At 44.6% G+C, this 288,358-nt stretch overlaps 3 protein-coding genes across 3 annotated transcripts; 2 read left to right on the top strand and 1 right to left on the bottom strand.

Moving 5' to 3' along the window:
- The first annotated feature begins 115,633 nt into the window (after positions 1–115,633).
- On the top strand, positions 115,634–127,765 carry ZNF507 (zinc finger protein 507). Its single transcript, XM_056862680.1, has 6 exons — positions 115,634–117,742; positions 120,550–120,654; positions 122,508–122,526; positions 122,934–123,048; positions 126,353–126,499; positions 127,397–127,765. Exons 1-6 carry the CDS (start codon positions 115,634–115,636, stop codon positions 127,758–127,760), a joined length of 2,859 nt encoding a protein of 952 aa, XP_056718658.1. The 3' UTR covers positions 127,761–127,765.
- A 15,960-nt stretch (positions 127,766–143,725) lies between these two features.
- Positions 143,726–179,600, top strand: DPY19L3 (dpy-19 like C-mannosyltransferase 3). The gene is made up of 18 exons (XM_056862368.1): positions 143,726–143,822; positions 144,823–144,947; positions 149,712–149,802; positions 151,377–151,498; positions 154,011–154,156; positions 155,197–155,320; positions 156,679–156,813; positions 157,728–157,859; positions 158,993–159,094; positions 160,230–160,303; positions 160,798–160,956; positions 163,737–163,859; positions 164,920–165,031; positions 165,591–165,647; positions 168,154–168,236; positions 177,191–177,323; positions 178,022–178,180; positions 179,430–179,600. The coding sequence occupies exons 1-18, from the start codon at positions 143,726–143,728 to the stop codon at positions 179,598–179,600; spliced, it is 2,145 nt and encodes a 714-aa protein (XP_056718346.1).
- Positions 179,601–189,497: 9,897 nt separating this feature from the next.
- Positions 189,498–285,016, bottom strand: LOC130488729 (neural-cadherin-like). The gene is made up of 34 exons (XM_056862367.1): positions 284,258–285,016; positions 283,963–284,164; positions 254,337–254,534; positions 252,306–252,531; positions 248,677–248,881; positions 247,261–247,372; positions 245,730–245,979; positions 244,623–244,765; positions 239,271–239,443; positions 237,373–237,541; positions 233,847–234,017; positions 231,752–231,924; positions 230,664–230,831; positions 229,550–229,799; positions 229,108–229,235; positions 227,367–227,553; positions 226,059–226,202; positions 224,055–224,338; positions 221,896–223,510; positions 220,787–220,880; positions 217,986–218,170; positions 216,055–216,284; positions 212,794–213,071; positions 212,406–212,620; positions 208,418–208,545; positions 207,977–208,104; positions 205,965–206,088; positions 204,708–204,888; positions 203,595–203,761; positions 201,007–201,271; positions 199,604–199,778; positions 198,738–198,982; positions 191,616–191,770; positions 189,498–189,917 (listed from the first exon to the last, which is right to left on the bottom strand). Exons 1-34 carry the CDS (start codon positions 285,014–285,016, stop codon positions 189,498–189,500), a joined length of 8,547 nt encoding a protein of 2,848 aa, XP_056718345.1.
- Between the last annotated feature and the right edge of the window lie 3,342 nt (positions 285,017–288,358).

Here is a 288,358-nt window from a genome sequence, read left to right as displayed (position 1 = left end):
TGGATTTATTCAGAAGCAACACAGACACTCTTACAATCGTCTCTGAAACTGTATGGCTTCCAAAGTGTTTTGGGGGTGATTACTGGAATGCCCATGGCACTTCCGGGTAAACCCAGAAGTGGCATCAGCATGACACGCGGGTTGCACACATGCTGGTCACGGCCCCCCAACCATTGGCCTTATTCCACCTGTCAACCAGTTGAGGGTCACTGGGCAGCCTGGTGGATTGGCCGGCTTTTGCCCACCCCCACCGGGCAGCTCGCAAGCCTAAGGATAGACCCAAATGACAAACCAATGTAGTGTGGTAATTAGAGCGTCAGACTAGGGCCTTGGATTTCTGGGTTCAGATATGCACTCAGTTATTAAATACAGCGGGTGACCTTGGGCCAGTCACGCACAGTCAGTCTGTCATACTCATGGGGTTGTTTTGAGGGGGGAAATGAAGGAGAAGAACCATGTCTGACACTCTGAACTCCTTGGAGAACAGAGGGAGGAAGAAGAAGAAGGAGGTAGTAGCTGGAGATCTCCTGGGATTACAACTGATCTCCGGGCGACAGAGATCAATGCACCTGGAGAAAAGGGCTACTTTGGAAGGTGGAGTCTATGGAGGAGGAGGAGGAGGAAGAGGAAGAGGAAGAGGAAGAGGAAGAGGAAGAGGAAGAAGAAGAAGAAGAAGAAGAAGAAGAAGAAGAAGAAGAAGAAGAAGAAGAAGAAGAAGAAGAAGAAGTTGGTTTTTATATGCCGACTTTCTCTACCACTTACTGGAGACAAACTGGCTTACAATCACCTTTTCTTCCCCTCCCCACAACAGACACCCTGTGAGGTGGGTGGAGCTGAGAGAGCTCTAACAGAGCTGTAACTTGCCCAAGGTCACCCGGCTGGATTCATGTGTAGGAGTGGGGAAACAAATCTAGTTCACCAGATTAGCCTCCACCACTAATGTGGAGGAGGGGGGAATCAAATCCGGTTCTCCAGATCAGAGTCCACAGCTCCAAACCACCACTCTTAATCACTACACCAAGCTGGTAGATCATGTAGATAAATCTTACATGGGGGGAGAGATAGGAGACCAATAGAGGGGTCCAACCTGCCCCCAAAAGCCCATAAAAATGTGTGACCCCCCTCTGGTTTTAATACAAGTACATACAGAGGCCAGGATTGGTGGGTACTACCTTAGTAATCGCCTTTTCCCTCACGGGAAGGAATGCTTCTTCTCAAAGCCAAAGCATGCTTTTTTTTTCAAGCCACTGTTTTATTCCTTTAGAAATTTATGCAGATTTAACCGATCAATCAAAACTCAAGCGATTCATCAACTGAGATTTCTTTAAATCGGGTGACAGTCATAGTAAATCCATAGAGGATTTGCCTTGGGCCGCGGAGTTGACTCGACGACATCTGAATACATTCCATCCCTATTTATCGATTCCAAAAATTTACTGTTGGTTCAGCCCACCACCTAAATCTAACAAAGGCATGTTTGCTGTCTGCTCCGCGAACAAAAAACCTTCTGTATTTGTTCAAGCTTCAATACCCCACCGGCAGCTGAACTTCTCCTTATTAAATGCCACGTTATTAATCAAGAAAGATAGACTCATTTCGATTGCCAAGAACCCGAGCAAATGACTCAAAACTTAGGAAGCTGGCAAATATTTTTACGCTGAAAGAACCGAAGGCAGGAATGACTGGTGTTGTGGCATTGAGGAAGAGGAAAAAACAATTTTTCATTGATTAAGGCAATAGAACTGGAAAGAACACAAATTCAACAGCAGATCCATTAACTAGGATGACAAGCAACAGTGCTCGCATCCACTTACTAAACTATTTTTGATTCTTCGGTACCAAACAGGCAGAATGATCCTTGTGTTTTGTTGCCAAGGCAAACCTTAAAATGCATTTGTTTCATAATGTAGCTTTCTTGCATTATCATAATAGAGCCATCACTGTTGTTCCAAACGCTATGGGGTCTCAAACACCTAAATGCAGCCATTAAATTGGGCATTTGTTTCCGAGAGGACATGTTAAGCTTCCCGAGTGATTTGTGTTGCCTGGCAAACTCCCAGCAGGAGCAATCCATTGTGCTAGTTTACAAGCAGTCTCAACTGAGAGCGGCACCACATGCCAAAACAACACCTGAAAACGCGCAACTCCAACATTAGCAACTCAGCAATAGGCGACGACCCTTCTGGGAACCGATTCTATTCATGGCTGGCAAGTGGCAGGATCAGTTCACCTGGAGAAAATGGCCGCTTGGGCCATTGGACTCTATGGCATGGAAGTCCCTCCCCTCCCCAAACCCCGCCCTCCTCAGGCTCTGCCCAAAAAACCTCCCGCCGGTGGTGAAGAGGGACCTGGCAACCCTAGAGCTTGCCAGGCCCCACCAGGAAATTAGCAGTCTACTTGGGCTCCAGTTCCAAATTGCTACCCTGGCTTCTCAAAATGGCCGAGTCAGCAATATGCAACAACTCTTCAGGAAACCAGTGCCATCCTCCTCACAAGCCCTGCTCTCTTTTCCCCAGCCTGCAAAGATGGGGTGGGTGATGGCCAGACACAGGGCATTTTCTGGTGGTGGCCCCTTGTCTGAGGAATGCCCTTCCCCTGGAGGCTTGCCTGGCACCTGCCAAAGGGGCCAATGGCCAAAGCGGCCATTTTCTCCAAGTGAACTGATCTCTATCAGCTGGAGATCAGTTGTAATAGCAGGAGATCTCCAGCGAGTACCTGGAGGTTGGCAACCCTACTCAAAAGCCCCTATTTCTATTCTTTGGTTCATGCTGACTTCAAAACGGCTGATATTTCTTCTATTGTATGGCATAATGTCATTTACTCTTTGGACTTCTGGGTAACTCGAGTAACACCCACATGCATGCATGAAGCTTGCTTTAAGTTTCCTTGCCTCTGGAACTGTGGAATCATCAAGCACATTCTCCCTTAGAGTTGCCAACCTCCAGGTGGGGCCTGGAGGTCTCCTGGAATTACAACTGATCTCCAGATGACAGAGGTCAAATCTCCTGGAGAACATATCTGTTTTGGAGGGAGGACTCTATGGCATTATACCCTGCTGAGGTCTCTACCCTCCTCGAACCCCGTCCTCCCCAGGCTCCACCACCAAATCTCCAGGAATTTCCCAGCCCATAGTTGTCAACTCTATTGTCCCTGCAGAATGTTCCCTTTCTCCATCTCATGTTTCCTTCCATCTTCACTAACAAGGCATACCTCCCAGTTTAATTCAGCACTAACCAGCATTCAGGCAAGGTTTGGCTACTGGATAGGAAGGTCCAAAGTGTCTCCCTTCTTGGATTAACAAGTCTACCATGATGTTTCCTCTGGGCTCAGACGCATCGGCTCTACGTCTCCTTTCACACCCACACCCTCCCGATATCCTTTTCACAAGAGCGGATAAGCCCAGTGTTAACAGCATTATACAAGTCTTTTTACAGTGCCGTGTTTTGCTTTATGGAGTGCGCATAAATGAGGAGACACTAAGTTAAGCTCTGACAGGCAGCCCTGGACGTATCCACTTGGCCTATAAATAAGCAGCGATCACCTCCATTTTATTGAATTCATTTCCCAGGCAAGGAAAGACCACAAGATTCTCCTGGAAATTTTCCCTTTACAATCGCCAGCAGTGTTGCTGGTGTCAGATCGTGACAGATTTATAGCGTATTCATTCATGGGAACAAAACCCCCTGCCAGGGCTGGTCACGGAACACACCACCGCCGTTAGTTCAAAAGATGAAAACAGCCATACCTCACTTCCTCATTCAGCACTCGATAGCAAACGCAGTATTGGGAGATAATAAATGCCCCCTGTTTGTGTTGCCCGAGTAATATCTAACAGCATAGTCCACCTTACTGCTGTGGGTATGTATGTACCCAGGCTGGCAAGCTAGAAAGGATTAATATCAGCCGACCAATGTACTCATTAATCAGGGGCAAACCCAGGAGCTGCAGCCAGTCATGATGAGCGTACCTGCACTAAAAAGCCCATAAGCAGATGTGTGCTGGTGGGAAAGCACGCTTTCGTTTTTTAGGCCTGCATTTTAAAATATCCCTGACCCGCCACACACATGTGCAACACCAGAATGCATAGGGTTGCCCACCTCCAGGTACTAGCTGGAGATCTCCTGCTATTACAGCTGATCTGCAGCCGATAAAGATCAGTTCACCTGGAGAAAATGGCCGCTTTTGGCAATTGGACTCTATGGCATTGAAATCCTCCCCTCCCCAAACCCTGCCCTCCTCAGGCTCCACTCCAAAAATCTCCAGGTATTCCCCAACCCAGAGGTGGCAACCTTCCCCACCTTTCTCACAAGATGCTTGTTGTGGGGAAGGGAAGGTGGTTGTAAGCTGCTTTGAGACTCCTTCAAAGGTAGAGAAAAGCAGGGTATAAAAACCAACTCTTCTTCTACTCTCTTTGATCCTGCGCAGCTGGACCAAGCATATGAATCCCATGAAGAGAGCATTGTTCAGGAAAGAATAGTTCCAAATCTTCCATCTCAAAGGTAAAGATAGTCCCCTGTGCAAGCACCAGGTCATTCCTGACCCATGGGGTGATGTCACATCCCGACGTTTACTAGGCAGACTTTGTTACGGGGTGGTTTGCCAGTGCCTTCCCCAGTCATCTTCCCTTTACCCCCAGCAAACTGGGTCCTCATTTCACCAACCTCGGAAGGATGGAAGGCTGAGTCAACCTTGAGCCGGCTACCTGAAACCGACCTCTGTTGGGATCGAACTCAGGTTGTGAGCAGAGCTTTTGACTGTAGTACTGCAGCTTAACACTCTGTGACAACACCCCCCCCCAAAAAAAACATTTAATTTTCTCTTGTGCAATTCAAACCATAATTTTTCATTCTTCCCTCTAAAGCCCTCAATGGGATGGGGCAGGGTCCTGGAAGGACCACGCCCTCCATTGCTGTAGAGGCTTCAGTTCAAATTACCTTTAGGATCCATTTTCCACGCTTATTATGATCCCAAGGGGGTTCTGTTGATACTACGAAATCTTTTTACGGCTTTCACATCTGCGTAGCTATTAGCGATATTGATTTCAGAAGGGATGACTAGAATTTTCACCTAAAGCCCCCTCTGTTTAGTAGTCTTTTTTCCCCTTTTTTTGGGGGGGGGGGCAAAAGTGTTATAGAGAGGCACTTAAGACAAAGCTAAAATTATTGTCTTTCACAACACTGAGCCAGGGATATATCGTGCCCACATTGTTTTCATCCCTGCTTCAAAGGCAAGCAGTCATTTGAAAATTACTCCCAGTAGCTCCATTTAATCGCCAAGTTTTCTGACACACCTGGAAAAAAAATTGTTTCCGTTAATCTACCTTGTTAAAGTTGAAATTGGTGTGCTCCAAACATAAGCCTCATCCGCTCGCCCTAAGATTTCATCCTCTGTGAGAAACGAGAACATTTAAATTAGATTTAGCATTTTCAGTCTGATTCTCCGGGTTTCTATCACCATAGGTTTGACACTAGTTTAGGATGACAAAGTGTATTTAAACTTCAGTCTTACAGCGTGGAGTAGTGGTTAAGAGCGGTGGACTCTAATCTGGAGAACCGGGTTTGATTTGCCACTCCTACACATGAGCGGCGGACTCTAATCTGATGGACTGGGTTGGTTTCCCCACTCCTACACATGAAGCCAGCTGGGTGACCTTGGGCTAGTCACAGTTCTCTTAGAGTTCTCTCAGCCTCACCTATCTCACAAGGTGTCTGTTGTGAGGAGATTGTAAACCGGTCTGATTCTCCTTAAAAGGTAGAGAAAGTTGGCATATAAAAACCACCTCTTCTTCTTCTTCTAAACTAGATCTGCTTCATGGGATTCTTCATTAGGATCTCCTGCGTTTAAAACTTTAAGCCACTGGGAAGGGTAATTTGGACAGCCAGTATTGTGTAATGGTTAGAAGGTTGGACTAGGACCTGCAACGCCCAGGTTCCAACTCTCCCTCTTCTATGAAGCCCACCTTTGGGCCAGTCACACATTCATCCTAACCCACCTCACAAGGATGTTGTGAAAACAAAATTGATAATGCGAAATTATGCACGGAGAAGGGGGGATAAAAGAGAACTCGGTCTATAAAAAGATACCAAGGTGACAGCACAGGATGAGAGGGCTTTAACCCTTTCTGTTCATGTTCTTTTACTAGTGTAAACCACACACACACACACAATAAGGAAACATCTGAATCTGCAGCCCCATGGCTGCTTTCCACCTTTTAATAAACCCTGGGAGATCTTAATCACAGACCTTTCGGAGAAAGCTGTGCACTCCACAAATGCCACCTTTTACTGCAAAAAAAAAGGGGGGGGGGAGAATTTCATGAAAATTTGGTTCAGCCCTATGGCACATGCATTAGTTTGAATGCAACGTTTCTTTCTCAAAACGAGCTTTGCGCAGAAGCAGCTTAATGATTGCTGCCTGCGTTTTGGAACCGAGGATCTCCCATGAAAGCCAAATAAAAATGTTGCGCCTCTACTCTTGAGAGGTTCATGCTGCCCGCCTCTCAAAGGACAACCTTCTGCACAGATACCCACCCATGCCTCAGACCATGAATGACTGATTTTCTAATATCTCCGTGCGTGGAGTCTGATACGACTCTCCTCGGGAAAGGTAGCTATGGTGTTACCTTATTTTCAGGGGAAAGGTCAACCCCCAGGCACCAAGACATATGAAACCGTCTAAATAATGCAACATTTGCGCACATATTCAAGAGTTATACGGGGGAGGAAAATGCTTCCGATATTGAACATGAAGTCGGAGGATGTTCATTGGCCAATTTCAGCAAGCGAGAGTTGTATCTAAAGAGCCGGCCAGCAACAGGAGGAAAGTTAATTCAATATCCTGTATTACCCTCTTCTTCCAGTCCACTGCAATTACGGTAGAATGACCTGGCCAACAGTAATGGCAAATCCGATGCCCAGTTTCTTAACTGATAGATTCATTTCTGGCATTCCTTTACCTGATGACACAGGAAGGATTACTTATATCCTTTGTGATCATTTAATACCCAAGGACGTTTTGTTCAGAAGGATAGTTAAAGTTGGAGGAGTGGTTCCCGCCAAGGGAGAATTAATCATGTTATCAGTGGCTAATAACTGGAGGAGAAAGCGTAGATGGGACAAGCGATGGCTGACAAAAGCTGTTCTCCAGATACGTCTACACATACCAGGAACCTGACAACCATGCATAGATTCTCCTGATATGTGCGGTCACCATGTTCTCTGATTCAGACACAACGTATGTTTACAATTTCAGTACATATGTCTAGAACAGGGGTCCCCAAACTTTTGGAGTTTGCAGTCACCTTTGGAATGCTGACACAGCATGATGGGAGCAGCTGCGCACGCACGATCCCTGCCTCAGCGCCACCCCAAAAACCTCCCTCCGGAGCCGAGGGGGGACCTGGCCACCCTACTTGCCAATCACATGTTGTGCAGGCCGGACTTAAGAAGTTGTACAGCAATCCAAATAAGGATCCTCCACAAACCATTTGCTTAAAGAACAGGGCTGAATATCCCGTACCCGCCAATGAAAGAATCAATTTGCACCCACCCGAGGCCTCTGAACTGCATTCGGCGCTCATTGTCACCCGACCGCTGGGCTATCCTTTTGTTCTTTTGTTTCTAATCGTAAAACTTGCTGTCAGAATTACATCTGGTGACTAATACTGCCCTTATCTCACAGGGAGATACCAATTATTTTGCAAAGCAAACATTCCAGAGGACAATCTTCATAAAGCTCCAATGTTCATGTTGCAATTAAAACTTTGCATTATTGATGAAACACACACACGCACGCACACACACGGCATCTTTCTCAATGATTCATTAATTCCCATTCGGCCAGCCCGGTTAACAGGACGGCTCTCCCATGTGTGGAGACATGGTCTCAAGGTGGAAAGGAAGCTTAAAGCTACAGTAGCAATTATATTGGCCCACTCTGCAATTTTTAAATTGACTGTTCATCTTCTGTCCACCGGAGGGATTGGGGACTACTGGTCCAGTTTTCCCTTAGCAGTAATATTTCCACATTTTACAATTGTCAGTAAATCTGAAATATTTCAGTATGTTTACAGCATGGTAGAAAGGTTTCAGCTAGCTCATTGCAGTCTAGCTTAGATCAAGTAAACATTCTGTTTCTGTTCATACGTGGATGTGGCTCAGTGGTAGAGCACATGGCCCAAGGGTTTGGTAGGGGCTTGACTTTTACAGCTACGAAAATCTGAGTTTGATCAATACCCTAAATATAGGGTTGCCAGGTCCCTCTTTGCCACCAGCAGGAGGTTTTGGGGGCGGAGCCTGAGGAGGGCAGGGTTTGGGGAGGGACTTCCATGCCATAGAGTCCAATGGCCAAAGTGGCCATTTTCTCTAGGTGAACTGATCTCTACCGGCTAGAGATCAGTTGTAATACCAGGAGATCTTCTGCTATTACCTAGAGGTTGCCATCCCTACCTAAATAGGAGACCTAGGGTTGCCAGCTCCAGGTTGGGAAATACTTGGAGATTTGGGGATGAAGCCTGAGGAGAGTGAGGTTTGGAGAGGGCAGGGACTTTCATGCCATAGAGTCCAATTGCCAAAGCGGCCATTTTCTCCAGGTGAAGTGATCTCTGTTGCCTGGAGATCAGTTGTAATAGCGGGAGATCTCCAGCCATCATGTGAAGGGATGACGCAGATTCGCCATCCACCTTTACAAGTGAGCTAAGAGCTTGTTCAGCCAGAACATATGTTCTGTGGATAATGTTATAGTGAACTGCCAATGATGAAAAAGCGTTCATGCGAAATAGGACTTTTACCGGAAACCTATTTTGGAGTTCACCTACACAGCTGCAAGGACTCCTTTACAATTGGAGTTCACCTACACAGCTGCAAGGACTCCTTTACAAGCTGCTTGTTCACCTACACAGTTCACCTACACAGCTGCAAGGACTCCTTTACAAGCTGCTTGGAGTTCACCTACACAGTTCACCTACACAGCTGCAAGGACTCCTTTACAAGCTGCTTGGAGTTCACCTACACAGCTGCAAGGACTCCTTTACAAGTTGCAAGGACCTTAAACTACATGGGCTGTTGTATTTTCTTCTTTGAAATTAATTTGTGTATATCACTGTTTTGCATTTTGCGGTTTGTATGCACAATATAATGATTGCCTTATCAGCATATTTTTGTCTGTTTTGCCATAAGTGCTTGAGAATTCCAGTAATCATGTGGAGGTCGGCAACCCTAAGGAGACCGCTTGGGAACCCTATGCTCACTGCCTTGATATCCATGGGAAAAGACAAAAGGATTATAAATACATAGGCTTTCCAGGTCCCCCCTTGCCATCAGCGGGAGCTTTCGGGGGCGCAATTTTCAAACACGCAACACATGCACGTAGTAATGTTCCTTCTGGGGTAAACCTGGAGGTGACGGGGATGGTCTACCATGTCCCTAAAAAAAACTCCTTGGAAACCATGGAGTTTTTTTGGGGGGGGCATGCTAGACAATCCCTGTCAAACCCGGAAGTGACGGGAACACTCTAGAATATTCCTCCAAAAACTCTATGGATAAAAGGAAGTATTTCTTCACACAACGCATAATTAAATTGTGGAGCTCCCTGACCCAGGATGTGGTGATGGCTGCCAACTTGGAAGGCTTTAAGAGGGGTGTGGACATGTTAATGAAGAAGAGGGCCATCCATAGCTACTAGTCAAAATGGATACTAGTCATGATGCTTACCTATTCTCTCCAGGATCAGAGGAGCATGCCTATTATATTAGGTGCCGGGGAATATAGGCAGGATAATGCTGCAGTTGTCTTGTTTGTAGGCTTCCTAGAGGCACCTGGTTGGCCACTGTGCGAACAGACTGCTGGACTTGATGGGCCTTGGTCTGATCCAGCATGGCTTTTCTTATGTTCTTACGTTCTTATGACAGTACTGGGCTAGCTCATCTAATGGTCTGACGTGAACACATGAACACATGAAGCTGCCTTATACTCAACCAGACCCTAAGTCCATCAAAGTCAGTATTGTCTACCCAGACCGGCAGCGGCACTCCAGGGTCTCAGGTAGAAGTCTTTCACATCACTAACCTGCCTAGTCCCTTTAACTGGAGATGCCGGGGATTGAACCTGGGACCTTCTGCAGGCCAAGCAGATGCTCCACCACTGAGCCACATTCCCCTTGGTATAAAGCAGCTTTATAAATCCATACACATAAACATGCCAGTTTGGCAAGCATGCTTTTTTTACCATTGAACATAACATAACAATATTTTGTGATAAGAAAAGACTTAGAACCTCAGACCAATTCCAGCCTCGTCCAAAGCTACAACAAAAGCCATCGATCCAAACCATTTGAGCGGGCAAATGTCAATGGATACAGACTTCATTGTGAAGCTGCTGTTGCCTCGGCATCAAATGCCTCTTTCCTTTCTGTTGGAATTCCGAATGATTTCCCACCAGGAAATCAAAAGATGCAAAGATAAATTACTTCCTTACTTTTTCTCATTTAGCCCCAGCATGTCTTTATGGGAAGGATGACAGAATTCTTGCTGTAATATGTACTTAGTGGAATCAAAAGCAACCTTTGCTGGCACTTGACTTTACAAGATTTCTTGATAATGACTGCAGCGCTACCTGTACCCTTCTTTATAACTGATATGTGACACACCGAAAGTAATAAGGCAGTCCCAACCGTCAAAAGGGTAGGAGTATTTTTTTTTAATGAACACGTGTAGCTGCCTTATACTGAATCAGGCCATTGGTCCATCAAGCCGCAGTACTGTCTACTCAGACTGGAAGCAGCTCTCCAGGGACTCAGGTCATTAGGGGTGCCAGGTTCCCCTTGGCCTGTGGTGGGGGATGGGGGAGTAGGGTTGCCATATCCAGGTTGGGCAACTCCTGGAGATTTGGGGATGGAGCCTGGGGAGGGCAGGGACCTCAGTGGGGTACAATGCCATAGAGTCCGCCCTCCAAAGCATCCATTTTTTCCAGGAGAACTGATCTCTGTAGTGTGGAGATGGGGTGGCACCTTAGTAGGCATAGGGGTTTGGCCCCTGTTTTCAGAGCAGTCAATGTTTATTGGAATTCTGTGCCGAGCGAAATGAAACAGGCTAAATCGGCAAAGTACGATCCGTCAGTAGTTGGGGAGTCGTCCTGACCCACTTGGGGTGGATTGATGAACCTTTCGATTGGGTCCTGGTTTCTTTTTGTAACATTCCCAGCCTCCCCCTCCCACTTTGTGTTGTTTGCTGCCTTCATCACAAACTCATCTGCTTTATGTATACATCTGATGAAGTGAGCTTTGATTCACAAAGCTGATGCCACAATAAATTTTGCAGTGCCCATTGGTCTCCTGTTGTATTTTGCGGCTTAGAAAAGGGAGGGTCTGTTGTAGCTTTCAGATGATTTAATTTTGGAATTGAAAAATCAATGGCCTGGTCGACACCTGTGGCAGAATGAGGTTGGTTGAATCCTGAGATAGTAGAGTAGACTGTACCACTTCAAGTTGCAGGGGGAGGGATGCTATTTTAATTTTTAAAAATAACCAGCACATCAGGGACCCAAGTACTTGCCCAGCTTATTCCTTGCAGTGCCTGTTTCTGACTTGCAACAATTTTATGTAGGAAAGTGTTCAAGAACTGTAAACACCCCACCTGCAGTCTAAAGTAGTACATTCCATCACCTCCGCATTCTCCCACCTCCTTCTTCAGCAGGTGCATGGACCAAGTAACCATTGGAACAAGAAAGGCCATTTCTCTGTGCTATGAAACACGGCTTACCGTACACCTCTGCGACTTCTTTATTTTAGTCTGAAGTACCGCTTATGAATTTGTAAAAGAAGATGCTGTGACTTTTTAAGGGCCTCGGTTCCCTTTTCAGTCACGGACGATGGATGCTAAAGCAAAGTAATATTAACATTTAAAGATAATGAATAATATAGGACAGCTGGAACTCTTCGTTATACAATGAATTTTCCTTTCCAAAAGCTGCTCCTTTTCTCGTAAGTATTCCAGCGTGGTGTAGTGGTTAAGAGCAGGGGTTTGGAGCGGTGGACTCTAATCTGGAGAACCGGGTTTGATTCCCCACTCCTCCACATGAGCGGCAGACGCTAATCTGGTGATCCGGGTTGGTTTCCCCACTCCTACACATGAAGCCAGCTGGGTGACCTTGGGCTAGTCACAGCTCTCTTAGAGCTCTCTCAGCCCCACCTACCTCACTGGGTTGTGGAGAGGGCAAGGGAAGGTGATTGTAAGCCGGTTTGATTCTCCTTTAAGTGGTAAAGAGGGCATATAAAAACCAACTCTTCTTCTTCTTCTATAAGGCAGCCTCATGTATTCATGAGAACACAGTGGTACATTTTTTTAAAAATCTGCAACACTCACACTGCAAAAAAAAGCCATTCCTACAAAAGTGGCATTGAAGTCCCTCCCCTCTCCAAACCCCGTCCTCCTCAGGCTCCACCCCAAAAATCTCCAGGTATTTCCCAACCCGAAGCTGGCGTGGCGACCCTAGAGTTCAGCCATACCCTTCTATAAAAACAATGCCTTGCATATACAAAACTAGATGTCGGAAAGCAGACTTCTCAACCTAGTTTTTCCTCTGTCATATACTCAAGGAACAGGGTTGCCAACCTCCAGGTACTAGATGGAGATCTCCTGCTATTACAACTGATCTCCACCTGATAGAGATCAGCCCACCTGGAGAAAATGGCCTCTTTGGCCATTGGACTTTGGCCCCTCCTCAAACCCCGCCCTCCTCAGGCTTCGTCCCAAAAAACTCCAGGTATTCCCCTAACCTGGAGCTGGCAACCCTATCAAGGAACGTTTTTGTTCATAGGGGAAAGATGTAAGAATGTAATCCCCTTCCAGCAGTCCAAAGCAGTACAGTCCAGAAACACCCACGCCTCTACTGCTTGTGTGAAGAGCCAAGGCCTCAGTATCAGCACACATCCCCACCCTCCAAGTTGATCATTATCCAAACAGATTGTCACAGAAGAGTAAGTAACAGCCTAGACTGGCTCCACAGTTGCTGTTACCCCTCCTCCCACCATGACAAATGCCCTAGAAGCTTCTGCATTCACACACGTTCACGCTTTTGATGCCACAGTATGCTCTTGGGAGTTGGGGCAAGGGGCACGCTTTGAATCTTCACATGCCAAGATGAGGGGGGAAAATCAATTTCAATGCCCAGAGGAAGAAATTACTGCTAGAGAAGGTCACTAACCACTACAAGTTGCTCTATTATCATGTCACCTTGGAAAGAATCCTACAGAAATTAGACAAGTCTGGAAAATGATCTCGGAAGCTAAAAATAACCTGGGCTAATGCAAAAGATACCCAGATGGGCTAAATCTTTTACCAAGAAAGATTGTGTTTATCTTGGTGAAGAGGTGATTAAGAGTGATCGCTTTGTGTGTACGGCACACCTACTGGAACGATGGGGTGAACAGCCACATGAGGCTCAATTGGGGCCATTAAAATTACCCAGCATTCCCCCCATCCTTGAGAGAGAGAGAGAGAGAGAGAGAGAGAGAGAGAGAGAGAGAGAGAGAGAGAGAGAGAGAGAGAGAGAGAGAGCTCTGTCCTTGTGTTTCTTTGTATGGTTCCCTTTCGAGGGTGACCAGTACTGCTTTATCGGCCACAGGAAAACAATGCAAATGAAGTCAATGCCAAATTTCAACACCCCATTATTTCAGCTAAAAAAACACACCCTAATTCATTCTCCTTTTCGGGCAAATCGACACACACACACACACACACACACACACACCGGACAATTTTCTCTGCATTTTCTGTTTACTCACATCAAATCTTCCTCGTTGAATTTAAGCTGTTAACCTTTTTGCTTCAATTGCAAAGTGGTGTAAAAGAAACAAGCGAACCGGGACCACCAGCAATGAAGACGGGCGAGAATGAATGAAAACAGAGCAATGAAGACGGGCATATTCGTGCATCCCTGATTGCAGCATTAAGACATGCAAAACAAAGTGTAAGGGAATTGTGAATCCAAAAGTAAACCATTCCACTCTGGGGTGGGGGGTTCTGAACTGAGGGCTCTCTTTACACCAGTTTCCAGACTCACTCACGGCGTTTCATTTTTGCTGATGTTACCTGACCCTTTTAATTGGGATACTGGATGCAAACTTTAAGTTCCAGTAATGGGACTGACACCGCAAAGATAAAAATCTAAACCCAACAGGTACCCACAAATGTGAAGCTCTATAAGAACTGACGGTCAGCAGCTATAGAGTCCACTGGGCCAAACCCAGCCTTCTTAGTAGAGGTGAAAATAAAACTCAAATTTCTTACCAGGACAGTCTGTCTTGGGGGGGAGGGCGGGGAGGGCTCAGATCAGAAGTTAGGGGTACTTTGATCATTTACTTAATAGTACTCAGGGGCAGCTAATTTCCCCTTCTGCCATCTAGTCTCTCAGCTGTCCACACAGAGACAAAAGAAAGGCATGGGATGAGTGATGAAAGGGGCAACAGAACTGCGGGAAGACATTTAGGGAGGACTGAGTGGAACTGGGAGATTGGCTCTCCACTTCCGACATGCTCAAAGCAGACTTCGAAGAAATTGCTGACCAAAGCTATGAAGCCATTTCCATGATCTTGTAAAGACAGAAAAGCCACACCTTACAGATCCAACATCTATTTGCCTCCTCTGCTTAATTTTTTTTTTTTAATGCAACTTTCTTGCAGCGTCCCTTAAATGTTTAAATCTGCTTTCTGATTTCCCGGCTGCCGACAGCAACACAGGGGTGCGTGAGATACATTACGACAGAATCCATATTTTATACCGCCACTGGCTCTCCAGAATTCTGTACATTTGTTTCATAAATCACCCCAAATCAGTGTCCCTTGCCATGCCCCGTAGTCCAGCGAGTGTCACAGCCCAGTGGGAAAACATAAGGTTTGACACTAATGGAAGGTTTTGCCAGTGGCTGCTAATACGGAGATTATGACTTCTCGCATTCTTCTGTTTCAACATGGTGCGTCGAGGGGGCGGGAGGAAGGAGACAGCCTGGTTCCTTTCCCTTTGGAAATCCTCTAGCAGGTGTACAAATGTGAATTGCCTGGAGAACGCAGAACAATTTCCATATACTTGAAAGGAATAGAAACAGTCAGTCATCCCCCCCATACCCTCACACACACTTCCTGACATCTGGGGGTGGGAAACTGGAAGATCTATGCTAAGAATGCAATCCCCTACATTGCTGATTTTTAAAAAAATGTAATTTTAAAAATTATGGGTTGGATCCTGTCTAAATTATGTGCACGGATGCACAAATTCCCTGCCCTGCCCTCATGAAGCAGCCAAAAGCCCCTGATATGGACTCCTGGGGGTCAGGGGATCCTCAAAAGCAACATAAGAGGGAGTTCGGGGGAGCTGCTGGAGGAGGTAGAAATCCCCCTCTGCCACCACCACCACCACATACACAGGTGTGGATTTTTGTAGTGATCCAACCTTGTAAAAGTACAGTAACTAATACAGGCAAAATTTCTGGCAGGATATGAGCTATCATGAGTAGGGTTGCCAGGTCCCTCTTCGCCACCGGTGGGAAATGTGGGGGGCGGAGCCTGAGGGGGGTTGGAAGAGGGAGGGACTTCAATGCCATAGAGTCCTATTGCCAAAGCGGCCACTTTCTCCAGGTGAACTAAGCGCTATCGGCTGGAGATCAGTTGTAATAGCGGGAGATCTCCAGCTAGTACCTGATGGTTGGCAACCCTAATCATGAGTCACTGCTCACTTCTTCAGATACTTCACATATACAGACAGACTTGCTTGTAGTGTGAACATATTTCTCACTGTTTTTCCATTAAAACAATCACGTGAATGGCACACTTAGAAGACTGTGTTCATGCCACAAATGGGCTGATGACTGCGAGTGCCCATGAGTGTTAGTGTACTCATCCTCATATATGAATACCTGTTCCTACAGACATATAAAACTTAGCAGCCCACTTACAGAACAGACACGTTTCTCTTTGTTTTTCATTAAAATAACAACTGATCTCAGTTACAGCATAGCAGCTTTAATAAGGATCAACACTAGCCATTTTAATAACCAGGGCCTGAACAATAAATAATGAATTTTTCAAAACACAAGGCTACTACAAGCTGCAGGTAGTTGCTTGAATACCCAGAAACACATTTATATAGCATTTGCAGAGTTCAAATTGCTTCACGTATAACATAAACAAAGCATCTCATAACATCTGAAAGGCTAATTTATTGTGGCAGAAACTTCATCAGATGGATGAAGTGTTACATTAAGTTGGTCGAGATATAGACGCACATGGCTACAAGCAGCAGAAGGTCAGGGAGAAGGGAATTGTTACCAAAAAATCCAGAGGGCTCAGTTTTTCCCATTACGTGGCTGAGCTCCTAAGAAGAAAAGGTCAAACCAAAATAGCAGACAGGCTACTCTAAACTCTTAACTAGTTTAGTACAATGGATCTGAATTGTGTACATAAAACTGTAAAGAAACTAGTTACTTTAATGTACTTATGTGCTGTCAAGTCATAACCAACTTATGGTGACCCCAGCAAGGAACTTTCAAGGCAAGAGAGAAGCAGAGGTGGTTTGCCATTGCCTTCCTCTGCACAGTCTTCCTTGGTGATCTCCTATCCAAGTACTGACTCTGCTTAGCTTCCAAGATCTGACAACATCCATCTATACCAGTGGTTCCCAAAGTGGGCAGTACCACCCTCTGGGGGGGATTACCTAGGGGGGCACTAAGAGGCAAGGGGGCAGCAGGGGGTGCTAGAAGTGGGCCCCTTCAACTGTACTGTTGGATAGGGTAGGGGGGCTGGGGTTGAGTTTGTGGAACCAAGGGGGCGGTGGCCTGAAAAGTTTGGGAACCACTGGACTCTATACCATGCAATCTTCCCTTTCAACCAGTTACTTTTGGGAGGGAGCTAACCACTCCAAGTCCCTACTGAGACCAGTTCTGATAGCAACAACCAAATCTGTGCATGAATTCCAACTCAGCCGCTTCTCCCCTTTGAAACTCTTCTGCTGTTTCTGAAGCACGCCTGTTATTTTGCTGTAATCCTTACAACCCTATAGCAGCATCACTCATTCCACATTACCGATTGGGGGAGGGAGAAGGGCTGAGAGAGAACAGTTTACCTAAAGCTAACTAGGAAGTAAACTAGGAAGTAAACGGCAGGGATAAAATACGAACTGGGGGGGGCACTCCCAAATTGCATATTGTTCGCTTAGCCCAGGGGTCTGCAAACTGATATGGCTCTTTGGCCCATTGAGTGCGGCTCTCCGAACTTGGTTCAGAGCCCCTGCTCTCGTGCCCGCTCGCGCCGGTAGCTGGGCTGCAGAGCCGGCGCACCTGAGAGAGAGAGAGAGAGAGAGAGAGAGAGAGAGAGAGAGAGAGAGAGAGAGAGCGCAGGCGAGCGGGCGCGCTGTCTCTCTCCCCCCCCCCCGCCATGGAGAATGGCCAGGTCCCCCTTTCCCTTGCCCTCAATTGTTGGGAGGCTAAAGCCTTCCCTCCCCTCTAGCTGCGCGATTGCTGGGCAGGCGACTCGGCGATTCCTGGCCCCCCTGCCCGCCTATCAGCTGTTGGGCGGGCTTCCTTTGGTAGACCTGGCCTCCGGCTGAGTCCCATTGGGAGGCCATGTCTACCCACTGGCTTTCTTGGCGGTAGACCTGGACTCCGAGGAGGGGGAAAAGTCCCCCTTCAGAGGCTAGGTCAACCAATTGGCTTCTATGGGCCTCCGGAGGCCAGGTCTACTGCCAAGAAAGCCAATGGGTAGACCTGGCCTCCCAATGGGACTCAGCCGGAGGCCAGGTCTACCAATAGGCTTTTATGGCGGTAGACCAGGCCTCCAGACGAGGACTCCGGACGGGGAGGGGAAAATGGCAGGGACTTACAATTTAATTTTTATCAATAAATAAGATCACTATTAAGTATGATATCAAATTTTATTCAGTGTACCTATAGTTTAATTAAGACTTAAAACTTTAATTAAAGTTTATTAAGTTAATAAACAGTGTACCTACCTATATAGTTTAAGTTTAAGAAATTTGGCTCTCAAAAGAAATCTCAATCGTTGTACTGTTGATATTTGGCTCTTTTGACTAATGAGTTTGCCGACCCCTGGCTTAGTCACTATCACATACAATGGATCATCCCTCCAAATTCGCTAAGGCTTTTAATGGGGTGTGTGGGACTCCAGCCATTTCTTTGGAGAGGGCAGTTAATTGGAGTGTTTCTATGCTTTTACATTGGGAATTGTAAGCCACCTTGAGCTATAAGGGAAAGGCAGGCGGAGTAAAAACACATAAATAGCTAAATAAAAATGGATATTTACAAGCGTCCCTAAAGAAGGTATTTTGTCAAACCACAATAGACAAGATGCCCTTTCATTAATGAAGAAGAAGAAGAAAAGGAGGAGGAGGAGGAGGAGGAGTTGGTTTTATATGCTGACTTTCTCTGCCACTTAAGGGAGAATCAAACTGGCTTACAATCACCTTCCCTTCCCCACAACAGACACCCTGTGAGGTAGGTGGGGCTGAGGGCTGTGGCTAGCCCAAGGTCACCCAGCTGGCTTCATGTGGAGGAGTGGGGAAACCAACCCGGTTCACCAGGTTGGCCTCCGCCGCTCATGTGGAGGAGTGGGGAATCAAACCCGGTTCTCCAGATCAGACTCCACCGCTCCAAACTAATATTAAACTAATATTGATAATTAATAAATTATCGTCAGCTTCCTTGAAGCACGAAGTAAGGCAGGGTGGAACTGCTTTAATAAACAAATAAAATATTGCATTCGCCATTCCACAGCTGTTTGAGTTCACTTTTTTAGTACCACCCCCCTTCTCAGCCTATGCTCTAAAACAGCCTCTCTCACAGTCAGAGCAAAAGGTGAGGAAACCTGTTGGGGCTCGCTAGTCCAATAGGCCTCCTCACCAGTTTCGCCAAACTTCCTGTAATGTGACCATTTTGTTTTTTTACGTAATCCTGTGCTTATTTTGACATTTCTCACCCGGCGATGCGTCAGCTGAGACGGCGTGATCTCTGTGGTCTTTAAGTAACAAGCTGTAAAAGGAAGCCGGGCTGGTGGATCACACCGCCGAGTAGATAAACCAGTCGTTTAATGCCCATGTCATGTAATTCCCCCTGTAATGCAGTCAAGCCCAATTCTAGGACGTTTAGAGCCATAAACCCTCTGGAGACCTATGGCACTGCTCACTATGAGCTCCGTCGCTGACAGCAGCAAAGCCGATCAGGCCTAGCTCTGCCACTGTTTCTGAGGAAATAATAGGTACTTGGATGTACACTGAAGGTTTTTCGGAAGGAGGAGGATGAGCGCAAAAGCAATAAGGCAGCTATTTGAGGTGGAATGAAAGACTCATGTCCCCTAATACCCAGAAACACCCACACATATACACGCATGGGGTCATTCTAGGATTGCCAGGTCCCTCTTTGCCACCGGCAACCCTATCTCCATTGTCTCCATGGTCTCAGACAGAGATCTCTCACATCACCTACTTACCTAGGGTTGCCAGCCTCCAGGTGGTGGCTGGAGATCTCCTGCTATTACAACTGATCTCCAGTCAACATTAGGGTAGCCAGGTCCTTCTTCACCACTGGTGGGAGGTTTTTGGGGTGGAGCCTAGGAGGGCGAGGTTTGGGGAGGGGAAGGACTTCAATGCCATAGAGTCCAATTGCCAAAGCGGCCATTTTCCCCAGGTGAACTGATCTCTATTGGCTGGAGATCAGATGTAATAGCAGGAGATCTCCAGCTGCTACCTGGAGGTTGGCAACCCTAAGTCAATAGAGATCAGTTCACCTGGAGAAAATGGCTGCTTTGGCAACTGGACTCTACGGCATTGAAGTTCCTCCCCTCCCCAAACCCTGCCCTCCTCAGGCTCCGCCCCAAAAACCTCCTGCCAGTGATGAAGAGGGACCTGGCAACCCTACCACTTGGTACTTTGGCCACACTGAAAGAGTGCATGACATGGGCTACTCTTTGAAGGAGGTTGAACAAGGAAGGGATGAGAAGCTCAGGAGGAGTTTTGTCTACCATTCCATAGTACTAAAGTAAAACACACACACACACAAAGAACAATTACAGACGTATTCAGTCTTGTCATTCTCTCTCAGCTTCCTGCATTTGGAGGTTTAGGAATGTATTTATTGAGCTACTTTCCACAATCACAATGAAATAAAGCCCGCCACCGAGTTTCATACAAAGAATGTTGATGCGACTGAAAATACTGCATCAAGTGTCATCCTTAAGGTGGGGGATAAAATAAATCTAAGCCATTTGCTAGGGTCCCTCAGTGGCATCGTTTTTGATGGAAACATCCTTCCCAATGCAGCTACGCTGTGAAGTGCATACGATTGATCATCAGTGTAGCGGTAACAAAAGTAAAGAGAACCGTACAGCTTCAACATCTGTTTGTTTGCAACAGACATAAACAGGCGGGGGAAGTGAGCTGTCTTTGTTCTGCAAGGGCCTACGTTGAGAGGAACAAGGAAAGAATCAAGTTAAAATAACCAACGATTAAAGGGGCTTACCGGAAGACAAAACCGAACCTTGTGTGTTCAGATTATTTCATGTGTCATGTCTTTGCAACACAACAGCTGCGTTTGAACCACTATGCGAGGCTTCAAGGTCCGTCGAGAGTTGTCTTCTCTTTCCAAGATGCTTGTATCTGTGGTATCCTGGACATGTTTGCAATGGCCTATGGCCAAATGCAAATAAAGCTATTACTTACTTTCAAGATGCTGCCGATAGCAGGAGAGTAAGTCAAGACCATTCTCGGCTGATCCACACTGTTGGCTATGCATGCCAAAGGTCTCAGGTTCAAGCCCCAGCATCTCCAGTTAAGAATACTAATTTAGAGGTGGGGTCATGGCTCAGTAGCAGAGCGTCTGCTTTGCATGCAGAAGGCCCTAGGTTCAGTCCCCAGCATCTCCAGTTAAAAGGACCAGACAGTGGGTGATGTGAAAGACCTCTGAGACCCAGGAGAGGAGCCGCCAATCAGAGCAGACAGTACTAACCAATGGTCTGACTTGGTATAAAGCAGCTTCAGAGGTTTGCTGAGGCCCAAACTGCATGTGAAGCTGGGATGCATAGTTCAGCTGCAGAAAGCATATATATGGCGATAGATAGAGAAGGGTTTAGGGTTGCCAGGTCCCTCTTTGCCACCGGCAGGAGGCTTTTGGGGTGGAGCCTGATGAGGGCAGGGTTTGGGGCGCGGAGAGGAGGGACTTCAATGCCACAGAGCCCAATCACCAAAGCGGCCATTTTCTCCAGGTGAACTGAGCTCTGTCAGATGGAGATCAGTTGTAATAGCAGGATATCTCCAGCTAGTACCTGGAGGTTGGCAACCCTATCAGGGTTACAGTGCTGGCAAAGAGGGATTTAACCCTGATTGAAAATGTCTCCCCATAAAGAGAACAAAAAGGGACAATAACAGATTGCCAAGAGGGAGAATATCTAAACAAATTAAAAGAAGGGTGAAGAACAAAGCTCTGAGGAACATCAGCATAAAAAAGACGAAACTGAAGAAAGCGAGCCACTAATAGACATGTGCAAGGAATAGCCAATGAAATGGGAATGAACCATCAACCCCTGCCCCCCAGAAAAAAATAATACAGAATCCCAAAGAAAACTAAGAGAACCAAGAAGTAGAAAGTGGTTCGATGATAAGAATGCCATGAATTTTGCTGTTCAGCTTACTGCATCAATGACCAGGTCTGTTTGGTACCAAACAAGGAGGGACTGTCAGTAGAAGAACATCTGCTTGGCATACAGAAGGTCCCAGGTTCAATCCCTGGCATCTCCACATAAGGATCTGGTAGTAGGTGGTGTGAAAGAGGCCTGAGACCCTGGAGATAGAGTTGCCAGGTCCCTCTTCACCACGGGCGGGAGGTTTTTGGGGCAGAGCCTGAGGAAGGCGAGGTTTGGAGAGGGGAGGGACTTCAATGCTATAGAGTCCAATTGACAAAGCACCCATTTTCCCCAAGTGAACAGATCTCTATTGGCTGGAGATCAGTTGTAATAGCAGGAGGTCTCCAGCTACTACCTGGAGGTTGGCAACCCTACCTGGAAAGCCACTGCCAGCCTGTGTAGACAATACCGACCTTGATGGACCAAGGGTCTGATTCAGTATAAGGCAGATTTATGTGTTCAAACTCCTTGAATGCTTGCCTAACAGGTTCATGTCGTGTTTTTGCAAAACTGCATGTGCATGGAAATGCTGCTGATCCAAACAGGTTAGCAACCATTGGCATTGCTAAGGACTATGTGAGAACCGAATGGCAGGACTTTTCTTAAACACAGTGATTATTTATGACTGATTCCTATGATTTGTGACTGCTTTAATTCTCTGTTTAAACAATTGCCTGCCAAGCAAAGCAGTGACTTATCAAAGGGAGGGGGGGGGGAAATCCATCAGGCTGTGAAACAGCTTGCCCTCTTAGTTCCTCTTTACCCAGTTTCTCCCTGAAATCCAACAGTAAATTTCTTTTCCTCTTTTTTTTAGGAATTTCGAGTCTGCTTCGAATCATTTCTGTTTTGGTCAAAAGAGAAACTCAAAGAGAGGAGGGGCAGGAAAGGAGGTTCTGCTCAAAGGCAGGCAATGGGCGAAAACGGATGGTCGCTTTAGCCTCCATTATTCCCTGTTTCAGCCAGGATTCAGCCAGGATCGAACGCAGTTCTGCGAAAACGCATGCATTCAATCCTGGCTGAATCCTGGCTGAAACAGGGAATAAAGGAGGCTAAAGCGACCATGTGCTTTTGCCCAATATTTCCCAAACCTTCCTGCCCTCCTACTAGAGCAAAAGGGGGCAAAGAGGTGTAACAGAAAACTACAAAGAGAAATGAAAGATGACTAAAACAAAAAAACCCTGCAAAGGCTAAAATTATTGAAGTCTGTACAGGTGGAACAGAAAATTACAGAGAGATATCAAAGACAAATGAAAGAGAAATTCTTCTTTTGAAAGAGAATAAGGGGATCAATGGCTGCATCTAAAAAGGAGGGAAATTCAGAAAAAACAAATTCCATTCCCCATAACACTAGCAAGAACATACATGTACAAACAGCCGATTGTTATCTACCATACTGTCCAGTAGGAATACTTGGCTCAACCTGCTGATAAATGGGTTGATTACGGTTGCCAACCTCCAGGTACTAGCTGGAGATCTCCTGCTATTACAACTGATCTCCAGACGATAGAGATCAGTTCACCTGGAGAAAATGGCCGCTCTGGCAATTGGACTCTATGGCATTGGAGTCCCCAAACCTCACCCTCCTCAGGCTTTGCCCCAAAAACCTCCCGCCGGTGGCAAAAAGGGACCTGGCAACCCTAGGGTTAATAAGCAGTGCCATCAAAAAAGACTCCCTGTTCTCAGCTGACAAACAGGATGCTAACTGAGCCAGTGGATGTTTGAACAGTGCCAGTCAAAGCCAAAGTCAAAACAAGATCAAAGAAGAAGAACAGCACAGGCCATTTGTGACTTATCATACAGAAAATCATCAGATCTACCTTAAAAACAATATAAATGTAACAGAAAGGATCAAAAAGCTAATTAGAAGAATGAGAATCAAGACAAGACAACTGACTTTTGTAGCCTGGAGAGGAAACTAAGGAGGAAATTTTAATTTATTTATTTTACTTCATTTATACCCTGTCTTTCTCACAACGGGGATCCAAAACAGCTTCTCCTCTTCTCCATTTTAATCCTCACAACAAGTGAGGGAGGTTAGGCTGAAAGTGTGCGACTGGACCAGGGTCAGTTTCCATGGCGGAGGGGAAATTCAAACCTAGAATAAGAGTTGGTTTTTATACCCACTTTTTCTCTACTTTCAAGGAGTCTCAAAGTGGCTTACAGTCGCCTTCCCTTCCCATAACAGATACCTTGTGAGGTAGGTGAGGCTGAGAGAGTTCGGAGAGAACTGTGACTAGCCCAAGGTCACCCGGCAGGCTTCATGTGGAAGAGGGGGAAACCAAACTCGATTCACCAGATTTAGAGTCCATCGCTCTTAACCACTACTGGCTCTTACAGATCGTAGTCAGACAATCTAACCTCTACACCGCACAAAAAATTTACAATGGAAAATAGGGGAGGATCCAAAGTGGTTGCTCTGTGAACTGGTGAGAAAATAGCATTGCTGAGGGCAAGAAGGCACACCGCCAGAAGAAACAGAAAGATTGAACATCTGGGTCAGAGAGGAAGAACAGAAGAAAGCCATTTCTAAAAGTATGAGAAAACTAGATCAAGGAGATATGATGGATTTAACTGGAGAAAGAAGAAATGCAGCACCGGAAGCAGAAGCTGGAGATAAAGAAAGACAGACTATGAGCATCTACCGCAAACAGGTGATCCTTCAGAAATGAGCACACCAAAGAGAGGTGAATCTAACTCTTACTGAAAGGAACAAGAATATCTGGAACTGTTGATTTCCCAGCGGCCAAAGACAGAAAACTCCCTTGGCTTGTTTCAGCAGTATGGAAGCTGATTCCTGCCTTCGTTCTACTTGTCTCAACATGACCAAAAATATCTCTTGTGTCTACAGAATCAATGAGCTCTCCCTAAAGGAGAGGATGTTCGATAACGGTAGTCGCAGGAGCCAGAGAAGTTGAGGACCAATATTTAGATGTTGTTCAATCCATAGACAGGAAGAACAAACCATCCAGATGTGACACTTAACCCATCAAACACTCGTTTTTTGGGGGGGGAGAGAAGGTAAGTAATACCCTCAGCTTCTGAATAATAAACTTACTATTGAGGGGGAATGGCATTTGCTGATGTAATTTCATACCACTCGACTTCCATTATATCACCGTGCCCAAGCGAGGACACTACTACAACATCTAGTTCAACATTTATCACATCAACACTTGAGAGCTTAAGTAGGACAGGTTAAATATTACATCCACACTACTACAGAAAGATCTCCAACTGGAAGGTGACATTTCCTAAAGTATTGTTACTACTACTAAAAATAATAATGAGAATCCTTAACATTAAGGACAGAACCAACGTTACAAGAACCACAGAGCGGCCGCTGACTTTGTGATACTGTGCAGTTCCCTGCCCTACCTGTGCCTACAGACAATTGGTATGGAAAGAACATACAACAAAATGGTATCAGATAAATATCTCCCTTATATATCCCTTATATTATCGCTTAGGGCTGTTTAGCTTGGAAAGAAGGTGGTTAAGGGGAGAAATTATAGAGGTCTATAAAATTATGCATGGTATGGAGAGAGTGGACAGGGAGAAGCTTTTCTCCCTCTCTCATCATACTAGAACGCGGGGTCATCTGCTGAAGCTGGAGGGTGACAGATTCAAAACAGATAAAAGGAAGTATTTCTCACACAAGGCATAGTTAAATTGTGGAACTCCCTGCCCCAGGTCCAGGATGTGGTGGTGGCTGCCAACTTGGAGGGCTTTAAGAGCGGAGTGGACATGTTCATGGAGGAGAGGGCTATCCATGGCTACCAGTCATGATGCATATTCTCTACAGTATCAGAAGAGCATGCCTATTATATTTGGTGCTGTGTAACACAGGCAGGATGCTGCTGCAGTCGCCTTGTTTGTGGGCTTCCTAGAGGCACCCGGTTGGCCACTGTGTAAACAGGCTGCTGGTCTTGATGGGCCTTGGTCTGATCCAACATAGGCTGTCTGATCCAACATAGGTTTTCTTATAGTCTTATGTTCTTAAATACCATTTTGTATTTGGCATTAGTATAGGAATCCTCCAAATTCCTTAAAATAAGGGAGATCCACAATGAGGGTGCCGCAAACCAAATGGCCCCTGCATAGCTTTTAAACAGTATTTTTCCTATTCTGAAACACAGCATCAATTCTGTATGTGTTAATGACTTCCAAAATGCCCTATCATGAACAGCCTTGCTCAGGTCTTGCAAACTAAGGGCCGTGGCTTCCTTGATCGAGTCAATCCATCTCGTGTTGGGCCTTCTTTTTTTCCTGCTGCCTTCTTCTTTTCCTAGCATTGTTTTTTTTTTTCTTCAATCAGTCTTGTTTTCTCATACTGTGACCAAAGTACCATAGCCTCGGTTTAGTCATTTTGGCTTCTAGGGAGAGTTCAGCCTCAATTGTAGCCAGCTAAAACACCTGACACACTTTTATTCAGTGTAACCTCCAAAAAAACCTCCATCTGCCTTCTTCTGGTTGACCTTAAGCCTAGAACCTTGAACACAGTTGAAAGATTCTGTGCAGCTGCCAGAATCTACTGAGCTACAATGCTGACTTAGTGTACAGTTTTATATTTTTTTATACTTCTTGGCCATTTATGCTTGGTAATTAGCAGTGCGTTCCAGGCTGAAGTGCTTCACATATTTTTTGGAGTTTTTCACGCTGAACCATCATTCAGGAAGTGACTGTGAAGCCAGCGCATACCTGCTTCACATTTCTCAAGAGCCCCGTTAACGTGGCCTTTTGAATTTGCTCCACCCCCGCTTCGAAGTATCCCCTCAAGGAAGCATGCAGAATCACAGCTGCGCGTTAGCTATGCAAACGGGAGGCTGCTAATGGAAGGAACGAAGGAACAGGCAAGTGGGGGGTGGAATTTCTCCTTTTGCGTCAGGCCCGTGAATAGGCATTTTAAAGTCCGCATTTTTAAAAAGAGCCTTGAGCGAGCAACAAAATCGACCCTGCATAAATGGCCTTACTGTACTTTTTCTTGTACCTTTTATTGTATATATACTTTTAGAATTGTTTTGTTAGCTTGTCTAATTTTGCTGGTTTTTGACTGTGATATATTATTCTGTTCAATTATTCGGTTCTATACCTTCCTGAGCCCACTGACTTAAACGGGCTTAGAAGGGGCATCGCTTTGCTTAGGATTGCACGGAAAGAGGGGTACAAGAAGCATCTATCACTACAGTGAGTACCAATCTACTTGGAGACGAAACTTGACAGAATGTATACAATAGCTGTATAAAAGGACAGGAGCGCAACCGGAGCAGGATGCTTTCGTGGGGGGGTGGGGGATTCAGTGTTTTGAGTAAATTTAAAAGCAGCATTTCAGATCTGCGTGTCATGGAAATTAAACTGTCTTTGTTTATTGTGAGATAATGAATTTGAGACAAAGAGAAAAGGGGGCTGGGGGTGGCTTTTATTTAATGGGGATGTTAAGACGGATACATGTAGAGCGGGCGGAAATAACACTGAATTATGTCTTGTCAAGAGCCCATGATTCATTCCACACTACAAATATTGATTTGACAGGTCACCTTCCCCTTCCGTACCTGCTCGCAGCTATCTGAGTCTGATGGACTTGAGGCTGTTCCTTTGTTTCAGCCCCCCTACCCCACCCTGTGCAAAAGCTCACAGTTGCAAGTTAGTCTTCACGCAGTTCCATGTAGTTGTAATTAGCAAACAGCAATTTGGAATTTCAATTTCGGCTGCGCATTATATTTCTAAATCCCCCCAACCTCCTCACGCACCAATTAGTGTCAATCGGGACTGCTAAAATACGAGAACTTGACAGCCCAACTTTGACATAATGCTTGCCCTCCTCTTCCAGACCAAGATATAATGCCCCACTATTTGTTTTTGATGAATGGCTGCATTTAATAACGTTTGTTTGCATATTTGTTCATCATGCTAATGAGCATAATTACTTTTACTCACATCATAAAGCTACTATTCCATTTGATATATATGCACATCGTTTAAATATGTATTGTTAGTAGTTTGCATGCATTGGTCAAGCGGTTATGGCAAAGCTTTTTGAGTAAGGTTCCCTGCCTTCAACTAATCGTACCATTTCCCACTGGACAACACGAATCATTTGTGGAGGTTGTTATACACACACACACACACACACAATTTGTATGAGCTAGGGAAAGCATATAAAACTCAAATGAGATTAGGTCCAAATTATCCACCCAAAAGATACTCACAGGCTGCACCCAGAATGTCCCCACCCAAAAATGTCAATTCCACTATGGTTGGATGAATATCTGTGGCCAGACTAAGGAACTAATTTTCCCCATTTCATATTTCATTTTCCATTTGTTGATATTTTTTCCTTAACAGTTTTGATTCTCTGTTTGGGTTTACAAGTTTGTTTAGATTGGGTAAGCACATGGAACGGTTTTTAAGAGGCAATGTATACATTATTTGAGAGCCAGCGTGGTGTAGTGGTTAAGAGCGGTGGGTTGGAGCGGTGGACTCTGATCTGGAGAACCGGGTTTGATTCCCCCACTCCTCCACACGAGCGGAGGCGGCTAATCTGGTGAGCTGGATTTGTTTCCCCACTTCTACACACGAAGCCAGCTGGGTGACCTTGGGCTCGTCACAGTTCTATTAAGAGCTCTCTCAGCCCCACCTACCTCACCGGGTGTCTGTTGCGGGGAGGGGAAGGGAAGGGGGTTGTAAGCCGGTTTGAGTCTCCCTTAAGTGGTAGAGAAAGTTGGCATATAAAAACCCACTCTTCCTCTTATTACTATATGTACAGTCTAGGTCAGTGGTCCCCTGCACGGTGCCCATGGGTGCCCTAGTGCCTGCTGACCCTTTCCCTGGCACCGACCAGGTGTTTTTAGAAAGTGGGTGAAGGCAGGTGGGGCATTGGCCCAGAAAGGCTTCTGAGTGGCTGTGCAGATACAAAAAAACATTGCTTCAGCAGCAGCGGCCACCACAGCACAATGATTTTCACTGTGTGTCTGAAGTTAAGTTGTGGCAGTGGTGTTGGGCACCCACCACACTGTGTCAGAATTCCAAAATTGACATCAACGGTGTTATTTCAGTAACAGTTTATACTGGTGGTTATTTTCATGTAGCCTGTATTCCAGTCCCAGTGTTTTAATCCAGGGGTGTCAATCTCATTTGTTAACGGGGGCCGGATATGACATAAATGTCACTTGGTCGAGCCGAGCCATGCCTCGCCCGCCCGGATTGGGACTGGAGGGAGTGGCTGCCTCAGCTGGCTCACAGGGGGGCGGATAAGAGCTCTCAAGAGGCCAGACACGGCCCACAGGACTTACGTTTAACACCCCGGTTTAATCCATTTTATTGTGTACACCAAATAAATATAGACTTGCACCATAGGGTTGCCAGGTCCCTCTTCACCACCAGCGGGAGGTTTTTGGGGCGGAGCCTGAGGAGGACGGGGTTTGGGGAGGGACTTCAATGCCATAGAGTCCAATTGCCAAAGCGGCCATTTTCTCCAGGGGAACTCATGTCTATCAGCTGGAGATCAATTGTAATAGCAGGAGATCTCCAGCTCGTACCTGGAGGTTGGAACCCTATTGCACTGGGAGGACACTAGTGGGAGGCCGAGCCAGCATCTGCGGTCCGCACTGCTGCCGCAGTCCAAAGGGGCTGGCTTAAGAGCCCCTACGCTGACATCCATGCTGGTTTAGTTGACGCAAGTGGCACAGACGCTGGCGTAAAGGTCCTGAGCCCCTTTGCCCCCCACCCTCAGGAATGGGCTCTAAGACAAGAAGAAACAGAAGCAACTACGTAATTTTATGCTGGCCATTGGCCGTAACAAATAAACAAACAAAGTACGTAAAACAAGGGCGCTAAACGTCCAGGTTGAAAGTCATGATGGCACTGGGTTCCCCCCACCCCCTCATAAAAGTAGTTTCAAGTTAAAGAGATGCTGTTATGGCGAATGACACTGTTAAAACTGTCCGCTGAATATTTAAAATGTTGCTATCTCTTATTTATTTCAAATAATTGCAGCTGTACAAAGGGGAATATTTGTCCAGTCCGGTTGAGTCATGAAGGAACATTGGGCTGAAGCAGAAGAAAGCTGCCTGATGGTAAACCATGCGAATACATTGCTGTTAGTTATGTTATTGTACATTGCGCCTGACAGTTAAGCCAGGGACAATAATTGTGGCAAAGACTGAATTGGAGAGGTGGGGAGGAAATAGCGCGTGTTTTCTGTACAATTATTCATTTCAACAAATAGCACATCATAGCAGAAGGAAATTGTTATAATGAGATTCAAAAGCCCACACGCCCATAGTTCAAATGGAGCTCAATGTCCCATAACTTCATTATTGGTGGGGAGGTGCTGAATATTCATGAGTATTGATTTTGGTTTTGGAAACTTGAACACATGAACACATGAAGCTGCCTTATACTGAATCAGACCCTTGGTTCATCGAACTCAGTATTGTCTACTCAGACCAGCAGCGGCTTTCCAGGGTCTCAGGCAGAGGTCTTTCACATCACCTACTTGCCTAGTCCCTTTAACTGGAGATGCCGGGGATTGAACCTGGGGCCTTTTGCATGCCAAGCAGATGCTCTACAAACTGAGCCACAGCCCCTTCCCCTGAGATTTCAATGGGGGTAAGACTTTTTTTCTCAAAGAGACTGCATGAACGTTGGCTCATTTTCAATTGCTTTCTTCTAATCCCTGTCAATAATTTTTTTTAATCTGATTGTTTAGTGGACCCAAAATTTATGCTTGCAACCAGAAGTTTTGGAAATCCATCCTGTATTTATGAGTCCAAACATGCCATACTGGGGTACTAGAACCTTAGCGCCTTTTCTGATTCTGTTATGAATTTTTCTACTGCAGGGTTTAGAAATTTCAGCTTAATACAACAGCCACGTTACAGTACATACGAGTACAAGTCCTGCATGGTTTTCATGCCTGTTGTGAAGCATGGAATGTTAAGTGCTCTTCAGCTTCTCTGTGGCCTCAGGGTCAATCTGTTTGTTCAGAGGAGAACGGGGTACTGTACTCCTGAACACTCCTGCATATCAAGAACTCTCCACCTGCAGGAAACGAGAGCATCAGTGAGCATCAGTGAGAACATTTCCAGCCCAACCTTCTTGACAAGCAAGCTTTCCTCTGCAGGGAAAGTTATTTCACATGGAGACACACATATGACTCGATTCTGCATTCTGAAGTCACAGAGTCTCCTAGAAGGATTCACACTATGTGCCTGTAGCTTCTTGTTTGGTGTTATAATCAGTCCTAGGTGCAACAGATATATTTTATTTCCCTATCTCTTCAATCTGTATGCAGAACATATAATTAGGAAAGCTGGATTAGATTTAGATGAAGGTGGAGTGAAAATTGTGGGGAGGAACATTTACAATTTGAGATATGCCGATATACTACATTGTGTGTGTGTGTGTTAAGTGCCATCAAGTCGCTTCCCACTCATGGCAACCCTATGAATGAAAGTCCTCCAAAATGTCCTATCTTTGACAGCCTCGCTCAGATCTTGCAAATTGAAGGCTGTGGCTTCCTTTATTGAGTCAATCCATCTCTTGTTGGGTCTTCCTCTTTTCCTGCTGCCCTCAACTTTTCCTGGCATGACTGTCTTTTCCAATGACTCTTGTTGTTTCATGATGTGACCAAAATACAATAGCCTCAGTTTAGTCATTTTAGCTTCTAGGGTCAGTTCAGGCTTGATTTAATCTAAAACCCACTGATTTGTTTTTTTAGCAGTCCACGGAATCCATAACACTCTCCTCCAACACCACATTTCAAAGGAATCTATTTTCTTCCTATCAGCTTTCTTCACTGTCCAGCTTTCACACCCATACATAGTAATAGGGAATATGATGGTATGAATTAATCTAGTCTTGGTGGCCAGTGACACATCCTTACACTTCAGAATCTTTTCTAGCTTCTTCATGGCTGCCCTTCCCAGTCTCAATCTCCTTCTGATTTCTTGGCTGCAGTCTCCTTTTTGGTTGATGGTGGAGCCAAGGAACAGAAAGTCTTGAATAACCTTAAAGTAGTGTAATTCTCCTGTAGTCATTACTTTTGTTTTCTTGATGTTCAGCTGTAGTCCTGCTTTGGCACTTTCTCTTTTAACTTTCAGCAGTAGTCGTTTCAAATCTTCACTATTTTCTGCCAATAATGTAGTGTCATCAGCATATCTCAAATTATTAATGTTCCTCCCTCCAATTTTCACTCCACCTTCATCTAAATCTAATCCAGCTTTCCTAATTATATGTTCTGCATATAGATTGAAGAGCTAGGGAGATAAAATACATCCTTGTCTGACACCTTTGCCAATTGGAAACCATTCTGTTTCTCCATATTCTGTTCTAACTGTGGCCTCTTGTCCAGAGTACAGGTTGCGCATCAAAACAATCAGATGTAGTGGCACACCCATTTTCTTTAAAACCAGCCATAGCTTTTCATGATCCACACAGTCAAAAGCTTTGCTGTAATCTATGAAACACAAGCTAATTTTCTTCTGAAATTCTCTTGTATGCTCCAGTAACCAGCATATATTTGCAATATGATCTCTAGTGCCTCTTCCTTTTCTGAAACCAGCTTGACCATCAGGCATTTCTCATTCCATATATGGTAACAGCCTTTGCTGTAAGATTTTGAGCATCACTTTACTTGCATGAGAAATTAATGCAATGGTCCGATAGTTGCTGCAATCTTTGATGTCTCCTTTCTTGGGAATTGGAATGTAAATGGATCGTTTCCAGTCTGTGGGCTGGAATATATACTACATTACTGGCAGAAAACAGCGAAGACTTGAAACAACTACTGCTGAAAGTTAAAAGAGAAAGTGCCAAAGCAGGACTACAGCTGAACATCAAGAATACAAAAGTAATAACAACTACAGAATTACTCAACTTTAAGGTTGATAATGAGAAAATTGAAATTGTTCAAGACTTTCTACTATTTGGCTCCATCATCAACCAAGAGGGAGACTGCAGCCAGGAAGAGACTGGGAAGGGCAGCCATGAAGGAGCTAGAAAAGATTCTAAAGTGTAAGGATGTGTCACTGGCAACCAAGATCAAGTTAATTCATGCCATCGTATTCCCTATTACTATGTATGGATGTGAAAGCTGAACAATGAAGAAAGCTGATAGGAAGAAAGTAGATTCCTTTGAAATGTGGTGTTGGAGGAGAGTGTTACTGATACTGTGGACTGCCAAAAAAAAACCCAAATCAGTGGGTTTTAGATCAAATCAAGCCTGAACTGACTCTAGAAGCTAAAATGGTTAAACTGAGGCTATCGTACTTTGGTCACATTATGAGAAGACAAGAGTCACTGGAAAAGACAATCATGCTAAGAGAAGTTGAAGGCAGCAGGAAAAGAGGAAGACCCAACAAGAAATGGATTGACTCTATAAAGGAAGCCAAGGCCCTCAGTTTGCAAGACCTGAGCAAGGCTGTCAAAGATAGGACTTTTGGAGGACATTGATTCACAGGGTCACCATGAGTCAGAAGCGACTTGATGGTACTTAACACACACACAGGTGCAACAGAACCACAGAGAAGCTTCCTATCCATGTATCTTTCTCACATCTTCCTTTTAGTGGCTAGTACAACATAATGTGTGGGAGAGACTCAAACACACAAGAAAAAAGCAAACCTAGAATCATAGATTCATAGAGTTGGAAGGGACCACCAAGGTAATCTAGTCCAACCCCCTGCATAATGCAGGAAATTCACAACTACCTCCCTCACACACACACAGTGACCCCCTATTCCATGCCCAGAAGATAGCCCAGATGCCCTCCCTCTCATGAACTGCCTAAGGTCATAGAATCAGCATTGCCGACAGATGGCCATCTAGCCTCTGCTTAAAAACCTCCAGGGAAGGAGCACTTAGCACCTCCTGAGGAAGCCTGTTCCACTGAGGAACTGCTCTAACTGTTAGAAAATTCTTCCTAATATCTAGACAGAAACTCTTTTGATTTAATTTCATCCCATTGGTTCTGGTCTGACCTTCTGGAGCAACAGAAATCAACTCAACACCCTCCTCTATATGACAGCCCTTCAAGTACTTGAAGATGATTATCATATCCTCTCTCAGTCTTCTCCTCTTCAGGCTAAACATAGTTCCTTCATCCTTTCCTCATAGGACATGGTCTCCAGACCCCTCACCATCTTTGTTGCCCTTCTCTGGACACGTTCCAGCTTGTCCACATCTTTATTAAATTGTGGTGCCCAAAACTGAACACAATACTCTAGGTGAGATCTAACCAGAGCAGAGTAAAGTGATACCATCACTTCACGTGATCTGGACGGTATACTTCTGTTGATGCAGCCCAAGATTTCTGTCCTTATTTCATGTGAGCCTTAGTCACTTTCCACTAGAAGAAATGCCCAGGCTACACAGTGACGTTTGGAGGCTTCAGCTGACCCTGATTATTACCAAAACCATGAGAATTGGGGCACAACCAGACATTCCCTAGGAGGCAAAGAGGTGTATACCCATGCTTTCTTTGTTCCCTTCTTCCTAGCACTTTCTATATTGTGACATCATCATGTTTCTCCACCCCAAATTAGTTTTGATTTGAGTTGAGGAACGGATCACACTCAGAACTTCATTATTCCTCAGAACAACTTCTGTATTTTTCAATCATTCATTTCTAAACTCCAGAACCAAATTCTTTCTTTTCCCCCCAAAAAAGAGCCAAAGACAAGCTAAGGAGCTGCACAAAGACGTTGGCCATCTTATTAAAGCAGTGATCGTTCACATAAAGACTCAACCAGGTCACTCATTAATAATTATCAGTGACAATCCTGAACATCCGATGGAGCCCACTAGTGAAGCAATATTACATCTCTCTCTCTCTCTCTCTCTCTCTCTCTCTCTCTCTCTCTCTCTCTCTCTCATTTATCTTTACTGCTTACGGCCCCTCTGTGGTCAACATGCTGGGAGCACCACGGACATTTAATTATGAACACATCATAAATGCGGCTGACAAGGCAGAAGCTGGGGCCAGATGCTCCAGGGATGGCGAGGGATGTTGCGGGAACTTCTTAGACCTGCAGTACTTTCAGACTCTTACAAACCGCATTGCGAGTTACGCTGCAGACACACCTTTGATGGCAAAGGTAGGGAGGAGCCCAAAGTTTCAAAAAGCAGGCTGGTTGAGTTCAAATGCCCCCGTTGCCATTCTGTTTCTTCCTTATGAGAAAGAGATGCTTGATGGTCAGTATGCCAAATAAGTAATCAGCCTGCTGTAATGTTAGTTACAAACTTATAAACACAGCAGCATATGACAACAAAACTCATAAATTATACTATGCAAAGAGTGCTGTATTCTATGTGCAGTAGTCAAATACAGTGAATAAATATATACAGTGATGTTAGCTAAACAAATAGAACTATATACAAAAGTTAAATGTTCCTTTTTAGAACCAGTGTCTTTGGAGTCATTGTCCATGAGTAATCCTTTCAAGGTTGCCACATTTGGGTGCCTTGTTGTCGAAGTGCATCACGGAGTTGTATCCTATTGATTGCACTGACAATATGAAGTTCGGGTCATACAAATTTCACAGTCCTAGGTGTATAACAGGGGTCCGGATTAATGCCCAGTTTCGACCCGAGGTCTTCATCAGAAAATATGTTCAAGGCAGTTAATATGTCTGCTCTTGCAATAGAGGGAACTCAAAGAGACCCCCTCACCTCTGCAGGAGTATATCGTATACCTTGCAGCTGTGGAGAAGTTTACATCGGGACCACAAAACGCAGCATACAAACAAGGATAAAAGAACATGAAAGATACTGCAGACTTGGCCAACCTGAGAAATCAGCAGTGGCTGAACATGGACTGACACAAACAGGACACAGGGTCTTATTCCAAGACACTGAAAGACTGGACAATTCTACCAACTATTTTGTCAGATTGCACAGAGAAGCCATTGAAATTCATAAACATCAGCACAACTTTAACAGAAAAGAGGAGAGTTTAAGAATGAATAAGGCTTGGCTTCCTGCCCTGAAAAACCTCCAGACAAAGACAACATTCAACATTAGCCATACAGATTAGTTTTGGATTACACACATTAACAGATCACTTCAGGATACAATGGTTCCATATTAACATACCATACCCTCATTAGCACATTATCTTGATACTTACAGGACAATACTTTTGCAGGACAATACTCAGCTCAAACCCAACCCCTTTCTGACTATATATTACTCTTCCTACACCCTTGACACTGAGAGACACTGTCCTTCAGTGTTACTACTCTGAAGATGCCTGCCACAGTTGCTGGCGAAACGTCAGGAAAGAAAATTCCAAGACCACGGTTACACAGCCCGGATAACCTACAAGAACCAATTACCATAGTTCTCTCTGTCTCTCTCTCAGCCGACTCTACCTTGAAAATTTGCCGGTAATCCAAGTGTGAACTGCATGCAGATATACGCCAGTATACTAAAACACGCTGTCGTACTTTGGAGATAGATAGGTAGACAGACAGACAGACAGACAGACAGACAGACAGACAGACAGACAGACAGACAGACAGACAGATAGATAGATAGATAGATAGATAGATAGATATTTGCGGCCCTTGGCCAGATAAAACAAGATACATGGACTAAAATGGTCTTACCGACAAAGGTTTACAGTCTGATTCTTAAGTCACTTAAAAAAAATAAAAAATAAAAAATAACATCCAAGTTACATCTGCCATTTGAACTAAGAGACTACTCTGTGGCAACGAATTTTCATTGCAGCCGTACAAAATTTTGCTACCTGAGAGGTGATTGAGGGATTATCTCTTGTATGAGCTTTTCTATCTTTTCTCTTTCCCTGTCGGTACTTTGGACATATTATGAGAAGACAAGAGTCACTGGAAAAGACAATCATGCTAGGAAAACTTGAAGGCAGCAGGAAAAGAGGAAAACCCAACAAGAGATGGATTGACTCTATAAAGGAAGCCTCGGCCCTCAATTTGCAAGATCTGAGCAAGGCTGTTAAGGATAGGACACTTCAGAGGACATTGATTCATACGGTCACCATGAGTCAGAAAGGACTTAATGGCACTTTACACACACACACACACACACACACAAACACGCATGCAGGGTGCTCCTGTTTATATTTATTACTTAGCCTGAAACCTTGTGTGTGCCACTTCCTAATAAAGGACTCTTGGCAGCCAGTGTTTGGGCTGCGGAAACTTGATGGATTATAAATCAATGGGTGAAAACGCATGGTCGCTTTATCCTTCTTTAATCCCTGTTTTAGCCAGGATTGAACTCACATTAGGCGAAACGCATGCATTTGATCCAGGCTGAATCCTGGGTGAAACAGGGATTAAAGGAGGATAAAGCGACCATGCGTTTTTGCCCAATGAGTCAATTGATTTGTACAGCTTCAGTTCTGCAGATGAGTTTTTTTATACTAGCTCTTCATTGATCTCTTGATTTTAGGGTTGTCATCCTCCAGGTACTAGCCAGAGATCTCCTGCTAATACAACTGATTTCCAGTCAATAGAGATCAGTTCCCCTGGAGAAAATGGCCACTTTGGCAATTGGACTCTACGGCATTGAATCCCTTCCCTCCCCAAACCCCGCCTTCCTCAGGCTCCGCCCAAAAACCTCCCACCGGTGGCGAAGAGGGACCTGGCAACCCTACTTGCTTTGCATGTTGACATCAGTCCTTCATTATAAATCAGGGGTGGGGAACGTCAGGCCCGGGGGCCGTTTCAGGCCCGCAAAACTATTTGGTCTGGCCCTTCGTGGGTCCTGGCAGAGCTCTCGCTCAGAAGGATCTAAGACTGGCGACCATCCTCTGCCACCAGGTGGGTGAGCGCGCCACCAGTTGGATGCCTACCTGCTTGCCCGTGCCGGGGGGGGGGTGTCATCTTGGGCAGCTGCCTGCTTGGGGCTTGGTTAGCTAATTTTTAAGTTGATAATTTAGTATGGCCCGTGAACGATGTTATAAATATCCAGATGGCCCTTGGTGGAAAAAAGGTTCCCCACCCCTGTTATAAATGGTAGCAACCCCTGACCTGTTTTGACTGGCAGCAGCTCTCCAAAAGCTTCCAACAGATTCTGTCCCAGGCTGAATCCCTTTAACTTAAGGTACCAAAGACTGATGGAAACCTTCTGCATGCATAACAGGGTTTCTTCCACCAGAGTATTATTTCCCTTTCTGCAAATCAGCCATTCTGCAAGTCAGCTGCCATTACATATGGATGTTTCTTATGTTTCAAAGCAGAAGAACCAGTTTAAGAATCACCTCCTGCACGAAGACAAAGTTAGACTGTCCTAGATTTGTCGAAGGCTTTCACGGTCAGAGTTCATTGGTTCTCGTAGGTTATCCGGGCTGTGTACCAAGACCACGGTTACACAGCCCGGATAACCTACGAGAACCAAAGTCCTAGATTTCTTTGCACTCCTTTCTTTCTACCTTTTTATTTTTGCCACTGCATGGGACACACATTCTAATCTCCTTAAAAAGTAGCCATTATTGCATGATTGCGTTATTGCCCCGTGGCACAGAGTGGTAAGCTGCAGTACTGCAGTCCAAGCTCTGCTCACTACCTGAGTTCGATCCCGACGGAAGTCGGTTTCAGGAGGCTGGCTCAAGGTTGACTAAGCCTTCCATCCTTCCGAGGTCGGTAAAATGAGTACCCAGCTTGCTGGGTGTAAAGTGTAGATGACTGGGGAAGGCAATGGCAAACCACCCCGTAAACATAGTCTGCCTAGTAAATGTCGGGATGTGACGTCACCCCATGGGTCAGGAATGACCCGGTGCTTGCACAGGGGACAACCTTTACCTTTATCAGAAGTGGGGAGAAGAGGCCATATACCTTTATAACATAGAAGATCTTTTCTCCTCTTCTTCCAATCATCCTTCTCAGGATCATCAACTGTTATTATTTTATTTTTATTATTTTAATCTAACTTTGATTTTTACTCAGAGCTGATATTGTATCAAAATAAAACTTGATTGATTGATACTTTTATACCCCTTCCCCCCCAAAAAAACACCCATCAATTCAAAACCCTATTTGCACTTTGAATCTGTTTTTAAAAACCAGGTATGGCTCCAAATGCAGGGGGGGAAATGTCATTCAAAAGGGCTGACCTTTGTGAAGTTTTTTTGCGTGCTCGCGCCATGAATATTCATGGCATTAAAAAAGTAATTAACTTATTTATAACGCTGGATGTGACGCTAATGCCCCGCCGCTGCGGAAACAATAGATGGGGGGGCGCGCAAGGGTGAATGAGTGCCACATTTCAAAGCCGTCTCCTCGGCAGTGTGGAGGACCCCATTCCTATGCCTCCCCGGCAGACTAGAAAGAAAAGACAAAGCGCATAATACCAGCCAGCGCAATGAAAGCGGCGCCGAAGAGAGAGCTGAAAAGTAGCTATCATGTTGGCAGATAAATTCTCACACACAATTATTCATTCCTAGCCTCCTGACATGTAGATTAATGAGTTTGATAAACCAGGTTTCTAAGAAGTAGATTCCACACTGTTTCAACGGCTCCCCTCCCCCCCACTTTTTTTCCTCCCCTTTTCCTCCTCCTCTCCCTAACTGCAAACAACACCGCAGTCTATTGAGGGGAAACAAATCAATACGTTTGCCATATTGGTCATCAACGTTTCTTCCACTGAAGGGCCCGTGTCAAAAAAAATATGAGCTCAAATTATGTGCAAATATGGGGGGGAGGTGGTTGTTCTCGGCCGGGCCCAGTTTGAATTCACAAGGGATCATGGGATCACTGGAGGGAGGAGTCTTGCTTCAGCAAGCAGATCTCCATGCCGAGTTTTGGAGTCGCCAAAGGAAAGGGAGGGAAGGAGCAAAATCCATCAGCCCTCCTGCTTCCTGTAATGACCCTGCCATGGATTATGCATGTGGGTTTCTCCATTTCTGCCCTGAAGGCAAATGACCTTCTTGTCAACACTTTGGTTAATGCTCAGTGATCAAAGCATGTTTTGAAAAAGGAAGTGTTCTATCCTGTTCCAGCCACGGCAATTTAAAAGGGGCCAAGCCCCCTCTCCGACAACCCTCGCAGCTCCCTCTTAGGATGGGTGCACAAATTGACTCGGGCTGGACTTTGCTTTGCACAGATTTACCAGTCAGCAAATTCCAAACAGGGAAAAAAATATTTCAGATTGCGTTGTAGACGGGGGGAAGTTACGATCCTCATACCCAGACTTAGACACAATTCGAGATGAAGCTGAAAAGACAAGAGAGTGTTTGAAGATAAGGGGCTGGGGTTCGTTACTAGCAAGTAGCCGTAAGAAGCAGTCAAAGTCATCTACCTAAAGATAAGGTGGGGCTAGTCTGAGGCCTCCCCAAATACTAGGGTTCGCCTGGAGAAAATGGCCTCCCCAAACCCTGCATTCCTAAGGCTCTGCCCCAAAAACCTCCCACCGGTAGCAAAGAGGGACCTGGCAACCCGACCAAATATGCATGACGCTGGGATTTGCAGCAAATGAACCAAAAGCAAATCACAGAAAACAACCTCATGAGGACTGAGGATGCTCCAGAGGCACAGAAAACTGAGGGGCCAAATGTCAGTCAAAGAAGGAGGAAAAACTAAAAAGGGGGAGAGAATTGGCCTCCAAGACCCTGAGAGAACCTTGAAGAACATTTGGGGGATCAACAAGAAAAAAAATTCCAAATTGCTCTCACTCACTCCCCCATCCCGGAATTCTGTCTATCATTCTTATCCCACCCTTCTCCCAAGGAGCTGAGGACATATGTCCCTTTTGGAACAGGAAATGTCTGGGGTACCAAAAAAGAAGAGAAGAAGACCCTGCAAGGGGGCACCAAGAGGGCAGTTAGACGGAACAGTGAGGTCACCTCCCTCTCCTGTTTAGTGTTATTCCTTGTCCATCTCCAGTCTGCTACTCTTAGGGCAAATATCCTCCTTCTTGGAAGTTACCCTCTCACTCTTGCTCTCTCTCTCTCTCACTCTCTCTCTCTCTCACTCTCTCTCCCTGCTAGTCATGTAGTTAGGACACAGTCTCTCTCTCTCTCCTCTTTACGATCAAGTGTGTTGGTTCTCAAAGCAACCTTTACCTATGCTTTAATCAGGTTCTGCACCTTTGCTGTGTTAATTACTCTGCCCTGTAAATTTTGTTTTTATCTTATGTATGTTTCACTCAAGAGCTGAGGTCAGAAAGGGGAAGCCCAAATGCGTAGTAAGCAAGCCATGTTCACGCCCAACATGGACAGAGGTTTGCAGTGATGTGTGAATGTGATTGTGTTTTGTGGATGCTGTTTTAAAGGTAAAGGTAAAGGTCCCCTGTGCAAGCACTGGGTCATTCCTAACCCAAGGGGTGACGTCACATCCCGAGTTTACTAGGCAGACTACGTTTACCCCGAGTTAAATGTCTGCCTTGATCCCAAATCAAAAGCTGGTCCTGTGCATACCTGTCAATTCCCCATTACCATTCTCGCTTCTCCCTCCCACTTACTTGTCTTTCTCCTTATCCAACCCTCCCCTCAAAGCTGGAATACTATGAGGCTGCGTATTTGGTCAGTTTCACAGCGAGAGTGGTCAGTTTCAGACCTCAGCCTGAGCAAACAGGGTTTTTTTGTTTGCAACTAGGGAGAATGCTGGCAAGAAGTTCTGAAGCTCAGCATTTTCCCTGGTGATGCGTAAATTTAACCCCAAGCACTCCAGGAATTTCTTTGGGGGGGGGGGGAAAGCATAGTGATTTGAGAATCCAAGTTCAAATATTGTGCATCAAGAGAGCAGCATATCCAGGGGAAACTACCTGTACATTGATAAAACACCGCAAAAAAGCAGTGTTTATGGCCAAGGGGCCAGGAGCAAGCTGAGCGAGGCTGCCTCTTTTGCTCCGAGCCTGCCTTATGGAGCCTGGTGGGTGAGAACCCTGCTGTCACCCCAGCCGGGCAATTGGCTCTCCTGTGGGCCAGCCGGGGAGGGCGAGGAACTCTGGGCAGTCTCTGAGCTCGGGGCTTCTGCCCTCATCCACACACACCCCTCTATTTGGCTGGCTGCTGCTGGGGTCTCTCCCCTCAGTTCTTTTCTGGCTCTCCCTCCCACCCTCCCCTGTGTTCGAGTGTGTTACAGGTTTGCATTCGGTTTACAAGGTTGTTTGTTTTTCACCCTCCAAAGCTGCCATTTCCTCCACGTGAGCTGATCTCTGTAGTCTGGAGATCTGTTGTAATTCCAGGTGATCTTCAGGATCCACCTGTAGGTTGGCAACCCTAATTGTTGCCTACGTGCTCATGCCAGCACAATATTGGAAGGGTTATGGATCTCTGGTGTGTAAACCCTGCTGTCTTGTACAGGTGAAATGATATACTGAGGCTGCACAAAGTTGCACAAGGAAGGTCTTTTCTTTGCTAGCATTCTGTTTAAATTGGGCTTTGGGTAGGTTAGAATCCCCTGGTCGCCCAGTTCTCCCTGCTTCTAGTCCCTCTCTCTACCTACTACACTATGCTGCCTCCTAGATTCAACCAAACCCCACTGATGTGATTTAACTCTTCTTGCTTTGCTTATGATAGCCCTATTCAAAAGTTACAGTGAACTCATACAGTACATAACGTGAACAATTTACGCTTGATTTTTCGGTATATGTGTGCTGAGTGATTCTCATGTTACATTCAACATTTGTACAGCTGAATGTGTTAAACCTCATATTTATCTAGGTAGTGGACCCTGGTTTCATTAAATGATTGCATCTTGGCTCTTTCTTACAGTTAGATATACGCACGTACATGCAGGATGTATGTACATTCACTAAACAAACAGGGCTATTCTCAATCATCTATGATTGTGTTGGTACCATAGGGTTACTAGCCCCTTGCTGGGGGGCCCGGGCACCTCCCCTCACTGCCAATCAGTGGGTTGGCAGGGGGATTTACCAGCCATGGAGGGAGTCCTAGGCTGCCGTCACTGGCAATGTAGTGATGTCACTTCTGGCAGGCACTGGAAGTGACTTCATCACATTGCCGGTGACGCTCCGGTATTTGGACAAAAGCTCTATGGTAAAGATGGCTTCTATCACAGAGTTTTTGCCCAAATACCAGTGTATCCCACATTGCCAGCTATGAGATGTGGTCAGCAGGCACTGGAAGTGATATTACTACATTGGCGGTGGCCTAGGCCACCCTCCTTCTACCGGCAAATCTCCCACACACCAAGCCGGTATCTCCTGGAAACCCTGTGGTGCCAAGCACAGGCATAAAGGAAGTTTATTCAGCCCCATGCATAAAAGGCCTAAGAGAGGGAACAGACACAAATGTATAAAAAGAATGGAAAGCTGTTGCAAACTACACATCTCAAAATCTGAAATTTGTTTTAGAAATGCTTTTAGTGAAAAGGAGGAGTAGGAAGCAGGGCAGGGCAGACCTCCACAACAATACAAGAATGGAACTGAAGACATTGGGGGTTACCGCACTTGTATTCCCAGCGATGTATTAAGAGTTTGAAAATGTTATAAAAAATACTGTTCGCACTTTCTATGTATTCCCACCGATGTATTAAGAGTTTGAAAACATTATAAAAAATTCTGTACGCACTTTGTTTGGCCCCTTTAGCTGTGAAGACGTCTTCCAACCATTTATAAGCCGTGGTATCCAAATCCCTTTTAAAGCGATGTTTTTAATAACATTTTCAAACTCTTAATACATCGCTGGGAATACAAAGTGGGGTAATCCCCATTGCCTTACCTCTACTTTAGAAACTAGTTACTCTTTAAATGTTAGAGATGTATTGCCCTTTTAGCATTTTTGTTAAATACTGTAAAATTAAAGAGTTAAGCATACTAAAGAATTAAGTACAGTCTAAAATGATGATCAGCCAAAAGGTTGCAACCAAGAAATCAGAAGGAGATTGAGACTGAGAAGGGCAGCCATGAAGGAGCTAGAAAAGTTCCTTAAGTGGAAGGATATGTCGCTGGTGACCAAGATCAAGATAATTCATACCATGGTATTCCCCATTACTATATATGGATGTGAAAGTTGGTCAATGAAGAAAGCTGACAGGAAGAAAGTGGCTTTGGAGGAGAGTTTTGTGGACTCTGTGGTCTGCCAAAAAGACAAATGAGTGGGTTGTAGATTAAATCAAGCCTGAACTCTCCCTAGAAGCTGAAATGACCAAACTGAGGCTATTGGACTTTGGTCACATTATGAGAAGAGAAGAGTCACTGGAAAAGACAATAATGCTAGGAAAAGTTGAAGGCAGCAGGAAAAGAGGAAGACCCGACATGAGATGGGTTGACTCAATTAAGGAAGCCACAGCCTCAGGGGTCTTCGTTGAGAACTGCAAAGAGCAGATTAGTGTCTTTAAGCATGTACCATTTTTACTTCTACCAGCCACCTCCCTCAATATGCAACCCTACAGGGTTTGTGGGTGGTTGCAGAGAACTTGCTTAGTACCCATGGGGTGGAACTGAGGCCTAGAGGTCCTAGCCAAAGCTCTGTGAGAACTGAGCGCACACCCTAGGAACAAGCCCCAGAATCCTTTGCAGCAAGTGCGGGGTTCCGTGGGAAACCCCGAGGGGATCCCGCAGGCAATGCCAAAATGTTCTCCAAAGGCTGGAAGTTTACCTACTGCACTGACAGATCCTCAACAATACTAAAAAGATGCAACATTTGCTACTCCAAGATTCAAACGTGAATGCTAATTGATGCCCCTCCTCTGTCTCCTCAACAGAATCTGAGGATTAATACTACACTGGCTTGAGGGGGGATTTTTAAAAAAATCAGTAACTGCTTCCCAAACAAGTTCTGATTGGTTGATGCCGAAATTGGGATTCTGGGCAGTGTTTTATAAAAGGATAATGTATCTTTAAGCCTAGGTGCCCTTCAGGGAAATGTATTGGATAAATGTCTTCTGAAAAGCCGGTAAATATTCCATCGTCTTACTGTCATTACTGCCATGAAATGATAATGAAGCATGAAAGAAATATAATTCCATATTCAGATGACAGCATTAGCCTTCATAAGCAAACTGAAATATTTATTAGTAAAATGTTCGGTATCTACGCCTGTAATCTAAAAAAAAACAAAAACGGAAGGGGGACAAAAATGTTTTATAATAAAAAAGAGATTGAATGCAGAGGTAAAATCTGGTTGGCTGATTTTATTGCTTATTATTAAATCCTGGCAAAACAATTATTTTTTTTTCTTTTCATTAGTAAGGAGCCCAAATTAAAACTATGCCCCCAGGCTGTGAGGTTTACAGTAGTGATTAAAAACAAGAAATTGTGATGCATGGGGCTTTTTTTGACAATGGCATAATCAAATTCATTCATAATGTTAAATCAAATTTTTTTAAAAAATAAAAAAAACACAACAGTCAGTGAAATACCGCAGACAAAAGAACCACATGCCACAACTCTCTAGACCTAGAAATTAGGGGGGGACCCTGCTTCTATTGCAAACTTCTTCAATGTTTCTATAATCTTGAATACAAACATTAGCGTGTAGTTAATTAGGGTAATTGTTGTCTAAATCGTGCTTAATTGTTTTATGCTGAATAGATTTCTTCAAACGAAGTCTTGGGATTTCCACAAGACGTGTAAAAAAGGGGGAGGCCGTGTGCGTGAAGTCTTTAGACCTTATTTAATAAGTTTGTATTGTATTTCTTATTTCATGGAGTGGGGCGGGCAGGGGGGGACACGTCCTGAAACTGACCAAGACGGAGATAAACCCCAACCTCACGCCCTGACCTCCATTTCACCTTATTGAAAAAGAGGCGTAAAAGAATCATTTCGAACATGTGCGGTGGGAAGCATTCCCATACTCCAAAGCACATCCTTTAAGGGATTGTGGGGGGGGGGGGGGGAGAGAAAGACAAGGTCTTTGAAGTGGATGAAAAATTAGGAATTCAAGTGACCACGATCAATTCTGAAACACTGCACAAAATTAATTACAGTTTTGCATCAGAAGCAAGAACGTAGATTTCAGACAGCCGGTGTCATTTCTCTCGCGCCGCACAATATACAAAGCGATTAAGAAGCCAAATCTGCTCCCACCCCCGAGTCTAAGGCCTATCAGGGGCCGTGAAGTACAAATGATTAACTCCAAATTATTCAAGGGATAGTACAGATGCTTCAAGTTGAATGAAATTTGCAGCAAGTCAGAGGAACTGCGGAGGGACAGCTTCGCTGCTCTTTATCAAAATCTAGCCTGACTATCGCTGGCAGAATCCAGATAAATTGTGTTGTAATCTGGGCTGGAGCTATAGAAGGCTTGCCACTGGAAGAAAAGCCAAATCTCTAATTTCTATCTATTTTTAATTGCTTGCCTTACATTTGCATTTTTATGCAATTGGATTAAAGGATTTTAACTCATTTCTCTAGGCTACTACTCCATTATGTCTGGCGTGCATGCAACCTGCACGCAAGTGACAGAAACAGGCTCCTTGGTACAAATATTTTTGGCACAATAACTCCCTCCTCCCTGGAAAAAAAAATGGTGCACCAGTTGAGGTATTGGTGGAGGGCAGATAGAGAAGGCTGGTAACAAATTTGGTGAGGCCCATGTCAAAATGTGCCCATTCTTCACCACTGCAAAGCATACAGCCTCCTCAGGTCTTGGAGTAGGATTGCCAGGTCTTTCTTTGCCACCGGCAGGTGGTTTGGGGGGCGGAGCCTGAGGAAGGCGGGGTTTGGGGAGGGGAGGGACTTCGATGTCATAGAGTCCAAGGCCAAAGTGGCCATTTTCTCCAGGTGAACTGATCTCTATCAGCTGGAGATCAGTAGTAATAGCAGGAGATCTCCAGCTATTACCTGGAGGTTGGCAACCCTAACTTGGAGAAAGGAGACAAACATGACTCTTCCACACCGTGGCAGTGCCAACAAGTATCTTTCCCAGTTAGGGTTGTCAGCTCCAGGTTGGGAAATTCCTGGAGATTTTGGGGGTGGGGCCGGAGGAGGGCGGGGTTTGGAGAGGGGAGGGACTTCAATGCCATACAGTCCAGCTTCCAAAGCGGCCATTTCCTGCAGGTGAACTGATCTTTGTCGGCTGGAGATCAGTTGTAATAGCAGGAGATCTCCAGCCACCACCTGGGGGCTGGCAACATCTATTCTCAGTAGGAAGTGGGAGGATTCCTTACAGGCCCACACAAAAATCATCCAGTGCCTCGGATTAGCTTGTTACAGCTTGTTACTCGGATTAGCTTGTTACAGGATCTGTAACCTGATAAACAAAGGATCTTTTGCCCCTGTATATGAAGGTTTTATTCCCCTGCAACATTCCCAAGAAAAAGAGCAACAGAGACCAATTCAAACTTGATTGGGTAATCCAAAGGCTATCCAAATTCAGTGAGAACATTAGGAAATGACACCTGACATTCCGAGGTGAGGCAATTGTTGGGTGTTTTTAGCATATTGACAAAGAACCTGGGGGAGGGAATTGAAATGAAGGTAAAATTGTCCTCTTGATGGTCCATCCTGGGTGGATCAGATATTGGGCTCTTTTTGATCAACTACTGGATCAAAAGTGAATCTTTTCCCATCGACTGGAAATGGCCCCCATTGCCTTGATGGAGCAACCCTTGAAGCAGGGGATATGATCGTATTATGCATGCCTTAGAGCTGGGAGAGATTATGTAAATGCTTTATGCATATAAGTTACATCCTGCCTCCGTGATGGAATGTGCTCTGGACACAGCAGGCCAGATGCGCTCTCTGAAACTTATTCCAGGGATCCCCATTGAACTTAGGCTTTCAAGGGGGTGCCCTTCAAAACATCTAAAAGGAGATTGGGGATCAAACTGGGGTGTCACAACTGAGGACAGGACGGGGGCCTTACAACTTGCCAGAGCTCATGAAAGAGCAGGCAGCCATTACCAATCCCCTTGCTTGCCGAGAAACCCACCACTCCATCACTGCTCACTTGCTTTAACTTCTGGGCCAGAGGTGAGCGAGAAGAGACAGCACCTGGTTGGCCACTGTATGAACAAACTGCTGGACTTGATGGACCTTGGTCTGATCCAGCATGGCCTTTCTTGTGTTCTTATGTTCTTAAGAGCATCAGGAAGCAGAGGGACTCTGCTGAGATGGGGGTCTTTGCAGGTTGACTTCTGAAGCCATACTTGCAGGGGTAGATCTACAGTAGTGAGCAGGCAGTCTTCCAAGGCATCCTGTCTGCCATTGCTAATCTCTTTAACTGGTGGGGGGGGGGGGTCCTGATATGTTTGAGACAGTCCAGGGTTCCAGGGAACAGAGTCTGAAAACCCACTGTTCTGCTCCTGTCTGAGCTCATTGATTTCAGTGGGCTTAGACTAAAGTCACTACCAGAAGACTAGATTGGTGGGGGTGTCACAAACAAAGCTAAAATGAAATGCTTACTGAAACCACCAGTTGGACAACATGTATCTTGTCCTCTATGAATCTGTCTCAGCCCCTTTTAGCAGACAAAGTGATGGCCACAGGCATACACAGCTTTCAAAAGGAGATAAACAGATCCACAACAGGAGAGGTCCATCAACAGCTACTAGCCAGGGTGAATAAAAAGAACCTCCCTATTCAGAGGCAGTAAACCTCTGGAACCCTGAAGAGCCTTGGACTTTGTGCCCTTTTTGTTGGACACTGCATGAAAAAAAAATGTTGTACTGGATGGACCTCTGGTCTGATCCACCAGGGCTCTTCTAATATTCTTATATTCATCTAAGCTACTGGCCATCCTGTGATGGTGAGTTCCACCAGTTAATTTTACTTATAAGAAAAATCAAAACTCATCCCCACACACACCAAAAAAGCACACAGAAAAACACTATAGATGCTTGAATGGTCCCTCTGATTCTCAGCCTTGGCATTGAGTTCTTCTCCCAGTAGTTGCTGAAGACCCCTGAGAAACTTCATCATCAGTCACAGGACAATTTCTGATAAGGCCTCTGCCCTTCCACCACACCCTTTCCCTAAACTCCTCTTTGCAAAGTGCCGTAAGCAAATGTTTCAAAAGGAAACTACAGACTGAGGAAAGAAAAGTGCATTAAAAACATGTTGTGATAAGGAACAGACAACCTCATTTAATATTTTAGCGCACTTTTCTCATGAAACTACCCTTTTTAATATTTATAAACACAAATACAATGTTGATGTTTTGCATGCCTTCTGTGTGTTGTAGCATGGCACTTTCCGTCACAGCTTTCAAATTCTGGTGCATTCAATGTAGGTTTTTCCTGTTAGACTCTGATGCCAACAAATATACAAACACAGAGAAATGTTCTGATCGGAGCATGGCAAAGTCAGGGATTACTATTCAACCCCAATGGAACCCCATTCACCACAGATTTTATACTATCAGAAAACAGCATATCAGAAACAGCATGGAGCGCTAGATTTCTAAAATAGCGTGTATTGGACATTTAAAATGGTAGTGCACAGATAGTCAATACAGAACATTATTAGACATGGATGCTTCAATTAATTATGCACTGGATATTGGTGCTCCTTCAATAATAATAAAAATAAATAAATCAGAGACATTACAAAGTTCTAATGCTGATTTCTAATGCCACCTTATCCAAACACACATTCCCTTTTAAAAAAAAAAAAAGTTACAATGAAATACTGAAATATGTTCTAAAGAGACCAAAAAAAGGTAGAACTGAAGACCGCGGGAATGATTCCTCTCATGAGAAAAGCCTTACTGGATGTGATCAAAGACCCATCTGGTTCAGCATCCCATTTCTACCTGGAACCTTCCAAACACATTTGGTAAAAACAATGGAAGCATCTCATAGAGAACGTAGTTAATAGATATTTCCAACAAGCAGAAGAAACACTCATTCTAAGCCACAGGACCACCTCTGTCGGAAAAGGGCTCTCACAATGAAAATTGCACCCAATATTAATTTTATTTCCAATACTCGTATCCTGTCTTTGGGCACCTATGAGCCCAACCCCAGGCAGCTAAAATAATTACACAATCATACAAACAATGAAATTACTACAAATATTAAACCCCCCAAGTGAACGCAAACAGAGCAAAGCAAGTTGAGCACAGGTAACCAAATTAAGTGAGGGGCAAGACTGGAAGATATAAAGGAAGAATAATCCTAAATACATGAAACAGAGCCAGCATGGTGTAGTAGTTAGGAACAGTGGACTAACTTGGAGAAGCGAGTTTGATTCCCTACTCCTCCACATGAAGCCTGCTGGGTGACCTTGGGCTAGTCACAGTTCTCTCCGATCTCTCTCAACCCACGCGGACGCAGGCAATGGCAAACCACCTCTGAACATCTCTTCCCTTGAAAATCCTACCATAAATCAGCTCTCTTTCAGCATCTAAAGTGCTACACACATGGTATCGTGTTGTAGTCCTTACAACAGCCCAGAAGTGACATCAGTCCCTTCTAGGATCCACCCCAAACACCATGGTTTTACTATAGAGTTTCTTGCGATTTCTAGATAGGTGTGACATCACTTCTGAGTTTTCCCCAGAAGCGACATCACACAATCACTGATGACTTCCCCCCTGTCCCTGGTCCCCACCCATGGAGCAAAAGGCTGTAATGTCTATTGAAGGGAATATATCCCTGATTAACCACATACTGGAGGGATTGCCATCTCCCTCAGGGGAAAGCTATGCAAGGGGGCACAGCTATCTCCATCACGCCCCACTTGGGGATTCTCAAGGGGCATCTGGTTGGCCACTCATGAAGACAGAATGCTGAGCTGGACCGATCTTGGTCTGATCCGGCAAAACAGTTGTCAGGCACTTAAGTCATTACGCACCCTGTGTGTGTGTGTGCACGCGCGCATATAAATATGTGGAAGAAGCATTTTTCAGCTGATGAAACGAGTTCACGCAAGAACTCTTGAGTTATTATTCACTGTTGAAATATAACGATTCACCAAGCTGCTTAGCAATCAAATTTAGAACGCTGCCCAACCTGTGTGTTTTTTTAAAAGATGAAACTAAACACAGAATTCGGGGGGGGGGTCTATCCATTTCGCTAGCTGAACAAGACATTCAAAACCCTCCTTTTTCTATAATTGGAAACTTCCTATACATTATCTTTAACATCGGTTGCAATATATATATATATACCTAAACAAGAAGGGTCCTAATTGGGAAACAGGATAAAGCTACCTAGGAGCTGAGGCTTAAAAGCTCATGTCATACTGAGAGTGTGACATGTTTCAGGAACTACTTATGCAGTACAGACATCTCTGTGTGTGTTTATTTGCATGTTTCAGCTAAAGAGACCTGAAATATCAGACCAAGGTTTAAGTGAATGATTTATAAAATTGACAAGGCAACTTTCTGACCAGTAAAAGTCACTCCAAAATCCCATACACAAGGCCAATAATAGATCTGTTCTCTTGATGCCATTATTACATACGCCTTGTTGTCTTCCCCACTTGTAACTCATACAAACATTTGTTTAAAGATCTGTTAGTTAGGAGTTACGTATTTCCCCTCCCCAGCTAACAGCTAATTGAAAAATAGCATCTTAACAGATTCACCCTCTCTGCAATACCACACAGTGAATGCTAGATTGTATTTAATATACCCCCAAAAAAATACTTCAGTAAATTGTAAACTTTGTAACATCTATAAGGTTCTGTGTAGAGGCCGTCAACAATTTATGCAGTCCCCCCCCCCCAATACGCCATGATTCCCTTATACATATCCCACAATGCTCCACATCAAAAAGCAAATAGAAACTGAATGATTACCCCAAAGTGTGCTAGATGAACTGGAAAAAGTCTATTCAAACAAAGCTCATTAGTTTTGATACCTCCGGGGCTATGACAAATTAAGTGGCTGGTGAATTTGCTCGCAGACAAAAGGATGATGTGAAAACCAGGACTTATGCTAGGCACCGTGTCAATAATTTCCACTGGGGGGGGGGTAAAAATTACAGTGAGGTGGGGGGTACAATGGAATCCATTTAAAGAGCATTTCTTAAAGAGATTGTTTTTCCCCCTTTAAGATACGTTTGTCAATGATACTGTGAACAGAGAAACTGCTGGTTAAGTTACTTAGATGAGTTCATACGAACGCACAAAGTATCAAGGCAGACCACTGGTTGGTCTATCTAGCTCACTATTGTCTAGTCCAGTGGTTCCCAAACTTTTCAGGCCACCGCCTCTCACAAACTCAACCCCAGCGCCCCCCTACCCTATCCTGTCAAAAGCATTATTCAAAACAAGGGTTTGCATGACTCACTAAAGAAGATAAGAACAATAAAATTTCAAAACAGTAACAAATAATTGCACGTCTATTCAAAATCAAATTGAATCTTTTAAGTTGAAATTTATTCAACAAAACTGATGAACTTGACCCAGTGGTACCAGATCTTCAAAGTCTGGGGGAAAATTCTGATCATTTCCACCAAATTTGCCAGCTTGGTGCCATAGCTTGATCAATTGTAAATTAGTGAACAACACAGTTGAAGGGGCCCACCTCTAGCACCCCCTGCTATCCTCTTGCTTCTTAGTGCCCCCCTAGGTAATCCCACCCCCCAGGGGGTGGTACTGCCCACTTTGGGAACCACTGGTCTAGTCCAACAGGCAGGGGCTCCCTGGGATCTTTTCCAAACCTTCCCCAAAGGTTTCACCTAACTGGAAATACCAGGGATTGAACTTGGGACTTTGGGGTATGCAAAACATGTATTTTATCACTCCACCAAAGCCTTTCCCAAAAGCCTGATCCCACCTGGGAAGCTTAAAAAGTACTGAAATGGAAAAACCCAAACTTCTTTTAGTTAGCAACTTTAGTAGGAGAGCATTTTCAAGAAAATAAATTAAATACTGTAAACAAAATGGCTTCTGTTGGATCTTGGTGATTTGCATGAGAGAAATTTCCATAATCCAAGTACGTTTTTGCACATTCTTATATCTCTGCTTGGTTCTGGCTACCACATATCTATTACAGTTATTCTTGCCCACAAATTCTTGCCCAGAACATACTATTTCTGTAAAACTACCAGCTTGTTGCTTAATGCTGGACTTGCTGTGCTTTCTTATGACTCAAAAAGATACTTGACTCAAAGATGAGATCCAATAAAGGAAGAGCCTTCTACTGGAGGATGATACATTCTTCTAAAAAAACACACCCCTATTCCTTCCTACAATAAAGTATTCTCCAGTTAGCAGAAAAGAACCACTGGATCCAACTAGGGATGTCTCAAGATTAATGGTTCAATTTGATCATCTCTGTCTTGATCTTCCCCTCCCTTGGAAGAAATGGACCAGCAGATCATTATTTTCATAGTTTTCAGTTTCTTCATGAAGATATTCCCCTTCTTCATGAAGATATTCCCCCCCCACACACACACACACACAAGCTCAATGGATAATGTTAAGAGCTATCCCATTTTCCAAGCTTGAATCTTGTCTGTTTCATGTTCTAACTCAATCAGTGATCCCATGCGGCCAACAAAACACCAAGCAAACAAGTTCTTGCAACCTTGAATACCATGCACCTGCTTCTGTCTTTTGATATGGCAACTAAAAACATTTATATAAAGATGTCTCAAATGTATACATAAATGGTGCAAAAATCAATGACATAGCATTAAATAGTTGAATCATGTGAGCATTTAGGCTACAAAATAGCTTTTCCACACTCTGCCAAGCCTGAAATTGCAGAAGCGAAGAGGTATGCTGGCCACACCATTAGCCAGAAGGACCAAGAATTACCCAATTTATGCACTGGGTTGCATCTAGCCTAAATATTCTACTAATGGAAGGAAAGGATTAATTTCTACCAATCCCCCTTCTTGGCGAAGACCTCCAATTTGCCCGTCAGGCCATCCTATGGGTTCTGTATAGCCTATGCTGGGGGAGAACAAATCCTTTGGAGTGACAGGAGGAGATAGGGAGGAAAATAGCTTTTTCTCAAGTCACTAAGAGGGAATAGGCTTGGAAGGAGCTATTCCAGGGTGTTGTTTTAGATATAACTGCCACACCCTCTGTCCTCCAGCAGCAGCACCTGGAGAAATCACTGGGCTGCAGCAGGAGGGAGCGATCAACATGACTGACTCTTCAATGCATTTCTGGTGTCTGTTACGGAAATGGCTCCCATGCTATAATGTATGGAGGAACCTACAGGAGCAATTTATTCCAGAGGCAGGAATACACAGCAAGACTCGTTGACTTGGATAACAAGAATAAACTGCCCACATTTTAAGCAGCCTCCATCCTATCATCTCCAGGGCATAGGTCAGCAGAAGAAACCATGTGTCACATGCGTAACAGCCTCAGCCCTATCCTTGGCATTTCCAGTTCAAACAGGATATCAGGTTAAGCAGACTTGAGAAAAATCTCTGCAGGAATGCTGATGCCCGTCCAAGAGGACAGTATTGAACCCAAAGGTCTGACTCAGTATAAGGCAGACTCCTGGGTTCTATGCAAAAATACATGTCGACATTGTAAAGTGGGGAGCCAGCGTGGTATAGTGGTAAAGAGCAGTGGACTCTAATATGGAGAACTGGGTTTGATTCCCCACTCCTCCACAGGAGCGGCAGATTCTAATCTGGTGAACAGGGTTGGTTTCCCCACTTCTACACATGAAGCCTGCTGGGAGACCTTGGGCTAGTCACCGTTCTCTCTGAACTCTCTCAGCCCCACCTACCTCACAAGGTGTCTGATGTGGGGTGAGGAAGGGAAGGTGATTGTAAGCCAGTTTGATTCTCTTTAAAAGGTAGAGAAAGTCAGAATATAAAAACCAACTCTTCTTCTTCTTCTAACAAGTCCTCTTGTGACTCGTCCTTGGATGCAAACTCTTGCCAAGATATGAAATTTCTGTTTGAAATTGACCCAGCTTGGCAGCTACTCTGTGCAATGAGCAGCAGGGATAATAAGATGGTACACACCAAATGCTTCAGAGATACAGCTACAAGCAGCCTCATATATCACCAGAAATTGCCCTTGGTTAAAAAATCACAGCAATGCAGTATAGGGGGAAATTAACAGGTGAGAGGGCTCTGATGCAAGTTCTGCAAAAGGTGGAAGAATGTAGAGCATTAACTAGTAGCCATAAGATTTTTATTTTATTTTATTGCCATCAAGTCACATCTGACTTATGGCGACCCCATAGGGCTTTCAAGGCAAGAGGCTAACAGAGGTGGTTTGCCATTGCCTGCCTCCATGTCACTGTTTTGTTATTCTTTGGAGGTCTCCCATCCAAATACATGCCAGGGTCGACCCTGCTTAGCTTCTGAGATCTGACGAGATCAGGTTAGGCTGGATTATCCAGGTCAGGGAAGCCATAAGTTGTCTTGCTTGTGGGTTTCCTAGAGGCAGCTGGTTAGCCACTGTGTGAACAGACTGCTGGACATGATGGACCTTGGTCTGATCCAGCATGGCCTTTCTTACGTTCTTATAAGATAATACAACATGCTAAAGCCAACACTAGGAATATGCACAGACACTCACGGACAAGAGCAATGCAGTCTCCAGTTCAGGACCATGGACAGCGTCTCAAAAGCATGGAAATTAGCAATGACCCAGCATCTCTCCATTTGAGCTTCTTACACGTCCCCGCGGTGCTGTGACTTTTTGCAAGAATAGGAAACATCCCAGGTTAATAGAGAAGCCGTCCCTACTACATTGTAACGCAAGTTACAAAACACACAGCGTCTGAGAATGCAAGATCAGAAATGGCGAGGGAATACGAAACAGAACGGGGTGACATGCATATTTATATCACCCTCTCTTGAATGTATCTGCCTTTGGACAATTGTTGCTTGATCTAAACTTGCTCAACAAAGATAAGATGGTGGTGGAGGCTCTATTAGACATTGCAGCTGAAGTTCACCTTCACACTGGTGACATTTCTCTCCCCTTTTTGTCTTTACAGGGGGTTTTTTAAGCCACACAAAGATAGTGTCACCGCTCCCGATACTGCCAAATCAGAAAAAGTGCCTTGCTGGAGAGATCTACAGAGAAGAAGCCTGCCAGATGGAAGCCGATACTGGTGTTTCTTTGCGCACACATACCCCAAAAAAATCTTAACATGAATAAAGATCAACAAGAAAAATAGAGACAGATCTTAAAACTTGCGAAGGAAAAGGAAGAATTCCCTTTTAAATCCACTGCTTTGGGTGAAAGTGGTATGGCAGGGTTTTCACTCATAAGGACCAAGGGTGATTGTAATACCTTGTCAGCTGTAGCACTAGTCCACAATTAAGATCAATACTTTTAAGAAGAAGAAGAAAAAGAAGAGTTGGTTTTTATATGCTGACTTTCTCTACCACTTAAGGGAGACTCAAACTGGCTTACAATCACCTTCCCTTCCCCTCCCCACAACAGACACCCTGTGAGGTAGGTGGGGCTGAGAGAGTGTGACTTGCCCAAGGTCACCCAGCTGGCTTCATGTGTAGGAGTGGGGAAACAAATCCGGTTCAGCAAATTAGCCTCCGCCACTCATGTGGAGGAGTGGGGAATCAAACCCAGTTCTCCAGATCAGACTCCACCACTGCAAACCACCACTCTTAACCACTTCATCATGCTGGCTTTTTTTAAGAAAAAAGGTAGCTGGTCATATACAGTTGTCCAAAACATGGAAAAGATTAACGTTTTAGGCATAAATCATCTAGCATGGATCACCAATAATGTAAGACCACATACATGGGATCAGTACCCCCTCTCCCCCAGGAGGTGGGCACATAAGTTATTCCATTTTAATTTTCTAAAAGCAGTATATGCTCATTAACTTCTAGCATAACTGAATTGCAGGTATTCCTAAGCACAAGATGGTACAATATTGCCCTCTCCATGTTACTAAAAAGCCCAAAATCAGCCACACTCTTACAAGCAATTCAGCTACACCACAGGAGGCATATGCAAGGTCCAGACTGAAGGATTAGAGTGAGAACACCATAAGGCACCAAGTACCAAATCATCTTTATTTCGATACAAGATCAGCTCTGAATAAAAATTAAAAGTTAGGTTACAGTAATTTTTTTTAAAATGTTAGTGGTTCTGGGAGAGATGATTTGAACAGAAGGAGGGAAGATCAGCTAGGGGGTGAGATTTTCAGTCAGCCGTTTTCGAATCCCACAAGACCAAAGGCAAAATTTGGCTACTTGGGTGGTTATCTCCCAAGAGGAGTCTGCTAAGAGAAGGGAAACTTTAGCTTCTTCAGGTCTCCCAGGAAAGGTTGACAATACGGGGAGAATATACTGCGATCTTATATCGTTGTAAAAAGGGCATTGCAGCAGAACATGTTCTATGGTTTCCACTTTCTCTGTTTTGCATGGGCATAATCATTGGTAAAAAGGAGTATGGTGATACCTGCCTTCTAGGAGGTTGGCAAGTATTACCCAGAAGTCAAAGTTGGGATGAGCCAAAGATTGAGTGGGGGGGGAATCAAGTAGAGTTGGGAGAATGTGATGCTTCTAAGTCAGATGTCCACACCAATGATCCAATGCAAAGAAAAGATCCAGAAACAACTGCTGCTTAGAAGAATGGGATGGAGAGAATGCTAAACTCCCATGTCAAGGAGAGAACCAGTATGGTCTAATGGCTAGAGAGTCGGACTAGGATCTGGGAGACTCAGTTTGAATCCCCAGTCTGCCAAGGGAAGCTTGCTGAGTGACCTCGGGCCAGTCACACAGCCTAACCTACTCCACAGGGCTGTTGTGAGGATAAAATGGAGGAGAGGAGAACTATGTAAGCCTCCTTGGGTTCCCATTGGGGTCAAACGTGAGATATAAATGAAATAAACAAATAAGGAAATCTATGGAGGTGCTCTGTTTGACAAACTGTATGCAAGATCCTATAGTCAATTTCCGGTCCTTCTGGTTAGAAGATAGCTGGCAACTGGGTAAGGGACCTCAGAATGAGAAAGGTGGTGCCAGTCAGCTTCCAGCACGGTATACATGGACTTTTGGTTTTCAGAAATCTAAGGCACAAAGCCACCTCTTTAAACTCCACATCTCCAGCGTGGTGTAGTGGTTAAGAGCAGTTGTTTGGAGCAGTGGACTCTGATCTGGAGAACTGGGTTTGATTCCCCACTCCTCCACATGAGCGGCGGACTCTAATCTGGTGAACCGGCTATGTTTCCTCACTCCTCCGCATGAAGCCAGCTGGGTGACCTTGGGCTACTCATAGCTCTCTTAGAGCTCTCTCAGCCCCACCTACCTCACAGGGTGTCTGTTGTGGGGAGGGGAAGGTAAGGTGATTGTAAGCCGGTTTGATTCTCCCTTAAGTGGTAGAGAAAATCGGATATAAATACCAACTCTTCTTCTTCCACTTGCCCTCCATTATACTGATTTGCACAATTACTGGACATTCTACTGATACAGGATTCAGGAGGGAGCGGATTTTGGCATCCTTAAAAGAGACCCAACTTCATTTGGCATGCTAACTAACTAAATAACTAAATGAACAAATAATAGACATGTATGGAGGCAAGAAGATGCCATTCTCTTCATGTCCTGCTTGCAAGAAGCCAGAGGTATCTGCGTTCCCACTGCTGGAAACAGAGTATCAGCCTAGTCAGGCTTTGGTATGAACCAGCAAATCAATTCTTATATTTTAAACTTTTGAGCTATATTGTGGAATTACAAGCAACCTTCACTTCTCCCCCCTTCATTCCTAGCATAGGTTTTACAGTACAACCTTTAAAAAAAAATCTTTCAGGTCAGCACTTAATTACAAAAGGTTCAGGTTTAAAACACCCCATTAATGCACACTTTAAAAACCCAAAGCCATTTTTGTGTGCAAACATTGTACAAACTAGAATTTTTTGGTTCGCTAGCTCTGACGTTTCCCTCTATTGGTTAAACAGCCAAATTTAAATTATACATATCCTTTCCTCCATTTTTCATATACATATTTTAAATATAAAAGACAAATAACATTCTTTTAAAAAAAAACCCAGTGCTTGGAATAAGTCAAAGGAGCCAGATAAGGATACTAAGCCTATTACAAATATATAAGATAGCCGAGATGAAAGACACTGGGGTGTAATCCAGCAAACGACAGGCATCTATGAGTCCCGTTTGTTGATGGGAGCATTTTGAGCATGTGCTTAAGATCCTCTCACTGAAACAAAAAAAAAGAGGTTTAATTATGGCCAGGTCACATCCTGCAACTTTGTCAGATGGAGGATCCAAGAAATAGCTTTTTTTTTTTAAGAAAAGAAAAGAACACTATAGAAAACCCAAGATAAATTATCTCCTTTATCATATTTACATCCTTTAACACACATGAAACTGCCTTATACTGAATCAGACTATTGGTTCATCCAAGTCGGTATGGTCTACTCAGAGTGGCCGCAGCTGTCCAGTGTCTGAGGTAGAGGTCTTTCACATCACCTACCGCCTGGTCCTTTCAACTGGAGATGCTGGAAGATTGAACCTGGGACCTTCTGCATGCCATGCAGATGCTCTACCACTGAGCCACCCTCTCCTCCCAATCTGGCTCTCATCTGAACTGCCCAACAGATGGAAGGTTCTCAGCAAAGTCCCATCCTGCATTCCTTCCATCGTGACCTAAAAGCAGTGTACTCCTCTAAGCACTGAAAGAACCCAGGCCTGCTTACTTTAAGCAAAGCAGTCACCTCATGTACTTTCAGACCATGCCCAGGCATAGTGATAACTAAACCAGTATTCCAGGTTCAGTTAAAACTGTTGCTTGTCGCCGTTTTTGCAGCAAAATCCAAAGACGTCCCTAGCCCCCACTGGTGGCTGTTCTTGGTAAGGGTCTTTGATACACATGAACACATGAAGCTGCCTTATACTGAATCAGGCCATCAAAGTCCATCAAAGCCAGACTGGCAGCGGCTCTCCAGGGTCTCAGGCAGAGGTTTTTCGCATCCCCTACTGCCTGGTCCCTTTGGCTAGAGATGCCGGGGATTGAACCTGGGACCTTCTACATGCCAAGCAGAGTAACTGAGCCACAACTCCTCCCCAACCCAGCAGCAGTGGCCAGAGATGGCTGGGCAGGGTGAGGAAGCCAGAAGATGGGCATCGTGGTGGCTAGAGTAACCCCTGACCTCTCCTGAGGTCTTACAGGAGAGGTTGGAAGCCTCAAAGGGGCATGCACAGCTTGATGCACTTTCTTCAAGAGCCCATGAACCAGTCACTCCATGCTGGCAGGAGTGTATTGGTTATTTAAATAAACACAGGGTTTTACATTCACAAGATACTTGAGGCTCTTCTCCCATACTTCTCTTCTTATTTCTTAAAATCTAGCACAGATAACCGTTCATCTTCTGTAAGGCTGAAGACTATCACAAAAAGGGCTTTCTTGGTGGTGGCTCCCAAACCAGCAGCCAGCTGTAAGACCAAAGCCTTTTAAAGTGGACTTCTAAGTCCTGTTTGTTTAGGCAAGCTTTTATGTCTAATGTAACTATTTTGTTTCATTGGTAGCTGCATTTTTTTTTTTTTTTTTACTTCTCCTGTTCAGGAGTTTTATTTTTTGTTTATGTTGGACTTTGCTTTGCAAGCAGAGGGGTTCCAAGTGACACTGTCTATTTCCCCTCAATAGAAAAGTCTTCAAAAAGAAACAACCCTGTAAAAATCTGACCCTATAAAACCTACCAACCCCATGGGGAAGCATGAAACTGGTGTTAAGAACCCTCTTCAGCCCTGGAAAACCAGTTCAAAGGTTCAGTATTTCTGTCTTGGAGAATTATCCACACAAAGGGTCTTTACTTATCCATGGTGAACTTGCATTCAAAATAGAGATATAAACATTGGTTCAGCCACTATTTCCCATCATTTTTACAAAACCAATTGCATGCAATCTGTGGGGGACTTGGAACAGCAAGAGGATCTTCTGAAGCGTAAAGCCTTTTGGGGGATGTTGTGGTGTTAGAGGAAAGGGCCACCAAGTTGCAGCCAACTTATGGTGACCCCTTAGGGCAGGGATCCCCAAAGCAGTGCCTGTGCTGTGGGCACCTTGGCAACTGCCGGCACCTTTCCCAGAGCCCACCAAGTGTTTTTGGAAAGTGGCAGGGTCAAGTGTGACCTTTTACTCTGCAAGGTTTCTGATGGGCTGTGAAAATGTTTGGAAACGTTCCTTTGGCAGCAGCTGCCGCTTCAGCACAAGGATCTTCACGGTGTGACTGAAGGTGGCTGCGCCCACCACCCTGGCAACCCTATTCCCCCATATTAATTTCATTGTTTCTATTGAACATCACACAAGGAATAAACAAAAGATTGATGAGTCTAAGCACTGACCAAAATACCTTCCTTAAAGATGATGCTCTTAAGCCATATTTTCCCAGTTTGACCTCCAGCCTCTGATTTTGATGTCCTGACTAGGGGTTGCCAACCTCCAGGTGGTGGCTGGAGACCTCCTGGGATTACTACTGATCTCTAGGTGATAGAGATCAGTTCACCTGGAGAAAATGGCCACTTTGGAAGGTGGCCTCTATGGCACTATACCCCACTGAAATCCCTCCCTTCCCAAACCCTGCCCAGAATATAAGCTTTTGTGAGTCAGATACCTGACAAACAGACCGTTCCTGAAGGGGGTGGGTTAGGGTTTCCAACCTCCAGGTACTAGCTGGAGGTCTCCTGCTATTACAACTGATCTCCAGCCAACAGATATTAGTTCACCTGGAGAAAATGGCTGCTTTGGCAATTGGACTCTATGGCATTGAAGTCCCTCCTCTCCCCAAACCTCCTCAGGCTTCATCCCAAAAACCTTCCACTGGTGGAGAAGAGGGACCTGGCAACCCTAGGGTGAGTGTGTGGTGGCTGGGAGCAGCGCAGCCGCAGCTCCTCCACAGAGGCTTCCCAGCAGCCGCAGAGAAAATAAATCAATTTAAAATATAAAATGGGGAAATGCCTCCAAAAAAGGTGGTGTAGGAACACAACTCGAGGGGGCGTTCCTGGGGCAAATGGGGTTAGGATGAGCACTGCCACCTGCAACGCCCCTCCCCACACGTCAGCACGGACACCCACTTCCAGGATTTCACTCCCAGCGTGGCTGTGCTGGCAGTGCAGCCCCTCAAGGCGACACAGCTTATTGATGGCAGTGTGAATGCCCCCCATGCCAGCATAAGTGCCCTTTATCCCAGGATAAATGGGCACTTACATCGGCGCGGGGTCATGCTGGCTCCTACGACGATTTGCCCCCTCCTTCAGGATTGCGCTCAAAGTGAGCTTTGACTCACAAAAGTTTACACCCTGGAAAATATTGTTGGTCTTTAAGGTGCTACAGGACTTCAATTTTGTTCTTGTTTTACCAGCGTGGTATAGTGATTAAGAGCGGTGGTTTGGAGAGGTGGAGTCTTATCTGGAGAACCGGGTTCGATTCCCCACTCCTCCCCATGAGCGGCGGAGGCTAATCTGGTGAACTGGATTTGTTTCCCCACTCCTACACACAAAGCCAGCTGGGTGACCTTGGGCTAGTCACACTCTCAGCCCCACCCTCCTCACAGGGTGTCTGTTGTGGGGAGGGGAAGGGAAGGTGATTGTAAGCCGGTTTGAGTCTCCCTTAAGTGGTAGAGAAAGTCGGCATATAAAAACCAGCTCTTCTTTTTACCCTAGCTCTGCATACTGACTGGGTTCTAAAGAGCTGGTTCCCAACTGCCCAAAGACTTGCGCATGTCAAGCAGAGCTTGAACTTCAAAACTGCAGGCACTTCCGTTTAATCTCTTTTCCCCACAATCTTTTTTAAACTTAAAAATGGATCGCCCTGTTTAAAAGCAAAAGGGCTACTGCTGAAGAAACAGGGGTAATGCCCCTTAATGAAAACACAGATATCAGACCCGCTGAAGCGAGAATGCAGATCAGTTTGCAGTCCAGATGAGTTCATTTGTGGGGTGAAACTTTGGCTCACCATATAGAGAAAATGTAACTTAAAAAAAAAAAAACACATACAAGGTCAAAGAAATTAGAACATTTTATTCTAACTTCCAGCGTGCTCCCCACCCCACCCTCCAATGAAATACAGCCCTTTATTTTAAACGTTACACAACATGTTGATTTTGTCTATGGAACAATGCTGAAAATGGGAAAGGACAATTGACTGAAAAGGACAGATAGATTCCCTCTTGCCACCAGCCTTCAGGTTTTGAGGGATTAGCCCCCCACTTGTCACGTCTGGCTCACGCTGCAGTGTTTTAACATCTTGTCACAAAAAAAAAATCACCCTGATATTTATAGTATGGACTGCGTTTATCTTAAGAAGCGAGATATTAAGGTTTAGTTCTAAGGGTGGGGGACCCTATCCAGAGGATCATGCAACTGGTTATGTACTAGCAGAGACACAGTTTTAAGATTCTGCAACTCCAACGAGGATCACTTTAAAACAGATTTACAGCAGAAAAAAACTGTTAGATCTTTGGACTTCAGTTATGATTTTCCATTTTGTAATTTAATACTCCTTTAGTTTATATTTGCGCATTAAAATATAGCACCTAAAAGTCCATCATTAAATACTTTTAATAAGTGCAATAAATAAGTTTTACAGCACACATAAATCTAATACGAAACACAGCATAAATTGTTAATCTTACACTTTTTCTCATTAATTGCAATACATAAACATATGTTTTGTACAAAGATATTTATGGCAAAATAAGTATAATAAATACAGTTTACCACACGTATTAATCTTAATAGTTACAAGCTGTTAATCTTATATATTAGGTAATAATTTCCAATAAATAATTGTTTATTATCTTGATATTTGCTTGTCTCGGGTTTAGCAATATGCAATAAAGAAATGCAATTTTGAATAATTTGATTGTGAGACTGCTGGGAAAATACTGTAAGTTATAATTAGCAGAGGGAGGATTTTGTTCACTAGAACTATAGAGATGGAACTCAATAACAAAAACATGCATTATTGCTACCATAAATTATTTAAAAAGTTAAACTTCTGATTCAAGTAATAAGAGGGTCTTCCAAACTTCGGTGCCAAATTGTTGAAATATTTCATATTCTTCTGTGTGCCGTACCAGGCAAAACACACACACAGGGATACAAAAGATTCAAATAATCCTATTCCTTCCTAGAAACCCCTCGGAACGATTTGTATAGAGAGGTTCCCTGTACATCTCCCGCATCGCAGGAGTGAGCATATGTGTACATAAGTTGTGCACATGAGAAAACCCACTACGCCTTTTTTTTTCTTTACTGCAGCAAATTTAACGCAGACAAGTCCCTGTTTCATCATATTTGCATCCTTGAGATAGCTAATTTTTATCTAAAGGATAATAATTTGTCACAAATAGTGGCTTATTCTCAAGATGCTTCGTTACAGTGCTGTTGAAAGATGAAGAAATTAAAAAAGGGGGCTTCAGAGCAGGACAACTAGGAGAATGTGGGGGATACTTTAATTCCCCTGTAGTTTAGGGGAGAGATGCTTCATATATTTCAGACGGATTGGCGGTCCTTAAAAACAGAGGGGGGGTGCATGCTTGAAGGACAGCTAATTGATTTACTAGTATAGCACATCCTGAAAACATTTTTTTTAATGAGTTGAAGCTATGCAGTAGGGTTTGGGCTTTTTGAATTGACTGCTGGTTAATCTAAGTTATCAAATATACATAACATCCCCTAAGTCTGTCATTTATATAGAATTTGTAATGAAGAAGAGTTTCAATTTAAAAAAAAAACAAAGCATGCACATTCAGAGCTAAAGAGAAAGCTTCACTGGGAAGGAAAGACATCTGCAGAACTATCTAACAGCTAACAGAACTTTAAATTTGGAATTCCATACTAAAAGAGTAGGCTCAAATTTGCTAGGTTTCCTTCAGCATAAGGAAATGCAGGCACACGGTAGTTAAAGTGGAGATGTGCTCAAGTAACTGTTTACAGAACCCAGAGTTCCTCTGAAAAGGCTCGCTAAAGTGTTGACATTTCCAATGTTGGGACATGATTTTTACATGCACATTCTCTAAGCCGTACATTCTACAAATATTAATTTATACGCTTATATGTTTATATAGCCCAAACCAGCAACATTGGGAGGACTAATTACCCCTGCAGGCAAGGCAGCTATTTGGCCTCCAAATAAATTTGGACAGTGTTCGAATGGTATCAACTTCTTTCTGACCATACCAATAAAATATTCATAGGTAGAGAAACAGTGTTAACATCTTCCTGCAGTTTTAAGCCCTTCACAAAAATGCAAATGCTTTTTTTGGTTGGCTTCCTATAGAACAGCTGGATAGGAAAATACATGCAAGAGGTATGGTATGATCCCACTGAAGAAGGAAGCAGAAATGAAAAGTTACTGAGTATTTTGTATCACCGGCACAATTATAACACTGCAACATTCCACAATCGGGTATTACATTTTAGGCAGAAGCACAATTTGTGCTGAAGTGTATGAAGTGTTTAAGAATATCTGCTTTGAAACATGCCATGAGATTCACATTTAAGTTCTGCTGCTCATTCTTCAAAATACAGTGTTTTTATACATTGCATATAGAATGATCCCGAATCTTCATTGTGAAGAGGGAGAAAATTGTACTGAAAAGATCTCCAAATAAGAAATCTGAAATCAGATCATCATATTTCTAAGAACTGAGTGAACAATTAGATGTAAAATTTCCAGTCCCCAGCCTCAAGGCGATAGTTCTGTTTTGCCGTTGATTTCACTCGCTACCATTTATGCTGTTGCCAGATTTCAAGAGAAAAAGATGGTACCAAAACACATCTGAATTCTGCAATAATTTCAAAACCTAAACATGAAATATTATACATAGCCATTTCAGAGTTCTGTCGCCTGAGATCCGCAATCGGTACCTTTCAAGATAAACATATTGGAGGGGGATAAGCATTTTAAATTCAGAACACACTTCTAATCCGAAGTTTGCCATTTATGTTTCCTTTGCAAATGCAAGTTAAGTAAAGCAGAGTATTCTCAAACCACTTGGCACACACATTCGTTTTCAACATTAGAGCCTTCCAAGTATTTCTTTTCTTTTTAGGCGCTCAAATGGAGAGCATACAATTCCTTTCCAATGATATGTGGCAAGCACGGGGGATTTAATTTTCCGTACTTTGAGATTCCTTGCTTTACAATATTGACATACCTGAGCAAGCACACAATGCCTGTGTTTCTAGGCATGCTGCAAAGGACATGTAAAGAATGTACCAAGTTGTGTCCATGTTTCTGCATGAGCCTAAGTCTGAACAGAACTCTTTATAGCAGGAATAAGTATTTATCTTTGTATGAAAAAGGGGGATTTGTAATGGCATTTTCCCCATACCGTGGGGGGTAAGATGATATGCACAACATGAGTCAGATTCCACTAATATTCTGCTTACAGAAGAGACACTTTGCCTATGGAAGCACATAAAAAATATTTTCCATCGCTGTTTTGGAGCTGGGGTAAAGAGGACCCAATTGTTGCTGACCTGGGAAGCCAAACTAAATTAACATATGTGCAGCGGGAAGCCCTAGGAAGAAAGGGAGGGCAGCTGATTTGCAACGGATGCGGCAAAAGCCCACACTTGAAACACAAATTTCGTTCTCGAATCGTACCGGGGTATCTCCAAGAGCTGAAAATGTTCGCAATTCAAACACATACACTACCAGGCAGTTCAAAACCCCAGCAAGGCAACAGTTATTAGCACTTTCACGGCAGATGGGAAAGCTACTTCTGTGTAGCCTAAAGATGTAAAAATGCAATACCCATTCCTAAGTGGCACCGGTACAACGGTGGAAATCATATAGCCAGATGAAGCACATAAATTTCCCATATGAACAATTGTTTTCATTTTCCTCCCATGCCACTGGATATTATAAGTGGAAAGTAAAACACAAGTAAATATGTTCATTCCACTCTTGTGATCAGTGATAAATGAAAGGCTATTCCGCCTGACAAAGGTCAACCACGGCCTCATTTAAGTTTGGCAAGGATCCGGCTGCACATGCCTACACTCCCACCAACAGGCCAATGTGTGTATTGCAACTCGGCTAGGATTCCTCTCCCCCCAAGCCCCCCCCATTGATCTTAAATGGCTTTTATAAACTACTGCTGCTCATTTAGAATTATTTGTTCTCCCCCTCAAACAGAACACGAGATATTTTATTTGTTTTAATAGTTGCATTTTGAGGGAAAGCAGAGCACCCTGCCTTCCAACGTTTGTCTAAAAGGACGCCTGCCGGATCAGCAGACTGGAAAGCCAGAAATGCAGAGGCCAGCCGTGCAAAACCCCGGCACTAAAGCAGGTTTCCCTTAACCACCAAATGCACTCCAGTACTCTGGCCAAGACTGCACTTTGCAACAAACACAGAGCAGGTGGTACAGAGTGTAGCACTTTGGAGATGTTTCTACGACAAAAGGAGAAACCGAAGACTGGAAACACAACCAGGAAGGAGTTTTGCAGGGCCTCCAGTGGCAACGTTTCCTCCACTTAAGGACTGATCGATGCTCTTCCAGGTACCGCTTTTGAGTCTCCAAAGGAGGGACTCCCGCTGCTTCTATGCCTCTAGCTCTGTTCCCTAACCTTCCTCACAGTTAAAAGTTTGTTCTGATACCCAACCAAAACCTGCTTGTGTCTTGGTGCTAAATACAGCCAAACCCAGATGGCTTCACACGCATCTCAAGTTCCGGACAGGACAAAAACCAAAGCCCTCTATAATCAGTCCATGTGAAATGGGAGGAAGGCTCTCCAGTGTCAGGACCCTGAGCATGCTTTCAGAACTCAGCCCATCAAAACCACCCAGCCCATCAAAACCACTGGGGAGGGGCTGTGGCTCAGTGGTAGAGCCTCTGCTTGGCATGCAGAAGGTTCCAGGTTCAATCCCCAGCATCTCCAGTTAAAGGGACTAGGCAAGTAGGGGATATGAAAGACCTCTTCCTAAGATCCTGGAGAGCCATGGAGAGGGCCGTGGCTCAGTGGTAGAGCCTCTGCTTGGCATGCAGAAGGACCCAGGTTCAATCCCCGGCATCTCCAGTTAATGGGACTAGGCAAGTAGGGGATATGAAAGACCTCTTCCTAAGATCCTGGAGAGCCATGGAGAGGGCCGTGGCTCAGTGGTAGAGCCTCTGCTTGGCATGCAGAAGGATCCAGGTTCAATCCCCGGCATCTCCAGTTAATGGGACTAGGCAAGTAGGGGATATGAAAGACCTCTTCCTAAGATCCTGGAGAGCCGCTGCCAGTCAGAGTAGACAATATTGACTTTGATGGACCAAGGGTCTGATTCAGTATAAGGCAGCTTCATGTGTTCATGACGACCTGTGGCCCAGTGATACAGCACCAAGGTCCCTGGTTCAATCCTTGGTGTCTCCAATTAAAAGAGATCTCATGAAGTAGACAGACCTTTCTCTGCCTGAGAACTTGGACACTTGCTGCTAGACAAAAAAACTAAGCTTGATGAGTCACTAAGGGACAGTGTCTTACATTCAACAATGACAGGAAGGGTGTTGTGTGGTATAGTGGTTAGAGTGTCGGACTAGGATCTGAACACTTAGGATCAAATCCCCACTCTTCCAGGGTGACTTTGAACCAGTCACACACTATCAGCCTATACTACCACACAGGGTTGTTGTGAGGACAGGAAAATGATATAAGCTGCTTTGGGACTCCATTGGGAAGAAAACCGGGGTATGATCAATTAATCTATCCTGTTCTTGTTGTGATAATCCCCAATGTCTCAGCAGAAGAAAACCCAACAATGGCTTAGATCCTAATCTGTTTATATGCTGGGAGTGGGGATACCAATTTCCATCTGTTTCCCCCACTCCATGTCAGAGGGGCAATCCAATCCCTAGGAGCAAGAGGTGCTGCTATGGGAAAGAGATGGAACAGCCCCATTTCATGTAAGGAACACATCACATGGATCTTTGGATCCAAGTCAGTATCTTTAAAGAGGTGATCAGAGCTGAGCATTTGTACTTTGCAGGGCAGAATCTGGAGCAATGACGTGACTTTGGATTTCAGGAGGGACTACCCTGCCAAACAAAAGAAAGAAAGCTTTTTATCCAATGTTCTGTCCATATGTTTGTTTGTGTGTGTGCGTATTACATAAATATGCCTCTCAAGACAGATGTTCTGAGTTAACAATTTCATGGTAGATTCTAAATGGGTTCCTGATCATCTATGAGCTGCACGGTAGCAGAAAAATCAACAGTTTCCCCCCAGGATTGAGAACATTTCCCCTGTCTCATCTCTACCTTAAGCTATTGTGGACCTAGAAGCCATGCTAGAAGAAGGTGGCAACTTAAAGTTGCCAGGTCCCTCTTTGCCACCGGTGGGAGGTTTTTGGGGGCAGAGCCTGAGGAGGGAGGGGTTTGGGGAGGGGGGGACTTCAATGCCATAGAGTCCAATTGCCAAAGCGGCCATATTCTCCAGGGGAACTGATCTCTATCAGTTGGAGATCAGTTGTAATAGCAGGAGATCTCCAGCTAGTACCTGGAGGCTGGCAACCCTATGGCAACTACACCATCTCTTGGATCGGCAACGAAAACCCTCATACTCTACCCTGTAGGTCATATTCATAGCCAGAGGACATATCGCATGGCTCTCTTGTGATAATCTGTTCACACAAGCAATCCTCAACCCAAAAACATCTCATGTCAAGGGATAACCATTAAGTGGTATTGTCACCTCTCAACCCTCTTTAAGTGCATCTCATGGTCGGGATGAATGAATTACCCCATTTCATTTTTTTTGCCTGTATTTCCCCAACACCTCCAGTTCTTTGTTTCTTGCTATTGACTTCATAGATTCATTTGTACTCTATCCATATGCCGCACCTACACGTATAAATATACATACACCATTTATATGTATAATGTGGAACTCATGGTAGGGATGAGTGAATTTATATGTATAATATGGAACTCTTATATGCCTAATATAAAATGTGGATTTATTGACAACAACAATAAGCATGGGTTGCGTGAGCACTTCATTGGATAGTGCACTAATTATTATTCTGTAGCAATCATTTGCAACTGGATTGGCTTGCCCACACAGGATAATCCAGTTGCAAATGACTTCTATAGAGCAATGATAATGCAGTGTCCAGTGATATATGGATGCAGCCTTGATGAAAACAGACAATGATGAAAAAAATACACTAGCAGGGGGACTGCCTTGTCCCATATTGTCCCCTGCCAGTTAAAATCTACCACAAGCCCTGTTCTCCGTGCCTCTACCTTCAGAGATGAGATGGCAACTAGAGACAAGGCTTTTCAGCGGTGGCACCTCGCCTGTGGCATACCCATCCCCATGAGGCTTGCCTGGCACCTGCACTGCTCTCTTTTAGGGGCCCATGCCAAAACCCTGCTGTTCACTTAGGCTTCTAATGAAGGGGTTGGTGTTTATAGTGTGTTTTAATCCGGAAACTGGTATTTGTTTTCAAGCTGCTCAATTACCAACATTTGTTTGGTCTGTTTGGTTGTTCTATGTGGGCTCTTAATTAAGAAGAAGAAGAAGAGTTGGTTTTTATATGCCGAATTTCTCTACCACTTAAGGGAGACTCAAACCGGCTTACAATCACCTTCCCTTCCTCTCCCCACAACAGACACCCTATGAGGTAGGTGGGGCTGAGAGAGCTCAAACAGAGCTGTGACTAGCCCAAGGTCACCCAGCTGGCTTCATGTGTAGGAATGGGGAAACAAATCCAGTTCAACAGATTAGCCTCCACCACTCATGTGGAGGAGTGGGGAATCAAACCTGGTGCTCCAGATCAGACTCCACCGCTCCAAACCACCGCTCTTAACCACTACACCACGCTGGCTTGCACGCAGGAGATAGAAAATCCAAACTGAGATTTTTCAGGTGAAAAATAAGAAGGATGAGAGATCTAAAAGCTTCTCCCAGATATTGAAAGGGTGAACACACACACACAACTCTCATCTGCTGTTAAGGTGACAGCGGGGACAGCGGGCCAAATTGCAGTCCAGAAGAAAAGCCAAGTTTGCTTTGTGGTGCTTGTTCTGCTTCCGACAGGCACATTCACACGCTTCACTTCCTGCGCATTTACACTCTTATGACACGGCAAGGCCTTCCCAATGCTGCAATCACTTTCTCCCGGCGTTGGCCACCTGCTAAGCTAGAAGCTTAGTTGCCAAACGCTACCCTGCTGCAAATAGCAACGTACAATAAGAATCAATGCACAATCACTGAAAAGCAATAAACTCATGAAATAGCTTCACATCATTCTTAGATTGTCCCCTGGTATAAATACCCCCCCCCAAAAAAAGAGAAAGAAGAGGGGGAGGAAGAAACTGGTATGTTATTTATGTCACCATGAAAGGAGGGTCCCTATCCTGCCATCCCTCCACACATGGATAATTTTTATCCCTGAAAACAGAATCATCAGCTTAGATTTTTTTTTGTATGCATTTCAAAAGACAGGCACAACTAGGGAAGGATGGCAGGGGGGAACCAATAATCTGAAACATAATATAAACCCAATTTTTGTTTTTGTGTATTTGGATACAGAATTAGGTTTACAATCAGAATAGGAGAATGGGGTGGTGGTGTTGTTGTTTTTTAAATAAAAACTGAATTTTTTTCCACGTAGGTAACAGGCTGCAATCCTAGGAGTTAGCGCTAAAGAATAAAGTGGGACTTAATTAGGGTTGCCAATTCTGAACACATGAAGACATGATGAAGCTGCCTTCTACTGAATCAGACCTTTGGTTTATCAAAGTCAGTATTGTCTACTCAGACTGGCAGTGGCTTTCCAGGGTCTCAGGCAGGGGTCTTCCACATCACTTACTTGCCTAGTCCCTTTAACTGGAGATGTCGGGGATTGAACCTGGGACCTTCTGCATGCCAAGCAGATGCTCTACAAACTGAGCCACAGCCCCTCCCTTTGGGTGAGGAAATTCCTGGAGATTTGGGGGTGTAGCCTGGGGAGAGCGGTGTTTGGGAACGGGAGGGGCCTCATCGGAGTATTATACCATTTAGGTCATCCTCCAAAGCTAGCCATTTTCTCCAGGGAAGTGATTTCTGTAGTTTGGGGATCTCCAGGCCCCACCTGGGGGTGGATAACCCTAGACTTAATTATGAGTGGACCAGTTTAGGATTACTCCCTCAGCTGCAATATGTGGGAGCCCTACAAACAATCATTCCAGGCCCTTGCTTTAGATTTTTTTTTCCTCTGGACCTCTGTTTATAAATAGACAGCAACTCACTCAAATTCATGTAAGAGACCCCATAACTTTAGTTCTGCCCACCCAATGCCACCTGGCACATTCAGTGCCTCTTACCCTGACCTGGATAGCCCAGGCTAGCCTGATCTCATCAGATCTCAGAAGCTAAGCAAGTCAACCAGGGCAAGAACTTGGATAGGAGACCTCCAACAAATATCAGGGTCGTGATGTGGAGGCAGGCAGCCACAAACAACCTCTGAAAGCATCTTGCCTTGAAAACCCCACCAAGGGTCGCCATAAACCCAATGTGACTTGACAGCAAACAAAAAACAAAAAAACAGACTAGAGAGAGAGTGCATTCCAGTCCTCATGTTCTAAATACTCCATCGGCTGAGGATATTCGCTGCATTTTGACAGAGCACTTTCAATATTAGGAGCTGTCCAGAATTTTAAAGCAACCTAGTGAATGGAGTACGATAGACACAGCCTACCATGGGGATCTCTGCTATAGTTATGACATAAGACAAACCCTACTAATCTTGAGCCAGGGAGGTCTGAAACAAGTGAGGTGGTAAAATTTTAGCAGCGGCATGTGTTCCCCATTCACTTCAATGGAATGATGCTAACCCACTGGGCAAACTCAGATCATACGTTTAATATACATACATGAAGCTGCCTTATACTGAATCAAACCCTTGGTCTACCCAAGTCAGTATTGTCTACTCAGAATGGCAGCAGTTCTCAGGCAGTGGTCTTTCACATCAACTACTACTTGATCTGGGGACTGAACATGGGATCTTCTGCATGCCAAGCTGATACTCTACCACTGAGCCGTGTGTGTGTGTGCTAAGTGCCATCAAGTCGCTCCCGACTCATGGCGACCCTATGAATCAAAGTCCTCCAAAATGTCCTATCTTTGACAGCCTTGCTCAGATCTTGCAAATTGAGGGCTGTGACTTCCTTTATAGAGTCAATCCATCTCTTGTTGGGTCTTCCGCTTTTCCTGCTGCCCTCAACTTTTCCTGGCATTACTGTCTTTTCCAGTGACTCTTTACTTCTCATAATGTGACCAAAATACGATAGCCTCAGTTTAGTTATTTTAGCTTCTAGGATCAGTTCAGGCTTGATTTGATCTATAACCCACGATTGAGCCATTGCCCCTTCCCAAATATCTACTTGGGGTGGGGAGGCACAGCATACTTAGATTAACTGACACAGCCCCATTGGTGCACCAGGCATTTTATGAAGTCCCAAAGCAAATAAGAGAGGTCAAACAGCTTACAATCTAATTGTGGGAGGGATTATGAGGACCAGAGGGAACCTTCATGTCCGGAGTTGTTTTGATGCTTTTGAAAGAGGAAGGAGAGGAAGGAGGAGGAGGAGGAGGAGGAGAATTGTTTTTTATACCCCACTTTTCTCTACCTTTAAGGAGCCTCAAAGTGGCTTACAATTGCCTTTCCCTCCCTACAACAGACACCTTGTGAGGTAGGTGGGTATGAGAGAGTTCTGAGAGAAATGTGTCTGGTCCAAGGTCACCCAATAGGCTTCATGTTGAGGAGAGGGGAATCAAACTTGGTTCTCAGATTATAGTCTGCTGCTTTTAACCACTATGCCACACTGGCTTAACACCTTGAGGATCCTAAATTGGGTGGAAGGTGGCATAAAATGTATCAAACAAATAAAAATAAATGTATCATTCGACAAAATTCTATTTAAAAAAAATTAAAAATCAGGAGGAAAAGGCATTTGCTGGAAATCAGAAAACTATTTTTAATCACTGGCAATCCGTAATCACAAATTTAAAAACAATAAATATCACATGGACAAACACCATGGTGGTCTTTTTTTAAAGAAGCAGTTAACCATCTAGCAAATTATTTCCAAACTAATATATTTAGCTGAGCTCATTTCACCCCTTTTGACTTCTGCTGTATTATTCGTCCATTACAGAGGCATGATTTTCACCCATAAACATTTCCGTTCTGATTATTATTTCATTTTCTCTTATGATGCTCTGGCTGAAAAGAAATACTAAATAGAGCCCAAATATGATACAGCCCCCCAAAATTGCTAAACAATAAGATGGATCCCTGAGAAAATTTGATATAGATTTCCTGTAGTTTTCTTACACTGTTTTCCACCTTTCTCACATGGGATGCAACGAAATGGCAATGAAAAGTGAATTTCCTGCTGTTACAGCTACTTTGGATGCCCGCGCTTTGGTTCCTGTGGAGCCAGCTTGGATCAATTTCAAGAAAATAGCCTTTATCTACACTTCTGCACAGGGGGGAAAAACACATTTCTATTTAGAGGCTGTGTGTGTGTGTACTAGTCTACAACTCTGACATCTCGCACAGGCTATGACACTTAGCAAAAAAAAATTTAAGACAAACGAAATCAGCCATAATTATGGACTCAAAGCCAGGTTTACATGTGAATGTTTGTGCCTGGGAGACACAAACCATTTAGACAAGCTGCTTGCACGAACAGATTCCAGCGAACATTAATTAAGAATGTAAGAGCCCTGCTAGATCAGACCAATGGTCCATTTAGTCCAGCATCCCGTCCCATTCAGTGGCCAACCAGTTTCTCTGGAGGTAGACTTGCCAACCTTCAACGCCCTATGTACTGATTTGACACTGCGCAGCAGATTGAATGAGAGAGAGACATAAAGTATTCCTTTTGAAAAAACCAGCTTTTGTGAGACAAATATTTCAATTTCAGGCTGATGAAGCCCTACTGGCGAAAACATTCCCCGCTTCCTTGCATTTTTGCCCTGACTCCTCGTGCCAACCGACCCTGGTTGTTTGCCTTGTTGGGGAAGAAGACATGATTCAATGCAGCCCTCGCCCAGGCTACAGAAATTGCTGATTACCAAGCTATTGGATTCACAGTCAGTTTTTTTTTTTTTTTTTTTTTGGACTTCTAGTTGCCTGTTTGTTAAATATTGTATATATCCTTGGTGCCCTGACCTGGATGGCCCAGGCTAGCCTGATCTCGTCAGATCTCAGAAGGTCAGCCCTGGTTAGTATTTGGATGGGAGACCACCAAGGAAGACCAGGGTTTCTGTGCAGAGGAAGGCACGGGCAAACCACCTCTGTTAGTCTCTTGCCATGAAAACCCCAAAAAGGGGTCGCCATAAGTCGGCTGCAGCTTGAAGGCACTTTACACACACACATATCCTTGGACCTTTTTCATGTTTATTTGTGTTATATTGGATACTCACTTTGTATTTCATGCTTGCAACTGTTACACCTGGTGTTTTTTGTTGATAGATACATAAGACTGTCGTTTAAATTTGTAGTTCAAATAGTCATTTGATTTTGAGCTTTTTTCTGGTTGTTCTCCTGTCATTTCCTTATTCAGCATAAAGTGTTCTTAGTTGGGCTAGGCTAACCTTCAGGTGGAGGCTGGAGATCTCCTGGGATTTCAACTGATCTCCAGGAGACAGATCAGTTCACCTGGAGAAAATGGCCACTGTGGAAGGTGGACTCTGGGGTATTATATCCCACTGAAGTCTCTCCCCTCCCCAAACCCCGCCCTCCTCAGGCTCCACCCCCAAAATCTCCAGGTATTTCCCAACCCGGAGCTGGCAGCCCTATCTGGAGAGGGTGAACAATAGGCATAGAGGCCGAGGCCTTTCCCTGATGTTGCAGCATAGGCACTAGCAGAGCCTCAAGGGCAGAAGTGAGGTGCCACTACTGGAAAAGCCCCGTCTCAGGCTAACCACCTGCCTAACATCTGAAGGCAGAGACACCGAGTGACCTTAGGCTAGTCACAGTTCTCTCAGAACTCTCTCAGCCCCACCTACCTCACTAGGTGCCTGTGAGACAGATCTGAAATGGTGGCTGGACTACATGGGAGGAGGTGGTCCTGATAACCCCCTAAATGATTATGCAATCATTGTCAAAACTGAGATTTTTCCTTCAAACAGGTTCAAGCCTGATTTCCTGCCCCCCCATCCCCAACAAAGTGCACCAGGCGCCATTTGCAGCCTACCTATCTCCATAAATCTCATTTCCACACTCCATTCCAGAAAGCCCCAAATAGCTACGGATATCATGATAAACACTGGAAAGTTCTGCTTGACCTTTTATTAACATTTTTTTCCTCCACCAATATGGTTTCCTTTGCTACATGCCCCCCGAGGAATTATGAAAAATACTTTTTTCCGTAGTTTAGCCCATGTGCACTTAATAGGCTCACAAATATAATACCATTATAAAAAAGAAAAACTGCCAACACGGCTAAAAAATTGTCATAACACTAAATTATTATATAAATATAAAAGGAGTATGTCTGTAAAATATTCACTCAATGAGGATCCCAAGGTGATGATTTTGCTATGTTGTTTTTATTCCTGGGAGATCCATAACGCATTTGGATATGCCACATGTCACCACATGAATCAGGCAACTAATACATGCGCTTTTCAGAAGCAGAGATGCCTTCCCAACAGAATGCAGAAAAAAATATATTAAAAAAAGGTTGAGATTCTCTGGCTTTGTCTGATAGACATAATTTAATGCCTTGCTTACAACATTGCATCTTAAGGAAAAATATGCACTGTCCTAAGCAGTTATTTACAGCGGAATACTAAATCTATGCAAATCCATTTCTCCAAGCTTGGCATTATATAACAAAGGTCAACAACGGCTGAAATATTTGGAACATATTCCCACTGTACCTTGTCTATAGCACTAATGTCCAATATGTACATACATCTTAATACATCTCTAGAGTTGGTGGGGGGTGGGCGAGCGTGTCTTCTACTGGTTCACTGTAGGTTTTTCATAAATTGCTTATTCTTATAGACACGTTCATGGGCGGTAGGGACAACAATAGCTATTAGCCTTGGCAGCTAAACAGTATAGTGGTGAGAGTGTCGATCTATTACACTGTTCTTCCTGCATGATTTAGTCGTAATCCACCTTGAGTGTCAGTGAGAAAGGCGGACTGTAAATGAAGTAAATAAATAAATTTCCTTTTTTTAAAAAAAGCTTGCACATCTGTTTGAATGCCAAAATATTGAAGATATTTACCGTGAAATCCTATGCAGAATTAATCTAGTCTAATCAGTGCTGAACACATGAAGATGCCTTATACTGAATCGGACCCTTGGTCCATCGAAGTCAGTATTGTCTACCCAGATCGGCAGCGGCTCTCTAAGGGCTCAGGCAGAGGTCTTTCACATCACCTACTTGCCTAGTCCCTTTAACTGGAGATGCCGGGAAGTGAACTGGGGACCTTCTGCATGCCAAGCAGATGCTCTACCACTGAGCCACGGCCCCTTCCCTGATTCTATCTGACCACACCTACTTTGAAAATTGCTTCCAAACGATGGGTGGGAGCCAAAGATGTCTTCCATTCATGGAAGCACACCTTTGTGAGTAAACCACATGGTCAGACCGAATTCAGCACGCAGACCCGTGGCTTCATGAAGAAAAATAAATGATGGATCTATCCATGTCACAATTTTAGTATGCACACTGTTTATGCATAGGGTCGCCAATTGCCCGGTGGTGGTGGGTAAACTACCGCCCATCTACCGGGCTGCCCGCCAGCCAGCTGAGGATCGGCGGGCACGCGCGAGCAAACCCAAAAGTGACATGAATTCTCTAGCACCCTCAGCTAAAACTCTATGGAAACCATAGAGTTTTGGCCGGGATCACTATAGCGTTTCCATCACTTTCAGGTTAAACCGGAAGTGACATAGGCACATTGCACGCGAGAGCGCAATGTCAGGCATGCGCACACATTGTGAGCTAATGCCACAGCCCCGCGAAGCTCCCACCAGTGGAGCTGCGGGGCCTGGCAAGCTTATTTATGCATATATAAATATAATATGCAAATTTTTGCTGTTAAAAAAGTGATAGTAGTTATGTATAAAGTTGTGCCAATTCCCTCCAATTCTCCCCCCCCCCTCCAATTTTCCAGTACTAAGTACTGGTGAGTACCAGCACGAAAAAGGACTGATTAGACATACATACACATATATTATTATTGTTTTTCTTATTATCCTCGTCTATCGTTTCGAGCCAGTGTGGTGTAGTGGTTAAGAGCAGTGGTTTGGAGCATTGCACTCTGCTCCGGAGAACCGGGTTTGATTCCCCACTCCTGCACATGAGCGGTGGACTCTAACCTGGTGAACTGGACTGGTTTCCATACTCCTACACACGAAGCCTGCTGGGTGACCTTGGGCTAGTCACACACTCTCAGCCCCATCTACCTCACAGGTTGTCTGATGTGAGGAGGGGAAGGGAAGGCGATTGTAAGCCGGTTTGATTCTTCCTTAAGTGGTAGAGAAAATCGGCATATAAAAACCAATTCTTCTTCTTCCCTTACATAGCTTAGTCTTTTTCCCTGCACACAGAACATTATTCTATGAAGCAGAATATTATGGTACAAACTTTCTCCCAAAAATGCTAAATTCCCCACAGACAATGCTCCTGATATGAGGGAACAGTCTAGTCTTGTAACTCCATTACTTGCATTCTGAAACGACCTGGTTTACACAAGAATATACCTTGGGCTGGATCCAACCAGCTATTTCTCTCTATCCCCTTCCTTATGACAGTCCCTGTTCCACACAACTTTTGTCCATGCTGATCCCATGATTTCCAAAATAGCATTTTTTGGTGGTCGAAGGGGACCCCTTCTTACCTTTTTGGCCAGCCGAAAAGCTGATTGGATCCAAGCTGTTCATTGCTTAAACTTGATTACCAGCACCATAGAAAGGAAGTGTGTTCGACACAATGCAAGGCAAAGAGGAGGTTCAGCACGTGGCATTTTTGAGGGGCCGTTCACACAAGGAGAGCTCAAGTGGTCACCCAGTGATGAATATGCATACGTTAATCAGGCAGACTGTACAGCAGGGGTGTTGAACTCAATTGTTATGAGGGCCAGAAATGACATAAATGTTGCTTTGTCAGGCCAGGCATTGCCATCCCAGATCAAAAGTAAGGAGTGTGTGGCTGCCTCAGCGGGCTCGCGAGCCAGATAAGAGCTCTCAAGGGGCCAAATCCGGCACGCGAGCCTAGGTTTGACACCCCTGATGTACAGGATGCCTCTATAACAAGCCCCTACACAGTGGGCCAGAATTCAACACTGTGGCTTCTTAAGTTGAACCTGAAGTCCATTTGGGATCCAGATGGGGTATCAAGATGTCTGGAATGAACCTGGGGGAAACCATGTGTTTGTGTTAATCAGGCCCAATGTATAGGATGTCTCTGTTATGTGTGTGTGTGTTAAGTGCCGTCAAGTCGCTTCCGACTCATGGCGACCCTATGAATGAAAGTCCTCCAAAATGTCCTATCTTGGACAGCCTTGCTCAGATCTTGCAAATTGAAGGCTGTGGCTTCCTTTATTGAGTCAATCCATCTCTTGTTGGGTCTTGCTCTTGTCCTGCTGCCCTCAACTTTTCCTAGCAAGACTGTCTTTTCCATTGCCTCTTGTCTCTGTTATATCACCTCCCTATATGGTGGGCCAGAATTCATCACTAGATGGCTCCTCAAGAGGGTTGCCAGGTCCCTCTTTGCCACCAGCAGGAGGTTTTTGGGGCGGAGCCTGAGGAGGGCAGTGTTTGGGGAGGGGAGGGGCTTCAATGCCATAGAGTCCAATTGCCAAAGCGGCCATTTTCTCCAGGTGCATTAATCGCTATTGGCTGGAGATCAGTTGTAATAGCAGGAGATCTCCAGCTAGTACCTGGAGGTTGGCAACCCTACTCCTCAGGTTGAGCCAGTTGGGTCTCATCAAAATGTCTGGAGCAAATCTGAGGACAAAAAAACCCTACTGAAGCACAGCTGACTCTGGGAGGTCAATCAACAAAGTGGGATTCTGAGCCAAAAGGAATACGGTAGTCATCTTAACATTTGTTCAATAAAACAATTTGACTTGTTTCTCCATTCCCTCCACTCAACCAACCATGTATGGTCTATCAAAATACAAATAAAATACAAAATTAAAAGAGTTGATATTGCAACAGCAACTGAGATTGTATTAAAACCATGCATCCTTTTTGGTGTTGTCGTCCAGTAATTTGAACCAACCTAAATGAACAAATGATGCTTAATTACCTAAATATTATTGGGTTCTGAACACTTCATGTCCACCAACTGCAATAGTTAACCACAACAAAAAGCTGTACAACCCAGAGGTTATTGCATTCCCCCCAAAAGTGCTTAAATAATAGCCTAAAATCTGAAGAATTACTTTAATACTTCAATAAAAATAACCCAATTCAAAACATTTTCGTAGAAAACACAGTTCCTTGCTCTAGGCTACCGAATAATGGCTGAGAGAAAGTATATCGCTTGTCACTTCTGATTAGAGAACTGTGCCTCTGTGCTTTGAATGAGAGGCATGTCTTGTAATAGGCAGTGCAGATATTAAAGTTAATAAAATAATGTGGAATAAGATATATATGAAACTTGACCAAGTATAGCGCGGAACAGAACATACATTACCCTGCTCAGGCAGTTCCCATGGCCCAGCATCCTAATGACTGACTTAATTTTTATTTTCTAAAGAGAGCGCTCCCCAACCCTCCCCACCCCCTGAAAAAATAATCATAATAAAAAGAATGCAATTTGAGATTATCCAAATATTTTATCATGCTCCGTCGTAAAGGCAACCCAAACCGTCAGACATAACGGCAAACAAAACATACGCTCCAAACGGAGCAGAATCTAAAATTGCTTCATGCTAGAGGGTCGCCCAAACCTATAATCTTTGAAGTTATTATAAATAATTAGCCACAAAGCAGCTGATGCCAAATCATCATATCGTCATATTATCTACAGCGGAATTAAGTCTCCCCTTCCCCAACTTAATTTTTCCGCAGTGCTTATTCGGTTGTCTACCATAGAACTGACTCGTAAAATATATTATGAACAGACTGTCTTATCTCTGATTGCTTCTTTAATCTAACATTCTAAACAACATGCAATAGTTTTGTTTGTTCCATACATTACACCTTCCCACCTTGTGTTTTCACACTTAACAGGATGCGTTACCCCCCCCTCCTCTTTACCCATACACAACCACACATACCAAAATGGAAGCCTATTGTACCCATGCCATGATGATCTTAAGGGTTTTTTTTTTAAACCAATTCAATGAGCTAATCCTAGTAAACCCCGAATTAAAGTTCATGTTTCCATATTTCACTCTCAAAAATATTTAGAACTTTGACATATATGACATTATGTTTTCATTAAAACAGCTGATTTCAAAACGCTGCACTGTGCAAAAACACCATAAACAGTTTATGATGAACTGCCACAGTCTTAATTAAAACAATAAATCCAGCCGGCAATATTTGTGCAGCCTCTGGTTTGACCTTTGCCTCTTGCTATCCACTACCAAAGCCGCTGCCTCATTCTCTGTGCCAGATGTAGACGGTTTTAAAACATGATCTGAAAGGCACTAAAGATAAAATAAGAGAAAATGCACCATTACTCTTCTGCAGTTATGATTAATTCAGTTCATATTTTACAATCTGGTTATGGAGTAAAAACTAGAGACTTTACATCAAATCTTTGCCTTCCATATGCCTCCAAAGGGGTAAAAATGGCCCCCCGTTCTTTTAGAAGGTGGGCACAGAAGTAATTCACAGCCTTCCTAAGAAAAAAGATGGCAGTGGAAATAATCAGAGAAAAATAATGAACCTCTCGTTTGGGTCAGCTTCACACCATTGAGACGTTGGCAGTCATAAAAGACAGTGAAGCCTAGGCTAAGTGGCAGGTTCTAGATAAGATAGACTCTTCACTCTCTCAATACAGTGGAAATAAGGCTGTTAAACCCCAGGAAATTTAGCAGTGATTGGAACTGAGCTCCAGTTCAGATTCTCTAAAAACATTCCACATAGGGTTGCCAACCTCCAGGTGCCAACTGGAGATATCCTGCTATTAAAACTGATCTCTAGCCGATAGAGATCAGTTCACCTGGAGAAAATGGCCGCTTTGGCAATTGGACTCTATGGCATGGAAGCCCTCCCCTCCCCAAACCCTGCCCTCCTCAGGCTTCACCTCAGAAACCTCCTGCCAGTGATGAAGAGGGACCTGGCAACCCTAATTCCACGTGGAAGAGGTAACATCTGACCTTATGTGACTCAATTGACAAGGCCTGTTTCCAGGAAGAGATTCACCTGAACATGGCAGCCCACGCTCTTGTTCTGATGTTCTAAACATCCCCAGTGGAGCATCCTGATGGTGGGAATAACATCTGACCTGGCAGAACCATATTTGCACAGACAACGCCCCAGAAGAAGTTGGACTGTGGTAGAAACATTGCCTTTGCATGCAGGCAGTCCCAGGTTCAATCGCCGCCAGCATCTCCAGGGAAAATCATCAAGTGACAGGTGATGTGAAATTCCTGGAGAGCCCCAACAGTCAGAGTAAATAATGCTGACCTAGATAAACCAATGGTCTAAACTGCTAGCGTGGTATAGGGGAGCCAGCGTGGTGTAGTGGTTAAGAATGGTGGTTTGAAGCAGTGCACTCTAATCTGGAGAACCGGGTTTGATTCCCCAATCCTCAACATGAGCGGCAGAGGCTAATCTGGTGAACCAGGTTGGTTTACCCACTCCTACACATGAAGCCAGCTGGGTGACTTTAGGCTAGTCACAGCTCTCTAAGAGCTCCCTCAACCCCACCTACCTCACAGGGTGTCTGTTGTGGGGAGGGGGAGGGAAGGTGATTGTAAGTCGGTCTGATTCTCCCTTAAGTGGTAGCGAAAGAGGGAATATAAAAACCAACTCTTCTTCTATAAAGCAGCCTCATGTGAACACAGTGGACTCGTTTTTTAAAAATCTGCAACGCTCAAGCAAAGCTTATCCAAATGGTCATGCCAGCAACATTCAATGACTGCTGGACTTTGGAGCATCTGAATCATGCCCATTTTTTTAAATCAGCATAAACTACTGTTAGGAAACAGTTGGATCCAACTCCTCCTCTCCAGCAAGACAGAGCCAGTGACTCAACTTCTGCTAAATCTCTCTCAACTGGAGAAAGCTGTTTTTCATTGAATTAAAGGAGGGAAGCCATTCCTCCACATAGATGAATTCATGGGGATCCCCGAGTAAATGGTTTTGAAGTATCAAAGTTGACCCAAAGCTGGGAACTGATCCATAAACAAAACACTCAATTCATCTTAGGAATGGGTTCATAAGGGCATGACATCTTGGAGGCAACAAGTGTTAACCTGCACTCGAGTTATGCGCTCTCTCTTGATGCCAGACAATATCTTCAAGATGGTTAAAGATATGGCCATGCAACCAATGCCCAAGATCATGGAACAATAGGAACAGTCAGGAAAGAGAGACAAGCAATGCTTGCCAATACAGGGCCAAAGAGATATATCCACAGAAAGGGTGGTAGTAAAATGTGCTGTCAAATCACAGCTGATTTATGGCGACCCCATAGAGCCCTGTGGCGCAGAGTGGTAAGCTGCAGTGCTGCAGTCAAAAGCTCTGCTCACGACCTGTGTTCAATCCCGATGGAAGTTGGTTTCAGGTAGCCAGCTCAAGGTTGACTCAGCCTTCTATCCTTCCGAGGTCGGTAAAATGAATACCCAGTTTGCTGGGGGTAAAGGGAAGATGACTGGGGAAGGCACAGGCAAACCACCCCATAAACAAAGTCTGCCTAGTAAACGCCGGGATGTGACATCACCCCATGGGTCAGGAATGACCCGGTACTTGCACAGGGGACCTTTACCTTTACATAGGGCTATCAAGGCAAGAGATGAGCAGAGGTGTCTTGGCATTGCCTGCCTCTGTGTAGCAATCTTGGACTTTTGGGGAGGTCATCCACCCAAGTATTAACCAAGACTAGGGTTGCCAGGTCCCTTTTCACCACTGGCAGGAGGTTTTTGGGGAGGAGCCTGAGGAGGGTGGGGTTTGGGGAGGGGAGGGACTTTAATGCCATCGAGTCCAATTGTCAAAGCAGTCATTTTCTTCAGTCGACAGAGACCAGTTCCCCTGGAGAAAATGGCTACTTTGGCAATTGGACTCTATGGCATTGACGTCCCTTCCCTCCTCAAACCCCACCCTCCTCAGGCTCCTCCTCAAAATCTCCAGGTATTTCCCAACCTGAGCTGGCAACCCTACAGATCTCAGAAGCGAAGCATGGTTGGCTCTGGTTAGTATTTGGACGGGAGGCCAGCAAGGAATACCAGGGTCACTACACAGAGGCAGGCAATGGCAAACCACCTCTGAACGTCTCTTGCCTTGAAAAACCTACAGGGTCGCCATAAGTCGACTGTGATTTGATGGCAAAAAGAAAAGCATAAATTAGTCTGTAACAAAAGTGTTTTTGGAGCAATAATTTTCTTTAGTCAACAGCCTTTCTACAGTAGGTTGGGTAACAACAACAGCAACAACCCAGATCGGTAGTTACACTAGTCTTCTGAAGCAAAAAATAATAATAAACAGGAGTTTTGTGACACCTTAAAAATAACAAGTTTTTATTCAAGCATAAGCTTTCAGGGGCTGGAGTCCACTTTGTTAGATGCATTCCTAACAGCTTTCTACAGGGAAAGCAAATGGATCTTAATCCATCTTTACAATCTATAGGCACAAACGCCACCACTGTGAAGTCTAGAGTTTCACTGCGCTTCAGAAGAGGCATCCAGGATGGCCATTTAGAAGGAAATGAACGATAATGTATGTTTTGCTTAAGGCTCAGAATGGTGAATGACTAGGGGAAAAGAGAGAGAGAGAAGTAACTTCATTCTAGAGAGATATTACTTAGAAAAATAATGGTGCATGTATCGCACAGAGGAGAGAAGCTGTTGCCAACCGTGCCTGTCCAAAAGAAAAATCCAAAAACCCAGAACACAATCCACATAATACCTTTTATTATGTGTGTTAAGTGTTTTTATTAGGACAGACCAAAGACACGTAACAGCATGCAAGCTTTTGGGTTCTCCAGAACTCTTCTTCAGGCTGGGTGTTACACAAACATAAGGAAGCAAGCAAGCAAGCAAGCAAGCAAGCAAGCAAGCAAGCAAGCAAGCAAGCAAGCAAGCAAGCAAGAAAGAAAGAAAGAAAGAAAGAAAGAAAGAAAGAAAGAAAGAAAGAAAGAAAGAAAGAAAAGCTTCAGGACATGGTGGGAAATCCAGGTATAGACTGCTGTGTTGTGCTATAGATTTTAGATGCAGATCCAGTGGCACCCAGTGTTTTTATAGGATTGCCAACTCCAAGTTGGGAAATTCCTGGAGATTTTGGCAGCAAAGTCTGAAGAGGGTGAGGTTTGAGAAGGGGAGGAGCCTCGGTAGCTTATAATGCTATAGAATCCACCTTCCAAAACAGCCATTTTCTCCAGGGGAACTGACTTTTCTAGGTAGAATAGACATGTCATCCTTAGTAGGATCAAACGGGACTCAACCCCATCACTAGCTAGTAAGAACTATCATGGTGTAGTGGTTTGAGCAATGGGTCCCCAGCATGGCACCCAGGGACATGGCAGTGCCCACCAATGTATTTTCTGGTGCCTATGTCCAACTTCCCCAAAGCATCTCCTCCCTAAAGCAAAGAGAAAATCCTGGATTTCCTCCACCTCACTGGATTGGGACGTGCTTCAGAAGAGCGGTAGGGTTGCCAGGTTCATTGGCGGGAGGTTTTTGTGGCGGAGCCTGAGGAGGGCAAGGTTTGGGGAGGGGAGGGACTTCAATGCCATAGAGCCCAATTACCAAAGCGGCCATTTTCTCCAGGTGAACTGATCTCTATCGGCTGGCGATCAGTTGTAATAGCAGGAGATCTCCAGCTAGCATCTGGAAGTTGGCGACCCTAAGATAAAACCACAAACTATTTGGGAGCACCACATCTTAAAGCAAGCACAAAACGGAAGCGATGAGAAGCTTGCACGTTACATATTGGCATGTCCACAGAGGAGAGTGCCCCAGATGCTCACTTTTGGCCCAGCAAGCTCGCTTAAGGGTCTTGAGCAGGCCCGGCTCGAGCAACACGTTTTTCCGCCAACACTTTCACACTCTGAAGGAGATAAAGTACAAATACTGCACAAAGTGATAAATCGTCGAAGGCACTGACATTTCCAAATGTCTAAATACCTAGATTTAAAGTCATGCAAAGCATGGGACCATGGAAATAGGCCCGAATGCAAGGGCAATTTCCTTAGTTTCAACCAAGCGCATTAACCCCGATGTCTCTTGCTCATGGTCATAAGGAACAGACACACACACAAATTGAATGCCAATATTCCAAACATCCTAACAAAAATCCAGAGTCAGCACAAAAGTACGTAAGGGAACCCACACGTGCAGCTGACAGCCCATCTGTTTCCTAGGCCCTGCGCTAGATCTACCGTTTAAAAATGAACCTAAGCAAAAAAAGAAAGGGGGTTTGTTCAGATTGTACACCAGACTCCAATCAAAATGCAGACCTGCTAACTTGATACGGCCCAAGGTATTCATATAGCATTACTATTACATTTTTATGGCTTTGTGCAAAAGTTATTAACTTCTGTTCCCAGGTTTGGCTATACATAAATAACTCAATTCAACGCTGCCAATTGCACCAAAATACGAGCGTGCCCCTCTTGGGTGGAGTGCTGAGTGGAATTCTTTTCAACCCTGGAAGTTCCAGCCACTGCCCAGGTAACACAAAATGGGAAGAACTCATCAATCACCATTAAAGAATCCAGACATACTAGATTGTCTAAACAGGAATCTCATCCCCCAAATCAGAAAAGGAATGGATACTTCTTTTACTAATGGCAGCAAAATTCAAACGTGCGATGGAAAATAACCCTGTCTGCCAAAAGACAGGGCCAAACGGCTGAAATAAAAAAGATGTCCATGTTGTATGCACCAAAACCTTTTGTAGAAGATCAACAAGACCCAAGTTCCCAAGGACTCACATCAGAACACTCTTATATATAGGGCTGCCAACCTCCAAGTACTAGCTGGAGATCTCCTGCTATTACAACTGATCTCCAGCCAATAGAGATCAGTTCCCCAGGAGAAAATGGTCACTTTGGCAATTGGACTCTATGGCATTGAAGTCCCTTCCCACCCAAACTCCGCCCTCCTCAGGCTCCGCCCCAAAAAACCTCCCGCCAAAGAGGGACCTGGCAACCCTACTTATATACCCTAATTCACAGGGCTTTGCTGCAATTTGTAACACATATACTCTCTCTCATTTGAATGATTACTCCCTGAGCTGGATAGCCCACGCTAGCCCAATGTTGGAAGCTAAACAGGGTCGGCCCTAGTTAGTATTTGGACAGGAGACCACCAAAGAAGTTCATGGTCGCTATGCCGAGGCAGGCAATGGTAAACCACCTCTGACCATCTCTTGCCTTCGAAACTCTACGGGGTCACCATAAGTCCGCTGCAAATTGATGCAAGGTTGCCGGCTCCGGGTTGGGAAATAACTGGAGATTTTGGGGGTGGAGCCTGAGGAGGGTGGGGTTTGGAGAGGGGAGGGACTTCAATGCCATAGAGTCCAATTGCCAAAGCGGCCATTTTCTCCAGGGGATCTGATTTCTATCGCCTGGAGATCAGCTGTAATAGCAGTTCTCCAGCCACCACCTGGAGGTCGGCAAACCCTAAATCGATGGCACACCAATTTGAATGATTACCACCATCTTATGCATTGCTATCCCAAACAACTTCTGACATTAGAGGCTTTTATCTTTAACGGTGAAAAACAAAACGCAAACAACCTTTTTCAAATTGAATTCAGACTTCCTCACAGTTGGTAAAAAAATTATAATCAAAACTTACCCAATAATGGTTAGAGAGCAGAGAAAATGGAAGTCTGTTGGGATGGAATAGAAGTAGTTCAAGGTAGGAAGGGGCGCTTCAAAATAAGCACAATGGGAGATGAATGTATAAGGCACCTACTGGCTTCGTAGAACCTGGCCTAATGCCTGCCTGCTTCTTGGGGATAAAATCCAAAGGGTCCCAAAGAGTCTTGGGGATAAAGAGAGCCCCAAAAGGTTTTGGGAATAAATTCCCAAAGGGTCCCAAAGAGAACAGAAAGCTTCCGCTTGCTGTCTATCCACTGGCTACCAAAATCCTGAGCGCCTTCTGGGCTAATGAATCACAGCTGCACACCATCAGTTTGGCCACAGATGGACTTTCTCATGTCTCTAGGCCTGATGACCTCTACCTGTGGCAGCTGAGAGAGCACCCCTTCCCCTTTCTTTGGAAACTGAAACAAAACAGCACAGTTTCCCCAAAGCCGAGAGCTAAGAACTGCTCCCGTAGAAAACTTTTTACGTCCCAAAAATATTTCCAACTCATTGTAGCTGGAAAGAAGTCTTGCTGTGTTGAATAAACTTTATTCCCATGTAAGTAAATTTCGAACAGTATTAAACAGGGTTGCCAGGTCCCTCTTTGCCACCAGCATGAGGTTTTTAGGGTGGAGCCTGAAGAAGACAGGGTTTGCGGAGGGGAGGGACTTCAATGCCATAGAGCACACAACCCCATTTCTGGCTGAAAAACTGGAATTGACTTCACCACATTGCAGGGACATTTTTGGAATCCTGTCAGTCTTCATGGGTTTACCATAGAGGGATATAATACCATACAGTCGATGCTTTTCAGGGCATGGAGGTAAATAATGCCGTAGTAGTAGCAGTAGTAGCAGTAGAAGAAGAAGAAGAAGAAGAACAGACACCCTGTGAGGTAGGTGTAGGGTCGCCAACCTCCAGGTACTAGCTGGAGATCTCCTGCTATTACAACTCATCTCCAGCCGATAGAGATCAGTTCACCTGGAGAAAATGGCTGCCTTGGCAATTGGACTCTATGGCATTGAAGTCCCTCCCCTCTCCAAACCCTGCCCTCCTCAGGCTCCACCCAAAAAACCTCCAGCGGGTGGCGAAGAGGGACCTGGCAACCCTAGGTAGGTGGGGCTGAGAGAGCTGTGAGTATCCCAAAGTCACCCGGCTGGCTTCATGTGTAGGAGCGGGGAAACCAACCCGGTTCACCAGATTAGCGTCCGCCGCTCATGTGGAGGAGTGAGAGGAATCAAACCCGGTTCTCCAGATTAGAGTCCACCACTCCAAGCCACCGCTCTTAACCACTGCATTGTGGCAACCATACTGACTGTATGAATAGTTTAGTGGAAACTATCACAGCAATTCTGGGGGGGGGGGGAAGGGCTTATTTATTTATCCATTTAAAAAGCTGTAGAATTAAAACACTCTCACTTTTTTTTCCCGTTGTAGTTGCACGGGGTGGGGGAGAACAGGCTGAACCTAGCCTTCTGGTGAACTGCTCTGAATTCCCTGATCTTGTTATGATGTTTCCCCTCCCTTCCCCCCCCCCCCAAGTGCCTGGCTACGAAATGCATGAAAAGTAATTTAATTAAGTATCTATTCTGAGCTGGAAAAGACCATTTTGTTAGAACCAGCCGAGCACGAGTTGAACCCTGGTGCTCAGAATTCCCAAGCAAATCAGCACATTAAGAAGGCAGCTCTTCAACTTAAGAACAATTACTGTCATTTATCAGGCTGAATAGCAATAATGCTCGAATCGACAGCATTCAAAAGGCAAAAAGAGCAAGCTAGGTGTAATGAGATGCAAAGCCCCCCGCTTTCTACATTGGGAACTGTCTCCTTCCCCGTCAATACATCTCCCGGCCCCGGCCATTTATCAATACAAATGTGGTGCCCATTGAAGGCAGGGCTGAGGAGATAAATATGAACAGGGCAGAATAAAAAGGCTGGCGAATGTTTGAGTTTCATAATGATGAAGAACACGTTCGCATCCTGACGCCATTTGCCATGCGGTGACCCGATCGCATCAAGTTTTATTCGACGAAAAGAAGCAAGGGTAAGACATCATCTTTCTTTCTGAGGGGCTTTAAGCAGCCCGTTCGCCTTTTGTCTCCCCCCCCCCCCCGCCGCCCATCCTGCTTCTATTTCAATCATAGAGAAGAGTAGATTCCCAGAGGTGGTTGCCTATACTGAAGTATAATTATTAGATCGGCGCTTTCCTATAGCTCAGGAACTTGCAATCTAGAGAAAGCCACAATCAGTGCATGAATCTGGGTGAGTTAAACAACTGCGAAGCCTTGGCCTGAAGCCAGTTCAAAAGCTAAGCCGTGAATTCTTTTTAAAGGGAATTAAATTATCAACATGATGTACCTTATAGAAAAGTTGCCATCTTTCTGCTTCCTGTTTTCTTCCTTACCGCATGAGGACTAATCAAAAGTTGCCTGATATCGAGTCAGGCCGTGGCTCAGTTCAGACATAACGTTAAAACGGTGGTTTATTTTAACCACGGTTAGTTTGGGAAGCCAGGATTCGGCTCAAAGACACTCACTAAAATCCTGGCTTGCCTTGACAAATGCGCGTCTCGTTGCCTTCTCTCTGTAGCCTGTCACCAGAATATGCCATGATTAAGCCACTGTGTCTGCATGAACACACCATGCAAAACCAGCATTAAATCTATTGATTAAATGAAACAACTTCAGATCCTGATTCAATTGATCCTAATAGTGCAATCCTGAACAGAGTTACAGGAGGGAAGGCAGCATAGTGTAGCCCAGTCTCATCAGATCTCAGAAGATAAGAAGGGTCGGTACTTAGACACCAAGGGAGGCTCTTCAGAGGTGTTCTCCCTTCTAGTCAAATACTGTCTACTTGGACTACTTCTCACGTGCAAATCCATCACCACTTGGTAAAGCACAACATGAAATGGATATCTGTGTGTACTAAAAAACAAACAAAAATATCTAATTCAGATACCACATCTCCTAATGTCACCTTGAAGCAATGCTTCACACATTCAGCCGCCACTCAACAAGAGGTGAGGTCTAACCAAAATAAAGTATCTCTACCTTATAGGTTTGTTGTGAGGATAGAAGGGAGGAGAAGACAAGCATGATCACTGCCCTGAGCTCCTGGGAGCAACAGCAGGATAAAGCTGTGATGGAAATCTTGCATATGTGGGCTGTTGCAGATAAAACATTGCATACAGAGAATGTGTATTTTCCTGACAGCTCAGAGATGTTCAGTGAGGGATGTTCAATGCATACATGCATATAGCGTTCATCAAGGGCACAGGGAAGTGCACAGAAATCGAATTATGGGCATGCGTATGTGATCCAGGTAGGGTTGCCAGGTCTCTCCTGACCTCCAGCAGGGGATGGGGGGGGGGGGTGGTAAGGTTGCCAGATCCAGGTTGGGAAACTCCTGGAGATTTGGGGATGGAGCCTGGGGAAAACAGGGATCTCAGCCAACTACAATATCATAGAGTCCACCTTCCAAAACATCCATCTTTTCCAGGGAGCTGATCTCTATAGTCTGGAGATGAGCTGTAATTCCAGGGGATCCCCGATCTTGAGTGAACAAAGACCACTCTCACACACAAACCATCCATTGATATTTGTACCTCAAATGAAGAACCTTTTTTTGAAATCCTCATGGCAAATATTTCCAGCGGGGTAGGCTGTTGCAGCAAAATAAAAAAGCGTCTTGTGGGAGGAGTCTTGTGGTGGGGTTTTTATTCCACTACAAATATTCAAGGGGAGCCTCTAGTTCATGAAAATTTGTGCTGAACTAAAATCCTGATAGTCTTTAAGGTCCCACAAGACTCTTGTTTGTTTTTGTCTCATGGGAAAGGTTTTTTTTTTAAAGGAACTTTAATTATTGTGTGATGTATTTTATGATAACAAAATGCTTTCCGTCTTTCATCTCTAGTTCATGTTCTTTTCCTTATCTCACAAGTATTAAGTATTGGAAGATAAACTACTTTGTGCTGAATCGAGCCTTTTCATTTCATTGCTTTAAAAATTATATCCTGTCTCTACTTTGTGCAAGGAGGTTAGCAATCAAATTAATATAAAATACAATCTTATACATACACCAGTGTAAATAAAATCAGCTCCACAACCCAGGAAGTGACGGCCATTGACCATCTTCAAAACGCATAGCCCAACGGAAATCTGTTGTATACAATTAAAAAACAATATCCATTGGCAGAATGGGAAAATAAAACAATAAGCCTTCTTAAGAACTCATCTGAAGGCTTTCTGAAAGCTTACAAAGCTTCTGAAAAGATGCCTTCCAAGAAGGCTGTTTCATTTTGTTGACAAAGATCTGATGGTGTCAACACGGAAAATGCAGTTAATAGGGTTGCCAGGTCTCTCTTCACCCCCAGCAGGAGGTTTTGGGGGCGGAGTCTGAGGAGGATGGGGTTTGGGAAGGGGAGGGGAGGTACTCCAATGCCATAGAGTCCAATTGCCAAAGCAGCCATTTTTTCCAGGTGAACTGATCTCTATTGGCTGGAGATCAGGAGGTTATTGGGACGGAGTCTAAGGAGGGCGGGGTTTGGGGAGGGACTTCAATGCCATTTTCTCCAGGTGAACTGATCTCTATCGGCTGGAGATCAGTTGTACTAGCAGGAGATCTCCAGCTAGTACCTGGAGGTTGGCAACCCTATTAATCAAACTGAGACCAACCAAACCTCACAAAAAGAAGACATGTTTAAATGAAGGTGCTGGGTCAGTCTGAGGTGACAAAGATGTATACTGGGACTCTTTAGCTCAATATTGTCTACTATGACAGGTAGCCACTTGTCAAGACCTAAGGTATATTTTCCAGCCTTGTTACCTGAGGTATTTTCAATCTGAAGATGCTAAGGTTCGGTGAAGCTTGCCTGTTTAGCATGCACAACCAGGGCACCACCTTATTTCTCAAACATCATAAGTTTCTCCTGTTTTTATGGGGTCTGCCATTCTGTCTTGGGGACTAACGGGACAGTTTTCTATTTTTCATAAGCTTTTAGGGATGCCAGCCTCCAGGTGGGACATAGGGATCCCCGGGAATTACAGCTCATCTCAATCTACAACAGAAATAGGAATTGGCCCATGTATTTTCTTAATTATTTACATCACCCCATCAATGGGCAATAGGGTTGCCAACCTCCAGTTACTAACTGGAGATCTCCTTCTATTACAACTGATCTCCAGCCGATAGAGATCAGTTCACCTGGAGAAAATGGCCTACATCACGCTGGCTCCGTACACACACAAGAGACCTCCAAACATTCACTGAATGCTCTGGGTGCTGATCCCCCTGCATCCTTCATTGTGAAGCTTTAGCCTTCGATGCCGATCTCTTCCAAACCTGCTCTGAGCTGGTGGGGGCGGGGAGGGAGGGCCCTTCCTCACTGTCATCTTATTACAGCATACGGGCAGGAAACGGACAGTTCAATCACAAAATCATAATGCTTAAGGCAGCATGAAATCATAAAGCTAGCAACAAAACAGCTGAAGCATGCTACACTTATGATTCATACGCTTCTTTACACCCCGGCACGTCACTGGTTTACTGATAGCAAGTCCCAGACAGAGTTCTCCTCCCCCCCCCCACCCTTACCCACCCATCCTCAGCCCCCGAGCACAGGAGGAGTAAGATCCATTATCCATTTGGGTGCACTTATGTTCCGTTTTCCATTCCATAAAAATACTCATGAATAGTTAAACTGTTTATCCAACTGTACATATTGGTTACAAAGCACAATAAATAGGTGTGTATGTAGGGTGCCGGGTCTACCAGCAAAGGTATTACAGATTTCCCTTGGAGGGTGATTCACAGGATGTCGTTCAGGTAAGCGGAAACAAAGGAGGACACTTTCACAGAGGTGTGAAAAGCTACACCTGCTCGAAATTTCTTCCTCTGCACCCTTATGATGGATACAAGAGCCTAGGCTTCCTCTGCATCCCGGCAGAAATGACCAGGAACAGGTGACCTGTCTTGGGTTGCTGGGTCCCTCTTCACCACCGGCGGGAGGTTTTGGGGGCAGAGCCTGAGGAGGGCAGGGTTTGGGAGGGGAGGGAGTACCTCCTCTCCCCAAACCCTGCCCTCCTCAGGCTCCGCCCCAAAAACCTCCCACCGGTTGCAAAGAGGGACCTGGCAACCGTAGGTTGCAAACACATCCCTGTTTTCACCTGTGAACTATTTGAGGTTATGAAATACTAATTGTGTTCCATTTCATGGAGACCAGTCTGGTGTAGTGGTTAGACTGTTGGAGAAGGGCCTGGGAGAACCCTAGAAGATAAAATTCGATTGCAATGCAATTACTTCTTTTTGTACGAATATTGTTTTGGCTTTCCCCTCCAGCTGAACCAAAGCAGCTAAAAACTCCTTACACTATGCACTTTTCCATTTTTTTCTCCTACATTTTTTTTTTTTTTTACAAAGCTCAGCATTTTGGGCTGTTGCATTTTTTTTTTAATCCCACACACACGCTGCGCATAAGGAGAGGCATGCATTATTACACGACATTCTTAATTGCACCTCTCTCTGTTGGGTTCCATCGGAAACACCGCATGTCGTGTCTTTATAAGAAAGATTAGCTCGAGAGAATGTGAAGAAAGCGCATGGCATGCGAGTAAACAAATAGCCTTTGTACAGACACTATCCGTTATATATATCCCATAATCCAAACCTTTCAGAACATAGTCAGGGCTGTCAATATTAAGCAGATTGCTCTACTCGCCTCTAGCGGCTGGATGACACGCTTTATTCTAGGAGGGTGAGCGTGGTAGGACACTGTCATCCAAATCTGAAATGTGTATGTACATGAGGACAGGTGCTACAGAATATTCTCCAGCCTCTGCTTCTGTAGCCATTTTTCAGAGGTCCCAACTAGGGAAAATTAATGTAAGAACATAAGAACACAAGAAAGGCCATGCTGGATCAGACCAAGGTCCATCGTGTCCAGCAGTCTGCTCACACAGTGGCCAACCAGGCTAGGGTTGCCAACCTCCAGGTACTAGCTGGAGATCTCCTGCTATTACAACTGATCTCCAGCCGACAGAGATCAGTTCACCTGAAGAAAATGGCCACTTTGGCCATGGGACTCTATGGCATTGAAGTCCCTCCCCTCCCCAAACCCCGCCCTCCTCAGGCTCTGCCCAAAAAAACTCCCGCCGGTGGTGAAGAGGGATCTGGCAACCATAAACCAGGAGCCTCCAGGAAGCCCACAAACTCATGCCCTCTTGGAATGCCACTTTTATGAGGAACTTCGATCACATTATATCTCTCCCCTTTTAACATATAAATCTAATGCCTCTATATCTGACATAATGCCTTTTTTGTTAAGTGACAGGGATCCCAAGGCTACATTGTCAGTGGCAAGATTTATTTCAGTCCTTATATCCCTAAAACATTAGATTTATGCTGCTCAAGATCAATGGATCAAGGCGCTTCTAAGGGATAAAGGAAAGGAAGCCCACAAATAAAACGATTGCAGCAGCATTGTCCTGCCTGTGTTCCACAGCACCTAATATAATAGGCATGCTCATCTGATCATGGAGAGAATAGGTATGCATCATGACTAGTATCCATTTTTACTAGTAGCCATGAATAGCCCTCTCCTGATGAACATGGCCACTCCCCTCTTAAAGCCTTCCAAGTCGGCAGCCGTACATAGAATGGGTTCGAATGTACATAGAGTGAGATCGAGGCTGCAGGGATGTGCGTACAATGGAACACATATACAGAATGCAAGCATGCACAAAATACCCAAGACTCTCAAATCACATGGAGAGAACCATGCATCAGTTTCTGCGCATGTGTGTATGGCTTCGTTCCAGTGAACACTCATAGTTTAAGAGTGGAGCTTGCCCCCACGTTGTTCCTTTCCCACATTCATTCTACCTAATTTGACCGATTTATAAGATTCATCAGCCTAGTTTTCCATGGATGTGTTACACTTGGGGGTTGACTGGTATCACTTCTAATTGCTGACAGGAGCTTGCATGGTTGAATATGCCTCGGTATAAAAAGCATCATATGCATGTAGAAAACCAGCATGTCAGGTTCCAGGTTTTTTGCCTGCCTTCTCCTTGATGCACTAACAGCCCATTCCTTACCTGGGAAAGACAGGATTTGGGGAGAGGAGGGATCTCAGAAGAATATAATGCCTTCAAAGCAGCCCTTTTCCCCAGGGAAACTGATCTCTTTAGCATGGGGATCAGTTGTAATTCTGGGAGATCTCCAGGCCCCACCTGGAAGTTGGCAACCATATGGGGACCCCTGCTCTGCTTCCCCCACCACTCAACAGAATGGGCAGAGCCAGCATGTGCCAACACATCAGTACAGTATCTCCGTTACAAGCATAAATCTTTAAAAATGTTCACTTTATCAGTTACAGAGGCTTCGTGTAAATTTAACTCCCCTCAAATATGTCAATAATACAACTTCTCCTTTACAAAGAACGATTTCCCACTTGGCCTGTCATGCCATTTCCTGCCACTAGATGGCCGTTTTCCCTACGCATGACACAAACCTCAGCAGCGGGGAATGAAATTTGTGCTAAATGCACACATGCATACCATGGCAGTCTATGGACACAGACACATCATGCATCGTTCATGCTGCCATTCTGCACACTGCGTTGCCAAAGTGCATTTTGAAATTTAAAAAAATATATTGTAGGCCAATTAGATTTTGCTAGAATATCTTTAACCAAGATACACCATAGAAACATTGATACAGAACTCCTGTCCAAAGGCTATTGAAGTGTAACTGAATATAGCATACGGCAGGTACAGTAGATCGCTCCTCAATGTGCAACGGAAAGGGGGAGTTTAGGCAGTGACCCTGACATGAGAACTGAGCTGTGAAATGCTGCTGTTTTATTGCTGACTGTTCAAAGTATATGGTATTTGTTTGGCAAGCTGCTGTTTTTATTTAAGTGTTATGTGATGGGGAATGCCTTATATTTTGCATGTTATTGTTATTTATGATTCTTAGCTGCCTTGGACATTTTAATGCGAAAGAAAGAAAGAAAGAAAGAAAGAAAGAAAGAAAGAAAGAAAGAAAGAAAGAAAGAAAGAAAGAAAGAAAGAAAGAAAGATGGTTGCCAATTCTAAGTTGGGAAATTCCTGGAGATTTGGGGATGGAGCCTGGGGAGGGCAAGATTTGGGAAGGGGCAGGACCTCAGTGGGATATAATGCCATAGAGTTAGGGTAGCCAGGTCCCTCTTCGCCACCGGCGGGAGGTTTTTGGAGTGGAGCCTGAGGAGGGGAGGGACTTCAGTGCCATAGAGTTCAGTTGCCGAAGGGGCCATTTTCTCCACGTGAAGTGATCTCTATCGGCTGGAGATCAGTTGTAATAGATACCCAGCTAGAACCTGGAGGTTGGCAACCCTACATAGAGTCCATACTCCAAAACTGCCATTTTCTCCAGGGGAACTGATCTCTTTTGTCTGGAGATCAGTTGAAATTCTGAGAGATCTCCAGGCCCCATCTGGGGGTTGGCAACCTTAAACCACAGCAATGTTATGAATATAGGTCAATATTGGGGGGGGGGATTTGTGCTTTGCTATGCATACCTGGTCACTGTTTGTGGTACTGTATGTATTTCACTGTTTTCAACGCATTTTGCTCTAACACTGTAATCTGCCTCGAGTCTCAATGGGAAAGGGAGACTATAAACGAAGGAAATTAGTTTAAGAATGTCGTTGTCTTCTACGAAACCAAAATGAGGTCAACAATAGTGGAGGGAAGACTAACTTCCCCAGCCTCCCTAAAATGCCCGTTTCATACTGTGATCAGTCTTTGATTTCATGTGACCGGTCCCCCGACCCCCCGCCTCTCACTTACAACTTTAATGTTTCTCCCACCCACCACCACCCTTCCACACAGACTGGCAGAGCATGAAAAGTGGAGCCTGAAAAGAAAGGAGAGATTAACTCAAATGTAGGGTTGCCAGGTCCTTCTTTGCCACCGGCAGGAGGTTTTTGGGGAGGAGCCTGAGGAGGGAGGGGGTTTGGGGAGGGGAGGGACTTCAGTGCCATAGAGTCCAATTGCCAAAGCTGCCATTTTCTCCAGGGGAACTGATCTCTGTTGGCTGGAGATCAGTTGTAATAGCAGGAGATCTTCAGCTAGTACCTGGAAGTTGGAGAGGGAAAACGACCCTTCTGTACGATTATCGGGAGGATAAGAAACTCAGTACAGGAGCGAATAATATTAGAAAATAGCAAAATATATTGCAGCTATACACTTAATTCACAATAGTAGTCTCAATGACCATTCACACATATAAGTTGTGTATAATGCAAAAAATCAGTGATAAGTCAAGGTAAGTACACATCAATTCACAATTCTTCTATTTTTGTCTTTTTATCACAGAAGCAGATGTATGCAGACGTGAGAATGTCAGTGGATACGAGTTCATCAAGAGGATACGATCGTTTCGAAGTCAAAAAGTTCGAATCTTCATCAGTCCTTCATCACAATAGTCTCATAATTTTCTATGTCATCATAATATCATACAATCCCCGCAGGGTAAGTTTTCAACACATTGCAATATGAAATATCCCCAAGTAGGGTAAGAGACAGAGTTACTTCCACCAGGGGTAAGGTCTGAGAAATGGTACCTGGAAGTTGGCAACCCTATTCAAACGTGGGTCGTGACTCAAACGATTGACCCTGGCCCAGCACAAATGTCTGTACCTTCCACTTTCCTTAGACATATTCCTTATGCCAATAGTAACCATTTTCCTACAGGGAGGGTTGAATTGATGGGGAGGGGATTTCACTTAATGCCATTTCTGATTGGTTACTATTGAACCACACCAGCCTACCTCTTCCAGGCACTGTCTTTGTGCGGCAACTGCGATATTGATCAGATGAACTGTACAAACTCTGCTTTTTTATATCCAGAGATAGATAGATACGGATAATTCAGCAAAACGAGTCTTCTTCTGAAATTGCGCCTGCTATCAAGGGGAGATTAATTCCCCCTTTAATTCCCTCTTTTCAGCAACTCTCCTCTGATTCATTGATATCACAGAGCAAATTAGCACTGTACATAACCAAACAGTGTGATCCGGCACCGTGCAGTCCCCTGTTATCTGAAAACCAAGTAGCAGATGGCTCTTTATTTATTTATTTTAATGAAATGCTTTTCGGCCTGACTTGAAAGTCGGCAGAAATACAGCCGTCTCTCTGCTGAATAGTGCTTGTAGTGCTTGATTTTATAGCAGACTCCTCCCCCAATAAATCTCTCTCTGATGTAACAAGATACCGACTGTAGATAGTAAGTCTCTCTATGCTCAGTGGTACAATCCCATGCACACACGAATACATGAACAAACACACATGAAGCTGCTTTATTCTGAATCAGACCATTAGTCTATCCAAGTCAGTATTGTCTACTCAGACTGGCAGCGGCTCTCCAGGGTCTCAGGCAGAGGTCTTTTGCATCACCTCCTACTTGATCCTTTTAACTGGAGATGCCGGGGATTGAATTCAGGACCTTCTGCACGCCAAGCAGATGCTCTTCCACTGAGTCACGGCCCCTCTAGTCCAGTCCAGTCCAAAGTTACTCCACTCTAACCCCCATCAAAATCAACAGACCAAGACAGGAGTAATTCTGCATAGGATCCCACTGTAAAGCTATGATTCTTAAACTTGTTTGCTTAGATACATATACCCCACTTTTCTCCCCAACGGGACCCAAACAAGCTTACAGCATTATTCTCCCCTCTTATCTATTTTATCTTCACAGCAACAACCCTGTGAGGTAGGTTAGGCTGAGAGAAATGAAAAGGCCAAGGTCACCCAGTGAGATTTCATGGCAATGCAGGAGAATTCAAATGTGGGTCTTGCTGATCTTAGTTCAACACTCTGGAAGAAGAAGAAGAAGAAGAAGAAGAAGAAGAAGAAGAAGAAGAAGAAGAAGAAGAAGAAGAAGAAGAAGAAGAAGAAGAAGAGGAGGAGGAGGAGGAGGAGGAGGAGGAGGAGGAGGAGGAGGAGGAGGAGATAGAACATAAATAAAGTATGTTTGAGTGGGATATTTCTCAGTCTATACCACATTCTCCTGGTCACTTTACCACCAGTTCTCGTGTAGCTAATGTTATTCAGGGGGAAAAAAACAATAGAAAGTTCTCCAGATTGTTGTCGATTACGTTGCATCATTCTGGCAGTGTTTCATGTGTTTGGATTATTGCATGGATGTTTATTGCTCTAAGCGTTTGAAATGGTGAAAGCTAATAGAAATAAAGCAATATGTGTATTTCAACATCGAAAGCAAACATGAGCTGAACTATATGAATTTATTAAATATCCTTGCAGCAGGATATTGAACCAAAGCACTGTCAAAAGGGTCTCTCTTCCCATTTTCCAGTTTTATCAGAACCCTGGAAGCAGGCCTACCAAAAGGCTACCGTTTGTTGGTCCATTTTGGTGTATGATATGAAATGAACTGAGGAGAAGGGGAGGGGCTGTGGCTCAGTTTGTAGAGCATCTGCTTGGCATGCAGAAGGTCCCAGGTTCAATCCCCAGCATCTCCAGTTAAAGGGACTAGGAAAGTAGGTGATGTGAAAGACCTCTGCCTGAGACTCTGGAGAGCCGCTGCCGGTCTGAGTAGACAATACTGACTTTGATGGACCAAGGGTCTGATTCAGTATAAGGTAGCTTCACATGTGTTCAACTGTGGAAATATTAGCAGCCTGTAAATAAAGCTAACCCTAACCTGGATAAGCCAGGCTAGCCTGATCTCGTCAGATCTCAGAAGCTAAGCCAGGGTCAACCCTGGCAAGTATTTGGATGGGAGACCTACAAGGAATACTATGATCATGACGCAAAGGCAGCCAATGGCAAACCCCCTCTGCACATCTCTTGCCTTGAAAACCCTATGGGGCCACCATAAACCAGATGTGGCTTGATGGCAATAAATAAATAAATAAAGTTAAATACGGACACCAATTTGAACTGTATTTTTTACTTAAAATTTCACAGAAGAAGACGAAACGGGAAAGGGGAAGATTGTCTATGTAGTGAAACATGTGCATGGTTTTGAAATAGTGTATTTGTTTTGTGTATAGGGTTGTTAAGTCCCTCTTTGCCACCGGCGGAGCCCGAGGAGGGTGGGGTTTGGGGAAGGGAGGGGCTTCAATGCCATGGAGTCCGATTGCCAAAGCAGCCATTTTCTCCAGGTGAACTGATCTCTATCGGCTGGAGATCAGTTGTAACAGCGGGAGATCTCCAGCTAGTACCTGGAGGTTGGCAACCCTATTTGTGTATAGAGAGAAGGGTTGCCAGTAGGGTTGCCAAGTGCCAGGTGGAGGCGGGCAAACCCCTGCCAATCCACCTGGCTGCCCGCCGACCAGCTGAGGGTCAGCGGGCAATGCGTGTACGCGCACCTGCCCACCACGCCATGTCACTTCCGGTTTATTCCCGGAAGCACCGCATCGCAAGAGGCCGGTTACCACTCAAACTCCCAGTTTGAGTGGCAAAGGCCCCTTGCGATGCAGCATTTCCAGGTATAAAACGAAAGTGATGTAGCACTCCCGGGCATGCGCGACCCCCCCACCTCCACTCCAAAAACCTCCCGCCGAAGGATAAGGGGGACCTGGTAAGCCTATGTTATGCCTATGAATGGACCTGCTGGCTCTAAAGAAAATTCAATATACAGATACTTCCAGATTATGATTCTTAATCCTTTAATCCAAACTGCTGAACTGTAAAATTGCATGATGGACACCATTAATTGCCTACCTTCCTGGGATGTAATTGTCATGTCAGCAAGACATTTTCAAAAATCTGATTTAAAAAACTGCTTTTTTAACTTATTTAATAGTATCCCCCATCTTAAATAATTACCTAATTATAACTTGCTAATCCAATAATAATTGACAAGCAAGAAATGCATAGTAATCAAGTCCTGAAACTGACATAAGCATTCTTGCATCCGAACTTTCCTAAAGCCGTTTGGTTACCGGCAAGCTTGGCCATAATGAATATGCTATTAAAAGTTTTTTTTAGTATTAATTTTCATGTTACTCATGTGGTAATTCTTCAATAAATTTCTCTGACTTCTGCATAAATAAGTTTCATTATTCCTCATTATTAAAAGAAACAAACACCGTCTCTTTTGCTGAAAGAAGTCATATTATTAGATGACCTTCCCTCATATAATCATGAATAAAAAAGGTCTGACACTCGACAGGGAAATATTTAATCAGGCATTAGGACATTAACTACAGTTAGGCGAGACACAAGACATTATTGTGCTATCAAATCCTTTCCGAAAGAGTATTTTATAGCCGCTCCAAAACACACTTTTGGCTTTAATCTAAGCATTAGACTTCCCAGCTTCCCAGCAATTTATCACCGATTTCTTCATTTAGCTGTTTTAAACGTGCTTTTAAAACATAGTTGATAAACTAGTAAAAATTGTATACAATGCAAATGACATTCCAGATAAGTTTTATTGACTTAATGCTTTAGCCATAAAACGATAACAAACAGGTTCCTTTGATTTAAGACTTTAAAAAAAAAAAAACGCACACTTGGAACATACGCGGCAGAAATTGAACGTAGTGTTGCTGCCACCTCAAGGTCTCCGAGGAAAAGTGTGATGGTTTGTTTCAGGCAGTGTTTTATTGATAGGATGGTAGGTACATCGAGAGGCTGCATGAAAATGTGCTGCTTCGTGTGAGTGCCCGCACAAAGCAGCACGGAAGTAACATTAATGGAACTGTCAAATAAGTGTTCAGGATGTGGGGGACACTGACTGCTGTCACATTAGTTCTTTGCCCACACAATATGCCTCTCATGACTGCCAAAATGAAGGGATTGGGGGACAAAATTCCTGGGGCCTGAGAAGTCAGGCCAGGTCCCTCTGGTGCGTGGGTATAATTTCAGTGGCCCCTATCCTGAAGGACAGGGAATGGGGAAGTGTGTGACCTTTCTCCAAAAAGCTCGTGGTGGCACATATGGGTCACCTTTCCCTTTTTTTATCCTCACAACGAGTTTGGCTGAGAGGTCACTCAGCATCAGCAAGCTTCATGGTAGAACAGGGATTTGAACCTGGTCTCCCACATACTAGTCTATAGGGTTGCCAGGTCCTTCTTCGCCATCAGCGGGAGGTTTTGGGGCGGAGCCTGAGGAGGGTGGGGTTTGGGGAGGGATGGAGACTGAAGAGAGCGGGCTTAGACAGGGAAGAGACCTCAGCATGGCATTATGCCATATGGTCCATCCTCCCAAGCCATTTTCTCCAGAAGAACTCATCTCTATAGTTAGGGTTGCCAGGTCCCCCCTCGCCACTGGCAGGAGCTTTGTTGTGGTGGGGCTGGGGGGTGGTGATTGGCGCAATGACATCATTTACGGGTTTACCCCAGAAATGATGGGGATGCTCTAGCACATTCCTAAAAAAAACCCTCTATGGATTCCAGAGTTTTTGAAAGAATATGATAGAGGGTTCCCGTCACTTCTGGGGTAAATCTGGAAGTGATGTTAATTGTCCCCCTTCAGCTGGCCTGCTTCTGTCCTTAATTGGCGAACAATTGCCCACCATTACCTGGCATCTGGCAACCCTATCTTATCTATAGTCTGGAGATCAATTGCAATTCTGGGAGCTCTTCAGGCCCCACCTGGAAGCTGGCAACCCTAACTTGTAGCCATGGAGAACCCTAGCTCAGATTAAGGCCTAGGTATTACCAAACTATGCTGAGTTCTAGACCAGAGTAAAAACGAAGAATGCTTTAAGCCACTTAAATTCAAATGCAATCAATTAAATCCAAATGCAATCAATGACACCTAGCCTTCATCATACGGCGCTGATCCTCAGAGTATTCCATCAACCTCTGATTTTGAATCATGAACCTCTGATTTTGAATCATCAGAGGAACATGGCTTCCCATGTTCCTACCGTGCACTCAACAGCTGAGGCCACCTCACTGCTACATGCTCCATAGTATGCTGTATAGCAGATTTACAGATAGCAGATTTATAGCAGATGGGACCCCAATTAGGTGTTACATTTATTATGAAGCGCCTGTTATAAAGTATTCAAAGGGGTTCCGGTGCACTCATGTTTCCAAGTGCAGAAAATGCATGGGCTCAATAAATTTATTACCAAAAACCATACATAAAATATATTGCATCCTTTAATCTTATGTTTCTTGAGGAACTCACCGCTACATAACTCATTAATAACATTAAAACACCCCATTCATCTTAATGACTGGGAAATGCTTTGAACCTGAGACCCCAAAATAAGGAGACACTGCCGATGAAAGCTTGACTTGGAAAAGGTCAAAAGGAAGACTCCAATTGACTTAAATGGGGTCAGGATTTCACAGTTTATCATCAAGGCACTCTGTATTGTGGAAAGATTTACAGATGTTTCATATCAACCTGTTATTTTTAATATTTAGGGAAAAAATCAGAGAGAGCACTTTGTATGATTACAACATTAACTTGTTTTAATGTTTCCAAAATATACTTAGCACCCAGTTCAGCAGATGGTTTCACACTTAAATCAGGATACATACTTTTATTTTTATAACCAGCTGCCTGAATAGCTTTGACTAGCCTGATCTTGTTAGGGCTTGGAAGTAGGATTGCCAGCCTCCAGGAACTAGCTGGAGATCTCCTGCTAGTACAACTGATTTCCAGCCAATAAAGATCAGTTCGCCTGGAGAAAATGGCCGTTTTGGCCATTGGACTCTATGGCATTGAAGTCCTTCCCCTCTCCAAACCCCACCCTCCTCAGGCTCCGCCCCAAAAATATCCAGGTATTTCCATACCCAGAGCTGACAACCCAACTTGGAAGCTGAGCAAGGTTGGCCATAGTTAGTACTTGGATAAGAGACTACTGAAGAACACTGGGGTTGCTATGCAGAGGCAGGCAATGGCAAACCACCTCTGTTTGTCTCTTGCCTTGAAAGCCCCATGTCCTGGGGTTGCTGCAAGATGGTTGCAACTTGACAGCACATAATTATTATTTATTTTCACAACCATCTGTCTATTACTATATCCCAAGGAATAATTTGTTATTGCAGCAGAAGCTAAATTAGTTAGAACCTACTCTACAACAGGATGAGTAACTGCTTAAGTGTCCTATACAGAGATGTACAATTTCTAGAATTTTTGAAGCCATGATGGGGGGTGGGGTTTCCATTGTTGGGGATAACAAACTTTGGGAAAGTGTGTACAAACAGAATGGAAGAAACTTGTTTCTACCGATACAATTAATACTATATATTGAATCAAACCATTTGTCCATCAAAGTCAATATTGTCTACTCAGACTGGCCCCAGCTGTCCAGGTCTCAGGCTGAGGTCTTTCACACCTGATCCTTTTAACTGGAGATGCTGGGAATTGAACCTGGGACCTTCTATATGACAAGCAGATGCCCTACCATTGCACTGCCATATAAATACAGCCCTGGATATGATGCTTCCATAAATGCAGCCGAAGTCCAATCCTATGCATGTTTACTCAGAGCAGAATCCTACTAAGCAGTAGGTCACTAGGAAGTGAGGATAGGATAGCTTTGGGTTTACAAGAGCATTGGGTTTCCTGCTACACAGTCTGACACTGTTGACCTATTGCGCTAGTTTTCCAAGATAACCTCTAAATGCTTATCAGCTATTGCTTCAGAGAATCAGCAGTTTTCTTTCTGCAGCAAGGCTTTCCTCTAGTTTTAACAGCAGTGACAAGAAGAAATTTAGCACGTTCAGCCTAAAGACAAAATGCCAAGAAAAGTGCTACCTACTATATGTCTGCTTGTCACATAGCCATACAAGAGACAGGAGCCACACCGACCAAAAAAATGTGGCAACGCTATTACCTAGACAGATATTTTTATTACTAGGATTACAGAATTTCAAAAGTCAGTGCACATTAGCAAAATTAGGTCCTTTTTCACAGCAAGAAAGCTGATATTTTTCCAAGGTGTGTGTGTAGGGTTGCCAGGTCCCTCTTTGCCACCAGCGGGAGGTTTTTGGGGTGGAGCCTGAGGAGGACAGGGTTTGGGGAGGAGAGGGACTTTAATGCCATAGAGTCCAATTGCCAAAGCAGCCATTTTCTCCAGGGGAACTGATCTCTATTGGCTGGAGATCAGTTGTAATAGCAGGAGATCTCCAGTTAGTACCTGGTGGTTGGCAACCCTATGTGTGTGGGATTCCCCCTCCCCAATAACTTCCAGTTGCATAGGTACACCTTTTATCACTGTGCACAGTTACTGATGTGTAAAACAATGTTGGGGTTTATATTTGTTGTTTTTAACTGTTTAAAAATAGTTATCACTGATTATTTGTTAGCTGTGTTGTGGATGGTACATATGTTTATGTTAAAGCAAATAATCTGTGCATAGTGGGGCTGTAATTAAGCCTATATCATTGATAAGGAAAGGGGTCAGCCTTTCTTATGGATTTCCCCAGTTGTTGCTAGTGTGCTCTTGAACTTTGGCAGTTCAGAACCTTGCAATGTCATGACACAAAATGTCAATGGGAAAGAACATTTCCCCCCGTGTGGAAGGTTTGCAAAAATGGACAAGGGAAGAAAGTGTATGGTTCATCATGGTTCAGTTTTCAAAACAGATTTGCAGTAAGCTGTGTGGCAGTGGGGTGTTGTTTCCCTGGCTGCTGTCTTAAGGTAGCTGGAGGGGAACGGGGGAGAAGGGCCAATTCAACAGTTAAGTGACCCTAGGGGCACCAAACGGGCCGTGGTGTGAGAAAAGCCAACTGGTATGGCTTGTACCATGGCTTGAACCAGTCGTTGTCTCAGGGTCCGTTCAGGGTATTTTGTTGCCCCAAGCAATGTTCACCCATCCCCTTTGAGCCCACGCCATCTCGGCCCAAGCAAGCCCTGATGCAGCATAGGCTCAGTAACTAGGGTTGCCAACCTCCAGGTACTGTGACTGTGATTCCTCAACCTCCAGGTACTAGCTGGAGATCTCCCGCTATTACAACTGATCTCCAGCTGATAGAGATCAGTTCCCCTGGAGAAAATGGCCGCTTTGGCAATTGGACTCTATGGCATTGAAGTCCCCCCCTCCCCAAACCCCTCCCTCCTCAGGCTCTGCCCCCAAAAACCTCCCGCCGGTGGCAAAGAGGGACCTGGCAACTTTAAGTTGCCACCTTCTTCTAGCATGGCTTCTAGGTCCACAATAGCTTAAGGTAGAGATGCGACAGGGGAAATGTTCTCAATCCTGGGGGGAAACTGTTGATTTTTCTGCTACCGTGCAGCTCATTGATGATCAGGAACCCATTTAGAATCTACCATGAAATTGTTAACTCAGAACATCTGTCTTGAGAGGCATATTTATGTAATACGCACGCACACAAACCAACATATGGACAGAACGTTGGATAAAAAGCTTTCTTTCTTTCTTTCTTTTGGCAGGGTAGTCCCTCCCGAAATCCAAAGTCACGTCATTGCTCCAGATTCTGCCCTGCAAAGTACAAATGCTCAGCTCTGATCACCCCGTTAAAGATACTGACTTGGATCCAAAGATCCATGTGATGTGTTCCTTACATGAAATGGGGCTGTTCCATCTCTTTCGCCAACTTCCAGATGCTAGCTGGAGACCTCCTGCTATTACAACTGATCGCCAGCCGGTAGAGATCAGTTCCCCTGGAGAAAAGGGCCGCTTGGGCAATTGGACTCTATGGCATTGAAGTCCCTCCCCTCCCCAAACCTCCTCCTCCTCAGGCTCCGCCCCCAAAACCTCACGCCAGTGGCGAAGAGGGACCTGGCAACGCTATCAGCAACAGGTGCCAGGCCCCTCTAATGCCACTGATGGCTGGGAGTGTGCTGAAGCACAGCCGTGTGTCAACACTCTCCAGGTTGCGCCACCTGAAGCCGTTATCTCAAAACCGGCTCCTTATCTCCTCCCCAGACAAGCACTGTTTGGCTCCAAAGCAGGTGGCAGAGGAGCGTGGCAAAAAGCCATGAGGCTCCAGGTGCGACAAGGTGCCGAGCCAGCTTTGTGGCAGAGAAAAGCCACATTTGAGGGCGTGGGGGTAGCTGCTCCCACCTGGAACGTGCTATGGTGGCACCATCACAGTCCTTCACCTGCAGGGTTGTTTTGCTCGGTCGTGAACGATTGGGCAGCGCAGTCCAAAGATACGTGGATGGAGCCTCGTCGGGGAGGCAGGCCAATGAGTTGTGATAGTCTAGGCCAGTGGTTCTCCACCTGGGGCCGCATCCCCAGGTTATTCCAAGGGGGTCACAGGTGAAAATTGCGTAAATGCGGGGCCACGGCACGAGACGAGGGGGCCGCAGAGGGAAGTGAGAAGTGAAGAGAACAGAAACGCGTGAAAACCTAACACATGACTTTATTCATTGCACTTCTACGCATCGTTTGCAGCTGTGGATTTTGGGATCGCTGTAATGTTGCGCAACGGCGGGAGAAGGCTTTGTTCTCCCTTGCATGTGCACATTGTTGTCGATTAGCGTGTTGTATTCCCTTTTTGTGGGGTATTTTTTTGTAAATTTCAGTTTCCCAATAAGAACTGCACGTGCGCCTTTTGTGTGGCTGTTTAGGCTTCTTCGTCCCTTGGCTATTTTCGAACAAAACCTTTAAATAGCTACCTTCCTACCGGTAGGACGGGGGGGCCACAGGAAGGAAACGAGGTCGGAAGGGGGCCACGGTGGGGAAAAGGTTGAGAACCACCGGTCTAGGCTGACCATACACACCGTTTTGAACGGGACAGTCCTGTTTTTATCATACATCCAGGCCTCCCCGTCTTTTAAATTAAAACGTCAGTTTTGTCCCATTTTGCACCTCATTACACTTCCGACGTTTGTTTCTTTCAGTTCCAACCTTTCTTATGCTGCACGCAGGCACGGCTGGGTAAATTCTCATAGGAAAAAGTGCTCCGATCAGGTGACTCTTAGGGCACTTCCACACAGCCCATATAATGCACTTTCAATCCACTTTCAGCGCACCTTGGGGTTACCGCACTTGTATTCCCAGCGATGTATTAAGAGTTTGAAAACGTTATAAAAAAATACTGTTCGCACTTTGTTCGGCCCCTTTAGCTGTGAAGACGTCTCCCAACCATTTATACACCGTGGTAGCCAAAAACCCTTTTAAAGCGACTTTTTTTACAACGTTTTCAAACTCTTAATACATCGCTGGGAATACAAAGTGCGGTCACCCCAATAGAAAGTGCGAACAGTATTTTTTTATAAGTTTCAAACTCTTAATACATCGGTGGGAAGGGGAATACACAGAAAGTTTTATGACAGTTTCAAACTCTTAATACATCGCTGGGAATACAAAGTGCGGTCACCCCAATAGAAAGTGCGAACAGTATTTTTTATAAGTTTCAGACTCTTAATACATCAGTGGGAAGGGGAATACACAGAAAGTTTTATGACAGTTTCAAACTCTTAATACATCGCTGGGAATACAGAGTGCGGTCACCCCAATAGAAAGTGCGAACAGTATTTTTTATAAGTTTCAGACTCTTAATACATCAGTGGGAAGGGGAATACACAGAAAGTTTTATGACAGTTTCAAACTCTTAATACATCGCTGGGAATACAGAGTGCGGTCACCCCCGACACGATCGATTGCAAGTGGGTTTTGCCAGTTCACAAAGTAAAAGCCACCTCCAAAGTGCACTGAAAGTGGGCTGAAGGTGCATTCCCAGTGGGTAGCCGTGTTTGTCTGCAGTAGTAGAAAAGATACTTTACTGAAGAAGCGAGCTGTGGCTCACGGAAGCTCATACCCTGCCCGGAAATATTTTTGTTAGTCTTTAAGGTGCTACTGGACTCTTGCCCTTTTCTACTACTGAAGGTGCATTATTTGGGCAAACCCCTCTCTTGTTTTTGCCATCCATCCCCATGTCCCATTTTGGTCTCAAGGAAATACAAGCAGCCTATTATGGTCCAGCAGGCAATTGCCAGTTTTTTGGTGTTGTTGTTTTTCCATGCACTATTTTTTCATGCATTTCACTCCTCTGCGACAAGCAGAAACAAGGCCCTTTCCCTCCTCCGAGGAGGGCCCCGTCCTCCAGCCGAGTTCCTGCTTGTCGCCCCTGGTCCCAGCGCCAGAGGAGAGGCCTGCAGAGACGCTCCCGAGCGTTGGAGCCCCGCGGCGGTCGCCATAGCAACAGGCGGGGAAAAGGGGGCGGGGCCGAAAGCGAGAGGACACTTTCCCCTCGCGGGCCACCTGATCGGGCTCCGCGGGTCACGTGATCCCGCGCCCATGGTCGCCATTTTGAACCGTGCTTGCCACCCCCCCCCCCCAAAAGAAGAAGAAGAAGAAGGGAGGGAAAAGGCACCCATTCGTCTCTCTCTTTCTTCTCTGGGGCAGGTGGGTGAGAGGGCGGCGCGGCTGGAGGAGGAGGGGAGCTGGGGAGGAGGGGGCCGAGCGGCGGAGGGGGCTTTTCGAGCTCTCCGGGAGTGGCGGAGGGGGTGGGGAGCATCTTCGCGAGGGGTCCCCCCCCCTTTGGGAAGTCTTCTGGAAACCCCCCGCCCCGAGCTTTACCCCCAAAAGAGAAAGAGAGGCTTGGGACACCCGGATGACGATCAGATGTCTTGTACCGGAAGGGTCTGGACCGCTGTCTGCATCCAAAAACATGAAGCATTAACTTCAGCTAGCAGATTGTGTGTGTAAGATGTGTAAGAGCCTCAACCAGCAGATTATATATGTGTGTGTGTGTGTAAAATGTGTAAGAGCCTCAGCTAGCAGATTATATATGTGACTGTGTGTGTAAAATGTGTAAGAACCTCGGTTAACAGATTATATATATGTGTGTACGTAAAATGTGTAAGAGCATCAGCTAGCAGATTATATATATGTGTGTGTAAGATGTGTAAGAGCCTCAGCTAACAGATTATATATGTGAGTGTGTGTGTAAAATGTGTAAGAACCTCAGTTAGCAGATTGTGTGTGTGTAAAATGTGTAAAAGCCTCAGCTAGCAGATTATATATGTGTGTGTGTATGTAAGATGTGTAGGGGCCTCAGCTAGCAGATTATATATATGTGTAAGAACCTCAGCTAGCAGATTGTGTGTGTGTAAGATGTGTAAGAGCCTCAGCTAGCAGATTATATATGTGAGTGTGTGTGTAAAATGTGTAAGAACCTCAGTTAGCAGATTGTGTGTGTGTAAAATGTGTAAAAGCCTCAGCTAGCAGATTATATATGTGTGTGTGTATGTAAGATGTGTAGGGGCCTCAGCTAGCAGATTATATATATGTGTAAGAACCTCAGCTAGCAGATTGTGTGTGTGTAAGATGTGTAAGAGCCTCAGCTAGCAGATTATATATAGCGTGTATGTAAGATGTGTAAGATCCTCAACCAGCAGATTATATATAGTGTGTATGTAAGATGTGTAAGAGCCTCAACCAGCAGATTATATATGTGTGTGTGTACGTAAGATGTGTAAGAACCTCAGATAGCAGATTATGTGTGTGTGTGTGTGTAAAATGTGTAAGAACCTCGGCTAACAGATTATATATATGTGTGTACGTAAGATGTGTAAGAACCTGAGCTAGCAGATTGTGTGTGTGTAAAATGTAAGAGCCCCAGCTAGCAGATTATATATATATGTGTGTACGTAAGATGTGTAAGAGCCTCAGCTAGCAGATTGCGTGTGTAAGATGCGTAAGAGGCTCTGCTATTAGATTATATATGTGTAAGATGTGTAAGAGCCTCAGTTAGCAGATTATATATATGTGTGTACGTAAGATGTGTAAGAGCCACATTACCATGTAATGTTTTCCTGTATAGCAGGCAACTGGAAATTGCTGCTCTTGCAAACGGTGGCTGTACTTATCTTGCACACCATATACAAAGAACACAGAGCATGTGGCAACAAAATTGGTTTACGGTTTCTTTCTCCCTATACCCGTGTATACTTCTTATACCAACACACTGCTAGTCGATGTTTCATATTTCTGAAATTGGCTCTAGTCAGTGGAAGCTGCGGACTAAAAAAATGGCTAATCAGTGACTAGATCTTTAGAGAAAGAGGCTTTTTTCAGCAGTATTTTGCTTTCCCTAAAAAGAAGGACTTGTGTGTGTTTAATCTTGAGAAATATGCTATTGACGCAGCAGTGAAAAGCTCCAGAGTGATAAGGTTTTAATCTGCTAGGACATTTTGGGGTTATGAAAAATGTTAACTGTGTTTGCCTTCAGTGTGCCACAAAACTTCCCCTTCCCTTGTTTTTGCTTAATAAACTGTCCCTCCTGAACAGTGTTTGCTTGGAAAAGCCCTATTGTTAACCTGACATGAAGAGGAGCAGGTGTTCCTCCAGCCCCGCTGGAACACCTGTTCCAATTCCCTGTCCCCTGCTTGTGGCGGATCCATTTTATTTATTCCTCTGCAGAGCAGCAGGCATGTTGATGGGGAAAAATAATAAAATCCCTCAATAAGGTACACACATCCTCTATGAGCAGTGTTAGCCCCTTTTCAGTCCTACTAATGTCCCTGAAGTTCGGGGGGAGGGGAATCTGTCTTCTTCCTGTAGTTACTTCTTTTAAAAAAGGATTATTCTACTCTTCCTCTTGGCCTTTCTTTGTAGTGGACCTAGTAGCAACGTTTGTCTAACTTCCCCTAGTTCTCTGATCCCCCTCACTTTCAAGTCAGTTACCCAGATGCACAATTATTTTCCTTCTCCCTTCCAACCAATTAGTTCCATAAAGCTAAGAAGGTTCCCCTGAGTCACTCCCCTTCTCTGCTCCTTTGTGCATAAGTTGTAATTTATTGTTCTTGCTAGCTATCAGAAGTTGTGTTTTACCTTCTAGTTCTATCAAAGATAACTCTCTTAAACAACTTTCAGGGATTTAAAACAGAGGGATAAAAATTACAAATTGCCAAGGGAACTAGCTTGAAAAAGATGAAATGTTTATAGTACATTTTGTAAGGATTTACTTCACAATACCTATCTGATTCTTGCAGCAGATTGAGAGGAAGAGGACGGGAGTTTCAAGGCTAAGTAGGAATCTCTGGATCCTGAATTGTATTCACTTTCAATTCTCGGAGTCTTTCTCTACTTCTGGGCTACTTGCAACCTGTTAATTATCACAGCCTTCTTGTGAAGCTCAGAAGAGAATTCTATTATCTCCCCTCCCCCTTACACACACACATTTTCTGATTCCCCACTCAACTAACAGTCTGAACCCTGCACTTCACTGCCCACATTAACAGTAAAAAACAAACAAAACAAACCCAACTACATACACCATCAATCCCCATTGGAACTGGTATTAAGATCTTTGGTTTCCTATCATTGGAAATGTAACATGCAAAGGAAGCAACTGAAAGCATTATATCTGGCACTCTTCTTCAAGCATGTTGTGAAAGGAACATAGTTAACATTTTTCTCAACAGCAGGATGTCATAGCAGGCTAACAAACTCTTTATCGTTCTAGAGTTTCTGGTCGCTGTGACAATAGTATGCTTTTTAAGAAGCCTTTCCTTACGGGATATTCCTTGTTAGGGTGTGACACTGCAGTCCAAGCACGAGCAGCAGATATAATGAATGAAAGCAAGTGGCTTCAAGCCCTTAATTGTAGTGACCACAATCTGATATTTAGTTACTTGCAAGCCAGTTCCGCTGAAACCAACGAGGATTGTGTAACTATAACCGGTCAGAATGACATATTTCACATTGATAGTCACTTCCTTCAGGGCTTTGTTTTCTCAGGTAAAGCAGTGGTCTGTGGGATCTGGTTACGGGTGGGGAGGGCCACTGGTATGTGTGGGTGAAAGGCCTTTCCTGGATTGTCCTTCAGTCAAAATCTCATGTGTATGTATGTGTGCGTGCACATGCACAGAGTTGCTTTTTGTCCTGAAAGATTAAAAGTACTGCTTCTAATCCCCCTTATCTCTCAAGAAAAAAAACTGGGAGGGGGAGTGATCTTTTTTTTTTTAATCTTGTGTGCTGGGTTATCTGGGTGAGAAAAGCTTAAACGGTCTCAAACAACCTTCACCTTTCTAGCAAGTGCCCAGAGGATTGCAACAGAGTTAGTTCAGTAGGCTTAGAGTTAGTTCAGCAGGCTTAGAATGGTGTGAGCCTGTTTGTGTGAGTGTGTGTATGTGTGTTAAGTCGCAGCCGATTTATGGTGACCCCATAGGGTTTTCAAGGCAAGAGACATTCTGAAGGGGTTTTGCCGTTGCCTGCCTCTGCATGGGCTGAGAGAGTCCTGGGAGAACTGTGACTGGCCCCAAGGTCACCCAGCAGGCTTCATGTGGAGGATTGGGGAATTGACCCTGGTTCTCCAGATAAGAGTCCCACTGCTCTTAACTGCTACACTGCGCTGTTTAGGATTGCGCTATCAGTTGCTTACAGCGCTGGAAGGTTTCACAGGCAGAGCTCTATTTCAGCAGACACCCTAAATGAGCATGTGCATTTTGAAATGGGGCATGGCACCTGTTGGAACTGTTATGAAATAGTTTCTGTATGTAGATTTTTTTTTTAGTCCTGAGGCATTTTCTCCCTTTTTTAAATCCAGAATCGTGTTATTTAAGATCTGCCTGAATCTTAAGAAGTAACTGTCAAACTATAATGTCATCTTATTCCCAGGTTGTCATTTTGTTGTCATTGTGGTGCTAACTAAATGAAGGCACTTGTGGCTGGAGACTTTTTTATGGTTTTCACACCATGTGGGGGGAGGGACACATTTATTTGTGCTTGTTTAATGGCATAGGGTTTGGAGTAAATCACTCTGCAAAATTAAATACATATCATGCCAAGCTGAACAATTGCTTACAGGCTTTAATGTGTGAAATGCATGGCAAAGCTTGTCTAGCTGAGTTGGGAATAACTGGAGAATTTTCAATCTTGCAGGAATGTTTTCAGATCAGTTTCTGTTACTAAAACCATACAGAGTTTGCACTGTGTAGTTTGGCCACATGGCGATCCTTCTGTCCAAACAAAGCTGCCTGAACGTACATCACAGTTCTACAGATTATGCCCTTTTAGAGGCTTACAAATGTGATAGGTGCAGTTTATTGAGAGCCAGTGTGGTGTAGTGGTTAAGAATGTCAGGCTGCTATCTGGGAGACCCAGGTTCAAATCCCCACTCGTGCCATGGAAGCTTGCTGGGTGACCTTGGGCCAGTCACATTCTCTCAGCCTAACCTACCTCACAGGGTTGTTGTGAAGATAAAATGGAGGAGAGGAGAATGATGGAAGATGCTTTGGTTCTCCATTGAGAAGAAAGGCAGGGTATAAGTGAATTATAAATGAAAGCCAGCATGTTGTAGTGGATATTGCATTGGCTCATTCTTAATTAGCGGGAAGAAAGTTGATTAATTTGAAATGTGGTTTTGGAGGAGAGTTTTACGGATACTATGATCGGCCAAAAAGACATCTAAGTGGGTTCTAAATCAAATCAAGCCTGAACTCTCCCTAGAAGCTAAAATTACTAAACTGGGGTTATCGTACTTTGGCTGCATTATGAGAAGACAAGTCTCACTGGAAAAGATAATAATGCTAGAAAAAGTTGAAGGCAGCAGGAAAAGAGGAAGACCCAACAAGAGATAGATTGACTCACCTCAGTTTGCAAGACCTGAGCAAGGCTGTCAAAGATAGGACATTTTGGAGGTCATTAATTGATAGAGTCACCATGAGTCAAAAGCTACTTGAAGGCACTTAACACACACACACCATTGCTGTTGGACAGTCAGTAGACTAGAATTCCCATGGTTGGACCTCCTGGAACCTTCTGCATGTGTTCTGCCACTGAGTCAAAGTCCTTTCCCTAGATGTGCAGAGTTATTCCACTGCAGGAGTCCCCAACCTGTTGCCCATGGGCACCATGGCACCCGCTGACATTTTTCCTGGTGCCTATCAAGTGTTTTTAGAAAGTGGGTGCGGCCAGATGGGGGTTTTGCCCAGCATTGCTTCTGGTTGGCTACTGGAGGTCCAATTGGCTGCGTAGATTACAATAATGTTGTGGCATCAGCTGCTACTACAGTGTCAATTTTATTCTCAGTGGGGTTTTTTAATTATCCCTCTTTTCTACTGCACTTGGGTTTCCTGCATGGGTGTGGTTCAACCTCCTGTCATACCCATTTGGTGGTTGCACCCACCACTATGTGTCAGAATTCCTAAAGTGCCCACAGGCTGAAAAAGTTTGGGGACCCCATTCCATTGGAAGGAGGAAAACTTCCTCCTCTGAAGGAAGGTTCCTCATTTACCAGAAGGGAACCAATTGGGGTCTCACCCATCGAAATTACATGTTTAGGGTTGGATCACAGAAATATGACTTATCTTTGTGCTCCTGAAGTTTGATGTTCCATTTTGTAACCAACGTATTTTCCCCCAAATTGTTTTCAGGTATTATGGAAGAAGGAAGCAATATTACAGCATTAGTGTCCAACATTGGAGAACAGGAAGCTGTCGTGATTTCTGAGGCCGTCCTCAGCCCGCCCTTGGAAAGTGGTGAAGACCAAAGGAAATGTAACCCTGATCCGTTAATCCAGGTCATCCAAAAGTTAAGCAAAATAGTTGAGAACGAGAAGTCCCAGAAATGCCCTCTTATAGGGAAGAAACGTTTGCATCCAGAAACCGCTGTGCTTCCAGTCGACTCGCAAGACCTCCCAGAGATACCGGCTAAATCAGTTGAGTTGCCAGCCCTGGGGACAATAAATATTGAAGACTATTACATGACTGACTGTCCTCCACAGAGTAAAAGGAAGGTGGTTTGCTACCAGTGTAGCCTTTGCAAGTCTCTGTCTCCCTCTCTACATCTTTTAAAAGAACACCTAAAACAACACGGTCAGCAGAATGAGGTAGTACTCATGTGTTCCATATGTAGTTTTGCCACTGTAAGCCTAGAAGAATTTGAAACGCACGTTAGATGTCACCCAGACAATGACGACAAAAACCACGCTCCGTCAAAGGAACAGCAGTGTACGAGTCTCTCTGGTACCACTCTGCACGGACCACTGGAAAGTTTTGTCAAAGCAGGCCCTGATCTGGCAGCACAACATCAGTCTACTCCTCTGACGGAGAAGGGGAGGCGAAAATGGTACACTTACGAGCAATATGGCATGTACCGATGCTTAATTTGTAGCTACACTTGTGGTCAGCAAAGAATGTTGAAAACACATGCCTGGAAGCATGCTGGTGAAGTCGATTGCTCGTATCCCATATTTGAGGACGAAAACGAGCAAGCCACGTTACAAGATTCCACTGTATTGGGTGTTCCTCATAATGTCGATACCGTCGTCCTCGCACTAGAAAACAGCGAGCTTGATCTCTGCACCGACCAGGCCGTTCAGCTCCATCTTTGTGGCCCAGAGCAAACGACCTACAAATCATCACCCATTGAAGAAACAGTAAAACAGGAAGCAGTCCTGAGTCAGTCAGCTCTGATTTCTCCCCAGGGAAAACTGTTAGAGGAAGCGATGTTGGACACTGATCTGGAGCAAGATAATTTGATGACTGATAGCTTGCTGTCATCGGCCCAGAAAATTATTAACTGCAGCCCAAATAAGAAAGGCCATGTTAACGTCATAGTGGAACGTTTGCCGAGCGCCGAAGAGCCAGTCTTGCAGAAACCTTACTTGACAGGCGCTGACGTGGAGGCCGAGAAGATTATCGCCGAGCAGAGCCGAGTTGTGCGTGGTGGGCCTGGGGACGTTTTCCACATGGACAAAAATTCCGTTGACCTTGAAGAAGTGATAATAGGATGGAACAGCACGGAGAAGAAAGATGGCGACCTTAGCCCCGGAAAAGCCAGGGCGGTTGACGAAAATGCCCCTCCTACGCGAAGAAGAACCAATTCCGAGTCCTTGAGACTGCACTCCTTAGCCGCGGAAGCTCTAGTTACGATGCCCATCAGAGCCGCGGAGCTCACCCGGTCAAGCCTCAGGGCCTTTGCCGAAGCCAACTCTTTAAGCTCAGACACGGGCCAACGACAGGCTGACAGTGGCTACCCGTCCCATTCCAAACTGGTCACTTCCCTCAAAGCGGAGGAGTTGCCGAGCCTGAGCCAAACCGACTGTGCTTTCATGGAGATACAGAAGGATAAGCAGGAGTTAGCGGAAGGCCCCATTAAAATGGGCATTAGCATGTCGCTGCTCACCGTGATCGAGAAACTGAAAGAGAGGACAGACCAGAACGCCTCCGACGACGACATTCTGAAGGAGCTTCAAGACAACGTGCAGTGCCAGCCTGCGACTGATGCCAACGTGCTGGGGAGCAACTTGGTAGAATACATCCCCAACGTGGATCGCCCCTTCCGGTGTCGCTTGTGCCACTACAGCAGCGGCAACAAGGGTTACATCAAGCAACACCTGCGTGTCCACCGCCAGAGGCAGCCCTACCAGTGTCCGATTTGCGAGCATATCGCGGACGACAGCAAGGACTTGGAAAGCCACATGATCAACCACTGCAAGACCCGGATGTACCAATGTAAACAGTGCGAGGAGTCCTTTCATTACAAGGTGAGTGGCTTTGGCTTTTGCATTTGCTGACTTTTTCGTTGGTGGCACTCTCGATTGCTTTTGAGTTAAACGAATCGGGAGATGGCAGCTTGCCATAGCAAAAGCATTATAAAGGACATGTGTATCGGTTGTGGCAGAGGCACTGTTGGGAGTACCAGCAGTGGAGCCCCTGGTGTGCTTCGATGCCAGAGGGGAATCCAAGGTTGAGAAATGAGCCAAAACGTTAGCTATTTATCCAGCCAGCGTGGTGTAATTGTTAAGAGCGGTGGTTTGGAGCAGTGGAGTCTGATCTGGAGAACCGGGTTTGATTCCCCACTCCTCCACATGAGTGGCGGAGGCTAAGCTGGTGAACTTAGATTTGTTTCCCCACTCCTGCACACGAAGCCATCTGGGTGACCTTAGGCAAGTCAGTCCCACCTACCTCACAGGGTGTCTGTTGTGGGGAGGGGAAGGGAAGGCGATTGTAAACTGGTTTGAGTTTCCCTTAAGTGGTAGAGAAAGTTGGCATATAAAGTTGGCATATAAAAACTAACTCTTCTTCTTCAGTGGGGAGCCAGCATGGTCTGAGCTAGATTTCTGCCTATGCCATGTTGAAGTTGGCCTGCTGTATTAAGACAAGTAAAACTCGGGCTTCAGCCTGTAGAAGTGTGAATATTTAAAAAGCTGCACTGAAGTACCCTTCTCAAGTCGTGAAGATACTTTAAGGAGGTAGTTGTGTTGGTCTGCAGTAGAACAACTAGATTTGAGTTCAGTATCAGCTTAGAGACCAACAAGATTTTTGAGGTACACTTTTTTAAGATGCTTGTATGACAAAGGGAACTTTGACTCTCAAAAGCTTATACCTCGAAAATTATGTTGGTCTCTAAGGTGTGCTAGTGGACTCAAATCTATTCATTGTCAGTCAGTGGCATACTATTTGATGTAGTATCCTTGACCTTCTTTGCTTTATATAATATTTTGATAAACGTGCTCAAAACCATCACACAAAAAGTGTTTAAAAAACCCTACTTGGGGGTTAAAACCTAAAACATGCAGAAGTGATAATAATTTGTGGTACAGGTCAATGTTTGAACTGATTTTCTTGAAAAGAAAAAGGTTTTACTTGCTCGCTAAATATTAGCAATCAGCATAAGTCTGTTGACTTGTTTTCTTTCAACCTTAAGTGATCAGCAAATGCCAACCTGTCCTCCTTCTCAGGAAAAAAACCACCCTCAAGTTTAAAAGCTGGAAATAAAATAAATGGATGTACAAAACTGAATTTGCATAGGTAACCTAGCCATAAATGTAATTTTATAAACCATTTCTGTGGTCTCCACTGCAGGGTGTTGAAACAGTCTTTCTTGATGGCCGATGTACTTGAAGGGCTGTCATATAGAGGAGGGTGCCGAGTTGTTTTCTGTTGCCCCAGAAGGTCGGACCAGAACCAACAGGTTGAAATTAAATCAAAAGAGTTTCTGTCTAGACGTTAGAAAGAATTTTCTAACAGTTAAAGCGGTTCCTCAGTGGAACAGGCTTCCTCAGGAGGTGGTAAGCTCTCCTTCCCTGGAGGATTTTAAGCAGAGGCTAGATGGCCATCTGTCAGCAATGCTGATTCCATGACCCTAAGCAGATTATGAGAGGGAGGGCATCTTGGCTGTCTTCTGGGCATGGAGTAGGAATCACTGGGGGTGTGGGGGTGGGTATTGTGAATTTCCTGCATTGTGCAGGGGGTTGGACTAGATGACCCTGGTGGTCCCTTCCAACAATGTGATTCTATGATGAGTACCAAATGTTAATTGTGACAGGCGCTAAAGACTTTCTTGGGAAGGATGTTCAGCAAACCATGGCTGTAATAGAAACCACTTTTCCCCTCGCCCTTTGACAGCTCAGTGGTGTTGGGCATACAGAGCAGAAACTCCCTGCAGATTTCAGGTTGGGCGATCGAACCTCGCAAGTCTTAGCAATCGTTTGGCCTAAATGATAGGCCTGTCCTGTTTCTCTTAATTCTGTAAGGGGCAAATAAAGCTACAAGAAACAATAGCTTTGTACCATCTCCATAGTCTCCAAGTACATTGTTAAACTCTATTAAAGTCTATTGCAGTTGTAAACTTACTGCCGTTTGGTTGGGCTACCCGACACATAACGAGGGACATCTGCATGGTATAGCCCTATCATGTCAGATACCTCGGAAGTTAAGCAGGGTCAGTTTTTGGAAGGAAGACCCCCAAGGCAGACTCTGCAAAGGAAGGCAATGGCAAACTACCTCTGCTTCTCAATTGCCTTGAAAGTCCCTTGCTGGGGTCGCCATAAGTCATTTGTGACATGAGAGCATTTACGTACCTGACGTAAAAGAAAAAAACAAACCACATTTGACATAAAGGATTAGATCTGATGAGTTCTTCTTGCTAAGTGTTGCTCTGATATGGAAGAATAAGCAGGAAAACTCAGAAGGAAGACTTACAGAAGAGATTCGCTGCATCCTGCTTGGTGGAAGGGATGCAGTGGATCCAGTGGAGGGGCCGTGGCTTAGTGGTGGAGCATCTGCTTGGCATGCAGAAGGTCCCAGGTTCAATCCCCAGCATCTCCAGTTAAAGGGACTAGGCAAGTAGGTGATGTGAAAGACCTCTGCTGAGACCCTGGAGAGCACTGCTGGTCTGAGTAGACAATACTGACTTTGATGGACCAACGGTCTCATTCAGTATAAGGCAGCTTCATGTGTTCATGTGTTCAGTCTGAAAACAGTAGCTACAGTTCAGTGCCAGGGATTTTACCACTCTGTATCAAACTTTTTCTTTGTGGTACATTACATATTTGTTTTGGTATTCCAGAGTCAGCTGCGAAGCCACGAGAGGGAGCAGCACAGCCTTCCGGATATATATTCGACATCATCATCACCTAACAAACTAATAACTTGCAGCGAAATGGATGAAAGTGTTGGTACTGTCTCTCTTTTTGACTCGTTTAACGATAGCATCGGGCTGCTTTTAAATGTCCTGGCCTCCAATTTGGAGGCTGCTGAAGAATGCTTCATCGGGCACGGCGTGCCGTGCAGCAATTGAAATTGCTAAAATAAGGAGATAAACAAAAGCTCACCTTCCCGTCATGTGCGGCATCTGAGCACCGCTGCCAACACTTCCCCGGACTAGGAAATGCTGGCATGCGGAGATGCTGTTTGCAGGCCGGAGCAATGTAAGATGGGAGCTTTTATATGTTACATGCGGTCCGTGGAAGACAAGCAGAGGAAAAGAGCAAGAGTCCAGTAGCATCTTAAAAACGAACACAATTTCTGGCAGGGCATGAGCTTTTGTGAGCCACAGCTCACTTCTTAAGGTAGTGAAGTGAAGAAGTATGCTGTGGCTCACGAAAGCTCACACCCTGCCAGAAATTTTGTTTGTCTTTAAGGTGCTACTGGACTCTCTCTCTTTTCTACTGCTGTTGACAGACTAACCCGGCGACCCATCGTGATTATCTCCATGGAAAGCAGGGGAAGGTGCTTTTCTGTGGCCTCGAGAGAGGGCAGAGCTTTCAAACTGGGCAGAAAAGGCTCGGGAGGGAGGTTGTATTTGCCACTGTCCACACCCCCTTTTAAAGGAAGCAAGTCTGGCATTTCAGGGATCCTGGAGTTAAATGCTGTTAATTGCTCTTAATCGTACATTTCTGCAAAAAGAAAGAAAGGAAAGCGCTGCAGGCGCTGTCTGAATTCAGGGTTGCCATTGTTGTTTTTAAATTTTAAAGCACTTCGTAAATAATAATAAATCAAAAGCCAGGGTTGACTTGAGTGCAAATGTTCTCCTTTTAATAGCATTCATTAAATGAGAATTTAAGCTTTCGGAAGTCTTTGGGAAGCTCTTTGCAGTCAAATTACGAGAGCGTTGCGGGAAGGAAGTCCTCTTGTCAGGCAGATGTCACCTCTATAAAACAGCCTGAGACCCAAGAGGTTTATGGCTCAGCATCTGTTTATGTGCCAGGGAGCCGAGCGGGGAACATGCGCTCCGCGTTTATGGAATTGTCGGTGCCTTTCTCGAACGTAACCGTGCTGTACAATTAAAGGGTGTGTTCTGCATACAATTGCCTGGTAAATGCCTAATAACAGAAGACTGTCATCAGAAGGTGCATTAGAGGAACACCTGTTTTTGTTGTTCAAAATCAGTCGCTCCTTTATACATCATAGAGCTTGCTCTTCCTTTTCTATCCCCCCCAAAAAAGAGATAGAAGCAATTCTCAGAACTCTTGACCTGACTGACAGCAGAGGGAACATCCTGCTGAAATGTACAGCTAATCCATATATCTTTTATTCATAGCCTGCCGTGCTTTCAGGGCTCCGAGTAGGTTCTGAAAACATTAACTTTTCCCCCATTAAAGATACATATACAAAATCAGGGAATCTTTAGAGAACAAACAAGTCTGTATTACTAATTTTGGGACAAACACTTGCTCGTCTATTGATGTGTATGGAATCTCCTTACGAATCTCCTTCTAATAAATGTTACTTTTCTGTTGCACAAGGAGTGATTTAGGGATCTCACCATCAAACCCTAAGTAGAGTTATACCCTTGAAAGTTAATGGGCTTTGAGGGGCATAACTCTTTCTAGGTCTGCACTGTAAAATATGAAGGGAAATGGATATACCATTGCATTTTGTAAAAGCCACAAATTAAGCTAATAGTAGAAGATATAATGGCCCTGACCTAGATGTCCCAGGCTAGCCTGATCTTGACAGATCTCAGAAGCTAAGCAGGGTCAGCCCTGGTTAGTATTTGGATGGGAGACCACCAAGAAATACCAGGGTTGCTGTGCAGAGGAAGGCACTGGCAAACCACCTCTGTTAGTCTCTTGCCATGAAAACCCCAATAAGTGGTTGCCATAAGTCAGCTGCGACTTGATGGCACTTTACACACAGAGAAGATATAATAGGGCATGAATACATTGCTGTTAGCAGTTGGATACTTATTATCCAGGCAGCATTATTGGTTGCCAACAAATGTTTCCTTTCTTGCTGTTCATGATAAAATGCTTAATTGCATCATAAATATTTTTTTCAAACCACACTTTATAGATCGACTCCATGTGGGCACATGGAACTGTTTTTATTTTGGATTGGGAGGTTATAATGTAGCCAAGATAAGCCAGCTTGATCTGAGACAGAATCTTTCTGCTTTAAAGCAAAAGTAATTCTACATGCATAAACTCTTGTCTATTGTGTCACGTACAGGGGATAGGATTTCAGTCCAGAAACTTTACAGATGCGACACTTGTGACTACACAAGCACGACGTATGTTGGGGTGCGGAACCATAGACGGATTCACAACTCTGACAAACCATACCGGTAGGTTTCTCAGTATTTCCAGTTATGAAAGTGGGTACTTCAGGGTTGTTGTTTTTTATAAAAAGGAATTTATTTCCCATAGGGTTGTTCCTTCCCACCATTGCCTAGTCTAAAGATAGAAAACTGTGGGCAATTTCAAGTAACCTAATTTTGAAGCCATGTGTCATGAATAACTGACTCACTGTGACAGCGTTGTTCAGAATCCACCAACGTTTTTCATTGAGCTTGTTGTGCAGTTCCCTCTTTTTACAGTTCACTTGGTAGAGAAATAATAAAAACGAGTTTTTTACTTGCTCTTTATTTCACCCTTCTTCTGTGGAACTTGGGGCGGTGTATGTTGGGGTCCCAGGACATCTCTCATCCAGGCCCTAGCCTGGTTGCTGCATCACTTGACTTCAGGTCATCCTCCGGGCTCGATTTGTCTGCAGCCCCCCATGTTTTGTAAGTAGGGGGGAGCTTTCTAAAGAATCTCACTGCTCGCAAGTGGCAGCTCCGGTCCTTCATTTTGGAAAGTTAGGCAGTACCACAGAAGGCCTGTAACAAATGGACACTCGGACATTTCCCTTCTATGGTGAGCAACTTTCATATACAGGTTGAGTGTCCCTTATCTGGACTTCTCGAGACCAGAAGTGGTCCATATTTTGGATCTTTCAGTATTTTGGAATATTTGCATATACATAATGAGATATCTTGGGGATGGGACCCAAGTCTAAACACAAAATTCATTTATGTTTTAAATACACTTTATACACACAGGCTGAATATAATTGTAAACAATATTTTGAATACTTTTGTGTACATTGAACCATCAGAAAGCAAACTGGCGTGCTGCTGAGTGCCTGTGAGTAATTGCCTGCATGCCAGCTCAAAAAGTCTGGTTTTTGGATCACTCCGGATACCGGATGTCTGGATAAGGGATACTCAGTAATCTGTACTTAACCGACTGTATTGCTAAAGATTCCAGAATGAGACCTAAATGGCAAAACGTTCTTTGAACTTTTTGTAGTGGGAGGGGCTGTGGCTCAGTGGTAGAACATCTAATTTACATGCGGAAGGCCCCAGGTTGAGCCCCCAGCAGAGCATCTGGTTTGCATGCAGGAGGGCCCAGGTTCAATCTCCAGTTAAAATGATCAAGCAGCGGGTGATGTAAAAAGACCGCCACTTGAGATCCTGGAGAGCCACCTCAGGTTGAGTATCCCTTATTCGGACCGCTTGGGACCAGAAGTGGTCTGTATTTCGGATCTTTTGGAATTTTGGAATTTTTGGAATTTTTGCATATACATAATGAGATATCCTGGAGATGGGACCCAAGTCGAAACACGAAATTCATTTTTGAATACATATAGCCTGAATGTAATTTTAAACAAGATTTTAAATAATTTTGTGTATGTTGAACCATCAGTGGCACTGCTGAAGGCCTGTGAGTAATGCCTGCATTGCCGGCTCAAAAGGTCTGGATTTCAGATCAGTCCGGATATCGGATATCCGGATAAGGGGTATCAACCTGTATCAGTCAAAGTAGACAGTACTGGCCTTGATAGATCAACGGAGTCTGCCTGACTCGATATAAGGCAGCTTCCTGAACTGCCATCACCCTTCCAAAACTTCCCATCGTTCTTTCTCGCGCTGGCGACTTGAGTCAGCAGGTCGGGGACCATTCACCGGTTGTTGTTTCTTCAGATGTCGAGTGTGCGACTTCGCCACGACAAATATGAATAGTTTGAAATGCCACATGAGGCGGCACCCCCAGGAGCACCAGGCAGTTCAGCTAATGGAACAGTTCAAGTAGGTAACGACGGCTGCTCAGCCAAAGGCCGTGGTCTCCTTTACAATGCATAAAATAGTTGGGGATTGGGTCGCTTGGACGTCGGCCGTGCCTCCTCTCACAAATTCATTAGCATAGGTCATCTAGGTTGGTTTTTTTTAAAAAAATACTTTTGGGTTTTTTAAAAAAATACCTTTTGGTCATTATAGTTGGTGCTTTTGGTGGCTCTGGGCAATGTTCTGCCTCTTCAAAAGAGAGGTCCAGGAACCTAAGCCTGCCTAGACGCCCTAGGCATATTCAGGGAGTTATTGTGCTTCTGCTGTGTCCTGAATGCCCCTCTCTAGCCCTGTCTCATCTGATCTCAGAAGCTAAGCTGGGTCGACCCTGGTTAGTACTTTGGATGGGAGACCTCCAAGGAAGTCCAGGGTTGCTGTGCAGAGGAAGGCAATGGCAAATCTCCTGTCTCTTGCCTTGAAAACCCAGTGGGGTCGCTGTAAGTCATTGTAAGAGACAAACAAGTTGGCTGTGACTGGATGGTACTTTCCATTCAACTGCGCCTGTTCCCTAAACACCTTCAAGTGGATTGCACTTGCCTAAGCGCTTTGCATATTCTCAGAAGCACATATTTTTATTATCCTTATCCCTTGGTGTAAAACACCGTAAACCAGTACAGGTAACGCTTAGGGAAGAGAGACTGAAATAAAACATGTTTTTTAATTTAAAAAAACAGATGTACAGTTTGATCAGTATTTTGCATGTAATGTGTTCCAATGAGAAACCTATTTAATAAAGAGCTAAAATTAATATTTTATCCATTTATTCAATGAATTTAAGAATTACCGTTACTATTCTGAGTGAAGAGCTTGCCTAGATCCCATTATTGTTTGGAGCTGCTGTCTGGTGCTTCTGAAAGTATGTCGAATCCTAGCTGTGTGATTTTCTAGGCGTCTTCAACTTCTCCCTCCTGCCCTGGTCCTTTCTGTTTTCATTTTAATCACTTAGGTGATGGCACTTGCCTTAAGATCTTTGGCTTGCAATGTGTGATGTTTCTAGTTCTGTATGTGCGATTTGACATAGGTCTTAAAGGTTACCTGATAACATTCAATAAAACTAGCTGAGTTGGCCTTGAAACTGGAACAAGATACTATGTAATGTCATGCACATACACACAATCTCTGTCTGGTTTTGGGTGTGCACACATAACCAGAAAGAGAAAGAATGCACCAGGGCCCAGAAAAAAAATACAAAAGTTATTAATACCATAATAACCACAGTAGTTGTAGAATAGATCATTCCCAACACATTTCACTGAGCTTTGTCAGGGAAATTTGTTCAGTAGTTATACTTCTCATTCTGGTAAGACGTCTGTCTCCAAACATGACCGTACCATACATTGCTCACAAGAAGCGAGATGTAATATGTGTTAACTAACTAACTGAAATAAATTCTTTTGAATTTTGGATGACACATTGGTGTGCTTATTTCTTTTACTGGTAATCACTTCTCTTTCCTCTCCATTTCCCCCCACCCCACCCCCAGATGTTCCCTTTGTGGATATGTGTGTAGCCACCCTCCTTCGCTAAAGTCTCATATGTGGAAACATGCAAGTGACCAAAATTATAACTATGAACAAGTGAACAAAGCTATTAACGATGCAATGTCTCAAAGTGGCCGGTGCGTACATTTGTATTTTAGCATTATTGTTTGCAACCATGATATAGAACATAATCCCAAGGCTTGCACAGGATATAACCTTGATTTTGAGGTATAAATGTAGTTTAGGCTGCTGCTCTGTTGGCAGCTGCCGAATTCCAACAGAGACTTAAAACTAAGTTTTTCAGTCCCTGAGTTCAGAGAGCAGCTTGGTGCCTAGCTTTCTGGCACAGATAGTTGTTGTTGGGGAATTGTAAGTGTACTTGATGCAATTTCTCAAGTGACAGCTCTCGTGCCAAATCTTTGAACATCTCTTTAAAGTCAAGGAAATTTAGAATGCTGTTTGGGGACTCATTGTGGGGGGGGGGGGGACAGTTAAGAGTTCTTGTTAGGGTATAGCTGAATCTAACTTGTGCCTTCTTGTACCTTTGTGGGCAGACTGTTAGAGATTATCTATAATACTGCATAGCACTGAAGAATTCCACTTGTTGATTGTCATTATAGCTAAACATAAACCGGCTGGCCCTTAAGCAGCTGGTGACAGCAGCAGAATTGAGTTGACCACAGGGTAACTCCTGAGGTGTGCAGAATATATATATAGATAGAGAGAGGGAGAGAGACATGTCCTTGTCAGTTAACCAATGGCAAAAGAAAAAAAAACTTCTAACAATGGTCTGATGAGATATAAACATGCCCTAGAAGGGATGGAATATTGAGAATCAGTTAAATTCTGGTGCATCACTAAACTGCTGAGTGGTTCAGTACTTAGGCGAGCAGGAGTCATCTCGGATTGGAGAGTATCCGCTCTGAAGGATAAGGGAAAGAGGAAAATCTCCCAGTGATTTTTATCTTGCACCCTGCAATACTTCACAGCTCTCTGATTTAGTAATGTAATGAAAATAATCTCCCTTCCCTGCTCTTCTTCCTTAGGTCTCCAAGTCAGCTTCTTGGGAAGACAATAGCTGAAGGCCCTGAAGATAGTTCAGTTCCTTTGACAAGCCATTCCGAGGTCTCGTTGCTGTCAGACTCCTCCAGCCAGACCACAAACAAAACCACGAGTTCCAACGACAATCAGAACCTCAGTTCCTCCTCAAATACCTCATGCGATTCAGAAAAAAACGTGAGTCTGGCCCATCTTGGCACGGAATATTGCGTTCTGCTCTTCTGTTGTTGCATTTGCGGATTTGAGTCCACCAACAAAGAGACCTTACTTGACCACATGAAGGAACACGAAGGTGAAATTATAAACATAATCCTGAACAAGGACCACGGTGCAGCACAGAGCGTAAGCTAAGCGAAGCTCCCCCTTTTCAGACGTTGCTTTAGGTGCTGCTTCTTCCTGAGTTCAATAAACGTAACATGAAATCCTTATTAAAAGAGAGGACTTGTGAGCAGGATGATAGCTATATTCCCAATTTCTGATGTCGTCGTACCAACCAGAAAGCAGATTACCCCACAGCTTCTTGAAGTAACTGCTTAGCTTCATACTCTGTGTAGGGAAAAGGTAAATGCGACACTATTATCCCTTGTTGACAGACCCATTTTCAATGCCTGTTACTAATCCAACGTCTGTTTGTGCAATAAGAAATTCACGCTAAGGTATTATGGGGGTTTATCTTCCTGCCTCAAAACAACTGGGAGGACGTCACATTCATTTCGGGTAATTAACATTTTTTTTCCTTGACATGACAAAGTAAAATGATGAAGCAGTTGTTTCCCAAAACTCACAGAGGGGAGAGAGAGAGATGGAGCAAAGTCTTTGGCCTTACAATTCTTTAGCGTAGTTGCTTTTTTCTCAGAAAAGATACTTGTTCTTGCTGGTATAAAACAAGTGTGTATTTTGCTAAGTGTTTGTCTGGCCTAATCTTCTCCTTCCCCTATGGGATGCCACAATGCTAGGAGTGTCCAAATGTTTCTTGTTGGTACCCTAAATGTTTGTCCACAAGTTTAATACTACCTATATCGTGAAGTGTGAGCAGACATTTCATTAACGGTTTTTCATTTCAATGTGTTGGACGTGCCATAATTTGGAGCATAGGAAGCAGTAGAAACAGGTGGTCACAGGCAGACCTTGAACCCAACTTTGAAACAACCCTGAGAAAGGCTTATCTTGTGTTGATGAAATGACCATTCAACAGAGCAGAAATTATTGACTTGGCTTCGCTGGAATACCGTGAAAACTCAGCCAAGGCTACCGTAAGCAAGCAAATTGTTGGCTGCAAGGAAAGGTTGCACACACTTTCCTTTCTAGAAGGAGGCATTTCACACCTTGAGCAAAGTATTAAGTCTATTTCTTTGACAGAAACCCTGCACACAATCCAACTGCTCAATGTCCAGTAGGAGTTCAGTCAGCAGGGCTCAAGATGGCAGCCTCTGACATTACCTTATTGCATGTGGGTGGAATCCCTCGCAGTTCCTGCCAAGACACTGCAGTTTTGTTTACTCGAGCCAATTCACGGTATGCAAATCTGAATTATTTTCCAAGAGCTGCTGAACATGTTTCTTGTGTATTTATTACCTATTTATACATCGTTGTTAGCAGAATTAAGCTTAAAAACTTAACAGGTTTCATGGTGCTACTCCCTCCTGACTTTTCTGAACCTGTGAAATTGGGCAAGTTTTGTATATAATTTTCAAGAACCGTTAAGTGCTGAATCAAGTGCGGAAATACTTCAACTCACTTTGTTGACATAACAAAACTCGAATCCCCCCCCCGACCTATTTCTTCCATTATTTGTTTCTAAATAACACTCACCGCTTACGTCGAAAGAATGGGTCTTCTAACCCAGTTTACAGGAACGTTTCAAATCTATGAAAGATGGGATTTAGAAGTTGAATGCTCTTAACGCTGTTCTTGCAGAACAGAGCAATTAGGGAAGGTTTAACGTTCAAGGTACTGTACCTGGTATTTTTAAAACGTGCTCTTTAATGATTCAGAATGAACTTCACTCGTAAAACTTTGATGAAATGTGTTTGGCTGCTACTGCCATTTTCGGTCCTCACTCTCAGCACTGTGATCTCAGCATGAAGTTCCAGTGTAATTGGAAACTGGAAAATAGTTGGGCAACTATATAATTTCTGAGGTCATACAAGGTGTAATGACATTCCACCTCCCATCTTTGTAGGGTCTATTTGCTGCAATTTGTGTATAGCACGATTAAAAAAAAAAAACTACCAAAGCACTAGGTTTATTTTAATTTATCATTTCAAAACCATGATAGGTTGCCATGACCCTTTATTATTATTTTTCCATCATGGATCATGCCTCTTTATTACACTACAGGAAGACAGTGAAGAGATGAATTGGTGATATCCTTATTTAAGCTACTGATTTTTTTGCGTGTGCGCATGTGAAGTTTTATTTTTTTAGAATACCACATGCAAAGAGCAGTTGAAATGAATTGGAGGGCTAGAGAAAGGTGTATGTATTCAGCATGGGTTGTTGTTTTTTTTACTGCTTGTACCTGTAATCTTTAGTTAAACTCTTACTGCTAAATAGTGAAATGGAGTACTTTTGTTGTTGTTGTTGCTGAAATAACGAACAAACTGACTGTAACCTTGATACTAGAAATCTGACATTCATTTGCACAGGAAATAAGCATATTGACTGCTTCCTTATTTTAAGTGTCCAATGCAGTTGCTGTCTGTTTGCTCTCAAGATTTGCATAGCTGTCATGTGGAAGACTAGGTTGAAACCAGTTTACCGATCATGTTACCTGCCTTGGAAAGTGTTGCTGTGTAATCGGCTTGGGAGCTAGGTTGCCATTTTTTTGTTTCTTTTTGTAAGAACGCTTTTCAAACATACGGCCTGTCTTTCTGTTCCGAGATCTGAAATGACAGGCTTTTGGAACACAAATGCTAAGAAAGACAATGCTAAGTACAATGTTTGCTTCTTCCCCACCCCCCGGTTTTAGGTAGGTGCAGTTTTAGTACTTTGAATTTTAATTTCAGCCTCTTCCTCTAGCTGTTAGGACTCCATTATATACTTTTTTTTTTTACTTATTTCAGCAGGATGGGTCGTTTCTGTATCCTGCAGCCATGTTCCCTGAAATGTTACACCTGTGGGGACAGGGGGCAATTTTGGGGAGGCTCAGTGGGCTGCAGCGTGAAGGGATAGGGGAGGCCAAAATGTCCCCCCCCCCTTCTGTTGACGGAAAGCAAACCTTGGATCCAACCCGGTTTCCATTGACACTTCTGGCTGCAGTACCTGTGTGCGTGGGTTCAGGAGTCAGTTTTGTTGATACCAATAGACTTATTCCCAAACGGAGGCGCTGCAGATTGCACTCTTCCAGTGCGGCATTCATCCAGCTGTAGTCGGTAGTGGAAGCTATTTGCAGGGATTGACCCTGCACTTCTGGGCCAGTTCATATAAGTTCAGTGCGATACTAAGGGGGACATGAGACTGAGCAGTGGAATTATATTGGCTGTTCTATCTACCGGGTCACTTATCCTATTTTAGGACTTGCTGAACATCTACACAACATAAGTAGTTTTTACGCAGCGCCCAGGTACATAAAATCCAATAATCGTGGGCACAAACTGTGTAGTATTTACCTTTCTGTGGTCTGGAAGTACAACCATTCTCAGTTGTGAAGTCCAGTATGTGGCTATCCCAGAAGGCCCAAAGTAGGAGAGTTACCCTGATGGGTAGGTGCGATCCCACTGTTTCCCCGCTCCCCTGGCCTTTCACATAGGCTGTACTGCAGTTTGTCTGAACCCGGCCTTTCAGTTATTCTACAACTTGGAAACATTGAACTACAAGTTTCAAATGAAGTTGGCTTCAACCGCTTCACTAGCAAAGGATGACTATCAGCTCTCTCCACATTGTTCGCTTGAAGACGAAGCAGGATTCAGGCAGTTACTGCATTTTTTTAAAAAGCACTTATTTAATCATTAAAATAAATAAATGTACATGTTGGTGCTCAAAGTAATGTTAAAATATATTTAATAGAAATTTGCATTTGATATTCACGGGCATGGGTACATATATTTTTTTAAGAAAAGATTGTAATACCATGGCATTGCTTTTTTAATATCTAAAGTATAAAACTTTTAGGGGGGAAACTAAACTGACAAGTAAAAGACTGCAGATATGCCTCTTGCTGTATCTTATTGATAAGATGGCTTTATTTTATATAAAAAAAAAATACCTTCTTTCCCGCACATTAAGTTGCATGCCTTAAGTTCTTCTCTAGGATTGTCTGTTTTGAGCTATCCAGCGAACTTTGTAGTACTACTTTTGGCTACCTTTGAAAATACTGTACATTGTTAAAATAATTTATTTTGCTTTACAGAAGTTTTTGTCATGTATTGACTAACTGTATTTTGGTAATAAACTGGGTTTTTTTTGTTAAACTCATCAGTGCTATGTTTTGGACTGCACTGTATGAAATATAAGCACTGAACAGAGAGAATGTGTCTTTCCTTTTGGTTTTTACTACACAGAGCGTGACGCTAATGTTGGCTTTGTTCAGATGTCATGCCAAAACCAGACCTTTTTGTTTTGTGAACAAATGTACAGAGCAAGGGCAGCACCACAAAAAGGACAAGACGGAAATTCAGCAGGGTTATTTGTGGCATAATGTGGTAACAGTATTGGACTAGGGGCATTCTGGGAGATGGGATGCCATTTCATTCTGCCATGAAGCTTGCTTGGTGACTCTTAACCTGACCTAACCTAACCTCACAAGGTGGTTGTGAAGATAAGCTAAGGGAGAAACCTGTATGCCGCCCTGAGCTACCTGAAGGAAGGGTCGGATAAAAATGAGCTACATAGGTGGTTCCTGCAATGATTACCAAATATGTGGGCTGAGTCTTGCACTCTGTCATTGGCTTTACTGCAATTCCCTTCCTTCCCAGTTTGCTGCAAACCATAGTCTGCAAACTACAGTTTGTGCTTGCCCTGCAAGCCACAATTGGGTGGGAGAAGAATGTGGAACGTGAATCCAAGGCTCGTTCCAGATTCATTCACAAGAATGACAAGCTATGGTTTGAAGAAGGAGAGTTGGTTTTTATATGCCGACTTTCTCTACCAGTTAAGGAAGAATCAAACCAGCTTACAATCACCTTCCCTTCCCCTCCCCTCCCCACAACAGACACCCTGTGACGTAGATGGGGCAGAGAGAGCTGGGACTATCCCAAGGTCACCCAGCTAGCTTTGTGTGTAGGAGTGGGGAAACAAATCTAGTTCACCAGATTAGCCTCCGCCGCTCATGTGGAAGAGTGGGGAATCAAACCCAGTTCTCCAGATCAGAGTCCACCGCTCCAAACCACTACACCATGCTGGTTTGCTGTTACATGTGAATCAGGCCATGTGTGTGTGTGTAAATGCCATCAAGTCGCAGCCGACTTATGGCGACCCCTTTTGGGGTTTTCATGGCAAGAGACTAACAGAGGTGGTTGGCCAGTGCCTTCCTCTGCACAGCAACCCTGGTATTCCTTGGTGGTCTCCCATCCAAATACTATCCAGGGCTGACCCTGCTTAGCTTCTGAGATCCCACGAGATCAGGCTAGGCTGGGCCATCCAGGTCAGGGCGAACCAGTCCATAACCAGAGTTAATATGGCATAGTGACTGAGCTAGGAAACCAGGAAACCTCTTGTTCAGATTTTACTAGCTTTACAGTGCAATGCAAGCAGTTACTCTAGTCTAAGCCCAATAAAATCAGTGGGTTTAGGGTGGAGTAACTTTGCATGGGATTGTATCATTTGTCTATAAATCAGCCCTCTAAACTGTGTGTATAAAGTGCCATCACGTTGCAGCTGACCTATGGTGACCCCATAGGGTTTCCAAGGCAAGAGACAAATGAAGATGGTTTGCTATTGCCTGCCTCTGCGTAGCAACATTGGACTTCCTTGGTGGTTTCCTGTCCCAAGTACTAAGGGCCCACCCTGTTTAGCTTGCAAGATCTGATGAGATCAAGCTAGCCTGGGCCATCCAGGTTAGGGTACAGGCCTAAACTAAAGACGTTAAAAGGATATAATTTTACATTCCCTTCTAAATCCTGTTTCTCTTTTTTCTTTCCTTCTAACTCCTGTTTTGCTGGTGATTCTAATCTATTACTTTATTTTCAGGTAAAACAGTCACTTAAAGTTGGTTATGAGCTGTATTATTACTGTTCTGTTAATGAAATTCTCTCACTAAAAACACACACTTTTTGCCCTTAAGAGGTATATCCATAAAAACTTAGTAAAACCTTTGAGACAATGTTACTGTTGTCCCTATTTTGCCAGTGCCTCTTCTCATGTTTGCAACATAAGAAACATTCTTCCAAAGAAAATTGGATTACTCATGGAGAATTTAGAGTACAAAGGAAGGCGGATACTCTCTGGCTGGTAGTTCCGTGTACTCTAGCGCCAAGTGCTAAGAAATGGGCTGTTTAGGAAAATCAGTACAAAGCAGAATATGAGTATAGTAACTATTTCAAAATGTAAAACCAAGTACAAATATGGAAACCTTTGAACCACACCTCCAAATGTACAGTAGAAAATAGATAACTGGGGCATACAGAAGTGACAAGCAAATGTCACTTTTTCCCCAGCATGGAAACAGATTTTCCAAATGGAAACAAATAAATCCAAGCACTGTTCTGCCATTTCCATGGGAGCTACAGATTCCACAGCTTTTTGGATTGTTTTTTTTAAAAAAAGGTTTGACCAATCAGTCACGAATAAGTCCCATTCATATGAAGCTCCAGCTTTGGCATGACTGATCTTCCCGGCTATTTTAATCTACTTTTCTCTGCTTGCTGGATCGAACCAAAGTCTAGCATCCTGTTTCCAGCAGCGTGCTTCAGGAAGCTCGTGAGTATGGCATGAAGGAAACAGCTGCTGATCCCCAGCTTCTGATAGAGGTTTACTGCCTATATATGTTTCCCAAGCTACACACATGCTATAACGTGTACAATCAGGATTTTAAAAACAAAATATATCTTCAGAGGGTAGCTGTGTTGGTCTGCAGTAGATCAGCTAGATTCGAGTCCAGTAAACACCTCAGAGACCAACAAGATTTTTTGGGGTATAAGCTTTCGAGAGTCAAAGCTTCCTTTGTCAGACACCTTGCAGTGTTTTGCAGAAAGAAAAACCAAGGGGCATGAATGACAGCACTCTTCTGTAGAATAAAAGACAAGACTTTCTTCAACTCAATAAATGGTTCAGAGTGCGGTGGATAGCACTGGATCCCACACACCATCACTGCTACAATTCCATGCAACTGAGGCTTCATGTGGAGAAGTGGGGAAACCAACCCAGCTCACCCAACTGGCTTCATGCGCAGGAGCAGGGAAACCAACCCGGTTCACCAGATTAGAGTCTACTGCTCATGTGGAGGAGCAGGGAATCAAGCGCAGTTCTCCAGATTAGAGTCCACCGTTCTTAACCACTACACCACGCTGCTTCTGTGGAGGAGCAGGGAATCAAACCCGGTTCTCCAGATTAAGAGTCCACTGCTCCAAACTCTTAACCACTACACCAAGCCGCTCATGTGGAGAAGCAGGGAACCGAACCCAGTTCTCCAGACTTAAGTCCACCACTGTTTTTTTCATGTTTACAAAGAGACACCACCCTGTGCAGTTTTTCACTTTTTTCACTTTTTCATTAGAAAATGGCTTAGAAAAAGAGGACAAGCGAGCAACCAAAACAGGTCCCTGTGCCCACAAATGGCTCACCCCCGCTCTCTTCCAGAAATACGTTCCTGATTCACCTCCCAAACGCAGTGATTTCTTCTTGGTAAATCTGGCTATACGAGGAGCTCCCCCCATCCCATAATGTCTGCTAAGTAAATAATGGCTGCAAGTAAATTGTAGATTGAAGCGGCCCGCCATTTACCACCACCACCACCCAGCTCCTCCTTGCTTACATTCTCAATGCACGTCATTAGCGTCAAGTCCACCACTCTTAACCACTACACTCAGGAACACATATGAACACATGGAGCTGCCTTATACTGAATCAGACCCTTGGTCCATCAAAGTCAGTATTGTCTACTCAGACCGGCAGCGGATCTCCAGGGTCTCAGGCAGAGGTCCTTCACATCACCCACTTGCCTAGTCCCTTGAACTGGAGATGCCGGGGATGGAACCAGGGCCCTTCTGCATGCCAAGCACAGACTCTACCACTGAGCCACGGCCCCTCCCCATGGCTCTCCAGGGTCTCAGGCAGAGGTCTTCCACATCACCAACTTGCCTAGTCCCTTTAACTGGAGATGCTGGGGATGGAACCTGGGACCTCCTGCATGCCCAGTAGATGCTGTACTACTGAGCCACGGCCCCTCCCCAAATGCTTTACCACTGAGCTATGGCCCTTCCCCATAGCAGCAGCTCTCCAGGGTCTCTGGCAGGGGTCTTTCACATCCCCTACCTGCCTAGTCCCTTTAACTGGAGATGCTGGGGATTGAACCTGGGACCTCCTGCATGCCAAGCAGAGGCTCTACTACTGAGCCACGGCCCCTCCCCATGGCTCTTCAGGGTCTCAGGCAGGGGTCTTTCACATCACCCACCCAGTCCCTTTGACTGGAGACGCTGGGGATGGAACCTGGGACCTTCTGAATGCCAAGCGGAGGCTGTAACACTGAGCCACGGCCCCTCTCCATGGCTCTCCAGGGTATCAAGCAGAGGTCCTTCACATCACCTACCTGCCTAGTCCCTTTAACTGGAGAAGCCGGGGGTTGAACCTGGGACCTCCTGCATGCCAAGCAGAGGCTCTACTACTGAGCCACGCCCCCTTTCCATGGCTCCCCAGGATCTCAGGCGGGGGTCTTTCACATCACCTAGTCGCCTAGTCCCTCTAACTGGAGATACTGGGGATTGAACCTGGGACCTCCTGCACGCCAAGCGGAGGCTCTGCCACTGAGCCACGGCCCCTCCCCATGGCTCTTCAGGGTCTGAGGCAGGGGCCTTTCACATCAGCCACCCGCCTGGTCCCTTTAACTGAACCTGCGACCTCGCGCCTGCCTTCTCCTAGCGCTACTGCCTTTCCCAGCGACTCCCGTCTTTCCTCACAACGCGGCCGAAGCCTCCCTTGCGTAAAGCTCCGTCTTAGCGGCATAAAAGGGGGAAAAAAAAGCCGTTGTTTCCAACGACAAAAAGAGGGGGGGCACCACCACGCCCACCCTGAACCCGCCCCCTAACGGTCGCCCCCCAAACCCTCCTCCCCACCCCCCCCGAGGACAGCAGAGGGAGGCGCCTCCTTCGCTCCCTCCCGCCTGCCCGCCTTGAGCGCTGAGGGGAGGCGGCGGCGGCGGTTCTCTGGCTCCTCGGCCGACACGCGGCCGGCTCTCTCCGTCCTCCCCGCGGGCAGGTAAGGCCGAGCGTCCGTCGGAGGGGAAGAAGGGGGGAAGGAAAGGCGGGCAAGGCCGAGGCGGCGTCGTGGAGCGGCGGCGGCTGGGCTCGCCGGCCTAGGCCGAGGCTCGGCGACCCCTCTTTTCCCCCACCCCGACCTCGCGTTCCCTTCCCCTCCGTGGCCGGGCCTGGTTCCTCTAACGGATCCCCCCCTCCCAGCTGCTGCCGCCGTTTCCACGGCGGCCTCTTTCGGCTGGGGTTTGCAGCCTATGATAACCCTATGATAGGCTATGATATAACCTATATGATAATAAAGTGATAATAACCCTATGATAATAAAGTGATCCTATGATAACCTGTGATATAACCCTGTGATCATAACCCTATGATAATAAAGTGATCCTATGATAACCTATGATATAACCCTGTGATAATAGCCCTATGATAATAAAGTGATCCTATGATAACCTATGATATAATCCTATGATAATAAAGTGATCCTATGATAACCTATGATATAACCCTGTGATCATAACCCTATGATAATAACCCTATGATAATAAAGTGATCCTTTGATAACCTATGATATAACCCTGTGATCATAAACCTATGATAATAAAGTGATCCTATGATAACCTATGATATAACCCTGTGATAATAGCCCTATGATAATAAAGTGATCCTATGATAACCTATGATATAACCCTATGGTAATAAAGTGATCCTATGATAACCTATGATATAACCCTGTGATAATAACCCTATGATAATAAAGTGATCCTATGATAACCTATGATATAACCCTGTGATAATAACCCTATGATAATAAAGTGATCCTATGATAACCTATGATATAACCCTGTGATAATAGCCCTATGATAATAAAGTGATCCTATAACTTATGATATAATCCTATGATAATAAAGTGATCCTATGATAACCTATGATATAACCCTGTGATCATAACCCTATGATAATAACCCTATGATAATAAAGTGATCCTTTGATAACCTATGATATAACCCTGTGATCATAACCCTATGATAATAAAGTGATCCTATGATAACCTATGATATAACCCTGTGATAATAGCCCTATGATAATAAAGTGATCCTATGATAACCTATGATATAACCCTGTGATAATAACCCTATGATAATAAAGTGATCCTGAAGTCCGTCTCTTCCCCCCCCCCCACGAACAAATGGTCATAAATCTGGCATTAAATGGTCACTGTGGCTGAACTAAAAGTCTCCCGTAGGGAAGCTCCAAAGGGAGATCGCAATGCCAGGTTCTGGAAATAGAACTCATTCACAAGTTCAGGTTAGGGATGTGTTACGGGTACCCTGTTATGGATACCGTAGACTTCTGTAGAATGAAAATAATCCTGTGATAAGAAAGTGATCCTGAAGTCCGTCTCTTCCCCCCACCCCACGAACAAATGGTCACAAATTTGGCGTTAAATGATCACTGTGGCTGAACTAAAAGTCTCCCGTAGGGAAGCTTCAAAGGGAGATCGCAACGCCAGGTTCTGGAAATAGAACTCATTCACAAGTTCAGTTCACAGAGGGTAGCCGTGTTAGTGTGTCTGCAGTAGTAGAAAAGAGCAAGAGTCCAGTAGCACCTTAAAGACTAACAAAAATATTTTCTGGCAGTGTATGAGCTTTCGTGAGCCACAGCTCACTTCTTCAGATACAGGTATCTGAAGGTATCGAGCTGTGGCTCACAAAAGCTCATACCCTGCTAGAAAATATTTTTGTTAGTCTTTAAGGTTAGGGATGTGTTACGGTACCCTGTTATGGATACTGTGGACTTCTGTAGAATGAAAATAATCCTGTGATAAGAAAGCGACCCTGAAGTCTTCCCCTCCCCACCCCCGAATAAATGGACATAAACCTGGTGTTAAACGATCACCAGAGAGGGAGGGCGTTTGTGAATATCTTCCTGGCAGGACTAAAAGTCTCCCCCAGGGAGGCTTCAAAGGGAGATCGCAACGCCAGGTTCTGGAAGTAGAACTCATTCACAAGTTCAGGTTATGGATTTGTTACGGATACCATGGACTTCTGTAGAATGAAAATGATCCTGTAATAAGAAAGCAACCCTGAAGTCTTCCCCTCCCCACCCCAAACGAATGGACATAAATCTGGCGTTAAATGATCACCAGAGAGGGAAGGCGTTTGTTAATATCTTCCATGGCTGAACTAAAAGTCTCCTGCAGGATGCTTCAAAGGGAGATCGCAACGGCAGGTTCTGGAAATAGAACTCATTAACAAGTTCAGGTTACAGATGTGTTACGGGTACCGTGTTAGGGATACCGTGGGCTGCCAAAAATAAAAAACAAACCAGTGGGTTATAGATCAAATCAAGTCTGAACTGTCTTTCCCAGCAACTCCCGTCTTTCTCATAATGTGACCAAAGCACCACAGCCTCCCTTGCATAAGGCCTCGCCTTGATGAGGGGCCGTGGCTCAGTGGTAGAACCTCTGCTTTGCATGCAGAAGGCCCCAGGTTCAATCCCCGGCATCTCCAGTTGAAGGGACTAGGCAAGTAGGTGATGTGAAAGACCTCTGCCTGAGACCCTGGAGAGCTGCTGCCGGTCTGAGTAGACAATACTGACTTCGATGGACCAAGGGTCTGATTCAGTATAAGGCAGCTTCGGATGTTCATGTGTGTTCATTTGAACTGACCCTAGAAACTAAAATGACTAAACTGAGGATGTCCTCACATTGTGAGAAGACAAGAGTCATTGGAAAAGACAATCATGCCAGGAAAAGTTGAAGGCAGCAGGAAAAGAGGAAGACCCAGCAAGAGATGGATTGACTGTATAAAGGAAGCCACGGCCCTCAGTTTGCAAAACCTGAGCAAGGCTGTTAAGGATAAGACGTTTTGGAGTACATTGATTCATAGGGTTGCCATGAGTCGGAAGGGACTTGACGACACTTAACACACACAAGTTCAGGACAATGGACCTCGTTCCCAAGGGCTGAATAGGGACATAGGGATTCTTCTGTCATTATTAATGCTGATTTTGGCACTTCCCACCTCTGTTCATACCTCTTAACTCTGGTTTATTTGTTTGTTTAAATTATACCCTGCCTGTCTCCCCAGTGGGGACCCAAAGCAGCCTACATCCTCCTCTCCTCCACTGTATATGTATCTTCACAACAACACTGTGAGATAGGTTAGGATAAGAGTGTGTGAATGACCCAGGGTTACCCAGCAAGCACCCATGGTAGAGTGTTTTGTGTTATACCTCTGTATCCTGATTCTACCTGGCCCTTCTTGGTAGCATGCCTCCCACTTTCTCATATCAAGAATAATTGTTCATTGCAGGCACTTTAACTTCTTTGTAGCCCTTTTCCATATGGTGAAATATGTCGTGCCAGATCCTTGTGTTCTTTCTCTCACTCTCTCACAAAATAACGTTTCGCTCTCAATCTGGAGTAACTAATTTTGGAGCACCTTTTTTGTGTGTGTCAGAAGCTTTGGTGGGCTAGAACATGCTTGGTTACACGCAAAAAATGTTCTCTGTAAAATGTTATTTCACTGTGTGCATGTGGATAACTGAGGCAAAATCAAGGTTGCTACATCAAAATATCACAAATATAAGGGGGGAGGGTTTCAGATGTAATTATTTATTTTACTATGCTGATATCCTTCTTTTCTTCAATTAAGGACGGTAGGTTGGTTTACATTCTTGAGGTCTGTGCTGGCGCTGACCAGATGCAGACCTTCAGCCAGAATTACCCTTCAGCCATACTCTTGGACACATAATTAAATGGGTACCGGTGGGGGAATGTAAACCTGGGAGTGAAAATACTAGAGGTAAAAATTTAAATGCAAAGTTCAGCTGTATGCAAGATAAGCTCAGCAACAGTTGACAATAACAGTTGTTGGGAATGCTTACTTTGTCTGCATTTCTCATAGAAATGTCAGACTGCACTTCTTTATAGGTGGTTAAGAGCGGTGGACTCTAATCTGGAGAACCGGGTTGGTTTTCCCACGCCTACACATGAAGCCTGTTGGGTGACCTTGGGCTAGTCACAGTTCTCTCGGAACTCTCTCAGCCTCACCTATCTCACAAGGTGTCTGTTGTGGGGAGAGGAAGGGGAAGCAATTGTAAGCTGGTTTGAGTCTCCTTAAAAAGGTAGAGAAAAATCAGGGTATAAAAAACCAACTCTCCTTCCTGTTTTTCTTCTTTGGCTTCTTCTCATCGCCTTTTGACCCCTTGTTTACTATTTCTCTGTATATACCTGTCTCTATATATACACCTCTTTATGATGTATATACCTCTATATGTTGCACCCAAGTGTAATGCTGATGAAGTAGGATGTTGTCCTCAAAAATGTGTGTCATGGACGGTACACTTGTCAGTCCTTAGCTGAAGATTAGGACTGGGGAGACTGGACCGGGGAGATTCAAGTTCAGATTCTCTGCTCAGGCAATGAAATTCATTGGGTGACCTTGGGTCAGCTACTCTCTCCACTTTACCTAGCTCACAGTGTTATAAAAATAATATTCAGGAAGGAAGAATGATGTAGACTTCTCTGAGTTCATTTGAGGAAGGACAGGATAAACATAGATGGAAAGAAGACACCTGAAGACTGTTTTTGCAGTTGATTAACTCTGCTGCCTCTCTGATCTGAAGTAATATCCACACCCCTACCCTGTATTGATCAGAATCAACATATGAACATATAGTAAGAGTGATAAAAATTCACTTATTTCTTTCTGGCAGGGTCTTTAGAGTGATGCTCATGAATTCAGCAGCTGATTTCTGTCATGTCCCACAGGTGTTGAAAGCAGAAGTGACTGCTGGGGTCGGGGGAGAGATTAGAAACTTCTTTATCCAAGTCTAATTGTCTAAAGAAAGGGCTGCACTTAACCAGGGCATCTTTAGACATCTCTGATAACATTCCTATCCAAACCATGTTCTCCTCATGGCTGTTTATGATACCTTCCTGCTTCCTCTTGTCTTCTCCCTCATCATTTATAGTTCTCTTAATGGCGAATTTTTCTGCTTTCTTGCTCCCACTTGAGGCTTGTAAGGCTCTGAAACTCTGTGCTAGGAAGCAACATCATGGGAAGGCTTTAACTTCTGCCCTGTTTGTTGGCCCTCCAGGGTAACTGCTTGGCCACTGTGCGAAGCAGGATGTTGGGCTAAATGTACTACTGGGCCGTTCTTCTGTTCTTATCTCTTGGGCTCTAATCTGCTCGTTTTTTCAATTGTTGTTCTGTTTCATTGGAGAAATCCACATCTTCCATTTTTAACTGGAACCTGCTGGGAGGGGGCAGGGGGAAGTTTGAAATAGGAAAGATCCTTCCAGTCAGGGCCCCGGATGAATTCCAACATGCAGTGTTTCCCAGACTTTTGAGCCAGCTGACTTTTGCATTCTGTGAATGTAAACAACATTCCTTCCTCGCAGAGTTTCCTCTCCACGGCAGAGAGTGTTGAGGAACCTGCACCCAAAATATCCAGATCTTATAATTAAGTAAATATTTTAACAGCAACATGGAGAATGTGGGAGGTGTTGCTGTTTGTTCATTCCAACAGACTGAAAAGAGAAATTGCCTTGGAAATTTACCAGAATTATTGGTAATGGACAGTGGGTAGATAATTGTTTACTGGCCCAAAAGATAATAAAGAGCTGGCCTGAATGATTTACCTCTCTGTCTTCCCCACTTGTAACTTGGATGTGTGTGTATGTATGCTGTCAAGTCACAGCTAACTTATGGCGATCCCTTACAGTTTTCGAGGCAAGTGATGTTCAGAAGTGGTTTGCATTACCTACCTCTGCAGGGGTTGAGAGAGTTCTGAAAGAACTGTGACTGGCCCAGGGTCACCCAGCAGGCTTCATATGGAGGAGTGGGGAATCGAACCCAGTTGTAGAGGCCACCCCTCTTAACCACTATGCCATGCTGGCTCTCAACTTGAATATACCACTTTAATACTGCAGAATGCAAGAAAGATTCTTCCTTTGCTTGTAAAATGTGGATCCACTTAGTGCAACCAAAAACGCATTATTGTGCTGTATTCCCATTCGCAGTGGCGTTACAGACTTCTCGGTGGAAACTATAGTGGAGAACTGGTCCGCTCAGCTTGGGCCTGTTGTACCTAATGCAGCCTGTGGCCATATGTCACAGACTTCCAGGGGCTTAACAGCTCCATTTGCAGTCTCTTATCAGGAACCAAATTTAAGAGGTTTATGGCACTCCTGATGCATTGCGTTCAGTTTGAGGGATTGCCAGATGTGCATACCTGGAATACAGTATTTCACTACCGTAAAGCCGTAGGAAATATGCCCTCCCATTTCCTGTGATTGTGAACAACAGTTTGGGCTGTCAAGCCATTCTGTTGCTGAAAAGTAAGCACATGGAGAACTAGGACTATTTCTGTTCTTTTCAGAATGCCTTCAGTGAAATTGTTGATCTGCTACAGAATCCCAGATGAAAAATAAAGAGGCATCTTGACTCATTTTTTTCATATTGGGAACTCAAATCAGAGACAGTCGTTATATGTTTTTTATACCATAGAAATAAAGAGAGTACAACTGTCAGTAACGGTGTAAATCTTTTGTAGAGTTACTCCATTGAAATCAAGACATTATCTTGATTCCAGCATAGAGTGAATTAGGAAACTTACCTTTTATTCTTTCCATTGAGTAGTCTGAAAGTTATCTTGGATGGTTGTGCATTTTATTAGTGTTTGTTTTGCTAATTTATTTGCGGAAAAGGTTGCAAGTATGAGATTGTTTCCATTCGTATGCTTTGCAAAAAGTAAAAGGTTTTTAAAAAATGTAATCTGGTAATTTAATCATTAGTCTCTGTTTCCATGCAGTATGATTTCTTATGTCCTTTCACGTGCTTTTTAAAGGTAGTAGTGGTGATACTCTGTTAAATGAAAGTTTATTAGGCTTACCTATTATTTTGCATATGCATATTTAGGGACCAACTTGAGGTGTAATGCCTGAGTGTTACTGACACCATGACAACTCTTAGGCACAGAAAGGGGATAAAAGCCTCAGAAGTTCCAGACGAGTTGCACGAAAAGCACTGGAAGCTTGATGGGAAAGTTCTGCCTGGTAGGTCATTTTGTTTGGGTGTTTTAAAGAAAAAATCAAACAGGGATAGATCCAACAGCGTTTTTACTTAAGCTTTCCGAGATGAATGTGGACAAGATCCTGGGATCTGTGAAGGCCACTACTTGTACCCTGGATCTTTGCCCATCTAGATACCTGCTTGATTTTTTAATCCCTTAAATTAACATCATAGAGTTGGAAGGGGCCATACAGGCCACCTAGTCCAACATGCTGCTCAATGCAGGATCAGCCTAAAGCCTCCAACTGCTGCTTGAAGACTGCCAGTGAGAGGGAGCTCACCACCTTCTTAGGCAACCGATTCCACTGCTGAACAACTCATACTGTAAAACATTTTTCCAAATATCCAGTTGGTACCTTTCCACCCGTAATTTAAACCCATTATTGTGAGACCTATCCTCTGCTGCCAACCTCTGACATCCCTTTCCATGCAGAAGCCCTTTTCAGGTATTCTAGGAGAAGATAATGAAAACATGATTGGAGCAGAGAAAGGGCAGATGGCAGCACCATGCTCCGCTCTGTGTGCTTGTTAGAATGCTTTTACAGATTGCACATGCCTACGTCCATCCTCGCCGTCTGATTGGGTACCCTGCTTGTTCAGGGCTCCTGATCATGTGGAGAGAGCCCTACATGCTTGTGCATATGTGGGTTCTATACAGGCATTCCAGTGGATGGGTGGAGGCTGGGGTGGAGATTGTCTTGGTGATCTCTCTCCCCAGCCATGCATGACCATTCCCCCCTTCTGGAAAGGTGCTAAAGCGTATGACTTTAAGAATTTGCTAGGTCAATTTCTGTTTTATTTGTTTTACTATGTCGGAATAACCTAATACACAATCATTTTCATCAGTTTCAAAAGCTGTTTATATATAAATAGCCCACATCTAGAGGTGGGGATTGCATCTTTTCAAACATTGCTGGAACAATTTTCAAAAATTGCTGAAACAAATGATTGCAAATGATAAATATTTACCAATATCTTTGGCAGGTGGAAAAGTGTGGAAGAAACTTTCACTCATCACTGGTGGATTTGTTGGCATTTCCCTAGGAATTCTCACTTCTGTTTATGTTGCCACTCTTCATGAAAATGATCTATGGTTTTCCAACATCAAGGTAACAGAATGATTTTAATGGCATCATTGCTTTCCTAAGGCATTTCTCACAATATGGATGATGGCATGTATGGTTTATACGTGGCTTTGCAAACACATTTACTGTGCAAAGCTTTTTCCAACTTTACTGTAACATTGTCTTTTCTGCATTGCTGATCATTTTATTTAAAAAAAAATCTAATGCTGTTCTTATTAGGTATTCTCTTGAGCGCTTACTGTAGTGGGTACAACATATATGTTATGTGCCATCAGGCTGACTTAAGGCAACCCTATGAATTAATGACCTCCAAAACGTCCTGTCATTAACAGCCTTGCTCAGGTCTTGCAAAATGAAGGCTGAGACTTGCTTTATCAAGTCATTCCATCTCATGTTGGATCTTCCTCTTTTCCTACTGCCTTCAACTTTTCCTAGCATTATTGTCTTTTCCAGTGAGGCTTCCTTTGGTCTTTATGTAACCAAAATGTAAACTTTAAGTATAATTTTATGTACTCATAATACAGTGTAGTATAGTTGTTTTTGACCCAGAATTCACTGTTATCCAGTTGAACAACCAGTGTATGCAGGGGTCTTCTTAAGCAGTTCTCTGCTAATTAATAAAGAAAAGTTTTCATTTCCCCCTCAGATAAGGGCCAATTTAAACATTTATTTTAGTACTCACAAAACACCTTGTGTATCAGGAAGCTGGCTCTGTGTGTCAAAGAGGTATGTGTGCCAACAATCTAAAACTGGCCGTGGCTCTCTGTCATACGTTACAGCGGTGCAGCTGATTAACATTGCATGGGCCTTGCTGGTTTATTGTATGTCTAGCCTTGAAGTTCCTAAGCAAGATTCTACTAGTTCCCCAGTTTCAGCAGGTTGGGACTGCATCCTGCAACGGTAGAAATCATTACGTGGTACATTAAAGTTATTTTCATCTCATGATGTCATGTTAATAGCATCCGTTTTATCTTTAACTCTCTGTTAAGGCAAATTCAATTGCAATTTATTGCCTACTCTTATAAAATAAATCAGGGCTGGGTGGTGATAGAAAATTTTCCAAGAGAAAAAAGAAAAAAAAATTGGGTCAATAACTCAGTGATCTGAACACAGATTCTTTCTAGCAGATGAAAAGCAAATGATTTAGAGAACTTATTAAGAATGCACCTTTTACTTGTTCTGGTTCTTGCAAGCATGTAATGTCTGGCTATCGATGGGTATCCGCTGCTGTCTCATGGAAGGAAACAACATTGTTGTGAACCATTTAGATCTGTAATTTCTAAGACCTTGGATAGGAAAGTGAGGCAATGAAGTAATATGCGTAAATTCTGTTGTTAAAAAAGAAAAAAATTAAAAAGGTAAAAAGATATATATGAAGTAGAGACAAATATATATATTCTATATATATTAAAACAAGTGTGGACCTGCAGAACTCACGAGAGGAATCCCATCTTCCCCCCATCGCGGGTCCAGGCTTCCTCCCCCCTGCAGCCCTGCTCTCTTTTGCCGGCTTGCCCAGCACTGCTCCAGGCGAGCACGGCAAGGCCTCCCTCAGCAGCCCCACTCTCTTGCTGGCTCACCCGGCGCTGCTCCAGGCGAGCGCGGTCAGGCCTCCTCCCCCCCCAGCCCCACTCTCTTGCCAGCTTGTGGAGGCCCCCCAACCATTTACCTAAAAGCTGGAGCGGCCCCACAGCTGCGGCACAGCCCAGGCTTCTGACATAAACGCAGGTCCTGGCTTCTGACATAGGCTGGCTTGGTCCTCTGGCGGCAGATGAAGAGCGTTGTCTGTACACTTTTTTAAAAATCAGGGGGATGTAAACCCACCGTGTTTTGTTTAATTTCAGATTTAATTTCAGTGTGCCCCCTAACTGCAGATTTAGGTATTCACAGGCAGGGCGCACACTTGAGGATTAGATATGAAGTACCAGCCTCAACAGATATATACAGAATATATTTTATATTTATATATTAAAATATAAAGATATATTCTCCAATTGCATAATTGTGTTAGTTTTTGTTTTTAAAAAAGGGGGCGGTCCAATCATAGATCACCTCAACCAGTTTGGCCCTCATCAGGATAAGTGACTATGAAGTTACCTGGCCAAATCATTCTTTGGATTTTAGACATGTTTGTTGAATGCATGCATTTGCAACCTCGAACATTTTCATGTGGACATTTCTGTTGAGCTTTCACTTTTATGCTTGAGATGATTTACTGTTTAATTAATTGGATTACACTTTCAGAGGCAATTTTCTTTTATTTCTCTTCTGGTGCTTTAAAAAAAAACTTTTATTAAGTAAGCATAATGTTAAAAAGTCAAAATATTGCCCTCACTGAATTGTACTGGGTTGATGCAAACGGCTGAGTCCTGTTTGTACCAAACACTGCACTAAAATGGTCCCCCAGCAGTATTTTGTAGCAGAACAGGATTTAGCAGTTCAGAAGCCATTGCCTTTCCCAAACTGTCTCAAACACTGGGTTGTGACGCTTTCAGAGGTTCACACAGAAGGGTCTTGAGCTCCACAGATGTGTCTTGAACTTCATCTGGAAATGCAGAAAACTCTTTGTAGATATTCACACTGAGCAGAAGTGGGAGATGAATTGTGACAGGTTATTTTATATAGTTCTGCTTAACCTTTTTCAAAAGGAGAAACAGGTCACACATTTATTTATTTCAAATATGTATGGTCTGCTTTCTTTGTCCCCAAGGGAGTTCACGCAGGTCACAGAGGTGGAAGGCACCTTAGATGCCATTTGGTCCAACCCCTTAATGCAGGAAATCCAAAACGGAGTCATCCTCAACAGATGGCTGCCCAGCCTCTGTTTGAAGGCCTCCAGTGAGGGAGAATACACCCTCTGCCTCACTCCCAAATACTGTAATTGGTTCCATTATTGAACGTCTCTTACCATTAGGAAGTTTCTCCTTAATGTTCAACTGAATGTTACCCTCCTGCAATTTAAGCCCATTTGATTTAGTCTTGCCTAATCAATAACAAGTAAAAGTCTAGCAATAAAACAATTACAAACCAAACAGCACCATTAACAGTTACCCCCTTCTAAGTCCACTTTATTGATATGAGATGCTAGGAAAACTGTAAATTGCTTTAGTGCTAGAAATGTTTTGTGAATGAGGAAAGCAGATGTTATCTTAGTATGAAACAGATGTAAAACAGTAGTGTTTAGCTCATAAAGTATGGCGTTTGGTTGAATGCAGCTGGTGCCAGGCTTACAAATTAATCATGTTGGAGGCATTTTTTTTACTAATTAGATCCCCCTCTATGCCCAGCCCTCCCAAAAAGTCAATTCCAAAATGTTTCTGAGTCTTTCCAGATTTTTAATACATGGAAATGATCCTCCCTCCCCGTTCCAGTACATGTTTTTAGTAGTTGTTCAATTGACATAGAAACGTCCATCACAATTAGCCTGTCATTGTAAACTAATTGAGCTCAGATTGCAGTTTTTGGTATTTCTGGTAGTTTATTCTGCTTCCAGTGGCACTTCAATCATTTAGCATGCTTGGAACATAACGTTCAGGAGGGTTTTGGAATAAACCATCTGCCATTCCCTCTTTCCTCATTGGTTTGCTCAATTTTGGTTTGTATAGTGAGAATTGGACTAAATAAAATTCCACGTATAAAAAAATCCATTAAAGCAATCGCTCTGTTCTAAAATGGGAGTTCTGTAAATAGCATGGTAATGTCAAAGCAACGTTTGCTAGTATGGAAGTGAATTTAAAAAAAAAATGTTGAAGAAATGCATGGAGGATGGAGTTGTTGGTTTTTTTAATTCAAATTTTGTGTCTCTACATTTGACTGGGTAGCCTTCCTTCATTTTTTAATATGAACCACGTTACCAGTTTTAAATTGGGCGGTTGGGCATCCCCAAAAACAGGTCTGCCCTAATGCTGCAGTGATCGCACTGTGCTCAAATTTCAAGGAACACATAGATGATCTCTGTACACAGTACACCTAGACTTTTCTTTACACGTGAATTGAATAATTCTCATGTTACACTCTATGCGTGTACAGCTGAACATGTGACATCCATCCAAGTACTTGTTCCTGGGTTCATTTGTAAAGTGAAGGCATGTTGGCTCTTTCTTACAAACAGGTATATGCAGATATATGCCCATGGTCATACGTATGAACAGGGCTACAGTGAGATGCACTAATGTGTTTAGTAGCTGTATCAGACTAAAACAAGGTGACATTTAACAAATTGCTCTATATTAGTTTTTCTGAAGGAAAGCTGAGATTCTCATGACTCTTGCAGATGTTTATTTAGATATTTATACCTTGCTTTTTTCCCAGATGGGGACCCAAAGCTGTATACAGCATCATTTTCCTCTCTTTCTGCTTTTATCCTCGCAACAATCCTGTGAGGTAGATTAGTCTGGGAGAGAGCGACTAGCCCAAGGCTGCCCAGCAGGCTTCCATGGCAGAGTGGGGATTTGAACCTGGGCCCCCCACATCGTGGTTGGACTCTCTAACCCCTACACCACACTGGCTGTCACCATGCCGGATGTATTGGTAATCCGTAATGAAATGCAATGAGGCAGCCCATTGCCTAGCTTCTCGAGCGTCTATATCCATCTACTTTTTGTATGAAATCCAAAGTTGTTTAATAGATTTGGACTTTGGAAATCTGGGCTTGAATATCTGCTGTGTCACTGATTGGTTGCAACCATGTTGCGTGAATTGCTGACCTTACTAAGAGATCCAGCTTAAGCAATATGAAGACAGAGCATCAGTTTCCTCCTGCATCTTGACTGGTATGTTTCCTTACAGGAGGTGGAGCGGGAAATATCCTTCAGGACAGAATGTGGCCTGTATTACTCCTATTACAAGCAAATGCTACAAGCTCCATCCATTCAGACAGGTACTGTAATAATATTTTGAAGTTACTTTATTTCTTAAATTGCACGGAGAGCAAGTTGGCTCTCAAAAGTATGGCTCTTGTGTTCTAAGGAGAGGGCTGGATTCTCACTGTCATGGAGTGCTGGATTACCAGCCGCTATCTTCTGTTTAAAGTAGGGTGTTTTGTGTTGCAACACACTCATGGTATAAATCCTAGGAAAGAAAACCATTTTTGCTGAATATATTATGAGGGCTTGATAGTACATCTGTGGATGTTTTCGACGTATTGGATTCAGTCCTCCTTCGTAAAATTAGTTGAAACATGCGGCTGTTTTAAACTGTACTTTCCATATTGCTTAAGGATCTCACAGTGCAGTCCTAAACAGATTTGCCCCCTTCTAAGCCCATTGAATTCAATGAACTTAGAAGAGTGTAACTCTGTTTAGGAATTGACTGTGAGATCCCTAAACCACTCCTTGTGCAATAGCAAAGTGATGTTTCTTGGAAGGCTATTCACAAAAAGATTCATACATGTCATTATAAGAGCAATCATTTGTCCCAAAAATAAGTAATACAAACTTGTTTATTCTCCATACATTTCCGGAATTTGTATATGTATCTTTACTAAAAAAAAAAAGTTAATATTTTCAGAACCTGCTCTGAGCCCTGAAAACAGAAGGATCATGCTTGATTTTTCCAGAGTAGTTCATCATACTTGCAACTGCTTATTAAAGGGGGGGGATTTTCAGGCAACGCAAAATGAGCTGAGAAATACTCACTTCAGAAAGATTTTGTAACAACGCGTTGCCAGCTACACAGGAAAGTTTGGGGAACGGGGGCAGTCTCTTTGGTGTCGCACCAGTGTGCCACATCTTTTCCAGTGCAAACCCAGAGATCACATCATGGTGTCAGAGTGGTGCTCTACAATTCACCAAAACCAAACGTCAAGTTTTTGGGAAATCCTAGACTGTTGCCCCAACACATGATTCATGATGCCGAAGAACCCCCTCCATTTCCCCCCCAATGGCCTGTCAAGCCATGGCAGGGAACTGAGGGCCTAGGCTGGGAGGTCCCCTGCTATAGTGAGGGAAACCCCCCCATTCTAGGTCGCTTCCAGCTTTTGAGGTCCCTAGCTATAATTTTTTTAAGTTTAAACGATGACACTTGAAAACAGAATATGGCACCAACACAGAGACAACATTTGAATATTTTCCTGCACGTAAAAACAAGTTATGAAACTTATCAAAACTCAAACAGGTGTCTAAATTTGAGGCCCCTTTTGAGCTTGAGGCCTAGGCCAAACGGCCCTCCTGTTCCCCCCTGCCCCCAACTGGCCCTGGTTATAAATTAAAGATGCATAAACAGTACTTACATAGTTTATTTATGTTATAAAAGAAGTACATTCTAAAACAGGAAGGCAGAGTTCTTTCTGACAGTAGTATTTTGAAATGAAAGAGAACTTTCTTTAGTTTCTCATTTTGTAAATTCTCTTCCACAAGATGACAGTGCTGGATTTGCAGAAGTCTACTAAGTACTACTTTAAAAACTTTTTTAAAAGTTGGCCTGCCCTCATCTCACTTATTCCTTCCCCTACAGGTTTAAATAGCTTGATATATGACAATAAAACTGAGTCCATGAGAACAATTAATATACTTGAAAGAATGAATGTTTACCAGGAAGTATTTCTCAGTATTCTGTACAGGACTTTTCATATTAAGGTAAGAATTCAATTAAATGTTAATGACAACAGCACAGTGAATTTAAAAAAACAAAACACCTTAGGGATTATTTATCAGAAACTAGTTCTGTTTCTGGGTCTTTAAAATCCATATTTTTCAAATGGCTAACATAAGCAACATACTCAGGAAATATTCATATTCAGATATGTCCAAAAGCATTCATATACATATGGAAAGGTGATGAATCAGACTGCCATCCATTGTTCTCTTGTTCTTACTGCTTAGGTTTATATTGTATTTTCATTTTATTTGTGTGATATGCTGTTTCAGTTATTAGGTTTTTTGAAATGTCAGCCAACTTCAATATCCTAGCGATAGGCAAGGTAGAAATCTATCAAAGTACTTACGATCACATTTTAAAACTGCACCCCTAGTGTCTAAAAGTGGGAAGTAAGCAATTTGGGTATCACATCCTAAATTTACTAAAACTGCCTGCAGATAGCCGCTATTTTTGGATTTTCACTCAAGAATAATTAATATCCTGTGTCTAAGCTTATACTCTGCCTTAGAACACAAGGCTGGCTACAACACAGAGCTGCTCTAGCCACCAGCTCCCCCCCCTCACCTAGAGCAATGTCCTCCACAGGAGCAGAAGACAACCTTGCTAAGGTAATATGGAGAGGACAGTTGTATGAGCTGGTGCTTCCCCTGATGGGGAAGCAGGTACCTAGATAATATGCCTTTCGCCATTACCAGTAGCTCAAACCTAGTGGTTACAGATGTAAGTTTCCCCCCCTGTTTCCCTTGATCATCCCATCCTTTCGTTAAGAAAACAATTGCTGCTTTTCTTCAGTGGCATGTCTAGGTGGAGTTGCTCTTGCCCCTCCCCCATTTTAGTAGCAATAAAATTATTTCTCCTACATGTGCAATTATGAGTATTCACCAAAAGGGTTAGTATTCTTACAGACCAGAAGTTTGGGTCTTTTATAGTTAAAGAACCAAACTATGGCCTTTTATGCATGGTCTGTTTCCGCTGGATCTGCTGCTCTCTGACTGCACAGTATTTGCAGTTGAATTCTCAAAACACCATGCACAGGAGCTTTTCCCCCCAAAGATATTCCAGGAGTACCTTATGATCAGTTACGCATCCCCAGCAAAAATGCGGAGCTTCTGAACTACTGTGAGCCCCTCCCTCCTGAAAACGCTGCTTTGTAATTGGCTGTGGTGTGTTTTTTTAAAATACATCGCCAGCCCCACAGCGGGATTCTTTCTTTTGATCTAAACTGTGGCCATTTTACAACCAAAGCAGGGTCTGGACAACTACCCCCCAACCAGTTTGTTTCTGGCTATCTCAATACAGGGGTTATAAGAACATAAAAACACTCGCACAGTCATTTGTGACCATTTCATCATTCCATTGGGAGTCTTGCACTTGCAAAAAAAGGGGGGGGCTTTCATGCCTATAATAGGATGCATATAAAGGGAGGGTGGCAAATCAGCCCGGCTCTGTTCCATCCTACGAAGAACTGGAACTGACCCACACTCTCTGTGAAACTGACCAAATAAGCAGCCGCATAAGTCGTTTGTGATTATTTCAGCTTTCTCTCAACTGTTCGATCTGAAACTGACCCACACTCACTGTGAAACTGACCAAATAAGCAGCCTCATGGTATTCCAGTATTTATTCTCTCACTAGTGCACTCACAAATGGCTTCGAAGGGAGGAGTTGGATGAGGAGGATAGACATGGGATAGAGAAGCAAGAATGGGCATGGGGAGAAAAACCTGAAGTGACAAGTATGCACAGGATCAGCTTTCAATTAGGAATCGAGGCAGACTTTAAACTTGGGGTAAAACAGAATCCTGAAAACGCGGGAAGAATGTGAGGAGAGAGCGAGGCGACTTTTGAAGGTCGGAAAACACATGCATAATTAAAACAAAGCCCCGAAGTAGTCGAAGGGTGACCACGACGGAAACAACCTGTGCATAAAAGGCCCATGTCCAAATTCAGAGCAGGAAATCAGCAAAGAGCCGACAGAAGAAAAAGAAAGCCCATTTGTGTAACTGAAAATATACAGTTTAACACGATTGACAGTTCACATGTCGATTAATAATCCGTAAGGTTTCTTTATCTCAAACACTCGCTGTTGCAAGTCCTTTACTAGGAAGTGGCTTACAGGAAGTCTCACAATGAGTAATAACTGCATCCTGCACAGTTGTTATAGTGCAGGGCATCAATCTGTGCATGGCTCGCGCTTGGATTACTGTTCACCTCTATCTTTTCCCTTTCTCTGAGAAGCCCTTTAGTCCCATAAAAATCTTTGCCTGCCATTCCCTTCACATACTGGTTATTCTAGCATCCCACCTGCTCCTCCAATATACCTTAAGTTAAAGATTTAATTTCTTTTTTTCTTTAAAGAGCCATATTGGATTCCCTGCTGAGCCACATTTGGCTCTAGAGCACCGGGCACAGACCTCTGTTAGGAACAGTTGATTTAATTCTAAAACAAGCAATGCATATTTAACTCTCTCAATACATCCTTGCTTTACAGAAATTTTTAGAGCCTATTTATTTTTACATCTACACGTTATTTGGCCTTCAGGCAGTTTATGTCGTTGCTCTCTATGTAACCAGCTGGCTTCTTAGTGGAACTTGGCTTTCAGGTGTATTAGCTGCCTTCTGGTATATTACAAACAGGTGAGGTTAATTTTGTACTGTTTTCCAAAAGTAATGTGTTGTTTTTCCTGTGTTATGCAAAATAAGATATTAAATCTTTTTGAGGTAGATTAGAAAGCACACAGGTGTATTTGCTTTAGGTCTGTCCCATTCCCCAGAGTGCAAGGTGTTACTAGAGAGGGGCTGTGGTTCATTGGCAGAGCATCTGCTTTACACATAGGAGGTCTCAGGTTCAATCCCTGGCCAGTTAAAAACAGGATCAGGTGATGTGAAAGACCGCTGCATTAGAACCTGCATTAATGCTGCCCTTGATAGACCAGTCATCTGACTCAGGATAAGGCAGCTTCATGTGTTGCCTTACAGGGAATGTGTGTGAGTGTGGTGGAAACTTAGTGGGGGGAGTACAAATTATTAGAACAAATTGAGATACTTGGAGTGAAAGTCTGAAGGCTGAGTTGCTTGGGAAAGCCCGATCTGGTTTGAGGCTCCCAGATTAAGATTATCCCAAAGGGAAACCGTTTTCCTTTCTGCAGAAATGTTGACAGTAGAGCTGTCAGCCAATTAGAGGAACGTTACTGCTGCTAAACATTTATTTAATGCCATTAGCGTTCTAGACGGCGTGTTGAATATAGACATGACACAGTCAATAAACTATCAGTTGCTAGCTTTTAATCAATTAATTAAAGCAACCACCACAGTATTTCACTACTGGATGATATTTTAGGGAATGCTCAATTTAGTCAGATATTAGGGAGGGGGGTGCAGACTAAATGGCACAGGCTGATAATTTAATCGCTGTGGAATGTTGGATGTCTTTTAACACCGAGTGTTTGAAAGCCACTATGAGCATGTTTCTCTCAATTTAGACAATCTATAGCAAAGCCATCAGCACTAATTTCCCCCTTCACATGAATTATCTCTAGTTAAAATCTTATTTTTAAAAAATTAATGCATTAGTCAAGTTAATCTGAAGTATTTTCCTTTATTTGTAAGTAGCTAACATTTGAAGTACTTTTTCCATCTTTGGTGGTTATATAAACCTTTTGTTTTGTTTTCTGCAGAATAGATACCACTCGGGTAGAATTCACCATTCCATTAAGAGAGAACTGGGCACTGCCAGTCTTTGCTGTTCAGGTAGCAGCAATTATATTCCTCTTCAGACCGCATTTACGGCCTACTCACGAAGTGAGTTGTTGTTTTTTTACTAGCACTTTTTTTCTGATACGATTTGCTTCTAAATATGTATGTATGTTAAAGATAGTCTGTACAAAGCTACCACAACAAAAGGAGATACTAAGTCCATGACCTGTTCAAATAATTATTGTATGTTCTGCAATAGTTAAACATGCCGTTTTAGTGCCACAGTAGTGTTTGAAGTGGGCTTCCCTTTATGTCTTCCAGGATTTACTGGAAATTGTACACTCAGATGGGTGCTGAGCTCCCACTTCCCAAGTCCAACCCAGCAGAAGACTGTGTGGTGTAGACCAGTGTGGTGTAGTGGTTAAGAGCGGTGGTTTGGAGTGGTGGACTCAGATCTGGAGAACCGGGTTTGATTCCCCACTCCTCCACATGAGCGGCCGAGGCTGAATCTGGTGAACTGGATTTGTTTCCCCACTCCTACACACGAAGCAGGCTGGGTGGCCTTGGGCTAGTCACAGCTCTCAGCCCCACCTACCTCCCAGGGTGTCTGTTGTGGGGAGGGGAAGAGAAGGTGATTGTAAGCCGGTTTGAGTCTCCCTTAAGTGATAGAGAAAGTCGGCATATAAAAACCAACTCCTCCTCCTCCTCCTCCAAGAAGATCAGGTGGCCTCCATTTTATCATCACAACAACCCAGCGAGGTGTAATGAGCCAGCGTGGTGTAATGGTTAAGAGCGGTGGTTTGGAGCGGTGGACTCTGATCTGGAGAACTGGGTTTGATTCCCCACTCCACATGAGAGGCGGAGGCTAATCTGGTGAACTGGGATGGTTTCTCCACTCCTACACACGAAGCCAGCTGGGTGACCCTGGCCAAGTTACAGTTCTGCTAAGAGCTCTCTCAGCCCCACTTACCTCACAGGGTGTCTGTTGCAGGGAGGGGAAGGGAAGGTGATTGTAAGCTGGTCTGAGTCTCCCTTAAGCGGTAGAGAAAGTCGACATATAAAAACCAACTCCTCCTCCTTCTTCTTTTAAAGATCTGCAGCCTTGCTGGGTGGCTTCTCAGGCAGGAAATGGGGAGAGGCTTGATTTTGTCCCCCTCTGCTTTCTCCTTCCCTGCCAAACAGCTGGCAGGAATTTCCACTTTAAAAAAAAAGAGAACAGACTTCTCTTCATGCTCCGTTGGATCAGAATCAGAGAGTTAACTGCTGCATAGATGCCGAAGTGATATTAAATGGTGATTGGCTGGTACTTTGACAGTACAATCCTAAGCAGTTACACCCTTTTATGTCCAGTGAAGTCATTGGACTGAGAATGGTGTAACTCTGCTTAGGAAGAACCGAAAGCAACAATTGGCCCTTTTCATCCTGCCATGCTTTTTCCTCCTGTCTCTCTTTTTTCCCCCCAGAAACTGACATGTCTGGCAGTATTTATTTCGACCTTCCTCTTCAGTTTGGCTTGGCAGTTTAATCAATTTATGCTGTTGATCCAAGCGCTGGTTTTGTTCACACTTGACTCTCTTGACTTTCTTCCTAGGGGAAAGGTGAGCTCATAACTGGATATGGTACTCTTGATATCATTGCATACACTTATATTTCATTGGAATAATGATGCTGTAGGGTATAATTTGAAGTTTAAAAAAAAAACTAACAACAACACTGTTTTTCCAAGAATAATAGTCAAATAATACAGGGCTACATGCAAAGCAGTCTAGTTATATACATCTGTTTCATACTTTTAGTATATACTAGTTATATACATGCTGTTTCATACTTTTAATTGAACACTAGCATTTGAGGTTTCACAGTAACATAAAATCCACTGCACTGAATGGGAGTAGTTGACCACAAGATCATCTGGACAATTCTATATTTAGGCTGTTAATGATACAGATGTGTGCACATACACACACACGCTTCTGCAGACAATCTTTATTCTTTTTTTTAAAAAAATTAAAACCTTTATTGAGGGATGAAGACAAATCCATTTCTAGTTAACCCAAAACACTGGCTCAGCTACTTTAAAAAAAATGCAACCAAGGGATCTATTACATTCTTCTATCAATGTAAGCAATAAACAACAGTTGCAACATGAAACTTATAACATTTTTCTGTGTTTGCCTACAAAAAAGGTGTATTAGGGAAGGTAGTAAACAGCTGCTCATAAAATTCTTTGGGATCCTGTATGCTTTGTCAGCTAAGCTGAGACTCCCGAAAACCTTCTACAGCCCATTCTGGTCTAACCAAATTTACACAGATGGTTTAGCTAATGCAGTTGTTGGGCACTCTACCCTCTCTTTCTCTCTGGGCCAATTTGCTAACTATGAGATCAGCATGAAGAAGTTAGATGCTTCACTTTCAAATGACAGTTCCCAATTTCTCTACTGACTATATATTGTAGACGTAGTTAATTTTTGCTTTACGCTCATATGTGCATAACTCGTCATTGTTTTTGCAGGTGACCTGGATCTATATAATACAAGTAGCTAGTTTACTGCTCGTCTGCTTCCTTCAGTTTTTCAATACCATGATAGCAGGATCATTGCTTATAAGCTTTAATTTGTCCATCTTGCTAGCAAGGAAACTTCAGGTATGTGATTTATTTATTTATTTTAAATGTGGAAGATAAACGGGATGAAGTAGACCAGTGTGTAATTTGTTGCTTAAGTAGACCTTCCAGTTGAGCTTCGTGGTCACGTGCTCATTTCTGCCATATTACTTTAATCTCATTTTCCCCTTTGTGTAGAAAGGTGTGAGTTCTGCATGAATCAGTTAGGCCAGGCTGCTTGCCCATTTGAACCTTAGATGATTTAAGAGGACTTTATGTTCTGCCTGATCGTTCTTGTGCTTTAAGATCATGTCTTTCTTACAACGCACGAAGAACTAGTTGTCACATTACCTTTTGTAAATGGAGATTCAAGCATTGTATGAAAAGGATATAAAATGATGATGCCTACTTTGCTTCCAGTACATGACAGGAGGCCAGTGCAGCCATCCACTTTCTTGCGTGTGTCAGAATTGAAATGTATGCTTGTATGACATAATAATGGGACTCTTGTGTCAAAAGGTGACATGAAAATTAGCTCTGGGAAGAGACTGTTCAGTTCAGTACCTTGGAGAGCACCCAGAGTAGGCAAGGGCTGTTGGTAGCTTAAGAAGACTGAGCTTGTCTATAGGGCTAACACACCAAGGCACACAGTAGCACACAGACCTGAACTACAAACTTCACTTGTTTGGCAAGGACCATGGTCCAGCCAGGGTGAGTCACTTTCCCCCCCACATATCTGTGAGTGGAACATTATGCTCAATTTGGAAACCAGACATCCGAATCGGGGGATCTGTATGCCTCTTATCATGAGGAGGTCCTTATTGCCCTACCAAGTCTCCTCCCCCCATATGAGCTCCTGCTCTCACACTCATGATGCCTTCAAGATTTCTGCCTTCCATTTTCATGTTTGTTTTCTTCCTCTCATACACTGGTAGTTACTGCGAAAGAGTTAGGGTTTTCAAAGCTTCATTGGTTTTTCTCTTCGAAGCTATGAATCTTTTGCTAATCTGAAAGTGATGCTGGAATGTCTCCTTAAGCACCAGTAGTATGTTAGTACAATAGTAATGTGGCTTTTTTACATTACAGTTGGATAAACTAGTAATAGCGGGTTATGTGTTTTATCTTTTGTTAGATATATTTTGAACACTAAAATATTAATTGCTTACATTTTCCAGAATAACCTGAAAACAGGAGGCTTGTTTAGCAGACTTGGGAAGCTTTTCCTCCATGTTCTTTTAGTGCTATGTTTGACATTTCTCGTAAATAATTTTATGAAGGTGGGTATATGAGTGTGTTTTTCTAGTTTACATGTTTTATATATAGAATGCATATATCTTTGTCAAATACAGAGAGATGAGTTAGGCAGTGTTATGCACAAAATCAGAACTGTACAACTCCAACAGTCACGTGAGCCATAATGGATCTCGACTGGAAGCGTGGGCTGTTCTGGGATGTCACCTGGCTCTGTCACGGCCTATGTGAGTGGCGGGGAAGGGCAGAATCGTGCCTCTCATCTGTCTTGTTTAAACCATGGATTCAGTTTTTGGTTGGGAGAGAAAAGGCGGCATGGTATAGCCCAGTCTTGTCAGATCTCGGAAGCCAAGCAGGGACAGTAGTTGGATGGGAGACCGCCAAGGAAGACTCTACAGAGGAAGGCAATGGCTAACCACCTCTGCTTCTCGCTTGCGTTGAAAGCCCCTCGTTGGGGTCGGCATAAGTCAGTTGCAACTTGATGGCACCTTTTGGTTTCCTGGCTGATTTCAGTCCATAGCTTGTCAACTCAAAAGTCATTAATTTTACAGTTCCTTAGCCACGGTCTGGTGTCTGTCAATGCAATCCTGAGTGGAGTTCCTCACTTTTAAGCCTATTGACTTCAGTGAACTTAAAAGAGTATACCTCTGGTTAGGATTGCGCTGTGAATGTAATCCATCTACAGCACGGCTAGAAACACTGAGCAGTATCATAAGTTAAACTGTTGGAAGTTGCTGCAACTGTAGGGCCTTCTTCAAATGTAAGGCTTCAAACTTTGGTGTAGTAGGATTCAGACCACTGGTATTTCTGAAGACTTAGACGTTCACACAACAACAGCTACAGTCTTAAAGCATTTCCTGTTTTATTCCTAACTGCACACTTTGTCAAGAATTCCAGTCAAATATCAGATTACAGACTGAGTTAGAAATTACATTTGACATGGAAAGTAGCATGTGATTGCAGTATTTTTTGTTTGTGTATATTATTTAACAGGAGTAGCAAAATGCTTGTAGGCCTGAACAATATGAATGGTTCCACACGATAAGAAAAGCAAAAGTAAAACAGTGTTTGAAATATAGTAGGTGTGTCAGTAGGAGAGCAGTCATGTATTAATTTTCATAACTCACAGAAAGTGATAACTTTTATTTCCTTACTTCACAGAAAATTCTTAATCTTGAGTCAGATGAGCATATATTTAAATTCCTAAAAGCAAAGTTTGGATTTGGAGCAACAAGGTATGATGCCAGTTATTATTCAAAAGTGAAATTATTTTTCTGTTGTTTCTTAGTGCAAGGCATCAATTGCTTTGTTAATTATGAATGATCATTCTTGATCTCGCATTTTGACATATACAATATTTATTAACAGTATTTATAAACTAATATAAAATACAAAAATCCAATTAAAACAATGTCAAAGTGAGAAATAGTGAAGTAGTATGAAAACAGTGTGAAATAGTAAAGTTAACCATGTAAGTAACAACAAAACGATCTAAATTTCCAAATCCTTGGTTGAATAAATATGTCTTAAGTTGTTGCCAAAAAGAGGCAAGGAAAGAAGACAAACAAGTTTCTGAAAAGAGCATTCCAGGGCCCTGGGGCCACAATGCAGAAGACCATTCCCTTGGAAATCTTTTGCTGGGAACCATATGTGAACAGTGTCATGTGAGGCCTTTTTATTCGCCTTTTTGCAAGAACTTCATACTTTTACCCTTCTTTTTCTCTTTTAGAGATTTTGACGCTAACCTGTACCTGTGCGAAGAAGCTTTTGGTCTGTTGCCTTTTGATACTTTCACAAGACTTTCGGACACTTTAGTCTTTTACGCCTACATGTTTGTGCTTTTGGTCATGGCCATAGCAGCTGCTGTTGTTGCTTTTCAAAATCTCTGGTATGTGTGTTTTAAAGCCTCTAGGATTTCACCAGGGTCTTGTCCTCCCTGTTTACTAAGTCTAGACATGCATGAAAAGAGAACAGTGGTGCTCTATACTTGCCATTAGGAGGGTTCCAAACATCTGAAACTTGGATTGTAAAAGTATTGAAATCGGTCTTCTGAACCCAGTATATCAAAGATGTGTCTTTAGTATGATTTAATACCAGTAGACCTGCTGAAAGCTGATTTGGTATGGTGGAGTAACCTATTGGCCCCTCTCTTTACTCAAATCAATGCTTCAGGAATCATTCCTACAGTCTGGAAACATGCAATAATATATAAAAGGGGCCAAAACGACCCTGTAAATTATCACCCCATTACCTTGTTGTCAACCATAGGTAAAGTTTATTCAGCTTTTTTGCATTTCAAGCTCCGGAACTGGATTGATACAGAATCTATTCCGTACCCCGAACAAGTAAGATTTAGGAGGGGCGTCTCAGTTTAGAATGAAAAGTACCCCTGGTAATTGAATTTTGCAGTCTGCTTTAAAAGTAAATAAGTATTTAGGATGGGAGGATATGAGTACAACACCACTAGCTAGTGTTATGCCATATCCCAATATTGTTTCTTCAGATAGCTGGCACAGATGTCTGTGGTCTAGATGTCAGGTTGTGATTTTCAAACCATAATGATATCAGTAAATTCAGTAGAATTGCTCTGGGCAACAAATTCTCCTTACATCCCTTAAAGCTTAGCTCTCATGGAATACCAGAGCTGTGAGTCCTGCATAGATATGGGAGCTCGCTTGATTAAATGCCCCTGCATTTAAATGTGTGTGTGTAAAATGCTGTCAAGTCGCAGTCGACTTATGGCGACCCCTTTTGGGGTTTTTATGGCAAAAGACTAACAGAGGTGGTTTGCCAGTGCCTTCCTCTGCACAACAACCCTGGTATTCCTTGGTGGTCTCCCGTCCAAATACTAACCAGGGCTGACCCTGCTTAGCTTCTGAGATCTGATGAGATCAGACTAGCCTGGGCCATCCAGGTCAGGGCCTGCATTTAAATACCCCCCCCCCAAAAAAAAACACTCCTGCAGATAGAAAGCTACAATGCGAAGGAGACAGCTAGGCTGGACCTCTTCTCCTTGGTGCTTAGGTTTTCAGTGTTGAAGGATTATCTTTTTGTATAGACAGGTATTCAGACAAGGGAATCTCTACCTGCATCCTGCACTGGTACACCCCCAGTCTTGGGTTTACTGCCTCAGGGAGAAGCAGGGGTTGGTTTTTAAGAAGGAGCAGATGCCACAGGACATCACAGTCCACCCAGATTGGCTCAGTTTAACCTGATGTAAGCTTTGGTCATCAGAAATTATTAAGCGCAGGAAGAGCATCAGAGATGTGGAGACATGATTTTTCCTCTTCACCTTCCTCACCTGGTATACCTGGTTCCATGCATCAGATGTGTCTGTGCCTTTACATACTTCAAATAGGAGAGGTAGCGCTGTTGGCATTGGAAGCTGCTTTTTGCCAACCCCCCGAGCTTGTGGTCAGTTGCTTCTGCTTACCTCCCACCCCACTATGATTAATTCTCATTCACAGCAAATGAAAGCATCCATTTCTAGCACAAGATGCGTGTGATTTTTCTCACTAACGTTTAGACCACATTTGGAAGTTTTATTGTGGGGTGTGAAAATTGCTGCTTGCTCTTATGACAATGCATTTGTAAATCAGTAAAGCTTTTGAGAGGGTCGCACATGATGTTCTGATAGGTAAGCTGCTTACCTAAACTTTTTTACAGTAGGAGTGGTTCAGCAGTGGAATCAGCTGCCTACGGAGGTGGTGTGCTCCCCCTCTCTGGCAGTCTTCACTTGTCAGGGATGCTGTAGGCCAGGGGTGTCAAACTCATTTGTTACGAGGGCCGGATATGACACAAATGTCGCTTAGTCAGGCTGGGCCATGCCTCGCCAGCCCAGATCAAGAGTGGGAGGTTGGCGGGCTCACCAGCCCAGATCAGGACTGTGGGGATGGCTGCCTCAGCTGGCTCGCAGGCCAGATAAGAGCTCTCAAGGGGCTGGATCCAGGCTCCGGGCCATATGTTTGACATCCCTGCTCTAGGCTGATCCTGCATTGAGCAGGGGGTTGGACCACATGGCCTGTATGGCCCTTTCCAACTTTATGATTCTGTTATTCATTTGGCTAGTTTGTCATAAATGTGATACCTCCTGGACAGATCAAAACCCACCTGATCCTCCAATAATATAGTTGAGCAAATGGGCCAGGGGAGTAGGAGAAGAGTGCTGTACACAGCTGGCTTCTGCCCGGAAGAACTTGTCAGCTTCATTAGAGCATGTGCTGATTCCTAGCGATGGTTGAGTCTAGAGTTTTGTCCAAACCTGGGACATATTCCTAACTGAAAATTTGGCTAATAGCTGTAAGGATTTATTTTTTGTCATACGCTTATTCATCATCATTTGTAGCATTATGCTTTGCAAATAAAATCGTGCGTTTTTATATTTATTTGGCTTTTGTATCAACCATTGCCAGTCCAGCTCAAACAAGGAAAATCTTGCACAGGGGAATATTTAAAAGCACTCAACGAGAATGAAAAATCTATTAGTACCGCCTCAGAATGTTTTATTTTTCCTGGAACCAAGAGGTTCCTATGAACTGCATACAAATGTCCTGTTTTAAAATAACTTATTGCTGAGTATAACATAGCACTAGTCTCTCTCTCTCTCTCTCTCTCTCTCCCTCTCCCTCTCCCTCTCCCTCTCCCTCTCCTTTTCCTCTCTTTATTCAGTGGTTCTGCTAACAACAAATCCATGGATAAACTACAGAAGTGTACAGCGTTGCTGAAACCTGGTGCTGCTTATAACTTAGTTCACTCCATTCTGTTTGGATGCCTGGCTTTAAGCACAATGAGGTACTGTTCCTTTAACATATCTCACATGTAAAGCTCAGAACATCCATTGTTGAATATAAAATAGAACATAAAAACCAGCTACAGTGTATTCTGCCGCCCATTTATTTATTTGCTGGGGGGTGGGGAAATTGTGCCATACCTTACCACTACAAAGCCTTCCAGGCAGCTTACAAAATGAAAATAAAACCATTAACAATAAACTTCAACTAAAAACAATATTAACATGCCCAATAACACACTCCCCAGTGTTAGAAAAATGACAGTAGCCATAATGTAACAATAAGGAAAATGGAAATAATCCACTCAATGCTTTTACTCATAGGCCCTCAGCAGTGCCATTGATGGTTCAATGTATACAAAATAATTACAAATATTGTTTAAAATTACAATCAGGCTATGTGTATAATTTTGTGGTTAGTCTTGCGTCCCATCCCCAAGATAACTCATTATGTATATGCAAAAAAAAATTCCAAAAAAAATCCAAAATATGGAAAGATCCAAAATACAGACCACTTCTAGTCCCAAGCAGTCTGGATAAGGGATGCTCAGCCTGTATTTAGAACTTGTGTTGAATGATCCATACTCATGAACACATGAAGCTGCCTTCTACTGAATCAGACCCTTGGTCTATCAAAGTCAGTATTGTCTACTCAGTCCGGCAGCGTCTCTCTATGGACTCAGGCAGAGATCTTTCACATCACCTACTTACCTAGTCCCTTTCACTGGAGATGCCGGGGATTGAACCTGGGACCTTCTGCATTCCAAGCAGATGTTCTACAAACTGAGCCACAGCCCCTCCAATACTCAGTAGTTCCCTCCCTGTAATCATACTGAGAAAAAATCAGCACCAAAGCTAGAGTGAATGTAGATGGATTTCACTTTCACCTCTTCCGAACAGACTGCTATATTTGATCCCCCACAAACAATTATTTTTACACAGTTGTTTTTAAATACGGAATATCCTGGGAGTAAAAGAAAGTTATTTTTCCAGTTTGCATTGACAAATATTCTTATGCTTATTTCCATGCTTTGCACTAAAGCATCTCTTTTAATATTGCAGGATGAAATACATTTGGACTTCCCATCTGTGTGTGTTTGCAGCCTCTGGTTTGTGCAATAGTGACATGTGGGGTCTGATCCTGAAATGTGTTCGTCTTTACACACCACAAAGGGTTAGAAGTGTTCCGTTTTCATCCGTTTATGAATATTAATGTTTTAAGCAAATGAACAAATGTTTAAAGCAAATGTGAAAAGTGCTGATAGAAAAAAACTTTTCTATCTAGATGAACACTTTTATGCTGAATTCATGCGTATTTTTTTAGTGTAATACTTAAACGTCGCTACCCCTTTCTTAACTCAAATGTTCTGCTTTTTAAAGGAATGCCATTTAACTCCACTAGATGGTGATGTTGCCGAAGCTATGAAAGACAGACAGAATTATGCGTTTTGTGAAAAATGATAGGACCCAATAATTTTATTTACGTATTACAATAGCATATTTTGCAATTCATCAGTGCTAGATTAATACATGAATTCTTCATGAAACATTCTTAATGGAAATAGAATGATTTTTTTTAAAAGGCAGTTATTAATGCTAAGTAAAATTACTCTCTGACCTCAAAATATGATTTGTGAAGAAGATCCCTGTTTCTGTTTTCAGAATTTGTTCATCCTTACTTTGTTCAAAATGGTTTTTGTTTCAGTAAATGTATTTTATTCTTTTCTGCTTAGGTGTCTGTGATGAGGTATTTAACACCTGTGCTCATACTACTATATCTTTATTACAAGGTAATAACATTTTGTCTACAAAAATGTGTTGTGTTTTTAAAGAAAAACTAAACTTCCAAACAACCTATGGCCAATTTTCAGAACTGGATTTCTACATACAGTCTTGTGAATGGGTTTACAGTGAATGAGTGGGGGCAAATTAATAGTACATTTAAATAATAGTACTGTAAACAGAATTCCTAATATCCAACCTGTACCTTTCCTTTAAATTATGGGCAGAAAGGTACCAGCTGGATATTAGGAATCAGCTACCTCGGGAGGTGGTGTACTTCCCTCTCTGGCAGTTTTCAAGCAATGGCTGGACAAACACTTGTCAAAGATGCTCTAGCTTGATCCTGCATTGAGCAGAGGGATAGACTAGATGGCTTGTATGGCCCCTTCCAACTCTGTGATTCTCTGGTTTGGAAGTCATCTTCATGATCACAAGGCATTTTTTCCATAGGCATGACTGCCCCCTCACAATGTTCACACGATGAACAGGAACTTCTCTGCACAGGGAGGAGATGTGCTTCAGTGGCAGAGCATCTGCTTGGCCCGCAGAAGGTCCCAGGTTGCATCTCCACTTAAAAAGCTCAGGTAGTGGGGGATGGGCCTCTTCCCGAGACCCTGGTGAGCCACTGCCAGTCAGAGTAGGCGAGACTGACCTTGATGGACCAGCGGGCTGACTCAGTATAAGGCGACTACATACGTTCACACAGGGATGCACCCATATACATGAACGCATAGAGAAATGTCTTAATGTTACATGCTGTGGTTAACATTTCACTAAGCTAAATATGCCTTAGCTGCCCTCCCCCAAGCCAGCAGTATATTTGGGATTATAACCTAAATCCCGAATAAGCTAATGAAAGCTTCTTTGGAGGCATGTGGTTACTGCAAGTCCAGATACATCCTCGAGTGTAAGATTTATTTGCTCAGCTACAGCGTGGGGCTGGTCCACTATCCTGCTTTGGCACAGCTCTCTAACAGGCCCCGAAATCTACAGGACAGCTTTGGACTTGCCTGTGTCAATTGACTGTACTAAGGCCATATAAAACGCAAGTTGGCTGTAGCCTTCACCTACATTTAACTCCACTAGATGGTGATGTTGCAGAAGCTATGGGAGGGGCTGTGGCTCAGTGGTAGAGCATCTGCTTGGCATGCAGAAGGTCCCAGGTTCAATCCCCAGCATCTCCAGTGAAAGGGACTAGGCAAGTAGGTGATGTGAAAGACCCCTGCCTGAGACCCTGGAGAGCCGCTGCCGGTCTGAGTAGACAATAGTGACTTTAATGGACCAGTTGCCACTTTGGGGTCAGGAAGCAATTTTTCTCCAGGCCAGATTGGCCCAGGATCCTGGGGGGCTTTTTTGGGGGCTATCTTCTGGGCATGGAATAGGGGTCACCAGGGATGGAGTGGGGGAGATAGTTGTGAACTTCCTGCATTGTGCAGGGGATTGGACGAGATGACATTGGTGGTCCCTCCCAACTCTTATGATGCCATGATTCTAACAGAGAGATGTTCCCTTCTCCCAGGAGCCTGAAGCTCAGGGAGGGAGGGAGGTATAGCATTTTCTCTCTTACCTATATTCACTTAGAAGATCTAACCAGGTGAAGGAGGAGAGGACTAGTCAAAATTTTCTTTGGCCCATCTCTCCAGCCTAAGCCCGCCCCTTCTTGTCAGCTCCATCGAGTAGAAGTTTTTTTCCCACTGAACCTGGGAAAGCTTCAGCAGATGTTGCAGTGACCAGTCCTGCCTTCCTATTTGGCAAAATCCTTCTCAGCCATGCGTGTTTTCAAATCCCAATAACTGTTCTCCTTGCAGAAAGCAGCTTTGGAAGAAGTGCATTGGAGTGGAGAAGCGGAAGGGGCGGGGAACTGTTAAGTCCTTTCATCACACGCCATTTTCCCACTCCTGATTCTGCACCCTCTGCCGATTCTTCCCTCTTGGAATTCTAGGCACTTGTGAGTCTTGCCTGCTTGCGGCTGGGACTCCAACGGGGAGAAACACACCTTGCTTGTGGCAATTTGGAAAACAACAGCGGCTGGCACAGAAGGGTTAAACACAACTCCCGTTGCTTCTCTTTCTTTTCTTTTTATATAAACAAAGCTGCCATTGGGAGTAAAAGACATGCATTTGTACTGAATGTCTGGATTGGCCCTCATTCTCTGTCATTTCCTCACATTGTGAAGTTCCTTCAAGTGTCTGATGACTGCAAGGATTTGTCTTCTGACACAGTATGCAAAGCAGCATATTTATCCCATGTACATCTGGGTACCATCTCCCAGTTTGTCTGTGGTCCCACACTCGCTTATGCTGATCTTTATCTGCAGTGTTTTAAAACACCAGGCAGCCAGTGCTGAGCAGAACAAAAAAGATAATACTTCAGATCTCAGGGACGCCAATTGTTTTCCCACCTTGGCTTTAAAAAAGAAAATAAAAGTGTCACTTCTAACTGCTGTATAATGGAGCTCTCTCCCAGGATCTGACGTGCAGCATATTCATTCTGCTTTTTGCCTTTTCGTTCTAGTTCTGGCCAAGAATGATGACTGAGCTTTCAGAGTTGAGAGAATTCTACGACCCAGACACAGTGGAGCTGATGAACTGGATTAAGTAAGGGAATTTTTTATAGTTTGTTTGACTTAGATGCTGTTTAGGGAGAGCCGATGCTCTTAGTGACGGTGGTGTAGTGGTTAAGAGCAATGGTTTGGAGCGGTGGACTCAGATCTGGAGAACCAGGTTTGATTCCCCACTCCTACACATGAGCGGCAGAGGCTAATCTGGTGAACTGGATTTCTTTCCCCACTCCTACACATGAAGCCAGCTGGGTGACCTTGGGCCAGTCACACTCTCTCAGCCCCACCTACTTCACAGGGTGTCTGTTGTGGGAGAGGAAGGGAAGATGATTGTAAGATGGTTTGATTCTTCCTTAAGTGGTAGAGAAAGTCGGCATATAAAAACAAATTCTTCTTCCTCCTCCTCCCTCCTTTTGGGACCTGTGCCCTACATTAACCTAGTCTAGAAAGTGAGTCACACAGTGCCTTTGGTCCTTTCTCAGTGTCCCCTTTGGAATCCCTGTGCACAAACCTTCCTAATACAACCACTTATTTTTGTCCAGCCTGGCAACGGCCAGTTGCATCATCGTAAAGGGCTAGGCTATCCAAGCTGGACTGCTTGCAGAGCAACCACCCCTTCTGATGGTGCCATCAGGCCCAAAGCAGCTTGTCTGCAATGGGTCTAGCTCCCCTCCCCTCCTCAGTGATTAACATCATAAGCACTATGTTCCTGTCCAGGAATTAAGATCCCAGGTAGAGGATGTCCTAACTGTCCTCCATCAATCAAAGAAGCTCCTTTGGTGGGTACAGCCAGCGTGAGAGATGGCTGGTGAGAGCCAGCGTGGTGTAGTGGTTAAGAGCAGTGGTTTGGAGCGGTGGACTCTGATCTGGAGAACCGGGTTTGATTCCTCCACTCCTCCACATGAGCGGCGGAGGCTAATCTGGTGAACTGCATTTGTTTCCCTCACTCCTACACATGACGCCAGCTGGGTGATCTTGGGCTAGTCACAGTTCTCTCAGCCCCACCTACCTCACAGGGTTCTGTTGTGGGGAGGGGAAGGGAAGGTGATTGTAAGCCGGTTTGATTCTCCCTTAAGTGGTAGAGAAAGTCGGCATATGAAAACCAACTCTTCTACATGAGAGAGGGCCTTTTCAGTGGCAGCCCTACAATTATGGAACAACCTCCTCAGGGAGGTGAGCCTAATCCCCTCACTTTCAGTCTTTGGGAGGCAGCTGAAGACGGTTTTATTTATGGACCACATTTGATTAAAGCAGTCCTGAATTGTGATTTTAAATTTTGGGTTTTATGTATTTTTATGTATTAATTAATTAATTAATTAAAATTCTCATATATGAAAATTGGGAATTGGGTGGAGGGGATATACAAGATGAATTTTATTAGTTTATTTTGTGTCTGGGAACATCCATGGTGTTTCCCCTCTCTGCTTCGCCACCGGCACCATTTTATCTCCTCCCTCAGTGCATGATCCTAATCAATTAGGGATCACATAGTGAGCAAGATGATGTCACACGACTGCAGAGCCAATCAGATCGGCTGTACATTAGTGTGAAGAGAAGGAGCACCGAGCCTGGTTTCCTAGGCAACCAGACAGTGCTTCCTCTCTTCCTGTGTTAAAAGAAGCAAGTGTGCAATTATACCTCCAGATTGCGAAAGAGAAAGGGAGAGGATGCATTTCTGGTTTCTTAAGGGGACATGTTGTCTCTTCCCTTGCTTCTCTGCACTGACTTGATTGCCCATCCTCAATACTGAACAACAGAGTGGAGGGTCAGGAATGATCACACTCACTGAACTGCTGTTTAGAGCCCCCTCTCCAAGCATCACCAGAATGAGAGGGGGCCATGAACAGGGCTGCAAAGTCAGGGGTGTCCCTTTCAGTCCACCCCACTCAGCACCAAATGAGAGGACGCCACGTAGGCCTCTTCTTATTTTCCAAAATAAGAATCATGCAAGGGCCTTTGAAATCTTCTTGCTTCGAAGAAGAAGAGGAGTTGGTTTTTATATGCCGACTTTCTCTACCTTTTAAGGAGAATCAAACCGGCCTTCAATCTTCCTTCCCTTCCTCTCCCCTCAGACACCTTGTGAGGTAGGTGAGGCTGAGAGAGCTCAAAGAGAACTATAACTAGTCCAAGGTCAGCCAGCTGGCTTCATGTAGAAGAGCTGGGAGTCAAACTTGGTCCTCCAGATTAGAGTCCGCCGCTCCTAACCACTACACGATGCTGCAGAAAGGTTGTCTGGCAGATCATAAATGGCACTCAACCTGGCACAGGAAGCATTTTGAGGTCACAGTTCATTGCACCAGAATCCGGATGTGTCTCGGGTTTCGCCCATTCCTGGCCTACAACTTTAGGGGGACTCTTTCAGTTCCATAAGAATGTGCTTGACTTCTACACCACTGCATTACCTTCTGATGTAAGGTTACAGGACAATGTAATTATTCATGAGTAAATAGGTAGCATAAATCTCCAGCAATATTGAGAGCAGACGGAAGTCCTCTCCATCCCCGTTGCTCCCATATTGACACCTTCTCATGACGAATGTTCACCAGCCAGGGGTCTTTAGTACCACTTCTGTATTAAGAGATTCTAAATGTTTAATAGCCTTGGTTCTCCAGGGTGCAATAAAGCAGTGTTTTATATAGAGATTTATACATAAAATATACATGGGGCTTTGGTTTCAGCCACAAACTGGATTTGACTGGTTGCAATGAGAGTAATTTTTCACACCGTTTCAGAGCAGAGAATACTAAACTGCTGCTTATCCTCTTTTCCTTTTTAAGTCCTGACAGCCGCAATTTTTTTTTTTTTTTTTTGCTGGTTGTTTGGAATTTATTGTGTTGGAGAGAGAGAGAATGTTATTTGCGTCAAGACAAGTTAATTACTTTTGCATTAATAGCGGTCGACAGCCAATTTATGCCTCGCACCTGAAAACTGGGACTGATGCTTTTTTTTTGCCTCGTAAACTCCTGTTGTCAAAAGTGATGCAGTCATTTCTCATTCTGTTATTAAAAGTTCAGCTGAACTTCTTGTCTCCTTCTGGGTTTACTGCATAGCTTACAGTTTATGACCTCCAGAAAGGTTTCCATGGGGGTTTCAATCAAGACGTAATTTTGTAAGCCGCGTTTGCCATGTGACACGTGAGTTGCAGGCTTTCCTCAATTCCCTGGCGCCCTGTGCTTAATTCAGATTTTGACTGTGACACATGCAGAGAAGAGGCTTCAGCCTCCCTTCCCCACTCCATTTTCCTGACCTGAAATGGGGAGAGGGGCTGCTGTGCAGTCTGTTGGGGCAACCCACAAGTGTAAGCATGGGTAGGGTTGCCAACCTCTAGGTACTAGCTGGATATCTTCTGTTATTACAACTGATCTCCAGCCGATAAAGATCAGTTCACCTGGAAAAAATGGCAGCTTTGGCAATTGGCATTGGAGTCCCTCCCCTCTTCGAACCCCTCCCTCCTCAGGCTCCGCCCCAAAAATCTCAGGGTATTTCCCAACCCAGAGCTGGCAACCCTAGGCATGGGTTTACCTAGTGGGCCAAATAGCACACCCCCAGGGCAGTTGCTGGTTGGGAAAATAGCACAGGAGAAAGCTTAAAATAAAAAAAAAAAAACCCTCCCTGAATGTAGAAAATTAGCTAAGGAGGAAATTTTCTCCTTGCTGTGCCGATTTCTGATTTGCAAGGAGTTTTTATGTAGGAGAGCATTCAAGAATATGGTCCTCCACTTGGAAGTCTGAAGCAGTGCAGACCATTCTACCACTGCGTTCCCACCTTATTCCAGTGTATGTGTGTGTGGGCCCAGCTTAAAGCCCATGGTCCTGAGCCTCATTGAAGATTTTGTTCAGTTGCAGTCTGCAACTTGTATGTTCATGCGTATCAGTCCATAAACTAATAATTCACAGATGTCTGTGTAAGTGAGGGCAACATGCATAGCTAAAAATGGGTGGAAAAGCAACACATATGTTTCAATAGGCTAGAAGAAAAAGAAGAGTTGGTTTTTATATGCCGACATTCTCTAGCACTTAAGGGAGAATCAAACTGGCTTACAATCCCCTTCCCTTCCCCTCCCCACAACAGAGACTGTGAGATAGGTGGGGCTGAGAGAGCTCTTAATAGAACTGTGACTAGCCCAAGGTCACCCAGCTGGTTTCATGTGTAGGAGTGGGGGAACCAACCCGGTTCACCAGATTAGCATTCGCCGCTCATGTGGAGGAGTGGGGAATCGAACCCGGTTCTCCAGATCCGAGTCCACCACTCCAAACCATTGCTCTTAACCACTACACCACGCTGGCTGCCTTTTGAGGAGGATCCATGAGAGCAAATTTAGTCTTTTCCCAGTGACTGGCACTCTGCATGACGGAACCCATCACTCAAAGTGCACGCATTCAGAGCGGAATCTGCGTGCTGTCTGCTGTCCATGTAGCCTAGCCCAGGTGGCTCAGCTACTGTTGCTCTTAGATAGGGATGGTAGCTCTAAAAACCCCACAATAAGAACTTCCTGTTCTGTACCACTTTTCTAATTGAAGTGACATCAGGGAAAGCATCGCATGAATCTGCCTTACGCTGAATCGGGCCGTTGGTCTATCAGGGTCAGCATTGTCCTCTTAGATGGGCTGAGGGCCCCAGACAGAGATCTTTCACATCACCTACTACCTAATCCTTTTAACTGGAGAAGCCAGACATGGAACCTGGGACTGTCTGCATGCCGAGCAGATGATCTGCCACTGAGCCGCGGCCCCTCCCCATTCTCACACTCTAAATGTCATCCCGAAGTTCTGAATTGCTCATTTTGCATTTCTGAAAGCATGCTGGCATAGTATCTTACAGCAGCGAACTTTTAAAGTGGTAAGAGCCGAAAGTTAGGATAGAAGTATTTGTAATTATCTTTTCTGACTTGGTTATTGACTGTTTCGCTTTCTATTTTAATAGTAGTTCTTCAAAACAGGTGCTTTGGATCTTCCAAAGGTCTTAAGAAAAGCACCATATTTTCCCTCCGGAAGTCCTATGAAGAGTCATGTAATTCCCATTAAAGCTTTCTGTTGTAAATGAGTTATTTTGTAGTAATCCTATAATTCTTAAAAGTGTAGATAAAGCAGAGGTCCCCATTTTGTATTATAGTGTGCAGTTTACCCCATTAGTTCAGCAGTAATTAACTTGTTGAAGCTTAGAGCTTCAAAAAATAAATGAGATTATTTGTTCAAAATGCCATCAGGTCCGCTTGGAATGACATTTAAATTACATAATGTAAATCAGTTTGACCTGTAAGTCCTTGTCATTATTTAGTGACATTTCTTGCAGAATAAATTGTTCGCAGGTTGGGCAGCCTGGTTATGGAGCTTGGCAGAAACCTATAAAAACAAATTATCCTTTCATTTTATACATCATTTGTTCAGACATTTGTAAAAATTGCTTCGTTTTTCCTATAATGGAAAAGTGTCATTCGGTCGTTTGAAGCACATTAGCTGTGTGAGATACAGAGACGGAGCTTTTTAGCGGCTGCATCAGGCAGAGAAATTCAGAACACCTGGTGCGGCGGGCCTGGAACACGCCGGTGAATTGTCCCTCTCTAGTGGTCATCCGTGGGGATAACAGCTTTAGCAGTTGTATGACTACTTTAGAGCCAGTTGCAGCTGTTACGGAGAAGGAAGGAAAGAAGCAGCATGTCTGATCCACGTCTCCCCTTCCTCTCCTCCACCAAACTGGCCTAGTGGATCTCACTAATTTTCAGAATACTGGCCCAGAGGAGGGGTGGTGACAGGCAGAGCCGACAGGGGAAGTGGGTAACCAGGTTAAGAATCTCATAGGTCATTGGCCAGCGGATAAAACTGGGCGTTCCGACTAGAGTGTAACTAGCCGGTGCTGATAACTGTATTGGTATCAGGCAGTGTGTGGTGTCGTGTCTGGCTAGGGATGGAAAGACCTGCGTCCAGATCTCCACTCGACCATGGAACGAAGCTGGCTGACGGACCTTGAGATGGTCACTCTCTCTTTTGGTCTAGCCTACCTCACAGGGTAGTTGTTATGATAAAATGGAGGCCACCTGATCTTCTTGGAGGAAGACCTGGGTCCCAGTCTCCACTCTACCATGGAACGAAGCTGGCTGACCAACCTTAAGATGGTCACACTCTCTTTTGGTCCACCCTACCTCCCAGGGTTGAAGAAGAAGAGTTGGTTTTAATATGCCGACTTTCTCTACCACTTAAGGGAGAATCAGACCAGCTTACAATCACCGTCCCTTCCCCTCCCTGCAACAGACACCCTGTGAGGTAAGTGGGGCTGAGAGAGCTCTTAACAGAACTGTAACTTGGCCAGGGTCACCCAGCTGGCTTCATGTGTAGGAGTGGAGAAACCATCCCAGTTCACCAGATTAGCCTCCGCCTCTCATGTGGAGGAGTGGGGAATCAAACCCGGTTCTCCAGATCAGAGTCCACCGCTCCAAACCACCGCTCTTAACCATTACACCACGCTGGCTCATTACACCTTGCTGGGTTGTGATGATAAAATGGAGGCCACCTGATCTTCTTGGAGGAAGGAAGAGATAAAAGTGCAATTAAAAAAAAAAAAACCAAGAGAGCTCAGTTTGACTGGATTTTAGCCACCTCAGTCTCACCCACTTCAGCAGTCATTCCAGCCACAGGTATGATCCTTCATCAACGCATTACAAAAAAAGCAGGAAGAGCCAGAGACTGAGTTGTTTTAGAACCAGCTTCCTTCCTATTTTGCAATGTATGAACCAGCTCACAGTGGAGTTGCTTTTAGCTCGGATGGAAGAGGTTTAGACCGGAGGCCAACCGGAATCCAGGTCACAGCTCTGCCAAACAGAAAGATTATTCTGCCATAAGATTAAGTTTGTATACCAAGTTCTGAGAACTCGCTTGGTGGCATTTTTGAGTATTTGAAAATGTAATTGTAAAATATTAAACTGAAGCAAAGAGAATTTTCCAGAGGAGCCAGCTTTAAAAGCCAGAGGGAACCGGCAATGGTTTTCTTTTTCTATCAAAAGCTAAAATGGCATGTTAAAATATATCATCTCCACTGTCTGCATGTGAGATTAGCCCGTCCATGTAAGAAGAAGTGCTTGCATTAAGCCTGCATTCATTCCTAAAAGTTATCTCTTTCAGAGCTCAGGCAAACATTTACGGCTGTCTCTAAATGTTTTCCAGTTTTTATCATTGAAACTCGACAGCAAATTCACAGAGGCACGTTTTTGCAGAAGGATTAAATAATAAGCAATAACACAAGCAGGTACACACAGTTAAGCATAAAGTAGTGTGTGTACAACCGGCTTCCTGAGAACGAGGTCTTTCATTTTATCTTTGAAACGGCCAGTCTGTTTGGTGTCTGCATAAAAACCTGGACAATAACTAGATGGGTCTTATTGTGCTTATTGTGAGCCTGTTTGAAACAGAGTCCTCCTGCGATTGGACTATTGTTCAAAGAACCCCTTTCTCCCCGAGGCTCTAGCTTTCCCCACATAAGAAGCTTTTCATGAGGACCATAGAGTATGCATTCTGAAGTAGCCTAGTCCCAATGGGACCGTTCTGTGTAATTTTGTAAAGAAGAAGAAGAGCTGGTTTTTAATATGCTGACTTTCTCTACCAGTTAAGGAAGAATCAAACCAGCTTACAGTCACCTTCCCCTCCCCACAACAGACACCCTGTGAGGTAGGTGGGGCTGAGAGAGCTCTAAGAGAGCTGTGACTAGCCCAGGGTCACCCAGCTGGCTTCATGTGTAGAAGGGAAGCAAATCTGGTTTACTAGATTAAAGTCCGCAGCTCATACCACTACATCATGCTGGTTCATCTCCTAGCTACATGGTACCTTGGTCTGCGGCTTCATTATCAAGCGTTCCAAAAATGGGGGCTTTGTTAGTGCTATGGGCGGGGGGGGGGGGGTACAGAGGTAGTGGAAGTGATGTTGGGGCAGGAAGGACCAACTCTGAGGAAGCAAAGGCAAAGTGTGGATCTTCTGTAGAGGGCTACAATGGGGCCAGAGTGACCATCCTACCTGAAATGAAAAGCCACCACCTTCAGATATGTAGAAAAGAGCAAGAGTCCAGTAGCACCTTAAAGACTAACAAAAATATTTTCTGGCAGGGTATGAGCTTGCTCTTTTCTACTACTGCAGACAGACTAACACGGCTACCCACTGTGAATTATCTTCAGATATGTAGTTCTATGATAACAGGGAACTGGAACTCAGCTCAGTGATGTGGATGGAAGTTCCCTTTAGAAGAAGTTCATAATATTGCAGGGGTTAGAATCGTAGAATTGGAAGGGCCCACTGGGGTCATCTAATCCAACCCCCTGCACAGTGAAGGAAATTCCCTACTACCTCCCCCACACACACCCCAGTGACCCCTACTCTGTGCCCAGAAGATGGCAAAAAAAAAAACCCCTCCAGGATCCCTGGCCAATTTGGCCTGGAAGAAAATTGCTTCCTCACCCCAAAGTGGCTATTGGCATTATCCTGGGTTGCCCAGATGATACTCAATTGATCCAGCACACCAGAGGAACTCACTCCAGCACCTGGGCTACTGCTCTACCATATACTCCTGTACTAGTTAGCAAGTATAAAACTGTGTAGCCTTCGAGTAGTTTCACAGTTGCATCCTTGGAAACCTGGTCATATTTCTTTAGTAGAGATTGAGGTTGTACGTCTGGTCATTTAGCTGTGTCCCTCTCCCATCCCACCCCAGATTAAATCAAGAATCTTCATCTTATTCTTTTTATGATTTGAAACAAAATTAATTGAGAACAGGTCCCTAGTTTTGTTTTGTTTTTAATCTGGAATCTTGTCGAAATATTACAGAAACAAGCTTTTGAGTTTCATTCCCTAAATGATTTATTTAGGTTCCGGAGCATCGAGAACTTGCAGACTTGCAGCCTCAAGATTTTGTAAGGTTTTGGAAGTACTGAGGGATCCTTTTGAGCCTGGCTACAGCAAAATAAGCAGTTATCTGATACCATTGTAAAAGTCGTTCTGAATGTTTCTTTAGATCAAACACCCCGAAGAAAGCAGTGATAGCGGGAAGCATGCAGCTTTTGGCAGGGGTCAAGCTGTGCACAGGACGAGTTTTAACCAACCATCCCCACTATGAGGATAAAAGCCTACGAGAGAGAACGAAACAGGTGAGTGATCTCCTCCTCATCTTGTGACTGTGATTGTGCCGTCTCAGAGACCCGGCACCAGGTTTTTGGTGGCCTGGGATAAAGGGAGTTTGTTGGACTCCTGCCTTACAAATATGGTCACCTACTTCCCTTTTGTTTGGCAAGTCTTTCTTGTGCTCTGCCCCTAAGTCACAGCTGCTCCCTGAGGAGTTCCTACCTGTTATCTTTAGTTACTTAGAAGGGTCGTCTTCTATACGTTTCTGTCTGGGAATCAAGATCACAGGGAGAGGCCCTCCTTACTGTCCCATCAATCAGTAAAGCTCCTTTGGTGGGTACATGAGAAAGGGCCTTTTCAGTGTCAGCCCCATGATTATGGAGCTATGTCCCCAGGAAGCCGAACCGCCCCCTCCCCCCTACTGTCACTCTTTAGGAGGCAGCTGAAGATGGTTTTACTTAGGGCTGCACTTGATTAAAGCAGTCCTAAATTGTGTTTCTAAATTTTGGGTTTGTGTATTTTTATGTACTCTATGTGTTATTTATATGGTAAGCCACCTTGAGCTTCATAAGGAAGAAAGGTGGCTAATAAATGCTTTAAATAAATAAATAACAGTTTGGTTCAGCACAATACATTTAAAGTGAGGAAATGTCAAGGTGCGGGGGAGATCAGTAAATGCTACATTTTGGTTTTGCTTCTCCGGCTGCCTTCCCACCTTGGGCAGGTCTATCAGGTGTATGCAAAAAGGTCACCCGAAGAGGTCTACAGGATCCTCAGATCCTTTGGCACGGACTTTGTGATCCTGGAGGACAGCATGTGCTACGGCAGAAGGCACAGTCGGGGTTGTCGGCTGCGCGACCTCCTTGACGTAGCAAACGGGCACGTAAGTACTAGCAAGAACCTGTCCGCGTTGGTCCCGGGGGCACTCGGAGGCTGGGATTGAGTGTGGCGCTTTGTAGACCAGAACGCGGAGCAAGGAGCCCATGGATCCCATCACTTTTCTTTTTCTGAGTTTGGATTACATGGATTCAATCTCAGTCTTTATTGTTACAGTCAAAGACCAGCATATATACAAATTACAATTGTTATAAAAAGAGAAAAACTGTATAAAATCAAAAACAAAACGCTGACTGAATAAATAAGCTAAGGATAACTATATAGCTATCGTAAGTGAATTATACGAACCTCAGATGGTACTTTGTATATAAGACCATTAATTTAAGTTGGTACTGTGTATATAAGACCATTAATCCACCTCCTTACTTGTGTGTTTCTCTTCTTAATGGCTAAAAAGCAGAATTTTGCCGTTGCATGGGATACGGCAGCTCCCCTATCCTCAAGCAACAGTTTGATCAGGGCTAATTCCGTACACCCCAGAAAAAGTTCAGATGCTTAAAACGAGAACGCAGAGGGGAAATAGTATTCATTCTGATTTAATCATAGAATTCACAACACAGCGCTATATGTGTGATTGATTCAACCGCATTGGTCGAACAGGGGCAACACCATTGCTCCATAGGCAGATGTTGAAACCTTCCATCTGAAACGGCAGAAGGTAGGGCGTCAAAGCGTGCTCTGGAAAAAGCCCATCTATATTTGGCGTGAATAACTGGGGGCAACTCCTGAATGAAAAGAAGAAGAGTTGGTTTTTATATGCCAACTTTCTCTACCACTTAAGGCAGAATCAAACCAGCTTACAATCACCTTTTCTTCCCCTCCCACAACAGACACCCTGTGAGGTAGGTGGGGCTGAGAGAGTATGACTAGCCCAAGGTCACCCAGCTGGCTTCATGTGTAGGAGTGGGGGAACCAACCTAGTTCACCAGATTAGTGTCCGCCGCTCATGTGGAGGAGTTGGGGAATCAAACCTGGATCAAGTGGGGGGAAGTGGGGGGTTGGAAGAGAAGTGTTGTGTCCACCTCATCTGTACAGTAGGCCATCGATGCTTTTGCAGCTGCTGTAGTATTTGGGCTCGGCCGGGAGGGTGAGCAGTTCTTAAATCTTTTTCGCTGATTCTGTAGCAATTAAGAATGTTCATTTCCCTTACAGACCATGGACGGTCCCGGGGAGAACAGTTCTTAAATCTTTTTCGCTGATTCTGTAGCAATTAAGAATGTTCATTTCCCTTACAGACCATGGACGGTCCCGGGGAGAACGAGCCTGACCTGAAACCCTCCCAGTACCCTCGCTTCTGTGAGGAAATCAAAAGCAACCTGCCATCATACACTGTGTATTTCACTAAAGTGTTTCAGAACAAAACGTTCCATGTTTACAAACTCGCCAAGCATAAAAAGGCCACGTAGCATTGCTGCGATTGCACTGGAAACTTTCTAAGGGAGTTTACAAAAAAGGGGGGTCTGTTATGAAAGTGATTTTACACTGTTTTAAAGTGGTCTACTTTTTAATTACTGTGATAATTTTTGGGTGGGGGGAATTTTGGTGACATGCGAGATGTGTGCAGAAAGCTTGTGTGGATTACATAAAGCTGGTTCACTAAGGCCCCCATCCAGCATGTACACTACACGGGTGGCGGGATTCCGGCCTAAATCTTGGGTTTTTTGCACACAACCCCATTTAGAACATGTGCACACTTTTTTTGTGATTAATGTGATCTTGTAGCTGGAGAAGGAAGTGCGTAAGCCTGAGACTTGCTCCCCCACCACACCGCACGTACATCTTTTTTCACCAGGCGCTTGCGTGTACCAACCTTTGTCTTGTTCTGTCGATGGCTAACCTAGGAATATTCTGCTCAGGGTACCAGCTTGCTTGTGTTGTCTCGTGATGATGCCATTCCTTTTTTTCTGTCTTCCCCTTTCCTTAGGAGGCAGTTGTAATCTGTACCTTGATGCAAAGTTTACCAGGAAGTCCTGTCAGTTTCCGCGAAGATTACTAACCACGAGTGCACAGAAGCACTGCTTTTACCTTCTTAACATCCAAGCCCAGCCTCACGATAAAGGCTTTGCTGTCAGCGTCTCGGATCCGGCGACTTTTTGTTCCCAGATCCTGGTGAGAATTCTGTAGCAGCTACCCACGATGCAATGCCTTTTGCAACCTTCCGTTCCCTCACCACAGACCAGCCAGTGCTGTAGAAAGCGTTTGGCTTGTCCTGCCATGGATGGGGCCAGTCCTCTTCTGGCAACGGTCAGAGGAACGCTAGAACACCCCTCTGTCCGATTCAGATTCATTTATTAATACGGCAAATGCCATTAAAAACATATCAGTTACAGAATTAAAACTGGAAAATATTCAGTAACTAAACTATAAGATATACGATTCATAGACAGTTTATATAATTTAAACAGACCTCGAATTAATACAACATTCTCCATTTTAAATTAAATTACCAAGCCCCAGCTTTGTCTGACGGATCTTATATATTGCGGCCTAGAATTTCGCTACTTGCTTCACCCTCTGGTCTGACCATCCCATCCCTCTGTCCATCTTTACTTTTTGCCAGCATGCGGCTTTTCCAGGTGGGGATAATGTCGTTCACTTGCTAGTGGTATGGGGATAATGTCGTTCACTTGCTAGTGGTTGTGTTGGCTTCACACCATTGCTAAATCTGCAGCCAGATCTTCAGTATCAGCAACTGGTCGATCTCGTTTGCAAACAAAGCTCCGCTCTTATATGTTCGTTACAGAGGAAGGCGCTAGCCACGATCCAGCAAGCGCCCTCAGGAGCACCGAAGTGTATGCGCACGCCGTCTTCCACTACACATGGTGCCCCTTCGGCATCTGCCGCTTTTCAGCCTGTCGTTAGTTTCACATACTTGTTCCTTGGTGTTTCAGTTGTAGTCATTAACTTGTTTGGGGGGGTGTCTTTTTCTGCTTCTGTTACATCCTAGATGACGGGTTTTGTTTCTGTAAATCTGAGGCTGTGATGAGTGAAGCATGTTTTTTTTGTAATGTGGCATGTGATGTCTGTATTTCAGCTGTTTTAATGGAGGTGACCACAAACTAAGACCAAAACTCCCCCCTCTTCTGCACCCGTGTTGTATTCTGTTTGTTGGTAAGAACAATTACCAAACCTAAATCGCGTCGTCAGGAGAATTAAATTGTACTTCATAGGATCTTGGTGTTTTAAGGGAGAATTTTGCTTTATTGTACACGAGACCATGTCTCCAAAAGGTCTGCCCCCTCTGTACCACCACTGTTTCTTTCCCTGTATGAAACAAACCTATTAATCATTTATCTTGTGTTCAAGCAGCTAAACTCCACATCTTTGTACATTCTAAACTTTTCTGAAGACTACCAACTTTATAATGCTGCATTTTTTAAAAAAGTCACTGTGATGTTTTTAAAGCTAATTTTAACATTTTTTTTATATGAAACCAAGGGACATGGCTTCTTTGAAAATGCAGGGTTTTCTTTCTGATCATATCAAGGCAAGTCACCCAGCAGAAGAGTTGCCAGCTGGGAAATACCTGTAGATTTTGGGGGCGGAACCTGAGGAGGGTGGAATTTGGGGAGGGGAGGGACTTCAATGCCATAGAGTCCAATTGCCAAAAGCAGCCATTTTCTCCAGGGGAACTGATCTCTGTCACCTGGAGATGAGTTGTAATATCAGGAGATCTCCAGCCACCACCTGGAGGCTGGCAACTCTACTCAGCAGCCATAGGTATATTGCCTCCGCAAGGAAATCCTCCCCCTCTAAATGAATGGGAATTAGACAGCTCTTGCTTATTTTTCAGTAAGGTTTTGCAAAGTCCATAGTCTGTAGCCAGTTTTAACTTCTAGAGCAAAATGCAGTGGGAATCAAGTGCCTCTGGAAAATGGTAGGAACCTATTGGGTCTGTTCAAATAATTTGCATCAGAAAAGTATTACAATTAATTTCTAACTATGGGAAACTCAAGAGGGCTCCAGCTAGCTTCTCCCTCTTTTTTATAATTAAATCAAGATGTGTAATGAGATTAGAGGTCCCTAACTGAGCTCTGTTGCATTTCCAGTTGATTTAAATGCTTTCCCCCCCTCAGCAGTTGTTCCCAGGTAAATTGCTTGCTGGACTAGATAAGGTTCTGTCAGCCACCTGCAAAACAATTTCATATTTAGGCACGTATTCCATTAAGTAATGCGCAAGATCCTTCCACGCTCTCATACCACCATTACCACCACACTAAAAAGAAAGAAAGAAAGGAAAGCAGGCTTTAATCAATGTGGATTTAAATCAAACCTGGATGCGGGCCATGTTTCTTTTCGACAAGCCAGCAAAGCCCCCTGAATAATTTCTAGCCCGTATCCCTTAATGAGGTTGGAGCCCACTGCCATTTCAACATAATGTAATAATAAAACATCTTAATAAGCAGTAAAACTTTAATTAAGCCTGTCATGACGCGTGCCTGATCTTGCTGGGGGCGGGGTGGGGGTGTCACGTCAGTGGATTGCTCTAAGAGAGCGTGTTCACTAATTCAGGCTAAGTAGACAGAAGGCACGGTCAGAGAAGGTTGCCCTATTTTAAAGGCACTTGGTGTAATCTGCCAAAGCTGTGAGCTCCTGCTTCAGTCTCCAGGAGACCAGCTGGGACGTGCGGTTTTATCTGACAGTAGGATCCGTGCAGCTCCACTCAGTCTTCCGCCTTCACTGTTGGGGGCTGTGCCGTTCGCTTCTCAAACGCCTGACCCTTGCGCCGCCTATTTCTGTATTTCTACATGATAACGTTATCAATCAAATGTGTTTAATAGTGACATCCAAGTCTTTTTATTGGAACTGTCAAGTGCCAAACACCTATATTTTTCTTTTGTTTCTTGAATGTGAAATAATCTACATGTTGCGTCTGATGTAACGGGCTCTGCCTTAACAAGATCTTACGCCACAATAAATTTGTTAGTTGTTACCAAGTGCCGCAGGACTCTTTGTGATCTCGGCTGCTGCAGGAGACCAAGGTGGTCTGCCCTAGATAGCCCCCAGGCTAGCCTGATCTCGTCAGATCTCAGAAGCTAAGCAGGGTCAGCCCTGGTAAGTAATGGGAGACCACAGAGGAAGTCCAAGGTAGCTAGGCAGAGGCAGGCAATGGCAAACCACCTCTGAATGTCTCTTCCCCTGAAAACCCCAACTGTGAATTGATGGCAGACAGAAAAAGAGAAACAAGTGCCACAAGGAAAAGCAAGTGCCACAAGTCGGCATATGAAAACCAAGTCTTTTTCTTGTTCGCTGCCTATCTGGGCCTGCAAGATCATACCTGGCAGGTCACATCATGTGACCATTGAGAGCCATTTGGGTTTGTTTGGGTGAAAGATGTGGAGGCCCATTTTAGCGTACGTGAAAAGACTAACAGGCCCCTTCTCGTATCTCTCTGTTCTGTTCCTTCCATTACATTGCCACGACACTATCCTTTAACTAAATCTGAATGCATGAAGCTGCCTTGTACTGAATCAGACCGTCAGTGTTAGTATTGTCTACCCAGACTGGCTGTAGCTGTCCAGGGCCTTAGGCAGAGTTCTTTCCCATCACCTGCTACCTGGTCCTTTTACCTGGAGATGCTGGAGATTGAAACAGGAATCTTCTGTGACCCAGCCATGGCCCTGCCCTCTGGTACCCTTTGTCCAATTCTGTTATGACAATCACTTTGTAAATCTGGAGGCTACTTAACAGTGCAGTGTTAACTATGCTTCCTCAGAAGTAGGTCCATTTGATTTCAGCTGAATTCCAAGTAAGTATGGCAAGCCCTGACCTGGATGGCCCAGGCTAGACTGATCTCATCAGATCTTGAAAGCGAAGCAGTGTAAACACTGGTTAGCACTCGGGTGGGAGACCACCAAGGAAGTCCAGGGTTGCTCCGCAGAGGCAGGCAATGGCAAACTGCCTCTGCTTGTCTCTTGCCTTGAAAAACCCTTAAGGGCACCATATGTTGGCTGTGACTTGACGGCAGAAAAAAAGTATGGAAAGTGTTTCAAGCCCTCTATTTTGCTGCGGAAGAGAGGTTTGGCATGCATGATGCTCAAAGAAGCTGATGAGGCTGTGGAGCTAAAAACCTCAAAAGGAATGCAGGATGGACATTAAAAGTCACTCCATCTATGGCATTGACAAGCTCTTTGCATTTTCTAGCTGCATAACAGTTCACCATGTGGGCATTTTGCTGTTAACACGGTGCCTGATTATGCTCAAAGTCCTTTTCAGAAAATCAACACCTGCAGCTCTTCATCCTTTTTAAACACGGCCACTGAAAAACCTGCCCTTTTGTCTGTTGCCAAACGCTGCTCATTCTTCTGCCAGAAGCCACTTTTTTTGACCTTCCCTTAAGCGCCTTAACATGCTGAACAGAGTTAATATTTTTTTTTTAAATCATCTTTGGGCTTTGACGGCGTGTAAGAGTAGCTTTTATTGAATTTCCAAGTTAAATGATTTAACAGGCACAATTTTTTTTCCTGCCTCTGTCTGCTGTACTTAGCTTGAGAGGTCAGCAGCTTGTCTTTGGAAGTTATTCAGAGAGCGTTAAATAGAAGTTACTTTTTTTTTTTTTGATCCGCAGGGATCAGCGGCTGCTCTTCCTAATGCTGACTCCCTCCCCGCTCCCAAGTATTTTTGAAATTTTGTCTGATAGGGGAGAAAAGCCAGCGAAAAGTAATTTAATTGCATGTGGCGGGCACTTTATTTGGAAGTCAGAGGCTGATTTGACTTAGGTCATGCTTTTTAAAGATAAAGCTGATATTTCACAGGTGACCATAAAGACGTCAGTTCTCCCCATTTCCTTGATAGGGCACCAAAACTTTATAGTATAGAACAAATTCAAACTACAAGCCCTGGGAATGTCAATGGTTATATAGAATGATTGCTTCAGGTAACGTATTTTCCCTTGACCTGGATGGCCCCAGCTAGCCCAATCTTGTCAAACCTTCAAAGCCAAGCAGGGTTGGCTCTGGTTAGTACTTGAATGAGACACCAGCAAGTAAGTCCAGGGTCGCTATGCAGAGGCAGGCAATGGCAAACTACTTCTGATTGGCTCTTGCCTTACAAATTGCAGAGGGGTCGCTATAAGTCAGCTGCAATTTGATGTCACTTTCCACCACCAACATATTTTAGAAATATTGAATAATCTAGCCTGAGCAGGTCTGTGTCAGCATTTGTTGTTTCTAATGGCAGACTCTTCGCAATACAAAGCAGCGTCCCTCAACAAGACTTGCAGGGACCTGTTGATTTAAACCCTGCAAAATGTAAAGACTCTTCAAAACTCAGGCTACTCCTGGCTTCCTCCTAAACTAAAGGCCACAAGGCTCAAATGTCCCAACTTGTTTTTAGCCTCTGCAGTGCCTTTGCATAAAGCACAAGCCTCACTCTCCAATCCCCGGAAGATGTTCTGAGGGCCCTCGGTGCCTCGCAACTGAGCTCCATGTCATCTCCGGCCTGTCAATTTTAGAATGCGGAAAAGCCCCTGTGAAAAAAAATCTGTAGAGCTGACAAATTGGCAGATTAAATCCTAACGTATACAAGATTATTTAAATGTCAGACCCATAACACAATTTGGTGTAGGAAATCAGAGTTGTTGTTACTAGAGGTTAGCCTGTAAAGCGCTTGGAAGGAGATTAGTCAAAGTACCAGATTACTGAAAATCCAACTACCTAGGGACATGCTGATTATTTTTCCCTTCCCTCTCCCTTCAGCCACAAGACTTCTAATCAAGCCCAGTGTCCTCATTCTCAGCAGTACCCACCAGTGCAGCTAACTTTCTCATGTAAGCGCTGTAGTGAAGAAACAGCCAAGTCCAGAAATAGAAAAGAGGGTGGCAACCCCCTAAAACAAGGCTGAGGGGGAGGGGGTTGCCTGGAAAAAGCAATTTGTTGATGGTGGCCTTCAACACACAAACACACGAAGCAGCCTCATAAAGGAGGTCATTATTGTCTACTTAGATGGCCAGCATGAGGCAGCCTCATAAAGAATCAGACCCTTGGCCCATTAAAATCAGTATTTACTCAGACTGCCACCATGAGGCAGCCTCATAATCAGACCCTTGGTCCATTAAGATCAGTATTGTCTAAGACTGCCACCATGAGGCAGTCTCATGGAGAATCAGACCCTTGAGGTCATTGAGGTCAGTATTGTCTATTGACCCATTGAGGTCAGTACTGTCTACTCAGACTGCCACCATGAGGCAGCCTCATAAAGAATTAGACCCTTGCTCCATTAAGGTCAGTATTGTCTACTCAGTCACAAATCTATTAAGAGCTCTCTCAGCCCCATCAACCTCACAAGGTGTCTGTTGTGGGGAGGGGAAGGGAAGGTGATTGTAAACCAGTTTGATTCTTCCTTAAGTGGTAGAGAAAGTTGGCATATAAAAACCAACTCTTCTTCCTTGTTCACAGGCTGATTCGCTCCTCTCCCCTTTGTCCGTGGGCCAGGGAAGCAACTGATCTCTTTAGAGACCAATTCACACATTCAGTTCCGTGCGACAGAACGTGGGCCAAGCGAAAGAAGCAGGGCCGTATTTTGAGAACAGCATTTTATTCTGTACAGGGCACAAAGGGAGCAAGAGGCATGTTACAGGCAATGAGGAATGCAGTCTCGACGGGTTTGAAAATGCAACCGAAAGTAATGGCGGACGGGATTTTGGTAAGAAGCCATAATAAATACTGAGTAACCTTGATGCATTTCAAAGGGCAGGAGCTTTGGGGGGAATCGTAACAGCCGCCAATTCCTGCGGCTTGTTTGTCACGCTCACAGAACACACGAAGGTTTGGCAGCACATCACAGCCGTCTTGGTCCACAGTTAAAATCAATTTTGCTTTTGGCTTCCTGGAAGCGGAAGTGTGTTTGGACTAGCTGATTACCTGCATAAATTAAACACATTCATGAATATTCAACACCTACGAGCTTTACAGGTAGGCAAACAGTGCAAAGCGGTGCCAAGGTTTCCTATGGGGATTTCCACAATATCCTGACGAACAGTTATCCAGTGAGGGCACACCCTCTACAAAAATGCATATATGACACACCGATGAACAGGTAAATGCTGCAATATCTCCTTTTACCCAGTTATTATAGTTCCATACTAGCACTGAGCTCAAATCTGTAACAAATCAGAATTCCCATTTTTAAAAAAACCTTCAAGCTTTAAAGGACATACTCAATTCTTGGAAGCAAGATCTGAAGATTGACCCCACATGTTTCTACATTTCAGACTGACTTTACAATGGCCATAACTACATGAATATTAAAATATTCTCGAAGGCTTTCACGGTCAGAGTTCATTGGTTCTTGTAGGTTATCTGGGCTGTGTGACCGTGGTCTTGGAATTTTCTTTCCTGACGTTTCGCCAGCAGCTGTGGCAGGCATCTTCAGAGGAGTAACACTGGAGGACAGTGTTACCAAGACCACGGTCACACAGCCCGGATAACCTACATGAATATTGTTATGAAGTAGCTGGAAGTAGCTGCAAGCTTTTTAATCTTTGCATTTATTTATTTTTTAAAAAACCTGGAGAAACATCTGACTTGATGTAAAGAATGCTGCAATATTTTAAATCTGCATTTCTTTTTTAAAAAGGGAAAGAAATATTATTGGACTCCTATGGCTGGATTGGGTGACTAAAATGCACCACATAGCACCTTTTTCATTACAGATATTAGTGCCTGGGTAAAAATACCACCAAGCTGAAATTTGAGTTAGTCTAAGAAAGGCAATTTTAAAAGAGCAGATCCATGAACAGTACATAATAACATACTATTATTGCTCCAAACCGAACCACCACCCCCATTACATTTTCAAATGCGTGCAGAATTGCTAATTCTGTAGAAGCTGTACGAAACACTGGTGGGATTATGCACTGTGCTATCTGGTCCTTCGGCATTTGGTACTCCTGATATCTGCATTCCCAACAATACTAGGTGAGGATGCTAGTTGTAAACAAGACACTTTTTAGATCCTATTCCTCGTGTTGCACCTTTTTTTTCCATTTTAAGGCCAACTTTAGCCCATACCGTTCAAATGTGCCGGTCAATCCATGAGTATTTGTAGGAAAGGGGGAGTATAATGTACTGATAAAGCAGGGAATTGCTTAATTGCATGGAATAGTCAGAATCAGAGAGCTTGAAACAACAGAGGCAATTCAAAGCCACAATACTTTACAATACTTTGTGTTCAGCCATGTTGGATCTGCCAAGTACGCCATTGCCAGCCAATCAAGATTGGTCTTGTTTTTCCTTGAGCTGATTCCAAAATAAGGAACACTCTGGAGGAGTTGATGGAGTGAACTATTTCAGTAGCAACCCCACTTCTTTCGGGGGGGGGGACGAGTTGCAAAAAAAAGCTGATTTCAAAGTTTTTGTGACCAAATGCAAGTTCTGACTTCTAAGCTTGGTGAAGGACCCACAGGAATTTCAATCAAACAATAAAGAGAGGTTTCTTTTGAAAAGAGCACTGAAAGCCTGCCAAGTCCAAGTTCTGACACTGGTGAGTTCGTAGGGTGGGACTTTCAAGTTTAAAAGGAAAATTAGTTTCAGCTGTACATTTAGTGATTAAAAACTGCACACGACACATCAGACAATATGGCAGAGACTGTGCAAGAGATGTAGGGCAGGACTACGGAACTCCTGCAAAGCTAAGGTGTTTGCAGTCAGGCAAGCGCTGCCGTTTCCCTCCTTTCAAAAATATGCACAGAAAAAAGTCTTATGGAAAAAGATCCCTGCTGGCCACCAATATGGAGAATTCTTAGGCTGCTTTCAGATCCCATTCCTTTCTTGGCCTTTCTTCAAACCAACACCGAGATATTTGGAGTTTTCAACCCTCTTTTCATTTTCGATTGGCAGCTATTCTCACCAGTGTGGTGTAGAGCCAGCATGGTGTAGTGGTTAAGAGCGGTGGTTTGGAGCAGTGGGCTCTAATCTGGAGAACCGGGTTTGATTCTCCACTCCTCCACATGAGCGGCGGATGCTAATCTGGTGAACTCAGTTGGTTTCCCCACTCCTACACATGAAGCCAGCTGGGTGACTGTGGGCTAGTCACAGCTCTCTTAGAGCTCTCTCAGCCTTGCCTACCTCACAGAGTGTCTGTTGTGGGGAGGGGAAGGTGATTGTAAGTCGGTTTGATTCTTCCTTAAGTGGTAGAGAAAGTCGGTATATAAAAAACAACTCCTCCTCTTCATGCCTAAGCCCTTTACATGGCCTCTGGTTTCCTGCCATTCCAGCTCTCAAACACCTTGGGAAGGACAACGTTATTAAAAGTCACATAAAAAAAAAAAACCCCAAGCATTAGGCCCAGGCAGATTCCATATTCTAGACATCATCAGGCTCTGCATGCGAATAGAGTTCACTTAGTTTTTCAAACTTTGGCCCCCAGTCTTTCATATCTCCATACACTGCATCTTCATCCCATCCACAGGACCCTAGGGAACTCAGGCTGCTGGCCTCTGAACACTCCCCTTCCGTGTGAAAAACTTGCAAAGAATCACAGGGCAGAGCCTGGTGCTGCTGGTCAACATTTCTCACGACGCCCAGTAAGTAGCACCCAAAATCTGTGCTGGAGAAGGAGTCCCCCTTTCCTGCCACAGGGACTTCCAGTTGCTCTTTGGGACTGAGAGGAATCTCACAGCCCAAGGGACTGTGCAGGTCTGTCCGTTTCCCTTTCTTCTTATAAAGGGAGTAGGCCGGGCTGGTTTGAAGAGACATCTGGAGCTCGGCCATGTTATATGCATCCTGGAAGGAGGAAGAAGAAGAAGAGTTGGTTTTTATATGCTGACTTTCTCTACCACTTAAGGAAGAATCAAAACAGCTTACAATCGCCTTCCTTTCCCCTCCCCACAACAGAAACCCTGTGAGGTCGGTGAGGCTGAGAGAGTGTGGGACTTCAATACCATAGAGTCCAATTGACAACGCGGCCATTTTCTCCAGGGGAACTGATCTCTATCGGCTGGACATCAGTTGTAATAGCATTAGATCTCCAGCTCGTACCTGGAGGTTGTCAAGCCTACTGAAGGCCAAACGACATGATACATTGGTTCTTGTAGGTTATCCGGGCTGTGTAACCGTGGTCTTGGGTTACACAGCCCGGATAACCTACAAGAACCAATGAACTCTGACCGTGAAAGCCTTCGACAATATTTTGACATGATACGTTATGTGAGTTGGGTTGGGCATGATATGTATTGTGTAATTCCTGCATGTGGGGATCCTTTGATCCGAGTTCATAGAGACAATGTGAACATGAACCACCTGGACTTGATTTGCTGTTTTACAAAATCAAGGAGCATGAAGTGACTGGTGTGTCAAACAAACAATGCACATTTCCTCAAAACAGAGCCCCTGCCTGGGTAAACCTATTTCCTTGCCCCCACACACACACAATTTGCTGAGGGAGTTAATCTCATTAAACGCTAATAGGATTTGAATACTTAGCTCTCTGTGTGCTACCTTGAAGTTAAATATCCCTTTAAGTGTATAAAACATGTTCACGGAAATTCACCAAAGGCTTGATCCAAGTGTGGGAATTTCTGGGCATAAAATTCAAATGAGCGTAGCAGTTATATCGTAAAAACTTTAACCCCCGGGAACTGAAACATTAGGTATTTATATATTTTCGTTTAGTTCTGCTAACAGTTCGGTTAGAGGCGAGCTTACAAATACTGCTGTAAAAATGGTAAAAATGAATAATCTAAGAATATTTTTGCTGCTGATGAACTAACACAAGTCTTGCTGCTTATGTTTCTGTTCTCTAGGCTTGGAATACAAACCCCAGTAGCTTGTAATACTCACCTTTAATAAGAGCATTATGATTCCAAGTTCTTTCCCAAATCTAACTGGAGACCAAGACAGAGAATGCCTTTGCCCCCAAATCCCCCAGACCCAGCTTTCCTGGGGAGACTGTGGTGGTTGCAGGTAGGTGGGAAGAGAGATGAGATCATCTCTACCTCCTCTACCATCCGGCCACCCTGAAAGTAGTTTTGACAGAATCCGAGGTGCTGGGTATCCTGGGAAGTGTATCCTCAGAGCATACCCCAAGATTCCCAAAACCTCAGAAACTACTCAAACGGTCATGACGGGTAGCCGTGTTAGCCTGTCACCAGCAGTAGAAAAGAGCAAGCGTCCAGTAGCCCCTTAAAGACTAACAAAAATTTCTGACAGGGTATGAGCTTTTGTGAGCCACAGTTCACTTCTTCAAATACAGCTAGAATGTGATTCCATCGAACCTTAAGTAGAGACGAGTGAATTAGACACACAATGGCGATATAATGTCTGTCCATACCTGTGCACATTTCTTTGCAAGGTTGATGCCAGAAATTTTGTTAGTCTTTAAAGTGCTAACTTAACAGTTGGTTGTTGGTTGAACCTGCGAGTTCTGGCCGCTGCCACCACCACCCCCATACACACTCCAGACTGGTGTACAGAGACTCTTACCTGATCCTGCTCTCCACCCCCTTCTTCGTTGTAGTTGAGGATGTTCTCTCGGATGTCCTCCAAGTCGTCGTGACTGGTGGTGACGTGGTAGACTCCCCCGTTCATACTTTTGTGGTTCTTCCATCGAGTCCATAGGAAAACACCACTAAACAGAACTGCGTGAAAACATGGAGAGAACCAAGACTTGACATTTGGAAACCCACCCTGTGTATAATGATTGACATAGGCCATTTATGCACGGGAGGTTTTGCCTTGGGTTTGCCGCTCTCTAGATGCACATTTTCCCCATCCAAATTCTCAACACTCTGCATGGAGGCTTATTTTTGAGTTTTGAGAATTTGGATGGGGAAAATGTGCATCTACAAAGCAGCAAATCCAAGGCAAATCCTCCCATGAATAAATGGCTATACAGTAGGCTCTCAAGAGGGCAGCAACTTCCCTCTTGGAATAACACCCTTTGATAAGTAGCCCGAGGTCCGCCTACTGAATGGCACAAGTGTTTTTACGTGGGAACGACAACATTTGAATTGATTTCCAAGTGAATCCATAAAACAGCTTTCAGACCCAGTTTTAAGGTCCAAACAAGTACTACCTTAGCCAAGCCAATGAGATCCCAACAATGTAAGTCTGCACAGATTTAGACCTTAAGAAGACAATCCAATAAATGAAGCGACTCTTTTGGCAGTGCCTTAAGCTCTCCTTTTGTTAGTCCTACTAATAGGAGGAGAGTATTAATGCTGAGGAGGGAGAAGATGGATGAAGCATCTTCATTCACATTTTACAATCCTAAAGCCACCTCCTTGGAAGAAAAATGCCATGAAATCATTAACACTTACTTAAATATAGGTGTAGGATTGACCTGTTATGAGCCACTATTTTTCTGATATATTTTTATCTTGCCCAGGCTGGCTCCCAAACTGGCTTATGGCAATTTAAATCAAAATACAAAAGACAAATTTGAATAGAATTTAAAAAAAAAAAAATCTACCAGGCATGTAATAAACTCATTGAAAGGGTCTGCGCACATAGTTTCCCAACCTCGTTCCCTTTTGGCTAAAGTAGGAATCAAGATGACCTACCTCGTACGGTTGTCATGGGAGATGAATGACATGAAGTTGGAAAAGCACTTTACACCAGCTGAAATTGATAACACGGATGAAAGATGGCACAAACGGGGAGGGGGGGATTAAAGATGCCGGTTCTGTAAAACCCCTATCAGACATGTTTAGCTCAGAATAGCAATACGCTATACTTCATGGTGGTGAAAGCTTGCTATGCAAGCTTTCTCTATGCAGAGAAGAGGAGCACAGAAGTGCTGATAGAGGGATTGGGGGGGGGAGTAAACTGACACATAAACTGGCAGCTCTGTTCTCCGTCTTCCTTCCCAAAGAACGGCGAACCAGGTACTCCTACACAACGTCAACTCATGAGAGCTCAATGGATGCAGTCTCAGGAGGGAGAAATCACACGAATGTGAGTTCTTTGCAACATGTGACTGCTGAGTGCCCAGGTGATACAGTGAGATGCTCGGCAGAAGGGAGAGAGGCAGCAACAGAGACAGCATACTCAGGGATGGTGGGAGAGGCAAAAGAGATTCTTACCTCCCTCCCCGCCCCCATCCACTCAAAGGAGGAAAGGAAGGTGTGCACAGAAATCAACCAGCCAAACCACTGGCTGCAACCGAAAAGCAACAGGAGACAAGGGGCGAAAACACATGGTCACTTTAGCCTCCTTTATTCTCTGTTTCAGCCAGGATTCAGCTAGGATCGAACGCACGCTGGGCGAAAATGCATGTGTTCGATCCTGGCTGAATCCTGGCTGAAACAGGGAATAAAGGAGGCTAAAGCGACCATGCGTTTTCGCCCAAGAAAAAGCCAGAGAGGCCCAATTTTGGATGATCCCCAAAGCATTTTCATGTGCAAAATTCTGATCTAGATTCATGATTCTGCACAAAGCATTGAGGATGTGGTCTTGTACACAATGGTGGACTGGCCATTTAACTTACAGGGACATTTCACATGAACACATGAAGCTGCCTTATACTGAATCAGACCCTTGGTCCATCAGACTCAGTATTGTCTACTCAGACCAGAAGTGGCTTTACAGGGTCTCAGGCAGAGAAAGGTCTTTCACATCGCCTACTTGCCTAATCCCTTTAACTGGAGATGCCGGGGATTGAACCTGGGACCTTCTGCATGCCAAGCAGCTGCTGTACCACTGAGCCACGGCTCCTCCCAGTGGGCTGCTACCCTAGGAGGCCACTGGTGGGGAAGAGCAAACAAGGCCAATCTCCAGCCACACGCCAGCATCTCTGGAGGTCACCCAGCTTACATCCATCAGCAGCTCACCAACGGCCTCTTCATGCTCTACCATCAGTGAATGTGTGAGCTAATGCAGACTCTTGGTACTTTGTAGATCTGGCTTGTACTGCTGCAAAGGCCATTTAGCTTGGCCTCCTCCATTGGAATAAGAGCCCCATGGCGCAGAGTGGGAAAGCTGCAGTACTGCAGTGAAAGCTCTGCTCATGACCTGAGTTCGATCCTTACGGAAGTCAGTTTCAGATAGCCAGCTCAAGGCTGACTCAGCCTTCCATCCTCTCGAGGTCAGTAAAACGAGGATCCAGCTTGCTGGGGGTTAAGTGTAGACGACTGGGGAAGGCAGTGGCAAACCACCCCATAAACATAGTCTGCCTAGTAAATGTCTTTATGTGACATCCCTTCATGGGTCAATAATGACCCAGTGCTTGCACAGGGGACTACCTTTACCTTTTACCTCCATTTTAACTCCCTAGTCCCCTCCTGCTTACGTATGTCCTCATAATTCGTAACTTTTATGGGATAAAATAGGCTCTTGCCTTGGCGTGAATTGTGCCCCAAACATGCCCTTAAGTTTGTTACATGAAATGGGTATCACAAGGAACAAGCAACCCATGGGGGAGGGTGAAACAGAAGTGATGAACATGATACAAAACAAAGAAGAAAGTGGTGCATGACACATTTTAATAGAAAAATAAATCAGGCACAGGGTTGGTTGCTGCTGTTTTTTAACTTCATGACTTCTGTAATGGAGCTGAAGTTTTTGTGATGGCAACAATCAATTGTCCACTGCAACAGAGAATAAAGTTTGGAGCTCACTTTAATATGATACCTTCACTAGTTGGTTTTTCGTTCTTGTTGTTTAAGTTGCCTTGGAGTCCATTCGTACAAAATCATACCAATAAAATCAACAGAAAACTAGCTATATAAAAATGTTCCACAACGCCTTAAGTTCATAAGTAAACGAGTGTTTTGCTGATCCATCTTCCCAGAAACTATAACCCAGAATTATTCTTGGTCCACTCCCAATCAAAATGCTGGAATGTGCAGTTATTCAATGCAATCAGGTTACTCATAGAAATAAGTCCCTCAGAGCACTATAAGACTTATTATCAAGAATAAGCACTTGAATCAAAGCTTCAGAGCATGAGCTTAAGTATTATTGCTGAATTCCAAAAAGAACTAGTCCAAACAAACTAGTGGTTAAGAGCAACGGCCTCTAATCTGGAGAAAGGGGTTTGATTCCCCACTCCTTCACATGAGCAACGAACTCCCATCTGGAGAACCAAGTTTGTCTCCTCACTCCTCCACATGAAGCCCGCTGGCTGACCTTGGGCTAGTCACAGTTCTCTCAGAACTCTCTCAGCCTCACCTACCTCACAAGGTGTCTGTTGTGGGGAGAAGAAGGGAAAGAGATTGTAAGCCTCTTTGAGATTCCTTAAAGAGGTAGAGAAAAGCAGGGTATAAAAACCAAATCTCCTCCTAAAGAATATGATCCTATGCACTCCTACTTGGAAGTAAGTCCCACTGAACTCAGAGGGGGTTATTTGAAGCTACATATGCACAGAACCAGGCAGTAAGTCTGAAATCCCATCTTGGGACCCGACAATGTAACAACCCGAGGAACCCCTTCATGAAAAATACATGTTTCTAAAATAATTATCCTGAATAAATTTCTCTATATGCATATCTAGAGCACTGTAGTACAACTAAACTGCTATGTCTTGTTCACCCATAACAGAAATATTTATCAAGGATACCCCTAAATTGAGATAGGTCACCATTTGTGAGAGGGAATTTGCTGTGGTCTTTGAGACACATCCCCCAGTTGTCCGCCTTGCAACCTGAACTTTTCAATTTCAGGAACCAGGCCAAGACATTTCTGGTCTTTGGTTCATTTTCTTCCATTGCTGGGAACTTCCATTGCTATTATACATGGTATACTGATTTTGCTTGAGTTTTTTTAAAAGTCTTCTCTGACTTTATTTACTGAATTGTAATTGTATACATTTTTTTCAGAAAGCTACCTCCTTAACCCTATGGCTGAGAGGCAAAGTCTAAATCTTAGAAATGGATGAATAAAAATCAGAAGATCTAGTTGCCCTTCAGATGTTTTCCCAGCTGTGAGTCTCCTGTTGAGGAGTATCTGCCACTTGGATGGGAGAAAATCTGGATGATTCATCCATAGTCAACTGTGAGTCTTTCCCACACATCTGGGACATCTAAAATGCATCATGTTCAGGGTTTAAAGTCTCCAAGGGTAGAGTTTTGATCTCCTTTCACTGTTGCCGGCACGAAAGAAGCTCTCCTCGGATTACCGAAATCATCTTTTTGAAACAGTGACTCTGCTCCTTCCAAGCGTCTTTCCTTTTCGCTGGCTGAAGACAATTCTCAGTGGAGGGGCTCTTCTGATACCACCTGTCAAAAAGTGCCAGTGAAGGCAGGCCCCGCATCGAGAAGTGTGCTTTAAAGTGCATCTAGCTGAATGGAAATGTAGATCAAACGTTCATAAGCTTTATCGGAGAAGAGTACTAACACACCAGTCTCTCGGTAGGGATGGGACAATTTGCCACCCTGTTAAAAGCATGCCTCTTACAGTACCTCAATGCCATGTCTGGAATGGAAAAAATGGGAAGCAGGGCTTCGCTCCCCCACAATCCAACTGTGGCACAGACCGGCCTCATTAAAACATCGTGCCTAAAATTTAGAACCGGAACGTTTTCCAAACTGCCTACGAACTCCCTCTGCCTAAAAGAAGTCCCCGCAGTTCTGAAAGTAAATTCTGACCTAGTTAGATGTATCTGTTTTTTTTTTTCATGTTTGCATGGCAAACATATTAATGCAACAGAATTTCAAAATGCAGGGATGGCTGACACCCCAGCCTCCCCTGCCCCCAAGCAATTAATTCTCCAAGCCTTCTTGCAAAATCACAAGGAGGATGACTTCAAAAGAGCACCGTAAAAATCCATCAGAATAGAGATGAGATACGCTAGGAAGGACTTGATTTTACAGAACCTTTCCAGGTCAAGATGTGGGATTTAATTAAGGGTTCTGAATGAATCGAAACCATAGATACAGAGTGAAAATGAAGAGTTGACTGAAAACTAATCTAGGGCTTGTAAAGGCAAAACCACCAAACAGGGCTCACTCTTCCACTGGCAATACGGGTGATGCATGCTTTTCCAACAATCACACAAGCAGAGCCAGCATGGTGCAGTGGTTAAGAGTGATGGTTTGGAGCAGCAGGCTCTAATCTGGAGAACCAGATTCCCCACTCCGCATGAAGCCTGCTGGGTGACCTTGGACTAGTCACAGTTCTCTCGGAACTCTCTCAGCCCCACCTGCCCCACATGGTGCCTGTTGGGGGGGGAGACTATTATAAGCCGCTTTGAGACTCCTTACGGTAGAGAACAGTGAGGTATAAAAACCAACTCTTCATCTTCAGATAAAGGGAACCATTGTGATCCCAGTGGGCAGACCTGGACTTCAGAGAAAGTGGTGTAGTGGTTAGGGTCTAAAATGCACGGTCACTTACTCCGGTTTCTGCCCAGTCTCCTCCCTGTTTATTCCCCGTTTCACCCAGGATCAAATCCTCGCAAACGAACGGCACCTAATTTGCTGCTGGCTGAGCGCTGTGTCGACCCAAAACGAACCCGGTTTTGCAACTGAGGACCCAAACCGTTACCCCTGGCTCGTCTCAGATTAATACGAGCCGAGTCTTCCGGCGTCATGACGTACTGCCCGCCTCCAAACCCCTCCCCTCGCAACCTCAGTGAGTTGACCAATCACCAGGGGGAGGGGGCGTTGCTGAACAGCCAGGAAATACGTGTCTCACGCATTTTGTTTTGACGGATGGATCAGCACGATGTTTTGCCACGGATCAACAAAGGTAATGCGCACAGATTCTCCCCCCGCCCGGGTTCATTTAATCCTGGCTGGGACGGGGAGGAGACTGGGCAGAAACCGGGGTAAGTGACCGTGTGTTTTAGGCCTAGAATGTCAGACTGGGGAAACCTGGGTTCAAATCCCTGCTCTGCCACAAAGCTCACTGGGTGACCCTGGGGCAATCACTTTCTCGGCCTAATCTACTTTATTTATTGTGAGGATAAAGGGGGAAGAAACAGCCACCTATGCCTCCCTGTGCTTAGAGGAGGAAGACAGTGTTTTAAAAAATGTGACAGAGGCTAGAAATGGGGAAACTGGGACTCTTTCCCTTTTGCCGTCTCATCAATTTCCTCATCTGTACAATGGGAACAGTCTAAATCTCATAGGTCTGATGCAAAGATAAAGCATACTGTAAACCCCCTTGAAAATTAAAAGTGCTGTGTAATAAATACAATAATGAATTTGCTATAAAGAATTAATTAATGGTAAATAAATCACAAACAGTACGCTTAGAGAAAGGGGAGAATTTTCTGTCTTCCTCTTAATTGTTTTGTTTAGGCTGGGAAATCTGTTTTGCTGATGGACTACATTCTGAGAAAACAGATCTCTCCATATCACCTTCTCCCTTTCTGCTCCCACAGAAAAGATAAACACAACTTCTGCATCCTGAACCAGCTCTCAGCAATGGAATGTAAAACTGCAGCAAGCCTAGAGAGGGTCTTCCTCCCAGGATGAATCGAATGCAGATGGCAGACAAAACTGGAAGTGACGACAGAACAAAGATGGAAGGACAAAATGATGAAGGCATCATCCAGCGCAAGTCTTCGCAGCAAGGGGACATGGAGCAGACCAAGGACAACGTACTAGGATAGGCTTAGGTCTCGTCACCAAAGATAGTGCAAAACGTAATTGCCATAACTACCTAGAAGGGCCAGAAAGCAAATGCAGATGGCAAACATGGAGCTGAAGCTCAGCCCTGCATCCTTGGTGAAGATTGCCAGCGTGATTTCACAGTTGCGGCCGGCGTAGCCATCGGGGCAGTGACATCGGAACTTGCTTGCAGATTGCGAGACGCACGTGCCAAAATTGCAGGGTCTCTGAGCACATGCGGTATAAATGCAATGCCGGCCTGTGGCATTCTCCACCAACATGTGTCCTGGAGGGCAACTGAAAAGCGAAAACAAAACAATTTAGTGTTAGCCATTACACTATTGGCCCATCCAAAATTTCAGGGTGTCAAAACCCAAATGAATTTCATATCCTCATTTAGCTACAGAAAGAGCCAATTCCAGGCGTGTCTTCTAAACACATGAAAAAGATCACCCCAGCAACACCATGCCAAGAAATATGAGTCAAGCCAGGTTGGCCAGTCCTGGAGTTGTAGTGCATGTTGGGATATTGGGGGATCAGCTGTTTTTTCCTCTTTGGGGAGTATGGGCAGAGGCTGAAGGTGCACAGGTGGATGTCTCTGCCCCCTTTCAGAACACTGGCAAGAGAAATGCCCACCTGCCCTCTATTTTAGAGCAGGCGCAAGCTGGTCCCACATTTGGGGGCCAAGCAAGGCTATGACTGGCACTATGTTGGGGAGGGACGTCAAGCTACATTTGGAGGCCAAACAGGAATTTTTTGTTCTCGTGGAAGGGATGTTTCACCTACTCTATTCCAAAAAACGGTACCAAGAAATCCACCGGGTTCATACTATCCCATGATGGCAGGAGCGGCATGAGTAAACTTGCTTGAAGGGTACACAGTAAAGCTTAGGTGAGCATCCTACGAGAGAACACTTACCTGCACTCATACATCATCCACAAGTCGATACATATAAGCTGCTGGCTGCAGGGACTGCTCTTGCAAGCATCTGAAAGGCAATCTTTTTCCACTCCTTGGGCACTCAATACCAACTCCTTAGGGTAAGCGTCCAGCGGCAGCTCATAGTTATTGAATCTGACATCCTTCATGCATCCTGAAGCAGAACACAGAAAGAGGCTCGATTGGGAAAGCTCTAGATGCAGAATTATTTCTGAAATGGATGCCACAATGCTGTGCAGCTGGGCACGGGTTACATTTCACAACGGATGCAAGCCAGAGAGCTTCAGACCCAGGTCAAAACTAGCTCCTTGCACAGAAAAACGTGTGTGTTTGCATACCCCAGATTTTCCACCCCACGGTACCAAACTAACACCACCACTCTTAAAATGTCCCATCTGTCTTCACTCATAGTTTTACAAGATGTCAGAATTGCCTAAGATTTGTAAAGGAAAAGTCAGAATAACCAAAGGATGAGAGCTGTCACTAGGATGTCTTTTCAGTATTGCTATTTTTGGTAACAATCCCCCACCCCCAAATGGCAACCCTACAGCTGTGTGAGACCAACATAGCAAAAGTGGTGGATATAACATGCTAATACAAAACACGTTCTGCTCAATGGCTACCTCATTGTGCCTTTAAAAACATAATGCATGAAGAAAGCAAAATGATGCAACAGAACTCGGAGATAGTAAAACAGACCGCACCTGATAAGATTCATCTGTAGGATTGTGCAAAAAAAAAAAATTCAGTAAATTTCGGGTTTGGGTTTATTGGGCCGGATTTTTTTTAGTAAACCTGAAATAAGCTGAATATCCATAATGGTAAATATGGGTATTCGGCTTTATTTCCAGGTTTGCCTCCCAAAAATTGGGGTTCATGCAAGCAGAGTCCCTTGAAGCTACCTGGAAAATATGGGAACTCTACCTCCAAAAATGCCTCCCCTAGAGCGCATTTTTAAAAATCCCATAGGGAAAAAGCCTGGAGAAGCCGAAGCCGAAAAAAGCCGAAAACCTATTTGGCGATCAGCTATCTGGCTTCGTCTTTATTCCCAGTTTTAATATTCAGCTTAAATTAAATCCGAAAGAAGCCTTTTTCAGGTTTATTTTCAGTCCGGGTTTATCGATACGCACAACCCTATTCATCTGCATAAAATAGTTCATGCGATCTGCTTTGCTCGCTCTGTCGGCTTCTCTATTTGCAGGGAGTTTTAAACACAAGTGAGCGTTCCAGAGCGTGATCCTCCACCTGCATTCTGAAACGGTGTGGTCCTTCCGGCCACCTCAGCATCCCAACGTTCTCATCCCCCTGCATGTGCAAACCAGGCCCAAGGTACTTGGAAGGCCATTTATTAGAAACAGTGGTAAAAAGGAACCCTTGTTTACCTTGGAAACTGTGGTTTTGACTGACAGGATATGTGTTGCCAACCACCAAGCTGCTGGGGTCAACCTGGATCTCTTTGTAGACGCCTTCTGCCTTCACGATTTCTCTCTTTCCGCCTCCTCCATCCAGGCGAAGAATGAACTCATTTTCATTTCTCTCCAGGGAGATATGATGCCACTCACCGTTATCGAGTCGGTAGGAAGGAAGGCTAACAGCAACTACGCCGTCTCCCAGGTTATAAGATGCTGTTAACAATCCTTGAACCACCTTGAAGAAATCCAGGAATCTGGGTTAATCATTTTGTATGACCCACAACAATCTGGTAAGGCCAAAGAGGAAAGAGAGGGCAGGGTAACAGGTCTATGCATTAAACCATGACTGCCCATGTGCGCAAACAAGAGAATCAGACTTCAAATGATTAGAGAAACCTGACAACCTTAAAACGCTCGTTACATTAATATGAATTGACCAAGGAATGTGCATAAACACCAACGGTTCATTTATTTAGCATTTAGCATATTTATACCCCACCACAGGGTCGAAATGGCCCTCTGGGCAGCTTAAAAGCAACAACAAAAATAGTAAATGTCTCATGAAGTCATACAGAATGTCCAGAAATTGAAAGCGTTAACAGAAGATTTTGTACACAGCCTGGGGCAGTATGGGTAATCACCAACAGACGTCAAATGAATGCAATCGGACATTCTTCAAATGTTCCAGTTAAAAATGCACAACCTCCATGTACTGCCCAGGCCACCTGCGTGGTCCCCAAGCTGTAAATACAGATTTATTTGATCAACTACTTCCTGACATATGAAGCTGCCATCTATTGAGTCAGGCAACCGGTCTATGCAGAGCCTCTCTAGGGTCTCAGTCTTTCACATCACATGCTCAGTCTTTCACATCACAGGGTGTCTTTGGGGGGAGGGGGAGGTGATTGTAAGCCGGTTTGATTCTCCCTTAAGTGGCAGAGAAAGTCGGCATATAAAAACCAACACTTCTTCTTCTTCTAGTCACACTCTCTCAGCCCCACCTACCTCACAGGGTGTCTGTTGTAGGGAGGGGAAGGGAAGGTGATTGTAAGCCGGTTTGATTCTTCCTTAAGTGGTAGAGAAAGTCAGCATATAAAAACCAACTCTTCTTCTTCTTCAAATCCCCACTCTGCCTTGGAAGATTCCTGGATGATCTTGGGCCTGAATCCCTCTCTCAGCCTAGCCTACCACATAGGGTTGTTGGGAGTTAAAATGGAGAAGAGGAAGGCAATGTTTTGAGCTACTTCAGGTCCCCATTAGGGTATAGATATCTAAATAAGCAAGGAGTCAAAACATCTATTAAGTAGATGACTAATTCCTCACTCCCACCTGGCAATTAGTTTCCCACCTTACACTTTGCAGGGCATGTCCTTGCAGGCAGGAATGCAGCGGTGTGCAGCTATCATTTAAGTTTGAATAACAAAGGTAGTTTATGCATGGGAGTTTTACCTGAGGTTCATTGCTCGCTGGACCCACACTTTCCTATTGGGAATCTCTGCACCAGCAGTCTCCAAACTCAAATCAGGTCCCACCCCTTTAAATGCTGCTTTGTAATTGGTTGACTTTGTAAATGCTGCTTTGTAATTTCTAACAGTTAGAGCGGTTCCTCAGTGGAACAGGCTTCCTTGGGCGGTGGTAAGCTCTCCTTCCCTGGAGGTTTTTAAGAAGAGGTTAGATGGCCATTTGTCAGCAATGCTGATTCTGTGACCTTAGGCAGATGATGAGAGGGAGGGCATCTTGGCCATCTTCTGGTCACTAGGGGTGTGGAGGGGGGAGGTAGTTGTGAATTTCCTGCATTGTGCAGGGGGTTGGACTTAATGGCCCTGGTGGTCCCTTCCAACTCTATGATTCTATGATACTTTATAGAGCTTACTGTGAGAGAAAATCCCCCCCCAAACCCAACAGCTGCATAAAAAAGCATTTTAAGAACAAAAACATCAGTCTGAAGGGGGGGGAGAAACCCAACCCTCAGTTTTAAACAGCCTTTCTTCTGCTCAAAAAGAGCCCCCAGGAAACAGGAAGCATTTGAATCTTGGCCTCTTTACACGCTGCTTTGTAACTGGCTGCATGCTTTCTGTGATAAAAAACAAGGTTGGGTGTCCCGTGCTTTGCCTTTTGCACGGAGATTTCACCAGGGCTGAGCTCAGGGGAGAGGGAAGAATCAAGTTAACAGAGGAACGGGAAGTCCTGGGATTTGCAAGGGCTGATAGCGAGGTCATCGCTAATGGACAGAAAACTCATGCATAACTCCAAGGAATAACCGTGACAGACCAGGGGCGAACGTGAGTGAAAGTACCCATGCAAAACAACCAAAGGATCTTTCCTACTCCCTGGAAACGTCAGTACCTTCTGTTTTTTAGACTGCCATACTGAAATGTGCAAGGGCGGGGATAGAAGGAAGAGAGACAACAGAGAAAGGAAAGTCAAGGACAAAGATCAACCCCAAGCACCGAAGACAAATACACTACTGCAGGAGACAGGCAGAAATCTTGCCAATGCCCCTCTGGCTCTACACAGAACAAATCCTGGATTGTGGGTGACCATTGCTCCTCACTCACCTGCAGGGTAATGTGTTCATCCTTGTTTCGGGAAGACATGCTCACAATGACCCCGTTGGCCTGTCGCATCCTCACCATCGCTTCCACCAGGGTTTGGCGAGCGGGCACGGTGATAGGAAGCTGGTAGCGAATGTAACTCCCCAGCCCGAAGGAATATTCTTCAGCGACTAGGACAATCAGAAAGGAAAGGTGCTTTAAAAATGCTTAATTTGTTTTTTTCTGCAGGGAAAAACAAATATACTGAGGTTATACACAGAAGACTCCACCAGGTCTCCACTAGAAGACACACTCACTATATTTGAAGAAGTGTGCTCCACAAAAGCTTATGCTGGAATAAGATTCTGAGAAGAAGAAGTAGAGGAAGAGGAAGAGTTGGGTTTTAAATGCTGACTTTCTCTACCACTTAAGGAAGAATCAAACCGGCTTACAATCACCTTCCCTTCCCCTCTCCTCCCCACAACAGACACCCTGTGAGGTAGGTGGGGCTGAGAGAGCTGTGACTAGACCAAGGTCAGCCAGCTTGTTTCGTGTGTAGGAGTGGGGAAACAAATCCAGTTCACCAGATTACCCTCCGCCGCTCATGTGGAGGAGTGGGGAATCAAACCCGCTTCTCCAGATCAGAGTCCACCATGCCAAACCACCGCTCTTAACCACTACACCACGCTGGCTCTCATTTAGGTGTAGTGTCATTTAGCCTGGTTTACCTAAGCCCAGTTCTAAGGGAATCTGGAGGGGCTTACTCATCTCTATAAAGCACGCCACATAATGAGTATCATGGGTTTGCCATTAATGTTGGTTAATGCTGCTCAGATGCAATGTCTAAGCATGATAAAGGAGGCAGGGAGGATTGGTGTGTGAAAGGGAAGGGATGAAGAGTTGCTTCTTTTCTCCAGATCCTAGTTAATGGCCATGCTAGCATTACCTCTGCACCAGCCCAAAGATAGCCCAAACTGGAGCCAGCCACAGCATACTGATTTGTTTCTGCATGCTACTGCCTCTGGAGTCTCTGTCCCTTCCCCCATCTCTGCAACATTCATTTTAAAAGTTGCACTTGAGGCTCAGCAAAAAGTAGAATGCACTAGTAATCCAACGATGCATGAGGATCTACTTCACCTCTGTCACACTTCTGGCCGTAGTACCCCGGCAAGCAGAGACAGGTATAGGAGTCCCAGTCTCCGAGGCATCGGCCGTGAGCCCCACAGGGAGAGGAGCCCTTCTTCTCACAGCTGCCGTCAGTCCAGGCACAGCCAGGACAGCTATTCATAGATTCTGCCGGAGATTCAAGGTCATACACCTTCAAAAAACGCAAGAAGGAAGACTCAGAGCTGACAGCAAAAAAGGACAAAGAGAAGATTAAAACAGACTTTTTTTTTTATTGTATCGCCCTTGTGTCTCGGCTGAGTCTAGGGCATTACATCTTGCCAATAGGAAAGCTCGTCTGAACTTATGAATTTCTAACCAGAGGAAACAGTCTGGCAAGCAATATGCTAACCTCCACTGCCAGAATTGTCTATGCTAGGAATTGGAAGTCCAATACAATTCCTGATATTACAGAGTGGAATAACAAACTTTCAGATTTTGCACTGATGACCAGACTAACACACCTGATTAACATGAAATCAATAGATGAATTTGTGTTAAATTGGCAACTTTTTTATGATTACTACTCACATGATAAGTAAACTATTTTACAAACTAAGAAATTAATGATTTATTATAAGAATATGTTCAGTGGGATTAAAGACGTTTTAAATGCTTAGGATAAATGATAGAAGCTGTGGTATCAGATTTTTTTCAAGTTCAATACACGCTGAGGTTTGTGGGGACGTAATATGTTTTAGTGAGTTTTAAGATGTGTTAATGTTTTGGATGAAAGATAGAAGTGGTGGTAATAGTTTTTCTCTTCTGTTAAGTTTGGATCAAGCCGGGGCCTGGACAATGAAATATGTTTTACCCCTTTTCCCCATCCCACCTTTTCTTTCTCTGCATCCCTTTAAATAAAAATAAAATAATAATAATTTTAAAAAAGAAGTAGTCTGGCAAGGAGAAGGTCTGTTGAAGGGTGTCTGGAAGAAGCGGGGTGAACATTTATAATTTGAGTCCTTAAACACAAAGGGCCAATCCTCATTTAAGATCTTATTTTTAAATTGTTTACAGCTTGCTTTCTGAGTACTATTCCTTGCATCTTTCAGTCGCTCTATAAAAAATATAGACTAATAGCGATTGACTTTGGGTAGGAGAGGGGGAGTAATGCTTAAGGCCCGACTACCATCTACCGCTTTCCTCATAGGAAAAAAAAAAAAAAAAACCTCGATCCTAAGCGATGCATGGACATGTTTCCTGCCCAAGCTGTGGCAACTCATCACTTACCTGCGTATCCACAACGAGATTGCGAATGCAGCCGGTGAAATGTTTATGCTGCAATTGGGGGTATGCATAGGGAATCGATTCTTTTACACCGCCCAACTGGAGGACCTGGTTCAAGTTCAAGTACCTTCAAAAACACAGAGGTGCTAAATAAGAGATGAACGTTAGAACATCACGCTACTAAAAACAGCATCGAGCAAGCAGAGTAGCTACCACTGCAAAATCTTCAAAAGCAACTCCAGAGGGGTAGCCATATCAGCATGCCACATTAAAAATAAAACAGGAGACTCGTGCCACCCAAAAGACTATTTATTTCAGCGTCGGCTTTTGGGGAATAGAGTTGTAGACTCGTAGTAGACCATGGAAGCAATCCTAAGCAGGCCTACTCAGAAGTAAGTCCCTTATTATTCAGCAGGGCTTACTGCCAGGAAATTATTTTTAAGGCTGTAGCCTATGAGTGGACACAAAAGCTTATACCGAAATAAGATTCTTGTTAGTTTTTAAAGAGCTACAAAGCTTCTGTTTTATTTTTCCTGAGGAAGCTCCTATTCCATTACAAAGATGGACCAGATTCTATGACAGCATAACTCCATTAGATCAGCAGCACCATTTAAGCATAAGAGTTCAGCACTATGAACTCAGAACCGTTACATGCAAGACGTCTCAATGATACTTGGAAATGACCTAATGTGTAGCCCTGGCAGGTAGAAAGAACAGACAAACATGCACACGCTCCAGCTTGGTTTATTCGCACCATCCATGCAGTTCAATTCTGCCCATTTGCTCAGAACTAACCATGCAATCCACCCTTACCTGTATGGCCAAAGTTAGCCCAATCTCATCAGATCTTGGAAGCTAAGAAGGATCGGCCCTAGTTAGTACAGGCTGAGTATCCCTTATCCAGACTGCTTGGGACCAGAAGCGGTCCAGATTTTGGATCTTACCATATATTGTAACATTTTGGAATTTTTGCATATACATAATGAGATATCTTGGGGATGGGATCCAAATTCATTTATGTTTGATATACACTTTAGACACGTAGCCCGAATGTAATTTTAAACAATATTTTTAATAATTTTGTGTACATTGAACCATCAGAAAGCAAAGGTGTAACTATCTCACCAGAATACAATGGCAGGCTTTCAGTCTCTACCCATGATGCTGCATACACTGTATTGTATTCTTTATGTGAGAGGAAACATTCAAAGCAGGCAGTACAGATCTGCCTGAGTGCCGGCTCGAAGGGTCTGGTTTTCAGATCAGTCCAGATAGGGGATGTCCAGATAAGGGATACCCTACCTTTACTTGGATGGGAAACCACCAAGGAAGTCCAGGATTGCAATGCAGAAGCAGCCAATGGCAAACCACCTCTGTTCACCTCTTGCCTTGAAAACACTACGGGGTCACCATCAGCCAGGTGCAACTTGACTGCACTTTCCGCCATGAACAGAGCAATCCACCCTTCTAAACCCACAGAAGCCATTTGGTCTTAGACTCTGTGAGCTCAGAAGGGTGTAATTCTGCTTAGGACTGCAAGTCCCACTTGGCGGAATGGAAGCCCCTTCCAAACAAGCGTGCATCAAACTGCAGCTGTGCAGCCAGACACTCTGCGTGCCTAGGCAAGGCTAACCCACTGGGAGTGATATATGCCAAATAACTCTGCATAAATTCCGGTTGTTAAACCCATAGAAGTGGAAGGAGTTATTACGCACGTATTATGCAGGGCACAACCGACTTCTGGCAACCCACAGCAAGGGGCTTTCAAGGAAAGTGAAACGCAGAGGGTGGTTAGCCATTGCCTTCCTCTGCAGAGCCTTCCCTGGTGGTCTCCAGTACTGACCCTGCTTTGCTTCTGAAAGCTGGCGAGTCCAGGCTACGCCACGACTCCTTCCCTCTCAGAAAGAGTTATAAGTCAGCGATAAAATAAAATGCTGCCTGCGCGTGCAAGCACATAAACACTAATGTTATTTCCAGTCACCCACCCAAATTATAGAAGATCATTTAAATTTTACCTATTCACTTGCGGGACAAAGCCCACCACCTCGCAGTTCGTTCGGTCTTCCGTCGACAGCCATTCCCCCACTCCCTCCACCTCCGACACAACCGCAGCTTTGCACTGGTCCAAAGTCAATCGGACACCCTGGACAAAGGCACAGAAGACCAAGAAACAACAGTGACCCAAAGTACTCCCATGCAATTCACACAGTGCAGTAATGAAACTGGGGACCTACGCATAGCTGGGGAAGATCAGAAGACTACTGCAAACAACAGAGGGATACTGGCTAACCATGAGCACAGAATCCCATGTGATCTTGGTGCCACCTTTACATCTGGAACCATTAACGGCCTTTCTGAGGGGTTTGGGGGGAAAGGCAGGAGCTGAGACAACCTCTCCAGTGGAGCAAAAAAACAAGCATAATAAAAACCATGATGTGCCCTCTGGGACAACTGACCTGCCTACTGCTTCTCACTTTCAGGCGATGCCACTGTCTGTCCGTAACGTTTACATAGCCAGGCAAATGCAGCTCGACTGGGCCCAGGCCATAGTTCAGTTTCAGAACAGGAACGCCATCGGAAAGTTCTAAAATTAATGAGAAAGAGAAAGCACAGAGTTAGGCAGTTCATGATGGAGATGCCGGGGATTGAACCTGGGACCTTCTGCATGCCAAGCAGATGCTCTACCTCTGAGCCATGGCCCCTCCCCAGGGGACTAGATGACCCTTGAGGTCCCTTCCAGCTCTATGTTTCTATGACTATCTTTCACCCAAATTTGAGCATACCAATTTGGTTCTACAAAAAAGAGTGAACATCTGATACCAAATGTTATAACTGGCAAGAGAGGAATCAGAAAAGAACATGACAGTTCGCAGCAGCTGAATAACATCTCACAGAGTTGGTTTTCCTCTCTGCACACAGGTGCCTATATAAGGCCTGGGTGTGCCCAGAGGTGAGAGTTGAAGGGATCTTGTTCTTGGGCTCTTAGCCTTAGGGACAGGCTCAAAGATGGGCAGAAGATCAACCAGTGGAGAGAGAAGATCACCTGATCACTGGAAGCCTTCCCCCCCCCCCTTTCTTATTTGGTTTTTTTTTTCCTCTGTGCACGGTTAGTCACTTTGGGTCCCCACAGGGAGAAAAACAGAGTATAAATACACTAAATAAATAAATACATAAATATCACAACATACAATACAAGCAGGGACTGGTGTAAAACTTTGAAGGGGAAGGGATGGAAGAGGAGGGGCAGAACAAAGAGATGATCTTCCCTCCTGGTACCCTCTACCATCTCCATCCACGCTCATTGGTTCCATGGAGCCAGTTCAGGGGAAAGCCGCCACGCCTTGTTTGCTACAGCCAGGTAGCATGCACGTAGAAGAGTGGAAGTAGCAGGACTTCTTCTACTTGGGTTCATGGAGCTGCCTTCAGAGACAGCAGCTGACTCAGCTGCTCCTAACTATCAGCTCAATCAAAGAGATTTCAATGGTGGTGACCCTTCACAGAACTCACTCCCTGGAGCCAAGTCTGGAGAACCCTGCTTCTAGCACTCTTCTGCTTGAACAGAGCACTCTAGCCCTCACAACAGATTAAGAAAGCAAGAATCCGTGAGCTTGTTCTGTTCTCCATTTTTGCCCCTCGAGCGGCTGTTAGGGACTCCTCTTGTGCTCATTCACTAAGCACACGATGCTCAAGTCATACTAATGAACTTGTTCCTGTAACCCCTCTGAAACTACCAGAGAGGCCTGAGCTAAGGTGAAGGCAGAAGACCTTAAAAAAGAGGCGTCAAAACATACGGCCCGATAGGGATATTTAATGTTTAATCGTTTTATAAAGTGATCACTTTTAGACTATATTGTACCCTCAAATATCTTTTTCACTCTATAAATAATGCAAATATTCGACCACAAGGTGATGTAGAAAAGCAGGGCAATGTACACTGCCCGATTTACTTTTGTAATCACTTTTTTTGTGTGTGTAATTGTATTCTGGACATTTTTATTTTTCCCCTTTTCCCTTCTGTACCCCTCCTTTATATAACAATAAAACATAAAAAAATATACAGCCCATGGGTCGGATCCGGCCCCTTGAGAGCTCCTATCTGGCCCGCGAGACAGCTACCCTCCAATCCAGGCTGGTGAGCCCTCTGTGGGATCGCCGGCCGAGGTAGCCACCCCACACACACTCTTGATCTGATGATGAGCTCGCTGCAGGCTTGCCAGTTGAGGCAACCTCCTGCTCCCTGTCTGGGTTGGCGAGGCATGGCCCAGCCCCACCAAGTGACATTTACATCATATCTGGCCCTAGTAGCAAATGAGTTCGACACCCCTGCCTCAAGGGGCTTGGACTCAGAAGATGCCCTTTCAACTCAGAAGATGCCCTTAGGCTGCTGTTCCCAAAAGTAAATTCTCCCTATTGCCACTAGATCCTTTAAGCTGTGACGAGAAAATTCCATTTTTTTCCCAACAAGCAACTAAACTGTGGAATTTACTTCCGGTGCGGGTAGTGATGGCCATAAGCACAGATGGCTTTAGAAGGGAGTTAGACAGATTCTTTGAGGTAGGGATGCCAGCCTCCAGGTGGGACCTGGGGACCCCCTGGAATTACAACTCATCTCCAGACTACAGAGATCAGTTCCCCTGGAAAAAAATGGATGCTTTGGAAGGCGGACTCTGGCATTGTACCCCACTGTGGTCCCAGTCTTAATCAGGCTCCACCCCCAAATCTCCAGGCATTTCTCAACCTGCATCTGGCAACCCTATCCCCCCATCCCCAGCAAGTGGCCAGGGGGGACCTGGCAACCCTAATTGGAGGAGAGGTCCATCAATGGTTACTAACCATGGTGAGTAAAGGGAACCTCCACATCCAAAGTCAGTAAACCTCTGAAACCCAATGATAGGAGGCAACATCAGAGGAGGCCTTGGCCTCCATGCCCTGCAGGTTTTTCGCCGAAAGTGACATCATATCATTCTAATTTCACTTCCTGGGGAAGGGGGCACCAGCAGAGAAGGTCCTTCCAACCAGTCACTGCTGACCTAACCCATCCAACCTAATTTCCTGTATAAAGGCTTCACTGGTTGGTCTCAAAGCTCAGACAGGCAGGTGATTTGAACCCATATAAAATTACATTCCATCACATTCACAAACTACACATTTCATATCGCAATGCACTGGAAATAAGAGGAAGCAACTATGGTGGCACTAATTTTTCATTTGATTTCTCATATGTTCAGTGGAACCACACTGAATTCAACAACACAAAATAGTTTTTATTTTCTTTTTTTTCTTTTTAAAGCACTTTTGGTGAGTGGTTGGGGAGGAGAGCCTGCAGAGAGAAAAGCTTTTTAGAAGACGACTTTTGGTTTTCTCTGAGCCACATAAAAATAACACGCAAGTAGGACTTCATTAATCATGTAATACCTGCCTCCAAGTATTTGAAAAACTCAAAGCAATAGATGTTTCCCAGTGGGATCCCTTTGATAGAACTGTCTCTGCTTTGTTCTTACCTTTGATTATACCAGCTCTGAGAAGGACTCAAGATGCTCAAACTGGAAGGTACCAAAGCTACCCACCAAGAATATGATGCACATTTGCTGTTCATTGTTTTGTTTTTTAATCACTAGAATAACAGAGAGAACAATGGCCTACCCTGGTAACATTCCAGGCTAACTATGCCCAATTTGGCACCGAGAAAAATCCAAACTCTGTATCAAGGAAATCATGGTAATAAGAGTACATTATGCAAAGAACATAAGAAAAGCCATGCTGGATCAGACCAAAGCCCATCAAGTCCAGCAGTCTGTTCACACAGGCTCAAAAAGGTTTTGTACTCCTAGTGTAGTAATTCAGCCTGTAACAGAGGAGGGACATGTAGGCTCAAAAGTCAATCTCTGGCTCCCTAAATATTTTGCAGATATACACCCAGGGTAACATCCCTATAAAGGTTTTCCCATTCATTTCATTCCAGTAAAGAGATCCCAGCCATACCCACCTAATGAAATGCACACAGCTCAAGTCACTCACCAGAACCAAGAAATGCTACATATTTGCTCTGATTCTTCCATTCTTATATGGAAGCTGATGTTCTGAGTAATGTATGATAGCTTCCCAGTCCCCCAGCTCTTTGGGGAAAAGAATTTCAGATGGGCAGAGGAATAGTGCCAAGCCAGGTTTGGTTCTGGCACCCTGGTACCCCAAGGTTTGGTTCTGGTACCCTGGAACCCCGAGGTTTGGTTCTGGTGCCCTGTCTGCTTTCACCCTGGAGGTACCAGTGTCGATGCAAAACTCCTGATAATATGCTATCACAAATAGTAATACCCTGCCAGCCTGAACGAGCTAAATAGCTACAGTAACGGACAGCACCATTTGGCTTACCACAAAATACCTGCCCCCTTTTCCCCACCCCAGTAAAAAAGCTGGTAATATCATGTTCAACATATAATACAATACCTATTGCAATGAAATTCTCTGAATTCCCAGGCCCTGTTTCTGACAAGGGACCATTGTATAGCAAAAGCCCATTTGGAACATCGGTAATGAACTCCAAGGAAAGGAAGCTCTCAAAACAAGGCCTGATGGGACGGAACCAAGCATAGCCATTTCCATGAAAACTGTGTTTAGTTTGCTGGCAATCCGGTCCATGAAATGAAGCCGAACACTGACACCTAAAACAAAACGCGAAAGAGAACAAAACAGCGTTCAAACCAGCTTTTAGATGCGGTGAAAACTGAGCCTCTTAGAGAGGCGCACGTATCACTTTATTGGATGGCACAATAGTTAGAACGGAGTTGGAATTGAAACTTAAAGAGAAAACGTATGAAGCATAGGTCTTCCTCACCTGTAGCCATGCAGCATGTCAGCGCAAGTCCCTCCATTGAGACAAGGGTTGTGGGCGTAAGAGCTACATGACCGATGAACTCTGTCTCTGGCTGCGCATGTGCAGATAGCATTGACGCTGGTGGTTATGGAGACAAGCGAGACACTTCCTGTGTCCGTCACTGTGGGGATGTCACTCACCGTGATGTAGTTGGCACAGCCATCACTCCCACTACAGTCTGTCTTGTGGCATCCATCTACATCAATCTGAGAAATGTTGACTCCTAAAGCCAACTGGACCTAGAGGGAAAAGGCAGTCGGGCAAAACAACCCAATCGTTCCTTAGCAAACGTTCTGCTTCCCAGTCAGTTCCCTACATCCATAATTTCTCATTAATGCTGAGGTCTATGGAATAAAGGTAGCCCCGAAGTAAACGATGCCCACAAAACTATCATATGATTTACATTTATTAAGTACTGCTAAGTGAATACAACAAATGGTACAATTTCTGTAAAAGTATTGATGTATAATATTGGAACATATATTGGAACTGAGTATTGAAACATATCTCGACTGTACGATGTTTAACCTACTGTTGTATTTTTATTTTGTTGATGCTGTTGTTATTATAAAATAAACTTAAAATAAAGAGTTAAAAAAAATAAAGGTAGCCCCCTGTGCAAGCACCGGGTCATTCCTGACCCATGGGATGACATTACAGCACAACGTTAACTAGGCAGACAATGTTTACGGGGTGGTTTGCCATTGTCTTCCCCAGTCATCTATTACAATGAGTAATATAAATGCTCATTTAATAGCTTACCCGGGTTTTCTGGTGTGAAATGGGGGAGAATATAAGAAGGGCCGTGCTGGATCAGACCAAGGGCCCAACAGGTCCAGCATTCTGTTCAAGCAATGGCCAACCAGCTGCCTCTAGGAAGACCACAAGCAGGATGACTGCAACAGCATCCTCCTGCCCGTGCTCCCCAGCAGCTGATATAAAGAGGCTCTGGTACTGGAGAGAGTAGATATCCATCATGACTGGTAGGCATTTTAACTAGTATGCAAAAAATTCCCAACATAGTTCTCTTCATATTGTCGAAGGCTTTCACGGTCAGAGTTCATTGGTTCTTGTAGGTTATCCAGGCTGTGTAACCGTGGTCTTGGTATTTTCTTTCCTGACGTTTCGCCAGCAGCTGTGGCAGGCATCTTCAGAGGAGTAACACTGAAGGACAGTGTCCTTCAGTGTTACTCCTCTGAAGATGCCTGCCACAGCTGCTGGAGAAACGTCAGGAAAGAAAATACCAAGACCACGGTTACACAGCCCGGATAACCTACAAGAACCAATAGTTCTCTTCATTTACAACTCCTCACCATGAACCTATATTTATACCAGGTGCAAAAATGTCTATGTTTCAAAAGAGTGCAAAGATTAATGATGCTACAGTAATCACTTGCAATGGGATTGTCTTGCCTACTCTGGAAAATCTCTTTGGGAATTATTGCTACGGGTGTATTGCTAAAGGAGCCCTGTGGCGCAGAGTGGTAAACTGTAGTACTGCAGTCAAAAGCTCCACTCATGACCTGAGTTCAATCCCGACGGAAGTCGGTTTCAGGTAGCCGGCTCAAGGTTGACTCAGCCTTCCATCCTTCCAAGGTCGGTAAAATGAGTACCCAGCTTGCTGTGGGTAAAGGGAAGATGACTGGAGAAGGCAATGGCAAACCACCCAGTAAACAAAGTCTGCCTAGTAAACATCGGGATGTGACGTCACCCCATGGGTCAGGAATGACCAGGTGTCTGCACAGGGGACCTTTACCTTTTACCTTTAATGATAACATACTATCTAATGATGTATGGAGGCAGCCAACAACAGGAAAATCAGATGACATAATTTTCACTGGTATCACATGAAGGCAGAAAAAAAGTAGAACAGCTTTACTGGTCTGTGCATAATCCCAAAACAAGAACAAAATCAGTGCTATACCTTTTATTGGGACCAAATTTACACTAAATTGACAGGCTGCACAATGTTTTGTGTCAATCTAGTCAGTCCTAATAGTGCAATCCTAATCAGAGTTGCACCCTTCTAAATCCACTGAAGTCAATGGGCTTAGAAAGGAGCAACTCTGCATAGGATTATACTGAAAAGATACAAAAGATAGATTACTATGACATTAAGGCATCGGACATTTCGTTGCTTCCAACTGCCCCTGCAAACGCAAAAGACACTGACCTATGTCATTCAGTACACTTCTCCAAACAGTCCTCTGCTCTTTGGGTTCTGTGTGCAACTTGCCACCAAGCAAAGAAAAAATGTTCTGCAAGAAATCACTTGCAAAAGCAGACAGCTCAAGAAGACTCAAGAAAAAAAGCTGTGCTTGGCAAGGGACGGGGGGGAAGGAGAAAGGAAATCTCTGAACAGTAAAAAAAGGGGGGTACAGAGTACTAGAGGTAAAAAAAATAATTGTAGAAGCATCAAAAAAATACCAAAGGTGTATATAATTCAAAATTAACAGAATGTAATGTAAAATACAAAATATTATTATTGTGATTACAAAAATATAAGGTTGTACCATAATATGTCCACAATTCAAAAATGGCAACAATTAGGAACGCATATCAAAAAATTTACAAGCCAAATACTGGAATTAACAATTTCAATACAGATATCATATATAACTTTCTATTAAAACGTTTACAAGTGAAACAAGGGCACACAACAAAAGACAGGATGGCGGCAAAATTCCTGTTTCGATGTATGAATCTTCATCAGTCGTGAACGACCTTGCACTGGTTAATTTGGAAGCCAAGAAAATCAAAAGCAAATTTGTTGTATGCAGTCGGGTATAACTTCAAAAGACAAACATCACGGCTCCTACCCAAAGGTCAACCTGTATGAGTGTTGTATATGCATGAATGAGAATGTTGCTAGGAACGAGAGAAGGCTCGAAAGGTCCTTGAGCCTGAAATCACTGGGGGACAGACTTTCTTTCCTGAAGCCAAATCAGTAGTTTAGTCAGATCCCAGAGTCTATAAGCAAAACCCACTGAAGTAATTCCAGGCTACTCAACCTCTTGTCTCAAATAACTGTCCCAGAAGAAAGGGAAAGACAGTACACCCCTCAAACTCTATTTTCTGTTCCACAAGACTGCAATCCACAAAACACCTGCTCTAATCCTAAACAATCTCTTGATAAAATTAGTTGAGTTTGGCTCTCTTAAAAGTACTTGTACGCAACCAATATCACATCAACCCTATTTGACAGTGTGGGTGCATCCTCACCTTATTTCTGAAAGCAGCCATCTGGCCGTGCAATTTTTCCGGCCTGTAATAGGAAGAGCCATTGAAAACCGAGAGCCTCACATCTGTCTGTCTCCCGTCCATGTTCATCACACTGAACACAAGGACGCTGTCACGAGGGACCGAGAGGATTCCTGCTAGCATGTCCTTCAACTTGTCATGTCGGCTTTCTTCAGGCTCATCTTTCCTGATGAACTCTTCCGCAGTCATGTCTGATACGAGAAAAATCAATGATCGCTGTGAACATCTCAAGAGCATTGCAATTAACCGCTTTCATTCAAATTTAGCAAAAGGGGGCCATTTCACACTTTCATGAGAAGTTTGTTGTGGAAAGCGCTGTAAAGTCACAGCTGAGTTATGGTGACCCCATAGTGTTTTCAAGGCAAGAGATGTTCTGAGGTGGTTTGCCATTGCCAGCCTCGTCATAGCAACCATAGATTTCCTTGTGGGTCTCCCTTCCAAGTACTAACCAGGGTCGACCCTGCTTAGCTTCCAAGATCTGAAGAGATTAGACTCTCCAGGGTCATGCCATTTCGCCACCAACTATATACTCAGCAAGAATGGCCAACAAGGATGACTCTGGTTGGGGGAGGGGGCTGGAAAAGATGTCATACAAGGACTATCACCTACAAAGCACACCACCCTCTTGTGTCCATGTGTACATAAAACCCCTTCTGCAGAAGGACTGGAGCACCTCTGTAACTCCTGCAAGCCCCATCAACGCTGGCACATTTATATGCAGCAAAATAAAACACCCAGTGGCACCTTAAAGACTAACAACATTTATTTCAGTTATGAGCTTTCAGGAGCCATAGCTTACTTCTTCAGATACGTGAAAGGAAATCATTCCAGGAAACTTACTTACAAGAAGATTACTGGGGAGGGAAGTTAAGGCAGAGGATGCATTCCACCATGAATCTTCCAAGTGTACGGGGGAGGGGGGAGTTAGGTGTGAATCCCCTGATAAAGTTAAATGTAGCCTGAAAGAGGTATATTGTCTGCCCACTGGGTACCTCTCCCAACAGGAAACAGAGGCCCCAACAACATCGCAGAAGCTCTGGAGAAACCTCCCTTTCCTCATGGGAGTGGAAGGGTGAAGAGTCTCTGGTAGAGGATGGGTCCTCTCACAGGCAGTGGACATAGGCGAATTCACCACAATGCCAATACCTGACGTTAGCCGAGACTGGTCCGTCCTGGTTCCCTGTGAATCATTCCTATCACTTGATTGCAAACAGGGTCCCATTCACATGACACTTTTTTGGGTGTAAGCTTATATAATCTTAGGCATACATTTTTTAAAAAGTGTGAAATGACTCAACAACACCAGGAAACCACGTCCATGACATTTTCCAGCAATGCTGAGGAGTCTCCGTTCCATTAAACTGCTTTCAGCAGCAGAAATAAGATATCTTAAAACTATCTTAAATATTTTGGGTTTTTTAAAAAGGATTTTTAAAGTTCACAGCTACAAAGCTAAAAATGTATAGGCAAATCCTGCTAAGTGATTGGAATTAAAAGGTTCTCTGAATAAGTCTTCCAGGAGTAAAAAGTAGAAGGTGCTGCTCTCAGACCAAATGGAAGTCCTGAGTTGAAGCCTTCCTCTTTGCACACTCTGTGCATGCTCGGAGGTCCTGTCCCCGCAGAAACACTTCTTCCTACTTGCTCTCCCTCAGCCTCACTCCATATTCCTATCCATATCAAGACTAAAAAAACAACAACCCAAATGATAACTAGATAACTTAGAAATTCAGCGAAAATAAAACTCCCACACTAGGAAAGGGACTACCAGGCAATTTAATTAAATCAAATGCAAACAGTGTGGCTGCATAGTTTGCCCTCTTTTTAATACCTCTTAAATATAGGAGCTTTCCAAGTTTAGCAGCAATCAAGCAGAACCAACAGATGAAACTAACCTGCCAGGCGTAGCGTCGCTGAATTCCGAATGGCTTCATTTCCCAGCTCTTTGACATGTATCTGCACAGTTGCCGTAACATCAGGCCAAACTCCATCTGACACCCTGATTTTCATCTCATATGTTCCCTGAGGAGCATTATCCACCATTACCAGAGAACCAGTCCTTTGATTCAGCCTGAAAGATCTAGAAGCGTAATGCACACACACGCACACAAACACACACACCGAATCAATAAAAGCCTCATGAACTAAATGCTTCACCTCAAAAAAGAAAGAGGTTATATTTCAGCACGTGTCAAATCTTTTTTTGCTAAAACATCTTAGGATAATATTCTTGAGAGCCAGGGTGCTGCAATGGCTATCGTGTGGGATTAGGATCTGGGTTCAAATAACCATGCTTCCTTGAAGCTCGCTGGGTGACCCTGGACTAGTCACTCTCTTAAGCAGCCTAACCAAATTCACAGGGCTGTTCTGAGGACAAAATGAGAGAGATCCGTGTACACCACACTCTGAGCTCCTCAGAAGGAGGGTGGGATTAAAAGGCACAGACTGACAGGACACTTTTCCAGCCACAAAATCTCATAAAAATACAGAGAAGATTAAAATGGAAAGAGATGCTCTTCGCATTCTACTTGGTTCCCATTTTCTCTCCACAGCTTACTAAGGGCCAACTAGCACTGTTAAGAGAAATTCTTTTAATTCTTCTTTACTTTCTCCCTGAAATCCAGCCATCCATTTCTTTCCCTCTTTTAAGGAATTCGGAGTAGTTTCTAATCAATTCCATTTTGATCAAAGAGTCATTTGAAGGGGGAAAGAGGGGTAGGAAAGAAGGTTCAGCAAAATTTTAGAATTTCACTCTGTAGATGCTCAGAGGAAGGCAGTGTCTTCCCCAACCTTCCTATCTTCCTGCTAGAGCACCACGCTGTGGCTGGGGAGGGTGGGGCATAAATTAAAAAAATAAGCAACAGAAAACAACTGCAAGCAAGGGCTGAAGTTACAAAAGGATGCATTGACTTCTCTACAAAGAGAAATGAAAGAACAATCCTTCTTTTAAAAGCAGAAGGGGGTATCAATAGTTATATATAAAAAGTGAATTTCAGAAAAAGAAAATTCCTTCTCCATAATAATGCTAGGGCCAACGCTAGTGTTTTCTCAGGCAGGATCACTACCATGGAAGAAAAGGGGTTATATCCCAGTGGAAGGTACAGGAATAATACATCTGGTATCCTATACGCTGTTCTTCGCTGGAAAAACCACAGTAAATTCTTCATTCCCTCAAACATAACACAACCACCGTCAGCATGTTCTACTCACATACATCCAGCCATTCTTGTTTGTATTTGAGTGACAGTGACCTCAGGGTTTATGCAACAACCGTGTCTGCCATAAGGGCACGGCGTTACATTGGCAGACCGCAGCAGAGACGCAAAAGTACAAAAAGATGGGTGAATCACCCTGGGCTCAGTTTGAAACCAGGCTTGGTTAAACGAGAGTTATTTGGTCAAAAAAACAAAATGAACAAATAACTTTTTTATTCCGAGCTCAATCCAGAGCCTTCCAATTCTGAAATCATGTCACCAGGTATACCGCAGACTATAGAAACTAGATGACTAGCACCCTGGGAGAGGGGCTACATTTCCCAGGGTGCACCAGGTTATCACAGATACTGTCAAAATAGCTTTGAGGAGCCAGGAAGGGATAGGAAGAGAGGACACTCTTTTATTCTGCTTGTCAGCTACTTTTGCCACCAGCTGGAGCGAAGAAAGTCGCCGCAATAGTCTGATAAATCAGGGATGGGCGGAAGGAAGGAGGAGGAGTTGTTCTTCACTTTAGATATGCATTGGAGCCTTTGAATTTGGAGTTGTATCGCTACGGGTCATGTCCATGCTGAGCATTACATGAAATTTTTATTCTGAGCCCACAGAATACGAGACAACGTCCCTACGAACAATATTTTTGTGCTATTAACACCAGAATACCTGTACCTACAATTCCTGATTGGGCTATCGCAGAGACCCCAACCTTGATGACCTATTGGGCGCTACTGGAATTTTGAGCACAGGCAGCAGTTTGGGACTAATCAAAACGGCTGCCTTAGATGCTGGGTGCAATCACGAAGAGGCTGGGAGGTGCCCCAAAATGTTGGGCGGTTCCAAGTGGCGCATCCAGCCACTGAGGCAGCTGTTTGCAAACGGGTGCTCCCTGCAGACACAAAGGTCAAGTCTCCTGGGCTCTTCTGTAGCACTGGCTGCTCCAATGAGACAGAAGGAAGCCAAAAGTGGCTCTCCGTTTTGATAAGGAGATGCTTTGGGGAAGAAGCATGAGATCACTAAGAAACACACTGGCGTGCACCATGGTGACCAATAGGCACCACACTGGGGACCAATGGGCTGTGGCTCCCCAAGGCATGTACTCAAGTGCTTAAGGACATTCGTCCATCGTATCACTTTACCAATTGGAAACACCATGGCACTCATAAAAAATGTCAAGCCACTGTGATACTCGTATTCTATGTCAGTTCCACTTCACAGCTTTGGTAGCAAGCTTAGATATTCAGCTTCACCCCCCCAGAGTTCATCACCAATAATAATAATAATAATAATAATGTGTTTGTGGCAGCACAACAATGGATCACAACCGTTCCCAACCAATGACAAACACAAAATGCAAGTTTAGGAGACTATGCAAAACAAGAATCCCAGCTTTACGCGTCTAACACACACACAAAGAAGCATAAGAAAATAATTACAGCAGCATAAATATTGAATATTACTGAGCTTGACACAAATACAATCCTCACTTGTGCATTTTTCCTTCAGAGACAAATGTTTTATTGTCCCAGTCATCCGGGTCGGGTGCAAACACTTCCCCCAGCACGGTTGTTGACCATTTTCCTGTTGAGATAAATTATAATAAATCTGCATTAATTTTTTTCCCACTCCTCAACGAACTTTCTATTCCCCAGCATTTATTACTGTGTTTTATCATTTTTATTGCTGCCTGGCTTTCAGGAAGGTTATGATCCAAAACATTTCAAGTAATGCAATAGCATATAGCCTGATCTTTCATGTAAGTGCGGCAACAAGGGTAGACTACAAATGTGACATGCAGGGACTGAGCGGACTCTTCTTTAAAAAATAGATTTCTGTACCAAGTTAAGCCAAACTCAGATTTCTGCATGTTGAATAAATGCAGAGATGAATTGTTATTGTTGTTGTTGTTATTAGCTTCATATCTAGTCTCTCCTGTGGGTGAAAGCCCTTCCCAGCTCTGGGACTAAGGCTGCTTCCACACAGAAGTTTTGCTTTGGTTGGCATCCAAATCCAAACTAGGGTTCTGCAGAACATCCACACAAGATTGTCCCTAATTATCCATGAGAGGGAAGGCACCTTGGCCATCTTCTCCGCATGGAGTATGGGTCACTGGGGGAAGAATCGAACCGGCTTACCATCATCTTCCCTTCCCCTCCCCACAACAGACACCTAGTGAGGTAGGCGGGGCTGAGAGAGCTCTAAGAGAGCTGTGACTTGCCCAAGGTCACCCAGCTGGCCTCATGTGTAGGAGTGGGGAATCAAACCTGGTTCTCCAGATCAGTCTACCGCTCCAAACCACCACTCTTTAACCACTGCACCATGCTGGCTCTCAATGTACGATCTTTTGGGAAAGATCACAGCCAAAGCTTTGCGACCTGAGCGGATGAGAAGGTGCCTGTTTCTATAGGTCCTGCCCACATCAGCATCATTTTCCTTCCCTCCGTCTTCCACAGCCGCCATACCACCCCCCTGTGCTACCAGAGGGAGTTTGGGGGCTTTGCAGAGTGGTCTCCCAGATCACAGTCTGACTTTCAAACCACTACACCACACTGTCTCTCTATGGTACCAACATGCCCAGAGTCTACCCAATACCTACCTCGGTGCGTGTAAACAAAGATTTCCTTATGGCCGGCTTCATGACTGTTATCATTCTCATCACCGATAGTGATAGTCAACGTGTTTGTAGTGCTCATCGATGGACTCCCACTATCAGTTACAATAATGGGCAGATAGAAAACCTTCTTTTTCTCTCTATCAAAGGACCTCAAAGCAGTCACCGTCGCTGTATTATTTCCGTGGTCGGTGACAGAGAAATCCAAAGTGTGCTGATAATCCAGCGGCACGGAAAACATAAACGGTGGCCCGTTGTCGTCACTGTCTGGATCAAACGCCCAAAGCAGGTTCGATGTAGGGGTCATATAAACCAACTGAGGTCCAGGTGTATTTTCCCAGACCACAGGAGTGTATGTTGCCTCAAACCCTGGGCCATTGTCATTAACATCTAGCAAGTCAATCAATATTGTAACACTTCCAGTTTGGGCAGGAAGACCCTCGTCGGAGGCCTGTACGATTAAATGATATTCCTGAGTCACTTCCCGATCCAATACTTTTGCCACTGTCACATGACCTTCTTGGTCTACTGCAAACTGACCGGCAGGATCTGAATCCAATTTGATGGAATACCGAATGTTCCCGTTCAACCCTGTATCCTCGTCAATTGCTGTTACTGTGGCAATGGTGGTTCCCACAGGTGTGTTTTCAAAGAAAGGGCTCAACTGGACAAATTGAGAACTGAAAACTGGGCTGTGGTCATTACAGTCCTCAACTTCAATCAAGCAAAAGGCAACACTGTAAAAATCCAGATCCTCCACCTTGACTGTGAGGTTATAACGTCTTTCATGGGTCTGTTCGTAATCCAGACTCTTTTTCAGCCTGATACTTGCACGCTGAACCCCTTTATGGCTTTCAATGTAAAATTTCTGTTCTGGATCTCCCCCGATAATGCTGAATGTCAAGTCAGCATTTTCCCCACTGTCTCCATCAGCTGCCACCACCTCCAGAACCTCCGAGTCGACGGCGCTGGTTTCAGGAATTACGGCATGCCAGATATCCTGTGTGAAACTAGGGATGTGATCATTTACGTCGGCAACCCAGATGGTGGCAGTAGCTGTTCCAGCCAGGCCTCCTCCATCTTTGGCTTCAACACTAAGAAAGTATTTCTCGGCCTTCTCTCTGTCCAGCATTCCTCCTACTACATAGATGTTGCCAGTTGCGGGACTGATTTCAAACAAGTCTTCCTCAAGCTCGTTTTTCACATTCTCAATTATACAGTAACTCAGAATTGCATTGAGACCTACATTGGAGTCATCCAGATCTACAGCTGTCATCTCCATGACCAAAGTATTGTCAGGAGAATTCTCAAAAACACTCCCATTACAATCACTCGGCATGCAAGAGAATTTCGGGGCATTATCGTTTATATCCCAGACATTTATAACCACATCCGCAAATCCAGTAAGACCTTCTCCTCCTTCATCAGTTGCCAACACGACAAATCTCCAAAGGGCTCTCTCTTCCCGATCTAACACCTTCTGGGAATAGATGCTCCCGGTGTTCTCATCTATTGCAAAGACATCGTCTGCTCCATGTCCGTGTAAGGAGTATCTTATATCACCTCCATCCAAGCCACTATCAGGATCATTTGCTGCAACCTTGAGAGAATAAAATGGAAAAAAAATTATCTGTAATCACAGAATATTAATATTAAGCATATGTTCAACAATGTTGAGTCACAACCAACTCATGACAAGCCCATGAAGTTCCACCTCATGGGGTTTTCAAAGCAAGAGATGGAACAGAAGTGGTTCGCCATTGCCTTCCTATGCATTTCAACAGGGACAGATGTATACAGCATACCACAGAGAGACAGACAACAAACAGCACCCTTATGATGTGGTGACACTAGCATCTTTCACATGGGATCTGCCAACCCAGATATATGCCCCCATGTGTGCATGTGACGTGCAGAGCATGTCAACGGGAATATCCAAGAGAGAAATCATCGGTGCTACAATACCACCACGAAACAGCCTGAATGTACTTTTCATCCACAAAACATGTTGACAAGTCTGAATTCTGCAGATCAACTGGAATCATTGGGGAAGGGCTGTGAGCAGGGCTATCCCTGATGGGCCTTGCCACACTGGACCGTGCTCAGTCTGGTTTTATTTTTGGGGTGAGCATACCCAAATGTACCTGAAGAACAAAGACTGGGAGACCGTCCAGCTCCTCGATGACACTTCCATAATATTCACCGAGAGCAAACACAGGGGCTTCGTCGTTTTTATTCACAATGTTAACAATCACAATGGCGTAATCCTCCCACTTCCCGTCGGAAGCCAAGAGGTGAAGTTCGTACAGCTGCAACTCTTCGTAATCCAGCTGTTGGGCAATGAAGATGACACCCGTCTCTGGGTTGACATCAAACGCTCCACCAGCGTTCCCAGCTGTTATCTGGTATCTTAATTTTCCATTGGCACCTGAAATTGCAACATGGTGGTTTGTAAGATCACAGTTACTATGATCAGGCACTTCTGAGCAATCCTTAAGAGCATTCAAACCCAGTTTTCACATCACTTACACCAAAAAGGATCACTATTAATCATAATCATTATTGCTTCTAACCACCATTCTCTGAATTAATCACACCAACGAATTTCTATCCTTATTAACATCTGCTTACACATTATTAAAGTTCCATTTCATCATCAAAGTTTTTTTTTTTTGGCAACTGCAAATAATTAAACAATAAGAGCATGCCATTAGCACTGGGTCTTTTAAATAAAGCAGATGCTGTATGGAAAACAGAATGAAAGCTGCTCCCTGCTTTCCACCTACATCCCAATCCACTCTAAGCTTCTGGCTAAGCCACTCTGCTGGCACACCCTATTCCCAAACATTAGTTGTTCCAGAGAAAGGTGCCACACTGAGGAGATGAAGAAGAAAAGGTTTTTATAACCCCACTTTCCTCAAGGAGTCTCCAAGCGACTTACAATCACATTCCCTTTCTCCTCCCCCCCAACAGGCACCTTGTGAGGGAGGTGGGGCTGAGAGAACTGTGACTGGCCCAAGGTCACCCAGCAGGATTCATGCGAAGGAGCAAGGAATCGAACTCGGCTCTCCAGATTAGAGTCTGCTGCTCTTAACCGCCACATCACACTGGCTATCAGATAGAAAGTAGGCACGGCCAGATAGGGCTTCTGAGTGGCCACTGGAGATCTGACTGGCTGTGCAAATTAAAATAACGTTTCAGCAGCAGCTGCCACCACAGTATTGGTTTTGTTCTCTCTCTCTTACTTCCCAGGGTATTTGTTTAAATTACTCCTCTTGTCCCCGGCATCTGGGCTTCTTCTGTGTGCAGGTGTGCATCTCTGTTTCCCTTGGTGGCAACCGTGGCTGGCTCTGCCTGCTGCAGTGGCCATTTTAAGGTTGCGCCCACCACCGTGTCGGAATTCCAAAGGGGCCCACAGGCTCAAAAAGTTTGGAGACCTGTCTTCTGGTGCCAGCATGGTGTAGTGGTTAAGAGCGGTGGCTTGGAGCGGTGGACTCTGATCTGGAGAACCGGGTTTGATTCCCCACTCCTCCATGTGAGCGGCGGAGGGTAATCTGGTGAACTGGATTTGTTTCCCCACTCCTACACACGAAGCCAGCTGGGGGACCTTGGGCTAGTCACAGCTCTCTCAGCCCCACCTACCTCACAAGGAGTCTGTTGTGGGGAGGGGAAGGGAAGGTGATTGTATGCTGGTTTGATTCTTCCTTAAGTGGTAGAGAAAGTCAGCATATAATAACCAACCTTCTTCTTCTTCCTTACTGTTTTGACTTAGAGAGAGGTTTGCTATGCTAATGCTTGAGAATCCTGCCCTCTCTAGCAATCGCTTTCACTACTCCACTTCCAGTTTTCTGCTCTTTTTTGAGATGTGCTGAATAATGAACACGGCACCATTCCCTCCCCCTCCCCAAAGTTGAACTGTGCCTAATGCACAGTCTTCCATAAATAGAGTTATTTGGCATAAGTCTCACAGGCCCTTTATAAAACTCAGAACCTGTCAAGTTCAGACAGAGCAAAGACTTAAAAAAAAAAAGTAGAGAGACGTACGAGACATGCTCCTTCCTGCCACTGCGCAAATACGTCTCCTCACTCCTGAAAAAATTAACTCATTAATATTTCAGGTGTCGCTACAGGGAATTCCAGTGATTTACCTTCGTCTTCATCATTAGCACCGACGGTAATGACAGTCGATCCCACGTCTCGGTCTTCATCTACATTAACTTCGTAGACGCTCTGGGTGAAGACGGGCTTGTTGTCGTTCACGTCGCTGATAAAAACACGCACGTAGGCCGTGTCTAGAGAGACGGGATGAGGGGGACAAGAGATTAAAACACTCGGCTGTGCTCCTTCTGTCAGCTGCAATTCCTTAAACTGACTAGCAGCACGTTAAATGAAGACGAATATCGCAGAGGATACAGAAAAACGAAAAACCCTTAGGGTTGCGGACGATTTATAATACCTACATTAATCCAAAAAGGGAAAGGGGAAAAAAGCACTTGGGTATCAAATGAATGTCAGATCCAATTTGTTTAAGCAGATAACACGTGCGTTAACTGACACCTATTATGACAATTGTATAGTCGTGTCTAGCTCTCCTGTCCTGAAGACGACAGCGCCCAATTTTAACTCGCCCTTTAAAAACACAACAAATCAAATTGCTAATTGGATTCCCTTAAGAGCCTTGATGTTTTCTTTACTGACCATGATGGTTTGACCAGCTCCTCCATGAGGTGGCTTATGCAGTTCACAAGCCCTACATAGTCACTGCTCTAACTGTGTAAAAGTCTACACAAGATGGCAGATGGATTATGGAATCGTGTCTACTTCCAGGCTTACCTAACCTCTGCATGTTGAATATTGCACTGGAACAACAGCCTATGAATACAGAGCTCAATGCATGGAAGCCTGGCCCAGAATAGTTCTCTCTCAAAATTAGAGGGAAAGAGGTACAAATCAAATGGACTGTAGTTACAGATGTTCAGCTACAGACATGTAGGCCCTCACACGTCAATATCAGTCTATATTAAGTATGGTATATGAGCACATGAAGCTGCCTTCTACTGAATCAGTCCTTTGGTCCATCAATGTCAGTATTGTCTACTCAGACTGGCAGAAGCTCTCCAGGGTCTCAGGCTGAGGTCTGTCATATCACCTACCACCTGACCCTTTTAGCTGGAGATGCCAGGGATTGAACCTCAGACCTTCTGCATGCCAAGCAGATGCTCTACCACCGAGCCACAGCCCCCCCCCATGGGCACATGGGTACAATCCCAATCTACCATGGGGCACAGGCTCTACCTACTTAAGAACCCCATCCAAATTGGAATGTATTTGGCTGTGTCCAAAGAAAAGTCTCCAGATGGTAACTGAAGGGTTCTTTTTTACTACTACTACCACCACTACTACCATCACCACTACCACTACTATGGCCAATTACTGATTTCCAAAACTTTGCTTACCAGAATTTGGCTGCCCATGCTTTCCAGGACGAGCTGATTCCGAGCCATCCGTTGATTTGACTTCTAAGAGGTACGATGCTTTCTTTTCCCTATCAAACACAGAGGTAGTATAGATTGAACCCGTTTTAGAGTCCAAGCGGAAAAACGTATAGTCCCCGCTGCGATCAGGTAGCAGAGTATAAGTGATCTGAAAGATGAAGAGAGATGAGGCCTACAATGAATCCAGATTTCAGGGGGTTTTGTCATTCCCTTTCAGCAGGCTTCAAATGAGCAAACGGTAACCAGCAAGCGGACATGAACCCCCACCGGCTCAAGGTTTTCTGAACCCTCCCTCTCACTCTCCCATCCAAACATGCCAAGTGAGGAAGGCAGGCACACTGCTTTGTGTTCTACTGGAGAAATATCAAGTATCCCCCCACCCCCAGCCTTGACCTGGATGGCCCAGGCTAGCCTGATCTCGTCAGATCTCAGAAACTAACCAGGGTTGGCCCTGGCTAGTATTTGGATGGAAGACCACCAAGGAGGCACAGGGTCGTGACGTGGAGGCAGGCAATGACAAACCACCTCTGAACCTCTCTTGCCCTGAAAACCCCATGAGGGGGTCGCCATTAGTCAGCTTTGACTTAGCAGCATGCAACCCCCTCCCCCCACAAGTAGGTTGTTCGGAGGGACGGAACCTGCCAGCCTCAGGGAGCAGCTGCCAGTGCTAGCAACGGGAGGCATGCAACCAGCTGGCTGGCAGCAGCCTTTTCCCCTCCATCCGAGTGGCAGAAAGATGGGAGGAGCTGCTACCTTTGCCCATGGCAAGAGCCCGGAAAAGATAAAGGCTCAGTGCTGTATGGATAATGGGAAAGATCCAGACAGCACTCACAAATTGTAATACAAAAGTAAGCTTTATCAAAGTGTGAAATAGTGCAAAAGGTGCAAAATATTTATACAAGGATGACGAAGATACACATACAAAATAAATAATGGAAGTCCAATATGATATCAAGTTCAAATGTCCAAAGACACAAAGTAGGTAAATATCCTGAAAACAGGTAAGTCAATATTTATAATCCAGTATGGACTTCTGTTGTACTTATAGACAGCTGAAGGAGCAGATGTCCCAGGCGAGAGCCACAAAGGGAAGGTTTGTGGCTCTTGCCTGGGACATCTGCTCCTTCAGCTGTCTATAAGTACAACAGAAGTCCATACTGGATTATAAATATTGACTTACCTGTTTTCAGGATATTTACCTACTTTGTGTCCATGGCAAGAGCCCAGCATGACCCCAGGAAGAGGGAAGAAGAAGAAGAGTTGGTTTTTATACCCTGCTTTTCTCTACCTTTAAGGAGTCTCAAAGCAGTTTACAATCACCTTCCCTTCCTCTCCACACAACAAACACTTTGTGAGGTAAGTGGGGCTGAGAGAAGTCTGAGAGAACTGTGACTAGCCTAAGCCGAGCAGGCCTCATGTGGAGGAGTGGGGAAACCAACCCGGTTCACCAGATTAGAATCCACCACACCATGCTGGCTTGGGATCGTTGCCCAATCCTTGCCCCTGTTCAAAGGGGGAAAGGGCAGGCAATAACAGCCCCTCCCGGGTCGGGGCGGCTTCACAGAGAGGTTTGCCACCTGTCAGTTGCCAGCTGAAGAAGGTGGCCCTCAAGGCTGACTGTGATCGTAATTCTTAGCATTGCTATTTCGTTCACAGATGCCAAACACAAATTCAACACTATTGATTTTTTTTTTTTACTTACTTTGCCGTTTGGGCCAAGGTCAAGATCAGTGGCAGAAACCTGCAGAATTGAAGTTCCAATCTCTGCTCCTTCGGTGACTGAAGCTTCATATATCGAGGAGGTAAAGAAAGGGACGTTGTCGTTGACATCTGAAAAAATGTTTTAAAAATTTAAACAAATGGCCTACATATTTAATCGTTAACATGCTTAGGTTTTGCTTTTTTAATGATACTGCTTTATCCAGAGAGCTGAAGACAGCTCATACCCTTAAAAATAGTAATACACACAATTAAGACATTTGTTTTTATTTTTTAGACATCTGATCGCGCTCTTTGAGTACAATGGGTCAAATTGAGGATCTCTTGTCATTTGCTATCTTATAGATTTTTAGGATGTCTCCAGTCAGAAACTGGTTGCCTACTTGAGTTCAGATGTCAGGAAACCTACCAATTACGTCACCCACCTGTCACATTGACGTAGACCGTTGCGAACGCTGCTAATGGCGCTGCAGCGACATTCTGGGCCCGAACTTTCAACAGAAAGGTCTTGGTAGTTTCGTAATCCAAAGGTTCGGCTACGAGGATAGATGCAGAGCCATCCTCTCTGTTTGGAGTCAAGTAGAATCTGATGGGCATGTTGGTCTCTGGAACGAGTCCTTCTTCTAGATTGTAAGTTATACGTGGGTCGCCAAGGAGAGACGTGGCCTTAATTGTCTGTGTGGTTCAAAATATTCACAGAATCAGAAGCTGCATCGACCATTTTTTTTAAATCATGTGCTAAAACACAAAAGTGTGTCCCCCTTTCTCCTATTGTATGGATGGAACATTAATATCATTAACCCTAAAGAGCAACAGCTCTCCAAACAGGTCTGAGAGCCAGTGTGGTATAGTGGTTAGAGCATCACACTAGAATCTGGGAAACTCCAGTTTGCCACAGAAGCTTGCTGGGTGACCTTAGTCCAGGCACATACTTTCAAGGCCTAACCTATCTCACAGGGTGTAGTGAGCATGAAAGGGAGAAAAACAAAGAAGGACTTAACCCAGTTTGGGTCCCCATTGGGCAGAACGAAAGGGTATAAATGAAGTGAATAAATAAAGCAATAAATCAAGAGTCTGAGATCTTTCAATGACAGGTACAAACCTGAGGCCTCACATATGCAAAAGGCTCCTGCTTTAGAATCTTACTTGGAGCGGAAAACATTTATAGCTCCAATCACAAGGGTTTAAATGCCTTCTTTTGCTGTCAAGTCACAGCTGACTTATGACAACCCCATAGGGTTTTCAAGGCAAGAGATATTCAGAGATGGTTGCCTCTGCCTAGCAACCCTGGTGTTCCTTGGTGGTCTCCCATCCAAGTACTAACCAGGGCCGACCCTGCTTAGCAGCTGAGATCTGACAAGATCAGGCTATCCTGGGCTATCCAGGTCAAGGCACAGATATCAGAAAGAAAATGTGTTTCTCCTGTCGTGCGGGCATAAAACACAACAGCTTTATGCCACAAGGAGGGTAGATTTCAGTTAAACGAACTATAAGATAACATATCATTGTCTTCTATTTAAAAAAAAAAACCAACCTTACCACAATGGAAGTATCTCTTGTTGTATTCTCTGGAATGACGACTTCATAAGTGTCCCTTTCCCACTGGGGGGGCTGGTTTTTCGTACTGGTGACTGTAATTCTAACCTCAACCTTACTGCTCCTGTTCCCTCCGTCCGTTGCTATGATTTCTTCAGTTATTAAAGACTTCTGAGTCAAGAAAGACAAGAACTACTTTACCAGACTGTGATTCTTAATGAAAAAACATTTCTAACGCTACTTATATCATGGCTACAGGGCTTCCGCATTTTGCCAAGTGCTTTTCAGCCTTTTTATTCTGGGACAGGTTCCTTCAGAGGATGAGTAACAGCAGGTAACCAATGGCTCTTTTCCCTCTGCAGGCAGAAAGTCCTCCCGTTATACAACCCAGCTGTTTGGAGACTGATGAGCTTCTGAGATGTGTTTATGCTCTCTCTGCTGAAAAGCCGCACCGAGCTCTCTTGCCTATATCCACCAATACAGGAGGCTGACAAAGTTAAGTAACTGGAAGACTCCATCTCAGCAAACAAGACTGAGCAGTGTTGTATTTTAAAAGCTGTTTTGCAAGTTATTTCATTGTTGAAGTTTAGAAGTCTGTCCCATTAGGGAGACCGTAGTCAGTTGCTGGACAGGCTGAGGTGGGTGGAAAAGTAGAGTAGAATGGAGGAAGAAAGATGGAGGAGAATGTAGAGCAAGGCTATATAAAGAGGGACAGAAGAATAAAACCTGATGTTAAGAATCCTGCCTTGTGTCTCCTTGCTTCCATTAAGCTACAAAAAGGAGCAACTGGAAGGCAGCTGTGAGCAGCTAGAAGGCAGCTGCCAGCTGTGAGCAGCAATTGCTGGCCACTGTCAGGCAGCAGCTACATTAAGCTACAAAAAGGAGAACCTGGGAGGCAGATCTTGCAAATCTGTGACACCATTCGTAAATACATGAAGCTGTGGGGCCGATCTGAGGGCCTCTCAAGTGGAGCACCAGGACAGTCAAGCCACCCGTTTCTGTACTTGGCATCCTGCTGTATCTACTGGTCATTTACATCATCAGCTGACAATGGGCTACGCACACATAGAAAAAGGTTGCACGCTCCATACCTGCAATATGGGTTGGCTCACATAAAGCCAGCCAGTGGTAGGATTAACCTGGAAGTATTTCATTTTCCCACCGGCTGCAGAATACGTAATGGCAGCATTTGAGCCATAGTCATCGTCGTGGGCTGCGATGCGAAGGAATCTTGTGCCAATGCTTGTGTCTTCTCTCAGGAAATCTGGGAATGTACATTTGACACTACTTGTTAGCACCATGGCACTGTACAGTGCAGAAGACCACATCTGAAGACTGGACATGAACTACAGATGCACACTCTCTTCTTCGCCCTGCGACAGTGCAAACGTCTTACAGAGCCGAATTACATGGTTCTCACACTGCACCTTTCTCACTTCTCACATATAAATCCCTACAACAGTACCCCAACTGGCTCTACCAGCTGGAAATCTTGGTTAAAGCCTGGTTATGGGACTGAGACGGCCTTGGTTGCCCGGGTGGTTGACACGTGCTGGGAGAAGGACAGGGGGAGTACGACTTTGTTAATTCTCCTGGATCTCTCTGCAGTTTTTGACACCATCGATCTTGGTGGACCCTCCTTCTGGACCATCAATCAGGGTTGGGACTAGGAGGCAGTGTTGTATGGCCATTTCAGTCCTACCCTGAAGGTGGATTTAAGAGTGTGGTGCTGGAGGACTGCTGCTCCACCACTTGGCCTCTGGCCGACAGGGTTCCCCAGGGTTCCATCTTGTCCCCCAGGGATTTCAATATTTTTGTAAAGCCACTGGGAGAGGTCACCTGGAGATCTGGGCTAATTTGCTACTGATTTGCAGAAGGCACTCAGCTCTATCTCACACTTCCGGCATATCCCAAGGAGGCTGTGAGATTTAGGATGGATGAGGGCTAGCAAACTGAAACTTAATCCTGACAAAATGGAGGTGTTACTGGTCGGGGGAAGGTTTGGCTCAGGAACTGGGATATCACCTGTTCTGGACGGGGTTGCATTCCCGCTAAAGGAACAAGTTTGTATCTTGGGAGTGCTGCTGCACCTGCGCCCCCACTTAGATAAACAGGTGCCAGTAGTGGCCAGGGGTGCTTTTCGCCAGCTTCGGCAGTCCTTCCTTGGCTTTGCCACTGCAGCGCATGCCCCGGTAACATCTAGATTAGATTACTGTGGTGCATTCTATGTGGGGCTGCCCTTGAAGACTGTCCAGAAGCAACAGCTTGTACAGAATGCTGTGGCCAGAATGTTGGCTGGAGTGGGTCATAGGGACCATATCACTCCACTCTTGTTCCATCTACATTGGCTCCCGATTTGCTTCCAGGCCCAACTCAATATGCTGGAATTGACCTTTAAAACCCTATATGGCTTGTGGCCAGCATATCTGAAGGGCTGCTTAATCCCAAATGAATTTACCTGGCATTCCAATCATCTACAAAGGCCCTGCTTAGGATGCCTCCACCATCTGAAGCTAGACAGATGACAACCCAAGAAAGGACCTTCTCAGTCATGGCACCAAAACTCTGGAACTCCCACCCCAGGGAGATTCATCTGTCTCCCTCTATTATTGTCTTCTCCCAGTGGGTGAAGACTTTTTGTTTAGTTTGGTGTACCCCCAATAACTGTTACTGGCCATCCTCCTTGTTTGGCGTTATGAGTGTCACTGTCAATGTTTAGATGTTTGTCCCCTTAGGGTCACCATAGCTGAGCAGACTTCACCCCTCAATAGTAGATACTGAAAGGAAAAGGGGCAGAGTAGGAGGGGGAAAAGAAAGATTGAGGAGAAAGTAGAACAGGAGCTGTAAGAAGGACAGAATAATAAAACCTCAAGTTAAAAATCCTGCCTTCTTTTGTCACTTTGCCTGCACCAAGCTACGCAACAATGTTCTCGATAATCTGCATCGGATCATTCACACATACCATAAATGCTGCAGTTAACCAACATGCATGTGTGAACCAGTCTTTAGCAGCATGGCGTCTTCTCTCCGCCCCCCTTCCCCACAACACCGTCTTTACAGATTTTTTAATTGATCAGCTGTTGGGGTAACAAAGGGGGGGGCAGAAACACCCATACAAAAAAACCTGAGACATCAGGTAAGCTCACACTCAGGGAACTGAAACGTTATCCAATGATTCACAATTACATTCATAGTGGGTGTTTTCAAATCGGGGGCTGTTATCATTTATGTCCAAGATGACAACGTTGATCTGGCAAATCCCAATCAGAGGTTCCGCTGCCTGGTCTGTCGCCGTCACAGTGATAGGATACTCTCTCTGCTTTTCTCGATCAAATACTTGAAGTGTTGTCAGGAGGCCTGGAAACAAGATCGCAAGCAGAAGGAATGAAGCGCAGCAAATTTCAGCAAGGACCAACCCACTGTCTCCTGTTTCAGTTTCCAGATTGAGGAGGAGGAGGAGGAGAGGAAGAGGAGGAGGAGTTGGTTTTTATATGCCGACTTTTTCTACCACTTAAGGGAGAATCAAACCGGCTTACAATCACCTTCCCCTCCCCTCCTCACAACAGACACCCTGTGAGGTAGGTGGGGCTGAGAGAGCTCTGAGAGAGCTGTGACTGGCCCAAGGTCACCCAGCTGGCTTCATGTGGAATAGCGGGAAACAAATCCAGTTCACCAGATTAGCCTCCGCCACTCATGTTGAGCAGTGGGGAATCCAACCCGGTTCTCCAGATCAGAGTCCACTGCTCCAAACCACCGCTCTTAACCACTACACCATGCTGGCTCTTGTGAGGTTTGGACCAAGTATAAAACAGAACTAAAACTCATCCAAAACCCATCCGTGAGAAAATGCAGATGCAACCTTCTCACCTGCAACTGGGTTGCTCTAAAATCCAACTCTGCAAATTTTCCATCCACAAGATAGATTGAATGTTCATCATATTCTTAAAGGAAAGCAGAACCATGCAGAAGCACAGATACGAGAACTATACACAGTGGGATAATCCTATGGGGGCGGGATCCTAACTTTTTTTCTTTAAGTTATTGAAATTAACTTTATTGCAAAGATCTCAGGAGATGGAAAGTGTTACGAGAACTTGGAATTTATGTGATTGCAAAAAAGTGAATACTTTTATTTCAGGGATAATACATCATGAATAATTAATTTCAATTTAATTTCACTGGGCAAATCCCGATTTTGTTTGTTGTACAAATCAGAGCTGTTGTTGTGTTCTTTTTTATGCCTTTGTGTGTGGCTATTTGTCTTCTGTAATTTAGATAATTTAATTTTAAATTTTTTTAAAAGAAACTCCTGACTTTAAATATATGTTGACAGGAGTCTGAACGGGCTGAGGTTGAACAGGAAATAGATCTTGGGGCTGTAGCAGACAGCTCAATGAACGCATCAATTCAGTGCACAGCAATGGTAGAAATTACAACATTCATTTTAAGGATTATTACAGAAGGGACTGAAAATAAAAACAGCCTCTCCCATAAACAAGAACCAAAGGATGCTTAAAGAAGTTAATGGGCAACAGATTCAGGACAGACAAAAGGAAACCCTTTTTTCACTCAATGAGTAATTAAATTGTGGAATTCACACAAGCACAGGAGGGGACCATCAATAATGACTAGCTATGATGATTATGATGAGAGCCAGCGTGGTGTAGTGGTTAAGGTGTCCGACTAGGATCTGGGAGACCCAGGTTCAAATCCCCACTTTGCCATGGAAACTTGCTGGGTGACTTTGGGCCAGTCACACACTCTCAGCCTCAACCAACTATTTCTACCCTCGCGCTCTACTCCAGAATCCTCCACAATGGTTTATGCAAAAACATCCCACAAGATGCTGTCCCTTGATCTTACAGCTAACCCTTTGATCTTACAGCTCTGCAAACTGCCAGTGGTTAAATGCAAACCCAAGCTGCACAGTAGATTCTACAGAGAAAGAAAGGGAGCTCGTGCCGCAATAGCAGCTGAGAGGCCGTCCACACAACCCTGTGCAGTTACTTCACTCCAAGCCCACTTACATTGAATGAGCTTAGACTGAAGTAACACTGAGAAGGAGGAGGAGGAGAAGGAGGAGGAGAGTAGTTGGTTTTTATATGCCGACTTTCTCTACCACTTAAGGAAGAATCAAACCCGCTAACAAATACCTTCCCCTCCCCACAACAGACACCCTGTGAGGATGGGTGGGCTGAGAGAGAACTGTGACTAGTCCAAGGTCACCCAGCTGGCTTCATGTGTAGAAGTGGGGAAATAAACCCGGTTCACCAGATTAGCCTCCGCCAGTCAGGTGGAGGAGTGAGGACTGAAGCCCGGTTCTCCAGATTAGAGTCCACCACTCCAAACCACTGCTTTTAACCACTACATCACGCTGGCTTCCCCAGTTTTACTCTTAACCCTGTCACAAACTCACTGGGCTTATATAAACCACTCTTTCTCTGCCTCAGTGCCCCATTTCAATAGGATGATAATCCTATTGGCCTAATATTGACCACCTCCTTGCAAGTAGTCCAGTCCACCAGTTGAGATCTCCCTCACAGGCCCTAATTTCTGTGCCTCTGCCTTCAGAGGTAAGGCAGGTAGTAACCAGAGACGGGGCTTTTTCAGTAGTGACACATCACCTGTGGAATGCCCCTCCCCTTGAGGTTCACCTGGCACCTACGTTGCTCTCTTTTAGGCACCGGGCCAAAATGTTTCTGTTCACCTAGGCTTTTAATTCAAGGGTAGATGTTTTAATACCATTTTAGTGTGTTTCCAGTCTGAAAACTGTTATTCTAAGCTGCTCAGGGTGTCTAAGTTTTTACGGTCTACATTTTTATGCTGTGGGTAAGTTTTTAATGCCAGATTTAATGAGTAACCATTAATGCTTTGTTTTGGTAAGCAGCCTCAGTCAGGTTTCCTGGAGAGTCGGCATAATTTTTTTTCTAAATAAATATATTGACAAGGCCATTATAAGGATTATAACAAAATAAGTGCCTGAAGCACAAACTCAAAAGCCCCATGCTAGTGATCAATAAAGTGCCATGGCAAATGAAGTGCCATGGGAAGACTGAGATGAAAACTCAGAAGAAGAAGAGTTGGTTTTTATATGCCGACTTTCTCTACCACTTAAGGGAGACTCAAACTGGTTTACAGTCACCTTCCCTTCCCCTCCCCACAACAGGCACCCTGTGAGGTAGGTGAGGCTGAGAGAGCTTGAAGAGAACTGTGACTAGCCCAATGTTACCCAGCTGGCTTCATGTGTTGCAGTGGGCAAAACCAACCCAGTTCACCAGATTAGAGTCCGCCGTTCATGTGGAGGAGTGGGGAACCAAACCCAGTTCTCCAGTTCAGACTCCACTGCTCCAAACCACTGCTCTTAACCACTACACCACACTCAATCAAACCAGCTTACAATCACCTTCCCTTCTCCTCCCCACAACAGACACCCTGTGAGATAGGTGGTGCTGAGAGAGTGTGACTAGCCCAAGGTCACCCAGCTGCCTTCGTGTGTAGGAGTGGGAAACAGATTAGCCTCCACCGCTCATGTGGGAGGCGTGGGGAATCAAACCTAGTTCTTCAGATCAGACTCCACCGCTCCAAACCACTGCTCTTATCCAATACACCATGCTGACTCTCAGCTGGTAAGTGTTTAGGGGTTAACATACCCAGTTGCCTCTTTTCGTTTACACTAGTGCCAGTAAAGCTACAGTCCAAAAGTTGGCCTTGCCTGTGTCAGGGTGAATGTTAAACGAAGGAAGGACACCATCTCTGTGCATCAAGCCGTATTTCACCCTGCCGTTGGCGCCTTCATCCGCGTCTGTCGCCTCTACTTGTAACACAAATGTTCCCACAGGCTGGTTCTCCAGCACCGAAGCATGTTCTCGGTAATGCTGACACTGGCAAAAGGACATAAAATATACATAAATACAATTTGACATGTGATGCAATTCCCTGGAACCAGGAGCTTTAACCAACAGGAAAAAAGATGCCTCGAAATATGAGATAAAGGGGGATAATCTCTGTCAAGTGGTGGCAACAGATTTTTCTTGTTTTCGTTCAGTCTTTGAAGGACGCTTTAATGTCTCAACCAAACTTTAAACATGTGAAATGAAGGTGGAATTGGTTCTTGTAGGTTATCCGGGCTGTGTGACCGTGGTCTTGGTATTTTCTTTCCTGACGTTTCGCCAGCAGCTGTGGCAGGCATCTTCAGAGGAGTAACACTGAAGGACAGAGAGTGTTACTCCTCTGAAGATGCCTGCCACAGCTGCTGGCGAAACGTCAGGAAAGAAAATACCAAGACCACGGTCACACAGCCCGGATAACCTACAAGAACCAATGAACTCGGACTGTGAAAGCCTTCGACAATATTTTGAAGGTGGAATGTCCATATCCTAGAAATCTAGCCATATTAGTCAGTAGCAGGATAGCGAACAGAGCAGGGATTGTGGCTCAGTGCAGTACATCTGCATGTAGATCCTCAGCATTTCTAGCTAAAAGGATCAAGTAGCGGGTGATGTGAAAGACATCTGGCTGAGACCCTGGAGAGCTGCTGCTGGTCAGAGTAAACAGTACTGACAGTATTGACCTCGACGGGCTTGACTCAGTAGAAGGATGCTTCATGCCTACTCTAGCATCTTATAACTGCTGGCAACACAATAAAAATAATTCTTCTCTGACAGGCCACAGGACCTGCTGAAATCATCTTGAAGCCACCATATGCTAGGGAATCGCCTTAACAAGTGAATCAAACTCAACTAATAAGTGAGATCACACCAATTTAACCTGAAGAACGACTTTGCCTTTCCTTTCAGAACTCTGAATAGGCGAAGCAGGGAAATGTTTAAGGGGGCGCTGCACAGAATTACCACGGTTTCTCTGAGCCAATCGTTTTTGTCACTTAGTTAGAATTTAAAGATGTGTTGAAGAATCGCACCGTAGGTTCATCGCATAGGGCGTGTCAACTCAGGTTGGCTTGGGTATGTCAAAAAATTAATAGAATCAGTTGGGGTTGATTGGAAACTCTTCTAGAGTAGTACAGCCAATCACATGAAGGCAGCAGAAAATAAAACCTATGCTTTCAAGTCTGCCGTAGTGATGTGGAATGTCTTTCACAGGAGGCTTTTCTATGCAGGAAGGTATTTGAATCTAAGCAGGCCACACTTGATTTTTGCTGCATGTATATATGCTAGCAAGGCACATGTAGTCATAAAACACCAGCACATGCTGAAACACACTAGCAACTCAAGTTGCAGTTGAAACTAAATCAAAAGAGTTTCCGCCTAGACATTAGGAAGAATTTTCTAACAGTTAGAGCGGTTCCTTAGTGGAACAGGCTTCCTTGGGAGGTGGTAAGCTCTCCTTCCCTGGCGGTTTTGAAGCAGAGGCTAAATGGCCATCTGTCAGCAATGCTGATTCTATGACCTTAGGCAGATCATGAGAGGGAGGGCATCTTGGCCATCTTCTGGGCATGGAGTAGGGGTCACTGGGGTTGTGGGGGGGGAGCTAGTTTGGAATTTCCTGCATTGTGTAGGGGGTTGGACTAGATGACCCTGGTGGTCCCTTCCAACTCTATGATTCTATGATTCTCTCTCCAGATGTTTAACATAGTTCAGTGAGCACAGTTACCTTCTGAAATACTGGCTTGTTGTTGTTGACATCATCAACATGCACAATAACCAATGCAATGCTAGAAAGTGAGTGTGGTCCCCCGGAGATGTTGTCATCGGTAGCTGTAACATTAAGTACGTACTCTGGTCCTTGAAGCTTAGGGGGTGGGCTGGAGCGGAGGCGGATTAAGCCTGTGAAAGGTAAGAGATTGTGTTTTTAACATCAGTTTAAATATGTTCTCATTCCATTTGCAGCTGTAATTTAATGGAGAGTTGGATGTGGGCCAAGAATTGAGGACTTCAAGGCAGAGTCAATCTTCTGGACCATAACTGAAGACCATTTCCTTGCTCTGTGGGAGGTGTTATTAGAACTCAGGCTAGTATTCCTTGTAGATTCATCCACAGAGGCCACACCTCGCTCCCTGACATTTTTGTACTTGGCTTTGCCTCCTGTGGCAGCCATTTTTGGACTGGCGCCACCTCCTGTGGCAGCCATTTTGTGATTCTGCCCACTGCCCTGTGTTAGACTTCCAAAGGCGCCCACAGGCTCAAAAAGGTTGGGGACCCCTGGTGTACAACATCCCAGGTTCAGTCCCTGGCGTCTTCCTTTAAAGGATTTCAGGTAGCAGGTGGTGGGAAATACCTTTCCCTGCTTAAAGAAGAAGAAGAAGAGTTGGTTTTTATACGCTGACTTTCTCTACCACTCAAACCGGCTTACAATCACCTTCCCTTCCCCTCCCCACAACAGACACCCTGAGAGATAAGTGGGGCTGACACAGTGTGACTAGCCCAAGGTCACCCAGCTGGCTTCGTGTGTAGGAGTGGGGATCTGCTGCTCATGGGGAGGAGTGGGGAATCAAACTCGGTTATCCAGATCAGAATCCACCGCTCCAAATCACCGCTCTTAACCACTACACCATGCTGGCTCTCTCTTGAGGCATTGGACAGCCACTGAAAGTATTGAGCTAGATAGACCAACAGTCTGACTTAGTATAAGGCACCTTCATAAGAAAAAGATAGCTATTTCCAAGATAGGGAATGCAGTTTGTAAGCGACACAGCAATAGCATACTCTCACATTCCTATTCCAACACTGAAAGTCTCCGCATGAGGCATTTCAGGCATTTACTGTCTTCCCACTCTGAGCGAAACAGACACTCCAAGGAGCCCCTGAACTACGAATCCCAGACCAGAGAAACATCGCTGAACACTGTGGGTCATCTAAGGGCTGACATAACCCCCAAAATAAAAAAATAAAAAGTTAAGCCTCTCTGAAAAGCTGAAGTGAGCAAATGTCATTCTTTTTACACTGACGCTCGTCACATCTATTATTTACCCGATGTAATAAAAAGTGTCGTTTGCAAATGGACCAGTTACGTGACAAGTGTCACTCACTTCCCCCTTGCAAATGCCACGTCTCTGCCTTAGCTGCCTGTTTCTGACGCACGCCTCGGCTTCGCCGTGGCATTCCAGGATATCGAGCACATTTCACTGACGGTGCCGTCTTCAAACAGGAGTCAGTATAGTTTCGGGGGAAAAGAGAGAAAAGGTGGGGGCTGCTCATGAAGTCACGTCACAGACAATGGTTTTTCACAGGGAGAAGTGGAGGGGGGGGACGCGGTTCCGTTCCCCTAAAAGCTAAAAACTAAAATTGATGACCAAGGATTTATTTTTCCAGCGGAGGAACGGTGTTTAATCTACTGCAAGGAGAACCGCAGTGGTGTCTGGCACCTTACAGATAAAAACAGATTTATAGCGGCAGAAGCTTTCATGGGTTAGAGCCCACTTTCATCGGGAGCAATTCTTTCACCAGATGAGATTATTTCTTTTGGTTTTTCATCCTCGCACATGACCTTGTTTTAACGATCGTTCCCAAGATTGCTCGTGCAGTGCTGCCTTGTTTTTTGGGTGGAAAACGTGGGCTGGACATCTCAAAAATAATTTGGATTCTGCAGCACAACAGGCCACTGGGCCTTACCCCAACTAAGACAGTGGGAACTGCTTCCAAAAACCTATGTGGCAGGGCTTGTATGTGTTGTCAACTATGCTCACAGCAGTAACTGGGACCAAGGGAAATGTAGTTCCCAGCATCTCTGGACGCTGCCTCCATACTGCTATGTACAATAGGCTTACCAGGCCCCATAGCTCCACCGGCGGGAGCTTCGCGGGGCCGTGGTGCATGATGCGCCTACGTCACTTCCGGGTTTACCCATAAGCGACGCAGACGCTCTAGCGATCTCGGCCGAAACTCTATGGTTTCCATGGAGTTTTAGCCGAGGTTGCCAGAGTGTCCGCGTCGCTTACGGGTAAACCCGGAAGTGACGCGCGTGCACACATTGCCCGCTGGCCCTCAGCTGGTCGTCAGGCAGCCCAGTGGATGGGCGGGATTTTACCTGCCGCCGCCAGGCACTTGGCAACCCTAATGTACAAGGATGCTGGAAATTTTGATACTGACTGTTCCCATGGCTCCCAGAGGACCAGCACACTGTTGAAGCAGAGCCCGGAAGTTCTTCCTCTCTGGGTCTAATACATTTGGGAAAGAGAAAGTACAGGCGCATGATGGGCTAATGCAGATTAATTTCAAACCAGGCCCATATTTCAGGGGGTTTGAACCAAGACGGATCCAGCAGTCAGAGGACTCCAAAACTTAAGGGACTGTCCCCCACTCACCCCCAGTTTCAGATTTTGCCCCCAGTTCTTGCAGACCAGAAGCAATAACCAAATCCACAGTGGTATAATCAGGGCGGTTAAACAGCTTGAGCACTAGTAGAATAATTTGTAGTCACTGGCAATTTTACCTGACATTGTTTTACCAGGTTGATAATTGCACACATTTAATATGGGAGACATATACAGCCCAGCATAACAACCTGAGACAATCTTACCAGATGTTTGTATAATTGGTAATACATTATACAACCTACATACATACCTGGTCTGATATATATTGTCTGTATATGTATATATATCTGTAAATGTGTGTATGTTTTACATGGGTTACAACTGACCACTGAGGAAGTCCAAACAGGCCGAAATGTGTCTGGCATGTGGTTTTAGATTTCAACCTTAGGAAATGCCGTTGTGCTGTTTAACGTTTTTTAAATAATTTTTATTTTGACATGGTGCTTTAAAAAAATTATATTTTCGTTATCTACATATTTTGTTTATCCTACCCAACCTTGGGTACCCAGCAGGCAATTTTACCTGAATGCCTGTGTTATTTGGTTCCTCATGCCATGCCAATTAAGCATTTGCAAAACAAAAAAACTCATAAAGGAGTGCAGAAAGTCTCTTTCTAAAGAAGATTTCTGAAGCAATTCTTTGTATAATAATTTGATGGCATCGTTCCGGAACTCTTCTGAAATGCATTCAAATCCGGAGCATTAATATTGCAAAAGCACTATTTGCACCCAAATTAAAATTTCATGAAAAGCGAACCCCTAAGACAGATCAAACGAAGAGGAGGACAGATCTGTGGCTTCTTCTTTACTTCTGATTAGCTTCCTGTGCTCAGGAGAGCACGCTCAAAGCCAGGGTAAAAACCTGATTGCAGTTAAGGTAAAATTATCATAATAACTCCCAATAAAAGTTGCTGCTCAGTTATTTCTGGTTCAAAGTGTTCCTTTTTATCAGATGTACTGAAGTCAAATCATTCCCAATTATTTGAACGGATACATTAATCAATATAGAGAGTTAGCGAGATATAATGCCCTGGCCTGGATAGTCTAGGCTAGTCCAATCTCATCAGATCTCGGAAGCTAAGCAGGGTCAGCCCTGGTTAGTACTTGGACGGGAGACCATCAGGGAAGTCCAGGGTTGCTATGCAGAGAAAGATGATAGCAAACTACCTCTGAACATCTCTTGCTTTGAAAACCCAATGGGGTTGCTATAGGTCAGCTGTGACTTGACGGGGGGCAAAGCTCAACTGTTGGAATAGGAGACCCCGGTTCAAATCTTTCCTTAGCCATGAAACAGACAGACATGCCTTGAGCCAGTGTCTTGGGGGGAGAGGGGCTCCCTTTAAAACCTACCTCATAGGGCTGTTGTGAGATGTCAATGAAGGGAGCCCCACTCTGAGGTTTTTGGAAGGAGGAAAGGATGAAAATGTGATGGGGACTCAGTTATATTCCCCTCCCTTTTAATTTTTAAAAAAAGATCATTCAATTCTGGTTTAGAACAGCAGTACTCATGGAATTGCAAGGAACTTCTGCACAGACATCCTCAATACAAAAACTCACTTGCTAGCGAGTAAGCACGTTTGGGATTGAGGCCTCAGGTTAGAGGGCTTTCACAAAACCCAGTTAGGATTTATGTAAACATTTTTTTTCTATCGAGTTTCACTACACTTCTTAAGAACAGGCAAGCTGTCCTGCAATCTTAAGAACATAAGAATATAAGAAAGGCCCTGCTGGATCAGACCAAGGCCCATCAAGTCCAGCAGTCTGTTCACACAGTGGCCAACCAGGTGCCTCTAGGAAGCCACTAACAAGACGAGTGCAGCAGCACCATCCTGATGCCAATCTTAAACCCACTAGCTTGGGAAATTACCTTACCACCAAGATCAACTACTCTTCCAAGCAAACATGTCATGGCAATAGTTAGAAGTGTGGAGAATTTTATAGCCAGGGAGGTTTCTGCTCAGCATCTTTTTCAAGAGTAGGGGAAAGATACGACAGAAGAATTTAGCTGCTGAATTGATAACAGTGCCTTGATTTGTTCTCCTCTTAAAATGGGCAGAACAGCTTTAAGAATTCCCAAAGGAGACGTTACTAAAGAACACCGAATTGTTCAACACAGAGGTGTGGAATAGTGTCCAAAGAAAGCGGTATGTGCCCAATTTGGTGGGCACGCTTAGACATAAGCATAACTAAGATCAAGAGTGTCAGGGAAGTATGTTTGGCAAGGCTTGGATCAGGAAAGCCAGAAGCATTCAGAAAAAGAAGCATGTGCATAGGCAGGAATGGGTACTACGCAGAATAAGTAACATGCTTAGGAAGAAGAACAACAGAAAAGACAGAGCAGGCAGGAAAAAGAAGAAACCAAGCAGCATGATGCCACCGACTTCAAGCTCAGCGGAAAACCAATAAGTCACAAAAACTACCAGTTGTCAAGGTTCCCATTGGCCATTGCCTGCTTTATTTTACAGGGAATTCTGGGGGATTGATGCCAATGACTTCAGAGAACCTAGCAGAGTATATGCTTCACTTTGAATTCACCATGTTAGGACATGAATGAAGAGCAACTGTAGAAACCAAGGAAACAAAGTACTGAAGTCAGTGGCTCCTAGGACATCCAAGAACGCAAACAGATTCATGCACTTTGGAGAAAGTCGTGTGCAACAACTTGTGGCGGCACAAAATTGCCGCCGTTACCTTTCTGGGGGTCGATAACGAAGTTTCCCTTTTGATTCCCTCCAGTAATGCTGTAAGAGACACCATCTCCATCGGAGTCTATAGCATGAATGGTGGCGATCAGGGTGCTGGGACCCGCATCTTCTGAAACGAAACTCTTGTAGCTATCAGCACCAAAAAAAAAAAAAAAATGTGATTACGGAAACTCATAAAAGGATTCAAAACTCAAGCATTATAATACAATGGAAAACCCTAGCTGGAAAAACTAACTCTATCCCCAGTGTTAACCCTGCCCAAGACTAGATTTGAGTCCAGTAGCATCTTACAGCCCATTCATGAGGTGGGGGGGCTGAAAGTGGTCTGGAGGCTGCATGAATAAGAGGCACTTACGATGGTGACCGGGGCAGTTCCAACTCCTCCGACGCTGCAGTCTCTCCGGGACCTAAATCCCGGAAGAGAAATGCGGCGCTGGCATGGGGGGGGGAGGCATTTCCGGGGGTGGAGTTGACAGTAGGGCTTCCAAAGCCTTTCCCATCTTGGAACGCCCCCTTGAACAACAGGTTTTTCCTGGCACAGCATCAATGTTGTCTATGGGGGGGAGAAGCCCCGTTTTCTTTTTGAACCTTTAAAAAAGGCTTTTTTAAGCCTTGCGGCAGCCGGGGAATCCTCTTTGGAAGCAGCAGCACCTTGGTTATGCTTTCCCCGGCAACCGCAAGGCTCAGGACTGAGCTGCAAGTGACCATCAAGATTTTAGGAGTATAAGTGTCCAAGTGTCAAAGCACCCTTCATCACCTCTAACTCTTGAAAGCTTATATCCCTAAAGTCTTGTTGGTCTCCAAGGACTCAAATGTAACTTCTACGGCAGACCAACCCAGCTACCCTCTGAAACTGCCAGTTACATGACTGAATTAAATGGACCAATAGTCTGACTCGGTCATCTTCATATATTCCTGTGACTTCCTGGTTCGTCACCTAGCCTTAGTCACTACACTGTGCTCTCTCTTGTTTAACATGCTGAGTTCAAGAAATGCCGCTGATGTATCAGCAACATATAAATCATTGCAACTGCCATACAGAGATAAGAACAACCGCTAAATGCTATAATAAAACCCAACAACATATATTTACATTGTTTGTGAAAACCTAGGCGCTTCATCGTTGACATTTGAGACACGAATCCTGACGGTTGCTGTCCCAGTCCTCGGTGGTTCTCCTTTATCTACAGCCATAATTACAAACTCATAAAGATGGTTAGGGCGCTCGTAGTCCAACTCTGTCGCTGGGAAGATGATGCCATGAGCGGTAATGCTGAAATCAGAGCTCAGCGTGTAATAAAGTATTTCTGCATTTTCTTCAGAGTCGCAATCACTGGCAGACACTGCAGAAGCAGGAGAAAAACAACATTTCAAGTGTAAGAATTTATTTATTTATTTTTACTTAATAAAATATTTATACTCTGTCTTTCCTTGAGGTTCAAGGTGGCTTACAATTTCGCTCACAAGCAAGCTACAGAAGAGAATACGCAAGGTACAGGAAGTCAACAATATTAGCAATCAGTCATTGAAAGGTGGGAAGCTTCAAACAGAGGAAGAAGGAGAACTGGGTTTTATACCCTGCTTTTCTCTACAATTAAGGTGTCTCAAAGCAATTTACAATTGCCTTCCCCTCCCCCAACACTCACCTTGTGAGGTAGGTGGGGCTGAGAGAGTTCTAAGAAAAGTGTGACTGGCCCAAGGTCACCCAGCTGGCTTTATGTGTAGGAGTGGGGAAACCAACCGGGTTCACCAGATTAGAGTCCACCACTCATGTGGAGGAATATGGAAACAAACCCAGTTCTCCAGATTAGAGTCTGCCGCTCTTAACCACTACACCATGCTGGCTCTCATCATAGCACATTTTCATCATAGCACAGAAGTGGTTTCTAAAAGCCACTTTTAAAAGAACTAAGGGGGGAGAAGCAAAATGCGGAGGTTTCAGCATGTAAACCACCACTAAACTCTGGCCAGAGAGAACGGTAAAAATGCCCAGAGGTGCCAACAGCATATTTAGCAGCTCATGTGACATACCCCATCCTTGATAAACACAAAAAAAACCTACCCAGTGAAGCCTGGGAGGGGCTGTGGCTCAGTGGTAGAGCATCTGCTTAGCATGCTAGAAGGTCCCAGGTTCAATCCCCACCATCACCAGTTAAATGAGACTAGGCAAGTAGGTAATGTGAAAGACCTCTGCCTCAGACCCTGGAGAGCCGCTGCCGGTCTGAGTAGACAATACTGACTTTGATGGACCCAGGGTCTGATTCAGTATGAAGCAGCTCCATGTGTTCCTCAGTAGGAAAAACTAATGGACTTTCCATTATTCCCTACCACTTGTTTCTCCTCTGCCCAGCCCACACTGCTTGGCCTTGCCACGTTTCACCACAGACCTAAAGCTTCTAAGAGCCATCACACATTCCCTCTGGGTCCCCTTCACGTCCCCCAGACCCATCCATCATCTCTTGTCTGGCTCGGTGAGCACCCTAGGATAACCCGGGGATTTTATCCTCTTTCAGCAGCCTCCCCCCTCCCCCAGATCCCAAAATACCACTCAAAGTATTCTTGTTCAGGAGGCCAATTCTAACAGCAACGGTTGTGAAACATTTTTAAAGAAAAGGGGGGTTTACCTTGCAGAAGCGCAGTGGTTTCAGCTACCGTTTCGGGAACGTTGTCTTTGGTGTAGATAGACTGCTGGAATTCTGGGGCGCAATCATTCATGTCTGTAATTACAACCCAAACCTAAAAGGAGAAAAAAGAAGAAGCGAACATGTAGAAATATCAACATGGAAACCCTTGTGTCTTAGTTGTTATAGATTAGCCTGATGCTGGGATTTTCCCAAAATAATAATCTTCAGGGGATTTCTACAAATCTTCAGTTCCAAGATAAAAAAAAAAAAGCACTTAGTAACTAAGATAGTTCCTCCTCCTCTAGAAGGAAGCTAGCTACATCCAATGAACTGAGTTGCTTGAGCATCTAGAAATGTGATACCGGTGTCTCAGACCTAAACATATTTTTCCAATCTTATATAACCGCAAAAGATTACAAACAGATCTCAAAGCTAATAAAAAATTTCACATTTACTTGCATGGACAACTGATGTTTTCCAAGAATATTAACATAACATGGAGGTGAAAAGTGCTGTCAGGTAGCAGCCAACTTATGGCAGCCCCATAGGGGTTTCAAGGCAAGAGATGAACAGAGGTGGTTTTGCCTTTGCCTGCCTCTGTGTAGCAACCCTCAACTTCCTTGGTGGTCTCTCATCCAAGTACTAACCACAACTGACCCTCCTTAGCTTCCAAGATCAGAAACCTGAAAAGTATACAGCACAGAGCTGAACTTGGACATCGGAGGAGGGGACAGCGCAGATCCAGCCAGCAGGTGAAGGGAAGAGGGAGGGAGGGGGGAGGGAGCAGCATTATTCAGGATCCGATTTTTGGCTCCCTTATATCCCTGCCATTTTCCCCCTCACCCACCCCCAGTGTCTTTCAGTTCAGCTTTAGCCGAATACACACTCCTACTTACCACTCTGCGCCATGGGGACCACAACATAGTAAAACAATAAAACAATATTAAAAACACAAAGCAGCATTTTACAACAGGAGAAGGTAGCAAATAAATCAAAAAGAAATTTGCACCAGAGATACGGAATGTCACAAGAGGAGCTAATAAATAAATAAGTCTACAGTTTTCAAATGCAGAGAAAATGCAACACTTTAGTTTGCGACTCTGGCTCCAGGTGAAGGGTTCGGATGGCAGGTGTCCTACTGACCAGAGGCCCCAAAGAGAAGGGCCTGTCCATCATGGCCACCAGCCTCACTTCAAATGGAAGCACAGCCCTATGAAAACTTCCGAGCTTTGTTGGGCTTCCTCTACACAACAGCCGTGGTCTTCCACCCAAGTATTGGAAGTGGTCAACCCTGCTTCGTTTCCAAGTTCTGACGAGATCAGGCTAATTTTGGCTACTGGGCAGCTACAAATGCAGAATAGCAAGTGAATTTATAAATGGGGAATCAAATACGCAATGTAATTGAACAGCACGTACCTCAACTGTACTACTGAGATGCCCCTGGTTTTCTCTTGCTTGGACCAGAAGGAGGTACTGATGCTGATCACCCTCATAATCCATACTGCGACTGAAATGGATGTCTCCTGTTGCCTGGCTAATGCCGAAGAGGCCATTTGGATTGGTTACGAGACTGTAACTCAGGGACTTGTTTTGATGAGACAAAGCATGGACGGCCAAAAACCTAGAGCGTAAAAGAAAGTAATACGATGAATATGCAGTAAACCCATTTCCCACCATTCTGTCACATCGTAGTGTGACAAAGAGACGGCAGCAAGGACAGGACCACATAGATAGGAGCAGGCTTGATTCTCCACTTACAAGAAACCCTTTTCAGTCATTATGATTCTGGCGCTCCTGCCTCACATACCAAGAACCATAAACGATCCTTTCAATACGTGATGCCACCATTTTGTATGAACAAGAGAACAATCATATTTTCCCACTTTGGTACATGCAGTCAGAAACCAGGTTTTGTTTTTAAAGTGTTCCCAACTGCCTTGGGGTTCCCAAGAGCCCCACGGCACAGAGTGGTAAGCTGCAGTACTGCAGTCCAAGCTCTGCTCACAACCTGAGTTCGATCCCAGTTGGTTTCAGGTTGCCGGCTCAAGGTTGACTCAGACTTCCATCCTTCCGAGGTTGGTAAAATGAGTACCCAGCTTGCTGGGGGTAAAGGGAAGATGACTGGGGAAGGCACTGGCAAACCACCCCGTAAACAAAGTCTGCCTAGAAAATGTCAGGATGTGATGTCACCCCATGGGTCAGGAATGACCTGGTGCTTACACAGGGGACCTTTACCTTTTAACTGCCCGTACCCAAGCTGGAAAATATATCAATTACCCTATTCATACAAAATGACAATTGCACATAGCAAAAAGGATCACATGCTCTCCCAATAGGCAAAGTAGGAGTAACAAAATAATAATGACTGAAACTTGCCACAGCTACGGGTGCGAGTACACCAAGATCGGAACACATGAAGCTGCCTTCTACTGAATCAGAGCCTTCGTCCATTCTAGTCAGTATTGTTTACTCAGACCAGAAGCGGCTCTCCAGGGTCTCAGGCAGGGGTCTTTCACATCACCTACCTGCCTAGTCCCTTTAAGTGGAGATGGCAGGGATTGAACCTGGAACCTTCTGCATGGGAGCATCTGCTCTACCACTGAGCCATGGCCCCTAATGAATAGACCATGTATTTGCCTGTACAGAAAGTCTGGATTTGCAGGCTAATGAGAACCTTGTTCTCATGGAGAGACAATCTAGGCAATTGTGCAGAATTCACAGTGCCTTGTTCCAAGCCCAAAGCCCTTAGGATCAGCGTGGTGTAGTGGTTAAGAACGGTGGTTTGGAGTGGTGGACTCTGATCTGGAGAAATGGGTTTGATTCCCCACTCCTCCACATGAGCAGCAGAGGCTAATCTGGTGAACTAGATTTGTTTTCCCCCTCCTCCACATGAAGCCAGGGGGTGACCTTGGGCGAGTCATAGCTCTCTCAGCCCCACCTACCTCACAGGGTGTCTGCTGTGGGGAGGGGAAGGGAAGGTAAGCCGGTTTGATTCCCCCTTAAGTGGCAGAGAAAGTCGGCATATAAAAAAACAACTCTTCTTCCCTCTCTCTTCTTCAAAACCTTCATTCTGAGTGGCAAGCAGTTACCAGGAACAGGGAACTCTAACTCCATACTATGGACACCAGTTCAGTCAACCGTGCATCTAACTAGACATGGGAAGACCAGGTTCAAATCCCAGCTCTGCCATGAAGCTGCATATTAACAAGTTAAAGCTCTAAGCCCATGAAAATTATGATGCTAAAATAAAAATCTTTAAATTTTAATAAAGAAGATTCCTGTTTATTTTGGATGCCATATGGTCCCTGTGTGTTTGATGAACACGACTCACAATCAACCTCAAGCTGGCCAGATTTTGGCCACATGAACATATGTTCTCTTGCTTTCGAAGGAGCAAGTGGTAAAAAAAGAATGGCCGTTCCTGGAATGCTGGCACAACAGATTGCAAATCGGATATTAAACCATTGCAGTTAAAGCCTCAATATCGTCCGACGGCACATGAACTAAAATTATAACAGACTGTCAGATCAGATCCAAAGTTCAGTGAAGTACATGGGAATCTCATGGACTTTAATGGGACAAGGCCTACATCTGTTACGACTGAAATAATACTTACCCTGGAAATTATACGAGTTGCTATATGGTATGCCGCCAACCATAAGCAGCAAATATCATCAGTAATTCTGAACTCAAAGGCTCTGAAATAGTCAACCCATTTCCACGAACAGGAAGTCGTTCGAAAGCACAGGACATCTGAGCAATATTTAAGAGGGCTATTTTAACAAAAGGCCCATCAAGCCCAGTAGTCTGTCTACAGAGTGGCCAACCAGGTGCCTCAAGGAAGCCCACAATCAAGACGACTGCAGCAGCACCATCCTGTCTGTGTTCCACAGCACCCAAGATAATAGGCATGCTCCTCTGATACTAGTATGCATCATGACTGGTGTTCATTTTGACTAGTAGCCATGGACAGCCCTCTCCTCCATGAACATGTCCACCCCCTTCTTAAAGCCTTCCAAGTTAGCAGCCATCACCACATCCTGGGGCAAGGAGTTCCGCAATTTAACTAACCTTCACACTCTGAAGGGGGGAAAACAGCAAGTTAGTACGTTCTTATTCCACCCTTCCTCGGACAAGCTCAGAGCCATGTGCATGCTGCTCTTTTCTCCGTTTTATCCTCACAACAACCCTGAGTAGAGAATGAGGCTGAAAGAGAATGCCTGGCCCCAAGTCGATCAGCAACCTTCACAGCAGTGGGGTTTTAAAATCAGATTAGACAGATTCACGGCGTACTTGTCCATCAGTGGCCACTAGTCACTGGTGACTAAAGTGGACTTCCACTTTCAGAGGCCACAAACCTCTGAAAACCAGCGCCAGGAGGCAACATGAGGGAAAGGCCTCAGCCTCTATGTCTTGTTGTTTGCCCTCCAGAATAACTTATGTGGGTATTTGAACGTGTGTTACTCAAGTCACCGCCCGACACATTCACCATAACACTATGCCGTCTCTCCTGAATTTTGATCTGGATTAAATTTGTTTATTATAATACCAATACCAATTGCAAAACCTTTAATGGAATGAAAAACACTTAAAGTGTTTACCCCACCTTGCTGGGGGTAAAGGGAAGATGACTGGGGAAGGCACTGGCAAACCACCCCGCAAACAAAGTCTGCCTAGTAAACGTTGGGATGTGACGTTGCCCCATGGGTCAGGAATGACCCGGTGCTTGCACAAGGGACCTTTACCTTTTTATACAATAAAATATCGCATGCAGCTCAAATAATGTTATAATCGTAAACAATATTCATCCCCGAGTTTTGTCAAGTCGCACTTTTATGACACTCTGAAAGAATTTGGCAATTTTCTCAACTATGACGGGAGAGCGATTATTCAGGAGAAAAGACACCTTTACAGGATCAGATAATCCAGTCTTGTTTACCAAAATAGGTGTTAAAATGTGTTTATTTTTCGCAGCAGTGCTTAGGGTTTCCAGTTGTAGAATCTGACCTTTTTGTTAAATAATTTTCTCCTCTGTGGGTACTCACGATTTTCCCGGGGGCACGTTTTCAGGAACATAAACTGTGTATGACGTGGTGGCAAACTGTGGTGGTCGACGTCCAGCAAGCACAGAAATTGTGACGGGGGGCCCTTGGCGGCCGGGTTTGTCAGCCGCCAGGACAGTCAGTAAATACTCCTTCTCCTTCTCCAGAGGCAAACCGGTTGTTTTAATCCAGCCGCTCTCCCTTTCCACTTCAAATCTATCTTCTCCGCCTATGAAGAGAAAATAGAAAGAACTGAGATCACTGGAACAGGCAGGCTGCATTTATACGTCACTAACAAACCACAACTTGTTCTTGACATTAATGATTCTAAAATCCTAGGGCAGGGATCCCCAACGTGGTGACACCTTACCTGGCAACCAAGTGTTTTTAAAAAGTGGGTAGGGCACTTACCCAGCAGGGATTCTGATTAGGCATGGAGATGCGATCGGCTGGACAGATTAAAATAAAATTGTTACAGAGACAGCTGTATTTTTTTTATATTACCCCCGTTCTCCTCTGCACTTGGCTTCTCTGTGTGTGGGGCTCTGCCTCCTTCGGCAGCCTTTGTCCTTATAAAATTCACATTTTATGATTGTGCCCACTACCCTGTGCCAGAATTCCAGAGAGAGCCAGCGTGGTGTAGTGGTTATGAGCGGTGGTTTGGTGCGGTAGGTTCTAATCTGGAGAACCGGGTTGGTTTCCCCACTCCTACACGTAAGGCCAGCTAGGTGACCTTGGGCTAGTCACACTCTCTCAGCCCCAACTACCTCACAGGGTGTCTGTTGAGGGGAGGGGAAGGGAAGGTGATTGTAAGCAGGTTTGATTCTCCCTTAAGTGGTAGAGAAAGTTGGCATACAAAAACCAACTCCTCTTCTTCTTCTTCAAAGGTGTTCACGGGCTCAAACAGGTTGAAGTCCAACTGAAAGCATACGGGCAGCCTAAACTCCCGGACTGGACCTGGCAACCCGATATGCAGGCACACGACTACTGTTCCAGCATCGCGCATGCCCCAAACGCTACAGGACGGCCGCTGCACGCTCCGTTGAAACTGACATGGCCGCTCCTGCAAGCTCAGTGCAGCCAGCAGCTAGGAAACAGAAGAAAGGGCCACCTCCAGTGAACCTGAGAGACTCTATGTTCCTGTGCAAACTCTGTTCCAGCCGCAGCCATGTCATGGAAAGCAGACAGTCACGTAGTCAGTGCCAACACCCCCCATTCCCATTGCAACATCAGCAGCTTAATGGGCAATCAGCAGCGATCCTGATATCAGCAATGAGTTGTTCCTCCAGTTATGCAGCAGCGATCCCCGGACGTATGCAGAGGACGCACCCATTGTTCCAGAACGTTAATCACTTCAGCAGAGATCTCCCGGTTTCTCCCGGGTTGCAAAAGCCATTGGAATCAGAATAGATTTCCAAATTTTCACTACCCCACCCCGGCAGCCGAAGATTAATCCTTTTGTCACCTGGGGACCTAGGAGGGGTAAACCCCCTCTCCCCGTCCCCAGAAAAACAGTATATCTGGGGTGCCCCCAGCCCATTATGTTACCTGAGGTCTTTCCTGGCACCTTTGCCGTTACTCTGTTGGTTTGGGTTTTGAGCAGCCTGACCACGTTCCCTCCCGCCTTGCTGGCCAAGTCTACGGGAACCCCTTGCCCCCGCCTTTGCTATTAATTTCTTCTGTCTTAGTCTATGTGAACTTGGACAACACCTCTTCAAGGAAGGTAAATATCACCCCATCAACGATCCCTGCCACGTTGGCATCTGTGCTTGTACTCCTCTCTTTGAATTTCCTAGATTTCTCCGTATGTGTGTATGCAACACTGATTTGATTGAAAATGTCATAAACTCTTTTAATTTGGAATCCATTGCCTCTGTCTTTATTTAAAGGTCACAGTTACCGGCTCTGGTAGACAAAGGTTGCGATACCGCTATAAAAATAAATATTGTAGTTTTGCCATCTTGCTTGCTAATTCCCCAAGTTAAAGGGCAATTTGGCTAACACCTTGTCCTAGGGCTTTTAGGACAGCTTTACCTTCCACAAGAAAATACTCAATGGCTCCATTCTCTTCTTCATCTTCATCCTTAGCCAAGAGCTTATACACTTTAGTACCGGCTGCAGCTTTAGGCGACACCGTGGCCAGGAAGGGAAAAGGCTCCATGACCCACTCAGGGGCATTGTCATTCACATCCGTCACTGTGAGTTCTAAATGCACCAGGTACCAATTCTTCCCTGTTGGTTAGCAGGAAAAGAAAGAATGAATTCTTAGAATATCCTTGTACAGGCGACAAAAATACTGCGACAGATATCACAGTCCTGCACCTGAGACCATATAGAGGAAAACCAAAACCTTATTTTCTACAGAAAGCAAGTCTTTTTCCCTTAATCCATGCTGAACTATCCTCTCCGATTTCAAGATTATGCAGTTATTTTTTCCAATAATTATGATAGCTAGTACCATTTGTGGAATATCTGTTGTGGGCATCTGAGAATGAAGCGTTGGACTTACCATGAAGGTTCATTTTGCTTGTAAGAGGAGGACATTCTGGAATGTTTTGGATAATGGGTAGCAGAGTACCCAAATGTTCTTCCTCTTCTCAATGGAAATTCTCAGATAACCAGAGGTAAGGTGGGGCTCTGGCTCACTGGAAGAGCATCTATTTTGCATACAGAAGATCCCAGGTTCAATCCCTGGCATCTCCAGTTAAAAACTAGTAGGTGATATGAAAGGCCTTTGGCGGAGCGCCATTGCCTTGATGGACCAATGGTCTGATTCACTATAAGGCGGCTTCATGCATGTATAGTAGCAATGGGGCTGCTTTCGACAAGTTTCACTTTCCAGCCTTCTCATTAATAAGATTACTTTTGTACAGCCAGGAAAGACCCTGGTCAGATTCTAACAAAAGTTCTTTCTCCCATCTAGGGTGTAGTTATTATACAATCTTCCGGACTACATGACAAATGTCTTCACAAGGAAATACAGAGAATTAAAAACTAAGAATAAAAATATTATGGAACTTATTCAACTTACCTTTTAGGCCACAGGCATGCAACTTTGTAGTAGCAGACTATTATGTCCACCGTGATCTTTCTCCTGCCTATATCTAAGACCATTTTCACAAGTGGAACATATGCTTCCCCCCCCCCCACATTAATCTAGTCCATTAACTGGCAATAAATAAGTACCAGTTCCCTGGTTCTAGATAAGCAAAATGAGTGGCATTTCTGAACCCAATGGCTGAAATGGCTACCTGATAAGTATGGCTACACCGACCGGTATCAAAATCCTGGTCTCAGTGAAGTAGATAAGGCTGGATTGGGCCAGCTTTGCTGCTCCAAGGATAGCACCAATCTTTTGAACAACAGACTAGCTGTATAGAATTGCTACTTGCAACATTACCTTTGATCTCTTTTTGATCAGCTATCAAAAACAAACAAAAAACCCCAAAAGATTGCTGCAACGATTTTTTCAACTCAAGCACCACAGAGTCAGAAGTTATAAATAAGACAGTAGCACAAGAGAGGTGTTCATGTACATCAGGCCCACAAGCACACATATCCCCCACTGATTCAATTTATACACACAGGCAGTCCAAAAAACAGCATGTCCTAAACACCTTCACATTGATTGAAATGTCAATTATCTGCATCGAATGCTGGTGAACAACTCTTCCGCATAGTGGCCACACGATGCCTACACGCATTTTGCAAGCCCTGGAGCGAGGCCGGTTCCAGGTTTGGGGGGCCCTCCACAGAGTACCCAGGTGCCCCCTCCCCTCCACTGGCCCCTTCCTTCCCGCCCACCATCTGCCCAAGTGTCCTTCCTCTGCCTACAAGTTCCCACATGCCCTTTTTCCAGCCCGTGTGGTGTAGCAGTTAAGAGCGGTGGTTTGGAGCGGTGGACTCTGACCTGGAGAACCGGGTTCGATTCCCTACTCCTCCACATGAGAGGCGGAGGCCAATCTGGTGAACTGGATTTGTTTCCCTGCTCCTACACATGAAGCCAACTGGGTGGCCTCGGGCTAGTCACACTCTCTCAGCCCCACCTGTCTGTTGTGGGGAGGGGAAGGGAAGGTGATCGTAAGCCGGTTTGGTTGTTCCTTAAGTGGTAGAGAAAGTCGGCATATAAAAACCAACTCTTCTTCTTCTTCTTCCAATGGAACTGAGCGGCATGTGGATGGGGAACGCCGTTGCAGCTGCCGCCACTGCCACTGTGTAGGAGTGGGGAAACAAACCCGGTTCTCCAGATCAGAGTCCACTGCTCCAAACCACTACTCCATGCTGGCTACAGAGGGACGCCAAAGACTATGAAAGAGGGCAGTAATGTAGAGGGACAACATAATAATCGCTCCATTTTTTAAAAAGGGAAAACAAATCCAGTTCACCAGATTACCGTAGTCTCCGCCGCTCATGTGGAGGAGTGGGGAATCAAACCCGGTTCTCCAGATCAGAGTCCACCGCTCCAAACCACAGCTCAACTACTATTGGGGGGGGGGGCTGGGGAAAAACTGCAATTTCAGCCAGTGGGTTTTTTCCAGTAGGCGTACTGGGAGGGAAAACTCCTATAAAATATCTTCTCTTTTAGAATGAGTGACATTGCTTTTAAAGACAAGGTGAGCCCGCTAGACATAGACAGCTCTAAAATCCAAGATGTATTTTGGCACCAAAGGATACTTAATCTTCACAAAGGTAGCATGCAGGGCTTTCATTGCTTTTTAGATTGTTGCATACCTGCTGTTGTCCTTTTGCCTTGACTTGCGGCTGACCTTTTCACTTCTCCCTCACATATACCCACAGACAAGGTAACAAGCAGTTTATTGCCCAACCTTGCTGGGGTGGGGGGAGAGAGAGAGAGAGAGAGATCAGGAGGTAGGGCAGAAACTGCACCAAATTAAACTCTGAAAGTTTAATTAAGAACTGAGCACTCGCTAACCAGATAGCAAAAATTAAGGTATATGTGCTAAGATAGTGTAGGGGGCATTAGCTTGCAGTTTTCTCTCAAGTATTGGGTATACACTATTTGCAATTTTGCTTACAGAAAACTAAGGCATTTATAGCTTTTAATACCATAAACATGTCAAAAGTTGCAAGTGTATATGCTTAGTAAGTTATAAATGATGCATTTTATGTTTTTAAAGCAGTAAAATTAGTTTAGGTTTGATAGAAGAAGGTGGAGGAGGAGGAGAATCGGTTTTTATTTGCCGACTTTCTCTACCACTTAAGGCAGAATCAAACCAGCTTACAATCACCTTCCCTTCCTCTCCCCACAACAGACACCCTGTGAGGGAGGTGGGGCTGGGAAAGCTCTAAGAGCTGTGACTAGCCCAAGGTCACCCAGCTGCTTTCGTGTGTAGGAGCAGGGAAACAAATCCAGTTCACCAGATTAGCCTCTGCCGCTCAAGCAGAGGAGTGGGGAATTTGACCCGGTTCTCCAGCCAGCTGTGTGGAGCACTGCCCTGCAAGAACTGCGTTTGGGCGTCTTCTGCGTGGCAGCTGCGGTGCTTAAAGCTGGCCCTGAAGTTATCACGGAGCCATCGAAAATAGGCTGAGCTTCTGTTACTGTCCAGAATTATTTTTCAGTACATATAAATCTGACTTTGCAAAAAACAAAACAAAATTAATTACCTACCATTCAATTTGTGGGGGGGGGGGACACACCTTTTGTACAATATCCTAAACCAATTTTGTATGTGGAAGAAGCTGCATTCTTGGTGAGCTGAAAATAACAGCTTGTTAACTGAGCAATCGAGAGCATGGAGTGTGCTAAATATAAATCTTTGTCACGTTTGCTGAACGCAGCAAACAGTATTATCTCTTCAACTCCCACATTAACCCTGAAGCACCTCACACCGCAGGCGGTGTAACGATGCACACTTGATTTCTTTCTCCACTAACTTCCATATTGGGGGAAAAAGAATCCTTTTTTTTTGCTCTAAAACACTGGTTCCCAACCGGGGGTCCGTGGACCCCCAGGGGTCTGTGAGAACTAAATTAAGGTCCGCGAAACAGTTATAAACCCATAATAAATTAATATTTTCAATTAAAAGTTCTCTATTATAAAAATATATATTCAAATATTATTCTAAGTTTAATGTTTAACTAACAGTTATGATTAAAGTTTATTTTCAAATTCTCGAAATTTTTATTTTGAACCTTGGGGTCCCTGCACCAAACAAAAAAGTCCTAGTGGTCCCTGGTCAAAAAAAGGTTGGGAACCACTGCTCTAAAACATCTGCATTTACTTTGTATACAGCATTAACTCTGCCGATAGTGTTTTCCTGTTGTCTCTTTGCGTATCTGTTCAGGGGCACTCATATTTATTTATCGGCGCAACACCACATACAGTAAAGGTTTGTCGGGATGTCTCACAGCAACGCAGCAAATTTAGCATACACTAACCATAATCTGCTGTCTATAAACAACCGGTAAGTGGATTCTGGTAAGGAAAATTCCCTGGTGCGGTGATTAACTATGTCAAGTTTAACGTTCCTTTGTACAGACTCCAAAGTCTTAATCTTCTGCAGCCTGCAAGAACTTTCTGTCCTTTCTAAAAATAAGTGGTGCTCTGCAGGTATCGCTTTACTTTGCTCTGGTTAGACCTCGCCTAGAGTACCGTGTTCAGTTTTGGGCACCGCAATTTAAGAAAGGTGTAGACAAGTTGGAACGGGTCCAGAGAAGGGCAACAAAGATGGTGAGGGGCCTGGAGACCAAGTCCTATGAGGATTGGTTGCAGGAGCTGGGTATGTTTAGCCTGAAGAGGAGAAGACTGAGAGGGGCCATGATAACCATCTTCAAGTACTTGAAGGGCTGTCATATAGAGGAGGGTGCCGAGTTGTTTTCTGTTGCCCCAGAAGGTTGGACTGGAACCAACGGGTTGAAATTAAATCAAGAGTTTCTGTCTAGACATTAGGAAGACTTTTCTAACAGTAAGAGTGGTTCCTCAGTGGAACAGGCTTCCTCGAGAGGTGGTAAGCGCTCCTTCCCAGGAGGTTTTTAAGCAGAGGCTAGATGGCCATCTGTCAGCAATACTGATTGTATGACCTTAGGCAGTTCATGAGAGGAAGGGCATCTTGGCCATCTTCTGGGCATGGAGTAGGGGTCACTGGGGGTGTGTGGGGGAGGTAGTTGTGAATTTCCTGCATTGTGCAGGTGGTTGGACTAGATGACCCTGGTGGTCCCTTCCAACTCTGATTCTATGAAACTCAACTACTTAAGCCAGTCACATTACACTGAAATCCAATCAATCGCACTAAAATCTGCATAAAGCAGGATACAAAGGATCTGGTTTTTGGTTTAGAAAATTGTTTTCAAAACCTCTATCTGCAAGCAGCAAGACGTTTTTGACCAACCAACAGGTAGATCAGGGGTGGGATCATGAAAGTTCCCGCTGCAGAAGGAAACGAAGGCATGAATTATGTCCACGAGGTAAGTAACATACATGGGCCAGAAGTCTACCGCTTGGCTGGTACCCAACATTGTAGCGTCTACATCCGTTTGTTAATTCAACCCTGCCTTCTCTGAAATGCTTCACTGACATTTTTTCCCCTCCCATACCTATTTGCTGCAGTAAGAACTACAAGCAGAGAAACTAGACATGACGGAATTCCCTCTGCACAGAGGCCTGCAAATATGACAAGCTGTGGAAATAAATCTCACATTATCTGATGAAGCATAATAAGACAGGGCTTGCCAGAGGACAGAGAAAGATGCACAGACTGACATGGACAATAATGGATAATGTGCAGATGCGAGGCAGAACAGTATGGTAAAGAATTTCCATGTCACATGAACAGGCCATCAAAAAAAAATCAAAACTTCACAAGATGGGCCAGACAGTATTTCAAATAGGGTGGTGGTGGAAAGCCAGTGTGGTGTAGTGGTTAAGAGCAGTGGACTCTAATCTGGAGAACCGGGTTTGATTCCCCGCTCCTCCGAATGAGCAGCGGACTGTGATCTGGAGAACCGGGTTGGTTTCCCCATTCCTAGACATGACGCCTGCTGGGTGACCTTGGGCTAGTCACAGTTCTCTCTGAACTCTCTCAGCCCCACCTACCTCACGAGGTGTCTGTTGTGGGGAGGGGAAGGCAAGGCGATTGTAAGCCAGTTTGATTCTCCTTTGAAAGGTACAGAAAATTGGCATATAAAAACTAACTCTTCTTCTTAATTCATAAAGCCCGAATCTTGATATTTGCCCAACTGTGAGAGAATTTTGCAGGCACGATGACTATCTGTGTGCAAAACTGGCCTCGATTGTTACAGCAGTTAAAATGGAATGCTGACTTTTTCAAAAATCCTGCAAAATATTTACTCACTGGAGAAGTAGAAATTCAACAGTTATATCACCCCCACCCACCCACACACAGAGAGAGATGTCTCAAATCAATAACTTGAAAAAAATAGCAACATTCCAGCTGCCACACATCCTGCACCCTCTGGTCTTGCTAGATCAAGACACACAAAACTGTGCTGCTTTTGCTTAGTTTTTTTTAATCATTGATCTGAGGTACAGAAAACGGTTGGAACTCTTTCCCTATCAGGTACGCCTAAAGCACTGTTGCTTTTTAGTTTAGACAAACAGCAAGGGGGTGGGACACAATACAGGTTTTTAAAATGATGCACAGTATGGAACTTCCACAAGTTCCACAAAGGTGATGTACCTCTGAATACCAATCACTGGAAGGAACAGCAAGGAAATGGTGTTCATGTTCTGCTGCTGGGTTTCCCAAAATGTGGGCATGTAGATGGTCTCTAAGGGGAACAGGATGTTAGATGGACCTTTGGCCTGATTTTGGTGGCATTTTCCCCACAGATGGGCCCTTAAGGTGGGACTGATTAGTTCAATTACATGTGTGTAAACATGCTGAAGCCACAGCCTTCAATTTGCAAGATCTGAGCAAGGCTGTCAAAGATAGGACATTTTGGAGGACTTTCATTCATAGGGTCGCCATGAGTCGGAAGCGACTTGACGGCACTTAACACACACACACACACATGCTGAATCTCTAAAAGGGCATAGATAAAGGAACGGAAAAGCAGTCATTGGCCTTTGCATGCAGAAGGTCCCAGGTTCAATCCCTGGGTGTCTCCAGTTAAGAACCAGGCGATGTGAAATATCTCTGCTTGAGACCCTGGAGAGCCGCTGCCAGTCTGATTCAGTATAAGGCAGTTTCACAGATGTTCGTGTGTGCTCACATCTGTAAAAGAAGTTCCTTGCAACCAGGACTAAACCAGAAATAGGGAAAGTATACCAAAAAACTACACTGGGTTGGATCCTATGACCAGATTGTGAGATAAATTCTGCTAGGTCTTCCGTCAAGGGACAAAGACTTCCTTCAATGGGAGTGACTAGATGGAAAAGTGATGGAGAAATGTCTTTTATAGTTGAAGGAAGTTTTTCTCTGTTGGAGGAAGATTTGGCAGAAGAAAGTCACAGGATCCAATCCACTCGGTTCAATATGGCATGGGAGGGGGACCAACTCCTGGAATCATATAGTGAGTCACGTAGACCACACAGCTTGTGCTGGTTCCACAACCATCATCCATTCCCAGTGTACACAGGTCAGAGGACAGTGAGAAGATACAGTAGCACTGATATGGACCAGCTATGTACTGGATTCATATCCACCCTCCTCAGAGTCCTCCATGGATGAAGTCCTTTAGGATTTTTTTGTCTTTTTTTTATCAAGACATGACTTGGCGTTACTAAAATCACGACTGCCAATTTTCACATGCACACATCAATATATAAGCCATTGTGGGTTCAAAGACCTTCAAGGAGTTAATGTCAGTTGTTATTCAAATGATGTTTCCAAGCTACTGAACTCCCATTTTAAACTCCCATTTTATATGTGCAATGGTATTTTAATATACAAATAAAAGGCAGATATGCACACACACACACAAAGAGAGAGAGAGAGAGAGCTAGAGCTCCCTTCTGGCTACCCAGCTGAGGAAGGTCAGAAGTCATGAGTTTGGAATTTATTTGGGTATACTGCTTCCAAGTGACTTCTGTGTGGCAGATTAATCCTGGACAACTTACAGATATTTTGGAATGATGGTACTGAAGCATCATATTTAAGAGCACGCTTTCAGCCTCCAAGCAATCAGGGTTTTTTTTCTTTCTCGTCTCCAAGGTTTTGAAGCCTATAAAGTATATTCCCTACGGTTTGTTGACAGAAAACTTGAAAGAGAGAGATAGAGAGAAAATGAAATATTTAAAAACAGGGAGTTTGACCTTTAATTTCTGTCGCCAAAGGACAGAAATTTTTCATGCTTCTGTTTTGGGCAAACAAACAGCCCTCGTCATAAATCTGAGAGATCGGACAAAGAAGCATGTTTTGATTTATTACTCTTGCTGGAAGGTCTATAATTATTGATGACAGCCAATCTTTCACGTCCAAATTAGTTTGCTGCACTTTGGGGTTCTCAAATGTCTCTGCAATCCAGTTTTGTTCAGCTTTGTGAGACCACAGAGCAGAAGACTGGAACTAGAGTTTGCTTATGGATGGTAACTTTTTTTTCTACCTAATTGTTCAACAGAAAAACAGTGACTCCCCAAAAGGGGCTTGTGTGTGTGTGTTAAGTGCCGTCAAGTCGCTTCTGACTCATGGCGACCCTATGAATCAATGTCCTCCAAAACGTCCTATCCTTAACAGCCTTGCTCAGATCGTTCAAATTGAGGGCCGTGACTTCCTTTATAGAGTCAATCCATCTCTTGTTGGGTCTTCCTCTTTTCCTGCTGCCCTCAACTTTTCCTGGCATGACTGTCTTTTCCAGTGACTCTTGTTTTCTCATAATGTGACCAAAGTACAACAGCCTCAGTTTAGTCATTTTAGTTTCTAGGGTCAGTTCAGGCTTGATTTGATCTAGAACCCTCTGACTTGTTTTTTGGGCAGTCCACAGTATCCGTAACACTCTCCTCCAACACCACACTTCAAAGGAATCTACTTTTTTCCTATCAGCTTACATCTACAAAAAAGGGCTTACATCTATACAATATGGGTTGCGTTTATTATCAACTGAAATACACAATTTTAGCGAGGTCAGGGTCTAGGCATACCAAAATGAGACATGACTGGTGCCTCTTCTCCTGACTTTACTGATGGCAGGCTGGCAGTTTGGAGAAGGAACTTCTGAAGAGCCACAGGCTCTAAGCAGGATGGGGAGGTTTTTACTGCCATCCAGAACAACATCCAGATTAGAAAGAGACTGCTAAATTACAACTAATAATGAAGCTCAAGACAGTGAAGTCTCCTGGATTGAACAGAGACCTAGGATTCCGGTCTCATTACCAAAGCGGATTTCTCCACACCTACTACCCCTCTGCATAATACACCTAATCCAATCACACCTGCTAATGTCATTTACCCGCTATTGACATTTACACGCTATTGCCATTGGGTGTCTGAATTTACTCTCCACTTAAAGATAGATGGACTCACATTCTAGCTGTATCTGAAGAAGTGAGTTGTGACTCACAAAAGCTCATACCTTGCCAGAAATTTTGTTAAGTCTTTAAGGTGCTATGGGACTCTTGCTCTGTTTTACTGCATCTAGAACAACAGTTCCATATCCCACCACCCCGGCTTTCTGCAAACTGTGCAAAACTGAATAATTCAAGAGGGCTTTTTGCACAGGAAAGAGGGCTGCACGGTAACAATGTGGTTCCAAAAGAAGCTTGGGGTAAAAGGCTAGAGACTATAGACCATACCATTGTGCACAGTTCCCACTATCTGTTCCTGTAAGTAGGTTCCTACTATGTAACTTTTGCATTCATTTATTGAACACATGAAGCTGCCTTATACTGAATCAGACCCTTGGTCCATCTAAGTCAGTATTGTCTACACAGACCAGCAGTGGCTCTCCAGGGTCTCTGGCAGAGGTCTTTCACATCACCTACTTTCCTAGTCCCTTTAACTAAAGATGCCAGGGATTGAACCTGGGACCTTCTGAAGGCCAAGCAGATGCTCTACCACTGGGCCATGGCTCAGTGTTAATACTTTGCTTCACTTGTGGTTGTTTCCAGATTTCTACAAATCATCTACAGAATGTCCCACCCTGTTGACTGTACTGACTTATTCAGTGTAATCAGACTTGAATCCCAGAAAGTCAGGTGGACTATAAATAACGTATACAATGAATAAATTTCCTCCTCTCAGGGTCAAGCCAGACAAGACATTTGAAGTTCCATGATCAGCTTTTTAAAATATACAATTATCAGGCGTCTGAGATCAAGATGGCAAAGTGGGGGGGGGGGAGTTTAAGCCTTCTATTCCGTGTCTTTTTCTGATCTGAAAGGGCCCCAAGGATCCTTGCCTTTACTGGGGCATACATACCTGTACCTGGAAGTTTCTTCACAGTGCAACCAGCTGCTCCCTGGGGCTGTATCAAGTCAGGGAAATGTCATGAGCCAGAAACTTTAACTGCTCCCCCCCTTCCCTGCCCCAATGCATACTGTGGTCCCAGTCCGAATCGGGTTGCCTCAGACTTGATAACTACATCTTTTTAAATGCTGGGAGTTTCAATCACAGGGTTTTCAATGCCTCATCTGACCTGGTCCTCATTTACCACAGCTAATAAAACAAATTGCATGGTGTAGTATCCTAACTGGAGTTTTCCTGAATCTCACCAACAGCAGCCCATGAAGTGGGAACTCAAAACAAAGAAGCAGACATTGTACCTCTGCATCCTGACTCCAATTGGCCCTTCTTTGCAACAACTCTCCCAGGGATGGTGGATCTTCATTGCATTTGTATCTGATGAAGAGAGCTTTGACTCATGAAAGCTTATAATCTGGAACTTTTATGGGACTTTAAGGTGCTACTGGGCTTGAATTTTTGATGGACGATGACATGATCTGTTTAGCTGGCTTGGAGAAGAGAACCAGGGGGAGCAAACAGATTACTTGGGGTAAAAACTGTGTGTCTGACATAACTCTTAATTCCAGTCTTAGACTTTAGAGATGCATCTCCTTCATCTAAGAGTTTCAGTCAATTGGATCACATTAGCTGCCATCCTAAGAACACTTTCTTGGGAGTAAGCTCCGTTGACTAAAATAGGATTTACGGCTGAGTATACCTGGATGGCCCAGGCTAGCCTGATCTTGTCAGATCTCTGAAGCTAAGCAGGGTCAGCCCCGGTTAGTATTTGGATGGGAGACCACCAAGGAATACCAGGGTGGTTGTGCAGAGGAAGGCACTGGCAAACCATCTCTGTTAGTCTCTTGCCATGAAAACCCTAAAAAAAAGGGGGGGGTCGCCATAAGTCGGCTGCGACTTGACGGTATTTTACACACACACATACCTGTTTAGGATTGCTCCCACCATCCACCTTCAACTCAATTAAGATGGATCTTTTGGATTTATCCAGCTGGGTTCCAAAGACTGCAACAGGACTGAAATTTGACATGCCTTCAAACACACCTGTGGATCATTGCTTTCCTTGGGTGGTCTCCCTTCCGCCCATCTCAGCAGTGCCTTTCAGACTACTGCCTCCTTACCACTTCAAACAGGTCTCTGGAGAGGCAACCTGTATAGTTTCAAATAAATAAACCAACGTGTTCTAAATAAATAAACCAAATTGCCTTGGTGTTTGGCAAACCAGGAGGCGAGGGAAGACGAGATGCAGAAATACCGCCACTGCTCGTGCCTCGGACTATTTTGCAGCTGAGACGGGAGATGCTTTTGACCCTTGGGGCAATAATACTTTTTAAAGAAACCGCAAACTCCGCTCAGCAATATGGACGCCAAGCACGGAAATATTTAAACCCAAGCTAGAAAGTAAGTTCCTCTAAACAGGTTGGCTGCTTTTCAGAAGTCCACAGTAGAGACTGCCTCCGGACTTGTCATCTCGACTTGTCACATCATTAAAGATGCTGTCCATCTACAAAATTCAACATATTTTCAGACTTCGCATTTCATTAAATCTTGTATCAGTTTAAGCCGCCTTCTCCACAAAAACACTCCTACGGATGCTTCCAGAAATGCATTTCCCTCCTATAAAATCGGGAATACTCAAGTCATTACAAATACAAGCTTCTGTGCATCAATATAAATTGGGGGCAAAAACTCTGACAGTCTTGGTGATTCTGGTGAAGAAACTGACAATATAGAACATCTTACTCGGGTGAACATGTCTTCACAATTATAGATTCTATTCTGCATTCATTTATTTTACTGAGGGAAGAGGTATTTTATTACTGTGATTAAACAATAATGGGTGAGGAGACAGGTTGATCCTGGCATTTTTAGGTCGTTTCAATTTACGTTTTAAAAAAGAATGCAAAAAAAAAAAAGATTGAGAGCAATAACAGTTTTGCATGTCTTTAGGTTGGTGTTTTCATCCATTCATCAACAAACTTAAGATGTTTAGTGTTTTTATCATATGTAATTCACAGCCATTTATTACTATTTGATCTTGTGTCAAACGAAAGCAGAAAGAAGTTTTAAATCGCACGTTCCATTAATGTATTTGGCAAGAGTATATAAAATGGAGAGAGACCTTTTAAAGGCCCTTTTTAATATTGTTCACAGGGCATTTCTGACCTTACTCCATTTAAAATTTGATGCATTTTTGCTACCGTATTTAAACGGTTGGTCATGTTTTGGTCCTTTCTTTATTGGTTCTTATATTGTTGTTGGACTTCATTTAAACAGCTTTGGATGTAGTCAAATCGAGAGGCAGGATACAAACATTTCAACTAAATACAACAAACTGAACTTTATACTTTTAAAGATCATGCAATGGCTATCAACTGAGGTGAATACTTAGGGCCTTCTCGGTTGGGGCACCATAACTATGGAAACCTCTCCCTGGAAATATTCACCATTCTCCTTCTGTCACTGTCTTCAGCCAGAGAATGGAGACCCTTTTGCTTCATCAGCTGTTCCTTCAACGAACCCTCCTTCCTGCCCTATGCTTTAACTAATGTTTGCCTGTGATTTTAAGTACCGTACTTTTCCGTGTATAAGACACCCCTGTGTATAAGACGAACCCTATTGTCGGGCGGCGTCAGCTGGTCCAAAGTTGGGGGTCGTCTTATACACAGAAGCCCGGGGCCCGAAGACGTTGCCGCTGGCCCCGCCCGTCGGCTGTCGGGTGGGGTGGGCAGCGACCGGTTTGAAAGCTGGACGCCGGCCGGCCAGTGTGAGGTGGGCTGTGGGGGGAAGGGAAGGTGATTGTCAGCCAGTTTGATTCTCCCTTAAGTGGCAGAGAAAGTCGGCAGCTAAAAACCCAACTCTTCTTCTGCAAACAAATCTCCAATGGCCACTCAAAAGCTTCATGGGGCAAAAGTCCCGCCTGGCCACACTTACTTTTTAAAAGCACTTGACAGGTGCCAAGAAAGGTGTCAGCAGGCCCCACGGCACCCACGGGCACTACGTTGCGGACCCCTGTAAGAGTAAGGATCTTTCCTTACACTTTGGGAAAAATAAGGCACAAGAATCACTCCAACCAACAGGGGTTGGGCAAGAACATTCTCGGTTGCTCTAACCAAAGTTAGCGGCTGTTGCTCCAAACTTTAAAAATTGGGGGGGGGGTACTTTTCTTAAAAGTAAAACAATGTATACTTGTCAATTCTGGAAAAGCAAGCTGTCAGTGACTGATTTTTCCTTTTAAGTACTGTACTTTGCTCATTCATAAAACATAAGCCCTTCTAAAGAAATAGACAGCTCGTGCTCTTTCCTCCGACAGCTTACCTTATTCATAGGTAAAATAATATCACTTTGTCATAGCTCTGCTTTTTACTCACTCACCCTGCGTTTTAAAAGCCAGAGCGCTTAAAAAAATGAACTAGAAGCTAAAAGCAAATGAAAATATCGCTAGACAGTAAAAACCTTGAATTCCAAATGTCTCAAAACTGGAAGAAATCCAGAGCATCCACAATTCCAATACTCAAATTGCATTCAATGAATTATATCAAAGACTTCTGCAGGACCAGGACTTCTCCGACCAGATGGAAGTGAATAGCTCAAAGGTTTCTACAGAGCACTTGATATATTATTAGTTAAATGAACCTGTATTGGACAAAGGGTGTGTGTGTGTGTGTGTGTGTGTGTGTGCCTGTCTGTCCTGTGTGGTATAAATTACAAAAAGAACTTTAGAAAAATGTTCTCAAAATACACCACTTTTTGGTTTATTCTTTCAAAGAGCTGGCTACTGGTCTTACTGAATTTCACACACACCTCGATTTCCTTTCAAATGAATCCAACATGGTGCCCAGGAAGAACTATGTAACATCGTCACCCGCATTTTTCACATATCTATTTCATCAAGAATGTTCACAAAAGAGGACAGGTGGTTTAATTCCCCGTGAGCGGCGGACTCTAATCTGGTAAACCAGGTTGGTCTCCCCACTCCGACACATGAAGCCATCTGGGTGAGCTTGCGCCAGTCACAGTTCTCTCCAAACTCTCTCAGCCCCACCTGACACACAGGGTGTCCATTGTGGGGAGGGGAAGGGAAGGCGATTGTAAGCTGGTTTGATTCTTCCTTAAGTGGTAGAGAAAGTTGGCATATAAAAACCAACTCTTCTTCTTCCTCAGTTCACCCAAGGTAGTAATGAAGTAGAATAGGTCAGGTCCAGTTCCCTGCATGAACTGTGGGTGCACCCTACAGCACACCACAGAACTTTTGTAATATTCCCTGACTGATGTGGTGGAGGAAAATGGAGTCAAGTCACCGCCAACTTATGGCAACCCAGCAGGGTTTTCAAGGCAAGGGAATGGTTTGCCATTGCCTTCATCTGCATAGCAACCCTGGTATTCCTTGGTGATCTCCCAGACAAATGTTAACCAGGGCTGACCTTGCTTAGGTTCTGAGATCTGACGAGATCAGGCTAGCCTGGCCCATCCAGGTCAGGTCATGGCATTCATCCAGGTCATGACAGATGACGAGTCCGTTTTTTTGCAGTTTAGCCAACTTAGCAAGTGGTTCCCAAAGGTGGAAAGATTTAATGCCACTAGATGGAAACGAGTGCAGCAGCCAAGAATATGTCTATCAATGACAGAAGAAGACAGTGAAGAAGGGGCAGTGATGGCAGAAGTAGGGAAAACCAGGGCTAGAGGAATACTCATTCCAAAATTAATAATTCTAAAATTATTTGGAGAGCCAGCATGGTGTAGTGGTTAAGAGCAGCGGACTCTGATCTGGAGAACCGGGTTTGATTCCCTACTCCTCCACATGAGCGGCAGAGGCCAATCTCCCCACTTAGAGCTCTCTCAGCCCCACCTACCTCACAGGGTGTCTGTTGTGATTGTAAGGGAAGGTGATTGTAAGCTGATTTGATTCTCCCTTAAGTGGTAGAGAAAGTCGGCATATAAAATCCAACTCTTTCTCTTCTTCTTTGTTCAGCCAATTTAAGGGATACCAAAAGGCAAATACTTGATAAGTTTCAAATGTCTTTAGGAGCACATACCCAACTGTTACAAAACGGATTCAAATCCATTTGAGCATCAAAAAGCTTTCATTTTATAACATTGCTTAACCTCAATATAGTGCTTACCAAGTATTATACAGAGTATCTTATTATTTGCGTTAAGATTATTCGGATGATCACTGTTTAATACTTATCATTATTCTATTACACACTGCTCATAAGTATTGTTTTTTACTGTGCATTGTCTAATATCATTATCTGTTTTATCCTTGCTTTTTCTTCTGATGTAATTGACGCAATTGTAACTGCTGTCATGACATGACCTTTTAATTTTTCTTTTCTTTTGCATTCTATTTTATATTTTGTTTTTATATATCAATAAAAAATAAAATCTTTAATTAAAAAAAGCTTTCCTATCTAATGAGAAAATACTATTTTGAAATCACTTAAGGAACATGAGCAAAAACTGTGATTGCTTCCATTTTCCCCAGCTTTGTCTGTTAGAGGTTCCAAAGTACTTGGCCCACCAGTTCTGTGGCCAGCTGAACCTGCATAATTAACCATGAAGTTAATGCCATTTACACAAGTACACTGGGGTACAGAAAAGCTGCCAAGAAAGAATTATTCCTAGAAAGAAAGCAATGCAGAGATAGTTGTTCCCAAATGTACTACTGAAAAGATTAAACACCCAGTCCTGTTTATAATACATACCAACCAATCAGTCAGGATTTTAAAAAACAGCAATAAATCACTCCTGCTGTCGTAAATAACTAGAGAAGAACAACAAGAAGAGTTGCTGTTTATATGCCAACTTTCTCTACCACTTAAGGGAGAATCAAACCGGCTTACAATCACCTTCCCCCCCTCCACAACAGACACCCTGTGAGGTAGGTGGGGCTGAGAGAGTGTGACTAGCCCAAGGTCACCCAGCTGGCTTCATGGGGAGGAATGAGGAAACAAATCCAGTTCACCAGATCAGCGTCCGCCGCTCAGACGGAGGAGTGAGGAATCAAACTGGGTCCCCCAGATTAGAGACCACCACTCCAAACCACCGCTCTTAACCACCACACCATGCTGGCCACCAATCTAGCTTTGGTATCTCTATCAAGTGATGGGAAAAAACCTCTCAGACTCTTGACAATTATGCATTTTTTCTGCTACTTCTACAAGGAGACCCCAAAGAAGTTCGAAACCATTTAATAAAATATTACAGCATAGATGTGGCACTGTGAAAGGGTAATGGGAAAGACAGAAATCAAGACAAGCCACCTTCTGACTATTTAAGGGAAACCAATTCAGGGGAAACCGACATCGTATGGCCTGAGTGGTTGGCCTCCGATTTTAAATGTTACCAACCAGCTTTAGAAACAGACAGACTTCCCCCATATGGTTGACAATTTACATCTGTCACCAGATTAACAGATTTGTGCTGAAATTCAGTTAGTTCTTTAAAAAAAGAGAGAGAGAGACAGAGCCAACGTCTTCTGCAGAAATTAAATGTCTGAAAGAGGAAAAAACAGCCAGCAGGTCTAAACAGCTTTGGTGCTGAAACGCAAGTCGTTTCACAAAGATGTTTCTAATCTGACTGCCTGCAGTAAAAGATGTCCTATCTAAATCTCCTGTGTACATAAACTCTAAAAACCCCAGAGAACCAGCTTTGTTTCCTCAACTTTGCCTCATTTATATTCAGATGCATTGCAAGTTGAAAACATGCCAAGATAATGAAGGGGGGGGACAGAAATATACTCTCACAGCATGGAGAAAGTGAGCCTACCGCTATTCTATACTGTTTAGGCTTCTGGCAGACCGTGCCTTTTTTAGGAGGATTGCTGAGTTACAGTCCAGGATGGTCAACCATTATTACATCTCTAGGAGTTAATGCTTAGGGGAATTGCCTCCTGATAGGTGAGGCTCTCCTGTCAGTGTGCTGAATGAGACATTCATCAGAGCCTGCTGAAGTCGCCATCCCACCTGCTGAAGTGGCATGGAGAGAGGCAGCAGAAAAGCATAGGTATGAATGGAAAGAGAAAAGGAGCGCTCAATATTTCTAGCTGGAGTGAGTTGGAACGAGTTGTACAAGTAGTTCTCTGGATATCTACTACCTACTGAAAGAGCATCTCTTTGCTTCCTTTATGCTCTGCTTGCATACATGAGCATAAAATCAGTATTAGGACAGCGTAAATCTCCAACATACCTGCATCCAAGGGCTATTTATTTATTTATTTATTTTTATATTACCTATAGTCTACCTTTCTCACTGGAATTCAAGGTATTGTGAGTTAATACAATCAGCCAGATGGGACATTCCATAAAGAATGCAATAGGATTTGGGTTATAGAACCAACCGGAAATCTAGAAAACAGAACTGAAGCAAAGCTTAATCGTTAACATGGCACTTGAAACGACACACACACACAAAATACACCGTAGAATCCAACTTACAGCGAACTACACAGAGTAGTATAGACCAGAGTCCCTAACAATTTGTCCAAGTAACTTTGTGAATCACTTTGTACAGTGCTACCCTATTGCCTGTGTAGAAAAGCCTTCTCGAATAATTCAAGTTTTGCATAGTTTGCAGAAAGCCGGGAGAGTGGGTGCCTTCCTGATTTCCTCAGGCAGGCCATTCCACAAGGTGGAGGCCACAACGGAAAAGGCATCTACGTGGGCAGTCACTGATTGCCCATTTGCAGGTTGGCACCTGCAGAAGGCCCTGCTCAGATGAGCAAAGCTGATACAACGGAGCATAGGTTGTACAGATATGAGGATCCAAGGCCATGCAGGGCTTTGTATGCGATAGCCAATACTTTAAATTGACCCCAGTAACTGATGGGTAGCCAGTGGAGTGACAAAATGAGAGTAATACACATGGTCCACCTATCTCCAAATAATAGCCGAGCTGCAGTATTCTGCACCAACTGGAGTTTTTGAATTGATTCTGAAGGGAGACCAATGTACAGCGCATTATAGTAGTCTAGTCCTGATGTCACTGTGGCATGGGTCCAGGGGGCCAGATCAACCACATGAAGATGGAGGACAATTTTGGATTACTTAAGTTGGGGGAAAGCTTTTTTTGCAACTTCATTAACCTGTTTCTCCAGAAATAATGTTAGGTCCAGTATAATCCCAAGGCTCTTAACTGTCAGAAAGGGTCAACTGAACCCCACTGAAAGTGGGAGCATAATGTCCTTCAAGACCCCAAACAGCATTACTTCCATCTTTCCAGGGTTTAGTTTCAATTTATTCACTTTTAGCCATTTAACCACAGATGCCAGGCAATGCTTTAGGACCTCTACTACATCACCAGGAGATTTGGATAAGGATCTATATAGCTGTGTATCATCTGTGATTGATGACAGCAAACTCCCAAAATATGACTGATGTGACCTAATGGCTTTACATAAAAATTGAAGAGTGTGGGGGATAGGGTTGCACCCTATGGAACCTCACAGGATAGGTCCCACACTGATGGTAATTGGTCTCCAAAGGCAATTCTTTGGGTCTAATCCATGAGGAATTATTTGAATCAGTCCAACGCACAACCCCTGATGCCTACATCTGTCTCAACAAGATGGCATGGTCCACTATGTCAAAGGCAGAAGAAAAATTCAGTAGGAGCAACAAGGAGGCCAGACCCTTGTCTACATTTAGACGGAGGTTGTCAACTAAAGCCACCAGAGCCATCTTTCACATATTCCCACCCAAACATTAATGGAAATCTGGCTCCTTAAAATTAAATGTCTGAAACCAGACTGAAAAGAATCTAGAGCAGATGAGTTATCCAAGAAGACCTGCGGTTGGTCTGCCAGTGTTTTCTCAAACACTCTGCCTAGGAAGAACAGATTAGAGACAGTGTGATAATTGGCTATCAAACCAAAAGAGGAAAAAAGATGCCAGGTGACAGGCATCAGAGGGGGATCAGAGTTCCTTTGTGCTGACTTTCTCCACAGCAACTGAGTTGTATTGATATTTATTACAGAAACAGGGTCAGGTCATAGTTGTGTATCATATCGGACTACCTGGCCTGGGTCTTCCTTGAGGGCCTCTAGAGTCTATAGGGAAGATACAATCTGGACCCTTCAAGGCTGTCTCCATCCATGGGTCAAGCCCTGGACAGGTCACAGCACATGCACGCAAATTGACAGAGCTTGTAAGAGACAAAGAACTTCAAGTAAAATCTAAGATCCTTTGCCTTCATTAAATCTCCATGGTATAAAATATTCAAATAGTAGAACTGGAACTCTCTGCAGCATGCATGGCTTAAGAGATAGAAATATGTGCTTAAATAAAATATAACAAGATCGGCATTACCTACTCGGAGGACTTGGAGGGGGGGAGAAATCATCCAAAGTAAATCCCTTGATAAGAAAGGAGGGGGAAAGAAGTGAACGAGAGAGGATTACAAGCTAATACCAAGGGCTGAAGGAAGGTCATAGAAGCCCGAGATGACAGAGGATTAAGGAGAAAGGATCTTTCACATATTCCCACCCAAACATTAATGGAAATCTGGCTCCTTCTTAAAATTAAATGTCAGAGTAATGTTAAAACATTAATGCTCATTCCTTAGCTAAAGCCTCTTTCACTTTCTTTCAGCGAACCAGCAGAATAGTGTCAATCAAACGCTATACACATACAAGTACACAGCATGCTTTATAGAGAGAGAGGATATGCTGGTGCAAAGATATTTCGTTAGGTAAACAAAAAGGCAGAACTAACAAGGGGCAGAGAGACGAGCAGCATCGTTGGCTAAATGGGCATTCAAATCCCATCCTGGTTATGCGTTCATTAGGTGGCCTCAAACCACAGACTTGTTTTCCCCTCCCCAATCTGCAATATGAGGATAATAATACTGGTCTAACTTACTAGGGCTATTACAAGGGATTACTGAGATAATGCATATGAAGTGCTTTGAGCCCATGAAACATATTAAATAAATGCTAATTATTGTCAGATTTGGCAGCTGGCTATCCGCAGAAAACGGTGAGCCGTTTTTGCTTGACGTAAGCAGCCGTCAACGATAAGAACTCGGAAGACGAGTCACTGACGTCACACACGAATAAGAGCTTGCCCTTGCGGCCGAATCAGGAGAAAAGTTTGCTATCCTGTAACATCAGTGGCTTCTACACAGGAACAGACATGCCATTTCTCTGTTGCTGCCGTGGCTGCCGACACTGCGCGACAGCAATGGGAATTCCACGTGGCAGGTTTCTCTGCAGTTTCCCTGCCACCAATCCCCCCAGATGCTGCCTTTCCCCCTCCCCCAGCCCACCAGGGCTTTTGCAATCCTGCTTTAAATGATAAATTTCATATCGTTATATCGACATACTATTCTAAGGGCAACGTGTTCTGTGAATTCCCAGGCTTCACCCTTTTTACGTCTCTAGCCCTTTCCACTGAGGATATATGCCTTTTCCTTTATATCTCCACAAAGGGGTTGAGACTTCCTTCTTCGTTTTTAATGAAAGCTGGGAATTTACAGAACCTATTAGACTTCTTGTTGTAACTGTGTATCACTCTAACAATTGAAATTGGGTGTGTGTGTGTGTGTTAAGGTGCCGTCAAGTTGTTTCTGACTCATGGCGACCCTATGAATGAAAGTCCTCCAAAATGTCCTATCTTTGACAGCCTTGCTCAGATGTTGCAAAGTGAAGGCTGTGGCTTCCTTTATTGAGTCAATCCATCTCTTGTTGGGTCTTCCTCTTTTCCTGCTGCCTTCAACTTTCCCTAGCATGATTGTCTTTTCCAGTGACTCGTCTTCTCATAGTATGTCCAAAGTACAACAGCCTCGGTTTAGCCATTTTAGCTTCTAGGGTCAGTTCAGACTTGATTTGATCTAAAACCCACTGATTTGTTTTTTTGGCATTCCACAGTATGCGTAACACTCTCGTCCAACACCACATTTCAAAGGAATCTACTTTCTTCCTATCCGCTTTCTTCATTGTCCAGCTCTCGCACCCATACATAGTAATAGGGAATACGATGGCATGAATTAACCTGATCTTTGTGGAAATTGGTTATCTCTTAATAAAATAAAAAGGCACAGGGGAGGGAAAAGCCACTGTGGTGACCGAGGAAAGGAAAAAGGCTGCCATGTGGGGAGGAAAATCTGAACATTCCCACACACCCAGCAGCCAACCTGGCTTTACTGGGATCTTTCCCAAAGACTGCAGACAAGCCAGGGAAACCAACAGAGGCTTCTTCTGCTGTGAGGAAGTAGGGGGGGAAACCTGCTACTTAACACCATTGAATCCAGGGCAGCTAACTAGGGTTGCCAGGTCCCTCTTCACCACCGGCGGGAGGTTTTTGGGGCGAAGACTGAAGAGGGCGGGGTGAGGGGAGGGGCTTCAATAACATAGAGTCCAATTGCCAAAGCAGACATTTTCTCCAGGGGAACTGATCTCTGTCGGCTGGAGATCAGTTGTAATAGCAGGAGATCTCCAGCTAGTACCTGGAGGTTGGCAACCCTACAGATAACCAGTACAGAATATGTGGCTTATGAGCCATTTCCATCCTCTCAGTGTCCCTACCAAATCTTATTTAAGATGAAATAGAAAGCTTTCCTCCCAAAAAAATATAATAATTTTTTTTCACTCTCTCACACACAAAAAAGACAACCGCATTCAACAGAGACATTGCATACTGATTTGCATTGCTCTCTGGGCTTTTATATATAATGTACAGTGAATCCTCTACTATATATGCAAACACCAGCCTTTTTTTTTCTTTTATACATTGCGGTCTTTTTCTGTAAGCAATTTAATGTTGCGGGCACTATAACAGCTGCCTCCTAGCCTTGGGATAAACCAGTGGTTCTGAAAGCAGTTACTTCTAGAATCGACCATTTTTTCCCTCTTGTGATGTACTGTTCTTTATCTACTAGAGCTACTTCAGTTGACAAGGACTGCCTGAAAACATTATAGAAAACCGATTTGCTGTGGAGAAAAAACAGGCGGTAGATTAGAGACACTTCAAGAAGAGAACCCAACACTTTTCGATAAGCCTGTGGGGAAATAAAAATGGCACGGCAGAAACCGCTGCTGGAAAGTCCTCTCTTCCTGACAACGCTGAAGTCCTCCTGTGGAAGTCTTTGGGGCTCAGGAAAAAGAGAGGCGATATCAAGATACGCTAGTCTGAGTTTCATGAAATAAAAATTAAAGCAAGCTCCAAGGAGGCGACCTCCCAGTTGGATAGATTGTTCTTAGAATAAAAGACAGCCGCCACCACTTTGAAAACATCTGCCTCAAAGAAAGACTTCCACACAGCAGAACAGGAGTTGGTGGGTCCACTCTTTGGCAGCATTTGTATTTTATTCTGTTATGCACCAAACCGAAAATGTACATATACCTCTTCTCCCTCTAACTCTCCTCCTCAAGGATCCATGTTTTGCTTTCAGAGAAAGGCTTTTTCACTTATGGGATAAGCAGGAGAGGGGTTTAGCTGGGGACAAATTTTTAAAAAACAAGACAGAGTGGAGATCTGTGGGGAAAGGAACTCCATGAAGAGAAAATAGGTCAGAATTGAGAGCTGTGAGGGAAAGATACCATAAGAACATAAGGAACATAAGAAAGGCCATGCTGGATCAGACCCAGGCCCATCAAGTCCAGCAGTCTGTTCACACAGTGGCCAACCAGGTGCCTCTAGGAAGCCTACCAGCAAGGCGACTGCAGCAGCATTGTCCTGCCTGTGTTCCACAGCACGTAATATATATATATAATTATAATAAGAACATAAGAAAAGCCATGCTGGATCAGACCCAGGCCCATCAAGTCCAGCAGTCTGTTCACACAGTGGCCAACCAAGGGCCTCTAGAAAGCCCCCAAACAAGATGGCTGCAGCAGCACCATCCAGCCTGTATTCCACAGCATCTAAGATAATAGGCATGCTCCTCTGATCCTGGAGAGAATGGGTATGCATCATGACTAGTATCCATTTTAACTGGTAGCCATGAATACCCCCTTTCCTCCATGAATATGTCCACTCCCCTCTTCGAGCCTTCCAAGTTGGCAGTCAGAGATAAGGCTTAGTCATGGGTTTGTACCCAACGATGAAGCAATTCAGAAATTGAGGCTTGGTCTACAAATGCAACAGAATGAGGTAGAATTCTGAGGAGATAAAATGGGCTGTGGCTACTTCAGGCTCTGCTAGGGTTACCAGCCACTGGCGGGCAACAGATGGGAGTCCAGTGGGTGTGCAGACATGGCGGGGGGTGTGTGTCCATGCAGCGCAACATCATTTCCAGGAAAAACCTGGACATGACACCAGTCCTTTCTAGGAATTGCTGGAAATTCTATGATAAAACCATAGAGTTTCCGGCAATTCCTAGAGAGTACTGGGAGAGTACACCACTTCTGGGTTTTCTGGTGCATCCCCAAGGGAAACTCAGGGACATGGGTCTTGTCGAGTTCAGCCCTCAGACAAGTGCATTAGTAAAGAGTCTAAGAGCACAATCCTATGGGGGGGGCAGATCCATGGTGGCCGGGAGCACTGGAGCCACACCTGCTCCTCAGAGGCTTCCTGGCTGCCACAGAGGGAAACAAGGAATTTTTAAAAATAAATTAAAGAAAAAAAGCAAAAAGCGAGGCTGCGCCACCTTAAAAAATGATAATGTTCAGTTTATGGGGGAATGGGAGCCATGGAGAATATATTGCGAAAATCAATTTTCAATGTGTTTATTTAAAGGATACTCTCTGATCTAATCCCTTATATACATATATTATTATTGTATTTAGGTATAGTTCTAAACACGTTAGATAAGTAGGATAAACTATATTAATTAATATAAAGCTGGGATTAGTTCCGTTAGCGAAAGATTATACAATTTATTATTAGATGGAAGTGGGTGAGGGGGAAGTCATATTATTGTTATATTAGCAATATTAATAGATTTTTTATTATTATTGATGTTACTGTTATATGAGATATTGCTTCATATATTGTTACTATATTATATCAAGAAAAAAAACGTTATTAAAAAAAAAAGTGGCACTGCCCCGCTACCACTCAAGGGGGCGTTCCCAGGGCGAAAGCTCCACCCTCGGGAACATCCCCCCCCCACAGGTGATAACATGATAACTTCACACCTACGCTGGCGTGGGGTCACGCCAGCTCCTAAGGAGCTTCGGGAACCCCCTTCAGGAACGGGCTGTAAATTGTAATCCTGCCCCTGCAATTCAGCCCACAAGACGTCAAAAAGGAACTGGTATAGTTATTGGGATAGTGAACATTTCTAGAACAGGCCCTTGTTTGAGACCCGGGGAAGTCATTTCAAAGGGCTCTGTGCCTTGCTTTCATCCCTCTGTACTTGGATATGAACGCTCGAGTACACAGCGCATGTGTTTTGTGTTAGTTCCAAGTGGCGCTCACACAATGAAGGTGAGTCTGTTTCAACTACCCCTTATGGAGCTACCAGAGGGGAAAATGCTTTTTTTTTTTTTTTAGTTTATGTTGTTTGATAAAAAAAAATAGCTGGAACAATGTATGATTTTAAGTAAAGCTTTTCACGGAAGTCAACATCTAGAAAAATGACAATGATCATTAGAAGTACAGAATTTACAGCCTAGCTGTGGAAAATATTCATATACACAAGGGTCACAATTCTAAATTCAACTGCCTAATAAATGGCTGAAGTCCTCCCACCACTTACACTGAAGCAATTCCTCTGATATCAGTAGTAAAAACTGTCAAAAATTCCCCACAGATTGTGTGATCTATCATGTCATGTGAAGCACTTTGGACAGATGTATGAGAGCCAGCGTGGTGTAGTGGTTAAGAGCGGTGATTTGAGAGGTATAGTTTGACCTGGAGAACCGGGTTTGATTCCCCACTCCTCCACATGAGCAGCTGAGGCTGATCTGGTGGACTGGATTTGTTTCCCCACTCCTACACACAAAGCCAGCTGGGTGACCTTGGGCTAGTCACAGCTCTATTAAGAGCTCTCTCAGCCCCACCTACCTCACAGGATGTCTGTGTGGGGAGGGGGAGGGAAGGCAATTGTAAACCGGTTTGATTCTCCCTTAAGTGGTAGAGAAACCAACTCTTCTTCTTCTATGGTCTGATATACCCTTATGAATACCAAGACAAGGGAAATCACCCAAATTAGTAGCTGGGGCCCCTTTGAAACTGGGAAAGTAATATGCCAAGTGGATATGATTTCCTATAACCTTCCAGAGAACAACTGAAAGTCTTAGGTTTTATTTATATATTTTTTAAAATTGTATGTTGCCTCTCCTGACCTCAGATGCATATAACTTAACCATGAGTAGGCTTGTGTACAAAAGATATCATCAATGGTGGGGGGGGGCGCGCGCAGGGGACACAATTCTGCCCCATACCCCTCCCACAGAGATATCTACATAACAGGTACTTAAATATGAGTGTTATCTATAAGATGCCCTAATCAAGAACTATATTGAGAAACAAATGAGCCAGTGTTGTACGGTTCAGATGGTACTGCTGCATCATCATTCCTCAGAGGCAAGAAGCATTGACAATCTGTCTCTGGAGGACCACGTGTCACAAACACATTCATTCCTAAGCCCCACCCCTCCATTGACTTCATTCATACCGCTCACATCAGTGAACACACATGAAGCTGTCTTACACTGAATCAGACTCTCGGTCCATCAAGGCCGCTACTGTCTTCTCACATGGGCAGAAGCTCTCCAAAATCTCAGGGAGAGGTCTTTTGCATCACCTACTGCCTGGTCCTCTTAACTGGAAATGTGGGTGATTGAACCTGGGTCCTTCTGCATGCAAAGCAGAGGCTCTCCCACTGAGCCATGGCCCCTCCCTTCAAGCATATATATCCCATAACTCCTAAAGGAGAGCAACTTTATTACAGCCAGGCTATCCACAAGGATGCTGGCCTGTTCCAGTCCTCAGACCAGATTTTGGAGAACATAGCAGCGTCCAGAAGTAGAAAGGTCAGTCATCCCTGGCCTAACACACATGAAGCTGCCTTATACTGAACCAGACCCTTGGTCCATCAAAGTCAGTATTGTCTACTTAGACCGGCAGCGGCTCTCCAGGGTCTCAGGTGGAGGTCTTTCACATCACCTACTTGCCTGGTCCCTTTAACTGGAGATGCCGGGGACTGAACCTGGGACCTTCTGCATGCCAAGCAGATGCTCTTACCACTGAGCCACAGCCCCTCCCCAAGAGAGCTCCACATGGGAGCCACTAATGTTGACTGCTTGGAGAAATTCAGAATGGTAAGAAGATGACCCAGCCAAACCAAAGACAATGTGTCATACAGGACTTTCACAATGTTCTGGACCGTGCTGTTTATGCTGCAATTCTACTGCTATAGTTTTTGCAATGGCGGGGATCCGCACAGAGAAAGTTACAATGGCCATGTAAATTTGGAAAGGAACAAATATGCTGAATCAGCACCTCTCCAGCGCAACGATGACACAGAAGGAACCACCAATTTCCCTTAATCCCATCACAGCCATGTAGACCACCAGTTAGGCTAGTTCTCACAATCTTATTAGAATAGTTGTTGGTCCCATGTGGCTGCTTGCTTCCTAAATCATCCCGGCAACTGGCGTGGGCTCCACATGACTTGCATTATCAGAGTGAGATATGAAACAGCCACACAGAAGCTGCAGGTAACGCCACAAAAGTAATGCATGCATCAGGTCTAAGAGTGTGTTCTTACTGTACAGCGTGTCTGAATGGGAAAGGCACACAGGTGAATGACAGGTGGTCACCCGCACTACTGACTTCACTTGGTTTAATAGGTATTCCCCATTCCCACTGGATTTAGGGGACTGCGGCTGTCCAAGGGAGATCAGGAAATCTCTAATACTGAATTCTCGGTTCTTTCAGCAAGCTAAAATTCATAGGGTGGAGGTGGGGAGAAATAAGTACTGTGTACGTGTGCCGTCAAGTCACAGCTGATTTATGGCGAGATATAAATGTTCAATGCAGACAAGACCTCGGTGGCTTCCCTAGAACCATGTGACTCCTGTTTCCATCCAGAGGTTCACCTAAACTATGCATCTTTTTTAGGATGCCATTCGGTAGCAAGAATAGGAGCATAACTGGCTACTGGGAAGTTCGGAGAACATAAGTTATATTTTCAGTTTATGAACAAGCTACATGACCGGGAGAGGGAAGGCGGCATGGTACAGCCCGATCTTGCCAGATCTCAGAAGCCAACAAAGTCAGGACTTGGAAGGGAGACCATCAAGGCAAACCCTGCCGAGGAAAGCAAAGGCAAATCACCCCTGCTTCTCACTTGCCTAGAAAGTCCCCTGCTGGGGTCCCAGTAAGTCGGCACTTGCATATGTCCATGCCCTGATCTTTCAAAATAGGTTGGGGCATAGATCACATGAACACATGAAGCTGCCGTATACTGAATCAGGCCCTCGGTCCATCAAAGTCAGTATTGTCTACTCAGACCAGCAGCAGCTCTCCAGGGTCTCGGGCAGAGGTCGTTCACATCACCTACTCGCCTAGTCCCTTTAACTGGAGATACTGGGGATTGAACCTGGGACCTTCTGCATGCCATGCAGATGCTCTGCCACTGAGCCATGGCCCTTTCCCTACAGAAGACCAAACTGCAACAGGTGGCTTTTTTTGTCCCGCTGGTCACAGAAAGGAAGCTCCAGGCCTTTCCGCTGGCCCAAAGGGATTCCCAAGGTAAGCCAGGCTCGAAATAGAGATCTTTCCCTTTCATAAGAACATAAGAAAAGCCCTGCTGGATCAGACTGAGGCCCATCAAGTCCAGTAGTCTGTTCACACAGTGGCCAACCAGGTGCCTAAAAAAGGATATTACAGAGCTTGAGAAGGTGCAGAAAAGAGCAACCAAAATGATTAGGGGACTAGAGCAACTGTCCTATGGGGAGTGGTGCTTTTTGTATCAAGGGCTTGCCCTGCTGATACGCAAAATACATACAAGAATCTTCTACAGACGCTTAGGGCTGTTTGGCTTGGAAAGAAGGCGGCTAAGGGGAGACATGATAGAGGTCTATAAAATTATGCATGGTTTGGAGAGAGTGGACAGGGAGAGGTTTTTCTCCCTCTCCCATAATGCTAGAACATGGGGTCATCTGCTAAAGCTGGAGGGCGAGAGATTCAAAACAGATAAAAGGAAATATTTTTTCACACCACGCATAGTTAAATTGTGGAACTCCCTGCCCCAGGATGTGGTGATGGCTGCCAGCGTGGAGGGCCTTGAGAGGGGAGTGGACATATTCATGGAGGAGAGGGGTATTCATGGCTATTAGTTAGAATGGATGCTAGTCATGCTGCATACCTATTCTCTCTAGTATCAGAGGAGCATGCCTATCATTTTGGGTGCGGTGGAGCACAGGCAGGATGGTGCTGCTGCACTCGTCTTGTTTGTGGCTTCCTAGAGGCACCTGGTTGGCCACTGTGTGAACAGACTGCTGGACTTGATGGGCCTGGGTCTGATCCAGCAGGGCCTTTCTTATGTTCTTATGCACCTCTAGGAAGCCCACAAACGAGACAACTGCAGCAGCACCATCCTGCCTGTGTTCCACAGCACCTAATATATTTGGCATGCTCCTCTGATCCTGAAGAGAATAGGTATGCATCATCATGACGAATAGCCATTTTAACTAGTAGCCACGAATACCCCTCTCCTCCATGAACATGTCCACTCCCCTCTTAAAGCCTTCCAAGTTGGCAGCCATCACCACATCCTGGGGCAGGGAGTTCCACAGTGGCATGAAAAAACTAGGCGTGGCATGAAAAAATACTTTTATCAGTTTTGAATCTCTCACCCTCCAGCTTCAGCAGACCGCCCTGCGTTCTAGTACTCCAGCACACATACACACACCTAGGGTTGCCAACCTCCAGGTAGCAGCTGGAGATCTCCTGCCATGACAACTGATCTCCAGCCGATGGAGGTCAGCTCACCTGGAAAAAACGGCAGCTTTGGCAATTGGCCTCTGTGGCCCGGAGGTCACCCCCCAAACCTGTGAGCTCCAGGCTGGGAGCGCAGCTGGAGTCAAGGTCGACTAGCCCAGCAGTTTGTTACGACGGCCTGCGCCCCGGCCGATAGCTCCGCCCTCATTCGTACTTGTATCTGACAAAGTGAGCTTTGACTCCCCAAAGCTTATTACCCTGGAAAGTCTTGTTGGTGTAAAAGATGCTCCCGGACTCAAATCACAGGCAAGACCACATCTAAAGCATTTCCACGAGGGAGGGAAAGGAAAGACTCCTTCTGTCCCCGAGCTGCGGCTTCCCTTGACATCCCGAAAGAGGAACCTGTCAAACCTGTGCGCAGCGGGGCCTGGCCACGCCGCCCGGGCTTACCTGTCCTCTCCTGAACGCGGCAGACGATGTCCCACCTGGGCGCGGCCTCGCGGTCCAGGCGGCGGGCCAGCGTGACCTCGCCGGTGTCGCCGTCCAGCCGCACCGGCGCGCCGTCGGGCGGGGGCGCGAGGAGCTGGAAGCGCGCGGCGGGGAAGCGGGCGGCCGGCCCCAGCGTGGCCAGGAGGGTCCCCGGGCGGGCGTCCTCGGGGAGGGCCAGGGCCAGCGGCGGCGGCGGGGCGGGGGGCGGGCGGGGGCTGCGGCGCCGGCGGCGGCGGGGGGCGTCGGGCAGGCGGACGGGCCGGGGCAGGACGTGCAGCTCGAGGGGGGCGCTGAGCAGGGCGGGGCGGCCCAGGTCGCGGGCGAAGAGGCGCAGCGGGACGGGGCGGCGTCGGCGCAGGAGGGAGCGCACCAGCACCACGCGCCCGCTGCGCGGCACGACGAAGAAGTGGGCGCTGGGCGGGCGGGCGAAGTAGCGCAGCTCGGCGTTGGCGCCGGCGTCGGGGTCCCGGGCGCGGGCGCGCCACACCTGGGCGCGCAGGGGCAGGGTCTCGTCCACGCGGAGGCGCGCGGGGGGCGGCGGGGCGGCGAAGCGCGGCGCGTTGTCGTTGGCGTCCAGCACGGCCACGGCCAGGGCGGCCAGCTCGGCGGGGGCGTCGGCGGCGTCCCCGGCGGGGGCGGCGGGGGCGCAGCGCCGGCAGCAGAGGGCGAGGCGCAGGGCGTAGGCGGGGCGCGCCTCGCGGTCCAGCGGGCGGCGGGTGCGCAGCGCCACGCGCCCCGCGCGGGCGTCCAGCGCCGCCTGGAAGTGCGCCTCCCCCTCGCCCAGCAGGCGCAGCTGCCAGCGGCGGCCCCGCACCCGCGCGCACCACCCCTCCGCGCCCAGGCGGGTCAGCGGCACGCTCAGCCCGCTCACCCGCGTGCCCGCCGGACGGTTCTCCGCCACGTGGCCGACGAAGGAGGGCAGGCGGCGCCCGACCCGCGACCCCGACGCCCCCGACGCCGCCCCCGCCGCCCAGCACAGCAGCAGCCACAGGGGCAGCAGCCACGGCCCGGGCATGGCGATGCCTCCGCGCTGCGCCGCTGCCCCCGACGCCGCCGACGCCGCTCCTCTCGCCGCCTGGGCGGAGCCGGGGGGGGGCGGAGGGGGGCGGATCTGCCCGGCCAATCCTCGCCTGGCCCTCCCGTCCTCCCTCCCTCCCGTCCGTCCGTCCGTCCGTCCCGGGCGACCGCCCCGTCGGCGCGGCTTTGCTCCGGAGTGGACCCCCGCTGGCCCTTTACGCACGGGAGGGTGCGCGCGGGGATTGGAGGTTTCCTGATCTCTTTGGTTCTTGTAGGTTATCCGGGCTGTGTAACCGTGGTCTTGGTATTTTCTTTCCTGACGTTTCGCCAGCAACTGTGGCAGGCATCTTCAGAGGAGTAACACTGAAGGACAGTGTCTCTGATCTCCTGATCTCCCTTTCCTGATCTCCCTTGGACAGCCGCAGACGGAGGGTGCGCGCGGGGATTCGTCGCCTCCGAGGTGCGCGTTTCCCCCACCCCCGTCCTCCGAACTCAACTGAGACAGCAGGGCAGACTGCCCCTGACCGATGGAAGATCCACTGATTTAGCCATTTGCAATAATCTTTGGCTCTCGTAGGTGATCCGGGCCGTGGGACCGTGGTCTTGGTGTTTTCTTTCCCGACGTTTCGCCAGCAGCTGCGGCAGGCATCTTCAGAGGAGTCACACTGAAGGACAGGGTCTCTCAGTGTCAAGGGTGTAGGAAGAGTAATATATAGTCAGAAAGGGGTTGGGTTGAGCTGAATCATTGTCCTGCAAAAAGTATCAAAGGTAATGTGCTCACCATTGTCCTGTAAGGATCATTAGCACATTATCTTGATCCTTACAGGACAATGATTAGCACATTACCTTGGATACTTTTTGCAGGACAATGATTCAGCTCAAACCCAACCCCTTTCTGACTATATATTACTCTTCCTACACACTTGACACTGAGAGACCCTGTCCTTCAGTGTGACTCCTCTGAAGATGCCTGCCACAGCTGCTGGCGAAACGTCGGGAAAGAAAATACCAAGACCACGGTCACACGGCCCGGATAACCTACAAGAACCGATGAACTCTGACCGTGAAAGCCTTCAACAATATTTTGCAATAATCTCTTTTCCTTTCTGTAAAATGTATTGAAATGTATTAGGACAGCCAGGGAATAGCTTGTGGCTGGGCAGGGTATCTCTGTGGGTCTGTGTGCTAAGGAATTGGGGCAAGAGTCACGGAGGGTTACAATAAACCATAACAAGAACTGGGGGAAACTGTTACTATACTGCCGCCTCCATGTCTGTAGTGCTATCAGCTTGACCCTGAATGTTGATGGGTTGTGATATCTTGAATTTGGATAAATATCCCTTCCTCAGTATGATCGGGGCGCAGAGATTTTTACTCGGCAGAATGCTCTGGGTAGCAGCTGCTCCGAATAAATAACTGTTTTCTTGCAAACTACGGTTTCGGGTCTCCTTCTCCCCCACGAACCTCTGGTTTACTACATCACGTCAGCCCCCATGCAGAGTTTTGGAGAATTCAGGTAGAGAAGAGGGTCCGTCTACAGAGGGCAAAGCCAAGGCAAAACCTCCCCTGCAGAGATGGCCTGCGACCTGCGTCGTCCCAAGGCTGGGACGCGGAGGAGCCAGGTCCAAGCCAAGACGCCCCGACGGCGCGTTTGGGAAGCTCGCTCATTGCAGCTGGAAGGCGGCGTGGGAACACAGAGGCCGTTGATGCCTAGGAGGTTTTGCCTTGGATTTGCCGCTCTGTAGCTGCACGTTTCCCCCATCCAGATTCTCAAAACTCAACAATCAGCCCCCAGGCAGAGTTTTGAGAATTCGGATGGGGGAAATGGGCATCTAGAGGGCAGCAAATCCAAGGCAAAACCTCCCGTGCATCTATGGCCATAGAATCATAGAGTTGGAAGGGACCACCAGGGTCATCTAGTCCAACCCCTGCACAATGCAGAAATTCACAATTACCTCCCCCCACCACACCCCCTGTGACCCCTACTCCATGCCCAGAAGATGGCCAAGGTGCCCTCCCTCTCATCATCTGCCTAAGGTCATAGCATCAGCATTGCTGACAGGTGGCCATCTAGCCTCTGCTTAAAAACCTCCAGGGAAGGAGCGCTTATACCTCCCGAGGAAGCCTGTTCCGCTGAGGAGCCACTCTGTTAGGAAATTCTTCCTGATGTCTAGATGGAAACTCTTGATTTAATTTCAACCTGTTGGTTCTGGTCTGACCTTCTGGGGCAACAGAAAAACAACTCGGCACCCTCCTCTATATGACAGCCCTTCAAGTACTTGAAGATGGTTATACTGAAGATGCCTTATATTGAATCAGACCCTCAGTCCATCAAAGTCAGTATTGCCTACTCAGACCGGCAGTGGCTGTCCAGGGTCTCGGGCAAAGGTCTTTCACGTCACCTACTTGATGAACCTGCGATGGGAGGCTGGACGGCGGGCTGAGTTGGAGAGAGAAGAATCCTGTGTGGGGCTGGAGCCAGTTCCCAGTTCAGGAAACAGGCGTCGTGCTGGAGATGCTTGATTCGAACTCTCCACTTAAAAAAAAGAAAGGCTTGTAAACAGAATGTAGAGAGGCTCCGATTTCTATTGGGCACTGCGGTTTGAGCAGGGAAGAGAAGGGGATTGAACCCTTTACTTTCTGCGCTCTCCCCTCATTTAAATTGCACTTGTTAATCGCCACAATGGGGGGGGGGAATGCAGACATGGTACAAGGGGGGGGGGGAAAGTATCCACTAAAAGGCTGATGCTGTGATCCTAAAGAGAGTTACTCCAGTCTAAAACCATTCATTTCAATGGGCTTAGACTGGTGTAACTCTGCATGAGATTGCGCTGTAAACCATTTACAGGGCAAGCAAAAACGGTTTGTACCTGTCCTCAATGGGCTTAGAACAGTGTAAGCCTGTTAACATGCTGCGCTGGGCAGAGTTTATTCCCATCTGTGCCCAGTGCAAATGTTTGCACAAAATCATTGGGATTTCTCCATAGGATTGCACTGTTATGGTGGCAGAAGAAGCTCAGGTGGATTTGAGTCAACTTCATCAAATGAATGAGGTGTGACCTCAGTTAGCAGATATGTACATTGTCATAGTGGGAGGGTCAAAAAGCCATCAAGTGCAAGAGATACATCTATGTAGGGGAGGGGCTGTGGCTCAGTGGCAGAGCATCTGCTTGGCATGCAGAAGGTCCCAGGTTCAATCCCCGGCATCTCCAGTTAAAGGGACTAGGCAAGTAGATGATGTGAAAGACCTCTGCCTGAGACCCTGGAGAGCCGCTGCCAGTCTGAGTAGACAATACTGACTTTGATGGACCAAGGGTCTGATTCAGTATAAGGCAGCTTC

The sequence above is a fragment of the Euleptes europaea genome, chromosome 17 (genome assembly GCF_029931775.1).
Source record: "Euleptes europaea isolate rEulEur1 chromosome 17, rEulEur1.hap1, whole genome shotgun sequence".
Classification (NCBI taxonomy): domain Eukaryota; kingdom Metazoa; phylum Chordata; class Lepidosauria; order Squamata; family Sphaerodactylidae; genus Euleptes; species Euleptes europaea.
Note: the sequence above shows the minus strand (reverse complement) of the source record. Positions and strands in the feature narration are given on the sequence as shown.

Coding starts and splice junctions, on each gene's coding strand:
- ZNF507 (XM_056862680.1), top strand. CDS start 115,634: ATGGAAGAAGGAAGCAATATTACAGCATTAGTGTCCAACATTGGAGAA. Junction 117,743..120,549: donor AGGAGTCCTTTCATTACAAG/GTGAGTGGCTTT, acceptor TTGGTATTCCAG/AGTCAGCTGCGAAGCCACGA. Junction 126,500..127,396: donor AGTGGCCGGTGCGTACATTT/GTATTTTAGCAT, acceptor CTTCTTCCTTAG/GTCTCCAAGTCAGCTTCTTG.
- DPY19L3 (XM_056862368.1), top strand. CDS start 143,726: ATGACAACTCTTAGGCACAGAAAGGGGATAAAAGCCTCAGAAGTTCCA. Junction 157,860..158,992: donor TGCTAGCAAGGAAACTTCAG/GTATGTGATTTA, acceptor TACATTTTCCAG/AATAACCTGAAAACAGGAGG. Junction 160,304..160,797: donor TTTGGATTTGGAGCAACAAG/GTATGATGCCAG, acceptor TTTCTCTTTTAG/AGATTTTGACGCTAACCTGT.
- LOC130488729 (XM_056862367.1), bottom strand. CDS start 285,016: ATGCCCGGGCCGTGGCTGCTGCCCCTGTGGCTGCTGCTGTGCTGGGCG. Junction 223,511..224,054: donor TCCCAGTCTTTGTTCTTCAG/GTACATTTGGGT, acceptor TATTCTCTCAAG/GTTGCAGCAAATGATCCTGA. Junction 208,105..208,417: donor AAGTGAGAAGCAGTAGGCAG/GTCAGTTGTCCC, acceptor GCCTTTGTCCAG/GGTGTCCGATTGACTTTGGA.